The 241,645-nt window shown below is 35.8% G+C and overlaps 1 protein-coding gene across 1 annotated transcript; it reads left to right on the forward strand.

Moving 5' to 3' along the window:
- Positions 1-45,556: 45,556 nt before the first annotated feature.
- On the forward strand, positions 45,557-184,782 carry NLGN1 (neuroligin 1). The gene is made up of 4 exons (XM_044669557.1): positions 45,557-45,728; positions 176,343-176,528; positions 181,526-182,315; positions 183,960-184,782. The coding sequence occupies exons 1-4, from the start codon at positions 45,557-45,559 to the stop codon at positions 184,780-184,782; spliced, it is 1,971 nt and encodes a 656-aa protein (XP_044525492.1).
- Positions 184,783-241,645: the final 56,863 nt, after the last annotated feature.

Here is a 241,645-nt window from a genome sequence, read left to right on the forward strand (position 1 = left end):
CACTTGAGTCTAGTCTTTTAGTTTCCTTTTTATTTACTTCAAGTTAATTTTAATAAATCTAATTAAATATAATATTTGGAGTAGAGTGTATATTAATTTTAATCTTAAAAATGTGTCTAAATACACATTAATTTGGTTTCACTTGCTTTAAAGAATTTGCCTTTCTGACTTTATACACATACATTTTATATGTATAGGTATATATATTTATATATTTTATGTGTTATGTATATATATGTATTATATATTTATATATATTATAGGTATATGAATATATAAACTATGATCTTCCATCTTAGAATCAATACATACTAGTTCAAGGTAGAAAAGGGGTAAGGGTTAGGCAATTGGGTTTAAGGGTCTTTCCCAGGGTCACCTAGCAAGGAATACATTATATATTTGTATTTATGTTTCTGTATATATATGCATATATATACACATACACATATATCCATATAAATATAAATATGCTATATCCATATAAATGTATATATAATTAAATGCATAAATATATACACATATATATGTATTTAATTTGCCATTTGATAAATATGAAAGATTTTTATTTAAAAGTTCTCATTATTTGTCCAGTATAGTCTTAGAAAGCTGCGTGGAGCATTGAGAGGTTCAATGATCTACCCATGATCTCATAGATAGTGTATGTCAGAGACTGGCTTTGGATCTAGATTCTCCTCACTACAATTCTAGTCCTCTACTCATTTCACCATACTAACTCTCCTTAATCCTCTTTAAAAATAACTATAAGCACGAGGCATGGGGTAGCTCTTTGGAAACCAAAGAGGTAAAGCCAATGCACCTGGATCCCAAGTTGAGGTCTACCACTAACCACGTATAAATCACTCTCTCACTTCTGAATTTTAGAGATGTGAAAGTGCTAGATTTGTGGCTCTAGGGATTGGTTTTGTCTCTTTGGAGGTAAGAAGTAAAGGTAATAAAAAAATAATTTGTAATGGCAAGTTGCTGATTGGGAGAGATGGATTCCAGGAATCCATTGTGACTACAGATACCTTAAAGTTTTCTTAAAGGCTGCTTTGGCATAAATATGCTATCAATTTAGAGCGATGTTAACAGTTCTATGTTTGAATGCAGGGTACATTCATTGGTCATTAAAGGTCTTAAGGAAACGATATCATTCTCTGTTTAGGTCAATACTGCCATGTAAAATGGCAATGATTAAAGTCCATTTAGTGACTGGAATAGCCTGTTATTCGAGTTATTCAGTCTCTGATTTGAGTGTATCATTGTGAATAGCACCATAAGGGAATACTAAAGGAGAGGCTGCTTCACAGTAAATCTCCCAAGCAGAAGGTTGAGAAGAATTTGCTAGCATGAGTTCAGGCTCCTTAGTGAAAAGAAAGTGGAAGCTAAAGAAAGCTTATCATTAGTCAGTTCAGGAGAAGGAGATGCCTCTGGCTCTGTTGTGTTTCATTGAACTCCTGATTCCTCATGGCAACTACACAGCTTGGCTGATGTCTTATCTTTAAAACAAGAGTAATATGGAAGGGGATTGAGCATGAGACCTTGAACCTAAAGAACAGAGAAAGGGTGAGTAATGATGACAATTGCTGTTTGTAAAATTAAAGAAAAGATGTAGTTTATAACTTTTTGTGGGATATAATGGGTTCTTTCAATGGTATCTAACCTAATCGAAATCCAACAAACATTGGTTATCGATTATATTCAAGGCATCCTCTAAGATGCTAAGCTTTAGTATACCTGTTCATATGCATAATTAAAGAGAGTTTTCTCATTTGGAATTTGCCTGCCAAAAAATCACTGAAGAAGAAGAAAGAGAAGGAGGAAGAGGAGGGAAAAAGAGAAAGATGAAGAGAGGAGAATGTTCTCCTACCTGAACACTAGGTTGCAAGGACAAAACAGTAAATATTCTTTTCTCTCAAGGATTATCCTTTTAGTTCTTCCTGCTAACTCTATTTAAACTGAGGTCACTAAATTTTAGGTACAGATGAAATCTGAAGCAGCAAAGTACCCTAAGGGAGTCCAGTGAACAACACATGACATACAAGTGAAATTATAACCACTGCCTTGGCTACCTCTTTCCATCATACCCTGATGGAGCCAAAATACTCCCTGAGAACAAGAACCATGGAAATAGCAGTGTCCCACAAAACACCAGATCAGCTTCCATCCATCTCCCACAACCATCATGGGGGTGCGGGGGGATCATTGTGGAGAAAGAGCCCAGTTTCCTCCTCAGCAACAGCCACAACTGCTGACCTAATAAGCCACCAATAGGAAGAATCTAGGCACAATATACCCACTCCTAGAGAATACCAGTTCTGCTTCTAGCTCATCCCTTACAGGCATCATCAAGGGAAGCAGCTATGTGGAGAAGAAGCTGACAAATCCTATCAAAGGCCAACCAGTTGCATTTTAAGACCAGGCAAGCCTCTCTAGCTCAATCACTCAATGTACCCTAAGGGAGAGGCAAGAGGCTACCATATCTATAATCTCTTCCTAGTTCTGTTATCTCATACCAAGGGAACATACTGAATCCTTCTTCCAGCTAACAATCTTTCAGTATTTGAGAGTATTTATCAAGATCCTCCCAACCATGTAGTTTGATTTTCCTTTCTTCTAAACTTCATCCAGTTCATTCACATGAGTTTCTTATTTATTTAAAAGGATGGAAAATGAATGTGTAGAATAGAAAATGAACTGTTATATAAACCAAAACAATTACACCACCTTATAAAAAATGATGTGAGGTAAGGACCCTTTCTTTTATAAACAGTGGGGTTATAAAAGGATGCAGATAAAAAAGTGATTTTGCATATGAAAAACTCATAAAACTCAAAGGTAGTGAAATGGTTTTCATGTAAAATATGATAGAGAAACAGACATGTTAGTAAGAGCAAATAGAAAATTGAGAATCCCTATTTGAGGACTGAGAAATCACTAAGGCTGCAAGGCACTGAGGTCTACTCATTAATTTGCATGTGTCTCTTTCTAGAGTTTGAGAATTTAAAACTCAAAATATAGTAAATCAAGTAACTCTTTGTTACTATGGGATGAATAAATATGGAATGCTGGTTCCATAAGAAACAGGAAGGAAGATTTCAGGAGCTTTATGTTACAAGGGAAAAGGGAGAACCAACAGAGTATGATTTAAGCCACTGAATACTGAAAGTGCCAGCGTAGTTGGAATAAGTAACTGAAGGAAGATGGGTTGAGAAAACATCATGAGGTAGTCAAGATTACAGCAGGAGAGTCAACCTACAGGAGGGCTTCAGATGCTGAACTGAAAGATGCTAGTTGGCAGGAAGAGGGCTGACTCTCAAAGGAAGAGAAATGAACTTCAATTTTCTCATTTAATGTCAACCCACCTTCCTTCTCTGGGACCTCAAGGTTGGATAACTGCTTAAGTGGTATGTTGTAGATAGTGGTATCAACATCAGACAGAAATTTGGGCCATTAAGCCATATATAAGGATCCCCCAGACAGCCAATTAGCTTAGTTTTAAAATGTAATGTGATCTATATTTTACTGTATTTTTCTTTGTTTTGCTAATCATTTCTCAATTAGATTTTAATCTAGTTTGGCAGTATTTAGGAATTCTCCATCAAAAGGGAACCATGTTATTTGTTTTGATTTTCGGTGGTTAGGAAGATTTTCCCAACACTGAACTCAAGTTTGTTTCCCTGTTGTTTCTACTTACCGCTGAGCTCCAATATTCTACAATTAATTTTGGTGCATTAAGGGACATTTCTTTTCAAAGCACATTAGTATAAAATGAGTTTTTACAAATAGTAATTTTAGGTATAAAAATAAACTTGAATTTGTCAATTAACAGAATCTATTGTATTTGTATCCCCAATGCTTAATATTAAGTCTGATGCTTAATAAATGTTTTTTGAATTGAGTTATTACCACTTAGGTCTTAGTTTATATAATGTTTATTATATTATAAAATAAATTAAAAATTTATGTTTTTCCTATGGTGATCCAGGGGAAAGGAAAAAAGTTCTAAAATATTTATAGCAGCTCTCTGTAGTTGCAAAGAACTGGAAACTGAGGGCCCATCAGTTGAGAAAATAGCTAAATGAGTGGCATATGTTTGTGATGGAACACTACTCTACCATAAGAAATCATGAGCAGGTTAAGTTAAGAAAAAACACAGAAAGATATACATGAAATTACAAAGGGTGAAACAAACAGAACCAAAAGAACACTATATACAATAGAAGTGTTATTTGAAGAATGACGTGTATACGTCCATTTCCAGAAAAAGAATGAATAAATAGAAAAAAAAAGAAATAGTTTTATTTATACATACACATATTTTTTAGTCAAGTGATGTTTGTTCTAGTACAGGGACATGTAGAGATTAAAATTAATATGCAAAATACTGACTACAATATTTGTACAATTTTATTAATAATAAACTATCAAAAGAGACTAACTAAAAGGTACTAACCAATCTGCTCCCAGGAGAAAAAGAAAAAGAGAGAGTAGTTACAGCAAACTATATACAAATGTGACCACGCAAACATGGAGGCACAGGAGAGATTAAAGGGGATTTTGGGAAAACTAAGGGACATATGGGGGATGCAGTCCAAGGTTCAAAGTCTCCATTTATACATACAGGAGGAAGGGAGTTACCTGGGAATTTTAGCTTAACAGAAACAAACATTAATTAATTAAAATATTTTTTATATCTTCGTTCTGTTATACATGTTCTTTAATTCAAGTCTTTCCTCAAAGCAAGGTTATCTTTAATCCGAGTAGGATTTTAAATTGATAAAGTTTTCTTGGGTAAAATATTCCTCTTCAGTCAATTTACATTAAAAATATTATCCCATCCATCTGTCTTTTCTTCCTTCTTTGTATGTTTGAAAGTTGGCTGTTGAGGGAAGGAGTGGGAAAAATTGGCCTTTTTCTTGGTTTTCAATACAATATTCACACTGATTTTTCATGAGAAGGAGAAGGGCCAGTATAGCTCAAATTAATTAACTCCCTCTCCCCATTAAAAAAAGGGATGGATGTACTTGCTTCAACAAGTTCTAAACATTTATAGTGTCAGATTATTTTCAATATATTACAGGTGTGTGGAAGGGGTAGAATTAGTTTGGAGGAAAATTATGGCTTCCAGGCAGATAACACAATCAACCTTTGAGAGGCAAACACCTCTTTCCAAAATACCATGGTTAGGAAATGAAAGCTGTATTCAAATGCTAAACAAAATGAAAAAAAATGTGGATAGTGATAGAAACTTCTGGGGAAGGAGAAGGGGAAAAAAAAAAAGAACAGAATTCTCTCTAGAATTCTCTACTTTTGAAAGGAATATGTAATTGCTGTTGTGATCTGGGTGTTGATTGGTTGATTGCACAGTCTTGAGAGTCCTGACAGCCTGTCTGGTGGGGAATTCAAGGTAATGGACAGCGCCGATCATGACTGAATGGCAAACATGGAGCTTGATCTCTTTGAGGATGGGAAATCGATAGTCTATTAGATTCGTTGGGAGAAGTGGGAGAGAGAAAGCAGGCTGCATTTGCTTGCATTGCCAAGGCTACACTAATTAAGCCCCTGCCTCAAGATGGAGGAGAGCCTGGAGAATTGGATGGCTAATGAGATTCAGACTTGAAGTAAATGAAGCAACTTCACCATAAGGCACACTGACAGACAATTAAATCTCTTTATCAATGCAGCTTTCATCCAGAAATACAATCTCATATGGCAGCTATAAAATAAACGGGGGCCGGGCTTCACCGTAAATCTTCCTTCAGTTCACAGTTGGGCTCATGGCATCCATATTGTTTTGACATTCTCGTTTATTTGCATTCGAGGCTTGTCGGGGTAACATTTCCCTTTTCTAAATGGAAGTGCCTGTGGTGTCACATTTGTGGAGATATTTCAAGAGGGGTTTTGATTAAACCTCAAGTTGAATAAAAACAAAAAAAAAAGTTAACCCCCCAAAAAATCTTCAAGTGGTTTAGGGGAGATAGTCTAAAAACCCATTTTTTTCTATAAGATCACCAAAAAAAATGGATATTAAAAAGTAGACAAGTATCCAGGTAAACATACATATCTTCAACAAAATTCCATTCTTCCTCTTTAAAAACAACTCAACATGGCAAAATAGAGTCATTGACTATCTCTAAAGGAAAGGTCTTTGTTATAGATTATTCTCCTTCTATAGATCTATGACCTCAGCACTACATTGAAAATCTCTGTCTATTTAAGTGAGAAACTACAGTGTTTTAAAGTAAACAGTCTGCATGGCAACAACAACAAACATCCAAAGACAATGAAACAATCCAGGAGAGGGCAAAAAGCTTGAGTTCCTGCTATCTATGACAACCATTTAAAGGAACAGTGAGTGTTTAACCTGGGAAAGAAAAAAAATCTGGAAGTGAAAAGATGACCAAAGGATCTGGGTTTTAAATCCTCACCCTGCCTCTTACCATGTGTATGTGTAATGGATGAAGTTGGACTTGGAGTCAGGAAGATCTGGGCTTAGGCCAGTGCCTGGTACAAAGTAGGAGCTTAATAGTTGTTTATTCTATTTATCTGCATTCAGTTCTGATCTCACTTCTCTGTCTTTTGCTATTTATACAGCCTTAAGCAAATTACTTCATTGCCCTGGGCCTCAGTTTCCTTATTTGTAAAATGAAGGGCTTGGATTAGATACTATTTGAGTTCACTTCTCACTTTATATCTATGATTCTGTCATTTTATTATCATCTCATCTTCTTGAAAGTTGCATAATCAAGCTGGTGTATGTCTTACTTCTATTTGTGGGTTCTTAGAGAAAGGTTGAATAGTAGAAAGTTTAGGTCATAAAATCATCATCATCACTGCATATATATATACATATATATATATATATATATATTACACACACACACACACACACACACACAGATAGCATACTACATGCCAAGAACTGAGCTAAGTGCCTTACTATCTCATTTGATCCTCCCAACTACCCTAGAAGGTAGCTGCTATTATTATCCTCATTTTATGGTTGAGGAAACTGAGGCAAACAAGTTAACCAATTATCACAGAGGCCAGATTGGAACTCAGTCTCTTGACTCCAAGCCTAGCATCCCATCAATCCAACTACCAAAGCTGCTTCTAGGCTGTAAAAATTGTCATCCTCAAAAAGCAAGCCTACTATTTAAGTAGAAATATCTGGAGAAGGAACAATGGAGGTACTCTCAAATTCTATAATTTTTTCCCCTTTCAGGTAATATAGCATTAAGAATACAAGGATTAGAAACACCATTACATACATACATACATATATACATATATTTATATTATTCCATTTGTTCATTTTTTGTGTTGTTTTGGTTTTTATTGATAGAGGTTACTTTTGGCAATCTGGTGAAACCTAAAGGACCCTCATCAGAGAAAAGTTTTTATTATTTTTAATAAATAAAATTCATCATATTTTGGAGGACACCAATCATAATAAAATACAAGATGATCCAAAAGTCTTGGTACAATTTTAAATTTTAATAGCTTAAAATGCATTGAGACTTTTGGGAAACCATGGATATTAAATATATATATACATACACACAAAAACTTGAAATTTGTGGAACCCATATTTTTATAACCCTGACCCCTGAGAAGATCAGGAGAGATGGGGAGGAGACAATTCTGCCTTACTCCAGGACCTGAGATTAGTCTGAGAGCCACAATTAGGGTCAGTATCCCTAAAGTCTACATGGACTATATATTTGTTGATATTTCCTACAAATTAGGTTATTTCCATTTTAAAAATAAACCTTACTATCATGGAGTTCACATGTCACTAGCATGTGGCAAACTGGGGGTCCTGTATGACCTTTTGACTAGTGTTTTTTTTTCTGCTATAACAAATAACTGACAAAACTATTTATGTTACACCTTGGGGATATTTATACTTTAGTAGGAAAAAGGCAAATCAATGAATTCAAAATTTTCACTATTTCTAAAATAATAACTTTAATATTAAATATTTAAATTATAATAAATAGTCATTTATTACAGTATTCTAAAGTTTACAAAACACTTTTTAATTTTATTTCACTATAATTTCACAGAAACTCTGAAATATAGGTAGTATGTGGGGAATAGAGATAGTATGGACTCTCTCAGGGAAGTATATATGGTTGACAAGATAAGAAGTAAAATATAGAAACTGAAACTTGAGAGCTCTTCTGATTGGTTAAACCCCAATAACTGTTTTGATTTATTAAACTCCAATACTTGCTTTGATTGGTTAAACCCCAATCCTTGTTTTGCTTGGTTAAACCCTGCTTAAATAATGAGAATAGTTGGGTTTGTAAACTGCACATTCTGATTTGCTAGTTTTTGAGATGAGATTGTTACTCTCAAGGAACCAGTCAGTGTTGAATAAGAGGAGAGACCCTCTTGGCTCAGGGACCAGGATAAAAAAAGGAAGTCTGTGAGCCTCCTAATTTCAGTCTTGCTTGTTGGCTGGAACAGTTCATTCTCTTAAGGAGGAAATAAAAGAGCCTTTGACACACTTGAAAAACATTTGTGGGCCCCAAATAAAGAATTATGTCTATTCCATTGAAATTTTCATGTTATTAATGTGTCTTTTTCCTCCAACCTTGGGACCCACCCATATCTTCCTATTCTGTGAGATTCTCGCCTGTGTCTTTTCCTAAATACACCCCAGAGTCCCTTCTATTATCTGCAGGGCAACTTCCTTATGGTCGCTTGAGTCATCAACCAGATAGATGCATTTTCCACTGAGTGTCTGTTGCTCTCATCTCATGGTTTGCTCATCCTGTTCCAATCAGATTCAAAAATAAGTCTTTTTTTTATACCCTTGAGTTCCATTTTAGATTCAATACTAAATATTACTTTCAAGGCAGAAGAGACTGGTAATGGCTGAGCAATTAGGTTTAAGTGACTTCTTCAGGGCCACAAAGCTAAGAATATGTCTGAGGCTAAATTTGAACCCAGGGCTTCCAACTCCAGTCCGGACTCTCCATCCATGGAGTCATCCAGCTGCCCCTACTGTATATTCTTAGTAAATCTATGAGCAAGACAATACACTTAGTTTACGTGCCAGAAGTAGCCCAAAGTAAAAATAATATTCTGATTTAAGTCAATGTGTTGACCCATTTGTGCATGTGTGTGTGCATATACATGAAAAGCCACTTATTGGCATATTTACTGAATCATTTGTAGGACTGCATGCAAAAATTCCTGAAGAAGAATGGCAGCGGGCCAATTTAGCCCATCCTTTTCTATTAAACCTATAGAACCTATGTGTTTGTTTAGAAAGGAAAAAGATGTGAATCAAATCATAATTGAAAAAAAGATCCTTAAACAATCACCTTTGAAAGTAGTCTGTAGTTATCATTGTCCTTTTGGGGGGATTAGAAAGCCTAATGAGCTCTTTTATCTATTGTTTCAAAATAATTATGATTTAATTCCCCTGTTAATAGCATTCTCCTCCCTACATCAACTTCTCTGTACATATTCCTCCTGCTATTTGTGAAATTAATTAGTTTTTGAGAACTTTAATCCTGTCTGTTATGAGAAAACTGAAAATAGTTAGATCTATTTCATAACTTTTGTGTCAGATGTTGAACTTAGAAGGACTCCCATCGCCAGACTAGTGTGTGAAAGCAATGGCTCAGCAAGGCTCAATTGCCACCTCAGTGTCATTAATGCTTTATCGGACCAGCATCTGTCAGGATGGGACCACCTATGTGGCTTGATGGCTTGATTGCATGGCTCCCTCAAGAAAAAATCCAAATACAATCAATCTTTTGTACTTCTGTTTTGGCTTACTTGATATTCTTAACTTTTTTTAATGGGGAGGGAGATATCTATCAGTCTTTAATTTTTGGTGCCTTTTGAGAATTTTTATGATTTGAACCCCTCATGTATAAAGATTATTTTAAGCTTCAGAGGAGGGTTTTTCAGTATAACATTCAGTGGTCCTGCTTTCCACCATCAGTTTTGTAAGTTCTGAAAGAATTCAGGGCATCTGCAAATGAAAATCAAGAGCAGTCCATGGTGTCTTGTACCATTTTTGACTTGAGTAGTTCAACAAATGTTAAAAATATGTATGAATGTATATGTATGTACAAGTATAGGTAAGTATATATAACACCCTGTTAATATGTCTGCATATGCATGCATGTATATGTTCACATGTGTATAAATGACTTCAACACAAATGTGGAAAAGAGCCACAAAATAACTTAAATTTGTACATTGTGAAATTATAAAGAATGATAGTGGGGCAACCATGTGGCTCAGTGCAGAAGGTCCTGGTTCAAATACAGCCTCAAATATTTCCCAGCTGTGTGACTCTGAGCAAGTCACTTAACCTCAACTGCTTAGCCCTTGCTTTTCTGCTGATTGGAACCAACATTCAGTATTGAATCAAAGACAGGAGGTATTTTTTTAATGAGCATGATGAATAGACAATTGAATCCCATTCCTTTGCAGAGGTGGGAGATCCATGAGTGTGGAGCAGTGAATATATTTTTGGATTTTTCCCATGTACTGAAAACTTTTGATGAGCTTTTTTTAGTCTTCGATATTTTTTTAAGTGGGAGAGCTCTCTAGGAATTGGGAAGGGAAAGAAGAATAACAGGGAAATTTTTGGCTATTTATAAAAAGAAATGAACATAATTTATTTTAAATATATAGGAAAGAAGGAAGGAAGGAAGGAAGGAAGGAAGGAAGGAAGGAAGGAAGGAAGGAAGGAAGGAAGGAAAGAGAGAGGGAAGCATTTATTGAGCATCTGCTCTGTACCTGGTACTATTCTAAGTGCTTTGCAAATATTACCTTAATTGATCCTTGCAACAACACTGGGAACTAGGTGCTTTAAGTGTGTGTGTGTGTGTGTGTGTGTGTGTGTGTGTGTGTGTGTGTGTGTATGTTGGCAAGACCTGCTGGTCTCAGTTTCCTCATCTGTAAAATTACTTGAAGAGAGAAAGAAATGGCATACAACTCTGGTATTTTTTTTCCAAGCAAAACTCTGAAAAACGAGTTACAAAGAATTAGACATCAATGAAAACACCACCACCATTATTACTACAATAACCTTTTCTTTCTACACTACTTCCATTTTGAAATATTTTAGTTTCCCTAAGTTTCCCTATCTGCTAAATAATCTTTTGGAAACAAAGAATAAAAATGAACTAGGCTTTTTTAATAGCATTTCAGCAAAATTAATTAACATATCAGCTGAATTTTGCACACCCATTGTCCTACAAATTTCTTGTCTATTCTCATGGATAAGTATCAACAATCCTTTAATTCCCTCCCTCCCATAGTACTTCAATTTAAACTATTTTAAATGTATATGTATGTTAACTTTATTTTATGCTATATTATATATATATATGTATATACATATATATATATAACTGCATATTATGCCTTACACACACACACATATATTCTTGTCTCTTCTTTAGAGTATAAAATCATTGCAAGTAGGCATTATTTCATTCTTTATGCTTATATCTTCAGTGACTATCACATAGTAGGCATTTAATAAATCCATTACTTAACTGATTAATTAAGTATTTATACTATACCAGGCACTCTGCTAGAAGCTTGGATTATAAAGTCCCCGCTTCATCTCCCCCCAAAATCCTTGTTCTCCAGTACTTTACATTCAATTTTTCAGGACAACCATACGAGGACAGATAAATAAGAGATAATTTGGAGTAGAAATAGGAGATAGCGAAGAGGAGATAACAATGGGGAATAAGAAGAACCTCCTGTTGGATATGATACTTGAGCTGAACCATCAATGGAACTGTAGGTTCCAAGATGGGGAGGGAAAGAGAGGAAAGTAACTTATTATAGTGTATAATGGGTCAAACAGATGCAGGAGCACAGGGGTTCTAGTCATGCTGCTCACACATAGAAATAATCTAATAATGGACAGCTCATAACCTTATGTTCCAATCAACCCTCTAAGATTATAAATTATGGATGCGCTGTTCAGTCTACAAGAGAAGAGTTTCTAAAGTGGGAATTCCCTACAGCTAAGAAATCACAGGTCCCAATGCAAATACAGAAAGATGTATATATGTGTGTGCACATGAGTGTATGTAGACAGATCTGTGGAACCTGCCTTGTGTTTTTAATGAGTTCTGCTTAGCACTACATATTTTCTGGTCTGCAGAATTATGTCTGTTAATTAATAACTTTTAGCTTTGAAAATATAGCTAGAATTCCTCCCTAGGCTTGTTAACATGTGAATCTACAGATGTTCATGGGGTTGGCTTCCCTTTCCTAAGAATTTCCCTTGATTTGTGGTTATTCACTTCTCTATTCTATTGGGTACCATGAAGCATCTCCCTCTAGTTTTCTCCTGGCTTGTTTGCATCCCAGAGCCTCTGGTAAGCTGATCACATGGATCCTTTCACTTGCATGCTTTTATTCTTCTGTCTAAAATAAACACAGTATGGTCTTTCATGGGAAAAAGTGAAGATCCCAATTTTTTTCTTTGAGGTCAGACATTCCTGATGAATTTTCAGTTCAGAGATTTGGTCAGAAAGAATAGTTTTCTTGGTTAAATACGTTAATTATTTCATAAACTGGTTCAATTCCATGCAGAATTTTAAAAAAAATATGCTAAGTTCCTATTGTGTGTAAGAGGCTATATTAGAATTTGGATGTACTTTGTTGTTTCCATGGAACTGTTATCTCCTTCACGTGGGTACTTGCTTCAGTTGTGCAGATTACAATCCAGCTATGATTTCTTAGATGTGATTCTTTTCCATTCTCTCCCTGTAACGCTCTATAAGCAGTCCATTCAATCTTCTGGGCCTTCCTCTACATTCTTTAATATGATAAAGATACTAGGGCAACTGGTGGCCTTTACATGTGCTATCTCTTTCTCCTATCACATGCCCAACATAGATCTTCTTGTAGCTATCCATCTCCTTGAGGATAACTTTTAGAGAAGTTTGTTTTGGTTTTTTCCATGGCTTGTGATAGTAATTTATATCTTTACTCCTGATATGTATTCCTCCATTGTCTTGGGAGAAATATTTGGTCCATTTGATCATAGCCTTGAATCTGGAAGGAGAACAAACAGACCAATGCCCCCATATTTTACAGATGAGTAAACTGAGTCAGAGAGACCAAGCAACATCCCTAAGGATACACAGCTAGTTTGAGTCTGGGTCACTTGAGTTCATTTCTTCCTGACCCCAAATCCAGGGGTCTATCCACCACATCATGTTCACCATGCTGCTGAGGGCATTCTATTAGTCTTGGCCATGGAAAAACATTGGAACCATGTAAGGATTGAAAAGTGTTAGGTTTTTTTTTTGTTAGGTTCATGGAGAAACTTGAGTTCATTGAAAGTTCTGCATGGCTTGTGTGAGATGGGGACCATGAGGAATAAAGTTGAACTTGGGCAAAAATAGTTCCTGCCCTAAGAAATGTACAGTCTGTTAAGGGCCTGGAGTGGAAAGAGGGATACTTTGAAGAGCAAGAGAATACCTTCTGTTTGTGATTCTATGTTGTCTAAAATCAGAATGAGACTTTATAAAAATGTGAAAATATGATTAAATGAAAACCTGCTATCATATTTACCTCTAAGATGAGTGGGTCTAGGAGGTGACACCTCTCAATCATCACCATCCTCATTATCACCACCATCATCACCATCATCATCCTCAAAAGCTAAAATTTATATAGTACCTACCATGTGCCAATCACTGTGCCATGTTTTATAATTGTCTCATCTGATCCTCACGACAGCCTGTGAAGTAAGTACTATTATTATCTCCATTTTACAGATGATGAAACTGAGGCAAAATAGAGATCCTTTTTTTTTTCCTTTTTAGGTAATTTGACTACAGTCTCACAGCTAGTAAAGTGTCTAGGCTCAAATTTGCACTCAGGTCTTTCTTCCTGACTCCAGATCCCATACCCTATGGACAGAATGTCACTTTTCTGACTCTCAGTTCCCTCAACTGTAAAATGTGGCAGTCAGACTAGATGGCTTCTTGAGTCCCTTCCATCTCTAAATTAATGGGATAAGAGTTTTCCCTCTGGAAGGCATTTCTTTTCTCCTCATGCTATAAAAGCTCTACCTCCTCACATCTACTTCCTAGAAGATCTGACTTCCTTGAAGATTCAGTTCTGCTGTCATCTCCTACATGAAGCATCTTCTGAGCCCCATAATCATCCCTCTCTGACTTCAAATTTCCATGTACATTTTTAGTCATCCAGTAGGTCAATAAGCATTTATTAGGGACCTACTGTGTGTCTGTCAGGCATTGTGTTAAGATCCAGGAATGCAAAGAAAAGTTAAAAAAAACAAAAACAAACAGTCCCTTCTGTGAAGGAACTAATAAGGAGACATAATAAAAACAACTACATAAAAACAAGCTAATAGGAAAAAAATCAACTGAAGAGGACCTGTAGTTCTTTGTGTACATGTTTTATCCCTCAATAGACTATAAGCTACTTGAGGACATAGACTTGCTCTCTTCTGTTTGAATCCCTAGACTCTATTGTGATGCCTGAATCACAACTTATAGTTAATTTTTTTACTAGAATTGTAAATGGAATGGCCTAGGTAGACTTTATAGAGGAGCTAAGACTGTATGGTTCAGAGAAAGGGCAGACCTTTATTGGTAAAGGGTGTTTCTTCAACTGTCATTTGTAATACCAATAAAATCACAAACCCAGGTTCTGTTATTTTAAATATATGTGCTTGTGTGTGTTTCATAGATACCTTTGACATGTTTCTCTGAATTTTTAATGTGCATGATCAAATATATAGACTTATGAAGGAAACCAAATGAATTGAAATAGTTACTCTTTAAACTACGTAGACTTTAGGTTAAGAATTACTGTTTTAAAGGATGAAGGCTCTTGATGTAATTCTTTCTGACACCAAATAATCTGGGTGAGAAGTGGGGAAAAATGTAGTCAAACACCTGGAAGTCAAAACCAACAGGGAAATTAATTGAAACACAGTGTGCCTGCCATTCCACATCTGTAAAATGGAAATAAAATATCATTCAGCCTCTGCCCCCCCTTTGTGGAGAAGCTATGGAGATTAATTAGAGAATCCAAAAACCGACTTCGACCTCTCTAGTTACACTCTTTAAATAAGCTTAGGAGAAGGCAGGGATATTATTATTGAAAGATGATCACTCCACTTCACATCTCTTTCTGCTGACACAATGCCATTTCAATGATATTTGCTCAAGCTCCTCTATCCTGTTCACTGCTCAGGGTAGCCATGACACTGATTAACTATCCTGGTGTAGAAGCAGAGTATGCCTTACATCTTCAATGGTATCGAAAAGTGGTACCGAAATGTCATTTGTGACTCCAGCTTCTCTATTAAAATGATAAATTCAAACATCAGAGGATCAGATTGAATTGATTTGGAAGTCTTTATCAACCCACCACATTGTATAGATTAAAGATAGAAGGACAGAAAAATTTTTCCTTGATTTTTGACTCTATTATTTCAAATATTATTTTTGTACTTTAAAAAATAATCAAGATGATACACAGTCTGCCTTGTGATCCTTACAGGCACATAACTAAATCTTTTTATAGTATTTCCATCACTATAGCTGGGGGCAAAGGAAAAATCTCCCACTTTGTGGGGTTATTAATGTTGGAAGTAACAGAATTCAAGATGGAATGATAACTGTCTTGTATATATTTGGATTATTTTATGTCTAATAACTCAGAGGGAGGCATGTGATATAGGAGATAGAATGCTGGCCTCAGGATTAAAAATAACCCAGTTGAAGTCCCCTAGAACATCATGCAGCCTTAAATAAGTCTCTTAACATATCAGTATTCTATAACTTTCTATAAGACTGAAGTTACAAAGAAGATGCTAACATACATCAGTAGAGGAGATTTATTCATGCAGGAGTTCCCCTTATGAAGAAAGTCACATGTCCAATGTGAAATCCTTATAACTTTCATAACAAGTGTCTTACCATTTTTATGAATTTCAAAACACAGCTCTTTTCTCTAATAAAAGGACAAAATTCTATTCAAATCAGCAAACATGTATAAAGAACCCCTAACACAATGAGATAAATTGATAAGAATTGATGGACATCCCATATGCTCCATTGATGTTCATATAATGTCAGGATATTTATAATACTACTCAACACATTAAGTGGACCAGCTTCTTGTGGGAGATTTAAGAAAGGACTTGAAGAAGAATCTAAGATGAGAAAGAATAGGTAGGCTGGGGTATGCATTGTTGGATAGAGTAAAGACATCAATGAGAATCCAAATCCATGTAGGTCTCCATAGCTCTTTCAGGAATTGCATTAGATTCTGGGAATGCAAAGAGAAAAAAAATATATAGAATCACTAGTCACAAGGAATTTACATCCTAGTGGTATAATAGAAAATTTACTTGAGTTAGCAATATAAAATGTTTATAATTTCCTCAATAGAGTAACTCCTGCCAACAGTATAGATTGCAACCTATCCATGCCTTCTTTTTCTATGTGATTCTTGTCTATCACTCTTTAACATCTTTCACTGGAGATCCATCCAGTACTAGTAGAATCTCTTCCATATGCCCTTATAAGTAGATAAAAGAGTAGATAAAGTGTTAGACTGGCAATCAGAAAAACCTGAGTTAAAATCAAGCCTCAGACACTTACTCTGACTCTAGACAAGTCACTTAACCTCTGCTGCCTCAATTTTCTCATCTAGAAAATGAAGATAATAATAGCACCTACTTCCCAAGGATGTTGAAACAATAAAAGGAGATAATGTTTGTAAAGAGCTTTACATATGGTAGTGTGCTATAAAAATGCTATCTATCAATAGTAGACAATGTATTTTGGTATAAAGAATTTGCTCCCTGGGAATTTTCCATACTAAAAATTTTAAATGTGATTCCAAAGTGCCATGTGCTACATCATAATGTATGTTATAATAATTCTCTCAAAGGAAGAAGTCGTTTTTTTTTTCAAACTTTTAGGCTTAATGTCAGGAAAACTTCTCAGTAGTTATTAAAGTTGAAAAGTGGTATTCATTGCCTCAGGAGATAATGCCCCCCCACACACACACACACGCATACACCTCAATGGAAGTCCTCAAGCAAAGGCTACAAGAGCATTTTCAGGTCTATGATATAGTAGACATTCCATTTGTGGCATAGTTTGACCACTTGGATTCCACATTCCCTTTCACCTCCAAGATTCTGTAATTCTGATTATTTTTATAATGATGGATCTGAAGTCTTTTGGATGCAGGTACTCTGCCAATGATGCAAACCAAAAGCCATTCCTTCCTGCTCATCCTATGCATAGTGAAAGGGAGCAGGGAGAGATATCATATTGCCTCCTGTGTCTAATACTGGTAAGGTATACTCTTGCCCAAAAGGAGTTTACAATCCATTGGGAGAGATTATATTAAAGGCTTAGGGAAGTATTATTGATGTTAAAATGTGTGATGTATTAGGAAGTTCCAAATGATGCTGTAGAGACAATTAGAGAGTTAAGCAACATAGAGGGATAACAACAGTAAGAAGTGATAAGAATTCTGGGCATTGGGAGAGCCTTTGCAAATGTATGGAGATCTCCCAGACAAATCAATTCTTGATCATTTGCACAGTGTTTTGAATTGAATACAATTTAATATGTATTATGTACTGATTGCAATGCAAGGCTTTGTGCTCTGAGATAGTGAAGGAAAATAGAAAAACCAGTAGAAAAAGAGTAGAGAAGCACCACAGGGCTCCTACACTCATGAAGCAAAACGTCTCATTGGGTGGGTTAGATCTGTACAGACAGAAAAATGATAAAAGTTAGGATGTGGGATAGACCAAACAGAGAGAGGGAGAGATCCAAAGACAGAAAAGGAGGACAGATGAAAGTAAAGGAGAGGGAATATAAAGGAGAATAGAGAAAGAGAAGAAAGAACAGAGGAGAATGAGGGGGAGAGAGAAGAAAGTGATGGGAAAGGGAGGAGGGGAGAGAGAGAGAAAGAGAGAGAGAGAGAGAGAGAGAGAGAGAGAGAGAGAGAGCTCTCTTTCAGTGGAGTATTTTTGGTATCATCAGTAATAGGGTCATATCCATGATATCATGAAATGATCAAGAAGGATTTTCAGCTAAAACATTCTTTCATCTTTTCTGTAGGCATCTTGTGTATGCTCATTTAAATACAGACTTTCTCCAACTAGAATGTAAGCTCTTTGAGGGCGGGGGATGATTTTGGGCTTAAAAAATCCTTAGCACATTATCTGACACATAGTAAAATTAATGTGTTCAATCAATGCTTGTTAATTGATTGATTGATTGATTGATTATAGAACAGAAATATCTGGAAAAGTTCTCTATATTGGTGAAGATTCTACTAGAAAACATCTCCATGGAATTATTGCTATAGGATGAAAAAAAAAGTTAAGAAAACCCAGTAGCCATTCCAGGTTCTTTGATTAGGACAATGTTGTACTCTTGTACTCTGATTGCCTAAAATAGGTAAACCAATTTAAGCTTCTTCACTGAAACCTCGTAGAACCCATATTTGCCCAGAGCAACTTTTTTATAGCAGTGTTATAAATTGCCAGTAATGGGGTTTATAATAGTAACAATGACATACCTTCTTCAATGAAGCACAGCAGTGGTGGGGGCTGCTCTGATAAAGAAGCATTTTTTAGTTTGCCAGAGGCTCTCATCTCTATCTTTATCTCTCTCTCTCTCTCTCCATCACTATTTTATTTTTAGATTAGATGGCACAAAGATCAGCCAAAAGATTTCAAAACGATGTTAAGGAAACTCATTTTGGGTTTTTTCTTCTTTTCATCCATATTTGGGTCAATGCATTAATACTCATTTTTCAGTAACTTACAGGCATGGAGAAACTTGCATTTTGATCATATCTACTTGCTGTAAAAATCAATAAAAGAAAGACATAAATTCTAACCATTAGGGTTACCTTGAACTGAAATGAGCCACCCAGCTGACCACTTTGGTTGGGGGGAGTTATAGAGGGAAGCTAGAGAATATTCTTGCTCAAAGACAGGTTTATTTGATGACCACTGATGTCCCTTGTGTCTGGGATTCTAGGATTCTACCTTAGTTAAATTTCCTCACATGATTTGACTCCATGATTTTCAATTTCTCCAAGTTGTCTAGAAATACACATTCTTGGGAAATACCGCTTTCATTAACAAGCATATGTTCTATCCATTTAGGATAAAAGATTGTATATAATTCACTAAAGATATCAAGCTAGAACTTCCACAGTACAGCCCATGATAATGCCATTGAAGTTGTAATAATGATCTCTTTGCTCAATTTGCATACCCCCCCTTCAGTTTTAGAATAGAGTGTAAATAATTCCAAACTCCTAGGGATGCTATAAATATTTGGAAGTAGATGCCACATGCTAGTTTATTTGATGCTTCACCCAATGGGGCCTTATGCTTCAACTAGGCCAGGCCACATTTTTTCACAAATTAACTAGTTTATTATTCAGTCTCTCAAAAAGTATGGGTAAATGGGTTGCAAACATGCTCTTTTTTTGGTTCTTTGAAATATACATTTTCTTCCATTAACAAATTTTCTTGATGGTAAGTTTCCATTGTAGTTTTTAGTCCTTTTAAGAAAGCTAATGCCATTCCACTTAAGAAAAGGACTATTGGACATATTCTTGCCTTAAAAAAGACTTCTTGAAGAGGCAGCTAGGAAGCTCAGTGGATTGATCATCAGGTCTAGAGACAGAAAGTCCTGATTTCGAATCTGGTCTCAGACACTTCTTACTTATGTGACCCTAGACAAGTCACTTAACCCCCATTACCTAGTCCCTATCACTTGTCTCCTTAGGAACCAATACCTGATATTGATTCTAAAATGGAAGGTAAAGGTTTAAAAAAATAGGCTGCTTGCTCATGGATGTTGTCAGGAAGCATTATTACTTTGATTTAGCTACTTTTAAACTGTTCAGCCTATTAATTAATTCATATTCTTCATACTTATTGTGGATTTCCAAAAGATCTTCTCTTTATATTGGTTAAATCTATTGATAATCGCTATATTAGAAATTAAATTAAATATTTTAATATTATCATACAATAATTTTGACCTCAGAGACCCTCTAAAAGGACCTTATGGACTTCTAGGAGTTGCTGAATCATACTTTTCAAGTTGGATAGTATGATTTTCATGGAACCATTTAATATTATTTTAACCCTTACCATCCAATACTGACTATTGATTCTAAGGCAAAAGAGCAGTAAAAGCTAAGTGACTTGCCCAGGGACACACAGGATGTTTCTAAGGCCATATTTGAGACCAGAAGCATTATTTCTAGGCTTAGCCTTCAATTCCATGAGGCACCTATCTGGTCCCAATGGAATCATTGAATATTAAAAATTTCTCAAGTTCTTAAGAGATCATCATGGGAAACTCCTTACTTTGTAAATGTAGCTCCCATGCCCTGTCCCCAACAGGTCGTTATTGAGCCCAGTGAGTCTTCTTGGCAGAGATATGGGAGTGGTTTGTCATTTTCTTCTCCAAATTATTTTATGGATAATAAAACTGAGACAAACAGGGAGAAGTGACTTGCCCAGGGTTCCACAGCTAGTATCTGAGACCATATTTGACTTCAGGAAGAAGAGTCTTCATGACTCTAGGACTACTACTCTATAAATGGTGCCACCTAGAATGCCCTGTGTGTGTGTGTGTGTGTGTGTGTGTGTGTGTGTATGTGTGTATACTGAGATAGATAGATAGATAGATAGACAAGGTAGATACAAATATAGAGATGCATAGATACATAAATAGATAAGTAGATAGATACATAGATGCATGGATGGATTTATAGATAGAGATAAATAGATAGATGTATACATAGATACATCAATATATAGATAGATAAGTAGATAGGTACATACATAGATGGATGGTTGAATAGATAGATAGATAGATAGATAGATAGATGCATAGATGCATAGATTCATAGATATATGAATAGATAAGAAGATAGATAGATAAATGGATAGATGACTAGATAGATAGACAGATGACCAGCTAGGCAGACAGACAAATAAATATATATAGATAAATACATAGATATGGATATATAGTTTTGTATACATATTCATATATGCACACACAAAATCCACATGGATGTGTACCTATACATACATAATGTATTTGCACACACAACCACATATATACACAATTCACATGAATGTGTACATGCATGTGTTACATGAGTATTTGCATGTAAACAACTACATATGTGCATATGTATATATACACATCACACCAAAGTTTACAATTTCCAGTGATCATTTTCCCTCTCACCAGAGGTGTTAAAGTATATCAGTTTATAACAGAATCCACATATGTACACAATTAACTCTAGCTGTTAATGCCTTCTTTGTGAAAAGAAGTAAAAATGTCACATGTTTTTACATGTTACCTAATTTAGCCTAAAACATATTCTGTGGCAGGATGTTGTCATTTTCTGACCCACATATGAAAATTGACTTTTCTTCCATATGACTGTTTTAATCATTGAAAGCTAAAGGAAGATGTGTTTTTGCAAAGGATCTCTGTTTTTGTTCATAACTATGTTGCTGTACATTTATTATGATGCCTCAATGCACACTCTCCTTGGGCTCTCCATTTAAGGATTCCAACTGCCCTGTCTCAGGAAGGAATTTGTCATTAGTTGGCCATATATGAAGGTTTGTTTCTCCTAATGAATCATTTTTCCTAAGTAGCAACTTGGATGTATTTACATAATGCTCTTCTCTTTGTTTATTTCTAATCAACTTCAAAAATTTGAAGATAGATATGGAATAGATGGAAGGGGAGCTTCTAGGTGGCTTAGTGGATTGAAAGCCAGGACTAGAGATGGGAAGTCCAGGGTTCAAATATGGTTTCAGACACTTCCTGGCTGCATGACCCTGGGCAAGTCATTTAACCCCCATTGCCTGACCTTGGAACCAATACACATTAATAATTCTAAGATGGAAGGTAAGGGATTTTTTTTTAAACAGATGAAAGACCATCTCTGAACATCAATATATATGTAATCTCATTAATGTTAATGCTTCTCCTTTTTCTGTAGCTATTTTCTATCCATGACTTCTTATCCTGCATGACTCTTGCTCAAGTCCCTCTCCATATATTTTCCTCCCAAACTTCTTCCAGCCTTTTAAATCAGTTGCCTTTCCTTTATCTCCATAGAAACCCAACACACCTGCCCACACCTTGCTGGTGACACCTTTGCTTTGACCTGCCTTGAGCCATCCTTTGGTAAAATTGGGTTTGCCACCTGCACATGGTCACCCTGAACATCGCCTGTCTTTGGAGTGAGGGTAACCTCAACTTCCATTCTTTGAAGGATGAGGTGACAATCCTTGAATTGTAGCCAGACACCATTGGCGTTGTAGAGTAGGGTGAAATCAGGACAATCGTATAGGTCTCTTCCATTGAGATGAAAGGAATCCAATATAAAAGTGGCGGGGATATGACATGGTAGATAGAGCTCAGGACCTACAATTAGGAAGACACTTACCAGTTATGTGACCCTGGGCAAGTTCCTTTCTTTCTCAGTTTATACATTTGCAAAAAAAAAAAAAAGGTAAATTATAGCACCTGGCTCCCAAGGCTATTGTGAGGATCAAATGAGGATGTTTGTAAAGCATTATATTAAATATTAGCTATTATTGTCATTGTTATTACTATTACCATTATTCATATTAAAATGTGTGCATACTCTTACATTCATGGAGATATGCACAAACATTTACATACAACACCTATAAATACAATCACCATGTCCTTAGAATGAAATGGAACCCATCTGACATTACCCCCAGGAGAAGAAAGGAAGAAAAGACCATTTTTTAAAGCTACAGGAGGATTTAGGGAGGCAGAAACAATTACCCCTGCTGGAATTAGTTTGGTTATTAAGACTGGATATCAGTCAAGGAAATCTTAACAAGGAAATTGTAGCAGCACTCCAGAAACCTTAAAGAACTCAGGGTGTGATGTTGCCCATGGCACTGGTTTATAAAGCTTAAATCACAATGTCTTCTACCCACCTTCACTGCTGGACCTGGTTTTGTTATACTATCTTCAGCCCAAAATGCAATTTAATAACCACATGGCTTGGAAAAAACCATCCCATTGTCTAATGAGCCCCTGGGACAAAGACTGGCAGAATTCAGTGGGACACTAAAGCCCTAAGACTGGGCTAACTTAAAATATTCTTTGGCTTTTTTTTTTCAGAACCTGGGATAGTTGGTGGATTTGCTTCCTTGTGAGTTCTCTGTTGTCCTTGGAAGTTCTAGCATCCATTGTCAAAGTAGCTCAATAGAAATAATTAACAACAATCAAGACAACCAAATTCTTTCGATTTTGCAAATCTTTATAGATGTATTTATGTGTATATATATGTATATATATATACATGTGTAAATATAAAACATATGTGTATATTTTATAATCCATCTAAATGCATACATGTATATATACATACAAATGTAACTACGCACACATTTCTCAAATGCCATTTGGCTCAAAACTCTAAAGGTCACTCTATTTCCACTTAATATTATATCTATTGTTTGGGGATTTGAAAGCAATAATCTGTATTAAAACAAAATGGATTCTTCCAGATGCACCTGCAACATCACAAAGGAATTCTACTGGGAGTTGGAAAGCTTTGGCTACAAGAGAAATCCTTTATTGAAATAGGAAGGTCCTTGGAAGGACTCACCGTGGATACCTTTGCAATAGGACTAACTATACATATTTCTGAGACTTTGGGATAAATCCATAATAGTGACTCTAAAACAAAAATAGCATGTACGGCATCATTGGAACCAATACCAATTCATATGGTTTCCAACGAATCATCGCTTAGACATGGCTTGATATCTGTTCATCTTTAACTTAATAAATGACTTTTTCTCATTGTCTCTCTTAAATTAACTAATTGGTCAGAGTTTTTGAGGCCCACATTATTTGCCAATCTTACTCATCTAATTAAATGTTTTGATCCTTCGAAGGCAGGAGTTGTGTTGGTTCTCTATTCCTTCTGTCTCTTGGAATTTTTATTTTGTATTTCTTTCTCTGTTACATGATGGCCTTCAATTTTATTCAGTTCATAATAGTCATCTGGACTGCTGGAGCTTCAATGACTTAAGTAGTTTTCCCTTACATATTCAGAACATTCCTAGGAAAAAAAACCAACATAGGGATAAAGTGAACTGAATAAACACAAAAAGCCACTCAGGAAGCAATGTTTCTTAAAGTCACATTAATAAGGTTTCATCTGTCTCTCTATGATCTTGCTTGCCCATATATTCATCTCTGCAGAAGCATTAGCCCGAAGGCCTAGATTCTCCTTGATTTTATATGAAGATTTCTATAAGGAAGAATGTTTATGAATAGTCACAGAGTGGGAAAGACCTGCTTCATTAGAGCAGTCGATTTCCAACTCCTTCAGCTCAAACGTCTTACCTTCTGGTCGTTATAAGAAAAAACGTTTTGAGGTAGATGTCAAGGGAACAGAGAGGGTAGTAGAAACACGTGAACTCATTATTTCTGCTGCTTTTGAGAAGTGACCAGGCAGTCAAAGAATTAAAAAAGAGGAAAAACAATAAAATGGATCTTTGGGTCATTTGATCTTCTTAGCTCTCCTTGACCTCTATTCTGTCCTTCAGTTCTTCATGAAATAAATGTACCTAAGAGAGCCATCATTTCTCGCAGCTTTTTGTTCCCACCTCATGACTGAAAACACATTTCTACTCAATCCTATGTCCTAAGATCATGCTCTGTTCTAAAGAAAAAAACTAACAAGAATGTACCATAACGTTACAATTCTTAGCACTTTGGGATATTATGAAAGGCAGATGCATGGATAAAATTAACTAGTAGGTTAATTGACATATCATCCTAATTCCTTACATTGAAAATATGACTTGGAGTAATATTTGGAGTCAAATTCCATTTCTGAATCTGTTGCTATGTGACAAATCTGGCCTTGGACAAATCCCTTATTCTCTGTGGGCCTTCTTTTTCTTATCAGTAATGTGAGAGGGCAGAGGTAGGGAGGTTAGGTTCTCTTGAGTTCTAAATTCTATTACCGTCAGACTCCAGGCATAGACTTTGCTTAGTTGTGTAATTCTCTGGCATCTGTGTCATGCCATGGAAAGGGAGCTAGACTTGGTATTAGCAGGATCTGAGCTCAAAGTCTGACTCTGCTACTTATTTTTTCTGACCTTAAGCAAATTAATTAACCTTCAAGAGCCTCACTTCCCTTATCTGTAAAATGAAGGCAATGGACTGAATGACCCAAATGTCATTGAGAGTTATAGAGAGTTGAAAAGGACTCCAAATAGCCACTGAGTCCAGTCTATAAAAGCATATCGCACCCAGTATTCACAGGTGGTTTCCCATTCAAATAATAATCAGGCACAACTTTACTTAGCTGTAAGATCAGGCATATGGGGGACAGAGAGATGGTTCAGTGGATTGAGAGCCAGACCTAGAAACAGGAGGTCCTGAGTTCAAATATGGGCTCAAGGCACTTCCTAGATGTGTGACTCTGGGCAAGTCACTTAATCCCCTTTACCTAGTCCTTACCATTCTTCTTTCCTTGGAACCATTACATGCTATTGATTCTAAGAAAGTCAGGGTTAAAAAAATATCAGGCATTAAACCTATTAACCTTTTTCAGGGTGTTTCCACATCCCCATTTAAAGCCCCATTCCTGACAAAAGTATTTACCAAAATTGGATAATCAGCATTTTCTTTCAAGACTTCATTCTACCTTGTGACATCTCCATGATCCATTAGAGGGAGTGCTGGGACTGGAGTTAGGAAGATCTGAGTTCAAATATGATCTCAGCCACTTACTAACCAATAAACTCATTAGCTGTTTACTAGCTATGTGGACAAGGCACTTAACTTTTTCTGCCTCAGTTTCCTATATTGTAAAATAGGGATATGGAAAGCACCTATGCCTCATGATTTTTTGTGAGAATCAAATTAGATTATATTTGTAAAGTGTTTACTATGGTGTCCTTCACATAAGTAGGTGCTTAATAAGTTCTTGTTTCCTTCCTTCCTTGGTTCTATTCTTTGAACTTAGACTTCCATGTTTGGAAGATATATTATTTCTGAATAAATATGAAATACATGATTTATGGTAGAGATAGATTTGTAATAGAGATATATGATGTCTATGATTTCATCATATTTATTTATTTTGTGACAGAAAATTATAAGGTGAAATGGATTATATGCTTTGCCTCAGGCTATCCCAAAATGATGAGCTTGTATACTTTAATACATTTGGGGAAATGGAGTTTAGCCCCCTTATGCAGTTGTAGTTATTCTCTTTATGAAAATCAAGTACACTGTTGTTTCCTCCTCCATTTCACATACACAGAAACATTTATTCTTTTTTGTCATCCTATTTCCATGGAATGATTCCCCATTTTTCATTTGAAAAAAGCTACCTATTTTCTTTCTCTTAAATTCCACCTTTTCTAGGCTGACTTCTGCCAATACCACCTTGAGGCCAATGGTAGAAATGAGAGGAGATGAAAGGGAGAATGGATGAGCACCATTTTTGGCAGACAAGAGCTAATGTACAAACATTGTGATTTGTCTAATGCCACCTGGATCTATCTGAATGCTCCCTAAGAGCAGAAACTCATTCACTTAAATTTCTTAAGCCATTTTGAAGAATGGTCTTGTATAGGTTCTACCCAAGGCTGAACATCCCAAGAACGCTTAACATCTGTAAAATAATAGCATAGGAGAAGAATGGAAATTCAACCATGAGTGCCTTTTTTTCCTGATTTTACTAAAAAAAATAATCATAGTCTCAATGAGAGCTAAAAATCCACTGGCATCCCTTCATATTTTATTATCTTTAACCTAGAGGGGGAGCTTTTTTTTCTACCTCTCTGATGACATTTTAAAAATAATGCTTGTTCTGTGATAACTCCTTCAGGGAAAAGCAAAGAATGTAATGGATGCTATCCCATGATCATGATGAGGCAAATTTGCCCTTCAGATTCAACAGTGACTTTATTTCCCAACCCAAACTAAGCATAAGCACTGTGAATCCCAAAGCAATACAAAAACTTTGTTCCATCTTTTTCTGCACAGGGATGTACATATATTTAGAGTCTTGCTGAGTGTTTTTGTATTCTGAGATCATAGATCGAGGCCATGCCTGTGGCTTGAGCCATATCCATCCCCACAGGTTCCTCAATGTGACGTAGACAAAGACACAGAAGTCATACAGATTTTATTCTGATTGAATAGAAGCCAATTTTGCTTTCTTCTGACAATGGAAACAAAAACCAAATGAAACATTTTGTCTTTCCCCACATTTATGTAGATTCTATTTTTGATTGTTAATCCTTTGAATCTCATGAGTTGCTTTAGGGATGATGAAAGACTACATTCAATTGGGAGCAAAAAGAACTAGAAATCTGTAATAGATGCAATTTCAGCCCTGTCTTCTCCTCAAATATATTCTGATCTCCTCACCAAGTACTTTTATTCAGTCCCCACCTAATTACCATTAATTTAACTACCTTGTGTTTATTTTGTATTTATTCTGTATATATCTCTTCTCCATACACAGATTTCTGCACATGTCATCTCCCTCAAAAGAAGATAAGGTCTTTGAAAGTAGCAATTGTTTCATTTTTATTTTTATCTGTTGGGGGGATTTATTCCCTATACAATATCAGATTCAGAGTAGGGGTTTATTAAATTCTCCATTGATTATTTTATAGAGATTTAGGGAGGCAGTTTGTTGGGATAGAAAAATCACCAGATTTCAAGATGGAATATCAAAAGAATATAGATTTAGAGATAGAAAGAATTTTATCAATCATGTAATGAAGTGTCAAACTAAACTCCCAAGTCCTAAAATATAATTGAGAAATGTTTAACAAAATAAACAAAAACACAACACAACACGATTCATATAAATTTGTAGTTTTCCTAAGTAAATATTCAGCCACCATTTGTATTTGAATTCAACACCAATGATTAGTCAACCCCAACCCCTCATTTTATAGATGATACAACTGAGTTCCAGATAACTTAAGTATTTACCTGAAGGTTACACAGGCCACGAATGGCAAGACTGGGATTTGGAGCCAGGTCTTACCTTCAAATCCAGGGATATTTGCAGTGTTCAACACTGTCTTAACATGTTTAAATCCAGTACTGACACTCAGTGACCTGTGGGGCTTAAAATAATTCTCATAACCATCAACATAGGAGCCTCAGATTTGCCATTTATTAAATGAAGGGATTGGACTAGGTGACTAAGGTCCTTTCCAACTCTATGCCTATGCCACATTTAATAGCCTTGTGACCTTGACTGATTCCTTGTAAATTCTCTGCTTTATGGCATAATCATAGAAAACATTTAAGTTAATAGTAACAAGCTTGGCCATACACCAAAGTTGTTTTGTGGATAAATTATCAGATAGCTATTTCAATTTAATTAACATTAATCATATATGCTGTGCTGGGCTCTTGGGACTCAAAAACAAAAAATAAGCAGATCCTGCCCTTGAAGAATAAAATGAGGCATCAGGAATGGTCTTGTACACGACATGGCCCCTGATCTGTGTCTTGAATAGAGTTACATTATTTTTGGAGATCACCAACAGGTGGAAATGAGAAGAGAGACCATTCTAGGCATGGAGAACCTTGTGAAAAGGGAAAAAGGAAATGGAAAGTCAAGTATGGGGAATAAATAACAGGCTAGCTTGACAATAGTTCTGCAAATAATTCTGGAAAGGAGAACTGAAGCAAGACTGAGAAGAGATTTAAATGCCAAAGAGTGAGGTTTGTATTTGATTCTAGAGGTATCTGAGAGTCACTGAAACTTCTTAAAGTAAGGGAATATATGAAAGTATCTTGGTATCATCATTATTACCATCATATTCATTATCATCATCATTAATAAAATTCTTATTATCATCTTCTGTATCATCAATTTCCATTGTAGCAGAAAGAGTCATGAGCCTACAGGACTCTCAATCAATATTCATGGATAAGGATATGAATGTCTGGCCTTTGAGACATAAAGAGTTCTCTTCTCTGAACTACAAAATGTCATATACTAGAATAGCATTTTAACTTCTTAGCTACTGGCCTGAGTTGTACCATTTTTTTTGGAAACACAATGAAATAGATGTCATTGTCCTTTCAAGAAATGCCACAGGGACGTTATCATTTCAGAGGTCATGTTTGACACATTAGGAAGCAGAAAAATGTTCCCTGAGCTGAACCTAAGGAAATATATATATATATATACATATATATATATATTATACACACACACACGTGCATTTGTACAAATTCTTTTTTCTATTCTGATTGATCAGACTTGAGCTATTCAAGGGAATTTGTAAGAAATCTTATCTGAATGCATTAATCAGGTGACAAACTTTCACTATTTCCAGGAATTGAGGCTAAGAACTCAAGCTATGTGAATATCTGAATAAAAAATTCAATTGTTCACCTCCTACCATATACACATTTCTTTAAGGGTTCAGAGAATCAGAATCATCCATGCACTCTTAATGTAGCTAAGGATGCTGTAAGGGGCATGTTATAAATTCCAGATTCTTTCTTGAGCTCCAGTTGCCCCTCAGAAAATGCCTACCATAATGTGTAATTAGAAATCTTGAATCTTTGGACTCCATCTCTGAGAATTCCTTTCCTCATCCCAAAATTCCTTTTCCTCTCTCACTTACGTTGTGTCCTCATGTATTGTATATAAGTCAGCTGTAGCCCTGCCTTTTCTCTCTCTTCTCCTGTGTTCATGACTGGGAAAGCTGGTTTTACTCAGGCTTTTACTTTTGTCTTTTTATTCCTTTTACTTCAAGTGATTATTAATAAATCTCATAAAATATAATACGTGGAATTATTATATATTAATTTTTAAGCTTATAATATATTTTATACTTGATTTCCTATAGACATCTCAAATTCAACACATCCACTATCTTCTCCCTATCCCCTAAACATAACCTTCTTCCAAACTACTATATTACCAGTGAGGACACCACTATCTGCAAGCTACCCAAGTTTACAACCTTGGGGTCATCCTTAATTTCTCAAACAATAAACATTTATTCTCACTCATTCCATATATTGAATCTAGTGTAAAGTCTTACCACTTCTATTTCAACAATATTTTAACATGTGGCCCCTCCTCTCCATTGACACAGCTACCAGGCTGGTTCAGACGCTCATAACATCTTGGCTAAACTATTCAATTAATCAATCAATTAGCATTTATTCAGAACCTACAAAGTGTCAAGGACTGTGCTAGACATAAGATATCAGAATTCAAAGAAAGAAATAATCCCTACCCCAAGGAGCTTATATTCTAACAAGAAATAAAAGTAAGTATAAAAAGAATTAAAAAATGCAAATAAATATATTTAAGATATGTCAATTAAGGATTAGTGAAAATAAAATAGGATCATAAATATGGGACCAATAAGGACTTTATGGATTTTATAGTCTCTTAATTTCATATGAGAAAGCTGAGATCAAGTGGCAAAAGGATTTAGTATTAGAAAAAGTACACAAATATTAGGTATGAGATATGGGCAACATGGCTGAGCTGAAGTTGTTCTGAAAAAATGTAGGAGGTTTAGAAGGGACCACAAGCTTTGACAGTCAGAAAAAAATGACTACAATGATTTTGGATTGCACTGAGACAAGCGTAATTTTCAGTAATCAAGAGGCAAAAAAACCTATTTTATTCTGCTCTCATCATACTTAATCTGATGCATTTTATCCAGTTCTGTATACCACAATTTAAGAAAGATACTGATCAACCAGACATCATCCAAAGAGTAGCTAGCAATGAGGATGATCAGTCAATCAATAAATATTTATTAAACAGCTATTATGTTGTAGCCATAGTGTGAGTTCTGGGGATACCAAAAAAAAAAAAAAAGACAAAAGACAGTTCTTGTTCTCTAGTAACTCACAAACCAATGGGGGAGACAACATGTGAGCAACTATGTACAATAAAGCTGAACAAGATGAATAGGAAATAATCTAAATGAACAAATGAATAGGAAATAACTAAAAAAGGCTCCAGGGTTATGAAGAAATGTGAGAGACACCCTGTAAGAAGTGGGACTTTAGTTGGCTTGATGGAAGCCAGGTAACCAAGGAGGCTGAAATGGCCAAGTGGGGAATGAAGGGAAGCATTCTATATGAAGCACAGTCAGTGAAAATACCCAGAATCAGCATTGGGTATTTCTTGTTCAAGGAGCAGCAAGGTCAGTATTATTAAAGTGCAGAGTATGTGGAGGTTAGGAATGGGAGTTATAAGGTGTAAGAAGATGGGAAAGAGGAGAAGAAGAGATTACAAGGGACTTAAATGCCAAACAAGGATTTTATTTTTGATCTTGGAGGTGATGGGGAGCCACTGGAGTTACTTGAATAGTTGTGACATGAGCAGAACTGTTATTAAGGAAGAACACTTTGACAGCTAAGTGAAAGATTGATTGAATTGGAAAAAAAAGATTTGTGGTAGGCAGAATAGCAGGTTAATTCAATAGTCCAGCTATGCGGTGATGAAGGCATGAACCAGAGTGACGGCAGTTTCACAGAAAAGAAGGGTATATCCATAAAAGAGTTCAGAGGTAAAATCAACAAACTTTGGCAACAGACTAGTTATGGGAGGGGGATGAGAGAGACTGAAGACTCAAGGATGACACTTTGGTTTTGAACCTTATATCCTAGGAGAGTTCTGGTACCATCAACAGTAAAAAGGAAATTGATTCCATGTCATCTCAGAATTGAGTGAAGTAACAAGGGATGTTTATACTTCAGAGGAAGAGAAACTTAGTATTTGAGGTATTGTTACATAGAAGAAGGATCATACTTGCTATGTTTGGTGTTGAATAGCATAGCCACAAGGAAAGGGAAGATGTTACAATAAGGCCAACATAGGAAGAACTTCTAGTGATAAGAGCTGTCCAAAGTGGAGTGGGCTACCTGGGGCAAAAGTTCCCCATCTTTAGAGGTTGTAAGTAGACACTGGTGGCCATGTGTAATGTATAGATAAAGATTCTCTTTCAGTATAGGTTGTACTAGAATACAGCTGAAGTCCATTCGATGCACTAATCCTCTGATCCAATGAGTTCTCAGAGCCCTATAGATGATGTCTCCCACAGGATCAGGAATTTCCATCATTGATATTTCCTGTGGGTTTTCAGAAGAGTCCATCTTATTATAATAAGATCAGTGATCTATAATTGCAAGAAACCATGGAGTTCATCTTACCCATTTTATAGACGAGGAAAACTAAGTCTAGGAAGGTATGATTTCTTGCCCAAAGATTGTTTTAGAAGGGGAAGCAAAACTTCTCTTTAAAACCTTTCTTCTGTGGTTGTTTACTTTGCAAAAGACAACTAAGTCTAAGATTATCCTTATGTGAGTGTTTCTTTTGGCTCTCTTCTCTGATTTCCTGAGTTTCTATAAGACTTCTCTGAACACCTTTTTTTTTCTCCATCATGTTACTACATAAACACCTTCCAATTCCTTTTTCTACCTGAAAATAGTTAATAACATGGAAACATTTGTTAGACCAGAATCTTTGACACTGAAGAGTGCTTGCATATTTAAAATATGTAAACTTAATTGTTAATTTAACATAATTAAATTACTGCAATTGATCAGTTAAATTGAGTCCTTCACATTGAATATTGTATCTAAGATTCTCTTTTTCTTTCTAATATAAAGAAGGGTTTCTTTTTAACATAAAATTAAACAAATTGTGGCATATGAATGTAATGGAATTTTAAGATGTGATAAGAAGTCAGGTATGTTTTCAATAGAGAGAAGAATGGAAAAACTATATGAACTGATGCAGAGTTAAATAAGCAAAGCCAAAAAAATTATATACACAAGAACTATAGTAATGTCAATGGAAAAAATAATTACATACCAAAAAAAAAACAAACCCTAAAAGTATATATAACAAACTTATACAGATCAAACAAAACTTAAAGAGGTGTGAGAAAATGCCCCCAACCTACCCCTTTGTGGAAGTCCACAAGAGATACTGATTGTTCATGTTTTGGGACTTTTAAAATTCATTCACCAGATATGTTTTTTTCCCACTTTAAAATATTATTTTCCCCTTGGTATAGCTCTTTGAGAGGGGGTAATATGAAGAATACTTAGTAAAACTATGATGATGTAAGAAAGACAATATCTATAAAAGTTTATTCAAAATGTATAAAGAAAGGTAAAAAAAAGAATTACAAAGGCAATGACAAGCATCAAATGTGATAGGGAATCTCTGGAGTTTATTGTGTAGGGGTGTGGCACATACAATTGACATAGATAACACCAATCTTTATTGTATCTAAGTTATTTTTGCTGCAAGAAAGCATGAGTGACAATTCAACAAGTTTATTTCAAGCCAGTAAAACAACGTTTCCCTCTTTGAAGCTCAAAGTCAGGAATAAGAGATATCCTATGAATATCCCCAAGCCATCTTTTCCCTTATACTATTTACTGTTATTGGCCTTTATATTATTTAAAGTTTCAACTATTTTAAAGTCAAGAAATCCTTTCTTTTCAGAAATTTCTCAGGATGTTCATTTAATTTCCTGGTCTTAAAATCAAATAACATTTAATTTATGTGCTCTGATGCCAGCTGTATGGCTTGAGAAAATTATATGATAATAATGAAAACATTCGTTATAAGAGCTACCATTTATATGGTGATCTAAGGTGTAAGTAAGGTCTAAGTGTTTTACATATATTATTTCATTTAATTCTTTAAACAACTCTCTAGAATTCGTCTCACCTCTCCTCAAACTTTATGGAGGAGGAAACTACAGTTGAGAAGATATACAATTTGCCAACATTCACACAATTATTAAACAACAGAGTAAGTATTCATATTCAGTTCTTCTTGATTATGTCTGGCAACCCAGTCGGCTTTACCATATTCTGACTTTTCCTGAGACTCAATGTCCTTAGTTGTAAATTTTACAGTGATGTTGTTTATCTCCTGAGGATAGGGAGGAAAGAAATGTTTTGCCAACATTAAGATGTCATTAAAAACGTGTGCTTTTCATATGATTATGTTTGAATATTTTCACAATCTCAGAAGCTAAGACTCTCACCATTAGATATAACTTTGAAATCTTCTAACCCAAACTGTGTCTTATATTCAACTCTCCACAACTTTCCCACCAAGTGGGCCTTCAGCTCTTGCTCAAAGACTTCCTATGAGGGGGAGCCCACTTCCTTCTTTTTTTAATTAATTTTTTCACATGTTGATAGAATTAATAAAAATATTTTCTGACAGTTTGAAGTTCATGTTCTTTCCCACCTCTCCAAGAAGAAGGTAATATGATATATGTTGTATCTGTTATCATGCAATACATATTTCCACATTCATTATGTTGTGAAAGAAGACACATCTGACTTATCCTAGAGAAAAATTCATGAAGGAAATAAAGAGAAGAGTGGTATCCTTCAAGTCGCATTCAGAGTTTATCAGTTCCTTCTTTGGTGGTGGATAGCTGCTTACTCCCTTCTAAATTAGCCCTATCTACTTTGGGAAAGCACTAATTAATTGTTTGAATTTTTTTCCTGATGTGAAGGTGAAATTTGTTTCACTGCAGGCTCATATCCAATGTTGCTAGTTCTGCAAAAGGCCAGACAGAATAATATTCGTACTTTCCCAATATTAGTTTTCAAAGATCATTTGTAGATTATCAGACTATTTCTTTATCTTGTAAACTCATTTTCCTCCCCACAAAAGAACTTAAATATACTTGTTAATCTAGCCCTAAAGATGATAAATAGAAAGGTAGGTAGATAGGTAGGTAGACAGACAGACAGACAGACAGACAGACAGACAGACAGACAGATAGATAGATAGATAGATAGATAGATAGATTTCTCTAATTCATTTTTTTCCAGATTACATGTGGGTACAATTTTCAATAGTAGTTTTCTAATGTTTTGCAATCCATGTTCTTCCCCTCCCTCCTATCACTCCCCATTCCCCAAGACAACAGGTAATATAAATTGGTCATACATATAATATTATACAATATATATTTCAATGTTCATCATGTTGTGAAGGAAGACACGTATCACTTAAACTAAAGAAAAATTCATGGAGGAAATAAAATGAAGGATGGCATGCTACAATTTGTGTTCAGACCCCATCAGTTCCTTCAATAGCAGGAGATAGCCTTTTTATCATGAGCTGTCCTGGATCCTTGAATATGTGATACTTGTTAAGTTATTCAAAGTCTATCACCATACTTTATGGCTGTTACTGTGTACAATGTTCTGGTTCTGCTCACTTCATAATAAGTCTTTCCAGAATTTTTTCTGATCATCTTATTTATCATTTCTTATGGAGCAATAGCATTCTATTAGAATTATATACCCCTGCTTGTTCAGCCATTCCCCATTTGATGGACATTCAGTTCTTTGCTACTACAAAAATAACTACTCTAAGTACTTTTGTACAAATATTTTCTTTTCTTCTATCTTTGATCCCTTTGAGATACAGAATGTGTAGGGAAATTGCTGGGTCAAAGAGTACAAAGAGTTTGTTGACTCTTTTGGCATGGTTCCAAATTGCTCTCCAAAATGATGGTATCAGTTCCCAGGCCCATCAATGGGTATTAGTGTCCCAATTTTTCCACATCCCCTTTAACATTTATCATTTTCTTTTTTTTTTATCCAAAGAGATTTTTTTTCATTTTCATCCTGTTTACATCTTTCTGGTAAGCCTCTAGAGCCTTTTGGAATTAATCATCACTAAACATTTTCTAAACACCCACAGAGTTCATGACAGCCTACTAGTCACCATGTGGTTAACATAGCATGAGTGAGGTACAATCTCTGCTCTAAATATCAGTGAAATGACTCTGTTCTTTTTCCAATAATCAAGTTATTTTATAGAGACTTGACAACTAACACAGCATGTTTGCTCATTTGACCTAATAGACTGTATTGAGAATTGGCACTTAGTCTCACTTAGGAACTATAGACCTGCTTCAGCCACAACTTATCTACTAGCTCTCATCTTCTGTCATAATTAATAATTGTCCTCAGGTCTTTTCTGCTGCAAATGAAGTATTCTGTTCTCAAAATCAAGCTCCATCTCTCCAAATAGATATGAAACCATTAATGCTATCTGTGTGGGTCTGGTTATTTAATATGTTAGGGATTCAGCTACCTGTGTTATCACTTGACTCCCATCTCTCCATCTTATCTACCAGAATAGTATCAATGATGTTGCCAAAAGTCTTGACAAAATCATTGAAGACTATTCTTCCAACACTCCCATACTCTGCAAGACTAGTAATCCTTTAGAAAAAGAGATAATCTGATGTGACATGATTGAAATGAAACTGTGCTGGCTCTCAGTAATCACTGCTTCTCTTTTTGAGGTTCACAAAAGCCTTTTTTTAAAGAATATTTTGTATCGGGGCAGTTAAGTGGCTTGGTAGATAGAGTGCCAGGCCTGGAGTCAGAGGACTTGGATTCAAATTTGGCTTCAGATACTTCCCAGTTGTGTTACCCTGGGCAAGTCATTTAACTCCAATTCCCTAGCCTTTAAAACACTTCTAACTTGAGACAAATACTGATATTTATTCTAAGAGAGAAGGTAAGGATTTTTACAAAATAATAATATTCTATATTTTTCCAGCAATAAGTTTGCCAACTTATTGCTTGCAGATTCCACTGATTTCCTGTTTTAGGAATCCAAGATGGTGCTTGCTCTGCTCCAGTTCTCAAACTGGCTCTAAAATCAACTCCATCACTTATTTCAGCATCCAAGTCTTCTAAGATGGGTGAATTAGACTCCTCAAAAGAAATTAGGCACTCTCTGCTAGATTCTCTGTGTTCTTATTTCTCTACATCTTCTCTATATCTTTCTTACTGAGGGAAGTTTGCTGACATCATGATGTTGGGATCAATGTGCTTTGTGTTGGATTGTGGATGATCAAACCACAATCAATTCCAAAGTTCTTCATAGGGACCTTAAGAGTATCAAAGCATCCCTGTATTATTTCTTCTGACCTCTATGTGAGTGCTTGCCTTGTGTTAATTCTCCATTAAAATACTCTTTTAGGCAGACATATGCTTGGCTTTTTGACAACATGGCATTGGGTGATACTTTGGATAGAGCAATAGAGCTCTGTGCCTCAAGTCAGGGAAACCAAAGTTTAAAAATGACTTCATACATTTACTAGCTCTATCAACCTAGACAACTCACATCAGGATTGTTGTGAGGACCAAATAAGATATTACAAATTTATTAAATAGTAATTAATTAAATTAAATATTTGGCACATAGTAGAACGCTTAGTAAATAGTATTCTCCTTGATTCCCCTTATTCGTATATGTAGAACAATGCTTTCCCCAAATTAGGTGCTTAACAAATGTTTTTTGATTGATTCATTAACCATTTGGTATTATTCTTTCAATCTCACAGTCATTCTTTTTTAAGTATGAATTGAGGAGTTACTCCTTTTGTGCACTCTGTTATTATTGACAAGCATTTATTAAGCATCAACTACATGCTACATCAACTACATACTACACTGTGCTTAATGAGGAGATAAAAAGAAATACCAAAAAAAAGCCTCTTGCCCTCCAGGAGCTCACCTTCTAATGGCAAAAGATAACATACCCATGATCACTCTAAAGACCTTAAAAATGCTCCTCCAATGCCATAGCAAAAAGGGGGGCTTTTGAGGGGCAGCTATGTGACTTAGTGGGTTGAGAGGCAGCCCTAGAGACAGAAGGTCCAATCCTGGATTCAAATCTGGCCTCTGACACTGTTAAAATGGATATATTTTTAAATCTATCCTTTTATATCCATTTTATTTCTTACAACACTTCCTACCTGTTTGACCATTGCCTAGAACTTACCATTCTTCTGCCTTGGAACCAAAACACAGTATTGATTGTAAGACAGAAGTTAAAGATTTAAAAATAAAAATGGTTGGAGCTGTTTGTTGCTCTTAGACTTCTCTGAAAATATGACCTTATTCTGAGCTATAATATTCCTGACACTCTTCTTCCAGAACTGCCATAGTGTTGTATCCCCTCCTTTACCTAACCTTGCTTCCATTGTTTATACATATCTGTCTAATCCTCTGTGTAGGCAGATGGGTTCCCTATAGGTCCACATCAGTCTCTTTAGACAGCATCCTCTTTTCTTCCTCAGGAGAATTGTCTTGGTATGTGTCTTCAGAGTTTCATTCATGAGAGCTGCCTGGCTTCCTGGATCTGACTTACTATATTATTTTAGTCCACAGGAACTGACCTTTCTCTGAAGCCTTTGAAGTCAGCTCTACTAAAACCCAGGCTGCATGCAGGTCTATTCTGAGCTTTCCTTTCATTTTCTATTACTAATTCTAAGATGGAGAGGTTACCTCACCCTGGAGTGACCTACTTCAACAACCAGTACCTCCTTTTTAACAAGACTCATTCCCTAATAGCAGTTCCTCTGCTTGCAATTCTATACCTTTTAAAGGATCAAATTATCATTAAGGCCAGCCAAGCATGTGCCATTGCTCTGCTTTGGGTGGATAATTTCCAGCAAAAGTATGAATAATAGGAATTTCTCATAATTATTATATCATGCCTCTTGCCCAGCTTCTTATGTCTTTTCCAAACTTATCTATGTCTTCCTTCTGTTTTGGTGGTCTGGTTTACATACAGTGTCCCAAAAGACTTAGGGCCAATTTCAGATGTTAAAATTATAAAATTACATTATTAAGACTTTAGATATTTTCTTTATTCCTGCAACTATTTCTCCTGGTGGTCCTCAACTCCCTCTTGTTTCTGAACTATCTCCAGAGCAGAGCTGTCAAATGCAGCTGCTTGCCAATACTCTGAGTGGGGCCTCACTCAAAAGGAATTGAGAAATATTTAAAAAGATAAATAAAAATGAATGTCATTGAGAAAAGTAATGGGAAAAATTTAACCAAATAAAACAAAAGTAACATTACTTTATTTTTAAACCCTTACCTTGGTAGAGCAGAGGTGCAATCAACCCTGCAAAACTTTGCAGGGTTGATTGCACCTCTGCACTACACCTTCCATCAAAGAATCAATTATTAAGTATTGATTACATAGTGTCAATACTATGTATATGAATACTATTGGAACTATCCATTAAAAGGCAAAAGCATGGTAAAGGCAAGGCAATGGGGATTATGTGACTTACCCAGGGTCACAGAGCAATGTTACATTTTATAAGTATTTATTTATTCATTTTTAAACCCTTAACTTATTGTATTGGCTCCAAGGCAGAAGAGTGGGTAAGGATGGGCAATGGGGGTCAAGTGACTTGCCCAGGGTCACACAGCTTGGAAGTGTCAGAGGCCAGATTTGCACCTAGGACCTCCCATCTCTAGGCCTGACTCTCAATCCACTGAGCTACCCAGCTGCCCCACCAATGTTACATTTTAAAATTCAATCTGTAGCTTCTACAAGGATCCTGATTCATAGATTTGTGGCCTTTACTATTATTAAAGTTCAACACCATTGATCTAGAGCAGCGATTCCCAAAGTGGGCACCACCACCCCCTGGTGGGTGCTGCAGCGATCCAGGGGTGCAGTGATGGCCACAGATGCATTTATCTTTCCTATTAATTGCTATTAAAATTTTTTAAAAAATTAATTTCCAGGGGGCTAAGTAATATTTTTTCTGGAAAGAGGGCGGTAGGCCAAAAAAGTTTGGGAACCACTGCTCTAGAGTATATTTTGCTAATATATGATCCTATTATGTCACCCTTTTATATAATTCCATTCTTCTTGGATAAAGTATGTGTTTCTAGAATTATCCAAAGTTGAGATATTTTTCACACCCCTTAGTCCTCAAGGTTATCCTGATACTCCAGAAGCCTTCTCTTTCTCCTATTCTTGATCAGTTCCCTCTCTTTTCTGCCCCAGTTTATTGGCCTTAAGTAACTGATTTTTAACCTCTCAAATGTGCTCTGTGTTTTATCATGAAAAGAATAAATAAATGAATTTATTTAATTAAAAATTTATTAAACAATTACTATGTGTCAAGCATCACATGAAGCAGCAAGGCACACAATTACAAAATCAAAAAACCTTCCTTATTCTCTGTTAGGTTATATTCCATTGAGGAAAGCCACCAATAGGAGAATAATAGAGGGAGGTGGATGCTTTGCTTCAGGAAATTTCTGGATAGTGATTCAGACCATGAGAGAGTTGATATTAACATTCCCCACTCAGGAAAAATGGTGGAGTTGATTTGATCATGGTTCATTATTATAAAACTGGAGAGAGGGTAATACTATCACCACTTCATCAACACCATCACCATCACCATCACCATCACCATACCATCACCATCACCATCATCACTACTACTACTACTACTGCTATTTATTATTGTGCTCATTGTTATAAAATTTATGCAGATTTTTTATAATTATAAGTTTATTAATATAAATTTCTGCATTTTACCCATATAATTAACAACTCCACAGTATCTTGTTGTAGATAGCGGAGTAGAGTGATCCAAGAAGCCATAGGTCCACATCCCACCTCTGACAAATTCTACTTGTATGACTCTGGGAAAGTCATGTAATTTCTCTATGCTTCCTCATCTGCAAATAAGAGAACCAAACTAGTTGGACCCTGAAGTCCTTTGCAGATCTCAATCTCTGATCCCATGATTTTATGACCTGGATTCAGCTTTTTCTGCCTCCAAGTTGTCTCTCAATCCATAGCACTAGCCTATTTGTGCCCAGGGATGTGCATGGAGTTGGAGGTTGCCTATAATTGAGTAGAACCAAAAGTCCTTCCTGTTTCCTTCATCCAGTAACCAGGTCAGAGGAAGAGATAGGAAAAGACTATCTGCAGAGATTCCTTTTCTCACTTCCTAGGAAAAAGGACCTGGATTTTCTGATTTTTCTCAAGGGAAAAAATAAGTTAAAGTCATTTCTATTATAAAAAAGCAGCAATTTAATGTTCTGCCCAAGTTCTGAGATGACTAAAATTGTTACCCTAATGCCTTTATTATAAAAGCAATTGTTCTGCTCTTCCCACATCTAATACTATTCTTCCTCCAGCTTTCTGATGCTTCTCACAGCTTAAGGAGACACTTGGTTTCCAAAGTTAACCACTTTGGTACAATTTGATGGGGGAATTTTCCTGCTTCTTGCTTGTCAATAGCTTATTAGTTAAATGACTGGAACTACAGACCTAAGCAGGTGAAGGAAAGGCAATTGTGTTTAGACCCCCTGTGATTGCAAGCACTTGGCTAGGCCAGAGGGATTTTCTTGATATAGCTTAACGCCGATAAGCTTATTTAAATTTGGAACATCAAGTTTGAGGTAAATGGTGTCAGATTTGAGCTTGTAAAAATATCTCCTTTGAAGAAGGCAGTTGACTGTCGGATTGTTGTGTATAAGCCATATACATTTCTACCCTTTCAAAGCCTCTATTGATTCCTATTAATGAAAAAAATCCAGATAAATCTTTGAAATAGAAAATGTTTTTCCGTCATCCTTCTTCTTTGCAATCAACTAACAGTTCTAACTGTTCTGACCTTTAAAAGCTGATCCATCATTTCTAAATCTTTCAGAGAAAACAGGGTGCACTTCGACGGGGTTATTCAGAAGGATGCCCTTTCTTTAGAGTGGGCTTCATTGGCTACCAGGGATGAGAGATGCAGTCCGTGTCTCTAATTGTTGTTTTGTCCATTCACTGCTATTACTTCTTTGTAAAGAGAAAATCAAAGATGGTCTATTTTCAAAAGCAGCTCTGATGAAGTCTGGACTTTGAAATGGCCTCTAACACTTACTGGCTCTGTAATCCTGGACGAGTCACATAGCCCTGTTTTCCCTCAGTTTCCTCATCTGTAAAACGAGCTGAAAGAGGAAATGACAAATCATTCCAATATTTTGGCCAAAAATACCCTAAATAGGATCTCAAAGAGCCAGACACAATTAAAACAATTGCATGGCACATTAAAGACAAAGGAATAATATGAATTGACAGAGATAATTTATATACCAAATATACATTAATAATATCACAATTCAGATTTTAAAATATTAATGGATGTATGTGTGAGTGTGTGTGTGTGTGTGTGTGTGTTTAAATTAGGTATATCAGTTCGATGGCACAGTAGATAGAGCACTGGGCCTGAAGTCAAGAAAACTCATTTTCTTGAGTTTAAACCTGGACTCTGGCACTAGCTGTGTGACCAGGGACAAATCACTTAATCCTGTTTACCTCAATTTCTTTACCTGCAAAATGAGTTGGACAGTATCTCTGCCAAGAAAATCTGAAATAGGGGAAGCGGTGAACAACACAACTGAAAAATGAGTGAACAAATATATGTGTGTGTGTGTAAACACATCTATACATAATATATATATATATATATGTGTGTATCTATGTGTATATATATATGTACATATATATATATATATGTGTATATATATAACTTTTTATATTCTTGCTGTATCTCCCAGTAGAATAAACTTCTTAAAAGGAGAGAGTGTTGTTGTCTTTCCATTGTCTAATATAATATATTTATTCTGGCCCTGTCCTTTCGGAGTCACACAACTAAGAAAGTATCTGAGGCCAGTTTTAAACCTGTCTCTAGGCCTGGCTCTTAATCCACTAAGTCACCTAACTGCCCCCCATGAGAGAGGGAGAGAATATGAATCACAAAACATCAGAAAACAATTGTCAAAATTGTTTCTGTAAATTTTTTTTAAAATAAGCTCTAAAAAGAGAAAGAAGGTGGATGACAGAAACCCAACTTCAGGTTACTGAAAGAAAAGACTCTGAGAGTTGTCAGGATATTGTTCTCCATCAATAAAGAGACAGACAGACAGAGACAGAGAGTCAGAGAGAGAGAGAGAGAGAGAGAGAGAGAGAGAGAGAGAGAGAGAGAGAGAGAGAGAGAGAGTCTCATACCTGTGGGTTTTGCAGCTCAGGTTATATTCATATGCAGCAAGACTGTTGGATAAGTCCTTCTTCTACAATAGAAGGACTAGTTCCCTGTTTGCTCCTGAAGAATGTCCCTTGGTCCTCTGCATGTCAATGCTGGGCTGGCTTTAGCATATGGTGGAGATCTAAACTCCCAAGTACCTGGCTCCTTGTCATGTTTGGAAACTCTATGTCCTAAACCAGGACCATCTCTCAGAGGTCGTATTCCTCAGAGGTGATGAAAGTTCTTGAAGTCTTTCTCTTTACAATAAAGTATCTTGCTTAATGTCATAAGTAAAGTCACCAACGCCATAAGGAGATGGTGGCAAACACTGAACCACTCAGCTTTCCTCATTATTGTGGATTGGCAAATTTGAATTTTGATTACTATTTTTGGGAATAATGTGAGATTTTTCTTTGGTATAAGACTAGTCAAGTGACTGGCATCTCAACAAAAATAAATAAATAAAAATTAAAAATTACCTCAGTACCTTAATTCATTTAAATTCAAATTGTATTCAATCAGTCAGGCAATAAACATTTACTAAGTGCCTACAATGTACCGGGCACTGTTTTAAGCACTGAAGATACACAAAGAGGCAAAGGACAATCCCTGTCCTCAGGGATTTGTAATCTAATTAATGAGGGGAGAGAAGAGGCATATAACTATGGGAAAACAATTTACCGTAAAGGTAAAGAGATAATGAATTACAGAGGCAAGACATTAAAATTAAGAAAGTTTGGGAGAAAAAAGGTATTCTATTAATGGAGGGCAGATAGACAAAATACCTCAAGTCTACAAGTAAAATATCATGAAGCCAATATAATTATATTGAAAAGTATGGCAGGGAATGAAGTGTAAGTATGCCAGAAATGTAAATGGTGGGTAGTTAAGCTATGAAAAGATTGAATGACAAACAAAGTTGTTTTTATATTTCATCCTGAAAGCATCTGCCAGAGATATCAGATTTTATTGCATATGGAGAGTAATAAGGTCCATCTTTTCCTTTATGAAAATCACTTTGGTTAGTGAATGGAAGGTAGATTCAAGCAGGAAGACTTAAGGCAGACAGATTCACCGGTAGCCTTTGTAATAATACAGCTGAGTTGATGAAGACACGAGAGGGATGGCATTGTCAGAAAGTGCCAGAGAGAAAGGGGCATATTTTAGAAATGCTGCAAAGGAGAAATTGACAGGTTTTGGAATCCAGGATGACCAAAGTTATAAATCTATGTGCCATACTATATATATTTCTTCATATCTGGCTATTTGCATATTAGTTTTTCCCATCTGTGAGCTCATTGGGGATGAAGATTGTATTTTTTTTTGTTTTATTTGGTTTTCATTTTGTCTTTTTATCTTTACTTTTCTTTGAATCTTTGTATTTAGTCCAGTACCTGGCATATAATTAGTTCTTAGTTAATATTTATTGACTCAAGGATTATCAAAATTGAAATATCAGAAATTAAAGTCTGGGTCCTCAAGGAAGTTACATTCTAATTCCATCTACATGTATGCACATGTAATAAAAAGCAGGGAATCATCTATCTATCAATCTATCAATCTATCTATCATCTTGGTGAGGGCATGGAAACCAAATTACTCATTTGGAGGTAGGCAGCCCTCCTAGAGGTGAAGGAACCTGAGCTTTGAAGAAACAAAGCAGAAAACAGACTGAATGAAGAGAAAACACTTTCCAGGGATGGCCTCAGGGGTATATGAAAGAATGGAGATGGGCTACGATTTGGTAGAATGCCAGAGATTTCAAAGTGGAAGAAAAAATGTCAATGCTTCAATGATTTCTTTGATGAAAGATACTCTACTATCTCATTTAGATGGTCTTTATGAGTTATTGTGGGTAAAAAATGAAGTAGAAGGGGTTAACCCAAACACTTTCTTTCCATTAAATTTGTTCTAAAGTAATGATATTTTTCTTAAATATTTCCGTCCTTTCCTATGAGCTTTTTTTAATGAGAAATTAGATATTTATCTCATGAGATTGCCAAAGCAAATAGAATACATAAATTAATAATTCTTAGCATCATCACCACTACTTAATGGAAAGCATGGTTTTAATAGTATATTACAGTCTACTAGTTAGGAAAAATAAGTTCATATGGCTTGGAGAGGGAAAGAACTTTAGGGATTCTCTAAACCAACACACTTATTTTATAGGTAAGAAAATTGAGGACCCATGAGGTCATACCCTTTACCCAAGGTCACACAAGCTATAAATAACTAAGATGAGATTTAAACCAAGGTTTGATGATGGCTATTCTCATGTTCTTTCTACTCTGTTGCCTCATGATGTAAAGAAAATTGAAAGAAAAAAATAACATTGAGTTAGGAAAGGTTTGTACTCAAGTCTCATCTCTACTACTTACCAGTTAAGCATTAATAACTAATTTGTAAAATGACTACTCTGATCCCAAACTTGCCTATGTCTGGGTTGAGAGAGGGGGGAATGTGAAATTATATACTGATGTGGTTGTGCCTTGAATATGATCAAGTTGAATTTATTTTTTAAATGTGATTATGCTGGCCAAACCATTCCTGAAACTCCCACAATGTGCCAAATGCCGGGGACATAAGGATAAAAATGAAATAGGATATAAGAACTCTTTAAGAGTTCTGGACTTCAGAGAAGTTGGTAACTTCATTCATTTACCCATCAATATCACTGAATCTCCCATGAATAATGCCACAGGTCATTATTATAGTATTTTTATTTGACAAAAAAATTATTAAAAGAGAAAAAAAGTTCATCCTCTTTAGAAATTAACATTTGAAAGGGACATTAATTGACCACATACTTTCCACTCTCAGACTACAGAAAGGACTTCATGGAGACTGTGTCTACACATGTGGTATTTCTAAAAGCTGGTGAATCAGTAACTTTTGAGATGGAACTATAGATTTTGAGGTTTGTGGAATCTTAGAGGTCCCGGACTTTCACTCATTTTCAGATTAGGGAAATTGAGGCCCATATAGGGATATACTTGACAAAGTTCACACAGGTATTAGGAGAAAGTAAGAGAGGTGGACTTTCAATAAATCTATAATTGAAAATTATAGTCCATGTGATGAAAAGAAAGTAGAGCCTACCTGTAACTCCTATGAAACTATCAGATGGATGCAGATCATTTGCTTACATTCAGATTAGAGATGAGGTTGCTCTCAGAAACATTATAGATATTGCATAGCCTAAATCAACTTGACCCCTTTTCATCAACCTATAGACTTATAGGTTTAGAGATAGAAAAGATCTTCCTTGTTTAGGCTTTCTCCCTGAATAATGAGGAAAAATTCAGGACAAAGAGAATTAAAAGGAATTTATTAAATATATTTCAAGATAGCAATACATTGAGGGACTGATCACTGGAAAGCAGCAAGGACTTCAAGATGGCGACAGCTTTTATTGATAATTTCCATAATGAATTAAAGACATTCAGAAAGGTTCAGGTCTATTGAAGGGTATGGACCATTTCATTTCATTTCTACCCCAATTGTCTATATTTGATGTTTTTTGGGTACAGACAGGAAGTTACTTTCTATGTCAGAAATAAAGGATGTAGACAAATTGTCAAGCAAGACTGGAAAAATGGGTTCCTGAGTATTGGGAGCCATGAAAGCCAACTCCTTCATTTTGCAGATGAATTAATCAGTCATCAAAGAGGTCAAGTTAGATACATAAGTATCTGAATCAGGATTTGAGCTCAGGTTTTCCTGACTCCCAATATTGTAAGAATTAAATAATTGTTCACTACTTGTAGTATTTTTTTTAATTTTAAACCCTTAACTTTCTGTGTATTGATTTATAGGTGGAAGAGTGGTAAGGGTAGGCAAAGGGGGTCAAGTGACTTGCCCAGAGTCACACAGCTGGGAAGTGTCTGAGGCCGGATTTGAACCTAGGACCTCCCGTCTCTAGGGCTGGCTCTCAATCCACTGAGCTACCCAGCTGCCCCTATTTTTTTAAGTTTATTATCTGACAAAATAGAACCACGTGACTGAGTTTTCTACCTGCTCAAAATGCCCACTTCACCAAAGCTGTGGACTGGAAGGAAAAGAGAACCAATTTAAATCCACCCAATTTATATCCTGCCTACAGCACATAACGACAGGAAGTGAGTGGGGTTCTGGGAATTGTGGTTTTTACTGGGAATCATAGTTTCTATAGTAACAGATTCTAATTTTGCAATACCCATGCTCTTTCTACTGTGTCCTCTACCAACTAACCTGTCTTTTATTCTGAAGTTTCACTGTAAATTCTCATTCTTGGGGATAATTCAAGTGGCATCTGATGAGTCTTGTGTACTAGCTGGTTAGACTTTTGCTGCATTGCTCCTTTAACACTGAAGTGGTGATTTCCACTATCATTGACTGAAGAATTAGTCACTGAATTCAAGAAAAAAGGATAATATATTGAGGACCAGAGCATATACACACACGTATCCCGTCCACATCACAACTTTCTCCATCATGATTTCAATATAACATGGGTTTATATTTATATTTATTTATTATTTATATTATAATTTAAGAAATTTAAGAAATAAAATAGCAATTTGTGGGGAGTTTTGTGGAAGCCACAGATGACACATGAAGACCTCCAGGTGACACAGAAAAAAGTTCAGAAACTCATAAATGCATAGAATATATGCGCAGCATTATACAACTTAAATATATTTTATCTTATAGTAAATATACACAGTTTCTTTAAGTTAAAATAAGTAAAAAGTTAGTTTGTGAAAAGGATAGGAAAGGCAGCAAATGGCACAGAAAGGCCAACCACGAAAAACTAATCTTTTGTTGGAGATGGCTAAAAATACTATTTGTAAGCCAGCTTAGCCCTCTACACTCTAGATTAATTTTTTGCCACATTCAACTAATAAATACTTTCCTCTCACCCATTTGTTCTTCCCTTTGATATATTGCTTTTTCTTCATTAGAATTTAAGCTCTTTGAGGTCAGGGGCTATCTTTCTTTTACTTGTATCTTTAATCCTAGCATTCAAAATTGTGTATCACATATATTAATTTCTTAATAAATATATATCTAAATTATAGAAGGTTTATTCCAGTATTGATTAAATTTTATTTCAGTATCATTTGAAAAATTTTGTTTTGAATTTATGTCTTTAAAATTATTTATAATTTATCTGTGATCTAATATAATTTTATACTGGTTATGTGTGATGAGATATATTTATCTAACATTCTTGTTCAGAGCCCTCCATGAGACTCTCATTACACTTTGCAGACATAATCATGACACAAAACTATAATTTTAAAGGCTAATATTGAAAATATGGAATAGATGTATGGGGAGCACTTTACTCTACCATGGTGGGGTACACAAGAACAGTGAAGGACCTAGGAGTGTGCCAGCCTTTCCACAAACTTTTGAGGATTTTGCCTCTCATTTTTTTTAATTAACCCTTATCTTCCCTCTTATAATGAATAGTATGTACTGATTCCTTGGAAGAAGAAAGATAAGGGATAGGCTGCTGGGCAGTGACTTTCCCAAGGTCACACAACCAGAAAGTGATTGAAGCCACTTTTGAACCGAGGACCTCCTGTCTCCAGGTATGGCTCTCAATCCACTGAGCCACTCAACTGCCTTCCAACCATCTCATTTTTTTCTCTACTGCACATACCTGTGAACGTGTGGGGTTGTCAAAAAAAGTGAAAATGTAGTTACTAAAAAGATCTTGAGAATACAGTGAAAGTTAAACCCACACATGTTCAGGATTGACTGTACAAAATGCACACAAACGTAAAGATGCACTTAAACATATGTAAATATATGGGTATATTTGATGAGATTAGTTATAAATCCCTCAAGAACCATTTTTCTCCTTTATACCAATTAGGCTAGATTTTTCTAATAAATCAATTTTATAGACATTAACAAGGACCACAAGAAATAAAAATGATTGGTAGTTCAGAGATCTTTCTGAATCTTACATACAACTTAGCTGATACATTGACTCATTGAGAATTATGGTCAGATGCAGAGTTGTGCTACAGTTAGTTCTACTAAAACATAGTTAAATTTTCCACATAAGAATTTACACTTCAGAAATACGTTAACGCCATACGTAAATCAGGGCTCACTTCATTGTTTTCCTTATTGTCAAGACTAAAGAAAATGATGGAGAAAATAATAATAATAATAATAATAATAATAATAATAATGGAAAATGAAAATAATGGAAAATTTTAAAATATTAATAACAACATTAAATGATTAAGCTTAAAAGTGTGAACTGGATCCATTTTTTTCCTGGAGAGCCAATTTTTAAATAGTTAACAGCCTACCTATATCTAATATAATAACAATAGTTGGTGGGTACATAGCACTTGAACATTTGCAAAGTGCTTCATACACAATGCCTCGTTTGAGAGAAGGGACTGACCTACTCGGAAAGAATTTCTTCACCAAAGAATTCTTAAGATCACTGAAATTACAGATCCAATCGTTCTCATTCATCTCATTCAATACCTCCCTATGAGATAAATACTACAGATGTCATTGGCTTGGAATCACAGGATCCTACACTTCAAAGTTAAAAGAAACCTTGAAGCCATTAAGTCCAGACCTCTCATTTTGAATATGAGGAAACTGAAGAACAGAAAGATTGAGTTATTTGCCCAGATTCTAACAGGTAGTAAGAATCTAATGCAAAATTTTAACCAAGATATGATTGTCATCTTCAATTGTGTCTGACTCTATGACCCCATGACTTTTCTTGATAAAAAGAGTTCAGAATGGTTTGCTATTTCCTTCTCCAGTTCATTTTGCAAATGAGGAAACTGAGGCAAACAGGGTTCAGTAACTTGCCCTTCATCATCCAGCCAGTCAGTTTCTGAAGCCAGATTTGAACTCCTGAGGATGAGTCTTCCTGATTCCATGTTTAGTGCTCTATTCACTGTACCATCTAGCTGCCTTTCTAGATGTGATTGCAAGTACAGTAAATTATCCATTATATTGATTCTGCCTCTATTGTTATTAGCATTTTAAGAAACTGAGATATAAAGAGGTTAATGATTTGCTCAGATTTATAGAGCTGGTCAGTAAGAGAGGCAGAATTTGAATTGAGATCGTCCTGTCTACTGGTGCAAACTCTAGCCACTATGGTATGCTATCTCTACATGAAGATAAATTTATATATTAACACATTCTTCTGAGCTATGCTAAATTAATAATTAGTAGATAAATGAGTATATAGTTGGATTGGTTTAAAATAGTTAAAATTCTGGAAAATACCATATTTGTCATTATTATTATTTGCTGGCTTGTCCCCTTGGTAATTGGTAGGGGCAACTACTTCACTTTGGCATTTAAGGACCTTCACAATTGGGCTCTGATCTATCCTCCCAAATTGTTTTGTCCCTATGAGACATTCCACATACCTGCTAAAAGGGTTTGTTTTTCTTCCCAGTGTGTGGCATTTCATCATGCCCTTCCCTGCCTTGGCACAGGCTGTCCCTTAAGCCTGAGAATGATATCCTCCCCATGGAATATCTAGCTTCAGTAAAGGCTCAGTTCATGTTTTACCTTCTGCAAGACATGTTCTCTAATTATTCAGCTTATTGGTATATATTTTGCATTTAATCAGCTATTTATATGTGGCAATCCTCCCTTACCCTACAAATAGAATGTAAACTCTGTGAGAATAGGAGTTGTTGCAGTTTTGTCTTTGTATTTAGTGCCCAGAAGAGTGCCAAGGCACACTCTAGGCAAATTACAGCTGTGCCTTTTGGCTGTCGGGTCTTGCCTTAGAAACTAAGCCCTTCAAGCTTTCTAGGCTCTCTAAATTACGGTTTTGACCCTGTTGTTTTTTCTTCCATTAAGAAATTAACAAGGAAAAGACAGTCCTCTGGTACCAGTGAATTATTTTTCAGGCAGTTAAGAGGACTTGGGCAACATTATTCATGAAATTTACAAGTAAAAATACAGCAATTTTCCTATCCAGTGATACAGTAGATGAGAGAAAGGGAGCTGGAGTCACTTCTAATCTTTCATTGTGACTTATTGGAAGCCATTTAATGACCACAAATTCAAATGTCTCCCAGAGAGAAGAAAACAAGACAAAAGCAATGCAGCCTGGTCTTTATTTTCTGCTCTGCTGAAAATGAGCAATGAGTAAACCTCCTAATATTAGCTCACAGCCATAGAGTACTAAAACCTTAATAAACTGGTCATAGGAACTGAGAATTGAGAGATTATTGACAATTACAGCCTCAGTCTACAAGAACTGTGTCCCACAAGACCTTTATTTATTGTGAAATTCTTGTTGTTCTGTTCTGTCTTCTCTTGCTTTTGTATAATTGACCCATCAACAAATATTTATTGAATGCCAACTATATACCACGCCATTAGAAGAGGAAATGGCAAACCATTCCAATATCTTTGCCAATAAAACTCCATGGACACATTAGGTCTATTGAGTCACAGAGTCAACACAACTGAACAACATATTCCAGGCACTGGATTTGGTACGAAGGATTCACATGCCATGACCAATATAATCTCTGCTTGCAAAGATCTAGAAAGTGTCACAGCTTTAAATATAAATCTGAGACAGTCCATCAGGAGACTGTAATATTCTTAAAAATAGAATTGTGAGAATTAATTCTTGATCATATTTGATTTTAGTCTGTAAGTGACTTTATTCTGCAATACGATTCTGTATTCTATGGAACAAACCTAAATGAATGAAGTTGCTCCTGAGGTGAAAAGTTGTCTCCTTTATCTCTGATGTTAGATACCAAAAGCTAAAGCTTTCCCACAATCACTATAACTTAAAGAAAACTCTGTTCTCAATACTCTCACAAATATAATCATATCATAAATAATACCTCAGTATTTCCTGCAGGGTTTGTTTCTTCTTTGAAAAAGAAGACCTTGTGCCATCTTTAGCAATTAAAAAAGGTTGTTTTACATAATCCCCAGATGCCAAAGAGTCTTAATACTTGGGTCCCTATTAGTGACCTCAGGATGTAATTGCAACTGATAACATTCACAAAAACATTACTTAGAAATGGAGAGGCAAGGTCTCCATTTCACATGTATGCTATATCCACTTCCTTTAATGTAATCAATACAATCTCTCTATCACCACTGTGATACTGGCCAATTATATGATTTTTGTTCTGGTTTATTTTTGTTCTGTGCTTATAAAAATGAGTTGCTTCTTGAGTTGTCTCCTTCTCCCTTTGGTTCCATCTCCTTTTCACAAAATCCCATCCTTATAATCTTCAGTTCAGGATCTTTTGGGCAATTGCAATGGCATTTGATACATCCTTTACTAATGGGCTTAGTCCCTATTAGTAAACTATTACCTTGCTCAAAAATTCCTTAGTCTATGTTTTTGTTAATTTTCACATGCAACAGAGTTAAAATGTGGATGCCAGAAAACTGAGGTGAAGATCTCTGCTCTTTAAGACATCTATAACTTCTCATTGTATTATTTTTTATTTTGTAGGCGTGCTACAGAATTACACCTTTAAATCAAGTCAGTTACCTTTGCCCTTTCTCATTCAAAGTGAATCTGGGGGGTTTCTCTTAGGATATTTTTCACAGTAATATTGGGAGAAATAATTGACTATGTGGTCAAATGAGCGAATGCTGCCAATGAAATTACTGTGTTTCCTTGGTATTCAAGTAGACGAGACATTGATGAAGTCTCAATATTGACTGATGTTATTATATAACCTGATCTGAATCTTAAATCTCTGGCATAATCAAATACATCTTGGCAGTGCATTTGGCTCTATTTGAACCAAGTTACCTTTTCTGAGCAACTACATGGATGTCCTGAAAATTTTCAGTGAATGACTAGCATTTTTAGTCAATAAAACCACTGGGCATAAATTATGTAAAATGCTAAAAACCCATGCTTGGACTTAAATCTAGGATATCAAAAATCTTTCATGAAATGTTTTGAGCGTTAGTATTAAATCTTTGGGATGAATTTTGAATGTGCAAGAAACCTTCAAATAAATTGGATTTAAGATACTTTGCTCTACATTCTTAAATCTTATTCAAAGAGTTGAACTTATCAATAAATCCCTTAGTCTCTTATTATTTTATTTCACTAACAAACTGGTTTGAGGGAAAGGGGGAAGACTGATTTCAGCCTAATTGATGTAAAACTTCCAAACTTGTTCAGTGGGGGAGAGAAAAGAAAAAAAATGTGTTTGCTCTAAATTCAATTGTTTTCTTTCTCAGACTAGTTTATATGTGTCTACTCTTCCTTAGAAGTTGATTGGCAGAAACATTGCCAATAATGGAAATTATATGCTAGTCAAACCCAGATTCAGTTCTTAGTGACAAAAAAAAATCATGGATTTTGATTTGGAAAGGACCTCAGAAATCATCTACCTGAATTTCCTTCTTTAAAGATTACATCTCACCTCCCATATTTCCCAAGCTGAACCCTATCTTATAACAGAAATAGATAAGTAAAACAATTAATAAAAACCTCATGGAACTGAATATATAGCATTCTCCCTATGTAGTTTTCTAACTCTACTGAGAAGACAGAAAGGACCAAGCTTGATTATAATAATTGCTCAGCTGTTTTTCCTTCTCTTGTGTCTATTTTCACATGCATAATTAGAAATTCTGTATATTGTTTTCCTGATTCTGCTTAGTTTACCCTGAATCAGTTTGTACAGTTCCCCACATGTTTCTCTAATTTCCTCATCTTTATCAAGATTTGCTGAAAAATAAAATTTCATTGGCATCACATTATACAATATTACCAAGTCAATTGTCATCTACTTTTTTTTTCCTATTCTGTGCTACTACAGAAAAAGGCCATGAATATAACGGAATCAAAGAATTATAGAATTGGAAGTTACTTCAATGGGCATTTAATTCAACCCAATATAGTAGAATATACATGTTCTTTCTTTTCTTGGTATATATAACTAGTAATGGATCAAATGCATGAATAATTTAGAAGTTTTTCTGACTAGATAGAATAGATCCAAGAACACCTTCATAATTCATAGGAAGAAATTGACTTTCTCAAGATCACATGGGGTGCAGGAAAGAGTCCATTTAGCAGAGGAGTGTTTTCAGTAACAAAAAGAAGTGACTATATAGGCTGCTTCAAAAATCTTGATGCAGTTTTAAGTTATTAAATCCATATACTCTGGATTAACTAGAACAGTGGTTTCCAAAGTTTGGTCAGAGGACCCCTGGGAGTCCCTAATACCCTTTCAGGGGATTAACTAGATGAAAATTATTTTTAAAACAACACTAAGATGTCATTTCAAATACAATAAATATCAGTAGACATTACCGACATCAACAAAAGTTCTTGGGTTCTTAATAATCTTTAAGAATTTCAAAGTTTACAGAAGACCAAAAAATATGAAAACCATCAGACTAGAATATCGCAGTATTATTCTTTAATTTATTGGACAAAAGCTATTTTCAGGTAGAATAATAGCAAGGATCTGATTGTACTTTAAACATAAACAGAGGACTCCTGCACTGGAATGGCTGGTGAATCTTGCTCTAGCTTCCAAACAAAATTTGCATGTTCCAATTACCAGTCCCATTGGACAGAGGATCATTGAACTGAGGACCATGTGCCATTCAGCAAAGAGATCGAAAAAACAATATTTCAATCTATGAAGCAGAACAATGGGTGTGAAATTCAATCTACTTCAAATACAGACTGCTCACAAACCTAGTAAAGGGTGTGTGTGTTTTTTCCTTCCTCTTATAGTTTTACTCTCTTCTGAGAAATGAAAAATAAAATGAAAACAGTTTGGAAAAAAGTATTATTCGAGACTGTTAATTTTCAATTCAACAGTTTATATTACATTCAAATGTGACTTAACATCCTAGTGTACTACAAAGATATACAGGTCTGGCATCAACTTTACAAGTGGGTGGAAGGGATTACTTATGTATTACTTAAATGTAGTGAAGATCTGGGAGCAGGGTGAATGCATTTAAAATATAAAAGCAAAACTCACAAAATTGGAAGGGAAAATGTCTTCAGAGACTATCTAGGGCAATATTCTTGTTTTATGAGTGAAGAAAATAAAGCCTAGGGAGTGTCCAGGGCTTTTCCAGGGTCACAGAAGCTGTAAGAGGGAGAGCTGCAATTTGAACCTCAGAATAAGCCTCTGGCTTCCAATATAGTGAGTGTTTTCTGATCACACCCCAGTGTCATCACTCCACCTTCCTTTTTAACTTGAGACTATGCCTCAATTCTCCCTAATTCTGTAAGTACAATGGCATCTTCTACTGTTTGCTTTTTCATTGTGTCATTTTCTTTTAGATACTTTCCCTCTTACCTCTGTAATATCTACTAATTAGTGTTAATTAGAAACAAAAAAGGAAACTGTAAGCAAGCCAATGCATTGTCATTGAATTTGCCCTGAGTTCTCAAAGTTTCTGCTACTTTGTATGCACATTTTCAGACACCCTAAAATCTGGCTTAATTTATTTATTTATTTATTAAGTGCTTTGATGGTATCACCATCATTTCCTCCCCTCTATCCATCAGACCCCAAGAAGGGAAGGATTTCTCTCCTCACTTCCATTTCTTAAAAGGTTTTTAAGTCCATACATTACTTTAAGCATATACTTACTTTAAGTCATATATTATATCTTTTTCAAGCCTTGATTGGTTCTCCTATTAATACCTTTCTTTAAGGTGTTAGCTACTTTGTATAATACTAGTTTATAATCAGGTTATCTCTCCTGGCAGAAGTTTCACTTTAATCTTTCTATCTACAAAACTTCACAAACTCAATCACTAATAAATGCTTAATAAATCAGAAATTCCTTCTCCAGGCAAAATTTTGCTTAAACTATTCTCTATTTCAGGCTGTAATAAAAAACCAAAGGTATTAAAGTAAATAAGGCAGCTAGATAGTGCACTGGATAGAACACAAGGACTGAAGTAGAGAAGACTCATAATCCTGAATTCAAATCTGGTTCAGACACTGACTAGGTGTGTGACACTGGGCAAATCACTTAATCCCATTTGCCTATAGTTTGTTCATTTGTAAAAAGAGCAGCAGAAGAAAATGGAAAACCAACCCATGATCTCTCCAAGAAAACCTCAATGGGGTCATGGCATGCCTGAAGTCAGACACAATGAAAAATGACTAAACAAAATTTAAGTAGAGAATCTCAGTCCCTTTCCAATTTCTTCTTTGTTTACTAAATTCTGCCCTCCTTTTTAAAGTCCATTTCAAATGTTACCTTCTCCAAGAAGTCTACTATCATCCTCACAATAAGCTATCCTACCAGATCTCATAAAGCATACTTTCTTTTGTCATTTTTCTGAATCCATCCTATAATATCATAGCCTATAGTCTTCTGTTTTAGTATCTTATTCCTCCCTCCATCCTCCAGTATACATTAATTACTTTTGCAGAGTTTCTATTTATATCTGTAAAAGGTCTCTTAGAAATGTCATAAAAGTTTTTATCATCCTTAATAACAAGAACAGTGATCTTCATACAGTATTTGCTTAATAAATGCTGTCCCTTTATTTATGTTCTATATTTGCAAATGCACAAATAAGTGTCAATCATTATCTAATGGCATCAATTCCATCACTTTTTAAAGAAATAGTTAAGAAACTTCAGCAACTCCATGTGCCTTTTCCACCTTCTAATTGGAGGAGAAAATGATGAGGACAAGGATGATAATAATAATGATAAGATGATGAGGCAATGATAATAAGAATAATCATAAGACTAAGGTAAGGATAGTGATAATAAAGCTTTCTAAATATATGGATGGAGCTAGAGAAGAAATCAAAATTATATAGGACTAGAATGGAGCCCATACTATTTCAATTCTTTCTATCTGTTAGTTAATGTTTTTCCAATGAGACATTTAACAATTTAACCTATAGGATATGAGACTAAACTATAAAAAGAAGTTATTTTATCAATTTATGTAATAGCTTTCAGAATATTAAGTATCAAGGAATCCTATCAATATGATATTTCTATATAACACTATTAAAATAAGAAGAAAATAAATGACAAATAATAACAATATTAAAAATAATAAGTCTTATTTCTATAACACTTTTCCAGTTTTCAGTGTGATTCTGAAAAGAGGTAAGTCATAGGGAAAAGGAAATAAAATAGGGACATATCTACAAACTGGCTAATAAGCTTCAACCATAAATGATGGACATGTAACTTTCTCCAATGACTATCACATGACTCTGTCCTTTGTGAACATGGATATTATATTGAGTATGATACTCACATTACTACAGCTGTAATCCCTGTATATATTCTATCGGTGTAAAGTGATGGGTATCACTTATTTCATTAAAAACAAAACAAATAAAAACAAATTTCTATTCCAGAAAAATATTGGAGGTAGAGATTTCACTACCAATAATCCTACTTTCTCTGCTATAAAAATCACAGGCCATGGTGGAATCAATCGATCTAAAGGTATGTAGTGTTTCAGGCATTGTTCTAGGCACTAGTTACAAAGACAAAAGGGAAATAATCCCTGCCCTCATGGATTTTATATTTGTCTATATTTATCTGAAAATCATCATATTTCCATGGTGTAGTATTGCTTGGATAAATCTACTGATTTCTATATCTTTATTTCCTCATCTACAAAAGTAAAGGATTGAACTAGACGATTTTTTAAAAACTTTTCAAGTAATTTTATTTTTTTAAATAATCTTTCTACCTCAGTAAGTGATTTTTTTAAATCCCTTCAATATATATCCACATAGTTTGGCAAAATACTCCCCCATATTAACCAATGTATTAGATGTTTTCTGAGGTTCCTTTTCAGCTCTCCCTTCCATTTTCCTAGTCAATGAGAGTGCTTTGCTGATTCCATGATTGCTTCCCTACTATTGACTATCTCCCCATCTTCCCACTTCTCAGAACACAAAAATCTCATCTCTCCCTGGCAGGAAGAGTTCCTTATATCCACCAAGAACATTCCTAGACATTCAGTTTTTTCTTCTTTCTTTTCTCTGTGCTTACAAAGACAGCCACAATGGTAAAAAAATATTATGTATTGCCAAGTGGTGGTACGTAAAATATGGCCTCTTTCATCTTGAAATTTACTTACATTTGAGACTTCTACTAATGTAAAACCAGCTAATTCCTTCATTAATGAATATCTTTGGGAAGGAAATTATTTAAATTTATTTTACCTAAAAAGGCATAGTTATAGCTACATCTGTGATTTCATAATTGGGCTGTGACAGATTTTTCACTTTTTCATGTGTTTGAAATCTGCATATATTCAAAGTCATTGCTGTCACAAGCATCAATTCTCAATTGCTTGTCATTTCCATAGCCATAGATTCTGAATTTCCTAGGTCCTTCCTCCATTCATTCACCATAACCCAAGAAAATTCCGTTTCTAGGCGAATATTTGACTGGATTTCTCTAGAATATAGAATTGCCTCTGGGTTCTGTCTGACTCATAAAATAGCTTCCAAGACAAATTCCTCATGAGACCTTAGCACAGGAGTCAGACTGAGCTTCCTTAGAATCTAGAGAATATCTGTTCTCTGCAAAGCCTTTTGCAGTCCTTAGGGGAACATGCCCAGCTTGGCACCAATTTCTATGGATTCTTCTGTCAGTTTGATGGATTTTCTTTGTACAACAAGAATGAACTTTATGCTAGTTGCATTAGAAGCAGACAGAATTGTCACCCAGCCTGAACTGTTTCCATCTTGGTATCGAAACATATACAGACATCCCAATTGCCATTGGATTTGTCTGGATATAAAGGTTGATTCTTTATCTGATCCCTGGAGCCCAAATGGAAAAGAATTTCCTTTGAGAAACCTAAATTTGATGTAGGAATGCAAGGACTCAACTGCATTGCATTTCAAGAGATCTACAGGGACTTAAATAATGAAGTATTAATCAGTTTGGTGATATAGTGGAATGAACCACCACACTTTAATTACAAGGAGGTTTAGACATACTGAAAAAATCAGAATCTTGGACTTCTTCCATAAAGTCTTCAAGTTTGTGGATTTCTCTGCTAGTCTCAGCTATGTATTGCCAACTTATAAGAGGGAAAATAAGAAAGAAAAAAACTGAACCAATGCCATGTTTGAAACAAAGTCAACCTAATTTCTTGGATACATATACTATGGTCATTTCTAAAGACTCTGTCCTAGAATGTCTTCTCTTTTTTCTCTTAGAGATTTCATCAACTCCAAGAAATTCAATTATTATCTATCAATTAACATCACTCAAATATATACATTTAGAATGACTCCCTCCTGAATTCCATTCTCATAATACCAGTAATTTCCTAGATATCATCACTTAGCTGACCTTTAGGCATTACATTGTAAACTCTTTTTGGCAGGGACTGCCTTTTTAAAAAAATCATATTTGTATCCCCATTATTTGTCATGGTGGCTGATGTAATAAACATTTAATAAAAATTATTCACTGATATCAGTCACATGTCAAATTGGAGGTTAGAATATTTCCCTTCACACCAATCTCTACTTGCCATCCATTTTCCTATAGAGGATATCACCATACTTCTACTCATCCAGGTTCACATGCATGAACAGATCCACATGCCTGAAATTATCTTTGACTCTTTCTTCTCTCTCACTACCATATATAGTCAGTTCCCAAGCCTTGGTGATTCTACCTCCTCAATATCTCTCCCATCTGTCTCTCTATTTACACAGTTTTCTCTACTTACACAGTTATGCATTAGTTCAGAACATATCGCTTCTCAGACTTATTGGACTGGTTCTTCCTACTTCAGTGCATCCTCTACACTTTTTTCAAATGAATATTTCTTAAATACCAATCTAACAAATTACTTTTTTATTCAGAAGTCTTAAGGGTTTCCTTAATGCCTAGAGGATGAAGTACAAACTCCCCTATCTTGCCCTTTCTGAGTGCCAGATGGTCTGAGGAATTCATATATACTTTACCTTAGTCCAGACTGTTAACAAAAAACACTATACTTTCTCAGAGAAGCTGATCTCCCTAACCAAATTAAAATACACTATGAGACCTTCATCTCAAATCTCAACTATATGCCTCTTTCCTATAGGATTCATCTTCTTTGACACCCTAAAATTATTATAAGACCCTCAAAGTCATCTTCTGATTTAAAAAATAAATTTATTTATTTTTAACAATTTTTATTTGGGGGGGGTTGCAAATTCTCTCTCTCCCTCCTGCCCCTCACCAATCCATTGAGAAGGCAAGAAATTTATCATTTAAACATGTCATATCACGCAAAATATATTTCCATATTAGTCATGTTTGAAAAAACAAGAAAAATAAGGAAAGTAAATATATATGCTTCAGTCTGCACTCAGATTCCACTAGTTCCCTTTCTAGAATTAGATAGTACTTTCATAAGTCCTTCCAAATTATCTCTGATCATTATATTGATCAGAATAGCCAAATCACTTACAGTTGTTCATTCTACAAATTGTTATCATGTTGTTCAATGTTTTCTTGATTCGGCTCTTCTAATTCTGCATCAGATTATATATGTTCCCAGGTTTTTCCTAAACCAGTCTGATCATTATTTCTTATACAATAGTCGTCCATCAAAATCATAGACCAGAACTTGCTCAGTCATTCTCCTGCTAGATATCCCTCAATTTCTAATTCTTTGCCAATATGAAATGATCTCTTTGGTATACAAGCCTAGCAGTGGTAACACTCGGTCAAAGGGTATGTGTAGGTTTGTAGATCCTTTGGGTACAGATCCAAACTGTTGTCCAGGATGAATGGTGGTTGTTCTTCAGTTATTCAGTGTTGTCTGACTCTTTGTGACCCCATGGGCCATACCAAGCCAGGCCCTTCTATTCTTCCAAAGTCTCTCCAAATTCATGTTTATGGCCCCTATTACAACATCGATCCATTTCATCCTCTGCCATCTCCTTCTCCTTTTACCTTCAACCTTTCCCAATATCAAGGTTTTGCCCAATGAGTGCTGCTTTCTCATTATGTGGCCAAAGAATTTAAACTTCAGCCTCAGTATTTGACCTTCCAATAAATAGTTTAAGTTCACAATTCCACTAACAATACATTAATGTCCCTATTTTTTCCATATCTCCTGCAACATTTATCATTTTTTCTTTTCTATCACATTCTCTTTGAGTTGGAAAAGGAAATGGGAAAGTCACTCCAGTGTCTTTGCCAAGAAAACCTCAAATGGGATCACCAAGAGTTAAAACTGAAAATAACTGAATAACAATTATAGCCTATGACTGCTGAATTTCCTCCTTTCTCATAATATATGATTATAATACTATGATAGATAGATAGGTAGAAGATAGACAGACAGACAGATAATCATAGATAGGTAGATGGATAGAAGGTGATTTTTTTTCGGTGTATGGAACTCTCTGGTATTGAGACTCTCTCTATCAATGCAATCACAAATTCCTGGAATATATGCTCTTAGTATCCCAATCCACCAAGAAATGGAAGTAATATTCTACTGGAGCTTCTATTCTATATAAATAAATTGCCCATAATAACAGAGTATGCCAATGAGATAGGAGTTGAACCCAGGTCTTCCTGATTTAAAACCTAGACTTCTTTATAATACATCACACACTACCATACATATCCAAATAAAATAATTAGAGTTTCAAAAGAACAAAAAAGCTGGACTGAAGATATTCAATGTAAGCAAGTTAACATGTATTTCTGTAACAATTTTAACCTCCAAATTCTCCTGGGTCTTTAATGTAGATTTTCCCTACTAAGGTTTATGTTTGCATATACATAAATGAATAAACATATATGAAAACTGTATTCCATTGGGGTAAATTTTTGGTGAGTCTTTATATACTGTCAACAGATTTATTGGTTTTGAAAATAGTGGCTGTGTGCTGTTGACCCCAGCTTCCTCTTTGGTTTCTTCCTTGCATTCTCAATGCCATTCACCAGAGCCAGAGTTAACTGATATGCAAGTGGATTAGACTCTTAAACATCCTTCCCAACCAGAAAGCCCTGTGACTCTCTTAGGACCTTTTCAATTAAAATGGGCAATGTGAAAATCACATTCATTTTTTCAAGGTTTTTTTTTTCTTTCAGATTGTTTAAAAAATCCTTGAAATGCCTATTTTATGAGTTTATTAAAGTTAAATACAGTCAAAATGGGTATTTTTCACAAAATAAAAGCCCACTCTAAGATAATGTGATTTTCAGTAATTAATTGTATATTTAGCCTTCACAGTGAGTTGTTTCATTTTTTGAAAATTTAATTCAAATTCTGTTTTGAATTCAAATTTATTTTTATTTCTAATGGTATTTAAAAGTAATTTTCAGCAAAGTAATAGTAGTTCTTATCTGTACAGGAATTTATTTTTCAAGGACTTTCTGTCATTCATATTACCTGACAAAGAGGTAATGTGATCATTATCAATAACCATTCTACAGTATAGCAAACTGAGGCACAGGAATTTTAAATTATTTGTCCAGAATCATATACCTAGGAAATATTAGTACCAATTTTTGAACTCAGATCTCCCAAATCTACATCTTATAATGTTGCCAACATGCCATAAGGCCTCTGATATACATAGCTAGGAAGGATCTGTGGTATGATGGGAACCCAAAACCACCCATAATCCAAGAACAAAACTGCTTTCTATACTCTATACCCACTACTATTTTTTTTCTTAATTGGATAATAAGAGGGTTTAAAGGGAACAAAGAAAAAAATGTTTCTTCTTTTACTTAAAGATGGGAAATCTCCCAGTAGAGCACACAAATTGTCCAATGAGTTGTTACAAATGCAGTATAAGTAGTGAGCATGTATTATCACAAATGAAAATGATGACATTTTTAAAGCAGAAAATAATGAATGATCTTTCCTTATTTTGATCACTCTATACTTTCTAGTTTTCTGGAAGTTCTTTTCTATGACCCAGTAAATATGAGCTCTTCAAACGCAAGAAATGAGTCTCTTTGTTCTAACTACTTAACAAAGGCTTGTGTATTGGTCAATTGCTTGAGTTGCAGTACTTTTTAATGGAAAAATGGGATTGGATTTCTGTTGAGGGCAGTAGCTGCCTCTCCAGTTCAGTTCCCAGTTGACTTAATGGGGAAGTGGCATGAAGTCAGAGGCTTGGTTCAAACTACAATGATTTCTCCACCAACCCCAAATTCTGGTTTACCAGAAGTACATTACCACAAGGAATATGCCTGAGCCACAAAGTGTAAATGAAAGATCACTGATGAAATGTGTAGAGGGAAAAGCAGAATACGGAATGCAGCTGAACTAAAATGAACCCACTTTTTTTCTCCAGGGCAACTGTGACTTAATGGAATATGGCTGGGAACTAGATGAACCAGACTTAGCATAGAAATGTTACAGTGAGAGCTATTAAACAGTTTCTTCCCAGAAATAAATACAAAAGTAAGAGATTTGAAATCCCCAAAAGCTAATTTCATTTTTCCCTTATAAACACATCTGAAAGATTTGGATGTCTTTTCTTCCTGCAGTTATTGGGAGATCAAAAGCCCATCATTTTAACATCAAATAGCATAACTTGAATTTTTTCTTCCATGTTTAAAAAAAGGAAAAAAAAACCACCAAACATCCTGCCCTTTCCCTGTCTTTTCTCAAAGACGAAGTCATTCACACTCAATGTGGAGACTCTCTATCCTTTCTTTCAATAGATGCTTGACAGCTCATCCCAAGAGAGGTCCTCAAGCTCTTTAATTTTTTATTAGGCTACAATATTTGAAATTTGGAGACCAGACATTAGCCTTTGAGGCGGAGTATTTGATGGGATGGAAATTTTAAGCTGTAAGAGATGATTTTTAAGACTCACCACAGATCATTTGTCAAGGGACAACGAGGCATCCATGAGCAACTGCGAGTTTGCAAACTTTCATAAGACAATACAGCAGAAGCTTGCATAGTTCTTTCTTTTTTTTTAGTTTTTAGTGATATGTCAGTTGCCATGGGAGTAATGGGTATTTTGCCCATTTAATTCTGATTTTCAGGCTGACAGGAAATGTATCTCTCTTGCTATATAATTGCTTTACTGTGGAGCAACAGTAGATAACATAAATTTAGCATCCTTCCCTCCTCTACACATACATAACCAAATTATACCAAATGGCAAAGATATTAGTATCAAAGTGAACTGAGATAAGATGGTAAGAACTGCCTTATTTTAACAATAATAATAACAAAAATGAGAAGGAGGAGGAGGAAGATGAAGGCAGAATAGGGGAGATGAGCTTTGTCTTATTTCCATTTATCAGATCTTTATAAAATTGCCTTTTATCTGCCTTACAAAGAGGTGGAGGAAATGCATACATACATGCATGAATAAATACATTGTGAATCCCTTTAAAATATTTCCTTGAATCTTCTATCTGTGTTTGTAGTATACTTATAATACCAAGGTATAAACTGGCAAATTACCAGTTGAAACCAGAGACAGATTATTTTTTTTTGCAATAGGATACACAGGCTATGAAGAAAATTGAACAGTTAAACTTGTGTTGTCAGCAGAGGAGTTCTGGGCCAATCCCTTGCTTTAGCCCCCACAAGGCATAGGAGACACGTCCATTTTTTTTTAAAGCTGCCTCCTGTTCTTTTCATTAGTTCATTTCCACTCTGATGGATAAGTAAAATAAAAGCCGTTCATGAATTTAACACCCTGTTTTCTGGAGAGTGAATGTAGAGATGCTGTTTAAACCAATCATCTGTCCTCAGGCAGTATCAGAGATGGTGAGGCAACCTAGAGGGAAATGTTAGTAACATAAAATAAAATATATCAACAAAATTTTGTCTTAAAAAAAGGAGAATGGTAATCTCTAACTTCAAGAAATTTAAATTATTTTGGTTTGATACAAATTATTTGTTTGGATACAATTCAATTCAATCCAACAAACATTTACAAAATACAACTCATTATGGAAGATGTTGGAGATACATAGAAAAAAACAGAAAATGGACCCTGAGATTAAGGAGTTTATATTCTCTTGGGAGTGGGATTATACCACGTATGTGGATTCAGTTCAATTCATGTTAACAAGCATCTATCAAGAACACACTATGTGTTAGACAATGAGATGAGTGCTGGGATGATGAAGACCAAAGTGAGACAGATCCTTCTCTCAAGGTCATTATAATCTGTATTGTGGAGTGAAGGGTACATGCAACAAATTTTAATTTTAAACCCTTACTTTCCATCTTAGAATTCAGGCTAAGTATTGGTTCTGAGGCAGAAGAGTGGTAAGGGCTAGGCAATGGGGTTTAAGTGACTTGTGCAGGGTGATAGATCTGGGAAGTATCTGGGATCAGATTTCTACAGAGGACTTCCCATCTCCAAGTCTGGTTCTCCATATTCTGAGCCACAATATAATTTTAAATGGAAATTTAAAAACAATAAGGGGATGCCAGAGAGGGAACTCATAGGAGTTGGCACCAGGACTGAGCCTTGATGAAATGTGAGGACTGATAATATAGTGATAAGGAAAGAGTGTGTTCTAGACATGAGTAACAACCAATGCATAAGCATAGAGGTAGTAGATATAATGCTTAGTCTGATTATCCTATGGTCTTCGGTAGATTTATCTAGTGAAAATACAGAATATATTATTAGGAATAATTTCATATTGGTTTGTAAAAGACTAGTGAAAGGCTTGAAAGGCCGAGATAAGGAATTTATAGTTTAACTTAAAAGCAAGGAGAAGACACTGAAGATTCTTCATTAGTACAATGGATGATTCTATACCTAGGTCTCTATCCATTACACCATGAAATTCTTTGTAATGAATTTTATTGTGCACCTCTCTGTCTGCCAGAAAAACAGTCTCATAAGAAGTCCACTCACCCCAATATGCTGGGAGCCTTTCTCTAGTGCATTGATATTTAATTGATCTCAGCAAATGAAAATGGTACTCTCTTTGTGTTGTACTCCCTCCCATCAATCAAGCCTGTCTCCGTTTTTATCCTTGAATCTCTTTGATGAAATATTTTTTCTGCTATTCAAAGAGGATGGGACTTATCATCAGAAAGAACAGCAACATAGATGGTACTCAAACCTTTGACTTCCAATTCCAAGTCCCACATTCCTTTTGAGGACTCTCTTTTCCTTTCTTTCTTTGTCTCTCTATATCAGTCTGTCTCTATATCTCTTTCAAAGGATAAAGAGATAAATACATCCAGACACCAAATGCTAATGATCCTTCCCTTGAAATAGTCCTTTTAAATAATGGCTTCATTTCTATTCCTATCCCTGGACCTTTCCTATTCTAGGTCTTTATCACCTATCACTCAACTAAAATCATAGCCCTTCCAGCTGGATTTCCTACTTAGAGTCACTCCCTTTGACAATGCATTTTAACCAATCCTAAAACACCATTGTACATATTTCACCTGCTCTAAAAACCTTCATTTACTACCTACTGCACAAAGCCAACTCATTAAGGTGGCTTTCAATGTTTTCTAGGAATAGAATAGATCTAATTCTTCCATCTTCAGTGAATCTAGCACTCCAGAAAATTATTCTACTTCTTGTTTCTAAGCCTGAGTAGGTTTTCCTCTCTGCCTGGAATGCACTCTCTCTTAGAATGGTTGTTTTCTTCAAAGCATTGTTAAAATGCCATATCCTACATGAAGCTCTTCTTTTTAACACAGCACTTCACCTACCTATCTGACCTCTCCTTTAATTCTTCCTCCTTGAAAACTTAAGTGATTTATTCAAAAGTTATCTCCTTAGCTCTCTTTTTTTTCTCTCTTGGCAAACTCATCCACTCTTTTGGTTTCCTCTATGTATGTGTGTGTGTGTGTGTGTGTGTGTGTGTGTGTGTGTGTGTGTTTGCATCTTTCCCTTCAAAGCTGGAGTCAGCTTCTAAATTCCATATTAGTCTTTGGCGGCATCTTTCACTGTCTTCCAGGCTAAGTTTTGAAAATATATATTCATGTGACATTTGAATGAGAAAGATAATGCTCTGAATTTGGAACCAGGAATACTTGCTTTTAAATCCTGCTTCTTACAGTTACTAGTATTGAGGTGACACAGTACATTAGAAACTGATTTGAAATCAGAGGACCCATATTATTATCTTGTCTCTACTGGTGAAGTTCCCTTCTATGGGCTTATCTAAAATAAAGGAATTAAACTATATAGAGGTATCAGATCTGCAAGCCCCCACAGGCTACTGCAAGCAGTCTTAAAGACTCACAGATGCCCAAGCTAAATTAAATACAATCAGGAAATCATAAAAAGGAATAAAATATTAAACAACATAGATAATGTGAATTTGTGGTTTTCTAAGTCAATATGCAGACTGCAGGGAGTCCTTTCTACTTGAGTTTGATACCACTGTACTGGAACACCTGAGGTTTCAGCTTTAGAATTCTGATCCAAAAGTCCCGTGACTCTGAGGAAGTTAATTTAACATCCCTGTGCCCTACTTCCACATAACAAGACTTTATAATATCTATCTCCCTTGGTTGTGGAGCTTAAATGAATTTTACCAATTATAAAGAAGCATATACATGTCTATTCTTTTGTGGTTATCATGGTAATGATAAAGAATCCCAGAATTATCTCAGTTTCTTTTTCTTTTCTCCCTTTTACGGTTCCTTATTTTCAATAGAAAAAAAAATATCAGAAACTTTTGTCTGTCATTCAGGGCTCTCCAAGATCTGATGATTTCATAACTTTCCCAGCTTATCTCTTAACTATTTTCTACCACATGAATGATTTGCTGCTCCATGAATACATCCACTTGTTTTCCATGTCTGTACCTTGGTTCAGACTTTTCTCTCCAAACTAGGAATGCCCTCCCTTCTTCCCATTTCAGCTTTTTGAAATCCTATCTATCTTCAAAAGCCCAAAGCCCAGTGTTTTAATGAAGATTGCCCTCACTGTTCTTTCTCTTAGAAAAGAGTCTTCTTTTCTCTACTTTCAAATATCACTTGGAACCTCTTATATTTTATGTCTTCTTTTAACTTGCCTAGTAGTTACTTTATTATTGTATGATAACGTGTGTGTATTTGCTGTGTCACCCTCACTAGATTGAGGTTTCATGGGCAAAGGGCCCATATCGTAAATATTTATCTCCCCTGGCACCTGATAAAACATGTTGGCAATGCCTACAATGGGTGTTAAATGGATAAATCATGCAATGGAACGGCTTCCACCAAAAAAGACTTTTAAAATAGACTTCCTATCACATTTTATTTTACCATCTTCTTATTAGGAATTAGTGAAACATCTGTGGCAGCCCTCACTTTGTCCCTATTCCTTGTCTCACCTTGCATCCTCTGGCATTCACCTTGTACCTGCTCCTTTCCTTCTGCTACCTACCTTCATAGACTCATAGATTTTATAACTGTAGCTAGTAGTGGTAACGACTGTATCTACATACAGTAAAAAGATGTTTAAAAGATTTAACAGTCATAATTTTATTTGATCTTCGTAACAATCTGTGAGGTAAGTGCTATTATTATGTCCAGTTTACAAATGAGGAAAGTGAAGCTGAATGAGCTCAAGCTACAATTTCAGGGTCACATAGCTAGTGTCTGACAAAGAAGTATTATGATGAATAATTTTACTATATAAATATGCATATCTATATAATCAATTATAATAAAAGCTAGCATCTGTAAAGGACTTTTAAGATTTCCAGAATTCTTTAAAATAGCATTTTTTTTATTCTCATAACAATCCTTGGAAGTGGTTGTTGTTATTAGCCTCATTTTATAGATAAGAAAACTGGGATAGAAAGAGGTTAGGAAATGGTCACTAGCAATCATCTTTAGCCAGATTTGAACTCAGTTCTTCCTGGCTCCATGTCCTGAATTTAACCATGGTACCACCTAGCTGCTCTCCAAACTCCAATCCTTGTGACTCTAGATTCAGCATTTTGTAACAACTGCTACTTAGCTAGAGAGCATTTTACAGGTCATCTAGTGAAATCACTTCATTTTTGTAAATCAAAGTCCAGTGAGGTTAAAGTGGCCAAGGACCACTTGGATTGTAGGTGGAACAGCAAAGATTTGAACCTTCGTCTTTGGACTCAAAATTCAGCTTTCCCTCAACTATATTACATTGTTTCTCTAAAGATGAGTCTTTCTGAGATCTCGCCTAGATCATATTCCACTATGACTTTCATAAATTTGTTTACAGAGATAAAATTCCATCTAAATTTGGATAAAGTCTTCCTCTTGATTGAATGCATAAATATTGAGTATCTTGGAGTTAGGAATGTACCCGATGAAATCAGTCAATCAGAAATATATGATCCATAATAAAACTGCAATGTCTTAAGCATATACAGAGAAGATTCACATAGAAACCCCTAAATGGAGGGCCATTTTGAACTCCCAGTTGAGATTAATCTTCTCATTTTTTTTTCAAAAAGCCCTTCCCATGTGTGCAGGATGAAACAGAAAGTAGCAGCTCTGTTTGCTGTTAACACTGTAAAGTTATCCATACTCATCTTCAGTGTTTCTCCACATCCTGAGCTTTTAAAGTTTGGGGCAGACATCTTAAATAGAAATTTACCTGCCCACTCCCCTCAGGTCTGTTTGTAGGTTTTTCATCCCTGCCAGCCCTACATCCCTTGATGTATCACCACCATCCTGTAGTACAGAAGGCTATGACATTTGGGTGATATACTGCGGTAATGAATCATCAGGACTCCATTGCTTTGATGATGGATTATTGTATTACATCATTGGCACGATGGCTGACAGGAGGGAAAATGCTTCAAGCCAGTCGGTTTCATAAATTGTTTTAAACCTGATGGAAGAAAAAGTGGTTTGAGATGGTGAAGGAGGACTGGAAAGTGTTCAAGGCTTCTCATTTTCTCTATTTGATGCTGTATTTACAATTTCAAACAATGAGGGATGAATGCATTAAGACAGTGCTCTATTACCCTATGTTCTGTTCCCTATCTGGAGTTTTCCTTGAAACTTAATGCTTCTGCTTGGACAGCACAATGGAAATTAATAGACTAATCAGATTTCAGAGCTTAAAGTTTTCCTTGTTGTAGTCAGAAAGGGAAGTGGCTGCTTTGCTGCCCGTAAGATTTCTTCTCATAGCAGCCCTTCAAGCAAGAGGTGAAAGAGCCTTTGTTATGTGTATTATAGAGGAAATTATTTTTCATTTATTATGGACCAGATGATCACTAAGGTCACCCCCAACTTTGAAATCTTGTTATTCTTTGACATTTGGAATCATCTTCTCTAGACATGTCATTTCTCCAATGAAGAAAATAAGATAAAAGGAATTCAAGTGACTTACTCAAGGTGAATCATGGTATGGAATTATAAATATCATGAGGATGGAAGCATCCATTTGCCTAACTTCCCCTCTTGTCCTCCCAGCACTCTCTATATACCATGAGCTTTATAAAAGATTAATAAAATGGATTGATCCTTAGTGATGATTTCACTTCTCCTTCAGTCCTATTCCTATGGCTGATTATGGCAAGGTGGTAACATGGGGATGATGAAATTCATGCCTGTGGAGATTTAACAGATCAGGAATGGCTTCAGCTTCAGATTCTACCCTGAGGACCAGCCTAAGTGAGAACAAAGACACATTCAACACCAAAAGGATGACCAAGAGGCTACATTTACTCATTTATGCCAGTTGAGTGGTTAATTAATTGAGGAATTAATTAATATCCAAATCAGGGAAAGGAAGATCCCAAGCAATGAAATAATGGATCTTCTCAAATATGGAAGAAAAGACAATGATGACCTGGATAACACTATTATTACAATGACAGTTCCAAGATGACTAAATTTTCTTCAGTAGAGTTTCACTTTATTTCATTGTAGTCTGGATATTTAAAAAGGTCTGATCACAATATTTAATTAGCTATAACACCTACTTCATTCACTCAGCCAGTCAGTTAATAAGCTTTGATTGAATGACTAACTATGTACCAGATACTTTACCAAACACTGGGGATAAAATGAAAAGGAAAAAAATAAAATCAGTAGGAGTATACTTTCTGGTGATTGAGAGAAAAAGTAAAGAACTATATATGTACTGTATAAATAATTATATTCATGCATGTCATACATATATACATATATGTGTACATATATGCTCAGAGTAGGTAATAAAGTTATATCAAAAACAATATTAACTTATTGTTGTTAGTTCATTTTAATTGTATCCAACTCTTCATGACCCCATTTGGAATTTTCTTGGCAAAGATAATGGAGTAGTTTGCCATTTCCTTCTCCAGCTCATTTTACAAATTAGGAACCTGAGGCAAACAGGGTTAAGTGACTTGGCCAGAGTCACACAGCTAGTAAGTGTCTGAGGCCAGATTTGAACTTGGGAATATGAATCTTCCAGGTTTAGCTATTCCAATGTTATTAATAATAGCTAATACTTATATAATAACTTCTCTGCACCAGGTACTCTGTTAAGTGCTTTATGAATTTTATTACATCTAATTCTCACATTAATAATGGGAGGTAGGTGTTATTATTATCCTCATTTGCTATTTGAAGAAACAAAAACCAGCAGAGGTTTAAGGGAATTGCCCAAGATCACACAATTAGGAAGTGTCTGTGGCAGTATTTGAACTCGGGTCTTCCTCACTTCATGCCCAGTTCTAGCCACTAAACCACCAGATGAAGGCATAAATTATTAACAAGATGAACTGAGAAAAGCTACTTCACAGTCAAGGTATATTAGAGAATGTTTAATTACATTTAAGTGTGATTATGTGCATAGTCATATATAGTCCTAGAGTCAGGACAATAAATCCTGCCCCTCACATTCAGGGTAAGTGACTTACCTTCTTTAAGCTGCAGTTTCTTCACTTCTAAAGTGAATAAAACTATACTTCTGGTGCTTAATACATAGAGATGCCATGAAGTTAAAATGAAATAATGTACATAGACCTTTGACAAACAAACAAAGCACTGTGTAACTTTTAATTATTATTTTATCTCAATTTTATATAGATCTTTATTTGGATTCTTGTCTAGAAAACTAATAAATGTGTACCATTAATAATTCCAATTAATGGCAATTTAGTTTTAATATTTTAAATTTTGAATGAGTAATAAAAAGCTTAATACTATTTTGAATATATTAAAATTTAAAAATAATACAATTTTTCATGGATAAAATATTTAAAATAAGATTACTATTTTTTTGGAGATAACTGATAAAAGGGAACTTTGTGGCTAATAAGTTCTTTATCTCCATCTCTCTAGTATTCATCCTGAGCTTCCAACTTAGATCATAGATCTGGAGATAGAAGGGAGCTTGAAAGTGATCTAGTCTGACCCATTAATTTTGAAGATCAGGAATAAAAGGACCAGAGGTTAAGAGATAAGCTTATTTGTCACATACATAACACAGTTTAACTCAAACATAGCTAATTAAATATAGAATCCACCAATAAGTTTATATGTTTAAAGAAATAAAGGTAATATCAAAGAAAAATTGTGTTTGACTCAGTTTAACTCAAAATCCAGTGCTTTTTCCACTGTACTGTGTCCTCTTCCTCCTCCTCATCTTCATCATCATCATCATCATCATCACTATTATCTTCATCATCACCACAATAATGACAATAATAAAAATCTCCATTGCTCCTCACTCCTTCAATAAATAGTTACAACCTCTAATGATATTGAAGAATAAGCCTAGACGTCCTATCGTTCTACATGTACCACCTCTCATACCTTCAAAATGGAGAAATTTATTTGTTAAAAAAAAAAGCAGGGGAGAGCAGTTGATGATATTGGCAAAGAAAAATCTGGAATAGACTTTGAGCTTGTAAATGAGTTCCAATCTTTTTCTTATCTGCATTTAGTGTCCTACAGAGATATTTAATGTGGAAAAATTAAATATTGAAGTCTTTAATTTCATTCTGAGGTGTATAATAAAAATGGGATAGAAATGAGTCTATAAGCATTTTCACTGAGATTTCATAATGCCAACATCACAAATCATGTCAGATTTTGGGATTTTAGATTGTCATGAGCTGCACTGTAACAAAAATATACAATATCTCACTTTTTTCTTAAAACCAGGGGAGAATTAGAAGGAATCACAGAGGTCATCCTAGTACAACTTCCATCAATTTATAAATGATGACACTGAGGCTTAGGAGATTTAAATCATCTGTCTAGTTAAGGTCCTGGGCTTTGAGTGTGATAGATCCAATTTCAAGTCTTGCTTCAACTGTAGGACCCTATACACTATCAGTTTCCTTCTCCATAAAATGAGCAGATTGACTTCCAAAGCACTTTCTATTTCTGTATGGTCTCAAATGTAGTAAGCATGAGAGATAAGGATTGGATCAGGTTCTCATATTCCAGAACCAATATTTTCCCCTCTGCCTCCTTCCATGTCACCCTAATCTGCCATTTCCTTTTGCTTCATTCAGATTTTGATTTGCCTTCTATAATGGCCCCCTCATGCTTCAGTGTGACTCCCCTACTGTACAGGAGTTTGCCCAGGTAGAGACATATTGTGGGTGGACATCAGGGAACTCCCTCTGTAGAAACTGCCTCCACCAATAGAAAATTACAGCTTATAAATGATGTAGGAGCTAATCCTTAGGTACATGGAGGTTAAGGTGCTTGACCAAGTCCACTCAACTAGTGAGTATCAGAAGTAGAATTTAGACTATTGTCCTTCTGTAATCAAGCTGCCACTCTATCCACTGTGCCATATTGCCTTGGGTTTGTCTCTTTACTACTGCTAAAATAAACTGAGATCTATAGCACTTCTCCAGCCCCACTCCCATCCCAATTGAACTTTTCCCAACTAACAGCTCCCAACCAATCTTGGACTTCATGCTCTATTCCTGTTGGGTAAACTTTGGGGACTCATCTCCCCCTGTACCCTCATCTGAGCTTTCTTTCAACATGTCCTCTTTATAGAATTCAGTATCTTCATCATCTTGGGCACATCAATCAATTAGTCAGTCATTCAATCAATAAAAATGTATCATGTCTCCAGTATGGGCCATGTCTCACAAGATACTAGGGCAGCGTTGGTGAAGGTTTTCAAGTTTGCATGCTCAAACTACAACTTCAAGCTTCCTGGGTAACCCCTCACATTACCCAGAGAAAAAAGGGAGGAAGTTCTGGCTTTGGGCAGATGGTCAGAGTGGCAGGACATGCAAAAATTGTCCTTGGCTGCTGAGAGGGAAAGAGCAGCTCACCCACCCCCTCTCTGCTGACTGGGCATCCATACCAATACTTCACCAACACTGCACTAGGGTTACAAATAGAAATATGAAAGAGTCTTTGTCCTCAACAACTTCCATTCAGGGGAGACAATGCATATATTTAAATATAAACAAAATAAAAGGCATTTGGGGAATCAGGAAAGACCTCCTGCAGATGTCAAAGTTACTGGTGAGCACTAAGGAAATTTGTACAATAATCATTGTCATTGCCTCCCTCAGTGAGTTGATATGAAGGAAAAATATTTTGTAAACTTTTAAGGATTGAAAACTTTAAGGCTTTGTAGCAATGCAAGCTACTAATACACTATTTCCTCTATTTAAATACATAACTCAGAGCTCATATTTTCTAGAGGATGTTCCCTAGGGTTTCAAATCAACAAGAAAATTACAATTTTTCTTTGATATTACCTTTCTTCCATTAAACATATAAACTTATTGGCAGATCCTATATTTCTTCTCCTGTGTATTAGATAGTGAAACTTCTTGTTTCCTTGGTTGTAGTTTTTCCCAGTTTTCCTTTATCCCATTCCTTCAACTATTACTTATGGTTGGTGTGACCAAGGATCGGCTGTTAACTTGCCCTCCTTTTCTACTGTCCTCATGAATTTCTCCTTATGGAACAACTCTTTGCTGGGTTCTGAAAATTAATGCCCTTTTAGAAGGATTGAAGATGTTGAAGATGAATCCCCATGGTGTGTCTGGTTTATCCTTTGTGTTCAATTTGCCTCTCATTTTCCCAATGCAGTTACTGTCTGCCATTGCTGCTCTGGGATCATCACTACTGACTCTGGTGGCCAGGATAGCCTGGGATGTTGAGATCTTCTAACTCTTCAAAGTTCATAACATTGACTGAGCAATAGTATAGGGAAGAAACTATGTTCTCCTCCACCAATTTCTTTTGGCAAGTAATCACTCCAAAAAGTGAATACATTCTTCAAAAGTGAATAAATTCTTCAAATTGTTTCAAACTTTTTGTCCTTGTGGTTCACATGCTATTTGTAGATATTTACTTCAATTATTCATGGAATTCAGAGTCCATCAATGTGGACTTTCCCTCTACCAATACAATCACCAAAACACAGAATTTGAGAGGTGGAAAGGATTTCTGTGGACATTTAGGTCAACTCATAGACAAAAAGGAATACACACTATGATATATCATGAGTGGTCCCGTAGCCTCTTTTTGAAGCCCTTTAAGTAGAGTAACCCACCATCTCTCAGAGTGACTGTATCAACTTTAGTTAGTTTTAAAGGAAAAGGGTTTCCTAACATGAAGCCCAAATTGATAACTTATGTCTACTTTTTAGCTACAGCTACAGCTGAATAATGACAACGAGATATTTTCCATAGGAGAGGAATTAGTGTAATGAAAGACCTCAGGTTGACTCCATATAAATCCAGTGGAGGAACTTGGCATATTTCCTCTGCATAACAAAACAAACAAAGGAGAGAACACAAGAACTGTCTTCAGGTATTTTTGAGGTTTTATGTTGAAGAAAAATTAGATTAACTCTGCTTAGCCCCAGAGGGTAGAAGTAAGAACAATGGCTAGTAGCTACAGAAAGACAAATTCATTTTTGGGATAAATACAGGATAACCTGTAAGGAATAGTCTCAAAAGTGGAATTGGTTGTCTCTGGAAGTTATAGATCATACCTCATTAGAAATTATCAAGGAAAAACCTGGATAGCCATATGTTGAGTATGTTTTAAGAATAAAGGCAGTGAATATATACACATATATATGCACATACATAGATACATATATATTTATAGCTTAGAAAAAAAATATATATATATATAGTTTAAATTAGTTAACACATAGGCACTGTGTGACTCTGGGCAAGTTACTTGAATTCTATCTGTATGCATTTCCCTCATTGTAAAACAACGATAATAATAGTGTCTACATTGAAGAGTTATTGTATAAATTAAATGAAAGAATATTTTTTCAAATTCTTTGTAAGACTTAAAATCCTATTAAGTCCAGCTCTAGTCCATCATTAGAGTACGGACATAACCATCCAGAATTCCAGTGATATTACCTTTGAGGACCCTGGGTTAGCTCTACACGCACCATGAGACATCAGATAGTGGAGGTCTTATTAATAAAGAAAAAAAAATCAACAGAGATGTGTTAAATACCTTCACAAAAACTCTCTCTACAAACAAAATCATAGATCAAACTTGAGAGGCAGAAGACATTCTTGCTTGATATTTTAGGTATTTTAGGACAACTCAGAGTCCCTCCAAAGATAGATATTTTGAGTGCTTCACATGCTAAAAAGAGAAAAAGAATAACAAACACAGTTCCTTTCCTGGGGCCATCTATGGCAGAGGCAGATGTAAGGCGACCCTATCCACACGGAGCATCCAATGACCGGCAACTACGCCTCTCTCTGGGATCAGCAGGACCATTATAACTTAGTACACAGATTTTTTTTTTTTGGAGCAGAGCTTGTCAATTTTTGTATGTGTTGGAATGCAGCCTGGTGTATAATGACTTTGTGAAGTAGGCAGTGGTCCAAAGGGAACAGGAGGGAGATCACTGACCTTATTTCAAATGAGACCTAGAAGTTAACACAGAAGGCAAACGGGAGCTCGTGTTTGGTTGGGGCTAAAGTCATGGCGGGTCTGTGTCAATAACCCAGTTGTTGTCAGTGGTGTGTACAGAGCTCCACAGCTAGGCAATTGTGTAGACGGACAAAGGTGACCCTTATGTTTATTATAGCCACCCTGTCATCATCATATCAGAGACGCAGAGCCAGAAAGAAATGAAGAGGCCAGTTAGTTCCATTTTCATCTAGTTCATCCCACAGATGAGAAAGCTCCGTCCGAGAGAAGTGAAGGGACTTCCCCTTGGTCACATAAGCAGAGTGTGGAAGAACTGGGAAGCAAGGACCTCAAAGTTCAAAGAGATCATCATTTCTCCTATATCATACAAAGATCTATGCTCTCCCTCTGAGATCTGAGAGGCTCCCTCTACCAATTCTGGTTTGCAATCTGTTTCTATGCCTATAATTTGGTGGATGCATCTTCTGTCCTAAGCACGATGGATAAGGAATTAACATCTTAGTTCTCTTTAATTAATAAATGATTGTCATTAATGATTCATTAATAAATCATTAATAAGGATGGCAGTTAATTAATAATTAAGAAAGCAAACTTCTACTCATTCTGGTTGCAAGCTATCTCTATGGCTATTATAACTTGGTGGATATATCTTCTGTTGGAGTTCTTATGGATAAGAAATTCTATTCTTATTGTTTAATCTTTTTCGATTGTGTCCCACTATTCGTGATCCCCTTTGGGGCTTTCTTGGCAAAGATACTAGAGTGGTTTGCCATTTTCTTCTTCAGTTCATTTTATGGGTGAGGAACTGAGGCAAATTGGGTTCGAGTGACTTGTCCAGAACTGCACAATTAGTTAAGTGTCTGAAGCCAGATTTGAACTAAGGTCTTTCTGATTCTAGCTCTATCTATTGTGCCTTCTAGCAGCCCCTATGAACATCTTGGTACTCTTTAATGAATACACTACTAATTCATCAAGAATAAAGAATTCATACTACTAATTCATAAAGAATAAATAGATAAAATGAATTAAACAGATTAATTAAATTAAATTAAAATTTACTGATTCATAATCAAGAGGCTCAGATTGATTCACTGACTTCACCATGGTCACACATTTTCATTTGAAAGGCCAGAATTTTGTCCCAGGTCTTCCTGACTCTAGATCCAGGATGAGGTCATTCTGCCTTTAGTGATGCCATTCAGAAGGGCATAAAGAAGCCACATATGGAGCACAGGTCCAGCAAGGTCACGGATCCAGATTTAGAATCCTTGAGAAACTCAACACTGTCCTACAGTGAACTCACTTTCTGACTATAGATTATTATTTTGCTCTCTGTCGCTCACTTAATTAATGGTGAAATAAGTGTCTTTGAATTGAGAGAGTTGGATCTAAGAGATCCACCAATCTAGGCCATTCCCATTCCTGATGAAGAGGCCAAGACATAGATAGCAATGAAGCAGGTCGTCCAAGGTCATGGAGTAAGTTGGGAAGCGTTACGCCAGCCTACAGCACAGGTGTCCCAACTCCAAGTCAAGTGCTTTCTTCACTGAGTCATATAATTTGTATAATGAGGATGGTGGGGAGTGGTGAAATCAAACTAGTTAAGTGCTTTGAAAATAGTGAAGGAATGAGTCCCTAAAATAATATTTCGAATTGGTTACATTCTTTTTTTTTATTCTAGAAGGATATTTATAGAGAGTTATGAATTTAAATTTTAAATAAATTTCACAGATGGCAGAAATTATAATGATTTGGCTGCAGTGTTGTAGATGTGTTATGACCTACTCTAGAGGTTTCAAACACACGGCCCATGGGTCACATGTGGCCCATTGCTCTCCAAAATTCAGCCCAGACTAAATGATTGAAATGTAGTGGGGAGAAGGTTAACCAAATAAATGAAAATGCAATAAAGCTTAGATATAATTACACTTTAAAACTAAGTCAAGATGTGGCCCACAGGGATCCTTATGCATTTATTAATTGACCCTTTTTTAATTTTTTTAAACTCTTACTTTTTGTCTTAGAATCTATGCTAAGTATCGGTTCCATGGCAGAATAGTAGTTAAGACTAGGCTTCTGAGACCATATTTCAACACAGGATCTGGTATCGCCAGGCCTGACTCCCTATCCACTTGGGCACCCAGCTGCCCCATCCCATCTCTGTTTGAGTTTGATATCACTGACCAAATAGACTGGAAGCTCCATGAAGACAGGGAATTTTTCCTGTTTCCTTGTATCATGGTGTTATGCATTGTGCATAGGAAACACTGAATGGATGGTTTATTGGATGAATCAAGGATTTAATTTGGAATATTTTAGAGCTTCTGGTTGGATTAGTCTCTTTTTCATATTTTCATTTGCTTCTTTGTTTGAATAAATTAACCAGGAAACATTTATTAAATATCTGCTGTATACTAGGCACTGAGGAAACTAAAACAAAAATAAAAAAAATTCCTGATCTCATGGAAGTCACACTAAAGAATATTTCCTTTGAAAGGAATGAATACTCTAATATTAACATATCCTCTATGCCTTACTGTCTTATTCCTTAGTCTTTTTATTGGACATTTTCTATCAACCATTAAACAATATGTGTGCAAATGCATCTGCACGCAGCTTCAGTGTACTTCAACAAATCATAACAAGGAATAAAGTGCCTGCTGTGTACAAGGCACTGAGTCAAATTGCTGTGTGTCTATAGATGAAAATGACTCATTCTGTGTCTCCAGAGAGGTTTCAGACTAAGGGTAGGAATGGACAGGAATGACACATGTAAAAATCATTTTAAGACAACATTAAAATGATTAAATTATTCTTACAAGCATAGGTGATGTCAGGCAGGCAGCAGGATGGTGCAGGCAATAGAACATTGGTCTGGAGTTAGGAATACTCAACTTAAAATCCTTACTAGACAAGCCATTTCATTTCTGTTTGTCTCAGTTTTATAATCTGTAAAAATATTACCTACCTCCCAGAGCTGTTGTGAGGATAAAACGAGACAATAATTGTGAGACACTTAGCACAGACCCTGGGAGAAAGTAAACTTTGTAAACATTAGCTAATATTATTATCTTAGAAGAATCTGAGTGATTCGAAAACAGTGTAATTACTTCTGGGTAGGAAGATCGTGGGCAGGATTCTTGGAATTGGTAACACCTAAACATGATCCAGATCAAAGGGATTGATTAATGCATCAATAAATAAAGATGGTCGGATAGATAGGGTAAAGTCTGTTCTAACTATTGGAAATGATACTCACAAAGGAATAAAGATGGTTCAGTCACCTCCTCACATCCTTCACTGGTTATTTCACTCAAATTTGCCCTTGTATTTGGAGAAATAGGCACTGAGAGAAGGTCTACAACTACCCAGTTACATTCAAACTCTTGGTATCCCAGATATGAACCTGATATGGAAGAATATACTAACCCTATTCAACCCTTTAGTTTTCGAGCCCCAATTGGTGCACCTGCATTTACATAAACTATTCACAATATCGATGTTGTGCTATTAACAATAACCATAATTTTAGATGTAAAATAACCCTTTGATTAGTAGTAAAGGAAAAGAAATAAGATCACAAATTCTCTTGTACCAAAACAAATTTAAGAATAAAAGCATCCCCATCCACACATAAATGGGAGCCATACTATCCCAACAACTGCATTTGTTATACATGGAGATTTGGGGGAGTAAAATATAGGAATAGAGGAATCTGGAAAGGAAATTGATGAGGAAGGATAACTTTGGGTGACTCAGCTTCTAGACAAGACTAAGAACTTGGAGGTCATGACCATTTTGGAACATCTCATACACAATACTTGCTCTATCTTTGTTCATCAAAGCTTTCCAGCTAGGCAAGTCTCTTCTTCTTGAACCAGGGAAGCATTTATAGGCTTTTTTAGCTCACAGTCACCCTTAATATAATATTGAGAAATTGTTAACCTCTTAAATTAGCTAGTAATTCTCTTTAGTCAAAGGGAACTGCCAAGATCATCAGATTGGCTCTCTTTGGACCATAAGTTAAACCCAGCCAACTTCAAACTCACCACAACACTGTCATACAATTAGATCTTTTCTTATCTTATTATATATCAAAGAGACTATAGTATCTCTCACCCCTTTCTGTGTACATATATGTATATACAGAAAAGAAACAAAGACCTACAATCATTTCAGAGAATCAATCAATCAATAATCATTTATTAAACACCTACTGTGTGCTGGGCACCATGCAAACCACTGAGGAGATAAGACAATGACTATCTTAAGGAGTTCACAATCTATTGCAAGCAAATATGTATAAACCAAGCTATAGACAGGGTACAGAGTTTCATTCCACCTTAGATGAACTTGAAGATCAATAGCTGGAATTGAAACACAATTTCACTAATTTCCAATCTTTATTTGGTCACTTAGAAACTAGTAGTGAAAGCTTCCTTGCCAACTGACTGCTCTCCCTATTGGTTTCTTCAAAAAGACCTGAAGGGCATTCTTTTACTTTCCATCTAAGCCTTTACTTCTCCTGTCTCTTTTTACCTCTTTACTTTTACCCCTTCACTATCTTCCTTCCAGGTTCTTCTATTTCTAACACACAAACGCATAAAATCAACAGCTGGATCAGAGCCCCCTGCTATTATTCAATGATTCACCTTTCACTTATAAAATAAAAACTCACCAGATTTCTGATATGAAATCAGGGATCCTTATCTTAATTATCTCTTAGTTTTCAAACAGTTATATGATTTTTTACTTTTTGAGTTTTACAGATTATTGTCTTAAAACAATCACATGCAAATGAATTAAAGAACCACAATGCCCCACAGCTCCAGCTAGTAATCAGATTTCAAAGTGGTCCTCAATCACATTCTTTGTCCTTGAAAATTCATTCTCCACACTTTTATTTTTTCAGTTTTTGATAAATAAAAATGCTTTCTCTACCCCCTTTAAACTGCCAAACTATTCACAGACAAATGAGGCATCACCCTATATCCTTTGCAAGGTGATTCGAGTGTTTATAGTTATGGCACAGTTTATTTTATGTCCCAAAGTTCTCAAATCCCATCTTAAAAGGGGATTTCTTTACAGGTAGATTATAGCAGTTTTTATTAAACCAAAGTTTTGTGTTTCCATCAACCCATTGCTCCTTTCAGGCATCAAATTTTCATCTATTAAAGAGATGACACTTTATATTCATTACTAGTTGGTTTAATTGTTTTGAAAGAAAATTAGGAAAAAAAAGTATGTTTCTCCCACTTTCAGTATTGAACTGCTCAATGTTAGAGCAATACCTTAAAATGATAATACCTTATACTTGAAATACACCACTGGACTTGTGGATAAGAATGAACTGTGTCATTGTATTTCTTTCTTAGAGACATTAACCACTGCTCAGTTCAGGCTTTACCATTAAAATATATTTAACCCGTGGCTTAAAGGACCATTGGCATTAAACCATCCTCATTGCTTGGTGATTGATGATCCCATGTAAGGGGCAGAGCTATCGATCCTTTGCGTGAAATGTTACCTATACATATACTTGGAACATGCATACAGACTTGGAAAATACATATACAATGGAAAAGATAGTTCTTAAAGTATTCCCAGAGCTAGAAGGACCATGAACTATCATGAGTATGTAATAACTGGGAAATTTGGTAAATGTAACATACTTACCTGCATATACAGACAGAAGCAGAGACAAAGAGAGGCAGAGAACTCATTAAATTTTGAAAAGTATTTTATCCACGTTTTCTCATTCAAAATTCAAAACAACTCTGGGAGCTTAGTAGTATAGGTATCATGATGACATTTTCACAGTAAGGGAATTTAGATCTAAAGAGATGGACCTGCCCATTGTTTCACAGTAATAAGATGCTAGAGAGAGGCTATGAAGCCAGAGTTTTCTGACTCCAGTTGCAATGTTCTTTCTATTATGCTAGCTTACAAGACTAATGCATACCATGATAACTATCCTCTACTAAATTTTATTGGTCACATATAAACATGGCCAATATCTCTAAATATAAAATTAGGAATAACTGGAAGCAATTGTCAGGATATTCTGGGGAAAAGGAAGAATCATTTTACCTTGATTATAATTGATAATTAAGTCCAGTGTTTTAATTTTAATCAAATTTATCATCATGACCTTCATACATTTTGCATATAAACATTCAGTCTTACTTCATAACCTCCTATTACAGTGTCTACAATGATCCATGGAGAAATGTCCTCTATTTTATCACCTTAGAGTTCATCTATTTGGAACACCTTCCCAAAGCCATTTTTTAAATCTGAAAGCTTATGTCCAGACAGGGTAAATAATTCCAAGGATCACACAGATAGCAAGGAACTGAAGTAGAATTAAATCTAAGCCCCCTGTCACCAGATAGAATGTTCTTTCCATCCTGAACCATTGTTTCTAATCACTAGAAGTGGCCTTAGAGACCATTGCCCCAGCTATATTTTACAGATAAAGAAACTGAGGCCAAGCAAAGTGAGTATCTCTCAAGTGAGATGACATGAATAGCAAATAGTAGAGGAAGGATTCAACCATGGTGTTCTGACTCCAAATCTAGGACTTTTCATTATTTCCTGCTCTCTGTTAGGCAGATTGTGATGGTGTGGAGGAGAGCCATGTCCTCGTAGGAAATAGCATGTCATAAAGAGAGAAGCAGAATGGGATGGTGATTGTAAGATCACAGGGTGACAGACCCAGAGTGGGAATGGCTCTTAGATATCAGCTAGTCCAATCCTCATGGGTCCCTCACATCAACAGATGAGGAGAATGAATTTCTGAGAAGTTCATTGACTTTCCTGAGGTCATCGAGTTAGAAGAGGAAGACCTTGGCTCAAGCAAGTCCACCTGGGACACATACTGACATTATGACTCTGGCTAAGTCACTTAATATTTCAATGCCCCCAAACCATTTCCTAAGACTGAAAATTGCAGATCAATTGTTAATTTGCATCGGTGAAGTTAAGTTTGCACGTTATTAGTTCCCCACACTAATAAAATGTCTGTAGAAATTTTAGTCTTGTTAGTAAAAAAAAAATTGTGAAAGTACTTCATGAAACAGGATGTAAATAAGTAGCATCGTGGATAGAATGCTGAACCTGGATTCAGGAAGTCCTGAGTTCCAATCCATCCTTAGACATTAGTTGTGTAAATTTGGGTAAGTAACTTAACCTTCCTTTGCCTCAGTTTCCTCAACTATGAAAAAGGAGATACCAGCTGTTCCCACAAGGAACAAATGAGATAATTGTCGCAAGGATCAAATGAGATAAAAATTGTCAAATGCTAAACAAAATACCTGGCACATCCTAGGCACTATGTAAATGTAAGTGGCTTTTACTATTAACTAGTAGGTTACATGTCCCTACAAAATTGATAGAGGAGCTTTTATGTTTGAGCGATGAAGATGAACTGGCCCATCACCATTTTTAAATGGCCTCATGCAATCCCTCATCCCTTTATTTTCCCTCTAAGCCATTTCATAACTGCCTCATCACTCTCTGAATAAATACTGAACTGACTCTACTTAATAAATACTTCATATTTCTACTGGCCCCTGCGTCCAAGAAGTTCAATGTGCCTTTTCTTGTTATTAGTCTTCACACCTTCCCTGAGAAGGAGATAATAAGGTAATCTTGATTTTAAAGAGATGAGAACAGGGGCACAGAAGGGTTCAGCGACTTCTCCAAGGTTATGAAATCATTCAGTGATAGACCTGGGAAAAGAACTAAGACTATTTGATTCAAAGTAATTTTAACTCTCGGATAATCTTTTATTTCAGATTATTAATGTTGTCAGTAAGGTTATTATTACCAATGGGGATTATAATAATCATAGAGATAAAAACCAAAGGTTGTTCTTACAGATCTCTCCATATTGTGACAATTGTGCAGCTGGGATTATCACAGAAGCAATAGAGTTTTTATTTTGAAAAATTAATTGCTTGTCCCACAAAAGAAAACCTACTTTAAAAAATATTATGTTAAAGCCTAACAAGGTTTAGAATGACTTTCTGCTTTACACAAAAAAGTCTTTATTATATAAAAATAATGAAATGCCAAGAGTCCTTCCTGTAAAGATGTCTAGAAGCATTCAAATTTGCAGAGAAAGAAAAGCGTGAATCCAACTGAGTACATGTCTGGAAAAGAGGAGGCAGGAAAGGGAAATCTCCCAGGATAGCAGAGTGGAAAACACCCTTCCTTATCCAGGAAATTTCTAATATAAATATGGACAAGAGATTCAGAAATTATGGGATATGTGTGTGTTTCATTGCTGATTTTTTAAAGTTTACTTCTCTTGGAAATCTCATTTTTAAAATAATTAGTATTTTCTATGTATTAATAGGGCAGATAGGTAGTACAGCAGATAGAGAGGTGGGCTTATATTCAGGAAGACTCATTGTCATGGGTTCAAATCTGGTTTTAGGCACTTACTAGCTGAATGGCCCTGGGCAAGTCACAACCCTGTTTGCCTTAGTTTCCTCATCTGGAAAATATGCTTGAAATGACAAAGCGCTCTAGTACCATTGCGAAACTGTGTTAATAAAGAGTCACTCAACAACAGCAATGATGTCATGTGTCTACAATTTGGTTTTTCTCCTTTCGAAAGTTCTTCCCAAAATGATACTCACATATTCAATTATCTTCAACTTCATTGGTTCGGAAGTTCCATATAAAGATGTAGATTACAACCCATCTATAATGATAATAACTGAAATTTGTACAATGCCTTAAAGCAGTGGTTCCCAAACTCTTTTGGCCTACTGCCCCCTTTCCATAAAAAAATATTACTTAGCCCCCTCGAAATTAATTTTTTTAATTTTAATAGCAATTAATAGGAAAGATAAATGCACCTGTGGCCATCACCGCCCTCCTGGATCGCTGTAACACCCACCAGGGGGCGGTGGCGCCCACTTTAGGAATCACTGCCTTAGAGCATGCAAAAATTTTGTATACATAATCTTATTTTTGCCTTGTGATAGCTCTGTCTGCTGGGTACTACTTGTATTATTCTTCTCATTTTATCAATGATGTAAATGATTTTCAGAAAAGGCAACACTCTGCTTCACATGAAGCCATATTTTTCTACCATGAAGAAGAAACAAAATCCAGTTTTTGTGTGAGCTTGTCCCTAGCATGGTCCCAAATAATGCTTTCAGATATTCTTTCATGGATGGACATTTAAGAAAGTGATGTTTAGTAAATAATTATTAAAAATATCATTTTCTTGCTCCTAAAAGAGTAGTTAGGAGAGACCCAAAACCCTACAAGTAGCTCTTGCATATGAGAAAAGATGGCTGGCCACAGAACACTGGGTAGGCAAATTGAATTGATAAAATTCCTGTGTCCTGCTTCTTGCTAGTTGCTGATTCTCTGATACTCATGCCAGTGGCTACAAGTTTGCCTGATCTAATTTCCGGATCTTTATAATTTAAAAAACAAAACTTTGCATTCTATATTGGTTCCCCTGAAAAGATTCTCTTGGTCTGACTCAGTCTCCATCTTTGTATCTTCACTTCCTTCAGCTCTAGGTATCTTTATAGAGACCTGAACATGGACCCAGTCTTAGACAAGTGGGTCTGCTGCTAGATGTTCAATGGAATAATTATGGTTGTAGTTTATTAATTAAATAATTAAAACTATAGTTTATTCAGGGTATAAAACATAACATTTATGTCATTTTCCTTTTGTTAAAAAAAGTATTGTATCTCATTGAACTCTCGTCATGCTTCTGAAAATACCATTTTGCCAAGAAAATATATCCTGTCCTTTCATATTAAAAAGAAGGTAGGACAACTGCTATACAATCAAAGATTAAAGAAGAATTGAACCATATTACAAGAGTGGTTGAGACACTTTGCATACATTAAAGAGCAAAGACCATGGTAGCAAGCATATCAGCCTCACTATCAATTATTCTGTTACAAAAATTTAGAAAGAATGATTTCTGAAAAGGCTTATAGACAGATCACTCTTCCTTTTACTGTCCTCTTACAATGTATTAGTCAATTCCAGGGAGAAGCTGACCCACTTGAATAATTTCATTTAACCAACCAAGTGAAGAAGCAAATTTAATCTGATTTTTAAAGATGTGTTTAGAGAATTATCAGGTGATTCTAGCAAAGCCCTTTTCAGGGCCCAGCAAGGATATACATTTTGATAATAAGATACATAAATGAAATTAGTGAAAAAATGATATTTCTGATCTTTTCCCACTTAAACTCAGCTCTAATTTCCTCCTATTTTTTAATGCAAGGCTTCAGCTCTTATTCATATAGTAATGAAGGAATAAATTGTACACAGAATAAGAAATAAGCAGAATGTTGAAAAAAATTAGGTAGAATGTCAGCTCCTTGAGGGGAGACATTGCTTAATTTTTATGCTTCACACTCCTACGTCTGGTGTATAGGAGTTGATTAACAAATGCCAATTCCTTGGAAATAAATTAAATAAAAGCATGGATATGTAATATTGAATACATTCATTGTAGTGTAGTAGAAAGATAAAGTACAGAGTCAAAATATCTAGGTTGTAAGTTAGCCTTTTCGACTACTCAGAGACTTATCTGAGTCTGACCTACATAATCTTACCTACATATTGAGGACTTTGTATGAGATAAGCACTCAAGTTATTGTTATAACATTTAATAACTTAATGATCCAAACAAGGTATACTAGACTCTTTTCTTCACCAAAAGCTAGTATGTCAATCACCATCAAATTTTTCACTCTTCATAATTAACTCTTAACTGATTTTGAGCAGATATGATAAAACCTAGGGATATCTCCTGGACCCAAGGGAGGTACAATGGAAAGTGTCATATTTTGATTCACAAGACTTGGATTTGAGTCAAGGCTCAGCTACAGAGTACCTCTGTAATGTAGGGAAAGTCATTTAGCTTTCTGCATCCTGGGTTCTTCATCTTCAAAATGAGGAGTAAATAGACTAAATGATTTCTTCAGTGAGTCTCAATTCTTAAATCTAGAATTCTATTATCTTCAGAGGCAAGTGTAATGTACTGTCTCTTTAGACTTTAGTGCTGAGTTAAGCCTGCTCAGAGTTCTGAGAGACAGTTGCTAGGAGTTAGTCCAAGAAATGTGAGAGGAGTTGCAGAGATTTGGATGTGATGAGCTCTTATAAAGTATGTAAATATGAACAACAAAACAGCAGTGTGATTATGGCATGAGTGTAATTTATCTGATTATATTCTGAACTTAGAAAGAAGAGAGAGAGAAGGGGAGAGAGAGAGAGAGAGAGAGAGAGAGAGAGAGAGAGAGAGAGAGAGAGAGAGAGAGAGAGAGAAGAGGGGGGTAGGGGGAGACAAAGAAGAGGGAGAGAGGGAGGGAGAGAAAGAGAGAGAGAGAGTTAGAGAGAGAATTAGAGAGAAAGAGAGAGAGGTGAAAGGACATATTTCAAAACTGTATCAGCTAAGCTTGAAGTTAAAAATGATCAATTCTTCACTTGCTTTTGAGGAATGAGTCCAGCCGAGCAGAGGAACATATTGGAAGCAGAGAATAAGAGAAGTTACTCGGCAGATCGACCTGTTTAGATGGGATGTTGTGTCCAATGAGATTAGTCAAGTACAATGTGCATCAGCTCAGCTTAACGATGGACATCCTTTCAAGCTATATTCATGAAGGAACTGTAATGGAGAGTTTCTAAGACAGAAAGAGGCCAGGAAAGTGAGTTGTGAGTTACTCTGTGTTTTCCTCACTCATGTGCTTTGCTTCATTGACAGTATTTCTGTAATTATGAACTCACTGTCCCCTCCTCCAGGTGATTAGTGCTTTTTCAGAAGAGCATGAATCATTTTTTGTGTAGGTTGCGTTGTATTTATTTTTTATTAATTTGCTTTAATATAGAAGCACTTGTGAAATTATTCTAATTTCTTTGCCTTAATAGTACATAAATGTTTGAGAACTAAAAGTGATAATATAACAAGTATCTAGTTTTGTAAATAGAAATACATCAATAGGGGCTCAAGAGGAAAACTAGTAAGGAAAGAAAATACATTCCCTTATAACAAGGTTACTACTGGTTCCCTGAGGGAATTTGAGTATAATCATAGTGATGGTGTTTTTTTCTGGTGCTGTACACTTACCAGTGTAAGAGTAGGTTAAAGTGAGCAATCCATTCCAGAGTGTAAGTAGCTGCCCTATAACGAGACTGGGTAACTACCATGCAGGTGGGTCACCGCACACACATACACCTATATTATAAAAGGAAAACAAGGACTGTGTCATTTATGAGAGAGATGCATTCGATAGATTTTACTTTGCATATCCATATAAGAACCAACCTAGGAGTAATTGTTATCTGAATTTTGCTAGAGATAATGGAAGTATGGAAGAGCCATGGAGCAACCCACTGACCCTCAGCATCATCAGGGAAAGTGTTAGCCAATGAATAAGTAAATTTAGCCAAATAAATTTGGCGCATAAATTTTTTTGGCGCATAAATTTAATGCTACAGTCATAAGCTTACCCACTTCTTCATTTGACTAATATTTGCATACGTGGCTCAATATACCAACTAGATAACATAGCAGATACTTAATTATTAATTACTTGATTAAATGTACAAAAAGACCAACAGAAATGAAGGAGACTCCTAGTGTGGAAGCACTGAAGACACAGAAGCTCAGGTATGGTAAATGTTTGGATATGTTGTGCAGATTGATTTGGAAGAAGGGTAGGAAGTGTGACTGGAGGGGACTAAGTAACCTTGCAGCTTTTTGATCCTTGCTTTGAATAAAGAGCATTGAAAAAGACTCTAGCTATTCTGGTAAATACCACTAAAGATGTTCTCCTCTCCAGAAAATAACCTAAAAGGCAGGGAGAGAGGGTAGTTATCAGACTCCTTTCAAATCTCTTCGTGATTTGTCTATGTCCTAGAAAATACGTCTTGTAAATTGGATTGAACTGAAATGAATGACCATCTCACGGTGAGAGTGGTTGATGTTCCTCCCATTTACAGATGGCAGGGCTGTGCTGATAGACGGAGAAATAGTACATTTCAGATGGGAGAGAAGTTTAGCCCTGGGAAGTCAGAATGAAAATGAACTGGAATAAAAATAAATCTTGCTCCACAGTAATTCAAAGAAGTCCACGTAGGTTATGAGATTGAAAAAGAGAAGAAAATCTTTAGGCTCTTCTCTGGGTAATGACCCAATAGTGAAATAAAGTCCCAAATATCAAGGAATAGAGGAATGTTAAAATGGGTGAACAGCATAAAAAATGACCTGCCATCTAATCGGTAGGAAAATTTTATAGATGGCCATTTCTACGTATCTATCATCCACCTATCTATCCTTTTGCAGTTTTACTGTCATCTTGTCATTATAGCCAATCTTTCCCAGAATACATTAATGAAACATACAATAAATTATAAAGCTGTTTATAATTTTATAACCATCTCCTCCAACCCATTCATTTTACAGATGAGAAAATCAAGGCACAGAGACAAAAAGGACTTGCATAAGACATGCAAGGCAATTTGCATTCAGGGCAGATTATTTACATTATGAAATTATATTGTCTTTTAAAGATAACTTATTGTAGGATTTTGTCATGAGTTCATAGGTGTGCCAAATATAGCTTGATTCCAAATTATTGTCCTAAAACTTTCTCAGGTGACATCTATGTACTTAATTAGTTACAGCTGAATTGTACATACCAATCAATCCACTACCAGCAATTTCTTAGCTATTTGTCTACTGGATTGAATGCTATCTAGGGCCTAGATTGAGAGAAGAGAGTAGTCTCTACCTCAAAAAACTTTACAGTCCAGTTGAGGACACATAGCTCATATATATATTTGTCAACTTTATTAAGATTCATTATATGATTCAATCCCTATCTATGTGCTTCCAAATAGAAATGCAACAGGCATTCAAAGAGATGGAGCTCAAAGAAGGCTGAAGTCTTCAGGGAAGTCTTGGAGGAAAGAGTAAAACTTTGTTCTATCTAACATAGGTGAAATTTGGATGGAGAAGTGAAAGGAGTGCTTTCCAAGTCAGGGAAAAGATACAATCAAAAGCATGGAGGCAGGAATGAGCACAATGTAGACTCAGTACACTAAAGAGACTGACCTAACCAGAGAAAAGCTTGAAATTAAGGGAAAGATAGGAGAAATTTCCATTGAACTGGTGAAATGTAAATAGAGAGCTATAGAATGAGTTGGTGAGATAGTTTTTCTTTCAAATGATGAGAATAAAAGGAAAGATTATGCTACCAAATAGACCCAGAGTCCAAAAGTTGTTGGTGAGTCATTTTCAGTCATGTCTGACTCTTCATGATCTTTTTAAGAGTTTTCTTGGCAGAGATATTCCCCTAGTTCATTTTACAGGTAAGAAAACTGAGGACAACAGGGTTAAGTGACTTTTCCAGGGTTCCACAGCTAGCAAGTAAGTTGAGACTGGATTTGAATTCACCACCAAAAAAAAATAGCTGAAATCTGAAAGAAGAGAAATATGTAGTAAAAACAGATGAAGAGAATATGATATAGTCAAATGCCAATAAGGCCAGTGTGATTGGTTTTCCCAGCCTGAAGATTTCACAGATATTTCGAGGGGATGATTGCCAATAAACCATTCTGCAATATGCATTTGTATACGTGTACACACATCATGTATGCCTATGCAATACACAGAAGCAATATATACTTCCATATATAGTCTGAGAATAGAGGAAAGAGTATTTCACATAGTTTTCTCCCTTATTATTATTGTAATCCAGATGTCCCTCCCACAACCCAATTTTTTTTAAATTCTAAATTCAAGGAGACATTTTTGTCATGTGAGTCCTTTTAGGAAATAACAATATAATAATATTCTTTTAAAAGGTTATTTTATGCAACTACACAATAGCCCACAATACATTGCATAATAAAGAATAAGAGCAGGATAGCAATCAAACCCAGTCTTGTTTCTCTCTGAAAGCCATCAAACAGAATAAGAACAATGAATCGGCAGCAGAAAAAAGATGACATATAGTTATCTGGCATCCTAAAGTTTTTCAAGGCTCTGCACATCTGATCTCATTTGAGATACTCATAATTGCCTTCTAAGGTAAGTACCACAAGGATTATCCCCATTTTACAGAAAAGGAAACTGAAGCTCAGAGAACGTAAATGATTCACCCATTTTCTGCATGACTAGTTGGGGCAGCCAGGTGGGGCAGTAGATAGAGTACCAGACCTGGAGTCAGGAAGATTCATTTCTCTCAGTTCAAATCTGACCTTGGACACTCACTAGCTGTGTGATCCTGGGTAAATCACCTAACCCTGATGGCTTCAGTTTCCTCATCTGTAAAATGAACTGGAGACAGTTTCCCTGATTTAAAAACCAGCACTCAATTCATCACACCACTCTAAATCCAATATTCCCATATATATGAGCTTCCATAAATATATATGTATACATTTTTTCACGGAAAAGGAGACACACATTATAGATAGATAGATAGATAGATAGATAGATAGATAGATAGATAGATAGATGGAAAAAATTTCCATGCTAACTTGATGTATCCAAGTGTAAAATATTATTAAAGATTAATCAAAATAAATGTACTATTCTTAACTACATAGTCATCATCTTGACCTCATATCTATCTAATTTATTATGTATTGCATTTTCTCCTTTGGCACTAGATCTTGTTGTAGGGTGATTTGGTTGACAGTCAATCAGGGAAACAGTATACATCATAAAACTCCAAGGGCTGGGTTTCATGAGCTGCTGTAGCCCCCAAATGCATCATTTCATGGTCAGCCAGAGTTCTGGTGATAATTCTCTTCAAATTAGATAGAACAGATCTTAGACCAGAGATAATTCTAAACAAAAGCACACAACGTTTCCAATTTGGTAAGATATCAGTGCCATTTCCCCTGAATGGCATAACCTGGAAGAGAATCCAGGACATCTCTACAACACAGGATGGAGCCTCTAATTGTAAAGGCTAATTTTTGTTAGCATAATGACATGGCTTTAAATTATTTGTGTAGCCCTTTTTTCCATTCAAGTCCTACTCCAAAGCATCAGGCATGTCCCTTCCAGGATAGAAAGACTTAGAGTATGAGCCATTTTGTCTCATCGAAGTCATATTGGACTTCAATGAAGGTGAGGCTGAGTCCAGGTAATTATAAAAAAATAATAATCCAGGACAGCTAGGTAACTCAGTGAATAGAAAACTAGATCTAGAAATGTGAGGTTCTGGGTTCAAATCAGACCTACTACCTATATAACCCTGGTCAAGACCCTTAAACCCCATGCCTAGCCCTTACTGCTCTTCTACCTTGGAACCAATACACAGTATTAATTTTAAGACAGAAGGTAAAGGTTTGGAAAAAAGACTTAGAATTATGGAGTTGACAACAGGTGTCAAGATCTCCTCAAAGCACGTCATGAAGTTACATTTACTCAGGCAGAAAGAGTGCATCATCTGAAGTGAGAAGCTTGTCCTTAAAATGTCTATAATATGTCAGAATGGTCAAAACATAGGACTTGTGAGCCTGAAGTTGTTGAGTCATTGAGGGGAAGGCTGGGCAGGGGCACAAATTACAATCCAGTAGTGGGTATAGTCATTTGGGGAAATATGATCATATGGTGTGGGTCACAGGAGCTCTACAAGATGAAGTATGGGGCTGAAGGTTTTTCTATGAAAGAAATTTGATCTCGTATAGATACAGATAGCTTAACCCTACGTGCTAGCTATTCTTCTCTAGCTACAGTTCTTTGTAAATATATGAATTGCTTTTTCCCCCCTTCTTCTATATTAAAGACAATATTTTGCCATGTAGAATTTTAAAATGTCATCTATTTATACAAAAGATGCACAAAGGAGCATTCCAGTTAATCAAATAATCTGGTTAACTGAGAAATCATCTATATTCTAGTTAACTGAATAATCAATAAAATTGAGAATACTGAAATTAAATGGAACCTCTTCTATTGTTTCTCATAATTAAAAAGGCACTTTAAAAATCTCTCACTACCTTGAAAGGATTATTATGAATTAAACTTTCATTTTATACTACTGAAGAAGGAGGCATATTTTTGAAGTTCCCAATTTTGGGGGTGCTGAATGTTAATTTAACATGATAAAGTAAATCATAATGGAAGTATACTGTTGTGCTCTCTGGGAAAATGGCTGAGAACAAAGCTTCAGATGAGAAGTATGGAACAACCGAGATGATATTTGTAAAGCACTTAGCATGTACCTTATTTACATAATAAGTATTATATATTACTTAATAATTACTTAATAATACTGTATAATATTAGCTATTATGTATAATAGCTATAAAATATTAGCTATTATCATAGGCATTATTATCATCAATAAGAATATTATTGCCCATAAGATGTGCTTAATAAATTTTTACTGATTTTCTTCACTTGAGAAATTATTTTAATGAATGAGGCTAGAAGACTCATTCAAGAACAGCCCTCTCCATTAAAAGACAAGACCAGAGAGTGACTTACCTAGAGTCACACTGATAGTTCATCAAAGACAAGATTTGAACCCATTGCTTCTAATCCCAAATCTAGTACTCTTCCTCTTATACCACATTACCTCCATAATGCACAATGGAAATGGTTTATAAGGAAAAAAATATGATTTCGCCCTATTGGCCACAGTGAATAGAAGACTAAAAAATTATCATCAGCATCAGCATCTAGTACATAAAATCTTCCTCTTTAAGGTGGTACTCAGGTTAATAAGGCTACATAAATTGAGCCTTTTCTCTGGAAGGTTTTTAAATGGTCTAACGATGTTAACATCAATAGTAGTGGCACAGTGACATGACAGACCACCCTAACTCTAGTTGGAAGTATTCATCCCCAGAAGGTTGGCAGGAGGTGATTAGTTGGGCAGGATGCAATAATCTTAGCAACTCATGAGGAACATCTACAAAGGCATGAAGAGATTATGTCTTTCCTCCTATGTAGGTAGAGAGAAAGACCATCAGTATTAACATAGGAGCAGCTCATATATCCTCAACCTCTGTCTTTCCTATGCATCACTCCAGTGACTGAGGGTGTATAAATAAGATTTTGGTAGTTCATTCCACCGAGGTTCTCATTAATGTAGATATTCTCTCCAGTGATGCAAATCACAACCCATTTACAACGTGTCCCTATTTGGTGATTCTTAGCCATTTAATTTCACAAATTTGCCACAAGGGAGCCCATTCAATGTGCTGGAGATTTTTTTGATCTCTTGAGATTTCATGGCTATCAATAGAGTCTTTCAGCTTTTCATGGTTATCCCTCATATTTGCTAGAGGATTGTCCATTTTTTTGTTTCCACTGACATTTAATTAACACTATCTTTTCTCATGCTTCTACTGCTCATTTTGGTGTTGCAGCACCTCTGGGTCCCATCATGCTAGAACAGTAAATTGGCATGTGGTGGGTATGAGTGGGCTGCATTTCATTATCAGTGCCCCTATTGTTAATCCCATTTTACAGAATTGACCTTGGGAACCTCAAACAGAAATTGAATAAATGTTGGAAACAAAATTAAGACCCAAATCTTTTGACTCTAATGGGATCCAGGGATTTTTGCATGGTGTTATTCGACAGAACCAGATTAATCTTTGCTTTTAGGTGCTGGCACATTAAATCATTATGGGTCCACCATTTTCCAGTATATTTCAAAATTGCCCATGGAGTGGAGCACCTCTCTTTCAGACTAATAGAACTCATCATACTAATAGTGTAATATTATGTAAATGCATTTTATCAAAATAGCTACTATCCATAAGTAGTTTATTCTCTATATCCCTAATGTAATATATCAAACAATAACTCATTTGTCACAGTGAGACAGTTCATTAAAATTCAGCCACCACTTGGCCAGGATAAAACAGCAACGGTATAAAAATTGATGTTGCAAAACTTAACAAATGAGGGAGTAAGGAAAGTGCGATTCAGGAAATTGCAGGCCTGCCCTCTGGGGCCATTTTTGGGTCACTTGTCTGAATTTTAATATTCCAATTGTTTTACAGAAACTCTCCAAGTTATTAGGCTGGGAGGGAAGCCAATTTACAACTAGATGACTGCAATATCGAGGGCATTCAATAAACGAGAACATGATGTCACTCGGGACTCAAGGGTGAAAAAGTTACCACACTGTTGATCACTGGGTTGCAACTCAGTTTTACAACTAAATTATCACATGGCATTGAGAGGCCGTTTTGCTTCTTTTGGGTTTCCTATGTCATTTAAAAATGTATTTATCGCAAATGTTTTATTGATTTCTTAAAAGAAAATATTTCTCATATTCTGTCAGTTCCCAATTCCCCCATACACACACCAAAATAAAATCTTACCTATAACCACAATAATAACAGAAGTATAGTTAAATAAAACAAAATAACATAATGATCAGGTCTAATGATGTATGCCTTGTTCCATATCTAGAAGCTACGACTTTGCTCCTCTAAGGGAGGGGATTGTCCAGGTACTTTCATGAAAAAAAGATTTTGCCTTTGTTCTCTTGTAATAAATTGGAGTATTGGCTCTTCTTTAGACTAAAATATCATATGCCTGATGAGGTTCTGGTCTAGTTGTTTTGTTTTTTTTTTTATGTCACTCCAGTAAAGCCTATAAACTCTTTTCTTAGAAAGGCATTTTTAAAAGCATAATATAAAATATAAGGTTTGTCAAAGAAAAGCAATTACATCAGAGTTCAGTTTTTAACATATTTTAAACAAAAAAGGTCAGAGATTCCAAGTTCTAATCCCTGCCATGGATTAGAACATGGTGGGCACATGACAAACATCAAGAAAATAAGTACTGGTCAATCAATCAGTGTTTCTTTGCCATCCCCTTTATCTCTGGCACTGGGCTAGTAGGCAACACAGACAAAAATGAGAATGATCCTGGCCTCAAGGAGTTTGCAAACTATCTGATGAAATGAGTCCAAAATAAGTAAATATACAGGAATGGAGAGATGGTGGGTGATCGCTAGCACTCTGGGAGGACCAGCGAGGAAGCCCTTAATTAGGCAATAACATTTTATATGTTCTTTTGAAGGAACTGGGAAATGTATTGGCCTGAAAAAGCTTCTGGTATTAGGTAATGTGTTGCTTTCTCTTGATGTCTCATATTAAAAGTGAAAGAAAGAAGAAAAAAAGCCCATCCTCTAAAATTTCTTCTTAAAAGAGGCTTTGTTCTTTCTCAAATCATAGTGGCATGAGTTCTACATAAAATAATAAATGTGGCTAAATCTGACAATGATTAAGGTTGATTCTTAGACAATTACCTCAAGGAACACCAGGTTTAGGGTCTCACACCTATTTGGGGAGTCCACAGGTAGTTGAGGAGCCTTTAACCCATTAGACCAGGGATCAGCAACCTTTTTGGACGTGAGATCCATAAACGCCACATTTTTAAAAATGTAATTTCGTGAGAGCCGTACAGTGCTTACAGTGCCGCTCCTGTAACAGCGCCTGAAAAAAATGGACTTTATGGCTCCTGCAGAAAGAGCCATATCTGGCCCTCAAAAGAGCCAGATATGGCTCGAGAGCCATACATTGCCAACCCCTGCATTAGCCATCTCAACAAAATGGAAAAATGAGTGGAAGTGGTAGCCAGTACAGATAATAGTGACATCCTCTGCCTCTCTTCCTCATTTCCTAGATCCTTAAATTCTGATTTTAAGATTTTTCTTCCTCACTTTCTAATATCATTTGTTGTTTGAGTTTTCTATAAACATATCTTTCTGTAATAATTATAAACCACATTTATAAAGAGACTTAAGAAATGTTTGGTCTTTACATAGGATTGATTTCATTGGTCTTAAAACTTCCTCCCCTACTATTGATTGATAATTAATATGTAACTCATAATATTAATACATTTCCTGGAGATTAAGAAGTTAAGTGACTAAAGTAAAATCTTCCATCTACTCAAAGGAGTAGAATTGCATCAGAAGGAAGAAAACGCGTATTTATTAGACACCTACTATGTGTCAGGTACTTTTTAAAGCACTTTATATAGATTATATCACTTGATCTTCATAACAACTCTAAGAGACAGGTCCCGTAAAATGCAAGGTGAGTTTGATAGGAGCAAAGGAAAGATCCTACCATCAGGATCTGGTAATACAAGAGGAAGGGAAGAATCCTTGGGGAGAGAAGGACATAGCAGGAAAGGCTATATGGAGTCAAATCTTAAAAGAAATAAGAATGATACTGATGTTTGATTCTAAAATTGTCCTCTGAGAACTGTGGGAGTAGAAAAACAGAAGAAAAACAACTGCTTAAATGCATGGGTTTGATGGGGATATGATTGGGGATACAGACTCTAAGCGATCACCCTAGCGCAATTATCAATATGTGGAAATAGGTCTTGATCAATGATACATGTAAAATCCAGTGGAATCACGTGTTGGCTATGGGGGAGGTTTGAGGGGAGGGAAAGCACATGATCATGTAACCATGGAAAAATATTCTAAATTAATTAAATAAAATTTTTCAATTACAAAAAATCAATTAAAATAATCCACTGAGTCACTGAGTACTTCTTTATACTCAGTTTCATGTAAATAGAGACTTAAAAGTGGGTTCTGCAAAAAATATCTTGGACATGACAAAGATGAGATGTACCCTTTTTGTCATAACTGAGGCATCTGCTTAATATAATGTCTGTGTGTGCATTAGATAATAAACAATATAAAAAGGAGTAATGTAACTAATAAAACACAGATATACATTCACCAAAGCATAAATGCATCATTTATTTAAATAACTATCCTTAGAGAATCAAGGTGGAGTTGAGGATGGGGCAGTATGGTGAGCAAAGAATTAGCATTAGAGGAGAAAACCTAGGGCTCTTTAGACAGAACATTGGGTCTGGAGTCAAGAAAATTCCATTCAGCTGTGGCTTCAGACACTTACTATTTGTGTGATCCTGAACAAGTCACTTAACTTAAGTTTCTTCAAATGCAAAATGGGGATAATAGCATCATATGCTGGGATTGTTATGATGATCAAATGAAACAATAAATTTTTAATTCTTTTTCCAATCTCCTTTCCTTCCCTTTATGGTCTTGCCATTCATCTTTAAAACCTTGAGCACATCATATCTCTCTGAGTCTCAAAATTCTAAAATGACATTGTTTGCTTGTCCAGTCGTTTTTCATGTTTAACTCTACCTGATCTCATTCGCGATTTTTGTGACAAAGATACTGGAGTGGGTTGCCATTTCCTTCTCCAGCTCATTTAACAAGTGAGAAAACTGAGTCAAACAGGGTAAAGTGACTTGTCTGGGGCCCCTCAGCTAGTAAATGTCTGAGGTCAGATTTGAACTCAGAAAGATGAGTCTTTCTAACTATCAGCCTAGTGCTCTATTCATCAGGTCACCCAGCTGCCCTGGTGATAGAATAAATGGACTCTATAAAGTCCATTCCAAATCTAAATCTTTGCTCTCGTGGGAGGATGAAAGAATGAGTGAATGACTGAATCAAGAATATAATATGAATTCCAGTCCAGAGAAGCAACCTCTCCATATTCCCAAAGATCCATTCCATGATAATATCAAGCACCTGCAGTTTTTGCAAGACTAACCAGTTGTCAGCATCTTCCTCATGTCCCATATGTAGCATCATGCTCAGACCTGTTTCTGGCTTACTTCAAAGCAGGGGTGATCTTCTCTTTCCATTTTGGCGCAAGACACAAAATTCATAGAGTGATATGACTCAGAGTCGTGACTCCTACACTTCCCCTCCCCTCCTTTGCCCAAATTTTGAGATCTTTCCTAAAAGAACAGCAGAGTTAGCAGTAGCTTTGTTCCCTTGACTGAAATCTCACTAACAAGGTTAACTTCAAAAGGAGCGTGGTCCTACCCACACACCATGTACTAATAAATACATATTTACCCAGGCTTTGATTACTGCTTTTCACCCTCCCAACAAAGCCAGAATGGTGACATAACTGCCACTTTCAAACAGCAAGTGGGGCTTTGATGGAGAGTAAACACACTGGGGAGAACCCATGCAGACAACTGTGTGTCTATTTGCACAGGGAAACCTACCTATGGGGACCCTCTGGAGACTGGAGAGCAGACATAGATATACGACTGTAATATGGGAATCAACTACGGTGCTTTTCCAGAGACTTTGGAATAACTCCAGGCTATAAAACACCTATATGAAAGTTTTTAATAAACAAGAGAATATGTATGAAGTAGAATGAAATTTTTGTTGTGGAACTGTGGGGCTTCAAGGAACAAGTCTGAAATGCGTTTGGTGCCAAAGACTAAGGAATCTCCCAATGTCTCCTGGCAGCTCCTGCCATTTTCTCTTTCCAATTTGTTGTTGTTTAATCATTTCAGTCATGTTTGATTCTTTATGACCTCCCGCTTTGGGATTTTCTTGGTAAAAATATTAGAGTGGTTTGCCATTTCCTGCCACAGCTCATTTGACAAATGAGGAAACTGAGGACAACAAGGTTAAGTGACTTGCCCAGGGTCATACAGCTAATAAGTGTCTAATTTAAATGCACAAAGATGAGCTTTCCTGACTTAGCCATTTCACCACCCAGCTGTCCATTTTTCCTAACTGAAATATTAATATATAAGAAGTCACTCATAAAATTACAATTAGCTACTTTTCAGACTGATCCTGTCAGGAGAAAATCCTATTTACCAGTAAACTATGTGATTATCAGAATCAATATATTTTCAGAAAAGCCCCAGGAAGATGAGTCAGAGGTGTGTTATAGGAAAATGACTGGATCGCTTTTGGTATTTCCTCAGTCATCTCTGAAGAAAAGAGGCTCTTAATCTAGGATTTGTGATATTCTAGGGTGTTCTTTGTTTTGATAGCTATATCTCAGTAGAGTTGGTTTCCGCTGCAATTTTGTATCTATAAATTATACATAGACTTCACTAGATGGCCAAGGGGTCCGTGACTCACGAAAGTTGAAAAGTCCTCCTCTAAGATAACCAATATATGCATCATCACATTCCCAGAATAATATCCTCATGTTATCTTCCAATATTTACTTTGGTGTTTATTAATTCATTTAAAAAAATTGATGTAAAAAGTCATCATCACCTAGAGCTTAGAGGAAATTTTATTCTCATTGAGTCATTTATCTCTGTCTAAACCTAGCCTGCAGGACTCACCTCTTCTGTTTATTGAGATGGAGTTCTTATTCATTGACTCAGCATGCTTCTCTTCTCTGATTTTTTTCCTCTGAAAGGGACCATAACCTCCCTTCATCATACTAAGATGAGCCATCCACATTTTTTTTTCAAAATTCTTCAGAGCCACTGAATCAGAAACAGGGAAAAAAATGGCTTCTCTCAATATTTCTCTTTTGTATTCCACTCCTTTTTCATCATTCACAGCTAAATCAGGTTATTTAGATTTAGCAAGGTCTGAACTCAGCCTAGATGAACCAAAGTATCCATATAGCATATTTACATTTCTTTAGTGAAAACTACATTAATTTGGAATTAAAACAAGATCTTTTTTAAACAATAACCCCAAATTTGATAAGCAGAGAAGTTTCAGGAAATGAAGATGGATGGAAAGTAGAAAAAAGGATTGTCTTAAAAGGGCAATTTAAAAACCATACAATTTATAGTGAATGGAGGGTTTTTATTTTCCATTTTTATTATTCCAAACCTTTGATTTTAATGCTTTCAGGAATTATTATGAGAGATTTCCCATTATTAGTGGAGATCTTTAACTGTTCTCAACTTAGAATGTTAGCTGAAAGAGTGCTTAATTTTGTGGTTTTTCATGGATCTCTTTGGGAGTCTGCTGAAGCCAATGGACCATCTCTCAAAATCATGTTTTAAAGGCAAAAAATAAAATGTATAGGATTACAGAGAAAACCTATTGTATTAATATAATCAAATGATATATTATTTTAAGATCTAAATCCATGAACCCCATGTTAAGAAGCCCTTTTTCTACCTGGATTGTCTGAGATACTAGAAGATAAATTTATTTGCCCTGAATCCAACAGATACTATGTATTAGAAGCAGGACTTGAATTCAGAGCTTCCTGGCTAGGTTAACAGACTGGCTCTCTATGCATTACTCCATAGTACTCTCAGATGAATGGCTAACATCAATAGGAATGATTTTTATTCTTGTGATTAATAGAAATTCTCAAATATTCAAAAGGATTCATGATCTCATAGATAACAATATTTTTGCCCATGGTGGAAATCACAATTTCTTCATCCCTACCTACCAATCCTATACAAATTTCATCCATGTCTTTCTTTTTTTTTTAACATTCACTTTTTAAAATTTTGAGTTCCAAATTTTCTCCCTCTTTCCCACCTTCCCTCCTTCCCTTCCACCTCTCCTCCTCCCCCTCTGTGAAATGGTAGCAACCTGATGTAGATTTTACATGTGCAATCACGTAAAACAATTTTATATGTCAGTCATTTTTTGTAGATGTTTTTAAGAAATGAAAGCTATGTTGAATTAACTTCTCTTCTGAGCATTAAGCTATTCAGCATGCAATGGTTACATGTTTCTTCAAGATGAACTATCAAATGGGATAAATGGAAAGAAAGTAAAATATAGTATTTTGATAGTATGTTTCAATCTGCACTTAGACTCTATCAATTCTTTCTTGGAGAGCAAATGGCATTTTGCATTATGAGCCTCTGGGATTGTCCTGGATCACTGCATGCTGAGAATAACTAGTTCATTCACAGTTCTTTCTCAAAAAACTACTGTTGCTGGGTAAAATGTTCTTCTGGTTCTTCTCCCTTCATTTTGCATCAGTTCATGCTAGTCCCTCATAGGGCAGATGGTTCTGTCCAAATTCTTGAAGGCCTTCTTAGCATTCTCCTTACATGGCTAGGCTACCAGTGGAACATCTGGATTGTCCATCTTTTGCCCCTTTTTCTGTCAACATAACCAAGGAAAGATGACTTTAAAAATCTGCAAAGTGTTCAATGTATTTGCCTTCATTTGAGACTCAAAATGCCCTTGTGATCTACATAACAGAGGTATTATTATCCTTATTTTACAAAAGAATGCACCGAAACTCAAAAGAATTAAATGACTTGGCCAAAGACATCAAGTCATTTTGATGACCGAGACAAGAGTTGAACAAAAGTCTTCCTGTTCAGGTTCATGGTAATAGCCATAACATGCTATTGCTCCCTGCCCCTTGGTAGGATGTCTGCTCCTTCAGAGCTGGGAAGACATCCTTTGTGTCTTGGTATCCCTAGGAATTGTGACAGTCCCTAGATTATAACTGAGCTTTAATAAGTATTTGTAGAGTTGAATAAAATTTGAATTCTTGAAAGGTCTTCTCCAAAATAGACTAACTGCCTTCTGTGGCATAAGCTATGCTTGGGGAACAAGCTCTTTTGGGTATCAATGAGGATTCAGAGGGTCTTTCTAAATGGGAGAATATTTCAGTGTTATCATTACATTATACAATGTCAACATTACATTACATACAAAACATATTACATGCATATTACATATACTTGTTCTGAGTTAAATTGATTAACAGATAGTAGAATGCTAGAAAAGAACAAATTCTCTATACCATTATGTCCATGACATATGTAGAGAATTCTCCTTTCCTTAGACTGTGAGTTCCTTGAGGACAAGGATAGTCTTTTGCCTCCTTTTATATTCCCATCATTTAGCAGGATGCCTGGCACATAGAAGGCATCTGATTAAATGTTCATTGATTGACTGAAAGAGATTTTTGATCACCTATTTTCTTCCTCAATTCAGCTACTGCTTATTGGGAACTAATACTGTCCCAGGTGCAAAGCATGAGCCCTGTATAAAGACTAGAGAATTAGCACAGTGGATGGAGTGACAGCACTATACTGTCTTTCTTGTTCTAAGCACTCCTGAACACTGGGCCAAGTCTAGAAAGGTGAAATCCAGTAGGGATAAATACAAAGTCTAGCAAAGGCTCAAAAAAAATTACTCCTCTTTATGAGACCAGGATGGGAGAATTGAGACAATGGAACAAGACTCTAAAAACAGATGTTCTTTTAACAAAAATCTGGAGATTTTAGTGTATTGGTGGTATAGTAGATAGAGTGCTGGGCTTAGAATCAGGAAAACATGAGTTCAAATCTAACCTTAGACAGATTTAGCTGTGTGACCCTGGGCAAATCATTTAACCCTATTGATCTTAGCTTACTTATCTCTAAAATGAGCTGAAGACAGAAATAGCAAAACACTTCAGTATCTTTGACAAAAACAAACAAACAAACAAAAATACCAAATGGAGTCACAGAGAGACAGACATGCCTGAGAAATGACTGAAAGAAAGTTCAGTAGGAGTCAATAGTGTGATAGAACAGCCACAAAAAGCTCATGTGATCTGTCAATACTATAAAAGCCATAGTGGAGGAAAGTAGGGAAATGCCAACATCCCTGTGACCTGCCAGCTAGAGAACTGTGCTCATTTCTAGATGCTGTGCTTTAGGAGGGTCATTAATAGGCTGGAGAGCATTGAAAGGGGGGCAGCCAGGATGATTAGTGTCCTTGAGTTTATACCAGCTGAGGATCAGTTAAGAAAAATGGAAATATTTAGCCTAGAGAAGAGAAGACAGGGGAGGGCTGGGGAATAATAGTGGTTTTGAAGTATGTGAAGGGCTCTCATGTTGACAAGGGATCACACTTGCTCTCTTTGGCCCCTGGGGGGTAGAATGAGGAGCAATGAGCAGGTGTTGCAAAGAGGAAGGAAAAAATATACCTAACAATTATTCATCCACAAATAGAATGGTTTGCCATGGAGAGTAGTGGGATAGATCTTTCCCAGGTAGGCTGGAATGGCCCCTGAGGTCCCATCCAACTCTGGGAATCTGATGGAATCTAACCATTCAGCCATGTGTGGGCTGAAGTTTATGACTGGTGACAAAAGCAAGACCCTCTGTGTTTCATTAACTCAACTTTTATCTAATTAATCTAATAAGTTATTTGTAAAAATATTCTCTCAACAATTGTGAAGAATTATAATGATTTTTTGATTTTTCATCCTAATTTATTAATAAATTGAAGATGGTACCAGTGAAGATCCATCTCAGAAAGACCCTTTCAAAATTCCTCTTAAACTGCCCATCCAGAACATTTTATCATTTTAAAACTTATATGAACAAATATTTAGGGAAATGATTAGTTATCTATCATGATTAATTTCTTTATCATCAACTGATTCTGTAAACAACTTCCATAGGGGATGGGTGCAGGATAGGATGGTTAGTCTTATGATTTTAAACTGTTATTTGTTTGCTAAAAACAAAAAAAAAGCTTTTATAAGAAGAGAAAAACTGGAAGCAAAGATAGCAACTGGCCTTGACCATGGACCAGTCAATGCAGGAGAATTCTGAGGATTCAGGAAAGGTGGAGATCACAATCTCTCTCAGTAGGGTTTTTTTAACCATTTCTTTCAAGAGTGTTGATGTAAAAAGTCTACAGAAACTGTTACTAAGATGATACAGATACTGGACTAAAAATTCATATCAACAAACATTTTATGAGAATCTATTCAAAACACTGAAGTAGGCATGGGGGGGGGTCAAGAGTACAGAACTGAAAAAGACTTGATTCCTTCCTTTCAGAAGCTTGCAATATAATTATGGGGGTAAGACGTGTATGAATGTACACAGTGCTGAAAACTGTAAGAGATGAACCATTAAATTATTTTAAACTAATAATAACTAACAACAAGGATTTAGGCAGATCATTAAAGTTTGAAAAGCCCTTAAAATATTATCTCATTTGATCCTCACAACAACTGTGGGAGGGAGTATTATTATTTTCTTCATTTTACAGATGAAGAAACAAAGACAAATAGAAGTTAAATGACTTTCCAGAGATCACATAGTCAGTATTTGGGACTGGATTTGAACTCATCTTCCTGAGGTCCAGAGGTCTGTTTACTTCAACACTGAGGTGACATGACATATTCTAACACATAAAAGTTATCATGTGGCATCTTTGTTTCAAAGAAAAACTAGGAGAAATGAGGCGGGATTCTTAAAAGGCTAAAAGGCAAGTTTAAGCTTGATGTCAGAGGAAAAAAAAGCTTTCTAATAATTAAAGCTGCCCCAAAATGGAGGGGGGGCTGCCTATAAATGTGAAAAGGTTCTTCCTAACTTTATTTAATCAAAGTTTAATTAGTGACCATTTGCCAGCAATGTTATAGAGAATATAGTTTTTCAAGGTTGGGGAAGAAATAAGTTGGGCAAGAAATCCTCTTAGATTCTCCCATCCTCTTCACTGAATTTGATTCATTTCAACCAGAGCTACTCTGTGCCAGCTAAATAGTCATAAACAAATGTTTTGAATCTTACAAGTTCAGTTTCCCCTTCTGAAAATGGGGATAAGAATCCTTTTCCAGCTTATTTTATTAGGGATCTGTGAAGTTCAAATAAGACAATGGATGTAAAACACCTTGTAAACTTTGGCTTGCAGTAAAAAATGTCAGTCATCATCATCATCATCATCATCATCATCATCATCAACATCATCATCATTCTCCCGAAATTGATCTTAGTTCCTCAAATGAAGGAACCATGCTATGTTTCCCCCTGTTTTGGATTAGATTCTCCATCTGTAAAAATGGTTAATGTTTGTATTACCTGCCCCACAGGAATTTTTGGAGGTAAATAATAATAGTAGCCAACATTTATAGTGTGCCTACTATATACAGGCAACAGTGTTAAGTGCTTTATAAATATTACCTTATATTATCCCATTTTATATATGAGGAAACTGAGGCTAAGTGACTTGCCCTACGTCTAGTAGTAATAGCACTAGTTGTAGTAGTAGCTAACATATAGCACTTATTATATGATAGGCATTGTGCTAAACATTTAACATTTTTTATATTATTTAATCCTCATGGCAACCCTGAGAGGTAGGTGTCTTTATTATCCTCATTTTACAGTTGAAGGAATTGAGGCAAAGAGAAGTTAAGTGACTTGTTCAGGGACACAGAACTACTAGGTGTCTGAGACAAAATTCGATTTCAAGTCTTCCTGGCTCCAGAATCAACATTCTATCCACTTCATTAATATATAGGCATATTTTGATTTTTGTGCTTTGCTTTTTTCAATTTTATTTCTGATCACTCCCTCCCTGATTAGCACTCCTTTGAAGAGTCTCTTATTATCCTCTCCCCTTTCACTGATAGTTATAAATCAATGCACCTTCCTTATTCCTTCCCCTTTTCCTCTCGGTTCTTTTACTATCCTATAATCTAAGAATCTCTTCCTTATTCCCTCACTTTTGCCCTCCAATTTCTTAATATAAACTCTCTTCTAAGAATCCTCTCTTATCTTATCCCCTTTCCCTCTTTTCTTTTAATCTATGAACCCTTCAAAGAGTATCTCCCTTATCTTAGCCCTTTACCCTCCTCTTTCTCTAAATTTAAGAAGACTTTTTACCCTTCCAATTTTATATATTATTCCTTCTTTAACAAATGAGAAAGGGTTCTATCACTACTGATCCTACACCTCCTCCCCTTCACTGTAACAGTTCTTTCATTCATACCTCTTTTAGAGATAAGTGTTCCATTTTACCTCTTCTTACCATATTTAATATTTTTTGCTCATTCCATTATATTCAACTCCACCTGAAGACTTCTATCTATATATGCTCTTTCAAACTACCCAAGTTTTTATATAATTCTTAGGGTTACAGATAACATTTTCCCATATAAAAACCAAACATTTGGACCTTATTAAATTTCTTATAATTGGTCTTTTACATTTACCTTTTTACAATTCTCATACATCCAATTTCTACTGAGTCCTCATTAATTACTCTAGACTAGCTGAAAGTCCTTTAGTTCATTAAATCTCCATTTCCCCCCTTATAAATATTCATATTCAACCCTGCTGGGTATGTTGTTCTTGGTTGTAAACCTAGTTCCTTTGTTATTTGAAATATTGTGACCCATGCCCTTTGTTCTTTTAATGATGAGACTGCGAGGTATTGTGCTATCTTGACTGTAGCTCTGCAGTATTTAAATTGACTTTTTTGATTTTTTGGAGTGTTTTCTACATAACCTGGGAGTTATATATAGAATTTGGCAATAATGTTTCTGTTACTTTTCACTTTGGGGTCTCTTTCTGGTGATTATCAGGGGGTTCTTTCAATTTTTATTTTGCCCTCTAGTTCTAAAACACCTGGGAATTTTTCATTTAAATTTCTTGAAGCAGAATGTCTAAATTCTTTCTTAAATCATAACTTTCAGGTAGTTCAGCAATTTTTATATTGTCTCTCCTGGATCTATCTGCCAGGTCAGTTGTTTTTGTAATGGAATCTTTCATACTGTCTTCTTTTTTTTTTATTCTTTTGATTTTCTTTTGTTATTTTCTTGTTGTCTTAAGAAGTAATTATCGTCTTGCCCAATCCTCATTTTTAATGAGTTATTTTCTTTGGTGAATTTTTGAATCTCCTTTTCCAATTAGTTGAACTTTCATAATGTTTTTGATTCTCTTGCATTGCTCTTATATCTTTCTAATTTTTCCCTCAATTTCTCTCATATCGTTTCTGAAATCTTTTTTAAACTCTTCCATAAACTCTTTAGGGCTTGTGACCATTTTATGTTTTTCTTTGATGTTTCAGAAATAGGTCTTTTACCTTCACTATCTTCTGAATTTGAACCTTAGTCTTTTCTGTCTCCATAGCTGGATTCTTTCACCCTTGTTTTCTCACTTTTTTCAGTGGCAAATAGGCTTAGTTGTTTATTTTATGTTAGAGTCAGGTTTTGTTCTCATGGTTTAGGGGGTGATATCTCAAATTTTAGGGGTTTTTAATGTTGTTATTTTCCTGAGCCCTTCTTATTTCTTCTAATTTCTGTAAAATAGGGCCAGATGTTGTCCCTTCCTTCCCCCGCCCCCCAGCTCTCACCCCAGTCTGTGAGTGACCTCAAATATCTGGACCAGGGTTCCTGAAAATGTTGCCACTGCAATCAAAAGCTTTTTACTCTCTCTGCAACCCAGGTAGCTGTAAGTGTTAGCTTGCCCCTCTGCCCTGGAACCACAACCAGGGATTCTGCTCTCTTGGGAGTGACCAAAAATAGCAAGGCACTCACTTCTCAGAAATCACACTCACACCAGGTGTGTTGTCCCCCTCTCCAAAGTCATAGCCTAGGATGCAGTGGTATCTGGTTGGCATTCATGCACCCCAAAATCTTACCTTGGTCAGCTGCCCAACCTTCACAAAGTGGGTGGGTAAAAATCTATGGCACTAAAACTGTTACTTATACCATGTTGCTCTTATATTACTACATATTGTTTGTTTATTCTGTGTTTTTTACCCAGTTTACACTTCTATCAGGTGAGACCACCAAGAAGGAGATCAGAGACTTTCTTCCCAACTTATCCTTGGCTATACTGTTTCACACTCAGAACTTATTTCTACCGCTTTAGAGTTCACTCAGAGGCATTATTTTTATTATTTGCAAAGAAGTTTGGATAGTCAATTAATCTTTCACCCTATTTTTCCACCTTCTCGCAATCTTCCTCTTCATATTTTAATAATAAAGCATGAGCTATGATATTTCTACCTGGTTGTCTTTTCTAGTACTTCAAACTAAAATGCCCCAAGCTGAACTCATCTTCCTCCTGAAGCCTTAATCTCTCCTTGATTTCAACATTTCTATTGTTGTTACCTTCATGTTGCTAACCAAACAGGTTTCATAGCTGGGAGTTATAATTGCTCTTCTCATTTCCTTGCCCCACCTCCTTATCAATCAGTGGGCAAATTCAAAATTTCTAAATATGAAGTATTTCTGGTACTCTATATAAAAGGTGTTGACTCTGGAACCAGAGAACCTGGGCTCATATTCTACTTCCAATGCTCACTAAAGTATCTGTGTGACCTTGGGCAGATCATTGCTTAAAACTTTCTCATCTCTAAAATGTCAATCATGAAAGCCATAGTTCTTACAAAGTTGTTATAAGGCTTATAAAGGTAAAATTTTTGATGTGCACTGACAATTTGGAAATATACATAAATGTCAGTAATTAGCTTCATATCTCTCCCTTAGTAGATTTTAAGTTTCCTTAAGAACTCAGACTATGCCATTTTAGCTTTGTAACCCCACTTCCCAGAATAGTCCCTTATGAATAACAAATATTTATTGAACTTATATTTAAAGGTAGTATAATGAAAGAAAGAAAAAAATCTATTTACTCAACTGAATTCACTTGAAATTAAGTGTGGGTAAGTCATTGAAAGTAGAGTCAAGAAAAAAAGGCATATAATTTCTCTGTGCCTTTGTTTACTCATCTGTAAGGTAAGAGGGGTGGGACTCAATAGACTTTAAACTTCCCTTGAAATCTAGACATCTGTGTTCCTGTGAGGACCTAGATGGATCTTGCTATTAAATATAACATCTTCAGAAAGAAACTAGCCTATAGCTTAAGGGATCTAGACTTACAAGTGAGTGGGAGAGATGCTCCAAGTTTACATGAAGCAAAGTGATTGATATGTATGATAGCTCCAAAACTTGTGCACTCTGTCTCATCTAAAAGTCACAGAAAACCTTTGGGGTAAATATTCCCTGGCATTATTATTCCCCAGATCTGGAAAGGACTTTTGTGTACATCTAACCCAAACCATTTCATTTTTATTTCATTTTTATATGTTAATAAAATTTTCATAGTCATTTTCTGATATTTTGCCATCCATGTTCTGTACATCCCTCTAACCCTTCTCCCTCCCCAAGACAGCAAGTAATAAAATATAGATTCTACATGTGTTATCATACATACATATTATCATGTTTTTCATGTTGTAAAAAAAGACACATCCCTTATACTAGAGAAAAAAATACATGGAGTAAGTGAAATGAAGAATGGTATGCTTCAATATGCATTCAGACTCCATCATTTCTTCTATGGCAGTGGATACTCATTTTTCATCATGATTCCCTTGAAATTGTCCTGGATCCTTTCATTGCTCAAAATAGTTAATTCATTCATAGTCGATCACCGTACGTTATTGATGTTACTACATACAATGTTCTCCTGGTTCTGCTCATTTCATTTTGCATCACCTCCTAATAAGTCTTTTCAGAATTTATTGGCGATCATCTTCAAATTATTTATTTTACAGAGTTTCAAACCAAGGTTTATGGAGAGTAGATGATATACAAAAGGTGGAATTAGAACCCAAGTCTTCTTAATTCCTAGGTCATGACTCCCTCTGGTCAGCCTTATTGTTTTAATCCTTAAAATAAGTCTGTCCGTTACAAAAGAGCTGACTGTGTGCTTGTGTTATAGGCATTCACAAACTCACCAATGTCATATGATAGAGAGTGCTGGCCAGATCTAGAGTCAAGAAGGTGTAAGTTCAAATTTAGCCCCAGACAGTTTCTAGCTATGTTCTCTTGAGTAAGCCTCAGTTTCCTCATCTCTTAAATTGAAACCAACTGCACAGGGTTGTTGTGAAGTTCAAGTGAGATAATCTTAATGAAGCACTTAACACAGTGCTTTGCTGATAGCAAGTGCTACATAAGTATTAGTTATTATTAATTCTCTGTCATCCACTCTGGAAACAACTAAGTGATATAGTGCATAAAGCCCTGGACCTGGAGTCAGGAAGACTCATCTTTCTGAGTTCCAAACTGACTTCAGACTTTTCTTCATTAAAATTTGTTTCCTCTGTTTATTTTATGCATTTAAAATTGTAATTTTAGAAGGGATCTTTTGGCTTCATCAGACTGTCAAATGAGTCTTTGACACAAATAAAGATAAAGAGCTCTGGTATAGTTCAAATTCCTCATTTTATAGATTTGTTCTATTCTATTAAATCCAGTCATCATTTACCAAGTTCCTATGATTTATGAGCATTGAAGGAAGACTAGCCAAGGTCATCCATGGTATCTTGGGTCATCACCTATTTTTTGTCTTGCCACCTGACTTGGATAACTTTGAAAGAGACAGTGAGGCTGATAATTGTGAGCAACTCTGCCTCACTTAAACACAATTCATGAGCAAGTCAGGACATCACTCTGATATCATTAGTCCTCTTTGAAAACAAAGGAAGAACAATCATAAAGTGACTACTTTGTAAGTGATCTTGTACTAAACACTGGGCTTACAAAACCTAAATGGAAACAACCCTTCTGACTACAGAGTTCTCTTACAGCTTTAAATCTATGATTCCACCAAAAGGAAATCAAGGATCTGAAAGGTGAATGGACTACATTGTTCACAATTGGTCGTATTATGTGGGGATATATCCTTTTTATTTATTTGAGTACTTATTCTATTATTTCTCTAAAGGAGATGCTACTTCTCCACTAGACACACACACACACACACACACACACAGAGAAAGAGAGAGAGAGAGAGAGAGAGAGAGAGAGAGAGAGAGAGAGAGAGAGAGAGAAATCTATGATAGACAAAGCAGTGTTAGATAGATCAATACATAAAAGATAAATAGTAATAATAGAATCAGAGAACAGATAGAAAGTATTATAAATCATCTAGTTTTATTCCTTCATTTTACAGATTGAGGAAATGGATACCCAGGCATATAAATTGACTTCTCAGATATTAAATTTGAATCCATATCCCTAGACCCTATTGCATAGACACTTCAAATAACTTTTGCAGCACAGTGGAGAGTAGTATGACCCCAAAGGTTTGCAGCCAGGTCACTGATTTAAGGTTCAAGAATTTAGCACATATTAATATACTATATAGCAGTGGCTCACATTCTATTTAAAATATACTTTCCACTCCACAGTCCTGGACAAAATGTTTTTTAAGGCAAAGTTATATTAAATTGCATTCAATTTCTTTATCAAATTGTCATCATCATAGTCATTACTCAACAGCCAGAGCAAATAGAGGATATGAGCTCTAGTCTTTTGGACCCAAATACAAAATCTTTGGCCAGGCTATATGAGCACAAAAAAGCCTAATGTTTTGTACAAGCTCCTAGTACAAATAGTCACCTCTGTTTCTAAATGAAAATGTCGTCAAATGTTCTTCTGGATTCCCAACTTAGATTGTACCCAATCATTACCTCTGTTGGATCCTTTAATAGCATTTTGTCCTTAGGCCATATACTTAGCCATGAATTTGTTCCTAAGCAAAGAACTCTGAGTGGAGGATGGGGGTAGAGTGGGGGAACAGCTAGATGGTATTACCAATAGAGGGTTGGGTATGAAATCAGGAAGACTCATCTTTGTGAGTGCAAATCTGACTCAATACTTACTAGTTGTGTGGCCCTCGCAAGACACTTCCTACTTGCCTCAGTTTCCTCTTCTGCAAAATAAGCTAGAGAAAGTCATAAGCCAACCATCAATCTTTGCTAAGAAAATTACAAATAGGGTCAGGAAGAATCAGACACAACTGAACAAGTTTGTGTTTCAGGTCAAATGATGAAGTGAAAGAAATATTTTGAATCCAAAAAAACATCTTTCCCCCAAAGGTCAGGAAGACCTTGGAATTCCTTTCCCCCTTTTTTGCTCATCCTTAGCAACTATCTTCCATTGGTGTGTTTTTTTTCCAGCCTGGGTTTACAACATCTCTTCATTATTTGATCATCATCTAAAGACATAATCCTCATTGCTTTTCAGTGCCTTTATCTCCCCATGGCAACGGAGATTCAAATAAAGAATGGTAGGGATTGTGAGTCATGCAGAAATCTGTTATTTAAAGAATAAGTATGTGCAGTAATAATAAAGGTCAGGTCTCTTCCCTCCCCAAACAGAGCCAGTAAGGAATGCCCCAGAACACTGTAGGGTAGGGTCTGCACCCACAGGGCACAGTAAAACAAGTAAATTGTGCTTTTGTTCCTTGAAGTAGTCCCCACCCTCCTCACCCTCCCTTGTAATGTAGAAATATTTATTTCTTGTTTAGGGACAGATTTGAGCATTTCTCTTCAAACTCAATGGTCAGTGCTAATGATTCTCTTTATATACTGAAGCCTTTCAGATCTACTTCCAGAGATCCTGAGAGATGCTGATCACGTCTACCTAGGGATCTGGCTTTACCAATCAGTGTAGACAAGAAATCCTTGACTCTGTCTTGGCCCATGAAGGTGGATGAAAGGACAGATAACTCCCTTCCCCTGCACAGATTTAACTAAGTTTATTGAACTAACCCAGAAAGAAATTATTAACATTCTCCCTGGTGGAACTCAAGATGGCAACTTATTTTATCATCTCAATAGGGCATGTGCATCAATTGCTTCCTATTTAATCCATTTTCAATTCTCTTCATTTTTGTTTGAGCAGATAAAGGTGAATGTGCCCTATGGAACAAATTCACTTACCTAGGGTACCTATCTATATAAATTTCCTTTTTTCAGAAGTTCTGATGAAAGGACATGTTCTGTCTCTCATCTCTACTACTCATCATCCAGAACCACCTTCTATCCCTCCTCTGTACTACTCATAGAATTGTAAGATCATAGAGAGCTGAAACAAAGTTCCTTAACCTCTTTTGTGTCATGGACACCTTTGGTATTTTAAAATACATTGAAACCTATATACCCTTCAGCGGCATAATATTGTAAATGCTTAAAAAATGAAATTGCAAGGGAAATAAACTATATTGAAATATATTAAGTAAAAAAAAACTTTTTAGTCCAGTTTCATAGATTTCAGGTTAAAAATCCCTGGCCAAAAGAGTCCTTAATTAAACTGTGTTGTTTTGTAGATGAGGATAAGCCCCAAAGAGATGAAGTCATTTGCCCCAAGTAGTAAGATACCTGTCTTTGGACTTGAAGTCCAGGACTCTTAATTAACATCCTCATCCCAAATCTTTTTCTAGCCATTCTCTTCCCTATTCATCCTTAGCCACTTTTTGTTTTTCACCTCCACTACTCATGGTAGAGTTATTTCTGCTATTTCAAAAGTGAGGGTGGTTCTGGAAACTGTCCTAGCTCATTGGATAGAATGGAGTGAAACTCAAAATGAAAGATTATCCCAATGTATAGGCATGTGAGTAGATAACTGGTCTTAGAATTACTGTGTGCTAAAGTCAGTAGCGTAGGTAGATTTTTTTTCAAAGAATGTTGCCTAATTTTCTGTAAAATGTACAGATGAGAGTTATGTCACCATAGTCATTCAGTGGTACAGATTGGAAACCATTTGTCATGGGATGATGAATTTAGAACTTGAAGGAAACTTTAGAATTTATATGATATAAGCCCCTTCTATTTTACAAATGAGGAAACTGAAGTCTTGTCGAATAAAATGATTTGTCCAAATTACAAGGGAATAAAAGGCAGGGCTGAGATCTAATCCTTTGGTTTCCCTTTATCTCCAAGTCTAGTTCTTTTTTCCACTGCATATAATATCTCCCTTTGATCCTCAAAACATTTTTGGTTCACCTAAATAATTTATTACAATAACAGTATGTTTATAGACATGAGTGCCATTGCAAATGTAATGATACACAATGCTGAAAATGATTTTGAAATTGGATTGTGGTTATTGTTTGAAAAAAAGCATCCATGAAAAATAAAATATTACAGTCTTTTTCTCAAAGTACTAATATGAAAATGTTCAGAAAATAAGTTAGTGGAGATTACCTCTGTGCCCTTCCAGAAACTTAAAAAAAAAAAATCTTTGGCTTATTGGCCAAAGGAGCTGATCCAAGGGAAGTGTTGGCCATCTAGTGAATGAGAGGAAGCTCAGTCAGATAAACTGGCTAACTTCTCATTGACCTTAGTCAATTTTTAGACTATTCAGCTTTTTTGTATTGCAATTTATTACTAAAATAATACTTTTGCCTCTTTATTTTCCTACCTAGATAGACATGTCCTCTGAGTGTCCATTTTGGTTGTGAATTGTTTAAAAAAAAAAGCACAGTGATGACATAAAATTCAGCCTTTTTTGTCTTTGCATTCCTAGGGTCGACTATAGTATATGTACCTATATTTTGATTGTCCCTGGGAATGTGAAAACAAAAAGGGCACAAAGGTGCTTAGTAAATTTACTATGTACAATGGGATTTGCCAAAGTCTGCAGCACTCTACATTGAGGGAAGATAGAGAAAGAATGTAATTCTCCATCATATTAATGTAGTAATTTTTAAAATACCTTTAAAAATACATCATACCGGAAGACTGCATTTTTCCCTTAGCAGGAGAAATCCTTGAACTTTTCTGACTGAACAGCAACTGGATTCTCTCCCTTAAATACTATTCTAATAATAATCTCTTCAGAGAATATATATATATATATGTATATGTATATATATGTATATATAAGCTGAAGAGATTGTCAGATTCCCTAAGAGTTTGCTTGAATAAACACAAAGGCATTTGTTGCTGTCAAAAGTTGTTTTGTTTATTTTTTTTAAAAACAGGGTTAAATTGGAAAGACAGTTTATGTTGACAATAATACATCAAATCTGGCCTCAGACACTTCCTAGCTAATGACCCTAGGCAAGTCATTTAATCCCCATTGCCTAGCCTTTAGCACTCTTCTGCCTTGGAAACAAAACACAGTAATGATTCTAAAGCATAAGGTAAAAGTATTTGAGAGAGAGACAGAGAGAGAGAGAGAGAGAGAGAGAGAGAGAGAGAGAGAGAGAGAGACAAAGAGAGAGAGAAAAAGAGAGACAAAGAGAAAAAGAAAAAGANGAGAGAGAGAGAGAGAGAGAGAGAGAGAGAGAGAGAATAAAACACATGACTTTAGAAGGATTGGTACCTGTGAATGATAAACTGGAGATGATGGGGGAAATTCCATGATTAACACCTTTGGAAAGCTTCTGTGCAAAGACTGAGACCTGAGTTCTTAGAGCTCAGTCTTTTATCTTTGAGGCAGCTTAGCATATCACCAGCCTTCAAATTCATCAGTTTTGAATATCCTGGTTGGTAAACCATTAAGATGTAGATTAGCTAAACTTCAAATAGGTTTATTTCAGATAGGGCTTGGAAATCCACTTGGATTATCCACCTTCAGATACCATTTCCCAGTCAGTGGGGGTTCATTAAGAGAGGATTTAAATATGCTTCTGTGCAAAGGGACAGCAGGGAGGGAATTCTGAAAAGTGGTTCAAGCTCCCTTATATGATACATGATAAAGTCTTCTCTTCTTGTGAAATGGCTTAATAAAAGTTGTTTCAGTTCTTTTCGATGGGCATTTTGTATGATGGAAAGAGCACTGCACTTGCTCTGAGTTCAAACCTTGGTTCTGTTCCTCACAGGCTCAATGACCGGAAAAAGCAAAACCTGTTCAAGTTTCAGTTTCCTCATATTAAAAACGAAGATTCAATACAGATTCACTTTATACAATAGGATTGTTGGGCTGATGGAATTATGTCAATATGAAAGCATTATAAAAATATGAGTATCAATACTAGAAAGATCAGAATGGTTCAAAAGAAGGTTAATAGCCTTCTCATTCATTCATGTGGCAACCTATACCATAGTACCAACCATGTCCACACCACATACCACCCCTCCTCTGATCAACTGAATGGCAGGGTAGATCAGAGATGGAGGAATGTTTTCCTAGGTCATCGAAAAATGCCTCATCAGAGTATAACCCTGTTCATACCACTGTCATTTGGGGTTAGATCTCAGGAGTACTTCATTCTAATTTTCAGAAATATAAATTTCTACCACTCTTCCTTCCCCCTGGAAATAGTTCAAATAACCAAGCATATGTTAACAAGAGGCAGCATGAGAGGATGAAGAGAAAGTTTCATATTCAGGAATACCTGATTTCAAGCCTTACCTTTGACAGACATTGGCTGTGTGACCCTGAGCTAGTCATTTAACTCATAATATTTCTGTCCTTTAAATATCTACTTAATTTTTCTCATAGGCAAATTCAGATATTCAAAGAATAGAACTTCAGGGATTTTTATGTTGATTTTAAGTCCCCATTTCAGAATTGGATCTTTAAGTATCTTAAGATGGTAAGGGCTTTCTCTGGGGCACAGAATTTAGAGGTTGGTGAAAATACCTGTAGTCTGTCAATAGCATAAAAATTACAGAGTTTAGCAACTACTGAACAAAAAGAATTAATTAAAATAGGAAACTATTAATTAGTTCAATATCTGTAAAGAAGATATATTGCCATCTACCTTCCTGCTGCATGTTAAGTACCACTGGGTCTTTCCATCTGGCTTACAGCTGAAATCTTCTACATGGTTTACGTTGTTCTGGGAGAATGTGATCTCCTGGAAAACAGGGACTGTGGCTTTTCTATTTGTCTTGCAAGAACTTAGGAAATAGTATGTGCTTACTAGATGCTTTTTCATTCATTCATTCATTCATTCATTCATTCATTCATTCATTCATTCATCAATCAGATTCTCCACCCGCCTAGCTAATAGCCTTTTCATTCATTCATGGAGCAACCTATACCATAGTACCAGACATGTCCACACCACATACCATCCCACCTCTGATCAACTGAATGGCAGGGTAAATCAGGGATGGAGGATGCTTTCCTAGGTCACAAAAAATGCCTCATAGAGCATAACCCTGTTCATACCACAGTCATTTTGGGGTTAGATCTCAGGTACTTCATTATAATTTTCAGAAAAGAAAATGGAAATATTTAGATGGGATGTCATGAATTACACAGCTACATAGTTATATGTCATATATAACTAAATAGGTTAAGTTCAATTTACTGATTTATAGCATAATTTCTCAAAGTCCCATAGTTTCATGAGCCAGTTTGCTCCCTCTATCAGAAGCAAATCACACCCCATTCCATAGGGGAGGTCCCTGGGAACTGTTGTGGATATAAGAAAAATCTTTCCTTAGATTTGCAACATTATATGCTGAGTCTGTAATAAAAGAAAGTAAGTCAGTTGCTGGATCTATCCTCAAAGTCTTTCCAAGTTGGTAGGAACTGCCACAAATTCACCTTTTCCCAACATGGTCTTCAAGGACCTGGATTCAGCCCTTCAACCTGAGGTTGCAGACTTTGGTGGAGGAATTTCAGGGTTTGTTTTTTTTTAACTCATTTATTAATATTTTGCAGTTTCTGCTAATTTTAGAAAATTGTTTATTTTCATCATTTCCAGATCTAAGAAGAGTTTTTCATAGTGGTTCATTCCATGTTTGATTCATTTGGAGAAGTTTGCATCATTCATTTTTCTTCCAGATATGCTGAGATGATATTTAAAAATCAAAACACATAGGAATGAGATATTACATCAAATTACCTGGAGGCATTGTTTAATTCACCTAGCTTTATATCTTTGCTTGGAAAAATAGAAATAAATATTGAAATGGGTAATTTGAGGTTATAGATTTGGGAGCAGTGGGAACCTTGGGAACATGAAGGGTACCTGAAGTCAATAAATACGAATTTGAGTCTTGGTCCTGACATTCAGTATCTTTTATAGTCTTGAGTAACTTGGGGGGGGGGGTCATAGAGACAGTTGATGGAGCAATGGATAACATTGGGCATGAAGTCAGAAAGACCTGAGTTCAAATCTAACCTTAGATACTAGCTGCATGACCCTAGGCAAATCATTTAACTCTGATTGTGTCTTTTTCCTCAAATGTAATTTGGGGATAATAGCCCCTAACACTCAAAGTTGGTGAGAGAATAAAATGAGATAATATTTATAAAAGGACTTAGTGTAGTGTCTTGTATATGGTAGGCACTATATAAATGCTTATTTCCTTCTCATCTCTCCCTTTCCTCCCCCTCAAAAAATATAGAATTGTAGGAATCCTCAGCAACCATCTAATCCAGCATATGTGGTAGTTCCTAATACAGTCTACATTTTACATTTGAGAAAACTGAAAAGTGGGAATGGTCTCTGGAATGCCCATGATCACACAGGTAGTAAATACCCAGTGGTAGGATTTGAACAAATATCCTTGGACTCCAAAATCAGTAATCTCTCTCCTATAACATGCTGCCTCCTAAACCTCAGTTTCTTCATCTGAAAAGTGGTGTTATCTGCAATTTCCGACTCATGGATTTGTGCAAAGAAAGTGCTTTGTAAATCATTCAGCACCATATGAACATAAAATCATAGATTTAGAGCTGAAAGGGGTCTTAGGAGACATGTACACAGCCCTTACTAGGTACCAGGCACTGTGCTAACATGATTAGAATTGTTTAATTCTCAAAACAAACACGAGGTACATGCTATTATTATCTCTATTTTACAAATGAGGAAACTGAGGCAAACAGAGGTTAAATGACTTGTCCAGAGCCACACAGCTGGACTCAGGTCAAATTTGAACTTGATTTTTCCTATCTTCTATCCATTGAGCTACCTAGCTGTTGACCCATTAACAGTTAGAAGACCCTCACATCTATGCATAAGGAAGTTCATGACCAAAAGGCTGGCTCCAAGTGGGCTCTGTTTGTTCTCAACTACTCAATAAAGTAACAATAATACCTTACTGCTTTCTAAGATTCATCGGGATGAGATTTTCATTAGTGGAGGGAATATAGACAGTGCTAAAATGGCACCTATTTGAAGGATTATATTAAGAAAGGACTGTGTATATTTTTAAAAAATCATTTTATTCCTAGTACTATCCATGACAACAATTTATTATTCAACTCTAATATATCAATGCTTCTGCTACTCCGAGTTGATTTATCATGTATCCATTCTTCACACTTCTCTGAAAACAGACACCTCAAACATACATGTTCCAATTTTTCAATGCCAAATTGCTAATCAAAGAATGCTTAGTGATGTGAGAGGTCTTGAGAGCATGTGGTCCATACCCTGTTCCTGTCAGCAGGCAAACATCTAAATCACCCCCTGTTCTATTCCTGGAGGTTATCAGGGAAGATGTCATTATCTCCTTAGGTTGGCTATGTCACCTGTTTTGTTATCTTGACAGTTGAATTTTCTACTTTGTGCCCGACCAACATCTCTCCTACTTTAAGGTATAGTTCTTTTTTTGATCCTCAACGTATGTGGAAAACAGCTGTTTTTTCTATCCTTTATTAGATACATAATAAACAATAAAAATTATTTCACTAAACAAAATCAATATTAAATAAACTAAATAAATATCCTTTATTAAATATAGTAAATTTAAAAAAAACTAATTTTACCATTTGTCTTCTCTTCCCTTTTCATCAGATAGCTATCTCAATAGTATTTATTTCTGCAAGTTTCAGGAACGAAGATACTATCATCTCTTTGAGTTGGCAATATCGAGTATTATATTATCTAGACAGTGGTTTTTGTTTTTTAACTTTGCACTAAACATAAATTTAGCTTAAGGTCTATTCTATTTGTTGAATTCTCAACATATATAGAAAACAAATGATCTCCCAATCTTCATTAAATAAAGCAATCAATTTAACCTTTAGTTGTCTCTTCCCTGGCTTAAACAACCCTAGATCTTTGCTTCTTAAATATAACTTCCATATGTTGAATCCTATTTCTCACTTTTTTGAATTTTCTTTAATTTCTCTCTCCACTTGGTAAGACTTAGTAACCAAATTAAAAACAGTACCATTAGATAAATGTGTATTTCTGTTGCAAAGTCCAAAGAAAAGACAACTGCCCAAGAATCATATTTCATACGTGTTTTGAATACATTCCAGATTTATTCTGATCTTTTTTTCTCATGTACACCACATATTTAAACATACCCATTGCCATTATTCTCTTCATTAGTTGTATATAGCCTGGCATTCACCTTGAATGTTTTATTTGTTTTCAGATATGTCTTTGCCCTGTCTCTACTAATTTTTCTTTCTTTGTTCTAAGAAGACTTTTCTCCAGGCTAACCGTTTTGTTCCTATAATACAGAATGTAGAATGTTCATATTTTGAGACAGAAAGACCTAAATTAAAAAAAGAAACTCTCCCTTACACACTTACTTGGATATATGAATCTGAACAAATTATTTAAACAATTTGAGCCTTAGTCCTCATAAAATGGGAGTAATAATAAGACCTACCTTAAAGAACAACCATGTCAGATCGAATGAGACAATAGAGTTCAGACTTAAACTCAGATATTTTCAGTTATGTCCAATGTTTACACCCTCATTTGGGGTTTTCTTGACAAAAATACTGGAAACGTTTGTCATTTCCTTCTTTAGTTCATTTTACACATAAGGAAACTGAGCCAAACAGTATTAAGTGACTTGCCCAGGGTCACACAGCTAGGAAGTGTCTGAGACCTGATTTAAACTGAGGGAAATGAGTCTTTCTGATTCTAACCCTGGCACTCTATCCTTTGCACCACCTAACTGCCCTAAAAAATGCTTTGGAAAGCCTGGTATAGAAACATTTGTTAATATTATCTTCATAGATTTTTTGAAGTGCCTTAAAGTTTACAAAGTAGTCTTCAATTAATTGCCTCACTTGTTTTACCTAATAACCTTATGAAGGAGATAGGTATCATCACCATTTTTAGAAGGGAAAACAGCCCTAATCATGAGACGTTATTTGCCTAGAGTCACATCACTAGAAAGTGTGCGAGTTGGTATTCATGCATAGGTTTACAGGATTCCCTATCCCATGCCCTATCCTCCAAGCCATAGTATATCCAGTATGTAAATCCGATTTATACCACAGTGTATAAACCTGTGTAATTTCTCTAGCTCAGTTAGAATAATTTGCTCAAAGATTTACAGTAAGAAAAGGAAAATAAGAGAAAAGAAAAAAGAGTTTTTTGTGGGTTTTATGAAGTAGGAAAATTTGGAGACAGGAGGTAATATGATGCTGTAGAAATCTTGCTGGGTCTCCCATTAGAGAAGGTTGATTCAAATAATATGTCTCTAATCTGACACTCTTTGGTCTCAGTTTCCCTATGTGTAATCTGATGGGGATGGAATAGATGGCCTTTAAGACAGCTCTTTCTTCCCTGTTTCTAGGACTATAGAACTTTGCACTGTCTTTTATATAAATAGTACTCAATATATAGTCAATCAGGCTATAAACATGAATTAAGACCTTACTATATATATCAGTAACTGGACTAAATGTTGGGGATTCCAAAAAAAAGTTTGTTTGTTTTAAATATCACATTCTAATGGGAAAGGCAGTTGGTAAAAAATAAATACAATCATACAGAGAATGAAATCGATTAGTAAAATTGAAGGGGTAGAAGAAGAGAGACCAAGATCCACAGAAGCTTGGTTTGCCCAGGAAAAAGTATTCAAACTATCTAATGAGAACAAAGAAAAGACATGGATATAGACTGAGTCACCAAGGTAGTTTGGCCAAAAGATAATAGGAGTGAATAATAAAAAGTATAGTTCATAAAAAATAATAGTGAACAATTTAGCCCTTTAAAGTTTACTGAGATTTACAAAGAACTTTACAAATATTATCTCACTTGATTTTTATAAAAAACCTTATAAAGTAGATATTATTATTATTTTCCAGATTTAACAAGAAGAGATTGAGATTAAGCAAATTTAAATAATTTGGCAATTGTCCCACAGCTAGTAAACATCAAAGACAGAATTGGAATCCTAGTCTACCCAGAGTTCATCATACCACCATACATACAATGTTTTGGTTTGGGTTTGTTTGGTTTTTTTGCCCTCATGCTTCCATTTACTCCTGAGACATAAACTTTACAGACATAAACTTTACAGACACTTACAATTTTGAATGACCTGGAGTTTGAAACTCTGCTCCTAGGGAAAGACTTATCCTTTTGTTACATACATCAACTGATTCAGTCTTAGAAGATCAAAAATGTGTGTATAAAAAGAGTGGATTTTAATACAATACAAATATATATGGCTCTGAAAAAAATCACAAAAGACATACTGTTTTAGCTCTTGAGGGTATTTTGTCCTCAGAAATATCCTGTTAAAAATGGAGAGAGATATCTTCTTTCAAATACCAGCAAACTTCAATGTCATGCCATGGTCCAACTGACAAGGACTAATGCAAATATAATACTGTGCTCATAGTAGATCATTTGGAAATGCTTGTAGAAATAAATTTCTGGGTTACCCTGATGCTTTGCAATCAAAGTTTCAGAAAAAAAGTCATATTAATTTTAAATGGCCCCAGTTAAGTCACCTTTTCAAGATATTCATGGATGACTGCAATAAGTGGGTGTGTTTCTCTGTGGCAAAATTTTTTGGTAGAAGAAGATACTTAATTTGGGAGACCTCAAAAGTCTTGAGAGTCATAGAGCATTTTTAAACCCTTATCTTCTGTCTTAGAAGCAATATTAAATATCAGTTCCAAAGCAGAGGATAAATAAGGGCTAGGAAAATGGAGTTAAGTGACTTGCCCAGTATCACACAGCTAGAAAGTGTTTAAGGACAAATTTGAACACAGGATCTCCTATCTCCAGATCTCTCTATCCACTGAGCCAACTAGCTTCTCTGAGAGTCATAGAACATTATGGTTGTCTCAGATGTAAGAACAAAAGTTCATAGTTCTTTTCCTGAAACAGACTTCAGAATAAGTTTTGTTGTCATATTTCATTTTTATGTCACCATCATTTCTATAAATATCTCTGCCTCTACCTCCAAGTGGAATCCTCCCTGGAAACCAAGAAAAATATTTAAACAAAAGCATCCATTATATTATCCATATCTGATAATATAGGCAACATTCTATCCAGTCATCCCCATCTGTTCTTTAGGAATACTTTATTATTTGTTTTCTGCACACATTATTTATTTTAATTTCCTTACAGTTTGTGAACTAAAAGTTCACATAGTCAATATCAATAGTTATTGTTATAGATGTATATCATCGTTTCAGTTCTGATTTTCTTTTTCCCACTAAGATACTCTTTAATTAGAAGGAAAAGTAATAAAACATTTTAAGAAAATTTCTAGTCATGAGTCTGGTCTAATGTCATTACAGCCCAAATAATCTTAATTGCTATCTCATACCAATAGAGAATAATTTCTGGGATGCTACATCCTAAGCCAATGTAATTGGTACTTGGATCACTTGAGATTTTTTTTTTTCATTATTGGCTAAAGGGCAGGACGAGACTTCCAGAGTCAAGGGCAGGTATAATATGATGCGAGTTGGTCCCAAAATAGTGGCAGCTTGCTCATTCAGACACTAAGGGAAGCCAGAAGGGGTGGCCACCTGGACAGTAGGTTATGGCAAAAGATGTAACAATTACTTTGGCTGCCATGACCCCCATTTCAAAGACCTAATTTAAAGCCAATCACCATTATTTTTGAGGGCTAAAGTTGGGATCCGACGTAGACTAGGCACACCCTCAAAGGTCCCCTCACCCTCTATATTACCTGGCAGCCAGCCCATATTAAATAGTCTGACCTTTATAAATCTGATGGGATGGCCATATGCTGCCATCGAAGGTTTACCATTACTGGAAGGTAGCAGAGTTATGTTGGAGAAAGAGGCAAAAGTTCATTTATCATTTATGAGAGCCAAGAAAATAAGTACACGCCTAGAACTAAAAGTAAGGAGACCAGAAAATTAGGACAAAAAACTAGAAACAGGACTAGCTTCCTTTTTAGAAATTCCTGTTTTTTCTTGGAAATCTATATTTCTGTGGGTCTTTCAGTCTACTTACAGTAAGTGGTGACTCCTTGAATCTCTGAAGAGCAGAATTTAATGGAGAGAATGTGCTCAAGAAGCTTCTTTAACTCCCCATTGCATTAAGGATAAAGTGCAAGCTCCTTTGCTGGACATGGAAAGCTCTTTCCCCGATAGCTCCCGCCTCCTGGCTTCTCCTAAGTTGTTTTCCTTGATGGTCTCTGGTGGATATTCAGTTCTTTATTCACTTCTTCACTTTTTTCATATTTCTGAGCACTGACGTAGCTCCTCTCCCATACTAATAAAATGGTTAGCAGTCACTGAATGAATTGAATGAATGAATCTACTTGGAATCAGAAAGATTGGGTTTGAGAATTGGTTCTAATGCTCACTAGTAATGTGATCTAACTTCCCAGGTGGCAGATGGTCTCTTTCAGCCTTAGTTTCCCCACCTATAAAATGGGGACCATTATATTTAAGGCTACCAAGTTCACACACTGCACAATTTTTATCTCTTAGGCAAGAACAAAGAGGACTGGGATAAGGAGGAGATGTGACATCTCCTAAATTATCCAAGAATGAGATTCAGGAAATAGGAAATCCTAAGCAGAGCATCATAAGCTTAGAGCTGAAAAGGACCCAAAAAGCCAATAAGTCAAATCTCTTCATTTTACAGATAAGGAAACTGAGGACCAGAGAACTTGACTGACTTACCCAATGAACTTGAGTAATTTAATTTTAAGTTTAAACCTAAGACCTAAAAACTCCAAGTCTAATTCCCTATCCACTATCCCACCACTAACAAGGTCTGGGCAAGTGAGGTAACTTCTCCCGTCTGTACCTCAGTTCCCTCCCCTTTCAAATGAAGGCTCAATGTACTATAATGAAAAAGGCACTAATAAAAATAATAATAGCTAACATTTATCTAGTGCTTACTGGGTGCCAGGCACTCAGTTTACAGTTATAATCTCACTTGATCCTCGCAACAGCTTTAGAAAGTAGATATTATGAGCCCCAGTTTATAGAAGAGGAAACTGAGGCAAAAAGGGCAAAATGACTTGCCCTGGTTTACACAGCTAGTGTCTGGGGTCTGATTTGAACTCAGATATCCCTAACTCTAGATCCACAGCTCTATATTCTTCAACACCCGGTTTCAAAGTGGGGTCAAGAATCATGAATTTAAATCCTAGCTCGAGGACTTACTAGCATGGGAAAAATGGACAGATCACATTCCCTTTTGTAGGTCTTAGTTTCATCATCCATATATTAAATGAGATGAACCAAAAAATATCTAAAGCTCCTTCCAGCTCCAGGTTTGTGATCTTAAGATTGTTTCCAGCTGAAACAGTTTATGATTTCATAACTTCCCTCAGTTTACATATTACCCCTATTTTGGAGCATTTATTGCTAAATTTAGTAAAAATGTGAAAGAAGGATTTCACTGTAATAGACCAAGTGTCCAGCACATATGTCCTTCCCAAGGAATAATTGGGTGCTTTGGCAATAATATTTTTAGATATGAGTTTCCAGAGGCTCCCCTACCAAAGATCCCATAATATTCTGATTTCATAACTATGCACATAAAATTCATTTCTAAACTACATGTTTCAAATTATTTCCCCATTCCAGAATGAGCCAATTCACCATATGCTCTCTTTTTTGAAAGTTTGAGAACCATGTTAATATGAGGGTGATAAACCATTGATTATTGCAAAAATAAGGAAGGGGTGAATTTTGTACTAATAGACTGTCGTTTCCAGGGTATGTAAGTATCTGTGATGTTTGTCACCTGTGGTATACCTCAGGACAGTAATAGACAGCACAAAAATTCTCATGTATTCAATGGAATTTTGAGGAATATTAAAGAAGAGAATATTGATATTATCTTATGCTTAGTAACATTGCAAGCACTTGACCAGTTTCCCAAAGGAAATTTAACCTCCTTGCCTGCTCTTGTTTAATTCTGGCTATAGCTCATTGCCCAACTACTGTGTTTGCCCACCATTCATTCAAAAATGGACAAATCTAATGACTGACCTTCAAATTGTATGGCACTATTTTAATAGTTATTCTTTATCCATTTGGTTTTCCACATGTGGATTGTTGAGATAATGTCTTCCCAAGCACCCAAAGATGAGCAGAAAGTATAGTACAGTGGCCAAAAAGTCAGATGTTCTGAGTTCAAATACTGCCTTTGACTTTTTACTACCTTTGTACCCTTGGTAAAGTCGTTTTTCCCTGAGCCTCATTTGTAAATTAAAAGGGTCTGACTAGAAGAACTCTTGAGTTTCCTTCAAGCTCTGACACTATAATCCCATGGCCCTGTACAAAAGACAACCTCCTGAGTCTTAGTTTCTTTGTAAAATGGTGGAACTGAACTGGATTGTTTCTTCTAGCTCTATATCTATGATGCTCTCATATCACTGAGGAGCATCTGCTATACTTGAAAACTCAATGCAGAAAAGATGAGATTGTTTCCCAAAAAGAGACCTCTCCCAGCTCAAAATGTAAGATCATATGGTCTATCCATTTATAAATCATGGAATGTCATAATGCCTGAAGCATTGACACCATGGTTGACCCCATGGGCAAAAAGGACAGGCATTCTCTGGATTCCATCTTTGAATCTCAGATGCCTCCTCTGCTCTTCCCATGAACCCCTTCTCCCATTGTTGAGTTCTTTCTAATACCTCCACTTTAGGGAAAGGTTTAAATAAGTCATTCCAGATTCTCTGGATTTAATCACCATGTTTCCCCTTCCTTACCTCTTCTCCTCTGTCCTGACTTTCAGTTCTGTTCTCACATATTTGTCTTTCTCCATTAGAAGGCAAACCTTTCAAGGGCAGAAGCTATATTTCTTTTTGCTTGTTTTTTACATCTCAAGTGCTTCACATAGAGCTTTGCACAGTTTAATAAATGCTTATGGATTATTATATTTGTTTAGTATAATTTAGTATATGTATATATGCAATATATCCAGCTTAGTGTGTGTGTGTATATATATATATATGTACATATATATATATATATATATATAATCTGACATAATCTAGGTATAATTGTTTTAGCAGTGGAGGAAAGAGCTGATTCAAGTAAATATTTTATTTGACATGAGGAAGGATGCCATTTTGGATTACTCTGGAGCTTCCTATTCCATAGACTTTTTGATTCAACTAGAAAGAGCAAGATAAAGACTGACAATGCAATTATTATCTAGGTTGCAAAATGGTTAGAGACCATTGGAATTGGATTAAAGAGGATCTGAGTTTGGATACTATCTTACATACTTATTAGTTGTTTGACCCTGAGTTAATCATAGAAACTCTCACATACTGTTTCCTCATCTGGAAAGTTATAATAATAGTTTCTACCTCACAGGATTATATGAGATTATATATGTAAAAAAACTTTGAAATGCTTTTTAAATGTAAATTTCTTGTGCCTCTTTTTCTCTCTCCTGAGGAGTCTTGGGTACTGAAACTATGTAGTCTGCACATCTGCTAAGATTACATATCTAATTCTTTTTATTTTTTTCCTTTTTTAAATAAAACAAGATTGATAATTTTATCAGATAAGCAATTGTTTTGCAATGTAGAAACTTGGAAATCTGGAGGCACTGAAAGATTTCAGGACTTATTCAGAGACAAACAAGCATTACTGGTACCCTGATCATCCTGACTGGGGCCAACCAACTTTCTGGCCAATGTCGGACAGAAATTGTCTAATATTGGACAGATATTAGACAATCTGCCCCTCATTTGCTTTTCCTTAGCCTGAAGCATATTGGATGGCCTCAGACAATGATGCTAGGAGAATATAGTTTCCAATGAAACTTTGATGGAGAAATATCAGTCACGTACCATCTGTTACCTTCCCAAAAGCAATGAGGTAAAGCTGCAGCAGGAGGGATTCAGATTAGACAAACAAAATAATCCTGAAATGGGTTTGCAAGATCACATCCCTACAGCCCTACTCCCTAAAGGACTATTAAAGAGTAATAGAGAAAATACCAGCAACACTTTAAATATAATGCTGCTTGTGCTTAACTCAGCCTTGATCATTTATTCCAAGAAATCTTTCTTTGTTTAACCCAAGTCCTTTCTGCACTGAGCACCCCTTTCACTTTTCTGCCTGTCCAAATAGAGAACAGCTGCTCACTGTCTCCCAAATAATAGACTTCCATCTATCTTATTATGGCACTGTTCTAGGAATTCCTGCTATGGGGTGTCCTTGAAGTAGAGGTCTCAGACTGAGGTATTTTGGAGAGACTGTGTGGGCAGGGTCCAAGATGGATCGCCCATCACCTGAATACAGCCTATACAAGAGAGAGCAAGACTCAAATTCTGAGTATGTAATCTGTGCTAGACCACTTGGTCCTTCCTCTTAGGTCTGTTTCTGATTTGGTTTTCCTTGAATTCTCATCAAGAATTCTTATGTTTTGGGTTCCAGTAGGTGGCACTATCTAAAAAGAGAGGAAAGCAAATTAGACATTACTAGTTCTGGCATCAAAGAACATGAGTTCAGATCCTTCCTCTGTCACTTAATATGTGAGCGACTATGGATAACTTTCATAACCTCCCTGGATCTCTCATCTGTAAAAGATTAGGATTAGAATTATTGTTCTGACTTGTTATGGCCCCATTTGGAATTTTCTTGGCAAAGATACTGGACCGGATTACTATTTCCTTTTCCAGCTCATTTTATAGATGAGGAAGCCAACAGGGTTAAATGACTTGCCTGGATTCAGCCAGCTAGTAGCCGTCTGAGATTGGATTTGAACTCAGATCTTCCTTATTCCAAGTCTGGCACTGTGCTATCTAGTGTGCCAGGAAGATTGGACTACATGGCCTTTTCTTCTAGCTATAAATCTATATGATTTCATGGCTTTCCATTTCCTCAATCAAGGGGAGAGGGGAAGAATGAACTCCATGCTTGGGTAGTACCCTGCCTAGGAAGGAATCCTGAGGATCTATGAGAGACAAGGTTGGCATGGCAGAAAGAGCAGTTCTTGACCTGGAAAGAAGTAGCCCTTTGCTCTTCACTTCAGTCCATAGAATCAGACTGTAAACTATTAAATAACCTCAACATACAGCCTTGTGGGTTTTCTTTTTTCTTCTTTTACTCTGTATTTGGAAATTACCTTTTGCCTATGCCAGGCACACACAGAGCTCTAACTAATGGTTATTAGCCCTATGACAAATGGCACAAGGTACACATGAAAAGAAGTCCTCGACATTGTGAATATATGGTAGAAACCCTGGAATACCACCAACACTTGGGAGGGGGGAAAAAGGAAACAGAGGTAATTGCATGGCTTGAGGGCAGGGAGGAGACCAACATTGGTTAGCTTCTTCTGTTGGTAATGGTATAATCCAAGCTAGGCATTGACTTTGTTGTTTCAGTGACTATGAAGGATTCAAAGTGGTATCTGTGCCTCTCTAATTTGAGCATTCTGTGTCACACCTCTATTTGCTTTGCCTTATTTACAACTTTGGGTTCATTGGTACCATTCATGTCTACTTCCCATATTCCCATTTTGCCTCCATTTGTTCTGTCCTACTTATGACTTTGGGTTCACTGGTGCCATTCATGCCTATTTTCCCTTATTTCCATTTTTCCATACTTGGTTTGAAGCCTGACATGCCTTTATTTGTTCTGCCCTACTTATGACTTTGGGTTCATTGGTGCCATTCATGTCTATTTTCCCATATTTCCATTTTCCCATACTTGGTTTGAAGCCTGACATGCCTCTATGTCTTCTGTCCTACTTATGACTTTGGGTTCACTAGTGCCATTCATGTCTATTTTCCCATATTTCCATTTTCCCATAGTTGGTTTGAAGCCTGACCTGCCTCTTTTTGTTCTGCCCCATTTATGACTTTGGCTTCACTGGTGCCATTCAAGTCTGTTTCCCATACTTCCATCCTCAGATGCTTGGTTCAAAGCCTGGGTCCTTGAGTTATGGTGATTTCTCTTATTACACCTCTGAAATATTTAGACAGCAATTAGCACTATAATACAATGTATTAATTAATGGTTTTTTTCCTTTTAAAGCAATCCACCAGTGGTCTCTAAAGAGGTCTACAAGTAGCTTTGCTGCAGCATACATATTTGTGTGTTTTTACAGATAAGTCCATTATATAGAGTCATTCATGTAGAATAAAGGGGGAAGCAAAAATAGGATTTATCAGTGTAGAGCCCCTCAGGGCTGTACACAACACAGGAAAATCCAATTAGAACTGCAGGGAGTTGGTTCAATCTCTTAATCGGCACTACAGCTCTGCAGATTAATATTATTGCCCACTATTTAAACTTTATTACTCCATTTTTCTGTCTGTAGTCCTTTGCTTTGCCAACCCACCTTGGAAAGATGGCAAGCAGAGCCATATAATAGTTTTTATGGCCTTGGCTTCACTGCAGCTTGTTGGTGTGAAGGATCAGTCTCTTCTGGAAATGATGAGGTGAGGACGCGGGCAACACTCGGGTTTGTTTTATAAGCCGGAGTCGAGGGCTGTTTGCCCTGAATGCTAATCACAGGAGCCATAGGAGCATTTTGCCAGCTCCCGGTGACTGACAGCAGAATTTATAAAACTAATTTTCCTGGAGAATGGTGCTTGTAAAACCAGAGGCAGCCTGAGATAACTATGAGAGCAAAGGACTAGGATCGGAGATGGTCCTGGGTTCCAGTCTAGACTGGGGCACATATTGACTGAATAACTTTGGGTCAATCCCTTGACTTCTCGCTCATCATGTCAGACCATAAAATAGCTTATTAAAAGCCAGATCTCTCAGAAGAACAAATATTGTTCCCAGATAAGTCAGACTTTTGTTATGAGGGGACCTTCAGATTTTTTCACCCCCCCCAAAAAAAAACAAAAACAAAACCTCATCAGGTATTTGGGGTATAGCTATCCATGATTATTCTATTAGCTTAAATTATGGTTCTTTTCATTGATGGGTTGTTAAATATATGTATCAAAGCCTGATGCAGTCTACTTGATTTCATGGTACATTAACTTAGCCAGAATGCATTTATTATACTTAAAACCTGTTAGGCAGGTAGCTGCAGTCAAAAACAAGATTGTATAATTTAGTCCCCCTCTACCTTATATTAAAAAGTGTTTTGAATACAAAAGATCACTAGGGGTCAGAGCACACTCTTTTGCTTTATATGGGAACTCTGTGGGCACCGAAGCTCTAATCAGAGCTTCAGAAAATAGATGAATAGGACGCCTTGGAACAAAATCAATGCGTGCGTTATTCCATGCAGTAAACAGATGTAAGAAGTGGCTTGTGAGACAAATCCCATCTTATTTCCCAACATACATTTTCCTCACCCACTTGAGCATTTTGAGAATAAAAGCTGCTGTGTTGGGTACATATGGGGCTTTTGTGAATTGGCCCATAGTCAGCCCAATAAATGTACTTGGCCACATCAAGTTATTTGATTTTCTGGTCTAGGTGTGCTTGCAGACGTATTATATTTTTTTCTGAAGCAACTAGATGGCACGGTGCTGGACTTGGAATCAGGAATACCACCTCACACATATTTACTAACTTTCTGACCCTGGGCAAGTCACTTGACTGCTATCTCCCTAAGCGTCCTCATTTATAAAATGGAGATAATAGTAGCACTTACTTCCTCGGTTATTTTTAAGATAGAAAATAGCCCATGTAAAATACTTTGCAAACCTTAAAGTTCAATGTAAACGCTAACTATCATTATTAGTTCATTCTTTCCCTTTTTCACATGCTAAAAAATTGGTCTTGACTTTTTTGATTTCTTTGACTAATTCTCCACTCATCAAGAATATCTCCTCATGATTTCCGTACCACAGCTAGAATTTCTGATCTCTCAGACTCCAGCCAGCCTTATTTTCCTTGTGCAAATTACTGCTGAGTTTCCATTTCATTTGTGAAGGGCTCCTGGAGTGATCAGAGAAGTGAGGACTACTCCCTGGACCCTGACCTTCCTGCTAATGGACTTCTCCCAACTTCTCTCTAAACTGTTCATCTTAGTCACCTATGTTTATGCCTTCTGGCCCTTCAAGTCCCCATCTGTCTCCTTAAGACAGGGAAAAAAAAACATACTAATGTTTTTAATAGCCACTTGCCTTTACATGTGCTCCCCTTGAATCTCCTCCCTTTGGCTATAATCTCCTATAAACCAGAGATTGTTGGCACACATATAACACTTAAGGGATCAGTGAGTACTTTACATACATTATCTCATTTGTTAATCATAACAACCCCGAGAGGTAGTTTTATATCTACTATTTTAACCATCCGACAGAAGAAGAGACTGAGGCATAAAGAGAAATATAATCATCTGAAGAAGAACTGAGAGTTTTACAAGATCACTATAAACCCAAAGTACATCAGGGCAACAACAACAAGAAGGGAGGTGAATGAAGCAGAATTGTAGAGTAAAGGATGCAGCAGCTCCATTCTGCTCTGCTCTAGTCAGTTCACATGTAGAGATTTGGGTTTGGTTCTGGATATGCTTCTCTAAGAAGGGCATTGAGAAAGTGGACAGCATGGATGGGAAGGCGATAAGGATCAGAAGGGGTCTCGAGGATGACCTATGAAGATCTGTAGAAGAAATAAGAGATGTGGACCCTTGAAAAGAGTCTTAGAGAACGTTTAGTTGCTATAATTCAGCACAACCGGATGTATTAAGTGCCTACTATATGTTAGGAACTGTGCTAACTGCTGACTTCAAATATGGGTAGAAGAAGCCCCAAAGGGAGAGAGAGGCAGGTGTAGGTTTGCTGCAAACAAACTTCCTTATTACAAAAACCAGTTAGTTGGGCAATAAACATTTATTAAGCACTTCCTATGTGATGAACACTATGATTATAGCTGAGGAGATAAAGACAGATGCAAGACTACTCAATCTAATGGGGAAGATGATATAAGAAAAGCTACATTCAGGAGAATTTGGAGAGCTCTTCAAAACTGGAGAGAGATCTTCAGCTCTCATAGATCCTTCCTCATTGGAGGTTTTAAGCAAAGACTGGATCGCTATTTGATGAGTGTGATGTAGAAGAGTTTCTTGTTCAGGCTTGGGACTCCATGGCCACTGTGTCTCCTGAAGGGATCATGTCATCCCAACCATGAGAATCTGTGAATAGGACTCTGATCAAGTAGCTGGTTTCAGAGGGGAGATTTGAATCCAGTTCTCTGCTGGCTCCAGGTCTAGCATTCTATATGATCATGCTGCATGAAGTTATAAGCATCTCCTTCTACCATAGTAATATTTTCCCATTTATTTAAAGCTGTGTTACAGAGTGGGTTGAATAGTGAAATATCAACTCAAGTATTTCAACTTGTTCTGAGAGGCGTCTGCTGAAGTCCTCCAGGCAAAGGGATATTGTGACATGCTAGTTGAGTACTCTAGACTTGGGGTGAGGACAGAGCTCTGTTTCAAAGCTGATATCCTGGGTGCCTACAGAAATGATCCTACTTTTAAGGATCTTTTTAATACTTTTTAATATTTTTACAATCGGTAGTTTCTTTTATAAATTGATGTAGTCAAAACATTATTCTTATTTATTATGGTTTCCATTATCATCATTAAATAGAGATACTGAGTCCCCAAAGAGATCTCTCAGAGTTTATCTTGCCCCAGAAAGATTATCTCCATTTCTTCCTCCAGTTTCTTTCTACATCCTGTCAAGAACCAGTCACGTGCAGTTCTCCCCCTACCTATCTAGAAAAGAAAGGTGTACCCCACTCCAAAGGGAATGAGAGACTCAGACCTTCTCATTTTCAATGAACCATGGAGCCTATGATGTGAAAAGCATAGCAAAAACACGAGAGCCTATTGAGAAAGTGTTTCTGCCTGCTGCTGCCACTCACATCTGGTTTGGAGAATGCTGTGTGGCTATTGAGAGGGAAAGGCAGGGTAGTAAATGGATGAAGCATCTCACTCTACCGTAGTAATATTTTCCCATTTATTAGGAGCTGTTGGGCTTGAGTAGGTTGAATAGTGAAATATCAACTCAAGTGTTTCAACTTGTTCTGAGAGGCGTCTCCTGAAGTCCTCCAGGCAAAGGTATATTGTGACATGCTGGTTGAGTACTCTAGACTTAGGAAGAGGACTGAGCTCTGTTTCAAAGTTAATATCTTAGGTTCCCTTGAAAGGAAACACAATTTGATAAATTCCCTGATGTCCTTCCCTTGAAAAGCTAAAATGGAGTTAGAAAAATTTGTATTGACATTCACAATGGAGACCAATAGATTTTGAGATAATAGATAAAGTGCTTGTTATACTGGGCAGAATTCTGAGTTTGGAAATATATGAGTTCAAGTTCTTCTGACACCTATAAGTCATATGGCTTGGACAGATGACTTAACTTCCCCAAACCTCCACTGGCTCATCTATAAAATGAATGAATTTGACTAGATTGTTTTTAAGGTGTCTTCTATTTACTAATCTATTATTCTATGGTTTTAGGAAATCCTGCCCTAGATGCTTATCAGCTGTGTGACAAGTGAAAAATAGACATAATGCATAATCTCTCTGAGTCTCTGTTTTTATATGCAAAATGGAATGGATAACAACCATGATGAGATAAGACATTTAATACATTTCAAAAACCTTAAAGCACTATATAAATGTGAATTACCATTCTCATACATTTCTAAGACAGTGCCTATGGGCAAGAAAGGCTGTCCAGATGCCCAAAACTTGAATCTTCACTTAGTGCTTCTTTCCACATCTGGCACAACACATCCAGCTTTTGCCACTTCTAATTCTGGAAAGTTGCCCCAGGAAATTTGCCAGTCTGGTCTCTACAATCAAGGATGTCATATTTCAGTGCCTTGACATTCTGTATGTATCAGTTAGTTTCTGTAACTATGTAGAGTCTACATTGTAGACAGAAGCCTCTCAAGTTCTACTGACTTCTTGTATAGAGTTTTACTGAAGAAAATTCTTGGCTCCTGAGCTAGTTATCTTTATGTCTGTTAACTATATGACAAGCCAGATGTGATCCAACCAATAAGAATTCAAAGTCATATGAAGGATTTAGCTCATAAGAAATAAATACCTTAGATTCATGCCCATCTAATTATCAAGATATTTGCTTCTTCTTTTTTTTTTAATTTAAAAGAAACCCTCCCACCCACTGAGTACTGAATCAAGCAACTTTTGAATAAAAGGCACAACCTTAGCATTCAAAAGCATAAAACAAGATAGTCCTTGCCCTTGTGGTACTTACCCTTTAGTTAAGAATCATAAGTCACCCAGAAGAACACAACAAATAAATTAAAAATAAAACGAACCCTGAATTTCATTACATCAGGAGTAACCTAAAAAATAATGTCCAGAACTCTCTTAAGGACTACAAAACATTGATCAAATGAGAAAGAAAGAAAGAAAGAAAGAAAGAAAGAAAGAAAGAAAGAAAGAAAGAAAGAAAGAAAGAAAGAAAGAAAGAAAGAAAGAAAGAAAGGAAGGAAGGAAGGAAGGAAGGAAGGAAGGAAGGAAGGAAGGAAGGAAGGAAGGAAGGAACAAAGAAACAAAGAAACAAAGAAAAAGAAAGGAAGGGAGGGAGGAAGGAAGGAAGGAAGGGAAGGAGGAAGGAAAAAGAAAAGACAAAGAGAGAGAGAAAGAGAGAGAAAGGAAGGGAGAACTAGATGGATAGATAGAAAGATGGATAGCGAAATGGATAGATAGGTAGGTATATATGTAGGTACATGTATGTAATACAGGTTTTACTTCTACATTGCATTTTTCTCCATCACAGTTTCAATATATCACAGGTCAGCAGGATAAATTAAATAGGAATTTTTTGGTAATTTTGCAGAAACCACAGATAGCACAAAAAGGTCAGTAGATGATGCAAAAAAAATGGTGTAGAAATTAAGAAATGCATAAAATGTATGTGTTGTATTATATATCAACATATTATCTTTTAATTCCATAAACATCTATAATTTCTTCTTCAAAGTTAAAATAAGTAAAAAGTTGAAATTTGTGAAAAGAATACAAAAGTCAGCATATAACACAAAAGCTAGAAATGGGAGAGAAATCCTAAAAAGTTTAGTAACTCATAAATGCATTGAAGGTCCTATAAACACCCCATTAAAAAAAAAAAAAGAAAAAATTCAGACCTCTTTGATACAAAGGCAGGGGCAAAAATTTTAAAGGGATTTTTCCATACTGGGGGCATACCACACTCCTAAACCCTACAATATGGAAAGGGTACCTGTATATAGAGATATGTAGAGATATACACATATATATATTCATAAATATTGTTAATTATATATTTATAAATAGATTGATATATATAGTTAAAGTCAACCACTATATACAGTAGTTAATTTTAACAGTTTCTACAATGAACCAGAAATTTTGCAAACAGTAATATGAAAAACCCTCAGATATGAAAGGCAATTTTTAAAAAGGCACAGGATTAATCCATATTCACTGAGCTTGCCTTGAAATAAGGATTCTGAGCAGTACAATAGAGCACATAAATAGACATATTTATTTAGTTGTGATTCTATCCTGTATTTAAGCTCCATCCCTTCTTAGAAAAGACATCAAGCAACTCAAGAAGGATATAAAATAATTCCACAAGTTAAGAGACATGTTGCTCTTAGAGGACCCATTGTAGATCTTCAGCAAATACTTGTTGACTGAATGATTAATTTTGATTAAAGAGGGACTTAGGGTTCAGAGGGAAGTCACAAAGATCAACTGAAGCCTTGTAAAACAGCTTCAGTCCATTTATCAAATATTTAGTGCCTTCAGTGTGAAAACCATTGTATCAGACGCTATGAGGGGGAAGCTTGCAAGAATGGGATTATATAGTACAGCAAAGGGAGAACAGAAGGATGACTTAATAAGGGTATTCAAGTCCATTCATTGTACAGAAAACAGTGAGCATCTGCTCTTTTAGAGATGGAACAAGAAGAAAGGGACAAATTGCTTCATACCATGTCTGTGTTGGACGAGATGTGAATAGAAAGGTCTCTCGCAGTCAGGGAGTTTAGAGCTGGAAGACATTCTATTGACCAGCTGGCCCAATCCCCTCTTTTTATACTTGAGGAAACTGTGATTCAGAGATTGAAGCCATGCAAGTAGTGACTGGCAGAGCTTAGATTTGAACGCATAATAACTCTATAGTGATCTTTCTCCATAGCTGGTCAGCTGGATTCTTCATTCTGCCTTTTGGATTTAGGATAGATTTCATCCACCATTCATTGTTTATGAGGTAAATGATGGATGACTTCTAGAATGGGTCACATCCAACACTGAGATTTTCTCCCTCATCTTGACTTACATCAGGACCATGGATAGGCATGGAAAGACAAGTCCATCTACAATGAGCTTCTCTAACTCAAGGCAGAAAATGGTCCTCCTTAGATTCAGCAGAGTCCCCTAGATAGATTTAAAGCCCTGGATTCATCCTGGAGGCTCTCATCATTTTTTTTATGGGAGTGGGTCTAAGTCTCTATCTCTCTTGGTCTGGAAGAGCAGAGACCATTCATGGACCCAATCCTTCTGCTGAACAGCACAGGAGGACTGACTTGCTCCATTTCCACCATCCCTCCATAGTCTAGATCAGTGATGGTCACACTTTTTAAAGAGGGGACCAAAGGAAAGGAAATGCACATCTGTGAATCTGTTTCTAAGGAAACTCTTTTGAAGTTTCATTGTATTGTACCCTACTCATTGTATTCGTCAGATTAGGAATAATGTTGTGCAGCCAGATAGAACATTTCAGGGGGCCACATATGGCCCATGGGGCACAATTTGCCCATCACTGGTCTAGATGATCTCCTTCTCTCCTTATCCCATGATTCCAAGGACCCACCATATTGGTACTGATATTTTTATGGACACAGGATCAGGTGTAACCCACAGTAACTCAAAATTCTGGCCCTCCTCATATATATACTATATAGGAGCACAGGAAAAGAGGGGAGAAAGACCAGTCAATCCAATTATTGAGCCCACAAAGCACCAGGCTTCTGGGTATATCTACAGCAAGGAGAGTCAACAGGCCAATCATCTTTTGCTCCCAACTATTGCTCTAATTTCCTCTACTCTCAAAAAGCTCTCTTCAACCTTCCAAGGGCTCCTTAGACATTAAGTTCTACTGTTTCCACCATGCCCATGTTTTTTGAAGAGAGAAGTAAGAAATAGTGGGTATTCATTCACCCACTAGTTATTCTTGGCCTGTAGATATCATTTTCATATCTCGGATACCCTTTGCTAACAAGTTTTCTAGCTAAGCTTGAAAAGGTTACACTAAATGATTTAGTACGGTATGAGAAAGTTCTAATTTTTATTTAACTGGTGTGAAGAGCCAGGTGGTACCAATATTTGAGCTCTGAGTCAGGAGGATCTGAATTCAAATCCAGTCTCAGATCTATACTGGCTCTGTATCCCTTGACAAGTCACCTCTTCGTGTCTTAGTTTTCCTCATCTTCAAAATGAAGATAATATTAGCACTTACCTCCCAGGGTTGTTTCAGGATAAAATGAGAGAATATTTGTAAAATATTTTGTAAATCTTAATTTTGGCTAATATCTCAGATACTTCTGGTCCATTCATGAAGCATCATTCAGGTCAAATAAGTCTACCTGAGAGCACCTGATGTCTAGCTACTACTCTGATCTGCCTAAAGTGTAATCAATCAATAAATATTTATTAAGCTTTTGAGTACTGGAGATACAATGACAAAAGACTTGTCCATGTCCTCTAGGAGATCATCATCTAATGGGGAAAGATTATACCAAAAAAGAAGCTGAGGAAGGGCAAGGAGGAGAGAAGGAAGTTTGTGGGAAAGGGTTTCAGGATGGTCACACTCCTGAAGGATGAGATTCCAGATAGTATGATGCAGTCCAGATGGGAAATGACCGAACAATGTTACTCCCCCAGACCTTCCTATCTTCCTTCATTTTACTATCCCTCACACCTTGGAAGTATATTAAAACTATTTTTAAATATTCAGAATAAATATTTCTCTATTCTAAAATCCCTTTTAAGCCTTATCCTCTTAGGTAGATGGAAGAGTCAAAGAGAGAGGGACTTTATAAAGGAAATTGCATTAAGGATGAAAAACCAAACTGGGAAAATGCACCTCTGAATAGTTCCTCCCATTCACTTTATGGCAATTGTCCTGTGATCCACCCAAAAAGATGTGCCTTGATTCTAGACAGAGAAGATTATAAATGATTGCTGGGAGGAAACCCTTCCCATCATTGTGGAAAGCTGTCCCAGAAGACAAGTTCTAAATGAAGATTAAGTGACTTTTGTTTTGGAATGTTAATACAAAACTATGTTTTAACTATATTAAACTTTATAAACTATGTTTAACTGTGTTACCTACCCAAATAATCTTGGGATAGAAATGCATCCCAAGTTCGAAGTTATGAGGGGAATATGGGAGTATGCATATTAGAAGTGCCTGGATTTGAATGAATATTCACCTTTTAGACTTGTTTTTGGCAGACTTGTGCCTAAAATATTGAGTGCAGCATTGATATTTGCTTTGCTCTAAAAATGTTCTTATTCTATCCCTCTTAATTTTTCAAACAATATATTAATTGTCCATGCACTTCCATGCATTTGTTCATGAGGTCCGCCATGTCTACAATATACACCCTCATCCCCTAGCTCTTTTTTTTTTTTGTCAATTAATCATGTCAAACTCTGTGACCATATTTGAGGTTTCGGGGTTTTCTTGGCAAATATACTGGAGTGCTTTGTCATCTCCTTCCTAGCTCACTTTAAGGAGAAAAAAACTGAGGCAAACAGGATCAAATTACTTTCTTAGGGTTACATAGCTAGTGTGTCTGAAGCTAGATTTGAACTCAGGTCCTCCTGACTCCAAGGCCAGCTCTCTATCCACTGGGCCACCTAGCTGCCCCTACTTCATAGAATCCTTAACTTAATTCAAAGCACAACTGAGCTGCCATCACCCTAGTAAGACCTTTCTAGATCTCCAGGGTCAACTTGGAGCCAAACTTGATCATCTGTACTCTTCCTCCCTCGAAATTACTTTGTATGCATTTTGCACTGATTTATGTGTCTAGATTTTTCTCCCAATAAAAAATAAGGTCCTCAAGAGCAAGGCTTGATTCTTTTTACCTTTGTGACTCCATACCTTGCACAGAACTTTGAGCAAAGTGGGTACTTAATAAACACTTGATGAATACAGTTAAATGAGAGTGGGATGAGTGGTTAGCTCTGGCAAAGAGATTTGTACTCAGATATTTCTTTATTTTCTAAGCTTTTGCTTTTCTGCCAATACCAGGAAAGTCTAAACTTGAAAAGTAACAAAGTTAAAGATATTTTTTTTCTTTAAAACAAATTTCAGGATGAAATGGATCATTAGAACATTGAGTTCTTTTTCACAAAAGGTCCACTAAACTTGACCATACATTCCATATAATTTGTTCCTCCCACTCAGTATTTTGTGTTCTGAAAAGGAACAAAGCTGAGGTACTGCCCAATTCAGAAAAGATAATTATCTCTGGGATCATCCAAACTTTCCCCAGTTATTAATTACAATAATGATAACTAGGATATCCTTGCCTAGCATTTAAATTCTTCTGAAGCTCAGCTAGGAAGTAGTTTGAAATGAAGAGGAATATACCTGATTTCTCATGGAAATCAGAAATTAGACCTTTGAAAGAAGAGCTGGGGCATAAGTCAATTCTTTGTGGTTACAGAGCTTTCTTGGTCACCATCTATCTTTCAGATAGTTGAGGTTCTTACCTTATGGCATCTTGATATCAATAAAGGTTATGGGTAGAGGAGAAATTTCTGTAGTGTTATTTTTGGCCATTCAAAGATTATTCCATAATAACCTTGAGACTAGGGATTTCTACGCCTATGATCTGGAAATGGGTAACCCCAAAGTACTGGGACGTTGGTTTGTTAGTAGAAACAATATCTGAGAAATATCAATTGCCAAGAGGAGGTAGAGCAAATCTTTGGAATAGGAAAGCTTCATTGCAAGGCTCCCCCTCTGACTGGGTGACTTTGATCCTCTTAGTGCACCAAGAAACTGCCTGAGATTTTAGGTTACATATCAGTTTCTAATTTGCTTTGGAAGAAGGAATTCCCCAATCAATTGAAGCAAGATCTATACCATCTACCATCTAAGAGTCAGAGCTCCCTCCCTTTGGTTAAGGTCTGCAGGGAGTGAAGATCCTGGTGATGCATTGGATGCTAACGCTATCATCATTGAATGCTACTCCTTAAGTACCAGAATAAAACTGGATATTATTTGCTTGTTATGTCATTTTAAAAGACATTCAAGAGGCAAAATAATGTATTAGATAAAGAAAATCAGGAAGACCTGAATTCAAGTATCAGACACAAAGTGCTGAGGAATTGTGCAGCTGAATGAATGGAGATTCCATACTACGATTTCCTAATGTATATTAAATTATAGGTATGCAAAAATGACAATAAAAATATGTGCTATCCACTAACATCTGAAATAACACTAAAATGAAAATGCCACTTTAGAAAACATTTCCCCTGTCAATATCTCAACCATTTTCCCTCCATGATTGTTGTCTTTCTATCCAGATAATATGGATTTATGTTTAACAATTGGCTCTCCAGGGAGAAAAATGTACATACTTCATTTTTTAGATTAATCTGTATTATTATTAACCTTTTCTTTCATGACATTCTTAAGTCTAGGCAACCCACAAAAAATAAATTTACTACTGACTTGAGTATTTGCTACTTCCCAAGTTGTAAATGCTCACAATGAACATTTAACAGCATTCATTAAATAGTCTGATCTCGTTCCAACACACCCCTGCATCCCTTTATATTGGTATTTCCTTTCTTTAGTTTATATATGATATTTTTTCCATTTGTCCCTGAGAGTCAATATGCTTTCAAAAATCTGAGTTTTGAAATTATAATGATTTCTTATTGCTCTAAATTTGAGAGCAGGTTAAGGATATAGACAGCTTACAAAAGTTTTATCTCTTAGAATAGTAAACATACCTGGTTCAGAACTAACAAAATATATAACAAATGCAATAAAATAATTTTGCTTTGCAAAAGTAACTATTTTGTAAATTTTATATATGCTTTATGTAAAGGGACAAAAATATAGAAATCCATGGTAATAGATGAGCATGTAAAAACTAGTTAATTAAAAAGAATCAAAATCAGTGAAATCCAGAATTTGAGAAAAAAAGGACATCAGATTACATATATAGTGTAGAAAGAAATCTAAATGCTGTTTAAGTCAAACCACCTCATTTTATAGATAATTAAACTATATAGAGAAATGTTGAGACATTCTGAAGGTTGCACAAGGGTGAACCCAGGACTTATAAGCAAAATTCAAATTCAGGTCCTATGACTCAAATTTAACACTCTTGGGATACCTATAAAATAATACAAATAGTTTTGGTCTATTTCCAGTTGATGGATAATCCCCTTGAATGTCAAGGCTCTGAAGTATGACATCCTTGATTGTTCACAATCACAGTTATTTTCAGTTTAATTTCTCATAAGTAACAAGGATGATTTTATGTGTTTTTTGATAGCTTAGAGTTCTTCTTTCAAGAATGAGTCATTCCTACTCTTTGACCAATTATTTATTGGTAATAATATATCCATTTGAATAAAAACTAGTTTTAAACTTGCCTACTTCACACTAAAGCATGCAATGTACAATCTGTTGGCTCTGTCTTATAAAGGCAAGTAGGGAATAATAAAACATAACAACTTAGCAATGAATTAATAGTTATTAAGAAATAATGTCATACTCTAAACAAACTTCTAGTGGAATCATTGAATCTCAGAGATAGAAGATACCACAAAGGTCATCTAGGCCAAGCATTCCCCCTATGACTATATAGATTTCTATCAATCTATGTGTTTTTACATATTATCTCATAAAGGGAAAGAATGGATGGTTTTAAATATAGAAATAGATGTAGATATAGTTTTATAGATATAAATGCAAAGAGATTTAGATGATACAGAGATAGATGATGAAAATATAGAGAAAGGATACAGAGATAAATGTGATATAAATTTATAAAAAAGCAGATTGTATTTGTATGTGTATATGTGGGTGTGTTTACAAATATAGTATATGAATTTAAAAAGCACAGGAATCAGATTTGAGGAAATCTTAGCACCTATTATCAAATATATAATACATATCCAAAGAGGACTTCACTAGATATCCAACATTTGCTCAAAGGAGAAAATCTGCTACCTACAGGGGTATCCATTCCACTTTGAGATGACTTTCATCTTTAGGTCACATTCCTTTCCTTGAGCTTTATTTTATTTGTTGTAATTGCCACTTATTGCTTCTGGTTTTACTTTATGGAGTGAAGCAAAACAACTCAATCTGTCTTCCATATAGCAAACTTTAAAATACTTGAGTGGTCACTTCTTTTTAGTTAAGGCAGAAACAGCCTTAGCCCACTGTCTCTTTTCCCCTTAGCCTCTCCTCCCAACCAACTGCCCAAATGACTCATGTTGCTCTTCCACTACCAAGAAGTACATTTGGGAGCATCCCACCCAGTTCAAACAGTCTTGTATAATGCCCTATGTTCTAAAATACCTCCCTCATCTCCCACTCCATCAAAATTACTGTTTCCTCAATGCCTTAATCTTGGGTACTCATTGACATAAAAGTATCTTAATCACTCCAAGCTGGCTTAAATGTTAGACCTTCTATACCCATTAATTAATTCTTTTAAGCATGAGGGCTCATTTCAAATTGATGGAATTTTTGCAAATATAATTTTAGATGAAGATGTGCAAATGAGAAATGGCCTTGAGCCACTAAAACACAACATGAAAACATCTGTCTATTTAATCTACAAATAAAGTTAAATCAAAAAATCTACTTTTTCCTGTCTCACTAGGAAAAAATGAAATCCTAAAGTTCCATTACCTAAATTTTCTCATCCTAACATTTTTTGTTCCAGTTAATAATCATGCAAATCCTCTACTTATTGCCCATTTTTACCTGCTTTTTAAAAAATCTCTTGGTGCTACCAGGGGCGTTGTTAAAATATCATTTCCTTTCACCTTTTTTCTGTATGTGGGTGTTTAAACTTCAATATTCTATACATCTTTTTGTCCACCTACTTTTTACTGCCTGTGAACCAAAGAATGTGGAACTTAGTCATCTCTCCAACTCAGACAATTATAGGGGTTGAGGGTGGAGAGGCTGTAACTGAATGATTACAGAACTAAATCATGTAGTCCATTGAGATGTTCTAGAAAAGAAAGTTTTCAAATTATCCCCAGACCTCAATTTTTAAAATAATTTCCTTTTGTGTTTTCTTCTCTTCCCATTCTTCACCCCAATAAATTATAAATTCCTTGAGGGCAGGAATTCTTTCTCTTCTAGCTCTGAATCTCTAGCATATTGCCTGATGTATAGTAGTAGGAACTTAAAGATGCTTGTTGAAAAGATTTGAAGTTCTTTTCTTCAATTCCTTATAATTTGAAATGACTCTCTGAATGGGAAAAGGATGAAGAATAGATTTGGAAATACAGATGATACAAATATACAAGTATATACATTTATACATGTATATGTATACACACATGTTGCAATAAAACTTTATTTTTAAAAAACATTTGAAGTGAATTTGATGCTAGAGCCACCATTATTTCTACCTGTACCATAGTGCCTCTATGTCTACTCTAGTAGCCAAGGACCAGTGTGTAGAAATTATATAGATAAATTTAGACGATCTAAATTATAGCTTCTTTTTCAGAGATCCATGGACTATCTGTCTAGCTACTTGTCTATCTATCATCCATCAATTTATATAGCCATCTATCACCTCTCTGTCTCTCTTCAGTAGATATAGATAGATATTGAAATTGCTTTTTCAATATAATTGGTTTCCTTTATAACTGTATTTTCATCTTTATATTTGAAAACATTGTTCTTATAAGGTGTAATAGGCTTCATCAGAGTGTCAAAGTTGTCTAAGACAAAAGTTAGGAATCCTTGAATTCTAAGGAAAATTTTCCCTAATATTTAGACCTATCTAGAAATGTAATGGTTTGCCACCAAAGGTAATTAAATCGATTACATGCACTGGAGGTCTCCAAGCAAAGATTCTGTGATCAACTTGTCAAGGGATGTCATCTTTAGGAATTGGTTGGATTATGACTACTGAGATCTCTTCCAACTCTGAATTGTCTGGTTCTGTTATTCAAAGAACTTGGGGTCATTCTGATCATTATTTGAGTAGGTGAAGAAGGATCCTGTTTGGACTTTATTTGGACTGGCACTGAATAGGTTTTCATCTCCACACAGAATAAATTACCAACAGTTACAATTAGAATATCTTCCTCAGGAATAAAATAAAGATGAGATGTACTCCAACTTGTTTTTCTTCTCATAACACTACATAGAAAAAAGTAAGGGAGGAACATTTTTAAAGAATATATTTACTAATGGTTCTATTTCTTAGCATCAATTTTGGCAATTCCAAGAAGTGATGATCATAAATTTATAACTAGAAGATAGCTTAGGATTACTTATTCCAATAGATCTTATTTTTCAGACAAAGGAATTTAAGGCTACAGAAATAGATTTAATTTAACTTAATTTAATAAACAGAAATTAAACTATAGAAATAGAGCAGAATGCTTTCTCTCTTAATTTCTCAGGCTTGTTTCAAAACAGCTGAAATTCTACCTTCTTCAGGAAGCTTTCCTCAGCTTTACAAGTCTTACCTTAACATATGCACAAACACATACACATACATACATATTTCCTCTAAGATTATCTCCTCTTTGTACTACATATATTTTGGATATACATAGTTGCTTGCATGTTCCTCTGCTATTAGAACATGAATTCCTTGAAAATAGTGACTATATATAGTGAGAATTAAAATTAATATTAAAATACTACATTTAATAAGATTTACTAATTAGCTAGTGTAAAAAGGCAGCTAACCAAGCCATGGTTGGGGAAAAAGAGAGTAAGTTACCCACAACTATATACAAACAATGTAAACATGCAACTTGGGGATCAAGGGAAAAGGATGCTGGGTAACAAAAAAAAAAAGAATTCTGGGACATGGAGTCCAAAGGTTCAAGATTTGTAATTAATACATTATATATAATATATTTTATATTTATATATTAAACTTTCTTTATAACTCCAGTGTTTAGAATAATGCCTCATAATCAGAAAGTGCATAGATAGATAGATAGATAGATAGATAGATAGATAGATAGATAGATAGATAGACAGATAGATAAATGCTTACTGACTGGCAAACTAGATTTCACAGTGGATAAAGTGTCAGGTCTGGAGTCATGAAAACTCATCTTCCCGCTTTCAAATCTGCTCTCAGAGAGTTGTTAGCTGTAAGAGCATTGGTAAGACACTTAACCCTGTTTGTCTCAGTTTACTTATCTGTAAAATGAGTTAGAAAAGTGAATGGCAAATGACTGTAGTATCTTTGACAAGAAAACTCCCAAAAGAGGTCACAAAGAGTCAGACATAGCAAAAGTGAATGAACAACAAAAGATTTATTGAAATAACTTGGCAAGCTATCTGGGTAAGAAGTAAGTAAGCAAAAATTGAAACCCAGGTCCTCAGATTCCAAATCCAGTCTTCAGTCCATGAGGATGAGGACTTCCACCACTTAATACAGTGCCTGGTACGTGGGAGAAGTATATTACATGTCTATTTATTGATTGGTTCCATCTATAAGTCAAGTAACAATTGTGTATGTGTTGTTGATTGTCTAACATCTACTGAAGTTTAAGTTTGTGATAAATATAAGCACTGATGAAGATGATGATAAAGTTGCCAACACTAAGTTGAGAAAATTGGAGGAAAACAGTAATTAAGAAACTAACTAGCCTCCTTTTACTACTTACAATACCCATTAACATTGTGGTGAGTTTGTTATGCATGTTAATTGTGGGGAAAATATGGCTCTCTTGAGGAGTTGTTGAAATAATGCAGATAATTCAAGGTCACATGTGCTATTAACACCTTTGTGAGAAAGTCTTCTTTTGTTATCTTTATTGGAGAAAATGTTCTTAACTTTCATATGAAACTAGGAAAATTGAAATACAAGAGGTAAGAATGTCAGAAAAATTGTGGAAATCAAGGAGAAGAATAGAATTGATTAGTGGTGTACTTTGGGAAATGATAGAGTCACAGATGTGTAAAATAACTTTATTGTGTCTTTGGAAAAGTGATTTTGAAGGCATAGCTATGTTTTTGATTAAAAATTGGTTCCAAGGGTAGAACACAGACCCCCATTAAAATGCTAGGTGAGTACTCCCAGGGCCTTCTTTGAGTTAATCAGTAATTTTTCACCAACGACATCTAATCTATGAGTATAAATTACTTTGCCCTCTTATTATTCCTTAATTGAAGTATACCAATGTGAAATTGCCATAAATGTCACAGGAATTAACTTGGGTGGAATTGAAGCTTTTTTTTTCCTTTTTTTTCCCCTGAACTGGGAACTAGAGTCTGACATCTTGTATTTATTTAAATTGTGACTGGAAAATGAGTAGAAGCTAGGGTGTGACAGTTTTATAGGTATTTCTGGAAGCAGAAAAGTGTCTCTACCATTCTCTTTTTGTCTTATCTACTTTTGGGACTTGTTGCTATTTGGATTTCCAGATGTGTAACCCATAAACGCATCTCACCAGATTCATCTGGGGCTGAATCTTTTCATAGTTTCTTTCCAAAATGGCATGTAGCATCTCTGTTGGTTTTCATCCAATAAACCAGGAATCATTGATATTCTCCTCTGATGCCATTGATTAATTACTCTTGAAAAATACACAAGCTTTCGGTGATTAGCCAGCTTGGGAGTGGGGCTGGATTTCAAAACTGGAGTAACAAACTTAGAAACTCAAGAAAGAAAATGTTGATACTAATTAAGGCAGGATGTTGAATATTAAATGGAAAACTACAACATAAAGCAAAATTTTAATACCATTTTTATGTATTAGGTTCTTTGTTTTTGTTTTTCATTTTTATTGAAACATTGAACTTTGACATTCATTTGACATAGTCAATTCCAAATATGGCCTTCCTCCCTCCTCTACTAGGGAACTGTCCCCTGTGAGATAGAGACAGAGACAGAGAAAGAAAGAGAAACAGAGAGAGAGAGAGAGAGAGAGAGAGAGAGAGAGAGAGAGAGAGAGAGAGACAGAGAGACAGAGAGACAGAGAGACAGAGACAGAGAGAGAGACAGAGACAGAGAGAGACAGAGAGAGACAGAGAGAGAGACAGAGAGAGACAGAGAGAGACAGAGAGAGACAGAGAGAGACAGAGAGANAGAGAGAGAGAGAGAGAGAGAGAGAGAGAGAGAGAGAGAACTTCAGCAAAATTAACAGTTATGCAATGAATTCTTCAGTTTATTTTTAAAGATCCATCACTTTTTTTTAAACCCTTACCTTCTGTCTTGGAGTCAATACTGTGTATTGGCTCCAAAGCAGAAGAGTGTAAGGGTGGGCAATGGGGGTCAAGTGACTTACCAAGGGCCACACAGCTAGGAAGTGTCTGAGGCCAGATTTGAAGATCCGTCACTTTTAAAAACTTATCTCTCCTCCAAAAAAACCTCGAAACTATTAACAAAAAGAAGACAAGTATAATTTAGAGTACAAATAAAGAAAATAAACAAATAAATAAATGTTAATTGCAAAAGAAATGAAAGAGATACACATGTAATTATATCCAGGAACAAAAATGAAGGAAGATAACATTGTTTGGTTTTACAAATAATTAGTAATTTTCAATTAACCTAAGCAGAACTAATCCACATTAAGAATTTAATATGAGGACAGGCTGTAGTCCAAATATAAACTACTCCACTGCTTTCCTTTTTCTCAATTCAAAGCACTTCATTGTCCACCTTCATTGTCTGTCCAAGATGAATATAGTGATGGACCAATTCAATTGACTGCCTGTCCAAGTCAATGCCATAATTTAGATCAGAGCTGTCAAATACATCATCTACAGGCCATGGCCAGCAACATTTAAGTGCCACCTGAACCAGATTACAACGTAATTGGAAATATTTAACAAAATGAATAAAAATACAATAAAACACATATAATACTACATTTATAACTGTCAACATGCAGACAGAAGGAATCCTTTTGTAGGGATTAATGGCCACCCTTTCTATTTGTTTTTGATTCCACTGATTTTGCATCTATGTGGCACAATAGATACAGCACTGGGCTTGAAATCAGAAAGACATCTTCATGATTTCAAATTCAGCCTCAGACTCCTTCTAGCTGTGTGATCCTGAGCAAGTCACTTAATCCCATTTGCCTCAGTTTCCTCATCTGTAAAATAAGCTGAAGAAGGAAATGGGAAACCACTGCTGTATCTTTGCCAGGCAAACACCAAAATGGGGTCATGAAGTGTCAGACACTGAAAAACAATAATCCTTTGATTTAGAAAATAAGCACTTTTCATTTATTGAGCTTTTACTATATGGATTAATAATAGGTCAAGCACTTTTGAATAAACATGAATCTCATTAAAGAGGCCCAGTTAAAACATTTGACTTTCCTCTTAATTGTCATTTTCACACAGAAGAATTAAAACAATACCTTCTGGAGTACATGGCATATGGTAGGAGCATAATAAATGCTTGTTTTTGTTTGGTTGGTTGGAGTTGAAAAATGAACTTCATAACACTTTATGCTCCATTTATGTGCTTATCTTATTTTAATTTGCATTCATAATGATCTCTGAATTTCATCCTTCCTGTCTGCCTGATTATAAGGTTCTTTTTTTCTCAACCACAGAGCAGGACAACAATGTACATACAGTAGGCACTGGACAAATACGTGTTGAATATTGAACAAATAATTGTCAGTTGGTGAATTCATTATAAAACATATTTTATAAATCCTTTCTAGTATAATGAAGTGAGAACCCTCTGTTTCCAACAATTAAAGATAGACAATGATGAAATGAGAGGAGAGAAAATTTGGCTTATATTTGGAATTATAAATCCAAACTTGTATTAAACATGATGGCAGAAGAAAAACTGTGGATAAATAGGCAAGTCACAGAGTATACATCTAGGTAGAATCTCAAGATAGTGTTAGTTTTTCCCTATCAAAAGATTCTTTAAACTAGACCATATGTTTTTTTCTTATATATTCCATTTTGTCTTACTTATTGCTGACGAGCTCAGTCCCCTTTCTGTTAACTTAACCTCCATAGGCAATGACCTAATTCTAATTTCATTTGAATGAGCATCCTCTTAAGTAAATTCCCCCACTGGCCTGCCATATTGCCTGAAATATCTTCTATTGGAACCACTTCTTTGTGTTAAGATATTGTGTCTTTGGAAGACTCCTGTTAAAATGAAAAGGGTAGGTAACACATTAAGTCATTATCATCCATTAACAGCTATGCTCAAATTAGTTTAGCCCATTAACTTTCCTATTACCTGGCAGTATTCAGAGGGATTGATACCGATTTTGATGGTAGGTAGGTAAAGTGACATTGTTGCCCCCTAGAGCACAGAGAGGAGTATTGGACAGAACTGGACAGGAATGGAAAGCCAGGAAACCACAAAAAAGTTAGTGGAGTAGAGGGACATTAAATACGGATTTCGCTTCCTTAATAAATAATAAGAAAAACGAAAATAGCTCCCATTCATGTGGTGCTTTAAGGTTTATTGAATCTTTTTAATATCTACATGGTTCTTGCTCTCCTTTGGCGCAATCTCAAACAGAGATCTCGTTTCTCAAGCCTGTTTCCCAAGGCTTCATTCACACTGGGTTTTTCTCAAAGTTCTGATCTTCATAATCTTAGCTAGTGTTTAAGATCCTTTATCTGAAGGACTTTTATCAGTATTCAGCTTGGCTCTGTGGCCTTTTACCCTTACTTCTTGCTCCCCTGAGTCCCCTGGCACTTGACAGTGGTCAGCCAGGCCAATTTGAGTGCACAGTTCCCTCATCAAGGGTCACAGCGCAGAAATGAGGCAGAGAATCCAGGCCAATGGACCATCATTCTAGCTGCCTGTGACTCATCAGGGCTGGCAAACTCGTCTCCCTGTAACAGACCAACTTGGTAATACCCTGAAATCTTCTTTCTGGCCTCAACCAATTCACTCAATATAATCTACTCTCCTTCAAGTCTAAACTGTAGTTTTTACCCAAAATTATATTTCATGCCCCGACAAGAAATCTGGCTTGAAAAGCCAGATCTCAAAATTTCATCTCCAACTTGCAACTAATAGAATTATGCTTACTTGCAGGATTTTTATCTTTGTGGTCATCATTTCACAAAGTCCATTCTAGGCTGGCCTTAGACATAAGGGATGCATGGACTCAGCACATCCACTCCATCTTCCATACAGCTGCCAAAGTGACATTTTAACATACAGATGTCACTCCCCTACTTAATAAACTCTAGTATCTCCCACATTGCTGATATGTACTCCCTCCTCCTTTCTTCAAATGCCTGGGTTCCCTCAGAACTCTATTTGAGTTACTCTTCTGTATAGAGCCTTTGCTTATTCTCCATCCCAGCTTTTGGCACTTCACCATCCACATTCCATTCAAATTACTTGTATTTATTTTGCCATATTTACATTTATATTTTTGCGGGTTTTTGTTTTCTCCCCCCCACAGGCAATAACCTCTTTGAGGGCAAGAATTGTTCCATTTTTTCCTTTAGATCACCAATTTGAAATATATTGATTGGCTCAAAGTTATTGTTCAGTTGCCTTTTCCAACATCTAGCTTTTCATGACCCCCTTTCAGATTTTCTTGGCAAAGATTCTGGAGTGGTTTGCTACTTCCTTCTCCAGCTCATTTACAGATGAGGAAACTGAGGCAAAAAGAGATGAAGTGACTTACTCAGGTTGCCCAGTGTCTAAGGATGGATTTGAACTCAGATCTTCCTGATTCCAGTGCTCTATCCACTACACCTAGAGGTTATTAATAGTTAATAGATTGATTGGCTTTCTCAATGAATGAAGTGGATTGATACAAGATCACTTCACTTCCAGCACTGATATGAATTGTTCAAATTCTTTACTTTCAGTTATAAATAATTTACTCCTGCCAAAGAAAAAAGAGCAGCCCTGGGTTAGGACATATAGATAATCAAATAAACCAAAATGGAAACCATCATGGTATCTTACTCTATTGAATATTTAGGAGAACAAAAAGTCAGCATAACATAGAGACTAGTCAAGCTGGATTTGAGGTCAAGAAGAACTGGGTTTCATCCCTACCTCAAGTACTCAGAAGCTCTTTGACCATCACCATCATCTCCATAAGTCTCATGATCTCCATCTGTAAATTGGGCACAATAACATCTGTAGAAATTACTTCACAAGACTCTTTTTAAACTAACAGGAGGTCACATGCATGGAGCACTCTATGAGATATAAAGTGCTATAGAAATATGAACTCTTAATCACTGTATTATAGCCTTTCACCTAAATAAATCAACAAAGACTCAAACCATCAAATCTGGAAATTCAGCCTTGACTTCCTTTTAGAGATTTGTCAATACTTCAAAGGAGACAGAATTTAATTCACATAATGAGATCTATGCTTTATTGTTATGTGTTGCAGATCTGACATGCCAATGTCAATGGTCTTCATGAATTCATGATGCCAAAAATTAATCATCAGATGGTCATTTAAAGGGTTCCATATGTCATCTATATGTCATCTTCCACTCTTTAACAGTTGGGTTAAAACAGTTCAGTGTCAGACCACACTAAACTTTGCCTTCCATTATCTCCCAGCATTTTTCAGACTCATTTCATAGACTTTCCTTCATGTACATTCTAGCTGGTCTGAACAAAGAACCCAACTAAATATGACATCTACCACCCATACACAGTCTCAAATGCCATTCTCCCCTGTCACTGAATGGGTGGAATTGGAGAAGGGGTAGAGAAGTTGGTTTGCTTCCTTATTTTTGCCTTTAAGAATCCTTCCTTTCATTCCATTGTCAATTGAGGTGTTCTCTATAGAGCATTCCCTAATTCCTTTTTTCTTATTATTATTTTATTTTTCCTAATTACATGTAAATCCAATTTTAGTGATCATTTCCCAACATTTTGTTATCCATGCTCTCTCCCTCCCTCTGTTCCTGCCCTCTTTCCTGAAATAGCAAGTAATATGATAGAAATGATACCCTATTTCTGTTAAATGGAAGTTTGCTCTCCTTCCCTAAATATTCCAAGAGCTTCCATACCTCATCCCTCCCTTCCATGTATCACATCTGTTTATGCTATAAATCACCATAGCCACTTACTTCCATGCTAGAATGGAAGCTTCTTGAAAGAAGGACTGCCATTATTAAAAATTTTATAGCCCAAGGCCCTTTTACATGATAGATACATAATAATTGTTTGTTGAATTTAGCAATTGACCCATTTATTTTCTATATTTTGAGTAAAGAAGATATCCTTTACTTTGAGCACCTTGGAACCTTGAAAATGAAACACCAGGTAGGGAACAATCCCAGGGGGAAAAATGCATTTTCTATGAGTTGTACACCTAGGAAATAGAACCCTTTCTCAGCACCAGTGTAGGCAGGTCTGTGCCCAGCAACACTAGCAACTTCTTTTCCTTGAATGGGCTAGCCAATTGGATACAACAGGTCTCATTTTCCCTTTGAAATTAGTGACTGGAATGAGAAGATATTTTATCCACTTACCTCCTCTATGAAAAATGAGTCCCTTTAGATTTGAACAAAGACAGATGAAACCGAGCAGTTAGTCTAAAAATGCTTTTGATAAATAGGACTATGATAAGTGAGCTACTTTTAAAGTGAGAGGAGCTTTCTACCTTCTCTTTTTCTTTCTGCTTATATTTTGGGTTGGGGTTTGGGGTTGGTTTTCCCTTCTTTGGTCATGTCTTTATACTGTAAGTTGGATATAATTTGGTTCCATTATTCTATAATAATTAAACTATTATCCCTCTGTAGACTTTTGAAGGAAAAACTTTACAATAGGTACATGTATGCATGTATTCATAAATGCAAACATTTATTTACACATGTGCATGTTCATATATGTTTGACTATTTTATCTCCTTAGGTCACACAAAGGGATAGTGGCTTGGCCCCTCATGCATGTGTGTATGTGTCTATGCAAATACACACATATGCACATACATATATAATTGTAAATATACATGGTAGCAAAATAGAAAGGTTGGGCTACATGTTCTGAATAATTTATAAAGGTGGGAGAAGAAAAAAGTTTCTTCTATCTAAGAGAAGATGCATGTAATGACATTAGAAATATATGTTCTTTGCTGCCACAAAGAGAATCACTATAAGTATTTTAGAACATATTAGTTCTTTTCCTTTTTCTGTGATTATCTTAAGAAATAAAACTAATAGTGGTATTTCTGGGTTATTTACATATACATACATACATGTGGTGAAGAGCTGCCCATTTGACAAGACCACCCCAGCTTTGATTGGAGATGTTATTATTAGTTTGACCATAAAAGGATGAATATTTTAACTCCATTGACCCAAGAATATGTTGTTGCTAACTTGTCATAGAGCTACCTCATTCCCCCTCAATAAAGATTTTCAAGCTGGGGAGTAGGTAAATATTTCTCAGGAATATTAGAAAGCAGAGGCATGCCCTTGAGTAGGTTTAATTAAAGATTCTCTTGGGTCCAATATAGCTCTAAGATTCTGTCACAGGTGGATTAAATTTGTCAGTATTTTATTTTTACCCAACCCATGTAAAACAATTTTAACATTAGTTTTCTAAAATTTTGAGGTCCAAATTCTCTCCTTCCCCCTAATTCCCTCCTTGAGATGATAAAAAATTGATATAGGTTATCTATGTGATAACATGCAGAATGTATTTCCATATTGGTTATGTTGTAGAAGAAGACACATATCCAAAGGAATAAAAAACTCATGAAGAAAAGATAATGCAAAATTGTAATGCTTCAATCTGTATTCAGATTCTACTACTGCTTTTTCTAGAGGTGGAAAACATTTTTCATTCTAGAAAACTTCAGAATTCTTTTGGAAAATTGTATTACTAGCAATGCCTGTCTTTCACAGTTGATCATTATTCAATATTTCTGTTATCATGTACAGCATTCTCGTGGTTCTGCTCACTTCACCTTGAATCAGTTCACAACATGGACCCTTAAAGTGACACCAGAAATATTTGCCTAAATGTAAATAGTCATGTTCTGGAGAGGCATTCAGACACCTATCAAGTCAATAACACAAGAAATATCCAAAAAGTTCTTCCTACATGTGAGGGAAGGCAGGTAGGTGGCTCAGTAGATAAAGTACAAGGCCAGAAGTCAGGAAGACTCATCTTCCTAAGTTCAAATCTGGTCTTTGACATTTTCTAGTTGTATGACCCTGGGTGAGTCACTTCACCCTATTTGCCTCAAATTCCTTATCTGTTAAATGAACTGGAGAAGGAAATGGCAGATGACTCCCGTATCTTTGCCTGGAAAGTCCCAAATGGGTTCATGAAGAATCAGACATTAGTTAAAACAATAATAATAAAGAACAACAAAAAAAGGAAGAACCTTGCTAAACTCTAGGAATACACCCATACCACAAAAACCACCCATGCCCTTAAAGGGCCCACATTGAGAATGGAGAAGACTTTATGAAAATAATTATGTACAAACAAAATATATACAGAATATATAGGAGATCATCTCAGATCATTAAGGAAACTATGGAAGGCTTTTTAGTTAAGGAAAGAATCTGTCTTATAATGTTTTTTATACTTGTTGCCACACATAGGATTTAAATTTTGAGTTCTAAGCATATTCTGGGGCAAAAGTATTAATAAATTAAGACTGTTTTTGGAGACAAAATATGAATGGATTGACTTTAAGTAGGTAATGAAAAGTAACCATGAGGAAAAGGGGAGCTTTCCCAGATGTATCAGAAACCTGCAAAGATACTGAGGTTAGGGAAGAAAGAAAAGAGATATCTAGCTTTAAGGCTTCCATCAAGGAGGAGGAGGGAGTTAGGCAAGACAAAGAAATAATATCAGTGGAGGAACACTAGATACCAGGCCTTGAATCTGAATCGTTCAATTCCTTTACTTTCAGCTCTAAATAATTTACTAAAAACTCCTCGTCTCTCCTGCTAAAAGAAAGGAGCAGCCCTAGCCTAGGACATATAGATAATCAAATATTGATTATCCCTCCTTCCCTCCTCAGAGACTTACTGACTCTTTGGAGCAGAGTTTCTCTGAGCAGAATTTGACGAGCTGATCTTAATAAGGAAAAACTCTTTTGTTTACTGTTGCCTGGTGCAGGAATACACCAGCTTTGGGCAAATTTAAGCAGAAAATAATATCTTAGCTTTATTTTCCAACCTGTATCTTTAACGGATAGCAATCAATTTTTTATATTGGGTTTTTGGGTCTTTTTTCTACACCTCCCCCCCAGTCCAAATTTGAACAAAAGAAAAAATTTACAGTAAAAAAGACCAAAATTATGAAGATAGCATCAGTGGTAATTTTTATCATTGTAAATGAATGAAAGTCAGGCATTAAGTAATTTTAAGTAATTCAGACTTTAAGGAGTTCTAATCCTTGCAAAGCATTTTTCATAAATGATCTCATTTTACCTTTATAACAATAATCAGAGGTAGGTGCTAGTATCATCCTCAGTTTTATAGATAAGGAAACTGAGGCACAAAGGCAACATCATAAGACACAATGCCAGTAAGTGTCTGAGGCTGGGTTTGAACTCAGGTTTTCATGACAAAATGTATGGCTTTACCCACTATCCCTGCCTTTATAACTTAGTCAAGTCAATTTTGAATCTATGAATTTATTTCCTTTTTCATGAATTCAGATTCTTTGAACATCTGACAAACATGGGATTAGGATTAAAGATAGGATTATAACAAAATAAATAGGACATCAGTGTTGCATAGTGATAGTAGATAGAGAGTTGAATTCAGATTCAAGTTCAAAACCTGTCTCTGACCTATATCCTAACCAAGTCACTTAGAGACATTTGAAAAGATCTCAGAGCCCCTCCAGCCTAGACCCTTCATTTCACAGATGCAGAAACTAAGGCTATGATGTCATCACAACTGAGGGAGAATCTGCTGACTTGGTACAACCCATTCAAATGAACAGACTGATTTTCCTGACATCAGCCCTAAAGTTGTCTCTCTGGAATTCTCATCTTTTGCTCCCAGGACTCACCTCACAGGGTTGTTGTGAGACTCAAATGGAAGAATATACAGAAATCTTTTTGCTAACTCCACTGTGATATGTAAATGGCATTTCTCATTAGTGAGAAATTATAATGTAATAGGAATGTGTCTTTGAAGAAACAGATCTTCAGAAAGCTCCAAGCAGAAAACTTTTCTGGTCAGATACATAGGTGAAATCCTAAAATATAAATGGTCTTCTATAGAAAAATAATTATATTGCTTTCCTAAAATTAGCTTTGTCCAAAGTAATCTAAAATTAAACTACTGTATCTTGGCTCAGACCAAGAAAATCTATCGACATTATTTATTTATCCATTTATATAAAAGTGGCATAATAAGCTGTGAAAAGGATACTTTGGAGAATTGGGGTTATTTAGCCTGAAGAGTGAAGGGAGAACTTGTCTTCAAGGATCTGAAGAGCTAGTACCCAAAGGATGCTTGTCAACTGTTTTCCATCTTCCAACAGGGCAACCAAAGGAAAGTAGCTTAAGCTGCCCAAGAGAGCCCAACTCCAAAATACATCTTACCAACAGAGGACCTCAACCCAGAGTCCATTACTTAGAGACTGGATTTGTTTTCTGAGGGAACTTAGAATAGCTTTGAAAATGAGGAGAAAAGTTTTACTAATCTGTAGGATGTTTTGACAGCCAGGCCATCAGAGACTACAGCTAACCAGCTCCCACACTCTTCCCGTCCCCAGCCCATGATGTATCTCACATTTTCTACATTGATGGACCTATAGCCCTGGGGACAGCAATCAAATCACCAATAACATTATTTCTGGAATGGGTGTGCCAATGATCTATGCTTCTACTCATTCTAGTAATTTGCCATTCCAAAATACACTTTTCTGACTACCACTTACCTGGGCTCTTCTGTATGGCTAAAGTTACTTTTTTTTTTTCAATCAGCCTCAGTGGAAGATGGAAAACAACTGATAAGCATCCTTTGAGTACAAGCCCTTTATAGCCTTGAAGACAAATTTTCCTTTCACTCTACATGCTCAACATATGTATGTATATATTTATAGACAGACAGAGAGACAGAGAGACAGGCAGATAGATAGATAGATAGATAGATAGATAGATAGATAGATAGATAGATAGATAGATAGATAGATAAATGGATGGATGGATGGATGGATGGATGGATGGATGGATGGATGGATGGAAAGATAGATAAATAGAAAGATAGATAGATGATATAAAAAGAGAACACTCATATGTATATGCATATATTATACGTGCTTATGTATAATATAGAGAGAACCCTTATAGAAGGATAGATATATTCAGAAATGCATCCAGATATTATATGTATTTATATGCAAACTTTCAACATTAGAATTTAAGTTACCTGACATCAGTTTTCTTTTGTATTTGTATTTCTAGCATTTAACAGAGAAATCGCAGGGAATTGTAATCATTTGATTTTTTAAAGATTTATTCACATATAATCTTCATGACCCTATTCAATTTGCTTTAGATGATATATCAAAATGCCATAGATTTAGAGTTAGGAGGGACTATTGAGTCCTCCTCACTCAATCATTTGTTTACACACAAAGAAACTGAGATAGGGAGAATTTATGAAAATTGCCCAACGTCACACCAGAAGTGTGTCATAGAATCAGGATAAATTCAACACTTTTTCCATTGTATCATGCTGATACACTGAGGACATGACAAAATAAGAGCTAGTAAATAAAATTAGCATCATTTACCTACTTCATCAACAGCTATCTGGCATTTCTATTGTCTCACCCTTTCCTTCCTTGCCTGAGATGAGATGTTGTTTTCATGAATGAAGCCAAAACTATCCATTGCTTTGGGATACTTAACAGTGTTAAATGGAAAAAGCAGCCTTGAGGCCAAGTGGGTATCTAGAGGAGGGTGCAGACATCAGAATCTTACAAGGCATAATTGCAGGAGAGTAGTGGGAAGACACCATTACCTGAAGCTCTTGTTAAGTCAAGAAGAAAGAGGAAAGGAAAAGTAAATTTAACTATGGTCCAATGAAGTCTAGGGATTAAGCATTTGCACTTAAGAGTTCTCACAAGTAGGTTGAAGTAGTAAAAAAAATGTCCACAGCCTATTTCTTCATGGAATCCAAATATTTTACTATTGGAAAGACTTCCTAAGCATCTAGTTCATGGTCTGTCTTTTCTGGGTGTTGTGGACCTCTCTGGAAGTATAGACCTCTAAAATAATATTGTAAAAGTTTGCATTGGCACAGACATAAAACCCAGAGTTTCTAAAACATGCCAGGTCATTGCTCTCCTTCATCATGTATTATTCTCAGTGCCATGACTCTCTGCTCAGGGGCATGTACTCATGGATGGATGGATATAATATTCGGAGAAGGATCAGCTCTTTATAGGAAAGTATAATTGACCCATAGTTTGAGTTATGTCTTCTGTTCTGACACTAGAAAGGCCAATTGTCACAATCAAAATCCACAGCTTTCCCTCGCTCATCCCAAATGAGCTCTATTAGTTGGATTTTGCTTTTGCATCTAGGGAAGAATTCTGCACTAAAGCATCTCATGCCATAAGTCAGTTTGCCCAGGTGGCTCAGATCAAAAAGATACCTTCTCTTTCCTTCAACCTCACACCTATTCATAATCAGATTAGTTTCCCTTTTTTGTGGTTTGCTAATCCCCAGACAGCACCTGTCCCTGCTCTGATATCACAAATGACAAGGACAAGGGCTTCCTGGAAGGATGAATATACTACTTCAAGAAAGTGCTATCCAGCATGGAACTTCAGACAGATCACCCAGGGTGGAAAGATTTATTTTGCAATAACAACTCAAGTCTTTAGGGAAAGGTTCCAGGGGAGACCCAGGCTCTTGTGAATGGGTCTTCTCCCATTTCCTACACTTGCAGTATTGATATCTTCCCCAACCACCTCTACTGAAAATCCACATTCGTACAAAGGTAGTAAATCATATATAAATCCCTCTAGCCAGAGAGCCACATGACAGGTCTTGTGATGAATTTCCCATTTGGAATCAGAGAAGAACAGAGAAAGAAGTGAATAAGCCTTTATACAGGACCACCTATGTGCCAGACACTGTGCTAGGTACTTTTTACAGATGTTATCTCATTTAATCCTCATAGAAATCCAGTAACATAGATACTGCTATACTTTTGTTTTCCATTTCAGGAAATTGAGACAAACAAAATTTAAGCCACTTACATAGGTAGTAAGTGTCTGAGGCTGGATTTGAACTAGATCTTCCCTACTCCAGGGCCAGGACTCATATAATTATGGAATTATAAGATTATAGATACAGAATTGGAAGGGATTCAAGAAGCCATCTAATAGAATTTTCTCATTTTACAGATGAAGCAAAGTTAAGTGACCTGTTTAAGGAATAAACTCAAGGAAAATGAATTCAAGGAGTAAATTCAAAGATAGAATTTGAATCCATTTTGGGTTTTTTTTTTCCAATTTTTACCATGATATCTGGAAAAGATCCAGTAGGGTTATGTAGTTCAACCCCTTTAATTTTACAAATAATACCCAACAATAATAGTTATTATCATCATAATTATTATCATCCTCATCATCATATGAGGAAGAGTCATGGCACAGTAGATGGACAGCTGGGCCTGGAGTCAGAAAGACCTGGGTGTGAGTCTCACCGCTATATGAGTAAACCTAGAGAAAGTTTCCTTGAACCCCAGGAGACCCATTAGAACTTAAGATGCAGAGTATGCATTGATCTATATTGACAATGGGACTTGACTGCCTAGGGAGATCTTTACATCTATGAAAATCACCAGTCTCAATCAAAATAATAATTGATATTCATTGAGTTAAAGTATTTTATTCAAGGTTTTATAAGTAGGTAGAAGCATAGTCAGAACTCTAGTTCAGATAAAAAATGTGTGATAACTAATGGCAATAAACTAATTGTTAATTATTTTTTAACTTGCATTTATTTATGAGACCCAAGTTAGGAAGTCTTGAGTTCAAATCTTGCTTCAGACACTTACTAGCGCTCCAATGCCCTGGGCAATTTACATAACTCGTTTTGCCCCAGTTTTCTCATCTGTAAAATGAGCTGGAGAAGGAAATGGCAAACTACTCCAGAATCTCTGCCAAGAAAACTCCAAATGAGCACATAAAGAGTCAAACGTGACTGAAAATTACTCAACCATTTATATATAACATCTTCAAGTTTCCAAAAGGCTTCACGTGCATTATTATTTTGAATGCTGCGTCATAGAGAATCTTCTTCCACAACAAGACCAATGGAAATACATTTTGCATGATTGTACATGTATAACCTAGATCAAATTGCTTCTCGTCTCAGGAGGGAAGAAAGGGAAGGAGAAAATGAGTATTAAAAATTGTCTTTACATATAATTAGAAAAAACATTAAAATACATTATTTCATAGATGTAGAACTTGAAAGGACCTTATAGTGCTTCAAGGATAACCACTTTGTTTGACAGATAAAGAGCTGAGGGCCTGAGAGGGAAAGGATCAAATATCCCATAGAAAGTAAGTGACAAAGGCATGATTCTAACTCTATATCTCTGGCTACCTCTTCTCTGGTTACCATAACCGTGGTCTTGGGGGCTTCAGGCAGCAAATCTAACTTGTTTTCCAGTGGTATGTTTTACTATTTTAATTTGACAATGAAAAAAAGGCTTCCCATGGAGCCAAAAGTATCATTTCATTCATCTTTTCAATATCTAGTGGCGCCATTGTGAAACAGCTAATTAAGACCTATCCTGGATCCCTTTGGCATTAGTAAATAGGATTACCTGGGGCTAGCTGCTGGTACAGTTTCACCAGTTGGAAAAAATGAGCTGTTTGCCTGAGGGTATTTCTGGTCCCATTCCTGCCCCATAGGGGTGTTGCGGATGCTTAGCAGCTGTACTAAAATCCATACCATATGGCACAAATATAGGGTTCATCAACCTAACCTTTAAGAATTGCCAGTGGAAAGTCCTTCAGAGAAGATTCAAAATATTATTAAAATGAATGGGGAATAAAACCTGGCAAATATACAAAATGAAGTTCCCAAGCTCTTTAAACCTTGGATTAGCATAATAGAGTTTAATGTCACTTAAAAAGACACTGGTGCTTTCAACATTTCTTAGCTGAGAATTTTCTTCTCTTTTCCTTTGGTCCAGAAGTCAATTAAATTAACTCATTCATTCATTCATTCGTTTACTCAATAAGCATCTCATTGTTCCTGGTCATTGGGAATAAAAAGCCAAAATTTAAAAAGACCCTGTCCTCAAATAGCTTATACTCTAATGGAACATTGTAAAATAATTGTGCTTCCTTTCTTCATTGATTTTATGATAGACATTGTCATTTCATTGTTGTAGATTGAAATAAATACAGTAATTGGCCTCGATTTAATCCTAAAACAACTAGAGAAGCCAAGAACTTGATTTTCTTAATAGTATATCCCTAGTATTAAAAGAATAGGCTGGTTTTCTGGTATTAGTAAACTTGGGCTTATTTACTCCATGCATTTTTGAATTGTGAGTGTTGGGTGTCATTTGATTTCTATGGTTTTACTTTACAGTTCATTCATGCATAGAAATGTTCACTTTCTTGTGAAAAACACCATTTAAACTGTAGCTTAAATAATGCTCAAAAGTAATTGTCATTGTTTTGTAAACCTTCAAGAGCCACAAGTTCTTTTGAATATGAGTTATTATTATTGTTGGAGAGAAATTAGTGAACTTATATTGGCCAAGGAAAAGGAAAAATAAAATCACTATTAATAAATTTATATTTATATATATGTATATATATTTAAAAGCCAAACTATTAAAAAAAAGTGAGAGTGAGCATGACACAGTAGATGAGGTGCTAGAATTGGCACTTGAGATAGTGGAAAGAGGATTGGACTTAGAGGATATGGGCTCAAATCCTGGTGATCTCATTAATTATCTATGTGCCTAGAGCAGTCATAACCTTACTCTGGATTTTAGCTCATCTTATAAATGGCCTTGGCTTTTGATATCCTTTCCAGCTCCAAATCTATGAGACCTAACTTCCCAGTTCACTCCCTTATGATCCTCATAAAGGCCCTGATTCTTCTATTGTCTCAAGGAATCTAAAGAATTTTAGTATAAGAACTTCCCAAACTGTCAAATTCAGGAGTCCTTGGAATGTTGACAAAAATAGCTGGTATTTACAGAGCTAATATAGATATTGTAATGATAGATAAATAGATGATAAATAGATAATTGAAACTAGTGTGATTTCATTATCATAAAGAATTCTTGGACATCAAACTCCCATTATTGTCATAAGTCCTGTGATTTTAGGATTATAAACAACTCCTAATAAGAAAACTCCCTAAACTGATGAGGAAACTCCCTATGCTAACAAGTAAACTCCCCAAAGAAATAAGGAAACTCTGTATTCCAATGAGAAATAAGCTATACCAATGAGGAAACTCTCAGTACTAATGCAGGAACTATTTACAAATGAGGAAACTCCCAATATCAGTTCAAATCATTTTCTGCTCTGCTAATGACAATCTTAGAGAACTTCCTGTGACCCTGAGATATTAAAAGGGAAGCAAAAAAAAGCTTAAAATCCCTATCCTAAAGCAACATAACTTCTCTGAGGGCAATAATTGTTTCATTTTTTGTCTTTCGATTGCCATTGCCTAGTGTGGTGTGTCATACCTGGTAGGGATACTTTAAGAGTTGCAAGATTGAATCAAGTGAAAAAGTTTTGGTGATTCTGAAAGTCTTCTCTAGCCTTGAGGCATTTCAGAGGCTATTTGATGCAGTAGCATAAGAGCAGATTGGAATAATACAATATAAGTTTGAATCCTAATACTGCAACTTATTCCCTCTTTGGTAATCCCTGTGTGTCAAGTATCTCCATCTCTGAGCTTCATTTTTCTCATCTATAAAATGGAATTCTTTGGCAGTCTGATAAAGTCTATGGACCCTTTCCCAGAATAGCTGTTGCCTACATTCATGATCAAAAGAGATGCTAAATTTCAATTAGAGCTTAGCAAAAAAAAATATGAATGCAATTTTTGTTTTGTCTCTTCCAAGTTCATTGTCCCCCTGAGATCTATCCATAAGCCAGACTTCAATTCAAGAAGCCTGGAACGAAGAGAAAAGAAGTGTCTGGACAAACAAATAAAAGTATGTACAAGCTTCAAGACATCGAGAGACGTCTGACAACTCAGGAGAGTTGACAGAACAGTATTAGGAAAGACCTCCTGTGATTTGAACTGAGCATAGGAAGAGGTTAGGGATATTATTTTGTAGAGGTGAGAAGGAAAAGCATTCAGGGCATGATGTAGGGAGAATATGGGTGCAAACTGGTAAAACAAGCCATTTATCTCAGCTTCCCGTCCCCCTAAGTGGCTCACACCTGTGCTCTACACATAGTAGGTACTTTAGTAATTTTGTTGAGTTGCCTGAATCGTGAGCCCCAGACATAAAAATACATGAGTCCTCTAACTTTTAATCAAGTTTGAAGGGTATTTGTTATGACTCTAAAAAAAAAAAAAAGCCTCCAGAGATTCTGGTGAATGTAAAGAACCTGGACATATTTGTCATCACTGACTGCTTAGAATTCAGATGGAGCAGTCAATGGGCTTTATGGCACTGGCAGCCCCGCTGTGAATGCTGAAGTCGATGTGACACTCATTAAAGGAAGGCTATTGTGCCTCGCTTTGCTGATCACTGCTTATTCTAGAAGAGTTAGCACATCCGTAATATTAGTACCATACAGCGCTCAGGTTAAAGGTTAAAGAAACTTGGATAAAAGAGAGCAAAACTATATTCAAATAATTATCTATATGGGAACAAGCTAGGGCTGGGGGATGTCACCTCCTCATAGAGCATCTCCATGCCTGGACAGTTGACCTACTCGTATCAGGTTTATCTTCCCTGCCAGACTCTGGGCTCGTGAACATCAGGGATTCCTTATTAGGAATCTTGTGTACATTTTGCTCCATCCACTTAGGGGACCAGGCAGTTTCCTGAGGGAAAGTAGATCCCCTGAATTTCCTGAAGAGTGGTTTTTGCTGTCGTTGTGTAGTTTGGAACAGGAGAACGTGACAGGTTATACAGAGAAGTGCCTTCCTTGAAGGCACAAATTGTTTAATTATTTTCTTTGTATTATCCGAGGCTGGTGTTTGATTAGTATTTGTAGAATCCTCAGCGCCCTTTGAAGGTCAAGTCAGGGACCATCATCTCTCAGAAGGAGACATTTCCTGATCTTCCCTGTAGATGATTCTCTCCCCACTCACCATCCCCAAAACGCACCATAACATAAAGGAGAGAAAGTTGGTCTCAGAATTGCGAAGACAGAGGTTCCATGACTGCCTTTGGCACACACTAGCTTTAAGACCTTGAACAAGTCATTTAGACTATCAGGGTTCTAGGCAACTCACTTAAATTATGAGACGCAGAGAAGGTGCAGAGTTTATTTTGATAATGAAAGATAATTAAAGCAGCTTGAAAGAGAGGAAAATAATCCTTAGCTTTGTGGCCAGAAGACTGAGGTTTGAATCCTGCCTAGAAAACATACTCTCTGTGATTTGGCAATTAACCCGCGTGAGCCTCAGTTTCCTTCACTGTAAAATAAAGGGGATGGGCTAGATGACCTTTAGGATCCCCTCTCGCTCAAATTTTATGATCATATATGGGAGAATAAATGCTCATGTGTATTAACATCAGACTTCCATTTTGATAGCACTTTCTGTTACATTACTTTATTCAACCCTCAAAGGCTCCCTAGGAAATAGGTCATGTTAGTATTATTATGCTCTTATTACAGATGAAGAAACTGCATTTTAAAGAGAGGAAATTATTCACCCATAGTCACAGGGAGAGTAGATGGAAGGACTCAAGCCCAAATCCTCCAACTCCCAATATTTTTTTTCAATTAATGGATAGTAGCTGTAGTTTGAATGTATGAACTCTGCATGTGAATTGCCATAAGCTTGCAAGTGGTAAGGAATAATATTTTTCTTTCTAGTACCATAAAGTCCTAGAAGCATATCTCACTTCACAGGTCATCTAGTCCAATACCTTCATTTTATAGATGAGGAAATGAGACCCAGAGAAATTAAATTATTTCTCCCCAGGTAGAGAATACAGTTCTCTACAGTTCTGATTCGAACCCTCATTCTTTGACTCAAAATACAGGATTCCTACATCAACTGATAAAATACATACTTTTAAATTTTTATTTTTTTTAATCTTTCAGCAGAATAAATTTCTAGTCCCTCTGTAAAATATACATGCATATGTATATTTGTAGTTAAAGATGCATACATACACAGGCACAAACATGTATATGGACATACATATAGACATATAGGTATACATGTGTGTCTGTGCACAGGCTTGTACATATTTGTATGTATGCATACTACACACACTTTGTCCCCAAAAGACCACAAAAGGCAAAAACTATGTGCCACAGGGTGCTTTAAGGAAAAAGAAAAGCTGGATTTGCAAAGACCCTGGTTTCAAGTCTTGCCTCTGCCTGAATCCTCTGGGCTTCTATTTCTTTTAAGTTTCTGCTCAGATTTAATTCTTTGACCCCTTGATCCAATGTATAGAAGTGATAGAGACAAACTGATGTCAAAAAAAAGAAAAAAAAAACTCCCTAAAAATTAAAGCTATCCAAAGGGGAAATATACTGCCTCTGGAAGCTCATAGGTGTGTGTGTGTGTGTGTATATATATATATATATATATATATATATATATATGTATACACCTTGGAGATCCCTACATAGCACTGGAAGGGATCTCCAAGGCCATATAGTCCAAAATGAGTTCCAGAGAAAGTTGGGTTATAATTCTATATAAAGGGAAAATGAAGCCCAGGAAGATTAAAGAGTTTGCCCTGGTTAATCAAGTAGTCAGTATCAGAGCCAGGACTTGATACCAGGTCTTCTAACCTTGGAACCAATAGTATTCCTATTTCCCAATAGAATTCCTTAGGGATTTTCACTATATTGAATTCTTCACCCAATGGCTGGATAACAAATTTGTCCAATCTGTTATAGAAAGGATTCTTGGACTTAACAATATAAAATAAAGGAACTATTTATTTGGGACTAAAAAATTAAAAAGCAAGGATTCTTGTTTGAGTATGAAATGGATTATAGTAACATAAAGTCCTTTACCAGTTCAGACTTCTTTTATTTTGTGATTGCTGAGATTTTTTTAATTGAGGGGGAAAAATCTCAAATTTACTTGAGTGGTATTTGACATATAATGGGTTTTGGAGAATTATATATAATAGATTCATTTTTCTGAATGCCGAATCCTAAAATTAGTAATGATTTTGTTGTTGCTCGGTTGTGTCCTACTCTGTTGACCCCATTTGGGGTTTTCTTGGCAAAGATACTAGAAGTGTTTTGCCATTTCTTTCTCCAGCTCATTTGACTTACCAGGAAACTGAAGTAAACTAGAATAACAGCTAATAAGTGGTTGAGCTCAGATTTGAATTCAGGAAAATGAGTCTTTCTTACTCCATGTCCAGCACTCTATACTTTGCACTACCTAGCTACCCTTAGCAGTGATTAGACAAAAGTTATGATCACAGGTTGGTAGACTGACAGATGAAAGGGATAGACACAGTAAAGGTTTGTGACCCAAGGGGCAGACCATTCCTTCTAGAGTATAAGACTGAATGGAGATCATTCTCTTCCTTTTAACCTGTTCTGTGATCACCTCCACAAAACCCATGGTTCACACAAGCTCAAAGGATCTCAAGAGTCAAGTGCTAGTTTGGGGGGATTTTTTTTGCTCTTGCTTTTTTTTTATCTTCATTAGAGGAATTTTAAGAGTTTCATATCAACTTAAATCCCTTTTGAAATTTAAGAACTATACTTCCTAATGAGCAACCTTCCTGAAATCTCTAAATGAACTCAGTGTTGTCATCAGAAGTTTCTCTTGTTCCATGTGTTCTCTGTTTTGAAGCATTTATCATTTTGTCTGTAAGTGCCAACATGAGTCATCTGTTTCCAGGTAACCACTTTGGTATAAAGGGGAAAATTCTCTCCTACATCTTTGTGGTATATGTGACATACTGTGCACTTTTAGAGAAGTTTTTTTTAAGTGCTCTGGAATATTTCTAGAAATTAAATAAAAACAGTAATATTCCAAACATGTAAAATATGGCTTTCTATGGACATATTAGCATTTTAAATTCCTCAAGTTTTAGAGTTAGCACCAATGTGAATTCTTTATATATCGCTGTTCCCAAATTCTTTCTTTAGCAACCTGTGAACAATATTCCCATTTTATTAAATAGTATGTTTTCCAATCTTGGAGATTCAAAAAATAGAAAATAATGCTCCATCAATATAGTTTGAAAGATGAGTTCAACCAGTAATTTTTCATATCAATAATATTACCAAAAAACTAAAACCTTAACCAAGTACACTGGGGGGCAGTGTCTGTCAGCAACTAAAGAAAATTTAGCACCAAAGATCTGCCTTTCCTAATTTCTCTGAAGACTGGCCTAATATCTTCTATGCCAAAGTCCAAGAGGTCCAAACTAATTCATAATGTCTTTATATTATGACATCTGATAGTTATCTAATGTAGCTTAATGGAGACCTGAGTTTCATTCCTGTCTCATACACTGTAGAAACCTAACCGGTACCATTATCTCCCCATTCAACCTCAATCTTGTTGAAAACTTAGTATTTGCGGGAATATTCCTGTTACATAAGGAAATAGATATTGATTTCTCAAAATTCCTTGGTCTTATAAAGAAAGCTGAGAAAGGGGATATGTGGTGTATAAAATCCCCATTTCCTCAAGCTATAAATAATAAGACTCGTTGACAGAAGAACTTGGATTTTCAACCATTATTTCCTAGAATTATGAAGAATTACCTCGTCCATATTCTCATTTTAGTTATAGATCTGGTTGCTAAATTCCTAGGTGTCGTTACAATATTCTGTATTTTCACAAACACAATAAATTTTCTAGCTGATTTTATGAAGGAATAACTATTTCTGCTTTGGAAAAATGAATCATTGAAAACTACAAACAGTAAAAGGCATTGTTGTGACTTTCTGTGATTCTGGCTGGGGGCAAAGAATTACAATGAATTATTTTCTTCAAATTCTCTCTTGTACTTTTCCACCAGAATTACTGTAGTGTAACAGTTAAGATACTAGACCAATAGCTAGTATGACCAAGATATCAAATCTCCTTGATAATGTTGATTAATTATGTGAATGAACATAAGTAAGGAATAATCTTTATAAGCCTTGTCTACTGAGTCATAAATGGATTGTAATTTACCATAGTGGACTCAGTTTCCACACCAAATAAATCAGAGATCTTTTTAAATATGTTATTTCCCATTTCTTTCAATTTTAGCAGTAATAAGAACATAGAGATGTAGAAATTTGAATTAGGAGTTTGTTATTGTTTTATTGTTTTTCAGTCTTTTCTGACTCTTCATGACCCCATTTGGGGTTTTCCTGGCAAAGATACCAGAGTGGTTTACCACTTCCTTCTCCAGTTTTATAGATGAGGAAACTGAGGCAAATAGGATTAAGTGATTTATAGAGCTAGTAAGTATCTGAGACCAGATTTAAACTCAGGAAAATTGAGTTAGGATGCTTGCCTTCCTCCTCCTCAGATTCTTCACCTGTAAAATGATCTCTCCAGGCCCTTCTGTATCTAAAATCAGACTTTGCTAAGTGGATGTATCAGCACAATGTCTATTCTCACTGCACTCTGTTTTGTAAAATAAAGGAATCCAATAATGATCACTTCTTTTTGGGGGTATACAATTGTATAAAGACTAGTAGTGCAAATGGACTTTCAAAGGCCATCTTTACCTTTGGAGAAAGGCTGAGGTTTGATTTGGGAGGGAAAGAGTATTCACACTGACCAACTGACAGGCATTTAAAGTAGGATATAGAAAATCAAATGCATTGTATATAGAGTAATCTGAGTAAGTATAACAAATACAAAATATGCAAAATACCTATGGAGATCACTGAAAGCTCTGTAATTGCAAGAACACAAGTAAATTCCACTGTGAGACCTCTACCTCGCAAAAGAGATTATCTTAGTTAATGACTTGGTAAATAATTGTAAAGAATTATTAAAAGCAGCACATAGAATTCAAGTGACTTCTCCAGGGTCACTCAGCTTATTAATATAATAAATCAAGATTTGAACCTTGGAGTCTTCTGACTACAAGAAATATGAAGGGTTGGAACTATATGACATCTGTGGCCCTTTCCCGATGCAGATCCATGCTAGGAAATGTGATGTATAAATTATATATTTTAGATTTTTTAAGAGGTTTCACTTTTCCATTTCTGTTAATGTGGAAATATTTTAGCTAGTAGGTGCACTTTATAATGGCTGTGTAGAATGCTTGATTGCCATTATAAAGAGCAGTGAGTCACCTAATTGTAGAAACAAGTTTAAATATTACCAAGAGAAATGAGCTTTTGCCTGAAGGCTTAGGAATAATTAGAAAATGAGGGCAGCACCTTTATCCTGGATATGACTAATACAACATAACTCTTTTCTTGGTAGAGAAGTGGGGGATTAAGGGTACAGAATACTGCACACAGTAGAAGGCACCATTTCTATGTCAGTCTGTTTTTCTTTATTACAAGGGATTCTTGATAGGGGGGCTGTGGGAAGGAGAAATGTTTATATCCAGAAATTACAATGATGATGAAATCCAGGAAAATGCATTCAAAAAGGATTTTGAAATATTTTTAAAAGAGAGATTTATTTTCTTTTTTGAGAGAGAGAGAGAAGACAGACAGAGACAGATAGAGTCAAAGAGAGGCTGGGTCTTTAAGATGAGTGAATTTATAAAATATGTCTTCGAAGAAGTTGAAAAGGCTTCTTCCTGATTTTTCAAAGGTTTACCTCCTTCTAATTTCATACTTTAAAAGTCTTTTTATATCACTGTGAACAATCAAAAGCTCTCAAAAGAATCTCCTTTGTGGCATGAATTTCCTAAGCAAATAATTTTGTTTTACCCATTTAATAAAAAGTCTTTAGGCAAGACATTAAACAGGCAGTTGGAGGGATTGGGCACTCGAAGCAGAAAGTGTGTGTGTCTAATTTAGAGCACTTGAGGGTACCATCGCTCTTCATGTGCAGGTGTACCTTGTAAACTGGCTTCCAACATTAGCACCAAAGATGGGACTATGTGTTAACGAATGATGCTGGGATACAAGCTTAGAATCCTGGTGTCTGTTTCCACGAGATAGCTGTGGGACCTTGGGTAAGCCCTTTCCTCCCTTTGGGTCTCAGAGGCACAGTGTAATCTAAAGCTTCAATTAAAAATCTTCAAAGTCCAGGATTGAAGAGAACTGAAAAGAGAGCTGAGTTCTACTTATGGTTTAAACTAACACTGATTCAGGGAAACCCCTAGCAAATTTGAATCATGGTAATGGACCTATTCCTAGTAGATCTTGCCTCATAGATTTTTCTCTCTGCTCTGATTCTTCCTGGTGAAATTCATGTGAATGCTCTGACCCTTTCTGCTTTTTATTGCTAAGAAGGAATAAATAGGGGTTCATAATACATTTATGATATTATGATAGGTAGGGGGCAGAGCAGATAGCATGGTGAATTTAAAGTAAGGAAGACTTGAGGGGGCAGCTGGGTAGCTCAGTGGATTGAGAGCCAGGCTTAGAGATGGGAGGTCCTAGGTTCAAATCGGGCCTCAGACACTTCCCAGCTGTGTGACCCTGGGCAAGTCACTTGACCCCCATTGCCTACCCTTACCACACTTCCACCTATAAGTCGATACACAGAAGTTAAGGGTTTAAAATGAAAAAAAAAAGTAAGGAAGACTTGAGTTCACATTCTTCTTCAGAAATATAATAGCTTCATAACAATGGACAAGTCACTTGACTTGCCTTAGTTTCCTATTTTGTATAATCATAGTACCTCCCTCTTTTGGTGGTTCTGAGATAGCCTCTGTAAAGTTAATTGCAAACCTTATAGTGCTATATAAATCATGGATATTATGTGGACACCAACATTTTTAATGTATATTAATAATCTCTCTGGAGATTCTCCAATGTCCAGATCTATTTATCATCTCTGATAATCTGATAAGGACTGCTTAGTTAATAAGAAAATAACAGGACATGGGAGATGATCTTGACTGTTAACTCATAGCTGCTTCTCTGAAGTGCCATTGAGTCACAAGTTTATTATATATAAAAATTCAAACTCCCTTTCACCCAAAAGCACAAAGAGAGTTTTGCAGCTTCGTAGACATTGCAATGAGTTTAGACAACACAGGAAAACCTCAGAAACTTCAAGGTGAAGATAAGAACCAGGCTGGACCTTCAGCTGCATGATTATCAGCAAGCTAGTCTGAGAATACTTTTCTCAGGGGCAAATGCCCCAGCTAAACTAAGGTTTTGGTCTTGGCTGAATTTCTGACCAATGGGAAAGAATGTTAACCTCTTGACTATTAGCTTAAAGCTTTTCAATAAGGCCACAATACTTTTCAACAAGAAATCACAAGGATCACAAAAGGGGTCAAAAGAGGAGTCTCAGATTTTTATCTATTCTCTTATTGGCTTCCCACACTCCAAAGAAGGACAACCAAAATTTTCAAAGTCCTTTTCCTTGCCACAAGAAAATAAGTTGATGGAACAGGTGAAGTTTAGTCTGGGAAAGAAAAGTTATAGGAGATGGGTCTAATAGTGGCTGTCTTCAAGTATTTCAAGAGCTGCCACAGAGAAGGAAAAGGGGATTCCAGGCTGCAGAAGTGAAATTATGAGCAATATGTATAAGTTGTAAAATAATTAAATTCCAAATAATTAGAGCTACCCCAAATTACCAATGTGGCTCCCTCTCAATTGAGATTTTCAAACAAGGGCTAGATCTGTACTTGGGGATTTTAGAAAAGGGATTCTCAAGCAGGCACAAGTTGGAATAGATATAGATATAGAGAAAATCTTCCAATTTGGAATGAATATATATCTTCCAAAGAAAGAGTCCAAGGATCTGGTGGAAGAGATTATGATTCTGATTTCCATATGCAAGGTTTGGAGGTGGAAACTTACAGTGGAGTCCTGGTTCTAAGCTAAATAATCTAATAACATACCTATTGAACTTTTGTATGCTTGGAACAGAATCTAAGTTTTCTGGGACATGGTGAGGCATAGGAAAAATAAGAATGATGGCCAGGATGTCCCTATGGATAATTCAATTAAATGAAAACAATGACTCTACTACTCTAAGAATGAATGTTCACTTATTATTAGGTGGCTTATAGTGTTCCATTCCTACACTTTAATATTATCTGTCTTGTTGTCCCATCTTGAGCCAAATTGAGTGGTTAGCCAAAATCATTTAGGAACTTGGATAATGAGCTAAAGAATTTAGGACCTCTTAGCATTAGGACAAGACAATATTCACTTCTGAATTATCTAGCTTGATAACTCCAGTTTTTAGGATCTTTCCATGATTCTCTCAGCATCAGCATTGTGTCCCAGATTGAATTCTGGGCTTAGAATCAAGAATGCTGATATGCAATTTCCACCTCTCATACTCATTGGCTAAGTGACCCTAGGCAAGTCACTCTGTTTCTTAGGCAACCATTGCCGAATTAAGTACTAAACTGCAGACAGGTTACAATCTGTTAGTGGGATGTTGGCCCCATTGGTCTTCCAGCAGAATAGTCACCTGTGCATTTGATAGCAAGAATTCATTTCATGAATGGATTGGTCTGGATGGTAGCTGAGGTCCTTCTAACTCATAAATTCTGTGATTCTATGATGGCGTAATCATGTTAGAACTTTCTTGTGCTGAAAAAAATCATGGATATTTTGCAGATTTGTAAATGATACCACTGGACAAGCCTGGTTTTACTGCCTTGCTCCATAATTACATGATTCTTCAGTAAAAGAACACCTTTCAATTTAAATAAATGAGCCCAATGTAAAACCCAGTGGAATTGCTCATTGGCTCTGGGAGGGGGTAGGAAGAAGGGAGGGAAAGAATATGATTCATGTAACCATGGGAAAATATTCTAAATTAATTAACTAAATAAATAAACTTAAAAAATAAATGAGTCTAATCACTACAGTTGACTATAATCTTCAACATTATTTGACTGCAAAGCATTACCAAAAAGAGATGATACCTCAAAACTCCATCCAATGAATCTGTAATCTCATCCTTGCAATGGTATATATCATAACCTATCCATGCCTACCCATGAACTTTTGTTCATTCCTTAAAATAATTAACTACAAGAAGCAATCCCAAAAGGATGGGAGGAGGCCTTCCTTACTTTCTCCTGACATCAAAGGGATTCCAATCTATCACAAACATTTAATTATTCCTAATCTCCCCACCTCACCAACTAATGCAAGGATAATGCATTGTGGATAAAGTTGTGGGTCTGGAGTCAAGATATACCTGAGAAAAAATCTAGTGTCAAATACTTATTGTGTGATGCTAAGCAAGTCATTTATCCCATTGCCTCGGTTCCCTCATCTGTAAAATAGAAATAATGATAGCACCTATCCTTCAGAGTTGTTATGAGGATTGAATTATATAGAGAGTACTTGACATAAATCCTGGAATGTAGTGGGCACTACATAAATGTTAGCTATTGTTATTTAGATTTAAAGGACTTGCATCCAAATCCCAGCCCATAGTTGCTTTGAGGAAGTCTTTTAATTTTTAACGTCAGTTTCCTTATATGAAAAAGTTAACTAAATGACTTGTTGTCCTTTCTAGTTCTAAATTTATGACCCTTTGATTTTGGGAGGGTTACATATGACTTTGACTTTATTCCACTATTTTGTATTTATCAGCTGATCATCTGTAGCAGAAACAACAAAACAGTAAAATATAAATGTGAACTCAATAGGATACTCTAAAGATTTCTTTTTCCTTTTTATATTTTTTCAGGTTTCTTGAGTACTGGAGATCAAGCAGCAAAAGGCAATTATGGACTCCTGGATCTAATACAAGCTCTAAGATGGACTAGTGAGAACATTGGATTCTTTGGTGGTGACCCTTTGAGAATCACTGTTTTTGGATCTGGCGCTGGGGGGTCATGTGTCAACCTGCTGACTTTATCCCATTATTCTGAAGGTAACCGTTGGAGCAATTCAACCAAAGGTATTATGCCGGTTGCAAATTTTGACAATTTTGGTGTCTGCATGCCGCCACCATTGGTATTCTGTGATGCTATGTATCTACTTCTCTGTTCATACTGAGTGTGAAATACAGTTCACTAACAGTCAGACCTGTGATCAGTATATTCTCCAGTTTTTCTATGCATGAAATTTCAGGTGTCAAACACTTTTCTCCTATCTCCTGCAGAGCTTGGAAAAGTTATTCTCTTAGATGGATTCCAAATGACACCAGTCTAGTCATCATTCCACTTCTACTTCTTACCCCAGCAAAGGATGTCTTTTAGGGAAATATGAATAGAAAATTCCTTCTCTTGTTACAAAATCTAGCAAATATAGGCAGGATTTTAAGAAAGTAAGAATCATTTTAAAGGATCAGCATTAATGGATGCTCAAAGGCCTCCAACACATTGGATAGCCCCCTTGTGGTAAACTTCTAGGAGAACATTTACAAGAATTACAAAGGCATGGATGGGATACAATCTACAACATCAGAAGAAACTCCTAAATCAATGAAATAACGGTTCCACCAAAGTGTTTGAGATGCTTATTATTCTCTTTTTTTAATCATAGAGATCAAAATTAGATACTAAATAGTCTATCTGAATTCAGATGCCTTTCACTTCTCATCCAAGAAGAGAATGTCTGATTATTTTGCATGCATGATCCAAAATTGTCAAAGCATCCAGGTTATAAGGGGAACTTTTTTTCACACACACACACATTTTATTTTATATTTTTCCTATTTTAAACTCCAAGAATACTTCCTTTCCCCTCCCTTGATGTATGTAGAAGGTAGGGAACATGAAATATCCTTGCAACATTTTCCCCTTCTATTAACAACTCTTGCCCACCCTTTTCTTTTTAAATAAAGGTTTCTTGATAGTCCAATCACATTATCATTTAATATTTTTCCATTTTACCATCACTGCAAACCCAGCCCACATCTAATTGATCCCATTTGCAATTTCAGAGAATACAAAGAAAAATATTGTTGATGAAATCTCCCTCCATTCTTTCTCATTCATTCTATGCTTTTCTCTCAACTACACAACACATAGATCTATATACAACCACAAACATTATAAACAATATAATATATGAACATGTACATAAATAATTATGTTCCTTAACATATGCATATAAGTCATCTAGGTGGCCCAATAGATAGATTGCTGGAGGGTCTGGAGTCAGGAAGACTAATCTTCCTGTGTTCAAATCTTGGCTCAACTACTTACTAGCTGGGTGACCCCAATTGGACAAGTTATTTTCTTCATCTGTAAAATGACCTGGAGAGGGAAATGGCAAACCACTCTGGTTTGGCAAAACAGCATGGCAAAAAAATGGCAAAACACGGCAAATCTTTGCCAATAAAACCCCAAATAGGGTCACATAAAAGTTGCGCACAACTGAAACAATTCAAAAGCAACAACATAGTTGCATATACATAAATATGTACAAAGAGAGAATAAGATAAAGAGAATATTTTAATGTGTACTATAACTCTTCTAAATTACAAAGTCTTATTAAGCAAAGACCCAACAAGTTTTGCTGGGTTTAATTTGTGAAGCATTTTTATTGGTAAAGCTAAAGTTTATGTGAGAGGAGACATAATATCTGGATGTGTGGTACCACAAATTTCTTCACATGGAATTATAGAAAGGTAACTTGTCATCAACTAAATGTATGTATTCGTTGAATTGTCTATTGTTTGAGCTGTAATTTGTTCATATGTTTTATGTAAAATCCTTTATCGGGATGTCATTTGGGGGTGGCAACACCTATTAGAAATTCAGAATATTATTACAGGTTTCTGTCTGTAATAAGATGGTATCTTTCTAAAGAAAGAATTTTCTCTTCAGAAAATGTGTTTTTCTAGACCGTACTAAATCTAGTACTGCATTTAAATATGGGAATAATTCCTTGAATTTGGCATTATTTGACTTTAAAATTATTTCCCAATTTGCCTGCTAGAATTAGAGAGGTTACTAAAGATTAGCTGAGAACTCAATCCATTAAAAACAAAACTTAAAACTAAAGTAAAAAAAAAAGAAATCCAAATTGAGTCGCAGTGTTGACCTTCTATTTCAACTCCCAAATTAAGTCTAAATGATTTGAACGAGAATTATTTTAGTACTCCATATAACAATATAAGGTTAGTCAAGTTGCTCTTTGTGACTTAGTAGGTGGTCTTTCACCCTTGAGCATTCTAGTGAAAAGTCTTTCCAACTGTAGTTGCTGGCCATTGGAAATCCATCCAAAACTGAGTCTATACAGGAATCTTTTCTAGCTTGGTAGAACATTCCCAGAACTTGGACACCTCTGACATTGTCCTGGAGAATTTAGGGATATTCACATGGCATTAAAAAAAGCATTAGAACCTCAGTGATTGAACTAAAATTATTCTGGGAATATTCCTTAGTAATATCCTTATACCCAGAGAATAAGAATGGGTTTTAAGCAACATACCACCTTATTAAAAATGGTTTGCTATATCATAAATCCATTCTACTGATGGTCAAATCATATGTGCATTAAATGAAATGTGTATTTTCATTATAAAACTGAGAGGCTACAAAATGAATGTTATTATCCCCCCCCAATAAACTAGTATGAGGTCCTATTGAAAATTATATTCTTAATAATAATTAAAGATTATAAATTTGCTATTTTCCTATTTTGTATAAGATTTTCTCACCCTAGGTTAAGAGAAAATGACATAAAGTAATGTCAAACCAACTCTCATAATGAAACAAACGTCACAAATTTAGGATGCTATCACAACCATATTTCTAGTATACATGGTCTATTGAGGTTTTTCACATTAAAAACTTGATATTAACCAAGAGGGGCTCAAAAACACTCAATAGTATTGTACAAGAATATTTCAGCATTTGAACAATTGACACCATTAATTTTTTGTAATTCCTTTGCACAAATTAATTTGTACCAAAAATGACTTAATTTGGAGTAGCTGATGCTGTGGAATGTTTGTCTTTTAATGTTACTCCTTTGTATATATTATATATTGGAGAGAACAGATTTAGGGCTGACCAGAATCAAAAGACCGGGTTCAAATAACGAATCTCTTACTTTGTACCTTTATGATATTGGATAAAACACTCATATATCTCTGGCCTCAGTTTCTTCATCTGAACAAGTTAGGAGCTAGATTAGCTGGATTAGAGACCTCATGGGCCCCTTCCAAATATGAATCTATGAACTTTCTGATTCAGAATCTATCTCAAGTTGGAAATGTGTTCGATCACAGGCATATCCCAAAGAATATTGATCCAACCAATATTCCACACTAACATCTTCAACTATACCACATCAAAATGTTCCCATAATCAATGAATGTTATAAAATACCCATTCTGGAAGGCTCTGATTTCTGCTCCTTATTCCCAAACAGAATCAATATCAATATCTCTGAGCCATTCAAATCTGCTCCTGAACAGCAAACTATACCCACTTAACGTTATTTTATCCAATATCTTACTTTTTTCTGTCACCAATTAGCTATGTTAATTTAATTTAATTCTAATCCAACAAAGCATTTGTTAAGTAGCTAATGTGTCTCAGATAAGTGGTAACAAAAACAAATGTTAAAAAGAAATTGTCACTACTCTCAAGGAACCTACCTTGTACTTGAATTTAATTTTTTAAAAAAAATTTAAGCATCTATACATAAAAGGCCAGGCACTGCCGTTCACTGGCAAGGTAAACTTAATGGGAAACCTAAATGAGCTTAGATAGTTCCCTTTTGATTTTTTTTTCTAAAATAAACATTGAAATGCATTATAGAATTTTGATATAGTTCTGTTTTGAAAATTATATTTTTGAAAGGTTGATTTTAGTTTTGATTCTTTTTTACTCTTGTGAAGTTATCAGCTCATTTGCATATTTGAATAATTGAGAATTGTATCAAAAATACCACATCAGAAAACAGTATTTGGATCATTGTGTAAAATGTGCTTTTCACTTTTCCTTGAAAATATATGCTCTTAAATTTATTTTAAAGCTAGGAATTTATTAGAAAAGATCTTAGCAGCAAGATAAGTCCCATTAGGGATTTTGAGTATTATGTAACCTTTAACCAATGGCTCATAATCCTTAAGTGCAAGCAAGTGAAAAAACAGTATATAGAACACTTCCCATTCTTCACTTAAAAATATTTTATACCCAAGAGACTGAAATATAGAATCACCTTCATGAAGTCAGTGGCCTTTATAACATAGTCAAAACATCCTGGAAACACAGATTACTCTGAGTGATAAACATTTAGCTTAGTACATCCAAGATGTTTGATGAAAAAGAGTCAGCCTGAAGCATTTTGTTAGATGTACCTCCTAGACTAGGAAGGAAAATCCCTCGTGAAGCCATAAGTCTAATCAAAGGTGTAGCCCCCCACCCAAACCCAGCCTTCCTATACAGGTAAACACTTATTTTAAAAAGAGTTTTGGAGGAGGAAAAGAAGCTGTCAGAGGTACCCAAAAGGGCAAAAGTGAGCCAGAGGTTGTGTGTTGTCAGGAAAGTAATACCACTGCCACCCACTTTGCCTTGGCTTTGCTTGGCTGAGAGGGTTTTGTACAGATTGGAAAATGTAGAACTCTGACCTAGAAAAGTACCACATCTGTTCCTTTTCCTCCTCCTGTTCCCAATCTCCCTGATCACTGCAGAGTTCTCATGGTCCACCTCCAACCTTACTCCTCCAAAAAATGGGGGGACTCACTCAAGGGGTATCACCTGTTTTAGCACATCCTTGGAAGGACCCCATGTCCTTCCTTTAATCTAGCAACATGTCCACTAAGGCAATACTGGAGATTTGGGAGAAGTTCTATATTTGCTCTTGACTCTTATGAAAGACAAGATGCTATTTTATCAGCCATTGTTTTACCATAACTTTTCAAAATATTTGAAGGTCATCTCAGTCCTCTTTGTTATTTTCCCACAGGACTCTTTCAACGGGCAATAGCTCAAAGTGGAACAGCTCTCTCCAGCTGGGCTGTTAGCTTCCAGCCTGCAAAATATGCCAGGATGTTGGCTACAAAAGTTGGCTGCAACATGTCTGATACTGTAGAGCTAGTTGAATGTCTACAGAAGAAGCCTTATAAAGAACTTATTGACCAAGATATCCAACCAGCTCGATACCACATAGCCTTTGGACCAGTAATTGATGGTGATGTAATACCAGACGACCCTCAGATACTGATGGAACAAGGAGAATTCCTCAACTATGATATAATGTTGGGTGTTAACCAAGGGGAAGGGTTAAAATTTGTAGAAAATATAGTAGATAGTGAAGATGGAATTTCCGCTAGTGATTTTGACTTCGCTGTCTCCAATTTTGTTGATAATTTATATGGATACCCTGAAGGCAAAGATGTTTTGAGGGAGACTATTAAATTTATGTATACAGACTGGGCAGATCGACATAATCCTGAGACTAGGCGCAAGACCCTATTGGCTTTATTTACTGATCATCAGTGGGTGGCACCAGCAGTGGCCACAGCAGACCTTCATTCAAACTTTGGTTCACCTACATACTTCTATGCCTTCTACCATCATTGCCAAACAGATCAAGTTCCAGCTTGGGCTGATGCAGCTCATGGAGATGAGGTTCCTTATGTGTTGGGAATCCCCATGATTGGTCCAACAGAGTTGTTTCCTTGTAATTTCTCTAAAAATGATGTGATGCTGAGTGCAGTGGTGATGACTTATTGGACAAATTTTGCCAAAACCGGGTAAGTAGCATGCTAGAGGATGAGGTTAAATCTTAATTTAATGGCAGCATCACCTTTTTAATATTTAAGAATAAATGATGTTCTTTTTAACAAAAGGAGAAGAAAATCCATATGTTGATGTACTTGTGAATGTAACCTAAAAGGGTATAATTGGTATTTAAAATGGAAAGAAAGGATACCTAGGTGGCTCAATGAATAGAGAGCCAAGCCCAGGACATCCTGAATTTAAATCTGACCTCAGATATTTCCTATCTGTGTGACCCTCGGGCAAGTCACTTAAATCCAATTGCCTTATCACTCTTCTGCTTTGGAACTGATACTTAATACTGATTCTAAGACAGAAGGTAAGGGTTTTTTAAAATGCAGGGGAAAATAACATATCCCATTTTTTATCCTTTTCAGTACAATTTTAAGAATCATAATGGAGAAAGAAAACACTTTCCCTTAGAAAACACAAATTACTCCATTTAAAAAAAAAACATTGCAGGTTCATTCAATCTACCAGACTAATTGCAATTTTGTAGTTCCCATTTTAAAACCCAACACGAAATAATGATTGAATTACAAGTGAAAAAAACTAAGTTATGTTGTTACTTGTTCCCAGGAAGACATGAGACTACTCCAAAATAAGTTTAAGTATCTAGATGACTTTAAGGATGCTTATTTTAAGTAAAGTATTACACAAGCCAGCATTCCACTGGCCCTTGAGGTTCCACTTCTCCTAATAGAATATAAGATTCTTGAGGACAGAGTCTTTCATTGTTTTTCTAGTACCAGCGTACTCCCTAGGCACATAAATGTAGGAACATAATAAGTGATGACTGATTGACCCTATGTTGACTGACATCATTATAAACTCTGACTATAAGATGTTGCTTCTAATTACCTCTGAGATGAGACCCTATCAAATATATCTATTTTTAATATGAACAATGAGACTCTATCAATGTATCTATTTTTAATATGGACAATGAGACTCTATCAATATGTCTATTTTTAATATGAACAATGAAACTATCAATATATTTATTTTTAATATGAACAATGAAACTCTATCAATATATCTATTTTAATATGAACAATGAGACTATTAATATATTTATTTTTAATATGAACAATGAGACTCTATCAATATGTCTATTTTTATATGAACAATGAAACTATCAATATATTTATTTTTATATGAACAATGAGACTATCAATATATTTATTTTTAATATGATGAGACTATCAATATATTTATTTTTAATATGAACAATGAGACTCTATCAATATATCTATTTTAATATGAACAATGAGACTATCAATATACCTATTTTTATATGAACAATGAGACTATCAATATATCTATTTTTAATATGAAAAATGAGACTATCAATATGTCTATTTTTAATATGAACAATGAGACTATCAATATGTCTATTTTTAATATGTACAATGAGACTATCAATATGTCTATTTTTAATATGAACAATGAGACCATCAATATATCTATTTTTAATATGAACAATGAGTCTCTAACAATGTGTCTATTTTAATATGAACTATTAGACTCTATCAATATATCTCTTTTTAATATGAGCATTGCCCATCTATTTCCCCATTTCTTTAAGAGACCCTTTTTCTCTTTTTGTATTCCCACAGTGATCCAAATCAACCTGTCCCTCAAGACACAAAATTTATCCACACCAAGCCTAACCGTTTTGAAGAAGTAGCATGGACCCGGTATTCACAGAAAGACCAACTCTATCTCCACATTGGCTTAAAACCGCGAGTAAAAGAGCATTACAGGGCCAACAAGGTGAACCTCTGGCTGGAGCTGGTACCTCATCTGCACAATCTCAATGACATTTCTCAGTATACCTCTACTACAACTAAAGTGCCCTCAACTGATATTACCTTCAGGCCAACGAGGAAAAATTCTGTACCTGTCACGTCAGCCTTTCCTACAGCCAAGCAAGATGATCCCAAGCAGCAGCCAAGTCCGTTTTCCGTTGACCAGCGGGACTACTCCACCGAATTGAGCGTGACCATTGCCGTGGGGGCATCCTTGCTGTTTCTCAACATCCTTGCCTTCGCCGCTCTCTACTACAAGAAGGACAAGAGAAGACACGACGTGCATAGGAGATGCAGCCCTCAGCGTACCACGACCAATGACCTTACCCACGCACAAGAAGAGGAGATAATGTCCCTCCAAATGAAGCACACAGACTTGGATCATGAATGTGAGTCTATCCATCCACATGAGGTGGTTCTCCGGACCGCCTGTCCCCCAGACTACACACTAGCTATGAGGAGGTCTCCTGACGATGTTCCCTTAATGACCCCCAACACCATTACAATGATTCCCAACACTATACCAGGAATCCAGCCCTTACACACGTTCAATACATTTACTGGAGGACAGAACAATACTCTGCCCCATCCCCACCCCCACCCCCACTCACATTCAACAACCAGGGTATAGCCAGACAAGATGAAAACAAACTCTATTTTTTGACGGATTACAGTAAGCAATTACTGGGGATTGCTTGGCTTTCAACCTACAAAGACTTACTATTTAAATAAGGAGGAATATTATGTGAATATACATATCAAGAACTTTTGAGGTTTTGAAAAAAAAATGAATTGTATATAGTTACACAAATGAACCTAAAAACTGATCTCGATTGCTTGAAGCAGTTGTTCTGAATGATACTTTTTTCATTCGCATTCAAGTATTAATTTTTTGAAGATTTAAGTTACTTAATGGAATTAGGCATGTGCAACACCAAACAGGAAAGAACTATGACTGAAATTTAAAGAACAAAAAAAAATCTATAAATATGCACAAGGGACACACTAATGGAATGTCAGATAATTTTCACCAGTTTTTATTTGGAACTGTTTTCTTGTGTAATCCATATTTACTTATTTGGATAAATACACAAAACACCAGTGCTGTTAAGGGCCTTAGTAGAGCAAGGCTCATGCTGAAACCTGCTGGTCAAACAGCAAAGTGAAGCCTGGCAGGGTCAACATTTTCACATAAGTGCTGTCAGTATAAATTGGTGGGGGATCTAGGAGACTGGGGATTTTTAGCACGATGTGCATGATCATTGATATGCTTGGTGGCTGTGCTGCTGATTAAGCTGCAATTAAAATTCTTCTCATCCCATTGGAATTTTTTCATAGAAGCTTCCTCCATCAATTGGCAGAATCCAAAGAAGATTTGTAAGGGGGCAGAAGTTATTGCAATAGGATCATTTAGAGTAGCTTCAGGAATAGAAGGTATTAGTTATGAAAGGTAGCTGATGAAACTATAGGGATAGGGGTGAACACTCGCTGATAGGAATCCCAGAGGGAAAACAAACAACTTTCTGTATTTTTAAATGTTCTTTTCTGTTTTCATCTAAATAATTTATAGAAATATTACCCAAATGGGACTTGTGTTGAAGGATTTATAATTTGCCGTGCTTTGGTTAAAACTGTATTTTGTTCCTCTTGGTAAGGTGAAGTGTGTCCAAAGATTTATTTACAATGGTATTTTATGATATAAGGATGCCCCAATATTGCCACTCTGATTACAGCTCTCGATTCTTGATTTACTCATGTTGCATGACAAAATGTTTACTAATACTATTTCGATAAAAAGTCACATCCCTCCTCACATTTCATATCGTTCTCACCAAAGTCCATTCACCAGAATTTGCTGATGAGATCTCTAGCTAGCATCCAGCGTAGGTAGAGAGGTTAGAAAAGGAGAGTCACCCAAACTGGAGGGGTTTAGTCATTCCTGTATGTGTGATTTTCAGCGATTGTTCTAAGATCACAGGAAACTCTCCATTCCCCCTGTTGTTTACCAGTACCAGTATATCACAGACCTTTCCAAATGTTTGTATATGTAATCAGATGTACATTTATATTAAAAGAAAAAAAATGAGATGGACTTAAGAGCACATCCCTGATAAATACTTTCTCTCTGACCTGTACTATATTTCTATTAGACTAAAGTTATGTGATTTTTTTTTACATTTTTTCAGATTACTAGCAATTTTGATAGTTTGTAAGATAATGCAAAGAACTTTCTCTGACAAACTAACTGCAGTAACAGAAACATTTCTTTTTCAGTTACTCTTTTTCAAGAATGAAAGCTTATTACACACACAAAAAAATTGTATACTACTTAATGGAAATTACTTTGTACTTCTTGGCCATGTTCCTGGCCACTGAGTGAAATAAAGATAATCTGGATAATGATTATTATTCCAATGCTAAGAGACCTGAATCTTTGCTCATTAAAGAGCTAAAATGTTCCTTGCTGTTTTGTCATTTTTTAAAAAAAAAAACACAAAAGTAACGATGACAGCTTAACGAGTCATCTCTCTAGACTAGTTAGGTTTTTGAAGACCACCATGTGACTTCTACGAGTCAATTCAATTCCACAAATATTTAGTGAGTGCTTCCTGGGTAGAAGAAAAACCCCGGGTTGGGTTCTGGGTATATAAAGGCTAAAACAATATCATGCTTACTCTGCAACAGCTTACATTGTACTGCAGGAGACTCAATGTATAAACAAACTAATAAATGTCAAATACAATCAAAGTAATGCAAAGTCACGACAAGAGGGAGAAAGTGTTAGCCACTTGGAAAGGAGCATCAGGAAAGAACTCACTGAAGAGGTAGTGTGCAAGCTGTGCTTTGGATGAAGCAAGGGATTCTAACAAGGCACAGTGGAAGAGGGTGGGTACTGTAGAAGATGAAATATTCTGGGAGCCAGGCACCTTGAATTCAGTTCCTCATAAAAAGCTGAAGGCGAGAGCTTATCACCCTCAGAAAGTATGGGTGGCATGGGTCCTCTATTGTGCAGATCTGTTACTGAAACAAGCTAATATGTCCCTCACTACAAATATGATGAAATAAAGTCTCCAATTTTGGTCATCTGGGAACAGGTTGATTGGAAATAAATGGCTTTTGTTTTGTGGAATGGAAATGGCCTGGTTTATAATAGAAGGGTGATTAAACTTTCATATAATAATGGGTCAAAAGTTATCCTTCTAAGAGGATCTATGAGCACTGATAAAGGCATTAAACAAGACACTAAAAAACACAACCCACCATCTTTCACACTTCCTTTCTTTTTCAATGCTTTCTCAAGCATTGCCACCACCTCACAAAAAAAAAATGAATTCATCATTAGGATTTTGTGTGTACATTATTCTCTATTTTTAAATGAAAGTTTCCAGTAGAAGTATCAAATGGAAAACTGTCTTCAAAATCCAGAGTGGTCTCTGTGCAGTTACTGGCCAATGTGGTTGTGTGTTTAGACTGTGAACCATCATTGTTAACAAATCAAGAGAATTGCTTGCCACCTGAAATACCAATTTGTAGGAAGAATGAATTTTTCTATGTTCATTATTCAAAAAAATAAAAATCAAAGCAAACTTTCAAGACCATAATATGAGATCTGAGTAAATAAGTATGATTTTTGGGGTGTTTTTTGTAACTTTGGCAGAACCAAAGTCACCTTCTGTAATATTTTAATGGTGGCCACATATCCATTTCTCACTCTCTAGCTACTTGTTAATTTGTATATATTTATGTATCATGTCTGATACCTGTTTTATTTTTCTTCTTATGGGAAGAAATGATTTAGAATTACAGAACATGATCCTACAGTTTTCTTCTTTTGAAACTTTTGATTTCTGTTGTCCTAAAGTATTATAATTGTGCAAGGTAAAGATGGCATAAATTTGGCAATTGTTTTTAAAAATCTACATGATTCTGGTATGATGAATAAGACTGCAGCTGCTTGGTAATACTGACAGCCATGAATTTTCTGCCAATACAATGGTGTCCCAATTGAATCGATCATTAAAAATGTTTTTAAAGATGAAACACAATAGGAGAGTAAGGAATATTTTGAATGCTTTCTTTAGCATTCCAGTGAATTTGTGATACCAATGATGAAGTTATTTCATCTAATGAAACAAATCAGTATCTGTTATATTTTAATTCATTGAATGATAATTTTCATTTGAAATATATTTGTTTAGATTTTTTCCAAAACAAAGTAGATTGTGAGCAATCATATAATGCCCTGAATGTCTTTTTTAATTTATTAACTATATTGGAGTTTCTTTCCCCTTCCATGGGATCTTGACCTGGAAGGAGCTTTGGAGGTCACAGACCAGGAGAAGCTAAATGATTTGACTAAAGTCATGTAGATACTCATTACCCGAGGAAGAATTTGAACACAACTTTCTTGACTACATGTACAACTAATCCATCAAAAAATGATTGAGAACTTACTATGTGTGAGGCATTTGGAAAAACAGGGAACAAAATCCACTCTTTGCTCCCTGCTGCCTCTCAATGAGACTCAAGTACAAATAAGCAAGGCTATTTAGAAATGGAATTCAAAATTTAAAAACCAAGAAATCGACTGTTTCATTTCCATTTTTCTTTATTATATACATTCATTTTTCCAAATTATTCTAGAAGATTGGCAGGGTTGCTTTAGAATAGTCAGGTAGGAATAGGGAAGAGTCTTTTTATGTTTTTCTTTGTCTTTTGCTGAATATGCTAATGATATAAAATCTAGTTTCAAGTAGCTCTGATCTTGAAACAATGACAGGCACATGTTTTTATCTGGTCATTTAGGCACAAAAGCATTGAAATACCCAATCTATACCCTATAGAGTTTGAACTAGAAATTCGTGATTGGAAGTCTCAGTAAAACGATGGTTTTTCACTTCTTCCTGGTTGTAAATGTCCAGACTAATTTTAACATTGCTCTACCTATATATTTTAATTGGCACATATTGAAATTAGACAGCTGCAGAACAAGGAACTAAGCCATCTATATGTCAGACCTTTATACAAGATGGGATTATTTATGCTCAAAAAAAGCCTTACTTCTCCAATGTTTCCTCTTTTAATGAGTGCACCATTTCTATTTATGCCTATATGAAAAACAGTATTCTTGACCAAGTGAAAAGAACCTGAATATGTTATCAATGTGCTGCAGTGTGAAACACAGTGCTTTGTAGGAATTACTGGAATTTCTTTGCCTTGTGATTTTCACTGGAATATTTTTAGAGGCGAAATGGCCAAAGGAATTCATAGGAAGCTGTCAACCATCATGGCGGCTCTTTGATGTTTGTAATTTTGTTTTCTTATGTGCTATTAGTTCAAAGTATTGGCCTTCTCCTCCTTTTCCAGTAATTAGTTGTTATAGGCTATCACTTTTTAATGTAAGCGAAAATTAGATAATTTGGTGATACTTGTGAAAACATGCTCCCAAATAAATTCAATTTATGGGCACTTCCCTGCTGAGATTTTGTTATCATTCATCTAATTATCTTGTCAAGCTCTCCCTTGTGACAATTGTTTGGGTTTTTTTAGTCAGTAAACTGAGAGACTCTCTAACAACCTTCTAACCTCTTTTACATTTGATATTATGCCAGTGTATTCTTCACATGCCTATCCAAGGTCTCATCAGAAGTTTCCAGTTGATATAAAATCATCAGTGGCCCCCTCTTAATCCCTTTTCCTAAGCATTCTGATTTGATCTCATCCTGGAACTTAGCTGGGTTTATGGGCAGGCCAGAAATTAGCTTCAATTGACAAGGTATTTTTTAAAGGGCTGCATAGAAGATAGAATTGAGTATCCAACCACCTGCTGTGTATAAGTGCCTTTTTCCTGGGTTTTGTTTATACTACTGTAGAATTGATTTCATATTTGCAAATGCTATGGAAATCCAATTTAGAAGGCTGCTTAGAGGATGACAGTTTTGTAAAAAGCCAATAATGGAAGGTGAATTCTTTTTTAGAAAGGTTTTCCCCCCATATAATTCAGCTTGATTTAATGGCAGACAAGCCCAGATCCATGCTATGAAATAAACTGTATGGTGTTTGGGTGGTTTCATTCTGTCGTTATTCCTATTTTTCTTTCTTAGTGGCAACTACAGGGTTCCTTCTCCTGCTCCCACACAAATAATTAATATAAAAAATGATGCAAACAAATCTGCATACAACAAAGCTGGGAATATAGAGCTTTTCTTTTCTTTTCTTTTTTTGCAAATTCAAACTGATGGTCAGCCATCACGATTTAATCTAAACCACATGGAAAATGTTTAACTTGATGAGATGAGTTTTGTCTTTCAGCTCTCTGAGGAGTAAAACAAATCATGGGCTTCCCAGCCCCATGTGTTTCCCAGCAAATATTTCATGTTTCCATTCCAGGATACTGACAAAACCCTAGTCGGGCATTTGAGGCCTTTGGAGCCAACAAGCTGGATTTTTCTGTGTGGAAGTGAATCATAGTCATTAAAGCTTTAAAGGGATCTTTATAAGTACTGTAACAAAACAAACAAAAAAAGTCAGCAGATGAAATTAATACCAAGGGAGCATTTGCTAAATGCCATTGGCAAAGTTGAAATCTGTTACATGGTGTAATTAATGGGATTGTTAGTGTCCTCAGCCTCATTTCCACCAATCAGAAAAGAATAAAACATGTCATAATTTTTTTTGTAAAAAATAAAAATAATAAAAATAAATAAAAATGTGGGAGAGTGTGCCTTCAGTTTGCCGTAAGTGATTCAGTTTGTGTTTGGACGTCCATGGCTTTCATTTTTTAAAAAAGATCACCATTAATAAACATTACCATGTTTTTCAACTTGTGTTGACTATTTTTCAACTTGGACCTTGATAAGGTTGGCCAATTCTGATTCAGAATCAAGGGATTTCGGAGTTGGAAGGAACCTCAGAAATCATCCCTAGCTAGAAGAGAATATCCTCCTGAAAATCTTTGTCAAATGGTCATCCTGTCTTTGTTTTCAGACCTCAAAAAAGAGAGGAACACCTACCTATAGGAGTCACTCAATCCAATTTTGAATGGCTCTAATTGTTAGAAAGAGTGAAAGAATTCCCTTATACCAAACCTAAAGTTCTCTCTTTACAACATATACCCATTGCTCCAAATTCCATCATCCTCTGGAGTGGAGCAGGGGGGAAAAAAGATTAATCAATCTTTTCTAGGAAAACTCTTTAGAAAAAAAATCTGAAGTTCATAATCCTATCACTCCAAAGATTCCTTTTTTTCATATTAAGCATCTGTGGTGCTTTCAATGGATGAGCACGTGCCATGTAATCGAGATGATTTACCATCCTCCAGAATGCCTACCGATTTATTATTGCCTTCCACAGGCTGATCAGGGAAGAGGATCCCCCAAGCCAGGTGCTTTATGTCTCAGAATAAAGATGAAGGGACTTGTCTCCTTGGCTCTCCTAGCACACTGTTGATGATTCAACTGGATTCTGTGGTCCACTAAAACATTCAGATCTTTTTATTTGGATAGATTGATGCTTCCTTCATTCAACTCAATTTGTTTTAACACAATAAAATACAGGAAGTATTTATTAATAGTCTATAATACTAAATATCTACTGTGTCCAAGGAACAGTGCTAAGACAAGGCTGCCATAGTGGTTTTCTGAGTACTTTTCCTATTCATGGGTTACCAGAATATCTAATCTAATAGGAAGAACCGGACTTCAGGCTCTTTTGAGCCCTTGATTTGTGTCAAATGCAGCCAAGTGAATCACTTGAAAACTAAATATTAGCAAGAGCTAGAATGTTTTGATGATTTTCATGAATAACTTCCTACCAAGCTCTCTTAGCCAGTGATTCTTCATCTCCTCCAAACTTAACTTATGTTTAAGCATAAATGGGGGGCAAATACACTGCAGTATATAGAGTTGACACAAATCAAGCCAGTATGGAATTGTGGATGGAGGGTTGGCCTTAGAGCTAAGAACACATGAGTTCGAGTCTCAATTCTTAACACATATTGATAGCAGTTCCCAAGGCCAGTAGTATCACAGTGAAAAAGAAAACAGAAGCTGTGAAAAAATAAAGAAGGATCTCTGACAAGCAAATCGAGTTTAAAAACTACGTATTATTTATGTTATATACTATTATTATACTATGTATAATATACATTATCTATATTTATTTTATTAAATATTGCCAACTACCTTTTCATCTGATTTAGGCTAGAAAACTGATGTGGGTTTTGTATATGGCACCTCTGCTGTAATCAACTCTCAAGACTGTAAGTTGCAAAAAAATGGGTCAATCTGCATTGATAGAAGGGTATCCATACACCAATAAAACTGGAGTGATTTAAAAAAAATAACGGATTATTTGCTCTATTACATAACCTAGTAATAAGAAAATAACAAATGCAAATATAATTATGGGAATTTGCCCCTCATGCCCCCAAGAATAATTATAATCATATTCAGGGATAGCTGGGTAGCTCAGTGAATTGAGAGCCAGATCTAGAGAGGAGAGGTGTGTGACCCTGGGCAAGTCACTTGATCCCCATTGCCTAGCCCTGACCACTCTTCTGCCTTAAAACCAATATAGTATTGATTCTAAAGCAGAAGTTGAATTTTAAAAAAAGAAGTATCATTCTTACATCTAGGTACTATCTTATATAAACATATTATTTTTTAAAATTACCCCATTAGTAACAAAAATTCTAATATAGAGAGTACTTTGAGTTTTGGAGAGTAAAATAAATTATCTCATTTGATTATCACAATCTTTCCATTAAGTAGGTCCTAATTTCATCCCCATTTTACAGGTGGAGAAACTGAGGTAGAATAGTAGAAGGAATTGCTCAGTTTCCACAATTGGTAATAGTCAGATGTAGGTCTTCAATCCAGGTCTCTCAGATGCCAATGGCAGCCCTCTGAGCCCTATACCTGAAGAGCAGATGATAGGGAACTCAATATATTGGACAACTCAGAAAAATATCCTCAGATTTTCCCTTTCCAAAATAGTGTTTTGTATTTCACAAATTTTTGTTTCTGTTGAACTGATGCTAAACATTTGCTACATTTTCTCCTTTCTACTACTTTTTAATTTGCAGAATGCCTGGGGTCTGAGGAGAAAATGATCCCAATGTCTCTGCAATTCTAACACGAAAGTAGCATTTGCCCCTTGTCTGCTTGCACTTGGGGGTCACGTTAGGAAGCTTCTCTCTGTCTACTTTAACCCTCAAGACGAATAGAGCAACTTGTATAATCAACGTGACTCACTTCTGCCTCCTGCAGTCCTGAAGGAAAGTGGTACTTCCCTATTCTCAGATGGCCATGGCATCCACTTTTCCTTCTCACTCCCTCCCTTTCTCCAGTGCATTCCTCCATCCCTGTAGAAGCAAGGACTTGAGGGATAGGAAACAGTCTTCCAATAGGCTATACTCCTTGAGGAATTGGTTCTTTGGAAATACTGGGTCATGCCAAGAAGAGGAACAGCAGGGCATCAGAACATGAGGAGATACTGGTAAATCAAAGACTTATTCCAAGTCAGCTACATGGTGTGCTGAGTAGGATATGCCAATGTAATTACAGTTTGGGGAAAAGCCCCCAGTTTTGTCTGATTCAGACTAACCTGGATGCCATCCATGACCCTAAATTATAGCTTTGTTTCTTTGTTTTTATTTTTTATCCAGTGGTGTAGTAGAAAGTTTGTTGTTCTGGGGCTCAGAAGAGTTGAGTTCTAGTTCCAGCTCTGTCCTTCACTAAAGGAAGTCACTCCACACCCCTCATCCCCAGTTTCTTCACTAATAAAATGAAGATATTAGAGAATATTCCTTAAATTTCCTACCAGCTCCAAAATTCACAGAAATCAATATTTCAACCAAAAGACACATGTGAAGCTTCAGAAAGAATAATATCCTTTTACAAATACATTAAGTACAACTGTGTGCTATGTAGTGTACAGAGATCTCAAGAGCTCTTCACAACAGTCCTCAGGAGGTAAGTGCCATTTTATAATTAAAGATGCTGAGGCAAACAGGAGCTAAATGACTTGCCCAAAGTCACTCATCTAATAAGTGTCTGTGGCTGAATTCTATGGAATTCTATTGACCAAAAATATGCCAATAGCAGGTGAAATTGATAACTAATAGTTTTCTAACTTATGACATTGCTGCCTCCCAGAAGGACCATCTCTAAGCTAATTAAAGAAGTTGTACTGGCTTCTGTATACTGGAACAGTCAAATTCCCCCTCAATAATTGAGAGAAAAACTCATTGAGGAGGTTCCCAAAAGTCACTCTCCTGGCTATCATAAAACCTAGAGTTTAAAAGGGACTTTAGTTGTCCGTCAAGCTATCAGACATTTTTGCAAATGAAGAAATGGATGCCTAGAAAGGCCAGTGATTTTCTGAGGGTGTCTTACCTTGTAAGTGTCAGAACCAAGATTTGGTCATTTAAATTCATACTCAGTACTTGTGTCATTATCCAAGACTGCCCCAGCTCCTTCTCCTGAGCATAATCTTTCCTCAATACCTATCATGTAGTCGTAAGTAAGATGCAGATTTAAGATAGATTTAGACGAGACTTCAAACACAGAAATCTAGCTTCAAATGAGAATAATTGTGCTTTGGTGTAGAAGTGATTTACCCATTTTAGCAATGATCCAATTTTTATAGAGCAAGAGGAGCAAATGACCCATGTTGATAATAGATGAGGCAGTATACTATTGTAGAAAGAATCTAGACTTGGGAGTTAGAGAATATGAGTTCAAATCCAATCTGTGAAAGGTTACATCTATAAGAAAGCCATCACTTTGCTTTCTTGTTCTCTTCAGTATAATGTGGGAGTTGGATAAAGAGGGACCCTGAGGTCCCTTCCAGCTCTACATTTATGATCCTATGAGCCCTGGATTTCAAGCTAAAGGGACTGCCACTTAATATCCACATGAGCCTGGGCCTCAGTTTCCTTTTCTTTAAAATGAAGAAGTTGGACTAGATAACTTCTAAAATCTCTTTTAGCTCTCAATATTATGATCCTATGACCTTTTTATATAATATCATGATCCTATGACCTTTTTTATAATTCTAGAACATAAGCCTGTTCTTGATGTATATAAGATCTAAGTTTCCATGAAATCAGTTGGAAATATTGATCATAGGGTGTGCTAAGGGCTAGTTCTTCCCATCTGTTGCTAAAGAAACCACACTGGGACATTCTTCTTTTGAGTGCAGGTACCAATAGGCAATCTCTGATCTTCTAGATTGCCATGCATTCGACCTGGAGATGGGGCAAGAGAGAGCATGGGAGGTGCATTGATATTTGCCTTAATGAAATTCTACAAGTCGAGTTTATTTGTTTGTAAATTTTTACTACCAACCAAAATAATGATGCCTTCAGATTTTCAAAGTCCTTACAGTAAGAGGGAGTCTAAAGGTTGGGTTCTGGAGGTGAATTGAGGTAAGTTTTTATTCCCCTTCACCAAGAAGGGAGTAAAAGAAGGGCTTGTTAATAGGACTTATATCATGAAGGAACCCATACCATATACTAGAAGAGAAGGGTTGGCAGTTGCATTCACAGAGTAAAATCAAGAAACACTATGACTTCTAATTATCCCTTCCCTGCCATATCTGGATTTTCCATGAGGAAGTGACTCCCTTCACTGCACCTCTAGAGACCTTTCTTTTTCCAATCCCTAGTGAATCCACCCAATTTTCAGATTTACCCTTGGGCAGAACTGCCCAAATTGGAGGATAATTGCATTAATCCTTACCTAGCTCTCTATTTCTAGCCAGCCTCTGTCTCCTGAGACCTACTTTATTCCATCCAGCCACGTACCAGGGCACCAATGTCTAGACAGTGCAGATATCTTGACATCTTTCCTATTGGGTTAGTCCTTCATTCCTCCCCATCCTCACTCTATCATCCACATTCTTTTCACATTGTGCTCAGAGACCAATAATTACATCAATATTACTATTTCTTCTAGAAAGGCTATGACAATCTATTATACTATGATGCCAGTCATAATCACTTTGCCTATGACTAGCTAAACCAAAGTTCCCTTTTCTGGCCACAATTCCTTTTTATATCTTGATTCCCTTAGAATGTCATTTCCATAAAAACAGATCATTTTGCTTTTTTATTTATGTTCCCAGCATATTGTACAATAACTAGAATAATTAATAAATGCTTATTTATTGTTTGGTTGATGTTTTCTCCAATTGACAGTTTCACGTTTTATTCTAGCTTCATTGATTTTGTTCATGCAAAAGATTTTCAATTTCATGTTATGAAAATAATGTTTTTTAGCTTTTGTGATGTTATTCATTATTAATAGGGAAATTGACCAGGCTCATCAAAACATATTTAAGGAAATGCAATGGGAGAAGAGATATTTTAAGTTTATTTTGGAAAAGAAAATTTTAGGAAGGAAATATAATATGACTTTTTTTTTCTTAGCACCCAAAAATGTGCCTTGCTTTTTTACCATTCCTAGCTCTGGACACTGATTTGTATATACCTAGTTTATGTTTTTGCTGTATACACTTTATGCAGCATAAATATAAAGCTAATAAATATGAATTTGAATATAATATACATATGTATGTACTTGTTGTCTCCCCTATTAGAATGTAAGCTTCCTATGAGTAGGGACTGTTTGATTCTTTGTACTTGTACCCCCAGCACCAAGGACAGTGTTTGGCACATAGCAGATGTTTAATAAATACTTCTTATTGGATTGACTGATTAATGATTTCAATGACACTGCATCAGATAATTTGAGATTTTGAAGAGTCCTCTATCAAGTACAATAATTACCTGAGTAAGAAACTTCTCTATAAGTGGAATACACAAAAGGTCCATAATTGAGGATTTTTTTATTTGTGTCCTTGACTGCATTGTTCCCATGAGACCCTACACCAGATAACTAAGTGCTTAATAATGTTTGCTTATCAACAAGAAAAACTCACATTGCTATAGCACTTTCAAATTTTTAAGTACATTTCTCATAATATTTCTGTTAGATGGATAATCCAAGATTATTATCCCCACTTTACAGGTTAGAAAACTGAGACTCAGAGAAGTTGTGATTTTTCCAGAATCACACAACTGGTAAGTGTCAGAAGCAGTATACAATTCCAAGTCTCTCATTACTCAGAGTCCAATATTCCTTCCATTATATCCAACTGATAGGACAGTTTGCATACTTGACACTAAGTAGAGCTTTCTCCCCTCTCTAATTTTTTTTAGCTAGACAGTAAGTTGCCTTGGCTTGCTTATAATTTTCATCTAAGTCTACCAGAGTCCTAAAAAATGCTAAGATAGGACAGTCTCACAGTAATCACAGAGGGATTACCTTCTGCATACTCTGAGAAAGTAGAAATTCAGAAATCTAAGGGAGGAAAGAAATTCATCATGAGTTACTGAGGTTTATTTCAAAGATTCAGTGTTTGTCTTATGTGTAACTTAATTCACATAAATGTTTGTGAAAAGAGAAAATGGAATAGTCTCAAAATATTATTCCAAGGAGTCTGGCAAAAAAGGCTGCCTTGACTCAGAGTTTAATACAGAGCCAGAAAGTCAAATGAATACATGTGCAATGGACAATTCCCCAAACTCTAGAGTGGAAACATGTACACATTAACTTACCCATATGCAGTCCCTGTCATAACCCTCAATCTTCTTTTGAACAAATATTTTCCTGATAAAATTCATAGAGGTAGAAGGAAATGGTGCCATGCTGATAAACTGTCTAGCTGTTACTAAAAGAGTATGTGCCTCGGGGATCTCCAGGATGAATACTGCTTTAGGAAGGAATGAAAATGAGACATTTGAGACCTTTGTAAGAGCAGTTGAAGATCTTTGAATAGTGAATGATTAAGAGTTTGCTTTCAGAAAACAAAATCATTGACATCTCTTCAACTGCTCTTCTCAGGTTTTCAAAATGGTTCCTGTTAAAGCTTGCCAAGGATAAAATTATATAACAAGGGGAAAATGAGCAAAGAATGCCTATCTAAGATGATAGAATGAGAGAAAAGGAAATCAGACTCCTCATGGAACCCACAAGAATTGTCAAATAAAATGCCAAAAAGGACAAAGAAAATAAGAACCATTCCCTAATAGAAAGATGGTCAATGGTTATTAAAACAGAAGAAATGCAATCTATCAGCAATTTGATGAAAAAATCACTGATTAAATTGAAGTCCCACTTCATACCAATTAGTTTGATAAAGATAACAAAAGATAAAGGTGACAATTGTTAGAGGGGTTGTAGAAGGGCAAACAAACTAATATAATGTGTGTAAAGATACAAATTCATTCAACCATTCTGGGAAACAGTTTAGAACTATACTCTCCAAATCACAAAACTATACATAGTTTTTGACCCAGACATATCCCACTATGCATATGCCCCCAAAAAGTCAAGAGGGAAAGTACCCATATGCATGAAAAATATTTATAGCAACACTTTTTCTTATGGTGAATAACTAGAAACAAAATAAGTGCCTATCAGTTAAGAAACTGCTGGCCAAATTATGGTATTAGACTATAATAAAATAATATGGTACCATAAAATAGATGAATATAACTAATCAGAGAAAATTGGGTAATCTTGTATGAGCTGATGCAGAGAGAAATGAGAGGAACCAAGAGAACAATTTACATGATGACCATGATAATGCTTCAAAAAGGAAAGCATAATTGAATAGAAAACAATGTTGAAAAACTTAAGAATTCTGATCAGCATAGAGATCATGATTTCATAAGACTGATGACCCAGTATATCTCTTACCTCTTGAAAGACAATTAATTGACTACATATGTAGAATAAGAAATATATATTCATATATGGACCATGCATTAATTTTGCTTGAGCAAACATTTTTTAATAAAAGGTATCTTTTGGGGGGAAGGATCAGTTAGCAAAAGAAATGCCCAAAAAAGCAGGGAAAAGGAATATACATATATATTTTTTCAAATAAATAGAAGAAATCAAAATGGGCAAGTCAAAGAACAAATCATATAAATAATCATTGATTTCATTAAAGAGAATGACAATAAGGAGACAACATATCAAAATTTATGGGATACAGACAAAGTAGTACTCAGGGGGAAATTGCTATCCCTGAATGCTTATATCAATAAAACAGAAAAAGTAGATCAATGAAGTTATCATGCAACTAAAAAAATGGACAAAGAACAAATTAAATATCCCAATTAAAGACTAAATTGGAAATTCTGAAAATTAAAATAAAAAGAAAAGAAACTTCAGGTTCATGGTTTCATGTAAAATTCTTTTATATAGAGAGATGTTTTCATGTATTGATAAACATCCAGAATGAGTTTTAAAGAGATGAACAATGAAGGAGCAAGAAAAATAGCTTTTAAAATAAAATGACGGTTGTATGAAGGCCAGATTAAACAAAAATACTTGTTACTTTAAAACATTTTTAATTTAAAATGTAGACAAGATAACCAAATGGGAAAAAATAATCAACATAGAATACCAATATTTACTTTAATACTGTAGAGCAAGTGACTTGGTTAAAATGCTAGAAGCAACGGAGATAAAAAAAATATTCTTCAAGATATGATGAGAAACATTTCAAGGTAGATGAAAGACACATTAAATTAAATTAAGCAAGAATTGGCAATTCTAAGAAAAGAGCATGGAAAAAATAATCAGACAAAGAAATTAAGAAAGAATTAAAAGATGAGGAAAATGTAAGAGTGAAATTAATGAAGAAATACATCAACTTTGATAGTCTAATTGAAAACCTCAGAAAATCCATAGAAATGACAAATAGAATATTTATGGCACCATAAAATGGACTCAAATATAATGAAAGCAACTGGAAATGGGAACTCAAAAATCATTGAATTATCCAAACTATTGCAAAGCATGTAGACACAAGTGGCAGACCTAAAGGATGAATCACAATGTAGCAATCTTGGGATTACTAACATCCATAAGAACTTGAAAAATGATAATAGCTTAGGAAATATTCAAAGTAAAACTAACACAGGTAAAATAGAAATAATTTACAGGAACAAGTCAAGGAAGAATCCAAAATTTAATACGCCCACACACATTATGATTATACTTTGATATAGTAAATATAAGAAATAATATTGCCAGAAGGAGAGGAGAAATCACCTATCAGGGGAAAAGTAAGATCAAAATGGAAACTTTAAGGAGAACAGAGAATCATAGAAATTAAAAGCAAAAAGTTTACCAAAAAAGAAAGATGGGTGATGATATTACAGTTGTCTACCCAAAGAAATATTCAGTATGATTTCTACAAATAGTCATTGTCAAAAGGATTTTGAAAAATTTTCCAGAGTCTAAGCTATATTTAGAAAGTCTGAGGGGAAAAAAAAACTTTCCTAGCCAAAAGGATAAATGCTAATAAAATCTCCCACTTATATAATCCTTTAACATTTGTGAAATGCTTTCCACCCAAAAAACTGTATAGTCATTATTTCAAACATTATCATCTATACTTTATCTGAGGAAATAAACACAGAGAATACAAGGAACTTTTTCATGGTCACAAAGTTGGTAAAAATTTAAGGTAGGATTCAAACCCAGAACTTTGCCCTCCAAACTGCTACCCATTTTACTTAGTGCCAATCAAACCCTTTGCCTTCAGTCTTCCTCCTTTCCCCCTCCACCAAAAAAAAAAAACCTGTCAATATGTGGGAGTCATAGGAACATTTTTTCATGAATCACTAATATTCTAAAAGGAACTTTTTCTTACAAATAGAATAAAAAAAGAATCTGAAGAGAGAAGAAAAGGGGTGTCCCAATGCCAAAATGAAAATATGATCTTTAGTAACATTAGGAACTTTAGGAAGTTCAAGTTGACCTATATAGTTTTAATACAAGAAAAGGGAATTTTGTTTAGAATTATTTAAAGTGTGAATGGAAAATAAAGCTTAGAATGTAAGGAATAAGTTCTCTTTCAAAAGAATAACTGAAGACCAGCATGAAATATTCAAATACATCTCATGCCCCTATCCCTTACCCTCAAAAAAGATTAATAAATGGATTCAAAAGCAGAATCTACCAACGTGCTCCATACATGAAAAACATTTACATGGATGCACATGGATTCAAAATGAACAGCTGATCTAAAAGTTGGTTTCCTACTAAATATAGTTGAGGTTTTTATTGACTGTGTGACCCTGAGTAAGTCACTCACTTTCTTCTAATTTGAAAAATGGAAAAGATGTTGCATGTTATACCTACTTCCCAAGAGTCTTGTGAGGATAGCTTTTAAGTTTCATATAGCAATAATGATAGTGATAACTAGTGAAAGATGATAACAGCGATATCTAAAATTTATAAAACATTGCAGATTTACAAAATGCAATATATATGTTATATATGTTCCTCAGAATAATCCTGGAAATGAAGTGTCATTACTATTCCTATTTTACCAAGGAGTAAAATAAGGCTAAGAGAGAACTAGAGTCACTTGGTCATGGTCACACAGTTAATAGAGAAGCTGGGGAAGAATTCCAAGTTTGGTCTTCCTGATTCAAAGCTCAGCACTCTCGCCAAAAGTCACCCTGCTGGTAGCTATATATAGGTAAGCTATTCTAGCTCCTATGGGGTTGTTTCTGCTCTCCCAAAAACATGAGTAAAAGAAAGTCACTTGTTATGGATAGGGGAAGTGGGGAATGGAGCTTCTCTATTTGTAATGGACTTAAACCACTTTTTAAATAGTTGTTTATTCATAATATGTAGCTCAGACCTACACTAAATTGCCCTTTGGGACGTAGTTAGCCTAATTTTTTATAGATGTTAGTGTCCTATAAATTATAGCCATATAATAACATAATTCAGCTATCAAACAGAATTTATTAAGTGCCTCCTACATGTCAGGCACTGGGTTAATTTCTAGGGATTCGATTTGCTAAAGGTAAAAAAAAAAATCATCTCTACTTTCAAGGAACTCACCATCTATTAAGGAAGAGACAACATTTGAACAACTGTACACAAGCCAGGTACCAGAACCACACTGCCAAAGGATTTCAAACAAAGTATAAGGATGCCTGGCCGAGGGACAGAGTCAAGATAGCAGCTTAGTAGTAGTAATAGCTGGATGTACTCCAAGAATCCTCTCAAACCAAACTTAAAATAGCACCTCAGCATAACAGGAGTCAGAAAACCAACAAGAAGATGGAATGAGGGGGTTATTCTGCAGGCAACAACTTGAAAGGTAGGCAGAGAAAGTCAATTTTCATGGGATAAGGGGGAACCAAAAGCAAAACTGTACACAGAGGAGTGCCAGCTAATCACTCCACCTACTGTACCAGGTTCTGAGTCTAGGTATAGACCAGCACATTTGAGGCAGGGAGACATATTCAGAGTTAATATAATCTGATGGAGCAGAAAATATTGGCTTCAAGAGATATTTTTTTAAAAAGCAGGAATAGTAATTATGGTCTCCAACAAAGCTAAAGCAAAATTAAATCTGATTAAAAGAGATAAGGAAAGTATTTACATCTTGATAAAAAGAGGTGTAGACAATGAAGTAATAACAATACTTACATATATGCTCCAAATGATATAGCCTCCAGATTTTTTGAGAACAAACTAAAGGACATTAAGGAGGAAAGAGATATAAAGCTATCCTAATATTGGACCTCAACCTTCTCTTATCAGAACTAGATTAACCTAACCAAAAAAAAATAAGAAAGAAGTAAAGGAAGTAAAGGAAATTTTAGAAAAGTTATACTTAGTAGATATTTGGAGAAAACGGAATAGGGAAAAAAGGAATGTAAATTAATTCTATCAAACATTTAAAGAACAATTATTCCAAATACCATATAAACTATTTGGAAAAATGAGCAAAGGAGTCCTACCAGATTCCTTTTAGGATGCAAATATGGTGCTGATACCTAAGCCAGAAAGATCAAAAAGAAAGAAAGAAAATTACAGACCGAATTCCTTAATGAATGCTGAGGCAAAAATCTTAAATAAAGTACTAACAAAGAGACTAAGCAATACATACAAGGATCATTCACTATGACCAGGTGGGATTTACACAAGGAATACAAGGTTTAATATTAGGAAAATTATCAGCATAATTGACAATATCAATAACCAAACTAACAGAAATCACATGATTATCTCAATAAAAACAGAAAGAGCCTTCAACAAAATACAACACCTATTTCTATTAAAAACACTTAAAAGTATAGGAATAGAAGGGCCTTTCCTTAAAATAATAAGTAGAAATCTATCTAAAACCATCATCAAGTTTCATCTGCAATGGGGATGAATTAGAAGCCTTCCCAATAAAATGAGAAGTGAAGTAAGGATGCCGATTATCTCCAATATTATTTAATCTTGTACTAGAAATGCTAGCTTGAGCAATAAGAGAAGAAAAAGAAATTGGAGTTAAAGTAGGCAATGAAGAAACTAAACTATTACTCTTTGTGAATGATATGATGATATAATTAGAGAATCCTAGAGAGTCAACTAAAAACTAGTTGAAATAATTAATAACTTCAGCAAAGTTGCTGGAGATAAAATAAATCCACACAAACCATCTGAATTTCTATATATTTCCAACAAAGCCAAGCAACAAGTTAGAAAGAGAAATTACACTTTAAATCACACTAGACAATATAAAATACTTGGTAATCAATTTGCCAAGATAAACACAGGAATTGTATGAACACAGTTACAAAATGCTTCTCACACAAATAAAGTTAGATCTATACAAATGGGAAAACATTAATTGCTCATGGATATGCCAAGCTAATATAATAAATTTATTTTATTTTTTATTTTAATAATAAATAATAAAATGTATTTATTAAGTAGGACAATTCTACCAAAAATTATTTTATAGAACTGGAAAAATAACAAAATTCATATGGAAGAACAAAAAAATCAAGAATATCAATGACACTAATGAAAAATGGAGGATGGTGGCCTTCAGTACCAAAACATAAACTATAAAGCAGTAATCATCAAAACAATCTGATACTGGCTAAGAAATAGAAGGGTGGATCAATGGAATAGATTAGGAGTAAATGACCTCAGCAATCTAGTGTTTGATAAACCCAAAGACCCCAACTTTGGGGATAAGAACTCACTATTTGACAGAAACTGCTGGGAATGTTTGAAAACAGGATAGCAAAAATTAGGTTTAGATCAATATTTATATCAAGATCAATAACCTGTATCAAGATAACATCAAAATGGTATTTGATTTAGATATAAAGGGTGATATTATAAATAGGTGCTATTATAATATAATCCCCATTTAAAACTGAGGAAACTCAGACAAAAAGAAATTAGTAAAGACAAAAGCAAATCAGAGTCTACCCACAAGGAACTTAAGTTCTAATGGGGGAGATAGCATGCACATATTTACGTCTATTTAAGACATTAGATGGGCAGGTAGATGGCATAATGGATAGAATGCTAGACCTAAAGTCAGGAAGACTCAAATTTCTGAATTCAAATCTGGCCTTCCTAGCTTACTAGCTGTGTAACTCTTTTAACCCTATTTCATCATCTGTAAAATGAGCAAGAGAAGACAATGACAAACCAATCCAGTATCTTTGCCAAGAAAACCCCAAATTGGGTCACAAAGATTTGGACTCAACTGAAATGAAAAAACAACAGACAGTAGGTTATAAGACTTGTAGAAAGTCTGTCTCTTTTCATCAAACTACTCAGAACTCTGCCAGCTCTCCCTTGGACATCTAGAATGGAAGTGAGAGCATGTAGTGATTTTGAAAAATAAATAGCTGTCTTATTTCTTAAAAAAGAAAAAGCAAAGCAAAACAGAAATTAGGTCCCAGGCATACAGGTAGTAAGACCTAGTAAGTGTTTGAGATCACATTTGAACTCAGGTCTTGCCAACTCCAAGTCCAGTGCTCTAAAATCAGAAGGTATAGGAATAGGTCAGTATTCGTTGATGTTCTCTGAGTATTTTTAAGAGGGAAATAGGGCTGAATAAGGTATGACATCTTTACATTATTTGATATTTTCCCTTCATTCAAATGATTTGAGGATCAATCTGTGAAGTGTGTCACTTTCGGTATAGGTTCCTTGTACGTATAATGCAACTAATTTAGCTCTTTGCCATATTTGTTCTTTAAAGTGTGATTTTTCACTTTATTGATGAGTATACTTGTATTTGTGAAATTTAGATTTGGCCCAAAAGGTTTGTCCACATTGTCTCTGATGGAGAAACTTTGTTAGAAAGTATATTTGTTATAAAATGTTATAAAATATAAACTCCTTGACTTTTTTGCCTTTCTTCAAATCCGTAAAATTTAGCACAGTGCCTAACATACCATAAACACTTGATCTATGCTTAATTACTGATTGATTTGCAGATTTTCTCCATCATTGACCTATTCATTCTTCTAACCTTCTTTAATTTACTTTCTCCTTCATGTGCTTCTGTTTTCTTAAGTAATATTGTTCAAAATCTTCTACCATCTTCTTCCATTATATGTAGCAAGTTTGTTTACATTCTAATCTTAGGTTTAGAATATGAAGAATATAAAGGCAACTCTTGATTGCCATATCTTTTTCCTTGGGAAGTAAATAAACCATTTGTGCACTAAAGTGGTTTTGAAACCTTTTGATTTCCCCATTATGATAACTGAGTCAACTTCTTTATGAAAATTCCCATACTGACTGGCAATGTCCTTTCCTCCCTCTTCTTTCAATTTATTATTAATAACTGTCTTAAACTGGTAAGATTGTATTTGTCTCATTGTATGCAATATGTTCTCATTTGCATTTTTAATTAATTTTTATCTTTGCTCTAACAAATCAGTGGTCTGACCATAGATAAATAACTAATTTGAAAATAATTTTCACATTAGTAATGAGTTATTTCCTGCCTATTAAAATATAATCAATTTAATTTTTGTGATGTTATTCAGTACTCACCATGTCTAGTGCCTCTTGAGACTAATACTGGGAAAATATTCATGATATAGAATCATGAGGCATCTGAATAGTATACAAGTCTTCAATCTCTCTCATTTGTTAATTCTGAAACATGCTTTCCAACAAATATTTTCCTGTCTTCTCCTGTTTTCACTTTTGAATTAATGTTACTAAGTATCAAAGTATGTGTTGATTCAATTTTTAAATGGTTTTTATAAAATCTTTTATATAATTATTGTACTTCATACTCTTCAGTAGATGATTATGTGTAAGAGTTGCCTGGAACAGAAAGAGGTTAAGTTCTTTGCCCAAAATCACAAACCTAGCATGTATCAGAGGTGGAATTTCAAACAGGATTTTAAATTCCCAAGTCAGCTCTTCCATTCTGAATTTCTCCCTATCCTCCATCTTTTTTTTAAATTACTAAATAGTGTGAAATATATCCCTGAACATATAATAGGCTCAATCAATAACATGGCTAACCATTGGTCTGAAAATACCATTTCAGTGCATACCTGTGAGATACAATGATGGATCTGTGCCAACTTCCATCTTATGCTTTCAACTATTTGTGTAGGTTCTTAACACCCAACAGAGTTCCAAAGATCTACAAGAGCACTTTTAGATACTGCTCAGCTAATTGTAAATCACAATAGAAAGATAACTGAACCAGGATCCAGGTAAATCAGTTAGACACTGACAATTCTTTGCTTCCATTATTCTCCATTCAATTCTCTTTCTGAGTCACAGAAAGTTGGTGTGGGGCTGTCCTCTGAATTATTCAGCTGTTAGAAAGGATGCTCCTAAACATTAAGAGAAGCCAGGGACAGCCTCATGCTTAAATGATATGAAATCAGCTCTGCCACTGATCTCTCTATAAACTAGGCTTGCTCCTGACTTTCCCTTTGATTCAGAGTTTGGTTCACAGAAGTCACTAATTAGGACAACTCTCCCTCTGGATGGCTTAACCATCCATTTTCCCACAATGACTTAGCAATTATTATTGCTAGCTCCCTGTTTTGGTGGTCCATCCATGCGAAGTTTTCCCAAATGGTTATCTCTGGAAGTGCCGTCTCTTCACTCATATGACTACAGTCCATCAATTCCTGTTTCATTTTCCAAAGTCTTGCAGGCAATGAGTTCTTTCTCATTATAGACTTTCAACACTCCTGGGCTTTCCCTTATTTCTTTCACTTCTTCCACTCAATCCTTCTTGACCCTGAGATCATGGATAATTGAGGTCTCTGAGGAACCTTCAAATGAGGTCCTACAGTGGAGAAAAGCATCCTGAGTACAATGTCAAGATCTATAGAGATAAACTTTGCCCTTGACTCTAAACACATTTACTGGTTGATTATACATGTCCTTCTTGCCTTTAATTTCCTTGCCTAAAAAAATGGATATAATAAATCCAGGCCAAGACCTCTCATGTGTGCTACTCTGTACACCATTTTATTTTTTAAATTGCATAATGTATATGACTACTTGTAATGAATAAGTTAATGAATGCATGAATAAAAAAGCATTTATTAAGCCTTACTGTCTGCCAAAATTTATATTAAGTGCTAGAGATACAAATACCAAAAGCAAGATAGCCCTTCTCCCTTAAGGAGGGAAAGAAAATAAGGAGAGATATAGACAGTGAGGGAGAAGTTTTGGTCTCAGAATTCAAAATTATGATAGCTATTTGGTTAGGGCATAAAATCTCTGATCTCTACATATTTATGCAAGCCATCCTACAGCCCTAGATTTATACTTTTTTCTCTATCCTATCTTTCATATTTATTTTCTTTGAAGATTTCTCCACAACCTTCTCCTCCACCCCAAAACAAAATCCCAAATTATAAAGGTTCTCTCTCTTTAGATTATCTTGTATTGACTTATCTATATACATGATATGTGCTCCCAATAAAATATAAGGTCCTAAAAGGAAGGATTTCCCCCTCGCCTCCATTTTGTCTTTGCATCCCTCGTACTTACCACTGTACCTTACATGAAGAAGATGCTTAATCGATGCTTGTTGAGCAGAATGAAGCTGAATGTGAGAGTTGCAGACAAGAAATATGGAAAGGTTCTAAGGAGAGAGAAAACCCTTGTATGTGGATAAATCAGACACAAGCACTGGAAGTTTCTGTTTAATCCCTTTATACAGAATGAAGTCATTTTCACCATGTGAGTAAATAATTTAAAATCAAGAACTAATGGGTGCGGTAGAATGGAAAGATAGCTGCCTTTAGAAGAAGGAAGACTTCCATTTAGGTCTACTACTGGCCCTGTGACCCTCCTTCTTGACCCTAACCCTAACCCTACTTCTTAGAGTTCTGGTCATTTGTCTATGACTAAGTTTCAAAGCAGGTCCTAATGGTCTGAGAGAGGAAATTAACTAAATGTGAGTTCTCTGTACCAGTGAAATCATAGGTTTCCAATAATAAATTAAATTAAATGATAGTAATTCTAGATATTTTTTCCTAAATTTAAAATGAGTTTTCTTAGCAATTTTCTTTTTTTATACTTTTATTAGATGAATAAAAATATATTTCAAATCTTAAATCATGTTTTCCTCTGTCCAGAAGCAAATATAGAGTGAAAAGGAGTCTGAAGAGTATGAGAACTGATGGGGCATCTGGGTATCTCAGTGGATTGAGAGCCAGGCCTAGAGACAGGAGGTCCTAGGTTCAAACCTGGCCTCATACACTTCCTAGCTGTGTGACCCTGGGCAAGTCACTTGACCCCCATTGCCTACCCTTACCACTCTTCATAGTATTGGCTCCAAGACAGAAGGTAAGGGTTTTAAAATTTTAAAAAGATGTTTTTAAAGAGTATGAGAACTAGTCTAATCCAAGGTAGTCCCACTAACTAGTTGCATAACCTAGACTGTCTGTGCCTCAGTTTCCTTATCTGCTAATATCAATAAGTAACTTTAATCTAGCACTTTAAGATTTGTGAAGCTTTTTCCATATATCATCTCATTTGGTGATATCATGTGTATTAGCTGCTCTCTAAGGGACCTGTCAAGTTTAATACTTCTCAATTCTTTAGTAGATGTGTGACCTTGTTAGTGTTGTAAAGTAGTATCATATAATAGATCGGGCACTATCTATCGAATTGGACAACTTGGGTTTGAATACTTACATGGCTGTTTGATTGACCTTAATGACCAAGACATTAAGCCTCACTATGAAATTAGTTGAAGGAGGTTAGACCAGATGACTTCTAAGATCCCCTACAGTTCTAAATTTATGATCCTAATACTTTAATATGAATAACACAGAAATTACTAATACACACAAAAAATGTAATGAAAGAGCTTGGGAAATGAGCTGCATTCTGGTTGAAGGTCTTAAGAGCTGTCCAACACCAAAACATCCAGATAAAAGGTGAAAAAATACCTCCAACTCCCTGGACATTTGGGGGAGATGAGGCTTGATGTCAAAATGCTTCCTTAATGCTGACCTCACCTTCTTGTAGAGAGCTCATTCATATGATTGATCTGTTTTTCATGTTCCTTTTTCCCCTTAGACATTTTGGCAAAGATCCAGCCAGATGGTCAGGCAGCATATATGATTATGAATTCCTTTGGAGCTAGTGAACATCCAAAACAGTTTACCTACTACATGCTGGATACTCTGTTAACAATCAGGGAAATAAAGGAAAAAATAAACACATCTCTGCCTTCAAGGAACTTTCATTCTATTGGAAAAAGCAACATGCACACAGATGGTTACATGGAAAGTAGATGAGAAAAAATCATAAAATATTGTTTAGGGTAGATGAAGTCCAAACCACTGGAGGAATTGGAAAAATACATCTTGCAAGAGGTTGCCCTTTAGATAAGCTTTGAAAGGAGCTTTGGGTTCCCACAGATGGAGGTCAAGAGTAAGAACATTCTAGGCATAGAAGATCACCTGGGCTGGAATATGGGGATAGAGTTTTACGAACAAGGATGAGCATTTAGTGCAAGACTGGCTAGAATGCGTGGTGTGTAATCAACCTAAGGGTATGGGCACCATACATAGTAGATAGGCAGATAATGAACAATTATTCTTTAACTGCCCACTTTTTACATGAGGCACTGTGCCTGCACTGAGAATACAAAGAAAGCTGACTTGTGCACAGTCAAATGGTTTTAGAAAGGCTTGTTGAACAACTCACTGTTTTGTTTTTCTTTCATTCAGAATAGGATCAATGACATCATGGGGTGTTGTCTTGATTCAAGTAGGTATTGAAATGAGGCAGAGTTATATACAAAGCCTCACTCTCTCTTCTACAGTTATCCAGGTCTAGTATCAAAACTAAAGTCAGGATGACTGATGATGGCCCAGGATGCGGTGGATGACCTTGACATCTTCAGTGTCTAACCAAGCTCTCAGCACTCCCCAGTGCCTGCTTCAGCCACCTTCATGGATGTTGGAAAAATTGTTCTCATCTGCTCATTCCCCTGAGGGAAGTCTTTACATTCTTGGGGTAGACATCCCCACAGCTTATGATGGGCTTAACACCTGTCAGATACCTTCAGCCTGGTTTAACTCATTAAGAAAATTTTACTTGGGGTGTGACTGCTATTCATGCTATAAATTTTTAGAGCCAAGATTTGGGTGAAAGGTGGATAAGCAGCCCTAAAAAGAGCACAACAAATCCTCACACCAGAGGTACTAGTTATCCTGAGCACCAAACAAAAGGAAATAAAGAGTTACAAAAGTTTCTTTAATAGAAGGGTGACATTATTAAACCTAATCTCTAGGAATATCACTTAGGCCCTTGTGTAAAGGATAGATTAGTGTAGGGAGAGACTAGGGGCAGGGAGATCGATGGGAATTTTTTCTGGATTATGTGTCGATTCAATTTCTAATCATAATTTTCTGACATTTTGCAATCCATATCCCCTCTTTCCCTCTCCTCTACCCCTCCCCAAGACAGCAGGAAATATAATAAAAATAGATGATAACTATGTTATCATACAAAACATATTTCCTTGTTCATCATGTTGTGAAAGCAGATATATACTGCTTACGCAAAGAGAAAAATTCATAGAGGAAATAAAGTGAAGAATGGTATGCTTCAATCTGCATCCAGGATCCATAGTTCCTTCTATGGTGGTAGATAGTACTTATCATAATGAATCTCTTGGAGTTGTCTTGGATCTGCCTTGTTGATAAAATTAAGTCATTCCCAACTGATCATCATACACAATTGCTGTTACTCTGTACAAAGTTCTGGTTCTGCTCACTTCACTTTGTATCACTTCATGTAAGTCTCTCCAGATTTTTCTGTGACCATCTTGAATCAGTAGAAAAATTAAAATATTTCCAGTCACAACCAAAAGGGCACCAGTTACATTTGCTTAAAAGGACGTTAAAAGTCAACTAAAGGTGACTATTGCCACTGTAGGTTTGCAGGTATGTTGCTGGACGGACTTTTGTCATCTTGTTTGCAATTAGGAGACTTCGCTACAAGGTGAACAACAGTACAGAAATATTTCAGCTTGTATAAAACTTCCCTAAATTAAACTTAGTAGACCCTTAAAATAGAGATACAAGGTGTTTCAGGGAAAAAGAAACAAAAGAATTAAAACTATAATTTGATGAGATCTAAAAATATTGAGCTAGTCATTAAAGAAAGCATTTAAAACATCCATTTCTTCCCAAGAACAGCCCTATCTAATGATTGGAATCTGATGTACTCATATTTCTAAGGTCTATAAAATTTGCAAAAAGGTCTTCCTCATTGTAGCCCAGTAAGGTGGATGGTCCTTACTCTCCAGATTTTATACTTGAAGAAACTAAGTACCAGAGAGATTGGTCTACAATTGTTCTTGATGTCTTGGAAATTTGGGGTAGGGAGGTACCAAGGAGACAACTCCCTCTGCATGTTTTGATCATTACCTGCTCCAATTCTGTCTCATATTCTCTGAGAAGTATTCCATGAGTCCTGAGGTTAAGTCACACAGCAAAGCAGACCTTGAACTGACATATGCCTGGTGCTAAGACCATCCTGTTTCTTTTTGTTATTGTAGAGTCATTATAGTCATGGCCAACTCTTCATGACCCCATTTGTAGTTTTCTTGACATAGGAGTGGTTTATCATTTCCTCCTCTAGCTCATTTTACAGATAATGAAATGGAGGCAAACAGGATTATGTGTTTTGCCCAGGGTCACAGAGCTAGTATCTGAAGCCAGATTTGAAGTCACCAAAATCAATTCTTCTAACTCCAAATCTAGCACCATCCACTGTGCCACCTTGCTGCCTTACCCTGTTTCTATCAGGGACAACAGCTAATATATGTTAGAGCTAAGATGCAAGACCAGACTTGAATTGTCTGAAAATATGGCACTAAGTTGAAAAGAAAAGATGTGATCTCAAGTCTTCTCACACCAGAATTTGAGTTCTTCACAGCCTTTGATTTGAATTTTTATTCTTCATTTAATTATTTTATACTATATATGATATATCATGAAGGGTTAAGTGCTAGGTTTAGATTAAGAAAGACTTAACTCCAGATCCCATTCCTGGCATTTTACTGGTTATGTACCTCTGACAAATCTATCTCTTAGAATAAATAATATAGTAGATTAAACCTTCATTCTGGAGTTGGAAGACCTAAATTCAAATTCTCCCTCTTCTATTTACTGTGAGTTTAGGAAAGTGGCTTAACTAGCCTGAGCCTCATTTTCTTTATCTGGAAATCAAGAACACTGAAATAAATTATCTCTAAGGCCTCTTTCTACTCTAAATTTATGATTTCTATTACCTTGGGCAAGTCATTTAATTTCTCATTCCTGGTTTCTTCTGTAAAAATGCCTCTCATTGAGGAGGTTAAGCCAAATGATCTCTGAGCTCCCCTTCATTTCTAGACCTGTGATCTTATAATCCTGCATGTGATAGACAGGTTACTTTCTACCTCATTGTGGAGGCGCTTAATCACAGGTCCTTGGATTATTGGGATATCACCATAATCTTGAATATCCCAAAGGTCTTAGTGCAATATTAATCTTAACTTAAAATGTCACTAAGACTTTGGAGATACTTTGAATGACTTTCTGGAAAAAGGAAGGCCTATGCTGTACTATAAGTCTGACAAATAAATAGTTCCAGTCTTCATGATGTGAAATATTCTCCCCTTCTCCTCCTCTATAGGGTGCTGACATTTGAACTTGGGACATTTATAATGTTCTCCAGGTGGAAGCAGTCTACAAAAGGTTCAGTCCAACTCTCCTTAAATCAGTTAGCATGCTTCTGAAATTTTCTCTAATTAGGCTTCAATTAGTTGAAGGGTGATTAACACACACACTTCAGGGACCTGGGATTTCATTCTTAGGGGAGCTCTTTCTGTGCCATTGAATGGTTGTTAGAAGTTGCTGCACTGAAAGAAAACATCAATCGTGTTTAGGGAAGACTTCTGGAAAAAAAAAGTCCCCAAGAACTTAGCTTAATTGAGTCTCAGGATGATAGTGTCATAGTCCATGCCAGAACTCGTACACCCATGATCAAAACCCACCCATCTCAGTAAGAAAGCCTTCTAGTATTTTCACTCTTCCTTCTTCTTTCTTAAGCCTGAGAAAATCAAGGCCATAGTGAGGTATCAGAAGAGGGATTTGGGGGGAAAGAATTACTCAGAAATAGAATTTGTCTTTGGGAAGTCATTTCTTTTAAAGAAAATGGCACTCTAGTATTTAGGAGAACATTATAAATCATCATCATTAAACATATCATCACTTACTTTTAGACATTTTTAAGTGAGTCTAGGTTAGAGGATAGAAGGCTAGACTTGGAGTCAGGAAAGACTATTTTCAAGTCCTGCTTCAGATACTTACTGGCAGTAAGTCACTGGATAAGTCACTTAACTTTTCTGAGTCTTAGTTTCCTTATCTGTAAGATGAGGGGGTTATTAGTCTTGATGGCCACTAAGCAACCTTTAAGTTCTAATATTATCTTTGATACTAGTAGTTTCAGGAACACTTATTAATTATTGCCACTCTCTTCTGACATTTCCCTTTAATTTCTTCTCTATTGTTCATCCACTTGGCTCTGTCTGCCTGGAAAATAAAAGGTCTTCCTTTGGTAAAAGCAACTTTAATATTGAGGATCAGCAAAAAGGGTCATTTCTCATTTATGAATGTGTAGGATAGTCTGTCCCTTTAGTCCTCTTTGATCCAAAGAAAAATAACTTCATTTTTGTCTACGAGCTCCAAATACTCTTAGGCGATGACCTTTTAGCCTCCCTACTCCTGATAGTGGCTTTTTAAAAGGCTAAGCTGTTTTTAGATTGGTCTGAACAAGTAAAACAATTTGAGGTACATCCAGGAGGCCCACGAGATCAATAGGCCATTCTCCACACATGGGGGCAGAGTGGTTCTAAGAACTGATCAAATCACTATGTTGAATTAAATTGGGCACAGCCTTTCTACACAATAGAGAGATGCAAGTAACCAAGACTTTCAAGTTTCTTCCACTGGGCTGTTATGGTGTAAGACAATTATGCTGGTATCATAGCACTGCAGAAATGGCACAAATTTCAAATATGATGACCTGAGTTCAAAACATGACTCTAAGGGCAACGAGGTGACACAGTGAATAGAGTGCCAGTTCTGGAGTCTGAAGGACCTGGGTTCACATATGGCCTCAGAAACTTCTTATGTGTGTGATCCTGGGCAAGTCACTTCACCTTGTTTCTAGCCCTCATTTGCCCTTCTGTCTTAGAATTGCTATTAATCCAGAAAGGTAAGGGTCAGGGCAGTTAAGAACCTGGTATAAAAATCCAAGACACCCAACTTGCAAAGACACTTTGGGCACTGCTTTTGGGGTTCAAGGGAGTCTGGGAAGAAGTGTAGCATTGCTTTTTGTTAGCTCATCTCTGACCTCAGGGAGCAGAGTGTTACTTTGCTGGTTTACTCCATAGAGACTATACCAGGCTGAGAGCACTGGGAAATACTATTTCACTAACAAGATCTCAATTAATCTTCCATCAAGTTATCTTCACCATCTTAAACTTAGTAACCTTTGATTAGGAGAAAGGTTAGTTAGTGAGTGAGATAAAGTTAAGTTATTCAAAACACTTTCCCCTCTGGGGAAAGAGAAGCCCATGAGTTTATTGGAGATTTTAGATAGCTTATCTCCTCCTCCTTCCTAAAATCCACCTCCCCTCTCCCTGTTTTCCTGAAGTTAATAAATCCCTTTCCTAGTTAAATTTGAGAGCCTGTGTGAGGTTATACCAAGCTATACTTACCACCAACATACATTATCTAGGCAAAAACTGCATCTAAGCAAGCACTGGAGCAGCTGTTGTCCAGAGAGCAGTTCTGCTGATTGAGAAAGACAACTTGAACCTTTTATCTATCTCAGGGTTTAGGGAATAATCTTTAAACAGTGGAAGTTGCTAATCTCAATGGGATCAATTCCTATCTATCAACTAATTTAGCCCTGGATTAGCCAAGCCTGTTCAGTTGCCATTACTTGATCTAAAGGGGATTCTTTAACTGTTATTTTCCCCTGCTCTAACTGTTTTAAGAGGGGGAAGGGGAAGAATTCTATCCACTCCTACCCCTCCCCTCTGGTGGGATAGCAGCACCCTGCTTGCTCTGACTCCATTACCAACCATTGTAAATCTGACCCAATTCAACATTATCCAATGAACTCCATATCTTTGTCTGAACAATCATCATTCTTCCTCTACTTGATTTCTCCCGTTCTGAAAGTTTGGTCAGAAACTTCTGAGTGACAGAAAGAGAGAGAGATAGCAACATTGGTAATTGTACCAATTTTTTATATAATCATATAAAACTATTATATAATTTTAGAGAAAATGTGAATGACACAAAGATAGAAATAAAGTAACCTGGATAAATGTGGCAAATAGATAATATGGACCCTGAATAGAAAAGAAACAGAAGAGGAGGCCAGGTTCCCTGTCATTTGTAGTAAAATTCTTTTAGTGACTCTATGTCCTCAGGAATGCAAAAGTTCATCAGTGTAATTCCAGTATTCTCACAAAGTGATTGCTTAGCTATGAATTATGGAATGCAGCAATAATCAAAAAGAAAATCTTTCAAAAGACAATGAAGAGCAACCATGTTAAAAATGAATATTAATAAATGTTAAAAAAAAAAAAGACAATGAAGAGGGGGCAGCTGGGTAGCTTACTGGATTGAGAGCCAGGCCTACAGACAGGAGGTCCTAGGTTCAAATCCGGCCTGAGACACTTCCCAGCTGGGTGACCCTGGGCAAGTCACTTGACCCCCATCGCCCACCCTTATCACTCTTCCACCTATAAGTCAATACACAGAAGTTAAGGGTTTAAAAAAAAAAACAATGAAGAAGCACATGATGGGCGTGAGCTGTGAAGAAATTCCAAAATAAGGATGCTGCCAATTAGCTTATCATTCTGTGTTAGTTTTGCAACTTGGATACCACTTTGATAGAGGAATAAGTTCTAGTTCTGCCCAATGAAGGTCTCAAAGAACATCACTGTTTAAATTTTCTTCCTTCTCATTTATCTTTTCCTCGACCCCATTTGTCTGCTCTTGCTTTGCTCTTGGCATGGTCCTAACCTTTTTGTAACTTTCTCTTTTTGCTTTTAGCCTTTTATTTCACTGAACAAAAAATGCTTCCTGTAAAATGAAGAGAATGGAAGTCAGTTGCCTGCTTTCTCTAACATACTAGCTCTCTCTCTATTCCTATTGAGCATAAAAGTCACCAAATTTCATATTCATACTAGAGAAAAAAAGTAATGTACATCACTTTGCAAACAGGTTCAAATTTGAAAATACATTTTTGAACAGTTTCAGTGAACCAGCATGGAGTGCCAGAATAAACTATGTTGACTCTGGTACACTAGAAAGAGGGTTAGACTTGGAGCCTAGAAGGCTTGGGTTTTAATTCTGCTCTTGTGATTTATTACCTCTCTAAACAAGGGCAAGTGATATAACCTCTCAACCAAAATTTGAGCTTCTATTCAAAAAAAAGGATTAGTACTAAATACCTTGCAGTGGACAGAGTGCTAGACCCTGAGTTAGAAAGACTAAGTTCAAATCTGATCTCAGATATTTACTAACTTTTTTTTACTATGTTACACATTGTTTACTAACTATGTGACCCTGGGCAAGTCACTTAAAACTGACTCAGTTTCCTCCTCTATAAAATTAAATGGAGAATGAAATGGCAAAGCATACCAATATCTTTGCCAAGAAAACCCCAAATGAAGTCCCAAAGAGTTGGACAGGACTGAAATGATCAAACAACAAAAAACTTTGTGACAGCAAAAATCCTGGAAACAAACATCATCAATTCAGGAATAGCTGAGTAAAATATGCTCGTGAAAGCATTCTTCATAATAAGGCATGGAGAAAAGAAAGAAAGAGTTCAGAGGGAAATGGAAAATTTCCATGAGTGGATGCAAAGGGAAGAAAGCAGAGGCAGGGGAATAGTATAAGCCACAAGTCTTCAAAAGAAAATAACATTAGCATGCAGCTATTCTCTGGAGAACTGCAGTGACCAACCCCAGTCCTGAAAAAGAGATCAGAAACATATCTGTCTTTCTCTAGCAAGGTGGGTTGAGGGGTGGGTAGAAGAGAAGCATAAAAACCATATACTGCAAATTATAATACTAGATAACATTTATATAGCACTCTCTGTGTTCCAGGGACTGTGCTAAGTGCTTTTCAATCATCTTTTTTCATCCTCACAAAGACACTAAGAAGTAGGTATTATTATCATCCCATTTTACATATAAAGAACCTAAGGAAAATAGAGGTAAAGTTGCTTGCCCAGAGACACATAACCAATAAGTATCTAAGGACAAATTTGAGCTTAGACCTTCCTGATTCCAGGCTTGGCACTATCCACTGAGCTACCAAGCTGCCCTAAGTGATAGCATATATCATCAGAAATGATCATTTTCTTATTAGCTTTTGATATTCTTTAAAGGAAGTAATAATTTAGGTGGAGCAGAGCAGAGAATATAAGAAAATGTCTATGTGATAAAGAAAAGGCACCCTTAAAACTCTTTGGTCTTTTTTTTCTCCTAATTTTAAACGAGACCAACCTCTTTTGTCTAATATCCATTCTTGGTACTTGGGAAGCAATCATAAAGCAGTACTTTAAGCTAATACCATATTAAGGTGGGTGGCAGGAAATCCACAGAGAACTAAATAAAAAGTAAGCCATGCAAACTGATTGAAGCATAGTTTATAAATCGAGTGGAAATTCAAGGATAGGAAATCATTCATTTCACCCAGGAGACCTATTCATAAGGTCAGAGTTCTCTCCTTGGACTTGGTGGGTCTTCCTATATTTCAACAAGAGTACTTTCTCACTACATTAATTTTACAAATTGTTATTTAATCAAAAATGAATTTGGTCCCAACCCCCATTATTTTCTGTTAGTGCTCAATCTCTTGGGGAGTAGATTGACTTTCAAGGGGCTGCAGATTATTCCAGCTGGTACACAATATTAAAGTTTTTTCTGACATAAGAAAAGGCTTTTACAAAGGTTTTTTTTTTTTTTGCAAAGACAAGCATAAAAATAAAATTCCATGTAAATCCTAAGAGAGACCAGCCGAGCTTCTCAGATTCATTCATTCAGAAATCATTTGAATCTAAGAAATTGATCTTCTGTATTTTGTGGTTTGCTTTCTAGAAGATGCTTCAGACTAGGATGATGGAATTTGAGGTTTTAAAAGAAGGTTCATTACTGGGTAGAAGAAGAACCTGAAAAAAAATGGAATAGAAGAATTGAGAATGACTGGCTTTTTTCTGTATTATTATTGAGTAAACTGAAAGGTTGGTGCTGGTGGAGGGTTAGGGCAGAATAAGGTCAAATCAGCCTCAGAGTGTAGGGTCTGAATGCATCTAAGAGCATCATGCCCAGAGTCTTTCATCATTTTACAGATAAAGAAACTGAGGCTTACAGAAGCAAAGTGACTACTCTAGAGTCATGCATCTAATCTTACCAAAATTAAAGAGTAGTAATAGCTAGCATTTCTATAGTTCTTTAAAGTTTGCAAAATGATTTCCACAAATTATGTCCTTTGATCTTCATTATAGCCCCCAAAAGGAGATACCTCCATTATCGCCATTTTACAGATGAGCAATCTGACTCTGTGGAATGGTGGCTTACCCAGGGTTATGGAGTTAGTTTCTAGATTAGAAATCAGGATTTCTTACTCCAAGTCCAACATTCTATTCAGTCTTCCTATAAGATGACCATAGCAAAGTATTCTTGACTCAGCTCAGGACTATATCAGAATTCTGCCTATTGTGCTAAGCTGACCCTTCATAATATCCTAAAGATTTGACAAATTGGCTTCAATTTTGTGGTATACTCTCAAAGTATGTATGCTACAACAATAATCAGAAATGGTTTCTAAGAAACAACACTTTAGCTACAACCTTGACAAGAGTAAGCTTTATGTCCCAGTAAGTAACCTGGATAGCTAAGTGAAAAGGAATTCAAATGGAAGATGGAGGGATGAAAACAAGAAAAAAAAATGGAATGTATGTGTTGAATTCAAATCTCTCCTCTGCTGGTTACTATCTGTGTATTTACCCTCAATGAACTCATTTTCCTTATTTGTAAAATGGAGTTGGACAAGATGTCTTCTATTGCCCTTTCCAACTCTAATCCACATAATTCAAATAATTCAATCTAAAAAGTATTCATGAAGAGCCCACTGGGTGTGAGACACTGTTCTAGGTGCTAGGGGATACAAAGAGAAAACAAGCATCAATGTCTCATTAGCATTTATATAGTTCTTTAATGCTTTCAAAGAGCTTTACAAATATTATCTCCTTTGATCTCCCAACAATCTTGGGAGGTAACTGCAATTATTATCTCCATTTTATATAGAGAGAAATTGTGGCCAACAGAGGTTAAATGACTTACTCGGGGTCACAAGGCCAGAAAGTGTCTGAGTAAGATTTGAATTCTGGTTGTCTTGACTTTGGGTTCAGAGCTCTATCCATTGTTCTTATATTCTACTAATGCTATTAATTAATCATAATACTTAAGGCTTTGGGGGTATCTTTGAATTGTTACCACTATGTTGTTAGGAATACCATAGAACCTATATATTCATCTATAACTGTCTCTTTTGTCCCTTTCTCAGAGTTAGCATTTCTCTGAGGAATAACATTGTAGAATGTTAACACTTATGTATTAAAGAAAGCAAGGGGCCAACACTTTTGTTGAACAAGATTTATATCCTGAATAACTACACCAAAAGAGTCTGCAGGTCTCTATCTATCTAATGAACATGTATAATCTTGCACATTGCTATTCCCATTCATGTGATAATCACTTATATTGAAAATTTCTTTTAAAAAGTCATTTGCATGGAATTAGGCAAAACAAAGTTAGTCTTTTTCATGGAGGACCAGTCCAAATTATATACACTACATTGTTCAAAGTAAAAATGGTTGTGTCCAAGAGACACTAAAAACACCATCACTAAGAAAACCTTGGTGAGAGATTTTAATCTTTTCATTTGTTCAACACTTAAACCTAGTGGAAGTGAATAAAGTTTTGTTCAAGAAAAATCACTTAACTCTTGTTTACCTTTTGACTCTGAGATGCCACTCCTTCATATATATCCTTAATGAAGACAAAAATATCAATATAAATATTCAATTTATAATTATCTACTAATAGTAGAGCTTTGATAGTTGCCAGAACCTGTAAACGAAGTTGTTGCCCATTGGTCAGAGAATACCAAACAAAATATAGCATTAAGATGTAATGAGATTTTTTTTTAACCTTAAGAAACTGTGAATATTAGGAATGCTGAGAAACCTAGGAAGATTTACATGAACTGAGGCAAACTGAAATCCTAAAGTGAGTAAAACCTACACAGTAACTGGAATTATGTAAAAGAAAAGGACAAGAAAATGTAGCCAACCTCTGAATGATTAATTTTAAGGACCATTACTGGTGCAAGGAAGAGATGAGAAGACTCACTCTTTTTTCCCTTGAAGAGGTGAGTGATTACATATGCAAATGGTTTTATGTACTGTCAGACTGTTATTATTATATCCATTGGTTTTGTTCAGCTCTTTTTATTTTGATACACCCTGAGAGTGGTGGAAGAACAGGGAGCAACTGTAAAACCAAAAGGCATCACTGAAATCTTAAAATAAACTAGAAATAAAACTAATATGATTAAAGATTATTAAATTTTAATTTTTTGTTTTGTTACATTAAAATTGTCAATTAATTTCCTCCCTCCCCCCATTAGAGAAGGAAGCATTTGATAAAAAGGTATATGTATATATAAAATTATGTCTTACTTATTTCTATTTATTAGTTCTTTTCCTAGAGTTAGACATACACAAGTCCTTCTTCAAGTAATATGTCTGTTTCTGCAATTTTCTCTTGGTTCTGCTCATTTCACTTTCATGTAGGTCTTTCCATTAAAAAAAATCTCTTCAATGTTTCTTTTGGCACAGTCATATTTGACTATCCCCCCCAGAGAACTTTGGGTGAGGCTGACCCTGTATTTTGCAGTCATTCCATGCTGCAATCATCTACATAACATATTCCATCATAATAATATGCCACAAGTTTTTTAGCTATTCCCTAATTGATAAACATTCTTTTTTTTTAAACCCTTACCTTCCACCTTAGTATCAATACTGTGTATTGGTTCTAAGAGCTAGGCAATGGAGTTAAGTGACTTTTTTTCCATTTTCCCTGAACATCTTATAGAATAAATCAAACAGTAGTATTGCTGCCTCAAAAGGTATATACTCCGTTCTATAACTCTTTGAGCATAATTCCAGATTTCTTTTCAAAATAGGTCAGTTCACAGTTCCACCAACAGTATATTAGTGTAAAGGTTTTTTTTTATTACATAAAATAACTTTATGAGGTAATTCTCAAAATCACACAAGAAAACACTCTTCAAGGGATTGTTCTCTGCTTTATCTGACCTAGTTTGGGGGGAAAGAAGACACCTGATGGGGGACTTGAAGCAGTAACTCCTAAGGGAGTTGAGGTAAGGGACTCTTCTGAGGTACAAATAGGGGTAAGTTTATAAAGTAAATAATGTCTTCATGGTCTTGGAGCAGATGATCCATTTTGTCAGACTCAGGTCCTATCTCACCACCTAACCAGCCATGTCTGCAGGACAATACCAATTCAGTACTTTAAATTAAAAACCTGAAAATTTCAAGAACGAAAACAACAACAAAAAAAAAAAAAACAATTAATTCAACCTAATTCAACAAGCATTTATTAGATACCTATTGAATTCCAGACATTGTGCTGTATTTTGAGGCAAAGAGCCAAACCAGACAAGATTTGCATTAAATGGGCTTTTATTCTTTTTATTTTATTTTATTTTATTTTATTTTATTTTATTGATTAAGAAAATTTTCCATAGTTAGTTGATTCATGTTCTTTCCCTCTCCTCCACCCACCCCCCTCACATAGCCAATGAGCAATTCCACTGGTTTTACATGAATCATTGATCAAGACCTATTTCCATATTATTAGTATTTGCACTAGGGTGATCATTTAGAATCTACATCCCCAATCATACCCCCATCATCGACCCATGTGGTCAAGCAGTTGTTTTTCTTCTGTGGTTTTACTCCCAGAGTTCTTTCTCTGAATGTTCTTTCTCATAAGTCCCTCAGAATTGTCCTGTGTCATTGCATTGCTGCTAGTAGAGAAGTTGGATTGTGCCACAGTCTATCAGTCTCTGTGTACAATGTTCTCCTGGTTCTGCTCCTTTTACTCTCCATCAGTTCCTGGAGGTCATTCCAGTTCACATGGAATTCCTCCAGTTCATTATAAAGGAGCTTATATTCTACCAGCAGGGTGAAACAAAGACTGTATCATGAGAATGTAATCAGAACAAGGGACCCAAACTGGCAATGTCCTGGGGGCAATTTTCTCCATCTGTGACTGAACTGTGCCCATCTATTGGGCCATTTGAGAAGAACTGACCACTCTAATGTTCCTTCCTAATTCAAGGCAGCTTTGTTGTTAGAAACAGCAAATGCATTTCACATCATTTTCCATTTCTTCTAATCCTCGGGGTGTTTTTTCCCCACAATTCTGCTGTTCAATTCCAAGTCTGCATTGCAGGTGATAATCCTAAATTCCATTGTCTAAAACAGAGTTAGGAATTGGGGTGGTTGGAAAGTTGCTTTATAGTTTTTCAACATATTCTCTTCCATTATCATCTTTGCATTTGCCAAAGAGGAAATGTAGTCAATATTTCCCAACACCTCATCTCAACAAAGAATGCCAACTTAAATAAAACAAAATAGGAAGCAGGTGAGCACAAAGGCATTTTTCTCAATGGCTACCACAAAACCAATGGAGAAAAAAGTCATTCCTCAGTCAAAATTTGCAGAATCTATTTTATTAAATCTCATGTCACAATATAAAAGATAACTGAAGTTATTTTCCTCCCAAGCACTTTATAATGGCTATGTGAAGATCTCTTTCTATATTCACTCCCAAGAATCTCTTTTCCTTATTTCATTTTTTTCCATTTTCTTCTGAGAAATTATTTTAAATGGGATGCCTTCATAAACTATATATATTTAAAAATTGTCACAGAAGCTATGTAACTCCATATATGTCTGTGTGAGATCAATATGTAAATATATTCATATATTACATATGGATTTCTATGTTCATTTTATAAACATTCTAATCTTAAAATGTAAAGATGTGTATATATGTGTGTATGAAATATACATGTGTTTCATATAATATATAGTATATGGATATTTTAAAATATATTAATATTCTAGTTATTTCCAAACTAGAATGGACCTTAGAGATCATCTAATCACAAAATCACATAACCTCAACTCTAAAAGGGATGTAAGAGAGATAAAATACAAGCCACACCTGAAACAGAAACCCTCTTCACTTAACCTGGAAAGAGGTCATCCTGCCTCTACTTAATAAATAAACTCTGTCTAGGAGAGATTCACTATGTCCTGAGAGAGCTCATTTGCCTTTGAGTAGCTCTCATTTATAGAAAGATTTTCCTCCCCCCTTTATACTAAGTTTAAACCAGTCTTTCTGCAACTTCACATTGCTACTTATTTAAACGTCTGGGACTAAGCAGAAAAAAAATCTAATCTTTCTTGGAGATAGAACCTTAAGTACTTTATACTTTATGTCACTTATTATGTTTGTACCCCCTTAGCTTTCTCCAGGCTAAATGTCCATTTTCTGAAATTACAATAAAATACAAATGTATGCTCAACCTGAATATTAAGGTCACATCAAGATAAGAGACAGAAAGAAAAAGACACACATACACAGAGACACAGAGAGTTAAATAGTCCTAGGTGGATATAATCCATATTAAGTACTTAATGATTACTTCCTAATTCATTGATTGCCTATTAGGTATCAAACCATGATATTGGCAAGTAGAAGTAGTGAGAAAAGAATTAATAATAATAATAATAATAATAATAATAATAATAATAATGATAGCTAGCATTTATATAGTCCTTAAAGGTTTATGAATTTTATTTCATTTTATCATTACTCAAAACAGTAGAAGGCAACACTTTCAGATCATTCAAAAGACTCATTATTTGGCTAATTTAAATATATATATATATATATATATACATATCAATATTTTTCCAAGTTCCTCCATCTTTCAAGCAGGTTAAGATTTTTGTCACCAATTTCCTGAGGAAGAACACAGGCTTAATTTGAGTGATATGTCTCAGGGTTTGAAGTCAGAAGAGGGAAGTCCCATTTCTCACCACATTTCAGTCCATTTCACCTCAGTAGCTCCGAATGGGCTTTCTCTTAATGCATCTTTGAACATCATCTACAACATCTTGGTCACTTAATGTGGCCACACAGCCACTGAATGGGATTGTCTAAAAATACTCCCTGCCTGCCCAGACCTCCTCTAATGACTTTGTTATTCTAATAAAGCGATTAGCACTCCTTCTCCCTGCTGTGGGTTGCTGCTAAATGATGTGCAAATACCCATCCTGCTGGGATTATCCTGCCAGCAAAATCCAAATGACCCACCAAGAACTACAGCTGTTGTCATTCGACTTTCTTTGCCCTTGTTATTTTTTCCTACCATTCCAGAAGAATCCATCATTCTCCTCTTATGCCTCAGAATGGCTTTCCTCCTTTCTCTTTCTTCTCTGCTCTTGTCTTCCTTCTTTCCTTCATTCTTTTCCTCCCTCTCTTTCTTCTTTTCTTCTTTTCCCTTTCACTCCCTCTTCCTTTCCTCCCCTCCCACTCCTGCACTCTCCTGTTCTCTCTCTCTCTCTCTCCTCTCTCTCTCTCTCTCTCTCTCTCCATTGCTTTCAGAGAAATGGACATGGACATGGACAAGTACCCTTGCTCAGTATCGAAGAACTTGTACTTTGAGATATTATAGCGATCAGTATGACTGAAAGGCTGGTTTGAAAATTATTGGCAATAGATCCAGGTAAAGATTCCCACTAAATAGGTTCTTTTCTAAAACTAATTCTCTGACTTTTGGAAATTTCACTTAAAACTCTATTAGTCCTCCCTAAGACTTCCATGGGAAAGAAGGGAGGGTGGAGGGCTTTCCCTCCTCCCCCAACACAAGTACTAATAACAGCTAAGAGTATTATAGGATCATGGCAATAAGAACATATGCTTTCCTGGCCAAACCTTAGGCTGAAACTCCAGTCACTGAGTGATACTTCTGCTTTGTGTTTCTGTTCCTGAGCATAGGTCATTGAACAGGGAATCATAAGAAAGAAACATTTTGATAGCTTCCACATGGGTTCCAAAATTCCTGAGTTTCTAAGTAATGGTTGACCAATGGGAGGAAGGCAACTATTCTTCCTAATGAAAGTAATAGGAAACCCCAGGGGAAAAGAAGAATACTTCCTCTTGTTGGCCAGACAAAACAATACTTGTAAGTTGTTCTGATTAATAAAGATTTAAGATGAATGCGAAATATTTGTGGAAAAGTTCAACAAAGTTGTATATACCTCCCCAAGACAGTACAATAAGTGTTATGATTTTGGGTTTTTGAGTTTCTGTTTTTTAATTATTGTTAATGTGCACTTATGAGGCTTTTGTTTTTTAACCTTTTATTTTGTTGTGGAAGAAATAAGTAGTTCACTTAAACCTGATATCTATTTTGAATATTGAGGCCATTTCTTTTAGGAACCCTGCAAAAAGATGTTTAAAGGGAATCCTAACTGAGCTATATTTAGCTTAAATTCTGGGTAAGGACAACCCAAAAATGTGTGTGTGGAAAATTATCCTGACATCATTCCCATACTTTATATTTTTTGAACCCTTGTCTTCTGTTAAAATCAATATTATCTACTGGTTCTAAGGTAGAGGAATGGTAAAGTCTAGGTAATGGGAGTTAAATGATTTGCCCAGGGTCATACATCTAGGAAGTGCCTGAGGTCAGATTTGAACTCAGGACTTCCCATTTCTAGACATGGCTCAATCTACTGAGCTACCTAGCTGCCCCCTGTACACATAAATTAGCAGTCAAGCTTTCCTAAAATTAAACCTAGTTCGTTAGAGTGTAAAGAAAGAGAGCTTTATAGAAGGGTTTCCTTTACACTGAAGGTCATACCTTTCTTTTTGTTTGCTTTCGCCTAGGTGGTACAGTGCATAAAACTAGCCCTGAAATCAGGAAGATCAGGATTTAAATCTAGCCTTAGACACTTACTAACTCTATGATCATAAGAAAGTCATTTAACTCTGTTCTCCTCAGTTTTATCATGAGTAAAATGGGGATAATCAAAACACCTTCTTCCCAGGGTTATTGTAAGGATCAAATGAGATAATAATTATGAAACTCAGTACAGTGCCTGGCAGAAAATTGGCATTATACAAATGTTGTATTATATATGTAGAATTAATATACAGAAATATTTTATATAAAGCATGCTCATAATATAACAAAAGAATATAAAGAATATATGTATACATCTACATTAACATATGTACATACACATATATGTATAAGAGAGATCTGAGATTTACTATTCAGAAGATTAAACATTTGCCCACTGCTCAGAGAACTCATTGAACTCTCACAATCTTCGATCCAGTTGGAGGAATCAGGTCATGCCCAGGAATTTGAAAGAGATCCAGGCAGTGAGAGAGCAGATTGAGAGTAAGGAGGTAGGAGCTAGGGTCCCCAGTAAGTCAAACTGGATCTCAAACAGAAGAAACCAAAATGAGAAACTACAAAGAGTGGAATTGCAGCAAAGGGAGAGATTGAAGCAGGTCACAGAGCTTCTGCAGGTATTTTGAAAGAGAGAGCTAGGGCTGGGATTACCAGTCATACTCACCTTTGAAAAGACTTTCCAACAAAGATCTGCTCTTTCCCCAATTTAAATTTCCTGTGCTGGTCCAATAGCAGACTCTATAATATACTCATTTTTTCTCCTAAAAATAATCTACATCCTAATTTTTGATCAAACAAGGGGAATTCAATGGTTTTCCCAAGATACATGAAATTTATAAAGGCAAATTCCTGTCTGTCTGTAAAAAATTTCCTGAATGGGGGCTCTGAGCTATCATGATTTATTAGTAGCTTTTCATCTAATTTTTACTCCTTAGAACAATACAGAAGGGGATAATGTGTATTTGAGTGCTATGATATCATACAGGTTCAAAACCAGGTGAGTTGTGATAATAGGGCAATGCTAATCAAATCTCCATAGAGAAGAGAAGATGATGACTGAAGAAAATATCCACACTAAGTCAACCTCTAGTGAGGAGATAGGGAAGGCATGAGAAGGATTTAGCTTCGCCCTAGTAGTAGGGGATAAGAAAAGAAAGGGTGAATTATAAACTGACCTATTCTATGTTCCTCATAAATATCCAATAGCATTACTGTACTATATAAACAAATATTTGTGTATTAAGAGAAAACAATGGGAAGAATTTTGAAGTTAAAGACTCAGAGTTCAAACCCTGACTTTGCTGTGTACTTTCCATATGGCCTTGGCTTTCTTGTCTATACCAGGGTGAGAAAGAAGAATCTGGGCTAGATGATCTCTATATTTATTTTCTGTTAAAAACTAAACTCAAGGCCTCTTACGCATTCTCTGAAATATCCCACTATCCTAAATTAATATCTGTAATTAATACCAATATTTTAGTTAAGAACTCAAAGAAATAATGAAACTCTGTTAAAAATAAATCATTTATACCCATGAATATATATTTACATGTAGGAAGATAGCAGTGTTGTCACAGTCAAAACCTTACTCTAATTTCCTATCTGTGTGACCTTGGAAAAGTCACTTATTCTAATGGGCTTCTTGAATCTCTGGGGCCTCAGTTACCTCATCACTAATATGAGGGAGTTATACTCAGTGACCTTTAAAATCTCTTCCAACTCCGTTTATGATCATACATTTAGTTTTGCAATTCATATTGGGCTGACCAATTCATGCCCAGCACTTTACCTCCCAGGACCCCCAAGCAACACCTTGATAATGAAACTCCAGAAGCCATACTATGAATTTGAAAGGATTTTCCCCTAAATGCAGAAGGCAGTGAACACTAGTAAAGAAGTTTTCAAACAAATTGGTTAATGGCCCTGGAAGACATGAAAAATTGGAATTTGAAATCTCATTCTGCACTCTGGCAGAAGATCTCTTTCAGGATTTATGTGTCTTTGCGGAGCTCAGAAGTTTCACATGACTGGAAGAATTCCACCCTCCACTCCCCCCGCCACACACAACTGTAAGTTAAATGATAGGTGCATGGAAGACTTTACCCAACCTACAGAACTAAGAAAAAGGCATAACAATAAGTCATTGATTTAATAGCCCTTTTTTAATGGAGTACAATCAAAGGTCCAAAATATGCTATTGCTCATAATTATGAAAGTCATAATAATATCTTACATGACATCTTTTTTTTTCTTCCTTTTTTTTGGGTTAGAACATCTATATCATCTCATTAATCCTCTCAATGTCCTTTTGAACTAGCTCTGGGACAGACATTATTATCTCACACACAATGGACCCTTTCTCTATTGTCCCTCCTAAGCCATTTTAGTGAAGGTTGAGTAACAAAGCATAATGTCACTTATGTAAGCACCCAAAGACAAACTCTAATGACTTTCCTCGGGCATAGAAAATCCCAGTTAAAATCAGAATAAAAGAAGCATACACCTGTTATACCCTCTTAAGCCCCAACTCTGTCTCATGCCTATTGACCTCTTCTGTTTCCGCTCCCAGCTCAGATCCCATCCAAATCATGGCATCTAACCTCCACTGGGCCTTCAGAGCTTCATGGAAATCCCTCCTACTCATCTTAGATGATCATATTTTATCATTTAGGGGGGATCTTGGGTGACATCTAGTCCAACTCCTCCATTTTGCAGATGATCAAACTGAGACCCAGAGAAATAAACAAAGGGTGGTACTAAGAATCAAGTATAGGTCCTCCGATTCTCAATCTATTATTTTTTCCACACTGTCTCCCTAATTTTATCACTTTTCCTACAGTAGTTTGTTTCAGACTACCTCATTTATCCTTATGGCCCCGACTCAGCTTTCTCTTTTCCAGCTCACCAGAGGACCACAATTAGACGACAGTTGTTGAACAAAAAGTAGTACAGAGGCTTTCAAAGATTTTGGGCTCAGGACCCCTTTACACTTTTCAGAATTAATAAGAACTTCCATAAGGGCTTTTGTTTGTGGATTATGTCTATTGATATTCACCATATAGGGAATGAAAAGATATTAATATTATGAAAATAGTTTTGATCTCATAAACCCACCCTTGGGCCCTCTAAGAGAAGTCTGGCACAGAAGGGGCTTTTGGAATGTTACAGAGTGACTTGAAGGACAGGAGTGACAGTTGGAAGGAACAGCAAAATAGTAGCATCATTAGGATTCTCCCTCTATCCTTTTAACAACTCACACACTTTGAGAACTGCTGGTATAATCCAAAGGTCACTGGATTTAGATTTCAAGGAGCCAGGTTCAAAGCCCAGCTCTGTTGTCTTCTCACTGAGTCACTGAACACTCTGATCATCAGTTTTCTGTTCATAAAATATTGTTGTTCAGTCACAGCCAACTTGTTATGAATGAATACTCCATTTGGGGTTTTCTCAGCAAAAATACGAGAAGAGTTTGATAATTCTTTCTCCAACTCATTTTACAGTTGAAGAAACTGAGGCAAACTGGGTTAAGTGATTTGCTCAGTGTCACCCTGCTGATAGGAGTCTAAGGTGGATTTAAACTCAGAGCTTCCTGACTCCAATTCTCTTTCCACTGTACCATCTAGCTGCCTATTATCAGTTCATTATTCTTTTTTTAAAAAACCTTTACCTTCTGGCTTAAAATCAATACAAGATATTGGTTTTAAAGTAGAAGAGTGGTAAGGGCCAAGCACTGGAATGTTAAGTGACTTGCCCAGGATCACACTGCTAAGAAGTGTCTGAAGCCAGATATGAACCTAGGACCTCTCCTCTCTCAAGGATTTTGATCCACTAAGCCACCTAATTGCCCCCTCCAAGATCATTCTTTTTTTTTTTTTTAACCCTTGTACTTCCGTGTATTGTCTCATAGGTGGAAGATTGGTAAGGGTGGGCAATGGGGGTCAAGTGACTTGCCCAGGGTCACACAGCTGGGAAGTGTCTGAGGCCGGGTTTGAACCTAGGACCTCCTGTCTCTAGGCCTGACTCTCACTCCACTGAGCTACCCAGCTGCCCCACCAAGATCATTCTTAAAGCAATATTCCTTTGACACCACCATAATCTAAGATCATTTCTCCTTCTCCCTTTCATCACCAAACTATTAAAAGGAAGAGTATACATTCATGAATCTATTTCCATACCAACCATAAAACAGTAGAAAGAGCAGTGATTTTGGAAACAAGCACTTTAGGTTCAAATCCTGCCTCAGCTACTTTTTTTTAACCCCTTAACTTCTGTGTGTTGGTTCATAGGAAGAGTGGTAAGGGTGGGCAATGGGAGTCAAGTGACTTGCCCAGGGTCACACAGCTGGGAAGTGCCTGAGGCTGGATTTGAACCTGGGACCTCCCATTTCTAGGCCTGACTCTCAATCCACTGAGCTACTCAGCAGCCCCCTCAGCTACTTTTTAACCTTCATAAACTGGAGCAAGTCACTTCCTTCCTGGGTGTCAATTCTTCTGAAAAAATGAATCTGGATCAGTGATTTGTGAGACCCTTTCCAACTAAATCAATGATCCTTCAAAATCAAGACATTAGCCTAACATTGTAGATTGCATCTGGAAGAGGTAAAGTCATCTTTCCATCCTAAATTTTTATAGCTTTTTATCATACCTCTTCTTGGCATTTTCCTCACTATCACAATTACTTCTAAATGTCTCTCCTTTTTTTCAATTACAAACTCCTTGAAAACCCTTGAAAATAAAGGTTGTTGTACATATCATTGTTTCCCCAGAATCTAGTACATAGTAAAAATTTAATGAATATTTGCTGAATGAATGAATGAATGAATGAATGAATGAATGAATTATCACCTATCTCAGTACAACTGCCCAGAAATTACTTTCAGTACAAATACATACACACTCACATACACACAGAGAACAGAATTTGTCTCTAAGGACTGAAACAAAGAAGCCCTTTGTTTACTCACAAATATGACATAGAGGCTTAATATACATTGTTAAATGGAGCAATGTGGTGGAGTCAATAAAGCTGGCCCCACCCAGAGCCAGGAAGATTCTATATCAGCTCCTGCCTCTTGTACTTAGTGGCTGTGTGACCTTGGGCAAGTACTTAACCTCAGGGTCCCAGGCAACTCTGTAAACTGTAGAGGAGGAGTTTATCTGCCTCAAGAGAGGTATTTCAAGTAAATTCTCTACCTCAATGTAAACCAAGGTTGTTTCTCTGCCTCCTCAGTTTAAGAAGGCAAGGAAGAAAGGACATTGAATACTTTTGGAAAATTTTCAAATAAAATGGTAAATGTTTGCTGCTTGACGATACTGTTAAATGCTTAAAGACATATTTTCTTTAAAAAAAAAAAACCTGCCAGAGCCTCAGTCTCAATTATATTTGTGGGGAATCTTCAGGATCACCAATTGAGAGGCAGAGACTTTTCAGAAGCCATCTTGTCTAAACCTATTACTTTTACAGAAAGTGACAATGGAGCATGGGCAAGGGAAGTGACTTTCCCAAGGTCATATGAGTAATCATTACTAGAGGTGAGATTTGAACCCAGGACCTCTGACACGAGTCACTCATCTTTTCATTCCTCCACGTTCTTGAGTTCTCAAAGGTTTGGCCAGTGGCGTGCCTGTGCCGACAAGCCCTACAAATCTTGTACAAGGTCCAGTGATGAAATGTGTTGCTTGTCTGAAGCCAGATGAGCTCAGTTCAGAGAGGCTCCTCGCCAGATTGGCAGCAAGGAGGAGAATTGTTTGTTCACAGTGAAACTGGAAGACAGTTTCCCAAAGCAAAGAGGGAGCAGAATCTCCACGCATCAGTAAAGGGAGAAGCCGCATCACAAGATCATAGATTTTTTAAGAAGAACAAAATTGTTCTTGACTCTTTAGGTTGCAGCAATAAAACTGGAAAACTCAACATTGGGATAGTGATAGTCTCCATTTTCATCAAAAGCAATTCTAAGAAATATGCTTTGTTGTCATTCAAAGTCAAGAAGCTTTTATTAAAGACTAACTATGTGCCAGGCACTATGATAAGAACCGAGATACTAAGAGAGGCAAAAATACAGTCTTCTGCCTTCAAGGAGCTTACCTTCCATTTGGGAAGGCAGTATTTAGTGAATATATTTATATTTATTTAGTGAATATATTTATATATTTAGATATATTTAATGAAAATACAAGGTCAGCTCAGAAGGAAGGCTCTTCCTGCCCAATATTGTGCCCTAAGAACTTGCCTATTTTGCCTACCTGACTTTGTGATACGTGCCTCACAGGTTGACATTATTTTGTAGCAATTTTTGACTACCTTTTACACATTTTCCCTATTTCCTCCAGCTCCCGCTGCTATCCATTCCCCAGCTTTGGAATTTTCTGCATGCACTGGGAGTCCCTTCTTCCACATTCACAAATCCTAGAGCTTGATGCTTTCTTTTTTTTTTAATTTTTCTCTAAGTATTTACAATGTCTATTACTTCTCCAGGGAGGTAACATTTCTCTCGCCAGCTTTGGTTTTCCCCAGGCTCCAGAGGCAACAGATTTAGTGGGAAGGAGGGAACATGCCACATATCACAGGAGCTCAACTGGAAAAGCGTCAGCTTTACTCCCTGCCAATAAATGGCACCATCTAATAGATTATGTCCCCTAGGCTGAACATTCTCTAAGTTCAAGGTTTAAGGTAAGATCAAATGAGAGGGGCTGGGGACAAAGCAATGGAGTTAAAACCAGAATGCCACCTGGCTTTCAGGACTGACTCTATGTAATGGAATAGAAAGAGTCCTGACTTTGGGGTCTCTAAGACATACTACCTTTACCTACTGAGGTCTATGTTTCCTCAACTGTAAAAAAGGAGCTAAAGTATTGAATCTCTTCCAGCTCAAAATCTATGATCCTTTATCAAGATGGCCTCTGAGGTCCTTTCTCCTTTCATATGTCCTTGGATGTATCCTCTTGAACAAGTTACTCTGAACCTTTGTATTCCTCATCTGTAAAATGGGGCCATGAATATCTGCACTATCTAATTCAATAACCATTTCCATGAGGATCAAATGATATTAGGCTCAGAAATCATTCTGTAACCTGCAAAATTTGTTTTTATCAATATTCATTTTTGCTTACTTTATAGAGGCAGTGCTCTGCTTGGAGTGAAGAAGATCTAGGTATGAATCCTGTATTCCAAAACTCACTAACTCTGTGAATTTATAAGGAAGTCACTTAACCTCTTAAGCCTCAGACAATTCCCTAGGATTAACCTATTAATTCAGATGCCAGTTTTAATATGCTTGGGCAGGGGTGTTTCCTACTTGGTCTCTGGTAGGGAAGTTCTCCTAAGCTAACATCATCATCATGGATCCCTCATGTCTTTTTCTTATTCTATCGACTTTGAAGGTTCTCAATTCTGCTTTTCAAAGTGTAATTATGATGGGGGATGCCTATGTACTTAGCAGTCCAAATAATTATTACATAAATCAGAGCAGAGGCAGCAGGAGAGGGCAAGACTTTTACTTGCTCAGATTGAAGCAATAATAAAGCATTGATTTTACAACTAAAGTCTCTGTTAATCTATTTTGACTGACCCATAGAAAGCAGGTCACTAAGAAACTCCTAAGAAAATGAGGACCATAAAAATTTTGAAAAGTTGGGGTTTAAGCTTTTTGAGGTCTTTTCCCATATACGATCTCACCTTAGACTCATCATAATCCTGAGAGGTAGCTGTGGCTATTGCTAGTGTCCTTATTTCAAAGGTAAAGAAACAAACACAAATATTATAGCTATATAATATTATTAAATTATTAAGTATAGTATAATTCTGTATAATCATTATTCATATTATTATAATATTTTATTACTATAGGCTGTGCTGTTTAGATAGCAGTAGGAATTGGGAGCTCTACAAAATGGAACCCAGATCTTCTTTGCCAAAACATGATTTTTTGGTGCAGTTGGTAGCGTGTCAGTCTTGTAAGCTGAAGGTCCTGAGTTCGATCCCTGGAAGGGGGATGTGCTACAATGGGAGAAGCTTCTAAGGCAAAAGAATCAATTAGCTTTTACCCTAGGGTCCATTATTCAGTCTGCAACTGCTAGCCTGAGATTCCCTTCAGGGTGGATTCTCAAGGGAACAGGGAAGCACAAGCTTTGGGGGTCTCCAACCTACAAGCTATTCCTAAAACTTGGGGTTCATCAGATCTCACTAAGCCACAAGTTTGGGGTCTCCAGGTTCCACGTCAACACTATACCTCTCTGTATGTTTATTAGTACATAAGAGATAAATTGAAAAGAACTAGGAAGAGACTGGAGAAATCATCTGTCCCATTTGATTTTAAACTTTGTAAAATTTAGTTATAAAATGATATTGAAAAAAGATCTAAAATATTTTGTTCTTTAATGTAACAAATATTTTTTTTAAAAAGAAAGAAAAAGATTTCACATCAAGTCAACAAAAGATCTACAAGCAGATCTCCCAAGATCCAGTTCTAGGATATGCCATTTGTTCAACATTAAACAACTGAGTAGATCATATTTAAAGCAAGTTTTCTTAAAGAAATAAATAGGTATACATTAGTATCATTCTCTTAAATACTTAACTTTTTCTGCTTGTCATAAATCTGTACAAATTCAAAACTCCATTCTAGTAGCTTTTAACATTTATGAAATATTTCTCATCCAAGAAACCCTCTACTATTTTTCTATCTACATTTGACTAAAATTCTCTCTAACTTAAAAAGTTGACTCATCCTGTCCAGGCTATTCAAACTCCCTAAAGGAAAGAGTATGTGTTCACATCCCTAGAATGCCTGGTTTCTTTCAAAAATCAGTTCAAATCCCAACAATGACAGGAGTCTTTTCTTAGCTAGCATACTTGAAGTTGGTATTACTTCCCTCCTCTCAAAATTATTTTATATTACTTTTTACATTCTTGATATTTAGCTAGATATTTACTTGGCACTTCAAGGTTTAGAGATTGCCTTTCAGAGAATATCACAGATGGTTCTCAGAACTGAGACAGATAAAATTATCATTATCCCTATTTTACACATGAAAAAATTTAGGCTTTTGGAATAATTTGCCTTTGGTCACAACTAGCTAAATATATGTTGCAACTATCTTTCTTTGGGCCTTCCCTTCACTAGTAGGATATAAGCTTTGGGAGGACAGCCATTCTTTTGTTTCTCTTTAAAAGTGTTTTGCAGCTGTGTGACCCTGGGCAAGTCACTTGACCCCCATTGCCCACCCTTACCACTCTTCCACCTATGAGACAATACACCGAAATTAAGGGTTTATATAAAAAAAAGTGTTTTGCATAAGTAGTTATTTAATAAGTATTCCTTGGATTGAACTGAGTTTTGACTAAACCCCTGTTGTATGTTGTAAATGGACTTAGCTTTCAGATAAAGAAATCAAATCTATCAATAATCATGTAAAAAATGATCTCAATCCCTCTCAATAAGAGAAATGCAAATTAAAACAACTCTGAGGTACCATCTCACACCTGCCAGATTGGCCAATATGGCAGTAAAAGGAAGTGATCGATGTTGGAAGGGATGTGGTAAAATTGGGACAGTAATGCATTGCTGGTGGAGTTGTGAATTAATCCAACCATTCTGGAGACCAATTTGGAATTATGTCCAAAGGACTACAAAATAATGCATTCCCTTTTATCTAGTAATACTACTACAAGCTTTGTATCCCAAAGAGATTTTGTTTTAAGTGCAGGGAGGGAAGGACCTACTTATAAAAAAATATTTATTGCTACTATTTTTGTAGTAGAAAAGAATTGGAAATTGAAGGGATATCCATCAGTTTGAGAATGGTATATGATGATTCTGAAATAGTCCTATAAGAAATGAAGAACAGGATATTTTCAGAAAGAGCTGAATAGACTTGCATAAACTGATGCAGTGTGAAATAAGCAGAACCAAGGGAACACTGTACACAGTAACACCAATATTGTAGAATGATCAACTGAGATAGTCTTAGCTACTATCAACAAAACAATGATCCAGGACAGCTATGAGAGATTTGTGACAAAGAATGCTATCTACTTCCAGAGAAAGGTATGTTGGAGTCAGAATGCAGAAGAAAGCATACAATTTTTCACCTGTTTGTTTGGATTAATATTTCAGGGTTTGGGTTTCAAATGGTTATTCACTTACAAAAATGAATTTACTTGTAAAAATGGAAATTTATTTTGTATGACAATACATGCATAACCCAGATTAAATCAGCTCTCAGAGAGGGACAAGAAGGGAAGGAGACTAGTTCAATCATATAACTTCATAACTTATGTGAAAATCTGTTAATACATGTAATTGGTAATAAATAAATGAATAATTTTAAAAAGTAAATGGGCTCTTACCTATACTTTCATCTCTTTTTAAAATTAATTAATTTGTTTATTTGTTACCTTAAAATGATTAGATACCCCTTCTCTTCCTCCCCTCCCTCCATTAGAGAAGGCATTATTTGACAAAAAAACATATATGTATATTCAGTGAGCCCTCACCTATCAGAGGAGTTACATTCCAGAGATCCCCACGATAGGTGAAAATCCACAAAGTAGCAGTGAGATATTTATTTTATTATATATACATGTATATATATATTTCAAGGCTTTATAAACCTTTCCCATTCTCCTATAAACTTTTTCCACTCTTATTTACCTACAGTCACTGAGCCAATCAGCTCTCAGGATACAGAACACAGTGCTGTGGTTGGTCACCTTTCATTCCATCAGCCAATAGTGTGCTGTGATAAGTGTAACTCTGAGATATAGAATTAGATATATTTTTTTAAACCCACAATACAATGAAGCTGCGATAAATGAACCACAATATAGCAAAGGACAACTGTATATACCTACATGTATATGTTTGTGTGTATAAAACTACTCCATCACAACATACACAAGTCATTCTTCAAACAATCTCTGTTAGTGTATATAACATTTTCTTGCTTCTGTTCATTTCACTTCATAATTGCATATAAATCTTTACACGTTTTTCCAACATTAACCTGTTTGTCATTTCTTATAACATAGTAGTATTCCATCACAATTGTATCTCAAAACTTGTTTAGCTATTCCCTAAATGATGGGCATCCCTTCAACTAGCTTCCCCATCACCATTACACTGAAAGTCATCTCTCCTTCTGAGATTTCTCACAGCCTGTTTCCTCGAACTCTCCTTTCTGCTAATTCCACTCTCCTGGTTATGGCAGTTATTTTTCTATTGGTACTCTAAATATGAAATCCTTTTTCCATTTACCAACAAGTAGACATACTGTCGCAAGATCTGAGTAAGGTCATTAGTAACATTCTTACTATAAAAAACAAAACAAAACAAAACAAAACTAGAAAAGTAGATGATGATCAGTCGTTTTTGTTTTTGTTTTAGTAGTGACTGATACTTCATGACCTTATTTAGGATTCTCTTGGCAGAGATATTGAAGTGGTTTTCAGTTTATTTCTCAAGCTCATTTGACAGATAAGGAACCAAGGCAAAAAGAATTAATTGACTTGACCAGGGCCACACAGCTAATCAGTGTCTGAGGCCAGATTTGAACTCAGAAAGATGTTGTCTTCCTTTGACATTCTAGCCACTGAAATTTCCTAGCAGCACCAGAAAAAAAGAAAAAAAGTTATAGCTAAATAGAATGTACTTGAATGTACATCATGTTGCATCTATCTATATGATATATATACGCTTATTAATGTTTATATTTATATTTGTGTTGCTGACTTTGGAAATGAATTAGGAGATAAAAAGATCATGCACTATGATCTAAAAAGAAAAGATGGTAGAATCCTAAAGCAAAAATAATATAATTTCAGGGAATGTTTGGTTATCATATACTATAATGCTACTGATAACTATTTGTAAAAGACTACTGTGAAGATAGCTGTAGCTTAAACACCCAAATCAGCAACTGAGGACGAAGAAGTAGAGAAAGCCTATGAAAAAATCAACAAATAGGTCCAGAGTAAATCAAGACATATGATAAAAGTAGAAGAAACTGAGATTCAGAGAGATCACAGCATGGTCGATCTAAGGAAAATTAAAGGTCTCCTATTCCAATCATCTCATTTTATAGAGGGAGAAATTGAGACCTAGAAAAATGAGACTCAAACCAAGATTTCTGGTTCTAGAGGTAATACCTTTCCTCTCCACATATCTCTAAGGACACTAATTATATGCATTTTATAATTAAGACTATATCTAGTTTAATAAATCAATTTAAATTCTATTAGATTTTTCTCCCCTGCAGTGATACACATCATATATGAGTGTCACACACCTTTACAAAGTAATGTGTTGCCATGAACAATAACAATTATACAATTAATTTAATTATTCATGAAGCTGCTTATTATATGCCAGACACATTTAATCAGCAAATGGATATGAGGTGCAAAGGGGAAAAAATGCTGTATATGGAGGTTCAAATCCCATCTCTGCCATTTGCTACTTATGTGACTGTAAGCATATCATTTATCTTTCTTCAGTCCTTAGTTTCTTCAGCTGTGAAATGAGGGGGCTGGATTCCATGACTACTAAGGTCCTTTCCTTGGCCAGGTCTCCTATCCAATGATCTCGGGACTAGCTAGATGACCTCTAAGGTCTCTTCCAGGTCTACAGCTATGATCTCCAGTCAATGGTTACTTCCCTTTACATTCAATAGGGCATATTTAGTTACTGGAAACACCTCAAGATCACAGACCTCAAAGCCCGAAATTATATCCAAGGTTCAATTCCAGAACAAATGGTTTGAATTGAGTATTTCATTCATGTTTGATTTCACTAGAATGGAGTCAGGAATATGTTCTGTCAAGCTACCATACACTTCCCCTCAACAGCCGTTTTTATCTGTTAAACTGTTTTTAGTTGTAGGGTGGCATAATCTGACAGTAAGTGTCTCCAAGCACTGGAGGAACCAAATTACCCTCTTGAGGCTGTGCGTGCTATGCCTGCTGATGGCGGCGGGTCTCATTCCGTGGGTCTTCCTCCCTCCTTCTCTCTCTCCACCACCCTGCTCAAGCCTGGGCTGAGGAATGATTACAGTGAAATGTTTAATGAAAACTGTATTCACAATTCTGAGCCAAATATGATCCCAACTATTGTTTCACCATTAAGAAGTAATTACCCCTGTCACTTGCAAGGCATAATTGTAGGTGCCAAAGACCTTTGTTGCCAAGATACGCCAATAAACTATTAAACATTCATTTCTAACCATTTAAAGTGTTAATATTGATGCAGAGATGAGGGGAAAATACAAATACTGTCTTTGGGATAAGTGTGGGCTTGATGGCCTTGTAAAACTTGGCTAATTTGGGTGAGAGTATCTGCATGTTTTTAATAAGTATTTCTTTGTGAAATGATTCATCTTTTTATATGGTTTTTTTCTTTAGATAGCTAGAATGTACTGCAAAATCACATTTAGATCTGAGGCAAATAAAGTTATCATCCTAAATTTTTTTTTACGATTACCAATTATGTATTTGCTAAGACCCCTACCATTTGTTAAAGAAATCATCACGATTGAAATTTATGTTGAAATCACTTTTTCGACACATTATCGACTTTTGATTCTGTGAACCTCATTACCTTATACCATAAGCAGCATGGAAAGGGAGCTCTGAAAATTAGTGAACACATTTAAGAGTGAGGGTAGAACCTGCAAAAATCCCCTGAGAATATTCTGAATAATATATTCTTCCAATTACTTGTCCAATACCTGCAAACTATGTTTATGCATGATACTTTAAAATGAGTCCATGATGCCTTTTCTCATCTCAGCCAAATTCTTGTAATGGGCCAGTTGTTGGGAAAGAGGCAGGAGGCATTGGGGTGAGTGGGGAAGAGAGAGGCATGGATAAAGTCATTGTAGCTAGGACAAAAAGAGAAACTGTCAAATGGGAAATAAAGCCTGAGTTTCAAATACCTAAGAAAGGCTGAGATCAAAAGCAAATAGCAGGAACAGCTAGGTGGTTCAGTACATGGAAAGCCAAACCAAGAATTAGGAAGTCCTGAGTTCAAATTTGGCCTCAGACACTCCTAGCTCTGTGACCATGGGCAAGTCACTTCATTCCAATAGCCTAGTTCTTACTACTCATCTGCCTTGGAACTAATACCTAGTCTTGATTCTAAGATGGAAGGAAAGGGTTGACAAAAATAAAACAGCTTAATCTAAACTTCTGCAATATCTCTTACAAACTTCCTGAATTTCTGTTTCTCCTAAACTATATCAGGGCCTCAGTAAGATTGTAGGACCATAAATCTACAACTGGAACACTGAAATCATCTAGTCAAATGTCCTCATTTTAAAGAGAAACTATAGTAGTTTCCTAGGGGAACTATTTCCTGATGCTACTAACCATTCTTTACCCTAATATCCCTTATATTCTTTTCCATTTCTTACTCTGGAAATTTGATTAAACTGAAACCAATTGAGGCAGCCAAATGATTTGCCCAAGATGACACAAGACTTAATCAGTGGAGGCATGATTTGAAGACAAATGCAGTGCTTTTTCAGTTGCTTCATCATATCCTACCTTGTAAAATAAGTACAACTTATGAATAAATATCTTATCAAACCCTAATAGAATATAAACTCCCTGAAGGTAAAAACTACATCTTCTTCATCTCCATCTCCCTCATGAACTAGTCTATGACTTACATGTAGTATTAACAAACGACTGAGCTGAAATCAATTGGAAATCACATTGTCTAAATTTTTTAAGTGTTGTATATGATAAAATTGATTTTGCCAATGTAACATTTTTACTGGCTGATATATTAAAATACCAACATCCAAATGTGTTTATATATCTATTATCTATCTACAAAGAGAAATGGGAGAAGGAAGGAGCAATGGAGGAAATGAAGAGAGAGAGAGAGAGAGAGAGAGAGAGAGAGAGAGAGAGAGAGAGAGAGAGAGAGAGAGAGAGAGAGAGGAGAAAATAGAAGAAG

The sequence above is a fragment of the Gracilinanus agilis genome, chromosome 3 (assembly GCF_016433145.1).
Source record: "Gracilinanus agilis isolate LMUSP501 chromosome 3, AgileGrace, whole genome shotgun sequence".
NCBI classification, from domain to species: Eukaryota; Metazoa; Chordata; class Mammalia; order Didelphimorphia; family Didelphidae; genus Gracilinanus; species Gracilinanus agilis.

Coding starts and splice junctions, on each gene's coding strand:
- NLGN1 (XM_044669557.1), top strand. CDS start 45,557: ATGCTGGCCAAACCATTCCTGAAACTCCCACAATGTGCCAAATGCCGG. Junction 176,529..181,525: donor TTTATCCCATTATTCTGAAG/GTAACCGTTGGA, acceptor ATTTTCCCACAG/GACTCTTTCAACGGGCAATA. Junction 182,316..183,959: donor ACAAATTTTGCCAAAACCGG/GTAAGTAGCATG, acceptor GTATTCCCACAG/TGATCCAAATCAACCTGTCC.